This window comes from Pipistrellus kuhlii, unplaced genomic scaffold (assembly GCF_014108245.1).
Source record: "Pipistrellus kuhlii isolate mPipKuh1 unplaced genomic scaffold, mPipKuh1.p scaffold_m20_p_3, whole genome shotgun sequence".
Lineage (NCBI taxonomy): Eukaryota > Metazoa > Chordata > Mammalia > Chiroptera > Vespertilionidae > Pipistrellus > Pipistrellus kuhlii.
Genome location: NW_023425529.1, coordinates 73,900,226 through 74,188,583, shown reverse-complemented (window position 1 = coordinate 74,188,583; position 288,358 = coordinate 73,900,226). Strand labels below are relative to the sequence as shown.

The following is a 288,358-nucleotide window of genomic DNA, read 5'->3' as shown; positions in this document are numbered from 1 at the left end:
ACAAAATGGATTCTCATTTAGAGCCCACAGAAGGAACCAACTCTGCTGACACTTTGAGTTTAGACTTCCGGCCTTCTGCACTGTAAGAGAATATACTTCTGTTGTTTTGAGCTACCTAGTTTGTGGTAATATGTTACAGCAACATTAAGAAGTTCATATGATACTCTTATATGTTGTATGTCACATAGAATTTAAAATGCTATGCATGTACTCCACAGGGGCCCATGAAGACTAAGTTAGGAGCTTCTAAATTTAAAATTTGGGAACTGTGGCCATAAGGGGATTGAGGGAAATTTACAGCTACATATTTGTGGTAAAAATCAACCAGAATATTTAGCCTGCAGAGATGAGTGATGAGAGACTTGATGACTCGCCTCAAATATTTTTGTGTGGCCTCATAGATGGTAAACATACAATTTGTTACCCAAAATGGGGCATTTCTTAGAGTTAAATGAGACACTATTAATAATTATGCTGGCACAACAAATTTATATTAACCAAGATTATCCTAAGCAAAGTAGGACATATGATCACTCTAGACATAGGAGATAACCAGGATCAAAGAATGGGATAGAGAAAAAAGGAAAGACATAATTTGGTTCAAAACAAGAATGAATTTCTCAAGAAAATAATCCAACCTTTTATTAGATTTGTCCTAGTAGAGATTAGGCAACCACCTTGCAAATAATTTTATAGGAGCAGCAGTTTGCATTAAGAAGACATCTGAAGTCACTTTCTAGTCTGAGGTTATAGGTTGTATGATTCTGATACAAATTTAAATTTTATTACTTTCAATTTATCATTTTCATGCTCCTGTAATTATAAGGTGTTGACTTTGGAGGCCCTACAGAACAGATTTTCAATTCTGCCTCTGTCATTTTCCAATTATAAGGTCTTAGCAAATTTGTTCAACTACTTTTGAGCTACATCAATATCTATTTCAAAGGATGGTTGTGAGGTTTAAATAACAAAACACATAAAATTCAGCAGTGTATGACACATAATAGGTGCTCAATCAATAAAATTCTCTTTCACCTTAGTAAGTCATAATATAATTATATATACTATATATAACTATGCATTTGATTATTGAGTTAATACCAACCTTTGTGTTCTTGAAAAATCATTATTGCTCAGGTTTTTAAAAACTTTGAGAGTAGAAATTGATGTTTTTCACATGTTTGAGGGGTGGGAGTTAAAGAGGAAGGGAGGGAGGGAGGTAAGTAGGAAAAATAAAGGAAGGAACAAACGAATGAAGAGAAGTAAAAAGAGAGGGAGAGAGGGAAGTAAAAGGAAGAAAGAGAAAAAAAAGAAACAAAGAAAAAAAGCTCATAGTGATCCTTTTGTTACACTGAGAACAACTTCATGAAGATTTTTAACTGGTGTGAGAGAGATATAATCTGATTCAGAGTAAAGAGAATAGCGAATGTCTTTCAAATCCCTGTGACAATTCCTGCAATGTTCTCAGATACTCTTCAGTGATAGGTCCTTAGCTGAAATAAGGCATAAGTGCCTTGAGTACTGTCTATTCTGCTTATTTGGAATTTGTTTTGCAAATTTCTGTCAAAAATTCTTCACTCAGCCTACTGCTTTTGAGGGCTGTAATCAAGACCATAGTTAGGGGGCATGGATGATAACATTTGTTCTAGTTTCCAGGATTCTCCGGAGAATCAAATGGGATAATGAGTGAAGAGGCTTTTAAATCTTAATTGCTATAGAATGGAAAATTCTATTAATAATCATGAGAGTCAATAATAACAAGAATTCTGCTGGAAAAAAAAGTCAGTTGTCCTTGGCAGTAAGGACACGAGGTGTACACTTTGAACCCAAGGGCATTTGGAGAATCCATTTCTGGTTTGAAATTGTAGGGCATCTGGAGATCACATGGAATAACTTTGAGGAAGACTCCAAACTGGAAAACCAAAATTCATGTGACTGCCAATTTGAAAGAGACAAAAGTATTTAAAACTTGAAGTACATAAAACATGAAATCCCCCAAAAAGACTATATTCAACAAGCAGCAGACAAGCTTTGATAATCTGCTGAAAGATGCAGGCACGATGACTGGTACTGTGTAGATGACCGCAGTGTCCAGGGTACTGAGGCACTTTCCCAATGTAGCTAAGACTAACTTCCTTCCTTTACTCCTACCCATGGACCATATCCATAATGGAAGGGTAATTTATTAAAAGGTTAAATTGTGCATGTTCTGCCTACAATTTCCCCAACCACCTTCTTTTCTAGCAGGCTGCCAGCTTTGCAATTATGGCTACAAGGATTTGCTCAGAGCCAAAGCAGAAGCAGCCAAATGTTAAGAGGTCTCTCTGTTTTTATTTAAAACTAGAGGCCCACTGTGTGAAATCATGGGGGACCAAACCTGGCCAGTGTCAAAGTCCCTGCCCATCGCAGGCCTCACTGCACACACAGTCCCGCCCACCTTGAAGACAGTTGTGGACAGAGACAGTTTCCTGCCCTAACCTTTCCTTCTCAGGAGCACTTTAATTGACCTTCCTTGGAAGATGAGCATTAAACAGAGCAACACTTACTTTGTTCCCATGAAGAAATCATATGCAACACTTACTTGTTCCCATGAAGAAATCATATGACATTCAGCAGGTGCCTTTTGGCCTGTGGTTGTGACAGCATCACAGCCATGGGGTTTTTATAATAGAGATAAAATATCTACAGGACTATACCAGGAAGGGAGAAAAAGTGGAAAGGGCATTGGGGAAGCTATGAGAACTCTAGGATTGACTGAGGAAGGGAGAGTTCTGAGAAGCCAGTAGAAATAGCTCCCAGCCAAGTGGTTGTGGCTCAGTCGTTGAGCATTGACCCATGAACCAAGAGGTCAGCAGTTCAATTCCTAATAAAGGCACATGCAGAAGGGGCATGCAGAAGGCAGCTGATTGATGTTTCTCTCATTGATGTTTCTACTAGTATCTCTCTATTCCTCTCCCTTTCTCTCTTTCTCAAGTCAATTTAAAAAAAGAGAGAGAGAAAGGAAGAAAGACAGAGAGAGAGAGAGAGAAATAGGTTTTTCTTTACAACCTTATCTCATATCAAACAGGGGGAATATTTCAAAGGGAATATGGTGCATTTAGAGAGACAATACCAGATACCAAGATTCTTAGTCTGTCCAAAGATGAATATGATTGTGTCCAAGCAGCAGAGTTGCCCAACCTGTGGGGACAAGAAAACAGATGTCCTCCTGGTAAGTGACAGAAACCTGATATCCAATAACCAGTGGATTCTCCACAACCTTGAGTCATGTAAAATCTTTACGTAAGGACATTGTCCAACAAAGAATGAAGCACCTCAAAAAATGACTGAGAGCCGAAACCATTTGGCTCAGTGGGTAGAACATCAGTCTGCGTACTGAAGGGTCCCAGGTTCGATTCCGGTCAAGGGTATGTACATTGGTTGCGGGCACATCCCCAGTAGGGGGTGTGCAGGAGGCAGCTGGTCAATGTTTCTAGCTCTCTATCCCCCTCCCTTCTGCTCTGTAAAAAATCAATAAAATAAATATTTTTAAAAATGATTGAGATATAATTTTCACCATTCTGATATAATATTAAGCTTTGGAGTTTTAATTCAGTAAGTTTAAACTTAAAAATTTACATGTGAAAGTTTTGCATGTGTAAGAATGCAGATTGAGAGTTATAGCTCTTTATTTTGATCTCTGACCTCCAGAGTCATGACCTTGCTTGGGTATTTCACCCAATCCCAGACTCCCCTGATCCATTCACCTTCTCTTTACTCAGAATCAGAATGTAGGTGTCTCAATGTGGTGGATTCTAGCATGGAGATAATTGTCCAAGGGACTTTACAATGAGGTGGGAATGAATGCACATGAGGTTGAACTTGCTAAAATACTTGAATCCCTACTTATGTAGATTTTTATGAAGAACTTTAATTAGTTTTTAGGACACATCTCAGACATCCTCTCCCAATTTCCCTTGATTTCCTGATGCCTAGTCAGGAGATCCCTGTTAGTTTTTCCATAGAACCTTGTGCCTATTCCCATTATGACATTTACCATTGCCTATTTGCTTCTCCAGTTCTGTCTTCCCACAGGACAGTGTACCCTGAGAGTAGGAACTGGGTCTAAACACTAAAACTTCAAAATAGTGTCTCAACATAATAAAGTCTTATATTGTGAATGAATATAACATTGTGAATGAATGTAACATTGTGAATGGTACTTCTTGCCTGAAGAATCAATTGAACATTTCTGAGATGATATAGATTCCTGGATTAAAATTATGAGAAAAAGAAGTCACTTTACCAAATAGATCTAGATAGGAAGTTCTGTTATTAAAACATCTTAATGTAGGAGAATGATACTTGTCTTTTTGCCTCCCTTGAAAACCAAAGTTAAACTTGAGAAACATTTTTCAAAAGTTTAGTTCTTAAACATATACTGAGCTAGTAAATGTTCAAAAAAGAAGAGGTTGAAATAAAGTGAGAAGGAGGAGGAAGAAAAATATGCAGAATTATTATTCCCAAATTTTGAGTTTATTCTGAAACCAAAATTACAAATTAAACTGCAAAGTATTTAATTAAACCATTTGCATCACTTCAATTATGCTACCACTTATATAATTAATATAAAACTAAAAAAAATTATATAAATTTAAAGTTAATTTTTCTGGTGAATTTCAAATTTTCAATGAAATTTAAAACAAGGAAAATACTTGGAATTGGAAATAAGTAAATAAACCAGAATGAAATAATTGCTAGATCATAACTTGTAGTTTTCTAGTGATTATTTTCATTGATTTTTTTAGTTCTTATTCATTCAATATTATGGATATTTGAAAGCTTTTTTTTTTTTTGCTAGCATTCACAAGTTATATGGATATTTCTTCCTGTCAACACTAGTGAATTGTAAAAGGGAAGGTGGGAAGGTTAGGCTCTTCGGCAACAGATTCTCACACCATATTTGTTGCCATTGTTAAGAATATTCATTTTCACAGCATTTTTTTAAATGTTATCCAGGATAAAAACTGCCTTTGCAAAGTCACAACTTACAAGTGGATTTTAAACATAGTCTGGAAGAATTTATTCATTCTTTTAAAACATGCAATTCTATGGTATAAATTAAATATAGACATTCTAAGTTTAGATGCCTTTTGCAATTGCATCACCAACAAATGGTTTGTTTAAAAATATAGCTGTAATTAAAAAGCACATGTTCTTTCATAACATTTTAACACCCCTGCCTTCTGAGATAAAGGGTAATGAAAAAAACAAACAAACAAACAAAAAAAAACAAAAAAAAGGTCTTTTTTCCCCTGAAAAATATATCCTCCATTTAAACCTTTTTTTGTTTGTTTGTTTTTGAACCTTAAACTTTTGCCTGAGCCACTGGTTTTTAGCTCTTTATGGCAATAAAACCCATTTCAATTAGGTTTTCTGCAGAACAGTAACCCACACAAAAAAGAAGAAAGCAGAGCTGCTAGCTACCCTGATAGTGACAGAGGATTGAAAGCCCTGCAGGTGGGACTGCCTCAGCCTCTGCTAGCCCCACACTCCTCCCATGGCCTCTTAAGAGAGTGAACATACTGCCCAGATGCTTCAGGGCAGTCCTGGTTTAACTATGAATTAGCTGTCCCAGTATAACTATTAGTAGCTTTCCCTTTCACTCATAAATTCTGTAGTTGCCATGCCTCTGAGTCACTGCCATATAAGTGAAGAGCTTTTATTCTTTAGTTAAGTTTATTGAGGGTGACATCAGTCAATACATAATATAAGTTTCAAGTATACAATTCTATGCTATAGCATCTATATATTTCATTGTGTGCTCATCACCAAAGTCTAGTCTACTTCTATCTTGATCTATTTGGTCTCATTTTACCCACTTTATTCTGCCCCTGAAACAGAAAAAGTCCACATTTGTGATGCTTGTCACTACCTGACCCAATCATTAGAGACAAGGATGAAATACTTATGGTGAAATTCAGATGGCTGGCAATTTGAGAAGAAGGCAGGCTATGTACTCTAAAAAGACCATCTTACATCTCATCTCAAGCCAACCATTTTTATAAGAAGAAAAGTGTAAGGAAGGGGTTTGGAATTCAGGGAAAAGGTGAATCAGATAAAAGTTGCAGTCTGGTGATTTCCTGAGCATCCCTGCCTCTACTGCCCTGTGATTTTTTTTATTTGCATCCTGGGCGGCAGAAGTTCTCTCACTGGAGCAAGATGGCTCAGATACCTCCTTTTTTTTTTTTTTTTTTTAATTGTTGACAGTATTACAGATGTACCCCAATTCCCCTCCCCCATTAGCCTCCTTCCTCCAATCCCTGAAAATATCTTCTTGATCACTTGCAGTCCTCCTGGGTTACAAAGGCTCCTGTAACAATAGCTTTCCACATGCATTAATTACCAAGCCTATTAAATATATAACTGAAGCTAAAATGTTTACATTCTTGAGTTCCCCATCACCCTCCTCCCTCCCCCTTTGGTAAACACCATAATGTGTCCTTGAGTTTGTATCTATGAGTTGTTTTGTTTTATTTGTTGCTTTATGCTTTATACATACTTATCCTTTTTTAGTCTAACTTATTTTGCTTAGCATAATACACTCAAGATGCATCCTTGTCACAAATAGCAATATCCCATCCTTCTTTATGGCTGAGTAGTATTCCATCCTGTGCCTTTTTGTTTTATTGTACCATATCTTTATCCAATTATTCATGGAAGGGCATCTAAGCTTTTTCCATATTTTGGCTACTGTGAAGAATGCTGCAGTGAACATAACTGTACATATATCTTTATAAATAAACTAGGGACCCAGTGAGGTGGGCACAGGGGCAAGTCTCAGCCCATCCTGGACACCCTTGCCTTGCCACTCCCGCCACGGCCCCCAGCCTGCTGTCAGCCAGGAGCCCCACTCCTGCTCTGCTGCTGACGCCACTGCTGCTGCCGCCAACGCCAACACCGTTGCTCCAACCTGCTGACAGCGGAGCAATTGGGACCTGCACCAGCAGCAGATATGAGTGGGGCTAATGCCCACCATGTTTTGCATGTGCCCCCTGGTGGTCAGCACATGTCATAGTGACTGGTTGTTCAGTTGTTTGGTTGTTCCATCGTTTGCTCTATTTGCATGAAAACATATATATATATTGACTAGATACTCAGAAGAAGGATTGATGGGTTATATGGTAGCTTTATACTTTCTTTTTTAAGGAACCTCCTTCACAATGGCTGTACCAGTTTATATTCCCACCAGGAGTATCTGAGGGTCCCTTTTTCTCTACTTCCTTTCCAATACTTGTTATCTCTTATCTAATTGATAGTAGCCATCCTACTAGGTGTGAGGCCATATCTCATTGTGGTTTTGATTTGCATTTCCCTTATAACTAATGAAATTGATCATCTTTTCATATATCTATTGACCATTTGTATGTCTTCTTGGGAAAAGTTTCTGTTCAGGTCCTCTGTCCAATTTTTAATCGGATGTTTTATTTTATTTGTTGTTGTTATTGTTGTATGAGGTCTTTATATATTTTGGATATTAGCCCCTTATCAGAGGAACTATTTGGAAATATATTTTTCCTTTCAGATAGTTGCTTTTTTGTTTTATTGTGCAAACACTTTTTAGTACAATGTAGTCTTATTCATTTATTTTTGTTTTCACTTCCCTTGCCTTTTGGGTCAGGTTCATAAACGCTTCCCTGAGACCAAGTTCTACAAGTTTAATGCCTACATTTCTTCTACATATTTCATTGTTTCAGATCTTATATTTAATTCTTTAATTTTTGTGTATGGTGGCAAAAAACCAGCCTTGTTTGATTCTTTTGCATGACTTTCCAATTTTCCTGGTGCCACTTACTAGTATTGAAGGCCCTTTCCTACTCTATTGTATATTTTGGCTTCTTTGTAAAAAACTAGTTGTCCATATACATGTGGGTTTATTTCCGGGCTCTCAATTCTGTTCCATTGGTTTGTGTGTCTATTTTTCTGCCAATAACATACTGTTTTATCATATAGTATAATTTGAAATCAGGAAGTGTACTATTTTTTCTCAGGATTTTTTGGCTATTCAGGGTCCTTTGTGTTCCATACAAATTTGATAATTTTTTGTTTTATTTCTCTGAAAAATGCCACTAGTATTTTGATGGGGATGGTGATATATCTGTACATTGTTTTAGATAATATGACCATTTTAACCATGTTGATTTTCTAATCCATGAGCACAAATGTTTCCATTTCTTTGTGTCTCCTCCAGTTTCTTTCAACAGGGTCATATGGTTTTCAATGCATAAGTCCTTCACTTCCTTTGTTAAGTACATTCCTAGGTACTTTAACCTTTTTGTTGTAATTGCAAATGAATTTTTAAAATTTCTTTTTATGATACTTCATTATTATTATGTAAGAACTCAATGGAACCCTAACTGATTTGGTTCAGTGGATAGAGCTTTAGCCTGTGGACTGAAGGGTCCCAGGTTCGATTCCGGTCAAGGACATGTACCTTGGTTGCAGGCACATCCCCAGTAGGGGGTGTGCCAGAGGCAGCTGATTGATGTTTCTCTCTCATTGATGTTTCTAACTCTATTCCTCTCCCTTCCTCTCTGTAAAAATCAATAAAATATATATTAAAAAAAAACAAAACCCTCAATGGATTTTTGTACATTGATTTTTGTGTTTTGTATCTTTACTGGATGTGTTATTGTTTCTAATAGTCATGTGGTAGAGTCTTTAGAGTTTTCTACATATAGAATATTGTCATTTGCGAGAAGTCACAATTTTACTTTTTATTCCCAAATCTGGATACCTTTTTTTTTTTTCTTGCCTAATTGCTCAGGTTAAGACTTATGGTAGTATGTTGGATCACAATGGTAACAGTGAGCATTCTTCTCCTGATCTTAAAGGGAAAGGTTTTGTTTTTCATCATTAAGTATAATACTAGTGGGGTTTTGTCATATATGGCCTTTTTATGTTAAATACTTTTCTTTTATACCCATTTTATTGAGTATTTTAGTCACAAAACAAGCCTGACCATTGTGGCTGCATGGTTGAGCCTGGAACTATGAACCAGGAAGTCACGGTTCAATTCCAAGTCACAGCACATACCTATGTTATAGGCTCTATCCCAGATACTGGGTATTCAGGAGGCAGCCAATCAATGATTCTTATCATTGATGTTTCTATCTCTCACCCTTTCCCTTCCTTTCTGAAATCAATAAAAATATATATTTAAAAAATACACACCAAATAATAAATGAATGTTGTATCTTGTCAAACACCTTTTGTTTCTGTCTATATGATCATATAATTTTTTACCCTTTATTTTGTTAATGCAGTGTATCACATTGCTTGATCTGCATATGTTGAACTATCTGAAGAACTTTTATTTTACACTGATGAAAATCACTACTCTAGAACTGCTCTAGAAGTCAGATGATAGTACTGATCTTATCTTTTTAATTAATAATTGTTTCTTAAAAGAAAGACTCTTTTTTAAAAGAGTAGTTAGTTTCAAGTTCACAGCAAAATATAGAGATATCTTACACATGCATATCAATATTCCTAGTGGTATATTTATTACAATTGATGAAACTATATTGACACACACTATTACCCCAAGTCCATAGTTTATGTTAGGGTTCATTTTTGGTGTACATTCTATGTTGTCCTTTCTCATCTTGAGACATTCCTCCTGCACACCTCTCTGGGGCAGCAGCTATAGTTTTTCACAACAGCATCAATTCAGCCAGGCCATATTACATTCTAGAAAATTACATGTTACAATTTTCCTGTCCAATAGGTAAAATAGAATTTGTCCAAAATAAAAGTCCATCACCTTCCCTACTAATGTATTCCCTCTGTAGTTAGTATTTCTGTTAATTTTAACAACTGTCTAGTTATTGATACCAAGACACTAAGAAATTTTTAATTCTCCTTCCTCATTATGTCAAAATTTATTTAGTTGTCAATTTCTATTAACTTTATCCCCAAACATCTCTCTCCTACTTGACACTGTTGTTTCTCTAATGAAGGTCCATGTTTATTCTCACATCTGTAGGGCCAAGGCATATGCCCCTCCCATCTTTTAATTCCTATTTCAAACATCTCATCAATTTCTCTTCTTTTAATTTGCCATCAACTCTACAAACCTTTTCCAATTCCTCTCAGTTTGAAGCAATCTTTCCCTCCTCTAAATGTTATTACAATTTCATCCATGACTCACTTTTGACTCATGCAAGTTTTTACTATAAAATGTAAAAATTTCCATATCTAAATCCCTTTATTAGTTTATCAATTCATGAAAGGGAGATTTGTGATTCATCTTAGTGTATTTTATAACACCTTGCACTTTGGAGGTCTTCTGTGAATGTTTATCAATGGATAAAAAATGTATACAAAGATATAAGTTGCTTTCAATATATTCATTGCTTCAACTTTCACAATCTGATCTGAGTTATGATAATTCACTATCTTCCCCAAACAGGGAAGTCTACCTAATTTGTCTCATGCATTCTATCATTCTTTTCACAAATAACCTACATGCATATCTTCCCCCTTACTTTCTGCTACTCTGATATGCCCTCCAGGTTTTCAAAATTAAGTTTATCCTCAACACTAGCTTAATTAGCTAGCCCCACTGAGAAATATTGTTACCCTATATCATTTAGCCAATCCCTATTCCCTGGTATCATCAGCTTTTAATGATGCAAATAACACAAAGGACAGGTAAAACTAATTTATAGTTTTCCAGTGTTTCCCAAACTTCTCTCATGATGAGAATCATCTGGTGGAGTTGTTAAAATACAGATTCCTGAATCCCAACTAAGAAGTGCTAACCTAGAATTTTTGGGAACATATAGGTAAAATTGTATACTTAACTTAGTAGTTAACTTAGTAGTTAAATTGTATACTTAACTTAGTAGTTAAATTGTATACTTAACTTAGTAGTAGTTAACTTAGTAGTTAAATTGTATACTTAACTTAGTAGTTAACTATAAAATTTTACCTATATGTTCCCAAAAATTCTAGGTTAGCACTTCTTAGTTGGGATTTAGGAATCTGTATTTTAACAACTCCACCAGATGATTCTCATCATGAGAGAAGTTTGGGAAACACTGGTCTATACCACACATTTCTCCCAGACCTTTCTCATAGCTTACGTTTTTTGAGTTTTTACTATATACTAGGCACTGTTCTAAGAGTTTTCCTGTAATAATTCATTAATTTTTGCTATAGTCTTCATAAACCAGAAAATACACTTCTTTTACAGTTGGAAATGGAAATAAAGGCCAGAGAGACAAGTAGGTAGCAGAACTGATCTTCACACACAGGCAGGAAGGCATCAGCCTCCATGCTTGTAGCTACTACATGTTTCTGCTTCTCATACTGAGCTTTAACCATACAGTGTAATAAAAAGCCTTCAGAGTTATGCAAACCAGAGTTCAAAGTCTTCATCTGCTACTGACAACTCAGACCTGAGACAAGAAATGTTTAATTGACGCCTAAGTTTTCTTATTTCTAATATTGGGAAGTTTTTAGTATTGTAAGAATTAATGAGATAGGGTATATTTCATCTTAAGTACCCAGCAAAGTACTTCATAGATAGTCTGTGTTCAATGCACAAAATGGAAATTTGTAAGATGAAGATGATTCCAACAGAACACAGGGGCCATTTGTCATACTGTCTTCACCGTGGCCATGTGGTCCCCTGCCTTTCAACTCAGGTAAAATAGGTGGGATTATGGTTGAAAGCCTGGGCTCTGGAGTAAGTTTGTCCAGATCTACAAACTACTAGCTGTGTGACATTCAGGACATTTTCTAATTTCATTAAGCCACAATTTCTTCAACTGTATCCTTATGATATATTACCTATATCATAAGAATTTTGTGAAGATTCTGTAAGTTGAAACCATAAACAGGGTTTATTGCAAACAAGCTGCTATTATTAACTAACTAGAGCTTTAACACCTCAGCTTAAACTGCTAAAATAGCTCCTGAGTGGTCTTTATGTACTTAGGAACTTTCTTTATTGTGCTGCATTGCATTGCCAGGATCTTTGTCGTAAAAAGAATTCTAGGTGGCTACTAGGACCATAGGTTGCTAGTGTTACTCCTGATTGCTTTTTTACATGGCAAAAGGGATCTTGCAGATGTAATCAAGGTAACTCTTCAGTTGACCAGAAACATAGGAAGATTTTTCCAGTGAGTCTTTGAAAAAGGGCTCTTTTCTCAGAATGGTGACAGAGTAAGAAGTCAGAAAGACTTGAGGCATAAGGACTCACTGCTCTGTCACTTCCCTTGAAGTTGAAGGGGCGCCATGTGAAAAGGGAACATGGTGGCTTCTAGAAGCAAGGAGTAAACATCAGATGAGAGCCAGCAAGGAAATGAAACTTTAGTTCTACAGCTGCAAGGAATTTAATTGTGCCAACACCCTAAATCAGCCTGAAATCATACTTTTTCCCAGACCCTGTAGATATACACCCAGCTCAGCTGCCATCTTGACACTTCAGCTTGTGTGACTTTAAAGCAGAGAACCCAGTCATTCTATACTAAGTGCTTATCTTACAAAACTGTGAAATAAAAAGTGGGTATTGCTTTAAGCTGCTGAGTTAGTGGCAAATGGTATGCAGCAACAGAAAAAAAAAATACAGTCATCTTTTTAGATTAGTGATTCATCATTTTAGTGGATTCTGATTATTTTAACGCTATATAGGACCTTCCAAAGTGTTACACTTATCTAACCTTTACTAGTTGCTTCCAAGTAACAATCACTCCCATCAAAAGAGATAACTAGCCAGGCCAGTGTGACTCAGTGGTTGAGTGTCAACTCATGAACCAGCAGGTCACTGGTTCCATTCAGGTCAGGGCATATGCCCAGGTTGCAAGCTCAATGCCCAGTAGGGAGCATGCAAGAGGCAGCCAATAGATGATGTTTCTCTCTCATTACTGTTTCTATCATTCTATCCCTCTTTATTTTTCTCTCTCTAAAAATCAATAAAAAGATGTTTTTAAAGTTGGTTTTTTTTTGCTTTTATTTTTTTTAATATATTTTATTGATTTTTTTTTTTGCCCCCCTCCTTCCCTCCGACACATCCCCTCCCTCCCCAGAGTTTTGTGTCCATTGGTTGTACTTATATGCATGTATAAAAGTCCTTCGGTTGATCTATTATCTCCCCCAGATCTTCCTCCCCTCCCCGCTGTAATTTGACAGTCTACTTGTTGATATACTGTCTCTAAATCTATCTTTTGGTTCATCAGTTTATAATGCTCTTTATTATCCACAAATGAGTGAGGTCATGTGGTGTTTCCCTTTCATTGATTGGCTTATTTCACTCAGCATGATGTTCTCCAATTCCATCCAGGTTGCTGCAAATGATGAGAATTCCTTCTTTTTTATGGCAGCATAGTATTCCATTGTGTAGATGTACCATCGTTTTTCGATCCAATCATCTGCTGATGGACACTTAGGCTGTTTCCAAATTCTGGCTATTGTAGATTGTGCTGCTATGAACATAGGGGTGCATATATCCTTTCTGATTCGTGTTTCTAGTTTCTTGGGATATATTCCTAGAAGTGGGATTAGTGGGTCAAATGGGAGTTCCATTTTCAGTTTTTTGAGGAAACTCCACACTGTTCTCCACAGTGGTCGCACCAGTCTGCATTCCCACCAGCAGTGCACGAGGGTTCCTTTTTCTCCGCAACCTCACCAACACTTGTCGTTTGTTGATTTGTTGATGTTGGCCATTCTGACAGGTGTGAGATGGTACCGCATTGTTGTTTTGATTTGCATCTCTCGGACAATTAGTGACTTTGAGCATGTTTTCATGTGCCTTTTGGCCTTCCTTCTGTCTTCTTTTGAAAATGTTCTATTTAGGTCCATTGCCCATTTTTTAATTGGATTATTTATCTTCTAGTTGTATAAGCTGTTTGTAGATGTTGGAGATTAAACCTTTATCAGTGGTATCATTTGCAAATATGTTCTCCCACACTGTGGGCTTTCTTGTTGTTTTGTTGATGGTTTCTTTTGCTGTAAAAAAGCTTTTTATTTTGATGTAGTCCCATTTGTTTATTTTCTCTTTAGCTTCCATTGCCCTAGGGGTAGTGTCAGTGAAGAAGTTCTTTTGGCATACGTCTGAGATTTTGCTGCCTGTGGATGCTTCTAATATTTTTATGGTTTCCCGTCTGATGATTAAGTCCTGTATCCATTTTGAGTTTATTTTTGTGAATGGTGTAAGTTGGTGATCTAGTTTAATTCTTTTGCATGTGTCTGTCCAATTTTCCCAACACCATTTATTGAAGAAACTGTCTTGACTCCATTGTATATTCGTGCCTCCTTTGTCAAATATTAATTGAGCATAGTGATTTGGGTTGATATCTGGGTTCTCAATTCTATTCCATTGATCTATATGTCTGTTCTTGTGCCAGTACCAGGCTGTTTTGAGAACAGTGGCTTTGTAATATAGTTTGAAGTCTGGTATTGAGATCCCTCCTACTTTACTCTTCTTTCTCAAGATTGCTGTGGCTATTTGGGGTCTTTTATTGTTCCAAATTAACTTTTGGAGAGTTCTTTCTAGGTCGGTGAAATATGTCATTGGTATTTTAATGGGGAGTGTATTGAACCTATAGATTGCTTTAGGAAGTATGGACATTTTGATGATGTTGATCCTACCAATCCATGAACATGGTATGTTCTTCCATCTCCTTCCATCTTCCTCTATCTCTTTTTTCAGTGTCGTGTAGTTTTCCGCATATAGGTCCTTTACTTCCTTAGTTAAATTTATTCCTAGGTATCTTAATTTTTTTGGTGCAATGGTAAATGGAATTGCTTTTTTAGTCTCTGTTTCTGCAGTTTCTCTGTTGGTGTATAGAAAAGCCATGGATTTCTTGGCATTAATTTTGTATCCTGCAACATTGCCAAATTCATTTATTAAGTCAATTAGTTTTTTAATGGAGTCTTTTGGGTTTTTTATGTACAATATCATGTCATCTGCAAATAAGGATAACTTTACTTCTTCTTTTCCAATTTGGATGCCTTTTATTTCCTCCTCTTGTCTAATTGCAATGGCTAGTACTTCCAGTACTATGTCAAACAGGAGTGGCGGGAGTGGGCATCCCTGTCTTGTTCCTGTTCTTAGAGGGAATGGTTTTAGTTTTTGCCCATTGAATATAATGTTGGCTGTGGGTTTATCATATATAGCTTTTATTATGTTGAGGTATGATCCTTGTACTCCCACCTTGTTAAGAGTTTTTATCAGAAAAGGGTGTTGGATTTTATCGAATGCTTTTTCTGCATCAATTGATATGACTATATGATTTTTATCTTTCAATTTGTTTATGTGATGTATCACGTTTATTGATTTGCGGATATTGTACCATTCTTGCATTCCTGGAATAAATCCTACTTGGTCGTGGTGTATGATCTTTGTGATGATCTTCTGGAGTCAATTTGCTAGAATTTTGTTGAGGATTTTGGCATCTATGTTCATGAGGGATATTGGCCTGTAATTCTCTTTCATTGAGTTGTCTTTATCTGGTTTTGGTATTAGGGTGATGCTGGCTTCATAGAAGGAATTTGGAAGTGTTCCTTCCTCTTGGATTTTTTGGAATAGTCTTTAGAGGATAGTTTTTAGTTCTTCCTTGAATGTTTGGTAAAACTCTCCTGTGAAGCCATCTGGCCCTGGGCTTTTGTTTGCTGGAAGCTTTTTGATGACTGTTTCAATTTCTTCCCAAGTCACTGGTTTATTGAGATTTTTAGATTCTTCCTTATTGAGTTTTGGAAGATTATATTTTTCTAGGAATATGTCCATTTCCTCCAGGTTGTTCAGTTTGTTGGAGTAGAGTTGTTCATAGTATTTTGTAACAATCCGTTTTACTTCGGTGGGGTCTGTTGTTATTTCACCTCTTTCATTTCGATTTTGTTTATTTGGGTCCTCTCTCTTTGTTTCTTGGTTAGCCTGGCTAGAGGTCCATCTATCTTGTTTATCCTTTTAAAGAACCAGCTCTTGGTTTTGTTGATCTTATGTATTGTTTCTTTGGTCTCTATGTCGTTTATCTGTGCTCTGATTTTTGTTATTTCCTTCCTTCTACTTACACTGGGCTTTTCTTGTTGCTCTTTTTCTAACTCTTTGAGTTGTAGAGTTAGATCATTTGTTACACTTTTTTCTAGTTTTCTGCAATAGGCTTGTAAGGATATGAACTTCCCTCTCAAAACTGCTTTTGCTGTGTCCCATAGATTTTGGATTGTTGTGTTTTCATTGTCATTTGTTTCCAGGATGTTTTTAATTTCTTCCTTGATTTCTCTGGTAACCCAGTCCTTGTTTAATAGCATGCTGTTTTGTCTCCATGTGTTTGATTTCTTTGGATTATTTTTATTGTAGTTAATTTCCAGTTTTATGCCATTATGGTCTGAGAAGATGCTTGATATGATTTCTATCTTCTTGTAGTTGAAGAGACTTTGCCTATGTCCCAAAATGTGGTCTATCTTTGAGAATGTCCCATGTGTATTTGAGAAGAATGTATATCCTGTGGCTTTGGGGTGGAATGTTCTGAAGATGTCAATTAATTCCATCTGGTCTAGTGAGTCATTTAGGATTGATATTTCTTTGCTGATTTTTTGTTTAGATGATTTGTCGAAGGGTGACAGTGGGGTATTAAAATCTCCTACTATGATTGTATTGCTGTTAATCTCTCCCTTAAAGTCCTCCAGCAGTTTTTTTTATGTATTTGGGTGCTCCCGTATTGGGTGCATATATATTTACCAGGGTTATTTCTTTTTGTTTGATTGCTCCCTTTAGTATTATGAAGTGGCCTTCATTTTCTTTTGTTATGTCCTTCACTCTGAGATCTAATTTGTCAGATGTAAGTATTGCTACCCCAGCTTTCTTTTCATTTCCATTTGCCTGGAAAACCTTTTTCCATCCCTTCACCCTCAGTCTGTGTGCATCTCTTTTTCTGAGGTGGGTTTCTTGTAGACAACAGATGTATGGGTCTTGTTTTCTTATCCAATCTGTTACCCTATATCTTTTGATTGGAGCATTTAAACCATTTACATTTAATGTTATTAATGATAGGTACTCATTTGATGCCATTTTTATTCTATACCCCTGTGTTCCTTCTTCACTTCTTATTTCTTTATTTTTGCAATAGACCTTTTAGCATTTCTTGCATTGCTGGTTTGGTGGAGATAAATTCCTTTAGTCTTTTTTTGTCTGTGAAGCTCCTGATTTCCCCTTCAATTTTGATTGATAGTCTTGCTGGGTACAGTATTCTTGGATTCAGACCCTTTCTTTGCATGACTTTGTATATTTCATCCCATTCCCTTCTGGCCTGATAAGTTTCTGTTGAGAAATCAGTTGTTAGTCTGATGGGGGTTCCTTTATATGTAACTTTCTGTCTCTCTCTGGCTGCTTTTAAGATTCTAACTTTGTCATTGGTGTTTGCCAGTTTAATTATAATATGTCTTGGTGTCAGTCTTCTGGGATACATTTTGCTTGGGACTCTGCGAGCATCTTGGATTTGTGTGGATTTTTTTCTTCTCTATCTCAGAAAAATTTTCTGTCATTATTTCTTGAAATACGTTTTCCATATCTACCTCGGTTTTCTTTCCTTCCGGAACCCCTATTATTCGAATATAGTTTTGTTTTGCATTGTCCCAAAGCTCCCGTAGGCTCTCCTCCTGCTTTTTAATTTTTTTTTTTTCTAGAAGCTGCTCTAATTGGTTATTTTTTCCATCTTGTCTTCTAGCTCACTGATGTGATCCTCTGCTTCTTCTAGTCTGCTCTTGATGCTTTCTATTGAGTTCTTCATAGTAGCGATGTCATTTTTCATTTCATCTTGAGTCATCTTCATTTCCTCTTGAGTTTTTTTCATTTCCTCTTGGGTCTTACTCATATTGTCAAATTTGTCTTCCATTCTTTTTAGCCATCTTAAGATCGTTACTCTGAATTCTTGCTCTGGTAGGTTGCTTGCCTCTATATTGTTTACTTCCTTTTCTGGTGAAGCCTGCTTTTCTTTCATTTGCGGGCTGTTTTTTGGTCTCCCCATGATCTAGGATGTCTGTTTGTGTAGTTCTCTCTCTCCTGCTTTGATTTAAAGGCACAAAATACAACACAACCAGGTACAACACACAAGGCACTGAATAGAAATGTGTTTGCGATATTAATAACCACCAATAAAGGTGACTAGAACCCAGCTAACAAAAACATACAATCAAACAAAAAGCATAGGCAAATCAATCTTATAAAAGAAAAGCATACAACTTCAGTAAAGTTAACATTCAACATACAACTTCAAAGAGTTAGAGAGAAAGACTGTTTTGTTTTTTTTGTTTTGTTTTGTTTTTAGGACAATTGCGAGGGAGGTGTGAATGGGTTTGGAGCAGGTAGTTGGAAATTAGATATATATAAGTAGGGTGAAATTTTAGGAGGGGGAAGAGAGAAGTAATGGGGGAAATCTAGAGCAGGAAAGGGTTAAGATAAACAGGGTATCAAAGGAAAAGATTGAAAAGAGGGTGAAGGCATAAAGGTAGGGTTGAGATAGAATAAAGCGTTGGAGAAAGGATAGATAAAGACTGTAGAACAGTAATCCTGAAATTAAAATATATATATATATATATATATATATATATATATATATAATCAAATGAAATAAAAATAATAAAAATAAACAAAAGAAAATAAGATGAAAAAGGTAAATTAGTAGTAGTAATAATGTTAATTACATATACAATGTAATAATTATCAAGATAAAATCAAGTGAGGAAAAAGAAAAAAAATAGTTTCTTGAGTAAACGTTGCAAATAATGAAAACAAAAATAAAAAACAAAAATTTAAAAATTTAAAAAAATAATAAAATTTAAAAAATTTAATTAAAATTTGCAGTAATGAAGGTCATTCGCTTCCTCTATTGTTATGATCCAGTCCTGATTTTTAGGCAGGTTTTGCTTTGTTTTTATTACACTAGAGTCAATTTGTGAATTAGCCTCTGGGGGCAGTGTTTCTAGGTTGACTTCCAGACTCTAGAGCAGGGGTGTCGAACTCAATCAGAGAAGGGGCCAAAATCTAAAATCCAGCCTAAATCGCGGGCCGAATGGTTTACTGAACAGTCATAAACTGACAATGTTAACCAGAAATGTGAATTTAAAATGAGTGGAACAATCTTTTCCTTAACAGTGCTGTTAACCAACTCACATGCTATCAAGCAAAACAGTAATATTGGAATGTACCTAAAATGCTCATTGTTTTGTTTTCTGGCTAGATGTCTGACACCATTTTTCCCGGATCAATGAGTCAATGTTCGGTTTTATTTCTTGGGCTGTAGCAACCCGCAAAACAGCATGGAGGTTGTCATCGGTAATGCGTGATCTGTGCTTGTTTTTGTTCAGATTCATTATTGAAAACATTTGTTCACAAAGATAGGTGCTCCCGAACATGGATAGAATACGGGCAGCATGAAGTCGGAGCTCTGGCATTGAGTCAGGGGGCAGTAGAGGGTAGAAGTCCTCAATTTCAACATCCTGAAACCTTGATTTCAGGCCACTGTCAGACTGAAGCTCGATTATCTCCATCTGAAGGTGATGGGGCACATTGTTGACATCAACTGTAAAAGGATTGGCAAAGATGTCAAAGCCTGAGTGCTGTGTTCTAAAGTCAGAGAAGCGCCACTCAAATTCACTTAGTAAACGGCTAACTTTGGTAGCCAGCCTACTGCAAGGAAAAGTACCAGAAATAGTGGTTGAGATACTCAAACAAACGGGAAAGTGGGCAAGATTGTCCTGTTCCAGTTGGGACTTCCATAGTTGAAGTTTACGCTGGAATGCTGTGATCATGTCAGACATCTTCGTGATGACTTGTTTGTGTCCCTGCAGCTTCAGATTCAGTTGGGCGAGATGCTCGCATATGTCACACATCATAGCAAAATCACATAGCCAGGCGGGATCCGACAGTTCAGGCAAGGGCTTTCCTTTACTTTCCATGAAAAGAGCAATTTGTTCTCTGAGCTCAAAAAATCTTTTGAGGACTGCGCTCTTGCTCAGCCATCTTACTTCTGTGTGGTATGGCACGCCTCTATGCTCTGCACCCACCTCCTGTAAAAACTGCTGGAACTGGTGATGATTCAGGCCACGTGCCCGTATAAAGTTAATAGTTTTAATAACTGTGGTCATTATGTCATTCATGTCCAGAACTTTTCCACACATAGCCTCTTGGTGGATAATGCAATGATAAGTAATCAAGGGTGTGTGGCAGTGACTTTTTTGCATTCTTTCCTTCATTAGTCCAACCAAGCCTTTCTTTTCTCCGCACATTGAAGGTGCGCCATCGGTAGTTAGCCCCACCAACTTTTCCCAGGGTAATTTAAAATTATTTATAGATTTCTCCACAGCCTCAAATATATCTCTACCAGTCGTCGTCCCATGCATGGCAGCTACATCCAAAAGTTCCTCAGTGACAGAGAGGTCGGTCTTCGTAGCACGTATAAAGATGGACAGCTGCGCTGTATCAGTGTTGTCTGTGCTTTCATCGATAGCAAGTGAAAAAGCGAGATAACTGCATGCCTGTTCGGCCAGCTATGATGATAGATTTCCTGAGAGTTCTTGAACTCTATCTGCAATGGTGTTTCTTGACAAACTGACATTTTGAAAACTCTGTATCTGGTCTGGGCATACTTGCTCACACACTTTTAGCATGCATTGCTTCAAAAAGGCACCCTCTGAAAAACACCTTGAAGTACGGGCAATTTCTTCAGCCACTATAAAGCTTGCTTTCACTGCAGCATCATTTTTCACTGTAGCCTTTGTAAACATTTGCTGCTGTGATTGTAGTTTGCCTTTTAGTTCTTTAACAATCTTATGCTTTTCTTCCAAAGTATATTTGCCATACTTAACATTATGTTTGGTGTCAAAATGACGACGTATATTGTACTCTTTCATCACCGACACTGTCTCATAACACAATATACACACTGGTTTGCCCTCTCTAAGCACAAACATGTATTCATTTTCCCATTTGTCATTAAATTGTCTGCCTTCACCGTCAACTTTTCTTTTCCTGGACATTTTGGGATCAATATTGGCAGTAAAAGATGTAGTTTATTGGAAATCTGCGTTAGAAGGAAAAAGTTGAAAACTGCACAGGGATAGCTTGATTTGGCAGATGGAGTGGAGAAAAAAAAAGTCAGTCAATAAATGCCTGGCTGGGTACAGATAGCAGATTCTGTTGCGATTTTTATGCCTGCACTCTATGCCAGGAACTGGCAGCTTCTGCTGTGTATTTTTTATGCCCGCACACTCACTCTCTCCTCTGCTCTGCCACCCGCACAACCACATCGGATGCCGGACTATAGGTCACGCCTCCTGAATCTCGCGTGACTTGTTATCTATGCACATGCGTAATAGATAGCAAGTAGGGCGGCCAGCGAGGCGGCCAGTGAGATCACAAGCCTCCTATGTCACCACGCGTCATTGTGATGGAATGCAGAGGAGTGCACTGATGACAGCGCGGTGCGGGCCACATTGCAAGGCCTGGTGGGCCGGATTTGGCCAGCGGGCCTTGTGTTGGACATGTGTGCTCAAGAGCCTCTCCAGCTTTTTTTTTTTTCCGTCCTCTCTGAAGCTGGAACTATGGAGGGGGGGGAGGGGGCAGGTCCGAGCAACTGGAATCTCCCCGCAACTCTCTGATATCCCTCCGAGCCGGATCCAAATGTGTTGCTCTTTAGATATCTCCCCTGTTAGGAGCCCTGTCCACTTTCAAGGGTGACAACAGCCCAACAGCAGGGGCTTCTACTTGTAATCACTGCCCTTGTCCTCCAGCATCCGCGAGCGCGCTCTGTGCGCGCAGGCTTTTTGTTTTCGCCGCGAGCGCTCTCCACCCTCTCCCTGCGAAATCTGTCCTTTTCGCTGAGCAGTGGGGCACTCCAGTGCAGCCAGGTGTTCGAGCTGCCTGAGATCCGCGTTCTGGGGGTCACAGATGCTTGGTGGTCGCTGTGGCTGTGGATATTCAGGCCTCTGACACGATCCTATCTTCCTCTCAAGATGGCGAGGTTTCCCCGTCCAAGCAGGTAGGTAGCTCCGGGCAGGGACACAGCCCTCGTGGGTGCTTCCCTGTGAGGGGCACCTCTGTCAGCAGCCCCCCAGCAGTTTCTTCTGATGTTCACTGTCTCCCAGCTTGCCGATAAACACTCACAGCACAAGACCCTCAGTTGCTCTCTCTTTCTGCTTTGGGAGAGGGCTCAGAATCCGCCCATCTATTCTTCCGCCATCTTACCTCCTCCTGTTGTGTTTTTTTTTTTTAAGAGAGATAAATAATCTTCCATTATGTGTGTTTTTTCCCCAACCTCCTGTTCTTTTGTGATTGCTCTCACAGTTGGAGGGACAAGGCATACCTCTTCTCTCCTTTGTATCCTTTATTTAGCATTTCTCACTGGGTCTTAAATCTCTATAAAGCGGGGGATGGCATAGTTCATGGCTTATGCTAACATTTTTTTCATTTCTGGTCCTTTCACAATGGATTTCCTGGCTCCTGATAATGAAAGGGTTTAGTGATGAAGATAATAATGTTAAAAAGGATCTAATAACAACAATGGTACTAACCATGATAGCAATAGCACAACAATTATTTTGTTAAATACTAATAATGCCCCAAGCTCTGCGCTGCTTTTTTGGACAGAAAGGGGTTCTTCAGAAAGTAATCTCACAGGGTGATCTGATCATAAATTCCTAACTGGTTAGGTAGGTCACGTTCCAGGCATGTAACTTTTTTTAGTAAAAGGTTTATCTTTGCCTTAAGCAAGCCCTGCCCTTTATTTTTGTGCATCCAGGTTAACACACCTTGGAAATAAGCATAACCACCCTTGAGAAAGCACATAATTTTGTTAACAGTCCTGTAATCTAATACTGCCTTGCTTTCTGCCACCCTCTTGGAATCTTTCTTGCTTCTCCCCTTCATTTCAAATGCATAAAAGAAACTGTGGCCAGGACCGGTTTGGCTCAATGGAGAGCATCGGCTTGGGGACTGAAGGGCCCCGGGTTCGATTCCGGTCAAGGGCATGTACCTTGGTTGTGGGCATATCCCTAGTAGGGGGTGTGCAAGAGGCAGCTGATCGATGACTCTCTCTCATCGATGTTTCTAACTCTATCTCTCTCCCTTCCTCTCTATACAAAAATCAACAAAATATATTATTAAAAAAAAAAAGAAGAAAGAAAGAAGCTGTGGAATTTACACTCTCTAGAGCATTTGACATCTTGCTCCCTAGCATATGTCCTCAGTTTGGCACAAATAGCTCTTTTAAAAATTCTCTAGAAGGTTTGGACATTTATATCATCACTTTACATTGTCTCTTTAACTCCATCTGTCAACTGTATAAGTTAGCTTTAAATGATCTGTTTGTAAAGTCAGAAGTCTGAAATCAGGTAGTTTAAATAACCTGCCTAAGATTATATAGGTAGCAGAGGATACACATCTAAATATATTTTACTCAAAAGTCCTGCTTCTATTATTTTTTTTCCATTTTATTTTATTTTAATTAAATTTATTAGAGTGACATTGGTTAATAAGATTTCATAGGTTTCAAGTGTACATTTCTATGATACATAATCTGTATATTGCATTGTGTGCCCACCACCCAAAGTTAAATCATATTCCATCACAATAAATTGCCCCCTTTTCCCTTAATTACACCTACCTCCTTCCCTCTGGTAACCACCATATTATTGTCTGTGTCTATGAATTTCAGTTTTATAGCCCACACATGAGTGAAACCATGTGGTTTTTAGCTTTCTTTGACTGACTTATTTTGCTTAACATTATATTCTCAAGGTCCTTCCATCCAGTGTTAGGTTGGTTCTGGTGCTAGTACATATGGGGAATTTAGGAGTGATTCTGAACCCTATAATGCCTTGCAGAATCACAAGGTTTTCAATTTAATTTAATCATAATTTATTTAAAATTTACTTGTGCCAGCCACTTGAAAAACAAAGATGATATGTTTCAGTCTCTTCAAGGGGTCACAATTAAGGTAGGAAGATTTGAAAGAATCTCATGAAGTGAGAATTGAAGGGTATGACTGTCAAAGGGGAGGGGAGTTTCAGGCACAGGAGCCCATGGGCATAATGGTAAATAGGGCTTGAAATGGTTTGGTGAGTAGTTAGATAAAGGTTCAGACACTCAAAGCAAGAGTCTAGAGAGGCACATAATGGTCAAACTTAGAGGGAAGAGTGCACTTCGCACTGATGCAGTAGTGGGAAGAGAAAAACCAAAGAACTAATATGCATATATGCATAACGCATGGACATAGACAATAAGGTGGTGAAGGCCTGGGCTAGAAGAGGTCCATCAGCAAAAACAATACAAAACAAAACAAAACAAAAAAAACAAAGAGACATATGTAATACTTTAAACAATAAAGATTAAAAAAAAAGAAAATAAGATATCAAATGTGCAGTGTCTGGCATATACACACTAAAGGATAGATAGCACTTCTTGCATTCTTACCATGTTCCTGGAACTTTGATAAGTTCCAGCACCATATTTTATAATTTTTAATATTTATAATTACACTATGAGACAATATTTTAAACTGTTTTATAAATGAGGAAGATGAGGTTCTGAGCTATAGCTAACTTGCCCAAGTTGAGAGCAATTAAGTGGTTGATTCAAAATTCAAACCCCAAATTACCTAGAACCAAAGCCCATGTTCTTAACTACTAAATTTGATCAGATTTCGGAGGTAAAGTGGAACTCAATTATTCATTGACCAGTTAGTTTGTTTACATATAATGTGTTGCACAGTAATTATAAACACTTATTCTTTCACTAAAAGTTTATTTTATATATATATATATATATATATATATATATATATATATAATTAATTTTCCACAGAGAGGAAGGAAAAGGGGTAGAGAGCTAGAAACATTGACCAGCTGCCTTCTGCACATCCCCTGATGTGCCCGCAACCAATGTACATGCCCTTGACCGAAATCAAACCTGGGACCCTTCAGTTCGCAGACCGACGCTCTATCCTCTGAGCCAAACCAGTTTCGGCAGTTTATTCTTATTATATAGCAGCTATGAGAGAGACAGAGAGACTTACTTTGAATTTAGAAAGAATACATTTCAAGTTCCTGATATTTATACTTTCCTGTTATCTTGAATCATTTAATTTATACATGTTTTTTAAAAATGTGTTTAAAACAATTTATCTTAAAATCTCATTGCTTATTTAAATATGCATAATATATAAGTTACGCATATTTAAATAACCAGTTATAAGAGATACACCCTTCCCCAGCAACTTTATGGGTGCTGGGTAAAATAAAAAAATGGAACATGAGTTTATCATTTATTCTTTTCAGTAATTTGAGAATAAATATTACTGTCTCATTTAGAGCATTTCATTTGTCTCCTAGTTTTTCCCCTTTATCAGATAGGTAAGCTCAGTTCATATGTCAAATATTACTGATTAGGCTAAAAGGAGACAGATAGAGATCTGATTAATACATAACTCCTGTATTTGGTTGGCCTACCATTCAGAGGGAAAGATGTCACATATTGTCATAAACCAAAACTAAGCCAAAATGTCATTAAGACATCAACACCTAATCAGATTATTAGTGCCGTTAGAATTAAAAGAAAGAAGAAGTTTGGGAGTGATTTGTGAAAGGGAAGAAGTGGGTAGATGGTCTGGATCTTGAAAGAACTGTCAGCCCTGTTAGCATGGCTCAGTGATTGAGCATTGACCTATGAACCAGGAAGTCACAATTCAATTCCCTGTCAGGGCACATGCCTGAATTTCAGGCTCAGTCCCCAGGGTGGGGAATGCATAAGGCAGCCAATCAATGATTCTTTTTCATCATTGATGTTTCTCTCTCTCCCTCTCCCTTCCTCTATGAAATCAATAATTTTTTTTAAAGGAAGAGGAGTCATATAATAATGACTTCAAAGTGAGAGGAGGAAAAAGAACATTGAAAGGATGATGATTGAGTAACAGCAACAGCAAGGAGGTTGGGATCGGTGTAATTTGTTTCTAAATAAAGACAGGAGACAAATTGTCTAGAAATTAAAGTTAGCCAAGAAGAGTAGATTTTGTTATCTGTGTGATCAGCTATGACTTGGAGATCTGAAGAAAGCTTTAAACTCATTTCAGAAAATGTACAAATGCAAATACACCAATTTATTCTATTGCAATGAAAGAGTTACTGTTAACATTTTGGTATATGTTATTTTAGACCTCTGTCTCTCTCTCTTTTTTTTAAATATATTTTATTGATTTTACACAGAGAGGAATTGAGAGGGATAGTGAGCTAGAAATGTCGATGAGAGAGAAACATTGACCAGCTGCCTCTTGCACACCCCCCACTGGGGATGTGCCCGCAACCAATGTACATGCCCTTGACCAAAATCAAACCCGGGACCTTTCAGTCTGCAGGCTCTATCCACTGAGCCAAACCGGTATTGGCTATACTTCTGTCTCTTATCATAGATACTAGAGGCCCATTGCAAGAAGATTTGTGCAATAGGCCTTCCTTCCCATGGCTGCCCGCATTGGTTTTTCTCCAGCACCCAGGACCTAGCCTTCACTCTGGCCACAACCTTCAGTCTTTGCTCCAGCCAGAGTGCCTCTCCTGTAGCTCCCTCCACCCTCCAACCTCCCTCTCATAGCAGGTGTCCTGCCCCACCTGGCCACTCTGCGCCTGCATGCATGCTGCACAGAGGCCTGGAGCTGCTGGGAGGTGGGGCCGCCGCCCTCTTTGCCAGGTTAATTTGCATACTCCTGATTGGCTGGTGAGCATCACAAAGTGATGGTCAATTTGCATATTTCTCTTTTATTAGTGTAGACTAGAGGCCCAGTGCATGAAATTCTGCATTGGGGGGGGGGGGTGTTCACTCGGTCTGGCCTACTCCCTCTCACAGTCTGTGAGCCCTCGGGGGATAGCTGACTAATGGCTTAAGCCAGTAGTCAGACATCCTTAATACTACCACAGAGGCAGAAGAGGCTCCTGCCACCACCTCTGCACTCACCAGCCATGAGCCTGGCTTCTGGCTGGGCAGAGCTACCCCTGAGGGAGCACACTGACCATCAGGGGGCAGCTTCTGCATTGAGCATCTGTTCCCTGGTGGTCAGTGTGCATCATAGTGACCAGTTGTTCCACTGTTCAGTTGATTTGCATATTAGCCTTTTATTATATAAGGTATCTATCTATCTATCTATCTATCATCTATCAATCTATTATCTATCTATCTATCTATCTACCTATCTATCTATCTATCTATCATCTATCTATCTATCTGTCTATCTAAAACCCTAATATGTAAATAGACCAAACAGCAGAACAATTGAACAACCAAACAACCAGTTGCTATGATGTGTGCTGACCACCAGGGGTGTGCATGGAACATGATGGGTGTTGACAGCAGCAGAATGGTGGAACAGGTGAGCACAAGTGCCAGAACAAGGTGAAGCTCTGGTTGCTGTCATCTGGGTGAGCCTCTGGTGGTTACTGAAAATTCTTTGTTCCCGTGCACAATGGTCTCACCTGGAGCTCACACCTGCTGCCAGTGTCAGCCCCACTCACACCAGCTGTTGGCACCCAGTTCTGGTCTCAATCACTTGGTGACATCAGCTGGGGCGACCAGTGGTTGCCAGCCCTGGTCACACTGAGAACTTCACCTCCCGCTGTTCCTGAGGGGTGATCCGGGCAGCAGCACCACTCACACTCATTGCTGGCACTGGCCCCAATTACTCCATGCAATCAGTGGGTGCGAGTGAACCAGCACCATCAGGTGTGGGAGCAGGAGGCAGGAGCGGGGCTACCAGCAGACAGGGGACCAGAGCCACAATGGGAGGGCCTCAGTGAGGGTGCAGAGGATGGGCCAAGACCCTCCTCTGTGCCCACCACAGCCTCATGGCCCACAGTTCCTTTCAAGGTGCACAAATTTGTACACTGAACCCCTAGTATGTATATAAAACCATTTAGTTTAAATAAATGGAAGGGATTCTTTTTTTAGTTCCTTTTTCTGAGAGTTCTTTATCTATATATAAAATGCCAGCAACCAGAACACCATAATGACCAGAATAACTGATTGCTATGATGCCACTGTGGCCAGCAATCCCCGGCCCAATCAGGGGATGGGGCTGGCCATCCAACCTCCTTCAGTGCCCCCCCATGGCCAGTCCTGCCAAAAATGGGCCCCCACTACCCTGATGAGCTGTAGCCCCTTCCCCCTGCTGGCCCCATCCCTTTTCATCCCCCTCCCCAATAGGGGCGGGATGGCCATCCAATGACCCATGGCTCCTCCCTCAAGCCACTGGCCCCGATTGATCCCCCCACCCCATTCGGTCATGGGGTCGGCCAATCCACTGCCCACAGCCCCTCTCCACAGCCAACCCCAACCCTGATCAGCTCCCCCTATCCCAATTGGCCTGCAGCCCCTTCCCCCAGCCAGCTCCATCCTCTAGTAATCCCCCTCACACCAAGTGGGGTGGGGCTGAACAGCCAACCTCCCATGGCCCCTACCTTGGCAACTGACCTCTCTGATTGAACCCCTCCACCCCATTCAGAAGTGGGGCCAGCTGAATAGCCCCACCCCCAATTGACCCCCCACTCCAATTGCTCACAGCCCTTCCTTCCAGCCTGCGTATCTCTGATTAGGCCCCAATTGGGGTAGGCCAGCCAGCCAACCTCTCGCCATCTCCTCTTGACAGGCCCCAATCTGCCCCAGCTGGACTCTATCTGTGCATAAATTCATGCACTGGGCCTCTAGTTGGTATATTTAAAAAATGCTATCAATTTCTGGGTGTTAATTTTGTATCTGCTACATTGCCAACTCATTTAGTAAATCTAACAGTTTTTTGATGGACTCATTAGGATTTCCTATGTACAATATCATGTTATCTGCTAATAATGACAATTTTGCTTCCTTCTTTCCAATTTGGATGCCTTTTATTATATTTCTTGTCTGATTACTATAGCTAGGACTATATTGAACAAGGGTGATGAAAGTGGGCATCCCTACCTTATTCTTGTCTTTAGAGGAAATGGTTTTAGTTTTTGCCCATTGAGTACAATATTGGCTGTAAGTTCTTATATAAGGTTTTTATTATGTTGAGATATGATCTCTCTATTCCCACTTTGCTGAGAATTTTTATTTAAAAAAAAAAAGATGTTGGATTTTGTCAAATGCATTTTCTGCATCAATTGATATGATCATGTGATTTTTATCTTACATTCTGTTCATCTGTATCACATTTATTGATTTGCAAATATTGTACCAACCTTGTATCCCTGGAATAAATTCTATTTGGTCATGGCATATGATCTTTTTAATGTATTGTTGAATCTAATTTGTTAATATTTTCTTGAGGATTTTAGCATTTATGTTCATTAGGTATATCGGCCTATAATTCTCTTTCTTTGTAGTGTCTTTACCTGGTTTGAGAATTAGGGTGATGCTGGCCTTCTAGAAAGAGCATGGAAGTGTTACTTCCTTTTGAATTTTTTAAAATAGTTTGAGGAGGATAGGTGTTAGTTCTTCTTTGATTGTTTGGTAAAACTACCCTGTGAAGCCATCTGAACCAGAGCTTTTGTTTGCTGGAAGTTCTTTTTTATTACTGCTTTCATTTCATCACTAGTTATAAGCCTATTCAGGTTTTCTTATTCATTCTGATTGAGTTTGGGAAGATTATATTTTTCTAGGAATATGTCCAATTTGTCCAGGTTTTCCAGTTTGTTGGAATAAAGTCATTCATAGTATATGTATTTTTTACAATCCTTTGTATTTTTTAGGTCAGTTGTTACTTCACCTCTTTTATTTCTGATTTTGTTTATTTGGGTCCTTTCTTTTGGCTTCTTGGTGAGCCTGGCTAGAGTTTCATCAATCTTGTTTATCTTTTCAAAGAACCAGCTCTTGGTTTCACTGATCTTTTGTATTATTTTTTAATTCTCCATGTCATTTATTTCAGCTCTGATCTTTATTATTTCCTTCCTTATACTTATTCTGGGCTTTTCTTGTTGTTCTCTTTCTAATCCTTTAAGTTGTAGGATTAGATAGCTTATTAAAAGTTTTTCTTGTTTTTTGAGGTAGGCCTGTAGTGCTATGAACTTCCCTCTCAGGATTGCTATCACAGTATCTCATAGATTTGGAGTTACTGTGTGTTCATTTTTATGTGTTTCCAGGATGTTTTTTATTTCTTCTTTGATCTCTTTGGTAATTCAATCATTGTTTAATAGCATGCTATTTAGCCTCCATGTGTTTAAAAATTTTTGAATGTTTTTATTGTAGTTGATTTCAAATTTCATGGCATTGTGATCTGAGAAAATGCTTGATATTATTTCAATCTTCTTGAACTTGTACAGATTTAGTCTGTGTCCTAACTTGTGATGTATCTTTGAAAAAGTCATATGTACACTTGAGAAGAATGTATATTCTGTAACTTTTGGGTAAAATGTTCTGAAAATATCTATTAATTCCATCTAGTCTAATGTGTTGTTTAGGATAGATGTTTCCTTGTTAGTTTTTTGTCTAGAAGATCTATCCAGTGATATCAGAGAGGTGTTAACATCTCTCCTGACATTATTGTATGGCTGTCAATCTCTCCCTTGATATCCTCCTGAAGATTTTTTTACATATTTGGATGCTCCTTTGTATGTTTACCCAAGTTATATCCTCTTGTTGTATAGATCTCTTCAGTATTATAATATAAAGTGGCCTTCATTATCTCTTGTTATGGCGCTGACTTTGAAGTCTATTTTGACAGATATGATTATTGCTAGCTCATTTGTTTTCATTTCCATTTGCCTGGAAGTTTTCTTCCATCTATTCACTTTCAATCTGTGTAAGTCCTTTGTTCTGAGGTGGGCTTCTTTATACGCCAATAATGAACTCTCAGATAGAGAAACTATAAAAATAATTCCATTTACCATTGCAACAAAAAAATTGAGATACTTAGGAATAAACCAAGGAGGTAAAAGAGATAGAGGGAGGAAAATATAAACAAATGGGAGAATATACCATATTCATGAATTTGTAGAATCAACAACATTAAAATGTCCATATACCCAAAGGAATCCACATATTCAATGCAATCCCTATTACAATACCAATAGCATATTTCACAGATCTAGAACAAACACTCCAAAAATTTATATGGAACCTAAAGAGACACAGAAAGGTGAAGCAATCTTGAGAAAGAACAACAAAGTTGGAGAAATCACAATACCATTTATAAAGTATAGTACAAAATTACTGTGGTAAAATAAAAGCCTGGTACTAGCACAAGAACAGGTATATAGATTAATGGGACAGAACAGAGAACCCAGAAATTGAACCAAGCCATTATGCTCAATTAATATTTGACAAAGGAGGCAAAGCATACAATGGAGTCAAGATAGTCTCTTCAGTAATTGGTGTTGGTAAAATTGGACAGGTGTATGGAAAAAATAAAACTAGATCACCAATTTAAACCATACACAAGAATAAGTTCAAAATGGATAAAAAACTTAAATGTAAGTCGTAAAACCATAAAAATCTTAAAAGAAGCCATAGGCAGCAAAATCTTAGATATCTTTCATAGTAATATATTTACTGATCCATCTCATAGGACAATGGAAACTAAAGATAACATAAACAAATGAGACTACATAAAAATAAAAAGCTTTTGCACTGCCAAAAAAACTATCAACAAGATGACAATAGAATCCATTGCATGGGAGAAAATATTTGCCAATGATACATCCTATAAGGGATTACTCTCCAAAATATATAGGAAATTCATACAACTTAATAAAAGGAAGACAATCCAAATAAAAAGTGGGCAAAGGATGTAAATAGACACTTCTCCAAAATGGACATACAGAAGACCAAAAGACATATAGAAAAAAAATGCTCAAAGTCACTAATCATCTGAAAGATTCAAATCAAAATGATAATGAGGTATCACCTAACACCTGTCAGAATGGCTATCATCAACAAATCAACAAGTGACAAGTGCTGGTGAAGATGCAGAGAAAAGGGAATCTTAGCACACTGCTGGTGGAAATGCAAAAGGTGTAGCCACCATAGGAAATGGAGTTTACTCATAAAGGTAAATATGGAACTCCCATTTGACCCAATGATCCCACTTCTTGGAATATAGCATAAGTAATAAGAAATGCCAGTCAGAAAGAATATGTGCACCCCTATGTTCATAGCAGTGCAATTTACAATAGCTAAGCTCTAAAAACAACCCAAGTTTCCATCAGTAAAAAGCTGTGGTACATTTACACGATTGAATACTCTGCAGCTTTAAAAAAGAAAGAACTCTTACCATTCGCGACAGGACCTGAAGAGTATCATGCTAAGAGAAATAAGCCAGTCAGAGAAAGACAAATATCACATGATCTCACTCATATGTGGAATCTAATGAACAAAATAAACTGATGAACAAAATAGATCCAGAGACAAAGAAGCATGGAACAAACTCTGGAATCTCAGAGGGAAGGTGAGGGAACATGAGTGGGTGGGAAGAAATCAGCCAAAGAACTTGTATGTATATATGCATAACACATGGGCACAGACAATAAGGTGGTGAAGGCCTGAATTGGGGCGGGGTGAGCTAGAAGAGGTCAATAGGGTGAAAAGGGGGACATATGTAATATTTTCAAAAATAAAGATTTAAAAAAATAAATAAAGAATAAAGAAAGGATATAATATTTTACACGTCATTGTTATTTTATTGCCAAAATTAGATAAAATTGAAAATGCCTACAATAAAGAATTATTTAAATAAAAATAAATAAATAAATATTCACATATAAAATATAATAAAATGGGGAGCATATAGATGCATTAAAAACCTATCTATTGGTATTTACATGTATATTTTAATGTGTATTTATGTATATATCTGTCCTCAAAGTGACATAAACTTCGATCACTTGTGGCAACAGATTCAAGTAGAGAGACTGATATTCATTTGAAACCAGAAATGTTTTATGCTTTTGAATATTTTTATCTTTTCAAAATAAACATAGCTTTTATTCCTAATTTAGTTTAAGTAAAACTACAAGCTCATAGTAAAAATTTCAAGCAATATACTTACATCTAAGAAAGGAATTAAAAAGTCAGGTGAAATCCTACTAGAAATAGAGGCTTTTGAGCAGGAGAATAACATGATGTAGTTCTCCAATTAATAATGCTATGTGAGATAAATTGGATTTTTAAAAAGGCTAGAAGCCTGGAAACCAGTTAGATAACCATGAAATCATCTGATAAATAACTAAGGCTGAGAGGAAAACAAACCATCACCAGAGTGACAAGGAGAGCCAAGTTGTGTTGATCATCTAATTTGTATAAAGCACTCAATGGACATACTGAAGAAAATGTTGAAAACACACAACCTGTGCCCTCTAGGAGCTAATCTTAGTGGGAGAAACCAGTTCACATGTAATTGAGGTTCACAAAATGTATCTGGGGAATTTGTGCAAATAAGAATAATTCCTAGTACATATACTTTTCCAACTTGTTTCTGCATTGAGAAACATTTATAGTTAGGAAATTTGTGGTGACCAACAGAGAATTACCCTATCAGATCTAGGGTGATACCAAAGTTTGAAAAATCTTTAAGTCAAAATAAATCATTTGATTTGGGAATGCAGAGAAAGACAAGGGCTGCAGATTGATAGCTGCCTAGAGGGCAGAGGTAATCTCTTAAAGGTGAAGCCCCATAAAACACTTATCTCTTGGTGACTGACTAAAGAGTCAGGCTGGGATAACATTTGTTAATGATTATTGAGTGTAGAGTTGTTTTGGAATGTATCTAAAGCTAATTTAAAAGCAAATGTAAGACATGAGAGTAATTGAGAAAAGGGCAATCATTACCTGAACACAAAAAGGAAAAAGAGAAAAATTAAACAGTTCTAAAAGTAGATGGTTTTTTGAATTCATTTTAGAGAGGCAGAGGAAGAGAGTGAGAGAAAGAGAGAGAGCGAGAGAGAGTGAGAGAGAGAGGGAGAGACATACACACATTGATTTATTGTTCCATTTATATGCATTCATTGGTTGATTCTGTTATGTGTCCTGACTATTGATCAAACCCAAATCTTGGCTTATTGGGACCATACTCTGACCAACTGAGCTTCCCAGCTAGATATAGCTGACTTTCCCCCCCCCCCCCAATAATATAGATTTTAGTTTCTAATTAAGTGGAATAGTAAATCCACATTTTGCATAAACATAGGAGACACAAAATAGTATATTTCTATTATTTTCTATGCCTTTGTCTAATAAAATTAACTATAACAATATCAAAAGTAGCATAGTTAGAAATGCGCAGTTATACAATATTGTATTGCAATAATTTATAGTTTTCTATTATAATGTAATTTTCAAAGGAGATTTCTCCCTTTTTTTACTATATAAGGAAAGAATGTTGCAAATAACATTTGAGAATTCAGACATGATTAAAATGTTTCATACTAAAATCTACATGTGATTCTTCCATGGTTATTGAGGCAAGATTACTTTTTAATGCCTTATTACTCTGGTAATAAGTAATAGAAAAAGATCTTAACGGATATGGAAATAAATATTAATGTATGGCTTACACACAGAATCGTATTCAGATTTGAAATTGAAATGGCACTACATGGTCCCCATTTTAATTTCACTAACACCAGACAAATCCTTTTAGTAATCTAAACACAGCTTCTCGGTTGGGAGGGGCTGCCATTCCTTTTTTGATTCAATTCCAAAGTTCCTTTCAAAGTAATAAAAACATTTTCTAAGGAAGCAAAGGATAACCTTGCTTCATTATTTAATCAGCTCAGTCTCTGTTCTTCTGAGCTCACATCTAGTTGTCTTCAAGGGCATTTTTGTAGAAAGGTTCTCAGAGGAGGGATGATGTCATTCTGAAAGTTGTCAAGCATGATGCTTTCCTAGGGACATTGCTCTGTGCTAGATATTAGAAAGGAGGAGCCCAAAGATAGATATCTCCAAAGACATAGTAATCTAGATCACATTTGTTCTTTCTTAGGAAAAGAAAGTAGTTCAAAGGGATACAAATGTTTGTAATCAATTATAGGTATCTCTTAATGTAAAATGCACTCAGATAATAAATTGCCACTATCAATTCAGAAAAAAAATAAAATTATTGTAGGTCTTGTTAAATTATATTTTCATTTTGTATTGTTTTCTCTGGTGAAGCCATATGACTCAATAAGTAATATAAATTAAATACTTAAAATTATATTGAAAGTACATGGTCAAATAATATGTTAGGAAAGGTCCTAGTATATACATAAAGTTAATTTCTCCATCTTGTTCCAAGTTGATGGACTATGTCTTCCAAATTCTGGTCTAAATTTCAAGAATATAAGAAGTTATAGGTAAATCAAAAGAATGAAAGTATCAGAAATGGCTTTTGCCATGTGATTTTTTTTTAACAAGATGACAATGTATTCCCTCATCAGCATCCTGTGCACCAAAGAGTTGCTGGTTCTATTCCTGATCAAAGCACATGCCAGGGTTGAAGGCTCAATCTGTGCAGGAGGCAGCTGATTGTTGTTCACTCTCATATTGATGTTTCTCTCTCTCCCTCTTCTTTCCCATCTCTTTAAAAATCAATTTTAAAAAAATAAAAAAATAAAAATAAAAAAGATGACAATACAGAATGGATCTGCATTCTATATTCTACGCAATATACCTTACTTATTTGAGTCAGATATTTTTTTTTTAACATTTAAGTTCCCTTAAGTTCTGTTTCTCATTATTTTTATTTTAAAGTGTTGAAGAGCACTTAGTCTTGCCTACTTCTTTCCTAAACCATTGCAAGACTCTTGGTTATTTTTCTCACCCTGGGTACTTCAATTGCTGCTTTATTTATCTTTTCCCCAAGCTCACTGACCTTCAGCCCAACCTCCTCACAATATGATCATGTGATTCATCTGATTTTCTTAATGCCAAGCCCTTCTCTGATTCTTTGTGACCCTCAGCCTAGTACACATGCCCTTGACCTTCTGTGGCATACTTTACCTAATGGTTCTGTTCTGATATCCTCACATATTCCTCAAGTTATCGCCTCCAGAAAAAACCTTTATTCTAGTTCACTATCTAAACACTTAACAGCTGTGCTAAGCTGAAAGGTCAGTTACTTAGGCCTAAAATTAGTGACTTTTTAAAAAATAACCCTCACTGTCAGGTGATACATTATTTTTCAGTATAAAATTTAAAATGTTGTAAGACTCCTTAAAAATCAATAAAATAACCAATTTTACATACTTATTTTTATTAAAAAATTTAAAATATCTTAAGCACAATCTGTGCAGTAGCAGGCACTAAAAGGCCTTTTTATACTCAAAAATTCAGAACTACATTCATTTCTCTCTCAGTGTCTTCATAGAGTAAAAACTGCAAGAGACAAAAAGTCAATCTGAATTTGAAAAGGTCTTTATTTTTCAGTGTCTTAAGGTGGATCCTCAATTATGTCATGTTGAGAAGAATTTCATTGTAGATAGCTAACAGAAGAACTTTTGTCAGTAGAGCCCTACAAAATGTGCCTGGAAAATGTTCAGCTATTTTGAAAATAAATGTCAGGATGTCAGCCCCTGTTTCTCTTGCCTCAGGCTATCATTACTTGGCTATCTAACACTCATTTGCACTGGCCCTATATATTAACCCCATCTGAGATGTGTAAACAAAATGGAATGGAGAGCCTGCTAGCCAATTTCCAATGCTTTAATGCCATGCACATACAAGACTTAACTTGGATTGCCCCCCCTCAATGCTACTTTTGCAGATTAAGCAATTTACTATAGATTTATATGTACAGTCATAGGAAAAAACAATAACAGAAAAGTAAGAATCATTTTTTAGTCAGTAATGCTGATCAGTTAAATATGACAGAGACAGACGAGAATGTAGACTTAGGGAGACAAGTGAAGCTAGCACTCATAAACCGTTTAAAATCACAACTTCAGTAATGTTAACATTCCTTTTTTTTTAAATTACATTTATTGGGTTGGCATTGGTCAACATGAATGTATAGGTTTCAGGTGTGAGTTTCTATGTTATAAGATCTGTATATGTATCCACCACCCAAAATTGTTAATATTCTAAAAATGCTCTCATTTACTTGCTATCTGCATTGTGCAATATTTTAGTAAATTCATGTTAATTTCAAGGTAGTCATAGAATATTCAAGAACAAATAATCTTTAATTTACTTGTATTTTTAACTTAAATTATACTCTGCAGTAGCATGGAGAGAAGAAAATATATCCCTAAATTAGTCAATAGCTATATGATTTCTACTAAAGATCCATTGTCACTGCATATTACTTAAAACAATTCAGCTCTTACTTTAAACTGTCTTAGAAGTCTATTTGAGGATAGATTCGGTTTATATGGAAAGAGGGAGGGAAATAATGGTTGGGAAGATTGTTTATTTTCTAGCCATATATACTTCTTTATGCAGCTACATATTTGGGCACACCATATCTTTGTGTGATGGGATTATGGGCCACTATTAGTTTCTTTTTTGTCATATCTACACAATTAAAATCCCTATAGTATTCATATCACAAGTACTACACTTCTAATAATAAAAGTTATAAAATATATACTTATGTAAAAGTTATGCTCTTCAGGAAAAAAAGATAAAAATACATAATGCTTACATTGAATACAGATGCATGTGTGTATAAATATATAGCTCTATCTGTGTGTATATATACCCATAAAATACATATGAGTATAAATATACATTATATACACCAACATAATTAAAGATTTATTACTAAAAATGTTTCCTAATACAAAATTGCTTCTGATCTTAGGTTAATAGGATTGCAATATATGATCTACAAAATAATTTTTATTCCCATTTTTCATTCTGATTACTTAGCAAAAGCAGAAATGAGCTAGTAACTTAGAAGTTTTAGTTCCATAACATTTCCCTAATCTCATAGGCATTAAATCAAGGTTGGATACGTTTTCAATTTTCCTTTTAATCAAATCTATGAGCCAGAAACCAGGAAAGGAGATGATAGCAGCTGAGTTGCAGCTGTAATTCTTTGCCTCCCACACTGAAGATCAGGAGTGCAAAGTTCATTTAGTCAAAGTGAAGGGGGAAAATCATACTACAAAGCACACACACACACACCACATTTCCCAAGATTCAGTAAGAATTCTTATAAAATATTTTGATACGTGAAATAATTTTGCTTTCACCTTTTCAATTTATTTTATTTTTTAAAATATATTTTATTGATTTTTTTTACAGAGAGGAAGGTAGAAGGATAGAGAATTAGAAACATCAGATGAGAGAGAAACATCAATCAGTTGCCTCCTGCACACTCCCTACTGGGGATGTACCCACAGCCAAGGTACATGCTCTTGATCGGAATGGAACCTGGGACCCTTCAGTCCATAGGCTGACGCTCTATCCACTGAGCCAAACCGGTTAGGCTTGCTTTCACTTAAAAAAAAAAATCATCTTACCAAATACATTTTTTTAAATGGAAAACAAAAATTAGATTAAAAAAAAGATTTCTGTAATACCACCATTCTAATAAAGCCATAAGTGGAGTTAGGGAATTATTTATGTGTAACTATAATAATTAAAATTTTAAGTTCAGTTATATGCATTTTTCTGTATCATCATTGCAGAATTTGAATTTTCAAATGTGCATAATAAGCACAATTCTTTTGGGTTTTCATAATTTTAAATTTGGTCTCTTGTAGCAAATATGAGTTCATATTCCTTTATTATAATTCTATAGGTTCTTATGTTTTCCCATTAAAACATGGATCACAGTAATTACAAAATTTTAAATTTATTTTATTAATATATGTCCTCAATAAGTTTATAATGCTTGGCAGAGTAGGGCTGTATCATATAATTACCAATGAATGAATGGCAGCTATCTAGTGAATATGTGAAAAGCCTCTTCCCTGAACCAGCTTCATTTGATTCACTTTAAAACCTCCCTGTGCACAGCATTTTCTTCCATTTTTTTCTTTGAGGAAAAATAGTACCTATTTTATAGAGTTACTTTCAAAATTAGTATCTAGTATGATGCCTATATATGAGTATATATTACTTACAAATTATTTGTCATTATTATACTTTGGAAACACCAGATATCCTGGTATAAAATTGACCTGAGTTCATGCCTGCTTGGTTGGTGAAGTTATCTTCTTTAATATTTAGTATAAACATCTATGAAATCAAAATGTATATAACTTAACTAGTCAGGGTTGTAGTTGTGAATAATAAATAATAAATACATAAATACATAAGCTATCTGATATGCAAAAGAAATTGCCATAACATTTGTTCCAACCCCTGGTGTACTTAGATAAGAATACTTAGTAGCAACCAAGTGACTCCAGTTATCTACTTTGTGTAGGATTTTATATCTTGTACCCTTTTTAGGAAATCCTCACCCTAAATAAACAATCCATGAAACTAATGCTGTCTATAAAATTATTTCAAGATAATTGGCTCCCTTTATCCAAACTATAGATAATTGACTCCTTAGAAGAGTCTAATTTGTGGAATAAGATCACTAATAAAAATTAAAGAAAGCACCATCTCCAGTGGAAAAAAAGTGGAAGGTACAACAAAGCTACAGACACAATGAGAAAATCATCAATTATAGTAAAGATAATTTAGCAAAGCAAGAAAATTCACGCATTAATTAATGATCATGTCTGCAGTTTCCTATTCAAAACAAATGGCCAAGATCTGGGAATCACCTTATAAGCAAAGTAAAAATATGCTTTCCCATTTTTATAATAGCATGCTGCCAGGTCTTTGAGTTAGCTGGAAGAAAACATGATTTATTCGATGACACATTTTGTGACATATCCAATTGTTCTATCCAGAATTAGCAGAGATTCATACTTCACAGGAATTCTACTAAAGTTAATTGGGGTCTCAGCATAAGAAATTAATATTGTAGGTGTTATATAGCAACTAGACCACATATATCCAAGAGTAACTGACTACACTTTATTTTTTAAGTAACCTATTGTTTTATTCTAGGATAATAGGAAAGCATGTAAATAAATAAAATTCACATATGAATATTCAAATATGTAAAACTGAACATTTTCCCACAAAACTAACAAAAATAATAAAACAGTATATATCAGTTAATAAATGTATAACACTTTACTCATATTATCTCATTTAATACTAACCACAACTCTCCAAGCATGATTCTGTCATTCACCCCAATTTACAGATGAGGCTAGTGAAGCTTACAGAAGTTAAGAAACTTAATTGAGTTCACATAGTTGGTAATGGGCAAACTCCAATGAATGTTCTAAATGTTCCATCTCCAAAGTCTGCTTTTACCATTCTCACATAGGAACTGATAACAAGAATTCCTACTAAATGATGGCAGACTGTTTGCTTATCTTAGAGTACAAAGATGACAGAAAAGTAAATAAAGGGCATGACTTCAGTTCTTTGGAGGAAAAAATGTCAAGAAGCACAATGGTGCATTGATTTTAGAAGTGAATGTAACTCTAGAGATCACTTTGCCCAAACTTTTCATCACCAAGTGAGGTCAAGTAGGAAAATAAAAAAGGTTGAGCTCAGCCTGGCATCTTTCCATGATATCATATATCTATATCTATATCTATATCTATATCTATATCTATATCTATATCTATATCTAATCTATATCTATATCTATATCTAAATCTATAATCTAATCTATTTCCATAAAAGCCTAAGTGACTGGCCAACCAGCCAACTGTTCAACCGATCAACAAGTAGCTATGATGTACACTGACCAACAGGAGGAAGACACTCAATGCAGGAGCTGCTGAGCTGTGGTAACTTGGCAGCTGCGATTCTCTGTTCACACACACAGAACCAGAGAGGAGGGAGCCTGATTCTGGGATGTGTCACTTGATAACCACCCTTTCACAATCCAAAATTTCTCAGGGGATGTTGGGGAGCCTGTTTTGGCCAACCCCCACAGGCCAGGCTGAGGGAATCCATCAGTGTATGAATCCGTGCACCGGACCTCTAGTTGTATAAAAGCTTGAATAATATTTCTTCCTAAACAGTTGGGAAGAGATTTTGCAAGAACCTAATAATTTAAAATATGTGTTTGTGGCTTTCTTTTTATTGTCGTGAAATAAACTGTATTACTAGAGCTATGCTCTGTGGACAAGGAATATTACCGATGAATAGGTTAATTTTCCTCCCTATTGAAGTGAGAAAATAACTAGTTCCTGAACTAATGCTTACATATTTATAGAACATTTACATGGTGCTAAAAAAAAATAATACTCAACCTACTTGTGGGTGATCATGATTAAAAAACATAACTGAATTCTATGATTGATATTAGTTCCCCAAACACCTAGGTGTATCAGAAAAAGAAATTTTGAGATTAGCAACTTGCTGTGAGAAATATCTTCAGTTTTATTTCTCCTTCCTCTAATTCTTCATAATCTCAGCAATTAGATGTCCAGTTTTTTTTCACTTATTGTCCTCTTTCTGCTTTCTAAACAGAGCTCATTCTAACTATATGTATGATTGTCTGCTTCTGGATCAGCTATGTCTTCTCTTCTTTCAATATATGTTTATCCCTTTATCTCTGTGCATGACTAACATGTAACTCAAACCTAATTCAGAAAACTTTGGTATGTAGGGAACTCATTCATGCATTCATTCATCAGATATTTATTCTCTGACAAGGCCATATTAGGATCTGACTATATAACTGTGAACAAGTCATCTTCAAATTTTCAGTTTAAAGTGTTTAAGATAGAGCTACATGCAGGTGTTAAGGAAGAAATTGACCCAGTTTTGTTCATAGATGAATTCAGAAAAGTAATCCTGAGCTAAAATCTGAAACATTACATACATTTGTGTGTGTGTGTGTGTGTGTGTGTGTGTGTGTGTGTGTGGTGTATCCCTAAACACAACAGTTACTCTGGTATAAGAAAGCAAATGAATGAAGCAAATTCATAAAATTGAGAAGACAATTAAGGAAAATACTGAATGAAAGAATGCCATTCCTGTGTTTTTAAGCATGACCTGAAATTACATTTGTTCTTAGAACATAATATCTTAAATGGCTTCAAGCATCTAGGAACTTGGTATTCCTTTCTTGCCCTCAGTTAAACTCTGACACTGTGTTGCTCTTCTGGACCCAAGTGCATAGTTGAGTCTGGACTGAAAGTACAAGTGTTTTTAATCAACCCACATTAGGTACACCTTACCATTACCCCCTTCTCATTCAACTACAAGCAATGTTTTATTTTAAAAATATACTTCCCCAGCTAAAAGCTGGTTTCTTAAAATTGCAAAAGAAACTTTTAACTTTTCTTTCTGAAAGTCTGAAGAGAAATGTTAATTATTTACTAAAGTCCAAGGTAGTTTATTAATCTGTTTAATGTTCACCAGAATATTTCTTTTTTTTTTTTTTAATGAGTCAGTCTGCAATAGGCCCAAGTTAGGGGATATTCAATATTTTTGTTTAATCTCATCTTTATCTTAACTACTTATTACTTATAGGAACAAGTCTTGAGAAGGAAAGGTATTTACTTATTTACTAATAAAATGTTGTCATGTTACAGTTGTTAGCCTCATGCAAGTCCATATCTGCAATGCTTTTATTTCCATGTTGTCCATCTGGTGATTTACTCTATTATAGGTACTGTAAGTTATAAATTCTGAATCCCTTGAGAAGAAGGCTGTGTATTCTTCTACTGACTCCTCCATGCTGAATGCCTAGCTCAAGATGAAGATTTTTGGATGGATGAAAGGATAGACGGTCAAATGGGCAAATAACTCTGTTTAGAAAGACATTATGTACATGTATCAGTGAATGTGAATTATCACAAGATATGACATAGCTAAGTGAAAAAAATAAATGAAATAAACATTATGTCTTTAGTTTGTAGAAAAATGCAACTGACTGCTGACAGTTTGTGGACTCTGAAACAATATTAATGTGAAGTGAGTACAGTTTAAATTTAAATAATTGCTTGGATAAATGGTTCTTTACTTTAGGAAAGTTTAACATGATTTCTATCAACAAATTTCACCAATTTTATTACTTTTCTATGCTGACATCTAATTCAACAAATACTTATTGATAAATAATATGTCTCCTGTGACTGTTGGCTGGAGTTATAACAATTTTTGGGAACTGTAGTATCACATGTTTGCCAGAAGTGTTCTGATTCATATATGTAAAATTAATAATAAACAGAAAAACACTTCATATCTGCTCATAAACAGATATTTTCTAAATGTAGAATCCACAAAAGAAGGAAGGAATACTAGATGTTTAATAAAATTGAGAATCATGTGTTAAGAAAAAAATTACTCTCTAATGTCATGAGTTCCTCTCTAAAAAATCTGTTTTTTGTTTATAATAGTAATTCATAAATATTGATTGCTCAATGTCTAATCTGACATTCAAAACATGTAAAATATGATTATCTATTTCTAGAATTGTACACATCATTTTTATTTGTTTGTTAATCCTTATCTGAAGTATTTTTTTCATTGATTTTTTTTTGTTGTTGTTGGGGGGAAGGGTGGAAGAGAGAGGGGAGACAGAAACATTGATGTGAGAGAAACACATTGTTTGGTTGCCTCCTGTATGAGCCCAGGCTGGGAAGGAGCCTACAGCCGAGATATGTGCCCTTAACCAAAATTGAACCTGGGACACTTTGGTCCAAGGCCAATGCTCTATCCACTAAGCCAATCTGGCTAGGGCTATATGCATCTTTTTAAAAAAATAAAAATTAGAAAAATACATATTATAGAAAGGAAAAGTCCTCCATAAAAAGAGTAGGAAATCTCTAACTCTATGGCCAAAGAGAGATTTGGGGGCCTGAAGCTCTCAAAGGGGCTTCCCTATTCACTTATCAGTTAGTATTCCACAAAAAAAGATTATTTCATCCAATCTATAAATGCAAATTAAAATATAATTTTCCATCCTACTAGATATAGTCATTCCATCGGATTATAGTCATTGGTTTGATTACACGAGCAGTCAGCTTAAATAAATCATGTGCTGACATCCATGATTATAGAGCCCATGATTCTGTTAAATCTACCCCTCCAATTACCTGCTTGTGACACTTGAGAGCACAGAGTAATTCAGCTTTTTTAGGTACTAGTATATTTGGGGGGCAGCCTGAAGGGGAACACCTCTACATAGATTACAATAATCCTTCCTCTTTCTTTTAATATAGGATTTTACCTCCAAGACTTCAAACACGAATATTCCAGAACATACTGGAACAATTTGATTACGACAATTCCTCTTACATAAGACTCATCAGCTTCCTTCTCCTTTGATAAATGAGACTGCTGATTGATCCATGACCAAAGTGTCTTTGGCCTCAATTATCCTTATCTGGCTGGAGGCCACACTGCAGCAAGGTCTGTTAGGGTCTTCCCTTTTTTTTCCAAACCTAAATTCCCTGCTTTTAATTATTCTCAAAGTATTTTCATTTTTGTTTTGTGTCATCAAAAAGCATTTTTTATTTAAAAAATATTGATTTGGGACCATCACATACATGGTATAAGCAGCACTAAAAGAGAATATGGAGAGGAGAAACTAAAATACAAAGGACAATAAATATTGATCATGTTCTTAAGGTATTTAAAGACTAGCTTAGTCATATGTATAAATAGCTATATTATGATGTTTTTACAAAGTGGCAAAAGATGAAACAAAGAAAATGTCCAGAAAGCTCAGAGGAAAAAGAAACGGCAACCCCTAAAGAGCTCCTCTGAGTCCTCATGAAGTAAACCTGGCATTGGAGGCCATGAGGTGAGTGAACATGGTGTTGTTAAGGGAAAATAACTTTAATATAGGTAAGAACAGTGAGTTTCAACTTTTTATTAAATTTAAAAAGCATTGCTTGTAAGCAGAAAAGCTAAAATTTTTAGTGTAGAAGGCAAATGGTTCATAGCACTTTAAATCTTTCAGTTCCTTAAAATAAAAATATAAAAGTCAGCAACCCTCCCAAGACTTATGACTGGTCATAGTTTGATCTTAAAGGCCTTTGGGACATTGGGTATAGGCAGCCAATCTCTGGAGTAGGCCAGCAACAGAGATGGCTTTGGCTAGGGCACCACATTCCAGGATGGTGCACAGAACTCAGGAGATAGTTGAGTCAGGAGGCTCACCATCTCAGTGTGACGTTAGGAATAGTAGGAAGGTAACTAACTGTACACCAGAGTGAGAGGGACTAAAACCATAGAATTAATTACTAATTGTTAAGAGTTTTGCTCTGGTATAAATTCATTAATTCAACAAATTGTCGTTAGGTACCTATCTACTTTGTGCCAGGTTTGCACTCTATTGAGGATGCAAAACTGCAAATGATAATACGGGTGGAATGATAATTCCTTCCACCTGGCATTGTCCCCTCCACCAGTACACACATCTATATCCCAGTATTCTCCTGCCGGCTTTTTAAAATCCTCAGGACTCAATTTTAATTCACATAATCCCCTTCCTTTTCATAGTCTAAAGTTGGTCTTTTCCATTCTCTTTCATAGAAGCTTGCTCTTTTTCATCAGCATATTTCTCCCAACTTACAGTTGTATATATTTTTTACAGATTAATAGAATATGTGTTCTTTTAAAAAATGTTTTTATTGACTTTTGAGAGAGAGAGGGAAAGAGAGAGATTTCAATGAGAGAACCATTGGCCAGTTGTCTCATGTAAGCTCCACAGCTGAGGACTGAACTTGCAAACTGTGCAAGTGCCCTGACCAGAAACCAAACCAGCGACATTTCAGTGCACAGGACTATAATCAACCAACAGAGCCACACTAGACAGGGCCACAGTTGTATTCTCACTTGTAGGTTTGCTTGTTTTAATTTTTCTCTCTCTGAATAGAATGGCCTCCCCCATCACCACCACCCAAGGTCAGATATCCAATTTGTTTTGTTTACCATTTAGCTAGTCATTGTCTTGAAAAGTGCTGTCACACTGTGGATGCTACAAAATTTATGATCAACAAATGAACAAACATGCCATTCAAGAAGGAAAACTGCTTTTAACCTGAGAATTAGGTACATGTCATGAAATAAGGCCTCCACGTTGTAGAGTGATAATCCAGTTTGCTTGGAAGAGAGCCGTTTCTCAGGAATGTGGGATTTTCACTAGTGCAAACCAGGCAGTCCCAGGAAATGCAGCTTAGAGGTGTGGTTTGCAAAGCAGTGGCAATTGCAATGTATGACTAGAATAGCATAATCATAACCTTCACTGTGTCCTAGTGTTCAGTTTTAAAAAGAGCTACATTATCTTCCTGTTCCTTCACACCTCTTTGAGATAGAAAGGCAAAAGACGATTACCCCTATGTTATGGATAAGCCACCTGAAGGTTGGGGTCAGAGAATTGAACAGATTTCTCCAGAGTCATCTGCCTGATAAATATAGCCTTGGTCCTGCAAGCCAGGCCTTTAGAAAGATGTCTGTGCCTAAGGCTGACCCAACACACCACAATGTCTAACCAACTCACATAGGAATTATACCTGTGAGCCTGGCCTAATTAACACTACATTCCTATTAACAAAGCAATCTGAAACAAGTGGATATTAATAGTTAACAAAGCAGATAAAGGAAATAAGCTCTTTTTATCATTGACTTGAGACATACAATACTTCTGTATTAGGAGTATTTTCTCTAGGTCTTCGGAATGTTTTAGCTTTTGTTATTAATTTCCAGTCTAATGTTTTAAAATTTTTTTTGCCACTATCTCATTATATGTGTGACCTGTGTCTATTCTTTGGAGTTCACTCTATTATTCTGTGACCCCTGTGTACACATAGTACTTTGCTAATGATAGGAATGTTGTTGTTTTTTATCCATTGTTCAGCTCTGACGGATCCTTAAAATAATCAACTGTAGGTCATTAGAAAATACTTAAATTAAATATAAGAAAATGTAACAAAACAAAAAAACCCCACAGAAGACAGATAAATAAATCTTAGGACAAAGATCTAAAAAGGTCATTTTTAATCAGTAGCAGCATAGCAAAATAAGTAAAATTAGCCATATTAAAAATCTGTTGATTTTTTTAAAACCATTTTCTTTATGACTGCTTAAGAAAATCATCTCTCTTTAATTGTCTTTTGGGTGAGATAAGACTAGTCTGCCATGAGAGACTAAAGGTCAAAAACAAAAATCCATAAACTGGAAAGAAATGAAATATTAGAATGAGTCAATGCTTTCTTGTCTTCATGTTAGAGAACTTTAACCTCCAGCGCCCTTGAAGAAACTTCTCACAGTGACTGTGAAACCCATTAGGTGCTAAACCAAAGCATATAGTGTGTACAGAGAAGAAAATTCCCCATAAGTAAACTGGTTAGAGAATATCTGTATTATTTTTCTTTCAATTTAGTTGGGAAAAGGAAAGACAAAGTTATTGATTTAAGACTAAGGAATTATATTACTGTTGATTTCAAATTTAAAAAGAAGAAAGGTCTATAGACAAGCACAATCTTGGACTAAGACAAATAAAATATTTTCCAGCGGTTGGTATGATTGCCGCTATTGCTGAGAAGTGCAATAAAAGTTTTTTGTTTTTTTTTCATCAAGAATGAGGCTCTGCCCTTGCCTGAATTTTCTATGATATATTGACCTCAAGAAGTGATTCGCATTTGGAAAGCAGATGGAATAGAAGGAGCAGTTAACTCCCACTTTAATCCTTTTGTTTATCTAGAGCACTTCCCTCCTTTCGTGGATGCTTAGTTATTTTTATTTCTATGGACTAAGTGTTCTTTAGCTTCCAAAATGATCATTTTTCATCGATGAAAAGAAAACAGCAAGAATTCTGGTCATTAAAGCTATTTTATTTCAAGGCTGAGAAGGCTTTTATTAGTAAATGATTTTCATTTAACAATTCTTTCCCCCAACATTAATCTCATAATCAATCAAAAAAAAAAAAAGTAGATTGTTTAAAGGAAAATAGTAGGAAAAGTGCTAAAATTGGGATAAAGGTCTAGGTAAAGTCAAATATGGCATGTTTAATAACACAGCATGTGAAAATCAGGGGAAACAATTAATAAGCCTGCACTCATGCTACCATTTTTGTTCTTTATTTAAAAAATGAGTTAGATTATTCAAGCAGAAAATTCATTAAAATAAAAAAATGGTCCTAGTATAACTTGGAAAGATGATTAAAAATATGCAAGAGCCCAGCTGGTTTGGCTCAGTGGATAGAGCATCGGCCTGCAGATTGAAGGGTCCCAGGTTTGATTCCAGTCAAGGGCACATGCCCAGGTTGCAGGCTTGATCCCCAGTGGGGGGCATGCAGGAGGCAGCTGATCAATGATTCTCTCTCACCTTTGATGTTTCTCTCTCTCTCTCTCTCCCTCTTCCTTCCTCTCTGAAATTAATATATATATATTATATAATATATATATATATATATATATATATATATATATATATATATATATATATATATGCAAGAGCATAGCAGTAAAGAATTAAACTCTACAAATAAAGCAAAATAAGAATATTAGCATTAGCCAACCTCAAACATATGGTAGTGTTAAAATAAGGTCATTTTTCATTTCTCCAAAGAGGACATACAGATGGTCAATAGATAGGCAAATGAAAAATGTGCAACATCACTAATCCTCAGAGAAATGAAAATTAAAACCAATGATGAGATATTATCTCAGACTTTTCAGAATGACTGTCACTAGTAAATCAACAAACAACAAGTGTTAGCAAGGATGTGGAGAAAAAGGAACCTTCAAACAACCAAACATCATTGGTGGGAATGCAAATTAGTACAACCACAAAGAAAAATAGTGTGGATATTCCTCAAGAAAATAAGAAAATAGAAATACTTTATGACCCAGAGGTTCTACTTCTGGGTGTATATTCAAAGAAACCCAAAACACTAATTCAAAAATACATATAGACCTCTATGTTCATCGCAGAGTTATTTATAATACCCAAGATATGGAAGCAAGCCAAGTGCCCATCGATAGACCAGTGGATAAAAAAAGCTGTGGTACATATAGTACATAATGGAATATTACTTGGCCATAAAAAAAGAAATATTACCACTTGTGACTGTATGAGTGGACCTAGGAGGTATTATGCTAGGTGAAATAAGTCAGTTATTAAAAAACAAATGCCATATGATTTCACTTTTAAGAAGAATCTAAAGGAAAACATAAATGAGCAAACAAAATAGAAACAGTCTCAGATATAGAGAATATACTGACGATTGCCAATAAACAGGTCATTCGGGGATTGGGTGAAAAGGGTGAAGGAAGGGATTAAGAAATACAAATTGGGAGTTACAAAATAGTCATGAGGATGTAAAGTATAGTATAGGTAATATAGACATTGATATTAATATTGTAGTAACTATGTATGGTACCAGGTGGGTACTTGAAAAACCAGGGAAACCACGTTGTAAATTATATGATTATCTAACCACCATGTGGTACACCTGAAATTAAATTAATACAAAATTATATTAAATGTAAACTGTAATTAAAAATAAAAATTTTAAGTGATAAGGTCTTCTTTTATTAACAGTGAGTCTTTTTTTTTAAGATGTATTTTATTGAATTTTTTTTTTTTTCAGAGAGAAAAGGAGAAGGATAGAGAGTTAGAAACATTGATGAGAGATGTGCCTGAAACCAGGGTACATGCCCTTGACTGGAATCAAATTTGGGACCCTTCAGTATGCAGGCCGCTATGCTCTATCCGCTAAGCCTAACCAGTTAGGGCAAGATAAGGTCATTTTTTATTGATAAGAGGCAACATCTAAACTGAACAAATGACAGATTCACTATTACAGGTGAATAATGTAATATCAAAGTACATCAAGAAAAATACTACTAGAAATTAAAAATGAAATAACTATTAAGACTATAATAATATAGGATTTTAACAATACAGTGGTGCCTCGCATAAAGAACACCTCACACAGCGAACGCTGCACACAACGAGCTTCATTTCATGATTCATACAACGAACTTCGTTTCACACAACGAAGTCGCCCGAGCTTCCACGACCGCTTTGCCCGAGCTTCCACGACTGCTTCGCCCGAGCTTCCACGATCGCTGCCGATGTATTGCATCCTTCAGCGCAGGCACTGCAGGCAGTCGTTAGTCACTGCGCTTAACTTAAGCACGTATCGCGGCAATCGTCCTTTTAAGTTAAACTCAATATTTTTTTTATATCATGGCTTCTAAAAAAAGCAGGAAGGTGATTTCTGTTGAAATGAAACAGGACAATGCTCAAAGGGAAGCGTCATCTGATAACAAGGAGCAACAATCAAACAATCAACCAATCCCAACTGCTGACATCAAGAACATCCTGGTCAAATGGAAAGCAGTTCAGGAGTTTACCAATGCCCACTATCCGGATTCAGCTGAAGCAAACAGGATCAACGATCTTTACTCCGATACTCTTGTCCATTATTTCCGGCAGATGTTGGAGAAAAGAGAAAAACAAACGACTTTGGACAGGTTTTTCATGAAACCATCGGCCAAAAAGCAGAAAATGGATGAAGATGTGCAAGATTCGGTAGACTCTACTTAGTCTGTCTTAAAATTAAAAAAATGTGTTGTTTTTTTTTAATTATGTTTTTAGATGTATCTAAATAAAAATAATAACAAAAAATTTATCTTTTTTTATGTCATCTTAGCATATTTTATGCTACAGAACGAATTATTTTTTTTAACATGTATTGTTATGGGAAAACGCGTTTCACATAACGAACTTTTCGCATAACAAACTTGCTCCTGGAACGAATTAAGTTCGTTGTGTGAGGCACCACTGTACATTGTCAGTCCATAAAAAGCAAATAAAAGACATCAATCGGAACATAATGAATAGCTGTTATTAATAAAACAGAATTAACAGCTATATTTTCAAACATTATGGTGTTTAGCAATAAAAATACATCTGAATATGAAGTGCCTTGAAAAAAGTTAACACTGATTAAATACCTGGTAGCAAAAGTTACATATTTTATGAAATAGAAATTTTACACATATATGACTATAATATGTTTTTCAAATTAAATTGCTTAGAGATTTAAAGTCTTGAAATATTTTGTCAATAACAAACTACTTTGAAGAGAATAAAGATAAAAATGCCGTATATCAGCCTGGCAGGTGTTGCTCAGTGGTTGAGCATTACCCATGAATCAAGAGGTCTCTGGTTAAATTTCCAGTTTGATTACTGGTCAGGGCACCTGCCTTGGTTGAAGGCTCAATCCCTAATAGGGGGCCTGTGGGAGGCAGCCGATCAATGTTTCTATCTTTCTATCCCTCTCCCTTCCTCTCTCTCTAAAAAGAAAAAAATCAATAAAATATTTTTAAATACCATATAAAACCTAAGGAATACAATAAACTGGGTAGGCAACTAAGTAATTGCGTGTTTCACACATATATGGCTTCAGTTGAATTTTTAGGTTTGCAGACGTAGTACAAATGTAAAACACATTTTGTTATTTGATAGTTGGCTATTCAGCTGTTAATCAGTAAAAAAAGTTTTTTGATCTGTTTTGTAGTTTTCGTTTGGCGTTCGTTGAAAAATGGAAAATCAAAAGGAACATTTTCGTCATATTTTGCTTTTTTATTTCCGCAAAGGGAAAAACGCATCGCAAGCTCATAAAAAGTTATGTGCTGTTTATGGTGACGAAGCCTTAAAAGAACGGCAGTGTCAAAATTGGTTTGCCAAATTTCATTCTGGTGATTTTTCACTCAAAGATGAAAAACGCTCTGGTCGTCCAGTTGAACTTGATGACGCCCTAATCAAAGCAATAATCAATTCGGACTGTCACAGTACAACACGTGAGATTGCAGAGAAGCTTCATGTATCACATACATGCATTGAAAATCACTTAAAACAACTTGGCTATGTTCAAAAACTCGATACATGGGTTCCTCACGAACTGAGAGAATCACAGTTAATGCCAACGCATTAGCAGCTGCGATTTGCTAAAGAAACGTAATGAAAATGATCCATTTTTAAAACGACTGATAACTGGCGATGAAAAATGGGTTGTTTGCAACAATATCAAGCGGAAAAGATCGTGGAGCAGGCCAGGTGAACCAACTCAAACAACATCAAAAGCTGATATTCATCAAAAGAAGGTTTTGTTATCAGTTTGGTGGGATTACAAAGGAATTGTCTACTTTGAACTCTTACCACCCAACCGAACAATCAATTCTGATGTCTACACTGAACAACTAACGAAATTAAACAATGCAGTTGAAGAAAAGCAGCCCGAATTGACAAATCGAAAAGGTGTTGTATTCCATCATGACAATGCAAAGCCACACACATCTTTGGTCACTCGGCAAAAATTAATGGAGCTTGGTTGGAATGTTTTGCCACATCCACCATATAGTCCTGACCTTGCACCATCTGATTACTTTTTGTTTCAATCTTTACAAAACTCCTTGAATGGTAAAAATTTCAATAATGATGATGATGTCAAATCGTACCTGATTCAGTTTTTTGCTAATAAAAACCAGAAGTTTTTTGAACGTGGGATTATGATGCTGCCTGAAAGATGGCAAAAGGTCATTGATCAAAATGGGCAATACATTACAGAATAAAGTTATTTAGTTCCATGAAAAAATTGTCTTTGATTTTCTTTAAAAAATCCGCAATCACTTAGTTGCCGATCCAATATATAGTTATGGTTAATTTCATGGCCCTAAATATTTTATTAATAAGAATGCAAATGATAAGTAGTACTCCTGAATAATTTAAATTCTTGAAAGTTAATCATCTCAAATTGGAGAAAATAAATAAAAATAATACCCTATTTAAGAGAGAAGACAGGACCAAGGAAAGCAAGAAGATGGAAATAATTAAAATAAAAACAAATTAAAAAAAAAAAAAAGAGAGAGAATTTTTTAAGAAAAAAGAACTACAGCTGGTCTTTCTGAAATAAATGCAAAAAAATTTTTAAAATAAACTAGGAACTATGAAAACAGTTGAAAATAAATTTTAAATGTTTCAGAGAAAATTGTCTACACATGCTTGCAAATAAATTTAAAAGCACAATAAAATGGATACTTTTCTTGTGAAATATAAATTATCAAAAATGATTAATGAAAAAGCATAAAGCCTCCACTGGTCATTCATAGAAAAGATTTCCTCACTAGAAACCTTTGAAGTCAATGCTTATTAATTCATGGGTTCTCTCACACTTTGAAGAAAAGAGATAATTTCCATTTTACCTAATTCTTCCCAGATCATTATAAAAAGAAGACAATCATCTACTGAATGTGCAACAGAGCTATATGACACAGGCCAATGATGTCTTATTCAGCCCAGTGTTTTGTTTTTCTCATTGCATAGCAACAGTCTGATTCTTTACCATGGCAAAGCATGTACTTCTACAAAAATAGGTTTTTTTTAAAACCCATTTTTAGTAGGGGGAATACTACAGCTCAGTGAAGTAAAACACTTTTCTTAAAGTCACCAAGTGGAGGAATTCCATCTGTCTGTTTTAAAGCCCATACTCTTTCCACTACCTTGCGCAATGCGGAGCACTGAATCCAGCCTTCAGCCAAGACTCTATAACCTGACAGTCACTCTGCAGTCAAACTCACAATTCACCCTCACTTGTTTTCTATGACCACACTCAGCTCTCGAGCCTTAATTCTATTTGATAGAGTTAAGACATGAATTTCTTTAATACAAGATAACTCAGTCACTTCTGGTTTAAACTGATTTCTTTTTTATTTTTATATATTTTTACTGATTTCAGAGAGGAAGGGAGAGGGAAAGAGACTGAAACATCAATGATGAGAGAGAATCATTGATGTTTGATGAGAGCCCCAAACCCAGGCATATGCCCTGATGGGGAATCAAACTGTGATCTCCTAGTTCATAGGTCAATGCTCAACCACTGAGCCACACCAGTTGGGCAGAACTGGACTTCTTCCTAGAAACTATTCAATCATTTAAAGATTGTCCTCGGGACTTTTCCCCCTTCCCCTTTTTTTTCCATTTATTTAATTTATTATTTATTTTTTTAATGTGATAAAGTTCTGAGAGTTCTGGGGTGAAAGTGATAGGTGTAAACAGACCAGGTGTAGGCTGAGGGGCACCTAACTCATGATTACTCCTCAGCTGATGGACATGGTGTGGTTACTCAATTCTTCCATTGGCTCAGGCAAGACTAGAGAATTACTATCAGCATCACCAAGCTTTGGTCAACTTCTGCTCACTCTGTGCTATAGAATCGCCTTCTCCTACATTTCTTCACAGGCCACGGGACCATCACAGGCATTCCAGGCAACGCTCATTTTTAAAAATATATATATTTTATTGATATTTTTTACAGAGAAGAAAGGAGGGGGATAGAGAGTTAGGAACATCAGATGAGAAAGAAACATGGATCAGCTGCCTCCTGCGTACCCCCTACTGGGGATGCGACCGCAACCAAGGTATAATACATGCCCTTGACTGGAATCAAACCTGGGACCCTTTAGTCTGCAGGCCGATGCTCTATCCACTGAGCAAAACTGGCTAGGGCAACATCACTAATTTTTAAGTTCCTTTCTTGTTCCACTCATTGGATTTCTTCTTTACCATATAGACTTGAAGGTGAACCTCCAATCTTTTTTTTTTTTTTTTTTCATGTAGACTGTCTGCCACATTTTCTACTCAGCTGCTCTGTTCCGTGTTGAGATGGGCAACAAACAAGTCTCCCCACAATTATGCATAAGAGGCAAAACTTACCTTCTGGAATTTTACCAGATTTGACTTTCAGAGGGACTGACTAATGAGTAATTTTCAGAAACCAAGTACATCAAACGCTAATACCTGCATGTTGAAATCTCCTTTCTTTAACCCTCCAAATAGGTCATAACTTCTACACTAATCTAGAACACAACAAAGTGTATGACGTGGAGTTGGAAGCCCCTCTGCAGTCCCCAGATAGTCCATCTCAAAAGACCCTTAGTGTTTAGGACAGAATAAAGGAATTTTATGGGATTCCAAGTCTCTAACCTTTGAACTCCAAATAAATCCACAATTTGTCAAGACAGACTCGTTTTTTTCCAGATTATTTTATCATCACATCAAAATGCATAAGAAAAAGGTTGACTACAGAAAAATATTTAACTAAATTTGGCAGCTTTCAAGTGCTCCTTTTAATTAACCTAATAAAAATGTTTCTTTCCACCTTCATAGTATAAACATATGGTCCTCAATCACTATGGCAGCCAAGGATAGACAGAAGATTCAGACCCAGAAACTTTGCAATTTTAAAAGTAAATGCAAAATTTTAGTGATAAGAATTAAGGAATCACCTCTTGGCAAATTCATTTAGTTTAGATATTGGAACAGTTTATTTGGCATCTGAACAACCCTACTTCTTTAGTAAATACAATTAAGACACCCACTCCCAAAAACTGCACAGTTAATTTATTAATTGAAAATATTCATAACAAATAGGCTAGTTAGAAGGGTGTATGCAGCTGATTTAGTTATATCAAATAGACACATTTTTTACACAATCTAAAAACCACAAGAAGCTCACAGAAACTTGGAAGTTATCTGAACGTCTTCCTTGTCTCTCAGCCTCCTTAACCTGTAATTTCCCCAATATTGTCAGTTCTACCATCTTAATATCTTTCATCTCTCCCCTCTCTCTTCAATTCTGGCAGTCCAGTTTAAGATTTGTCATTTTGTGACATTTACCACAGTGGCTTCGTACTTTCTCTTCCTTCTTTTATCTCCAGTTCAATCCCCACACCTGCCATAGCTTTCTGATCTTATCTGGTAACATTTCATTCGTAGCTTCCTATTGCCTTCAGAATAAATACTCCAAAAACTTAGACCAGCATCCCAGTTGCTCCAGTCTCTCGCCTGCTATTTCCCTGACTCACAATGTCCTATTCTCTGCCTCTCATTATATTCTGCTGGCTAAATCTGGACTCCTAGATATTGTCAAGCCTTCTTTCATCTCCAGACTTTGAGCATGCTTGTTGCCCTTCTTCCTGAACATTCCTTCTTTCTCCCCTCCCTTCAGCTAGATAATTTTTACTCATTCTTCAACATTCAGTTTAAGCATCGTTCCTTTTTCCAGCGCTGCTGTCTGAAATAGAGCCCTGCTGTCCGGTGGGCTCCTCCAGGCCTCGAGGGGTTAAGCACCACACTAAAACTCTCTATTTCATTTGTCCTTTTGCAATAAATCCCACAGGACAATAAATGTGTCTTTGTCATCTTCATAAATCCAGGGCCTACCACAGTGCCAGGCAGAGTAGACATTAAAAAAAAATACTTGTTGACTGAGTCATTCAATAAATATAAATTATTATAATCACTTGGTGGCTGTGTAATCTTCAGTAAAGTACTAACAGTCTCCGTTTCCTCATCTATAAAATTGGTATGATATGTAGTTATCTCCTACGATTTGTAAAAAAAATTAGATAAGATCATACAACAAAGTTCTTTGCTCAAGTAATGTTGTCTGGCAGATATATGTTTATATCCATACTAGAGTCCCGATGCATGAAAATTTATGCAAGAGTAGGCCTTCCTTCCCTTGGTTGCCGGCATTGACTTCCCTCGGACACCCAGGACTCAGGCTGCTTCCCTCTGGCCCCAGCTTCATCAGGAAGGATGTCCAGAATGATGTCTGGTCTTATTAGCATATTACCCTTTTATTATTATAGATTTTCCCACTTTTATTGGCAATGCAACTTACTTTCACTGCATTACCCAGAGCAAATTTAATAATCTTCTCAAATTTTATTTTTCTTTCTCATCTATCAAGAATTTAATGTTAATGTTTCTCAATGATTAAATAATACATGCACTTAAAAGATGTAGCAATGTTTAGTGTACCTAGTAAAAGTTTGCTGTGATTATTATTACTAGTAATACTTATTAATGGAAGATTGTGAATAAAGCTCTGATTATGTCTCAGGAATCAATATTACACAGAAGATTCAAGAACTTCATTAAACCTGTAAAAGAATAAATTTCCTAAAACAAACATTTAACACTTTTTTGAAAACAACATAAGTAATAAAAATTAATCAGTATTTTTACTATGTGGTACTTATTTGAACCTAATAGCAATATAATATTTTTAAATTTTTATTATTTCTTTCTAGACTTGAAAGAACTTTGATGACTGTTCGTAATATCTATCTACTAGCATATATTGTATATATATATATATATATATATATATATATATATATATGGCAACGTATTTTGACATTCTTCAACTACTTTGGAACATTAAGCATCAAGGGAAGCAAAAATAGCACAGATAAAAAGGAAAAGAAATTAAAAATGACTTTAGAGAAAGCAAAGGAAGCATGATTTTCATTTGACCTACATTTATATAGGGAAGTTCTATAACATAGAAATAATGAGAAAATGTTAAGCAGACTGAATATGTAATATTTAAATTTAGTTTTTGTTAGAGACTAAGAAAATTATTAGTTTGTTTTTTCTTAAATCCTTAATTTCTTGGCTATGTTTAAAGATCAAGGATGTCTGTTGCAGAAACTAGTATTAGAGATTTGGTCATTGAAAAAGGAGGTTTGTCCTACATTGTTGCCTATGATCAGTTTTCACAGAGAATACGTCTTTTAGCTGCCACAGCCAGTCTGAGAATTCATTTTTTTCTATTCATTTAACATTGCCCATAAAGTTAGTATTATATCAAATGTAGACATCTTGGTGCCTGCCCTAAGGGTAAGGAGAATTTCAAAATCAGAGGAGGATACACCCTTGATAAGTACATTATATTTATCTTTAGACTTTGGCTATATTTGGCAGCTTCTCAATACAAATGGCATTTTCTCTGTAGTATCAACTAAAATACTGCAGCAAGATTAGCAATGTTACTTTCAAAAGAAATTAAACATGCTGTGCTGATAAAGCTGCTTTCATTGTTCTCCCTTTACCGAGCAGTTTTAAACCTTTTTTGGAAGAAGTCAGGGGATGAAATATAAACATTTTTCTTAAGCAAAGCACATTCTTTTCAGAGCTGCATTGGTTATAATGGGATCTAACTTATCAAAATACTATTTTGAGGTGCATAGGTGATGGTGAGAGGAGCAGTGTAGATATAATTTAAATATTTCTTTTGGTGACAGGATTGAGAAACCAAAAATGGTAAACTGCTGGCAGAAGCCTGAGTTTAAAACTCAAACACACCTGTCTTAATGAATGAGTATCTGGTTCTATGATCAGAGCTACAGAAGAATGGTCATTCTAATAAACACAATCAGGAGATGTGTGTGTGTGCCCATGTGTGTAGGGGGAGGAGGGAGAAAAAGACTTGCAAAAAGAAAAAAAGCAGAATGTGGAATTCAGTACAAGGACAAATCCTGGACAGCATAAAGATAACAGCATTGGAGAAAAGACTAGAAACAAAATAGCTAACTCCTACCCTAAAAAGAGTCTTTTTGAAATTGCTCAAAAGCTAGGAACATAAAACTGTTTGTTTATACAATATTTGTATCTCAGATGAGTTTCTCATTTGGGTTTTACAAAAACAATGTAACCTAGGCAAGGTGGCTCAGTTGGATGGAGTTTGTCCAATGTATCAAAAAGGCAGAGGGCTCTATTCCCAGGCAGGGCACATCACTGGATTTCTGGTTCCATCTCCCAGTTGGGGCATGTAGGAGAGGCAATCAAATGATTGTTCTCTCTCATATTGATGTCTCTCTCTCTCTCTCTCTCTCTCTCTCTCTCTCTCTCTCTCTGAAAATAAATAAATAAATAAGTAAATAAATAAATACTAAATAAAAACATATCCTCAGGTAAGGATTTTAAAAAAATATATATTTTATTGATTTTTTTTACAGAGAGCTAGAAACGTCAATGAGAGAGAAACATCGACCAGCTGCCTCTTGCACACCCCCCACTGGGGTTGTGCCCGCAACCAATGTACATGCCCTTGACCGGAATCAAACCTGGGACCCCTCAGTCCGCAGACCGATGCTCCACCACTGAGCCAAACCGGTTTCGACATCAGGTAAGGATTTATTTATTTATTTATTTATTTATTTATTTATTTATTTATTTTAAATATTTTTTTAAAATATATTTTATTGATTTTTTACAGAGAGGAAGGGAGAGAGATAGAGAGCTAGAAACGTCAATGAGAGAGAAACATCGACCAGCTGCCTCTTGCACACCCCCCACCGGGGTTGTGCCCACAACCAACGTACATGCCCTTGACCGGAATCGAACACCGGACCTTTCAGTCCACAGACCAACGCTCTACCGCTGAGCCAAACCGGTTTTGGCAAGAATTTTTTTAAATGTCATTTAATTACCTATTGCATGTTTCTTAATTATTTTATATCTTTAAATATGTACCTTTTATTTTGGAAAATATATTACTGTCTATAAACTTTTGATTCTATAACATATAACTGTGAGGCTCAGAAAGCAAATTATTTTAGTTGTCAAGTATTTCTGCCTCCTTACATTTCACTAGTTTTTTGGTTTGAAATGTTACTTATATCTTTCCTTAGGATTTAACATTTTATCTGCTAGTCATATATCCCCAGCTAGATTGCAGATCCTGTGTCTGATTTCCCTTGTGTTCTCCACAAGACCAACCAAGTGTCTTGCTTGCAGATGATAATTGGTTTTAATTTTATATAATTAGAAACAATATTAGGATGGGACTTAGAAATAAATCATTATAAAGTTAACAAGGACCATGTAGGAAAAAAATGGTACTAGAAATTGATGAAAAGTTAATACTCCACCCACTCATTTACTCATTCAGAACTATTACAATGACTTCCATGTGCCAGGCTTTTGGAACATGTTGCTGATAAAACCAAAACCAAAATACTTTCTCTTGATTTATATATCTCAGAGGAAAATAAGTGTAATGAAGAAAGACAAAACAGGGAGAAAGTAAGGGGAGGGACAGGAGCAGAAATGTAGGGGGAATGGGTTGGAATTTTAGATGGGGTGGTGAGGGAAGATTTCTCTCAGGAGGTGATATTTGAGAAAGACCTGGTGGAGATGGGGACTCAGCAAGCAGTGTATCTGGGAAAAGAATATTCCAAACAGGAGGAACAAATCCAAAAGGCCTTGAGGTAAAAATAAGCTACATGTGCTCAAAAAAACAGTGAGAGGGGCTCTGTGGGTGAAACATTGCAACTGACCAGTGTTATCAGCAAAGATCTCAAAACAAAAATAAGCTTGGAGAGAGGTACAGATTGTGTAAGGCCTCACAGGCCATTGCCAGACTTTTTTTTTTTTTAAGTGAAAGACGTAAACTTATTAGAGATTTTAAGAAGAGAAGTACCATGGTCTGACTTTAGTTTTTTAGGATCACTCTGTTTGCTTTATTGAAACTAAATTACAAAAGTATAAGGGAAACCAGTCAGGAAGAATGGTCAACAATCTAAGCAAGAAATGGTGATGGTTGGGGCCAGGATGATAGCAGTACTACCGTGTTTCCCCGAAAATAAGACATCCTCCGAAAATAAGACCTAGTGCATGGAAAGATAAGACATGCCCTGAAAATAAGATCTAGTGCAACTTTGGGAGAAAAAATTAATATAAGACACTGTCTTATTTTCAAGGTAGCAGGGTAGTAAAGGTAGAGAGAAGTGAGAAGATTCTAACTATAATTTGAAGTTAGAGTCAACAAGGTTTGATGATGTAAAGTGTGAATCTAAGACTGAAATCATGGATGAATGAAGGTGTTAAGAAATATTATCCAAAATTTGGAAATAAGACAAAGAGAAAACTTTGAGTTCTTTCATATTAGACCTTTGCCTCATAGACCCTGATAAGGATCATTTAATTCTTAGGGTATGCACCAATGTTAACTTATTATTTACTGTTATATAATAACTTCAATATCACCAAGTTACATGCTCACTTATAAACTTTTGCCAGTAGAGATGCAACTATTTTCCATCTAGCAGAGAAAGATAACCTCAACAATTTATTATCCTGAGGATTAATAACCACTTTTATTCCTAATTTAGCAAACTTGCTTGCTTTCCTGACTATATAATATCTGTTTCTACTTGGAGTCAACTTTACCTCTTTTGAGTCTTTGATTTTTTGAATCAGCTTTACCACCCTGCTGGTTCCCTCATATGTGAGCTAATAAATTTTTGACACATAAATAAAATTTTGGCACAAATCACTTTCTATTTGTATGAGAGTCATGTTTTTTTTTTTTTTTTTTTTTTTACAACAATTATATTTTGACAAAGGTTTTGAGTATGAGTAATTGAAAGAATAAAACTACCAATTACCAAAATGGGAAAGGGGTTTGGAGGGAACAATTTTAGGGGAAGATTGATAGTTCAGTTTTGGAAAGGATAAGTTTAAACTACCAGTTCAGTACCTCCATCAAGTAAAGATATTGGACTGAAGAGTTTGAAAAAGGAAAGAAAGCTGTATTCAAGATATTAAACTGGGAGTCATCAGTGTTAGAAATGGTTTTAAAAGCCATGATACCAGATAAAGGAGTGTAGCCAGAAAAAATTTTTTTCTAAGGATTGAGCCCTGATGCCTGCCAACATTTAAAACACAGGAAAACAAGATAAATAAGAAGTGGTTAGGAAATCCAAGGGATGATGTTGTCTTGGAAGCTATTTGAAGAAGGTATTTCAAGCAGGATGTGGGAATGTACTCTGTCAAAAGCAGCCAAGTACTTAAGTAAGGTGAAGGCAGAATTGATCACTGAATTTAGAAACATGAATGTCTGTGGTGCCCTAAACCAAAGCACTTTTGATGAAGTCATAGGATTAAAAACCTAACTGGAAAGTATTCCAAAGGGAATATGAATAAAGCAATTTAAGACAGTGAATATAAACAATTCTTTGGTAGGATTTTGCTACCAAAGATTTTGCTACCAAAGGGATAGAAACTAAGATTAAGGGAAGGAGGGGTACTTGATTTTTTTTTTTTTTTTTTTTTTTTTTTAAGATTAGAGAGATGTCTATTTATATGAATGACAGGAGACATAGATGGTTCCAGAGAAAGAGGGAACAATGGTTGAAAGAATGTTGTTGAGTTGGTGAGAACAGAGAGGGCCTTATATACAAGTTAGAGATGGCCTTATCTCTTGGTAGGGATTGGTCGCCCATAGTATGAAGAGAAAAGGCAGAGTATGTGGGCCCAGGTTCAGGGCCAGGTTCACAGTTATGGCAAAGTGAGACCAGTCAGTCTGACTGTGGACTTTTCCTCAGCCACATTCTTCTGTGAGGGCAGAGTTATAGAGTGGGCTGAAAATTTGGTCAGGTGATCATGATGGAACCAGAGAGGCTCAAGGGCTTGAGGATGGACCACAGAATTACGCTGGAGAAGGAGAGTAGAAAGTATATGAGGAAGTGATGGATCATAGAAACTTGTGAAATTAATAATGAAGTCAGAACCCTCAGGAGTAAGCTATAAAGTCAGAGAACTCTAGGGAGGTTAAATTTGGTAATTCATATGATAGATGGTTAATAACAATGTATCACTTATGACTGGGACATTTAGTGTTTGAGAGATAGGGTGGAGACTCAGTGTCAGGAGCATGAGAAAGGAGAAAGCAGAGACTTAGAACACAGTGAGCAGTGAACTGGCACATAGCATTGACTCTCCAAGGAGAGTTGCCTGGCTCCTAAGGGGTGTGGCAGAGTGAGGAACCCATGGGAATGTGATCTTACACAATATCATTAAAATGTCATGCAATTGTTCAGCTATTTGTAAAGGAAGTTGTATTGCTTTCAATTGCATTAATTTAGAGAAACAAGAAACATTGTAGAATTGTTTATTTTACATTCTAGAGGTTCTTTTAAATTATCCTTTTTATTTTATTTTTTATTTTTTTTTAAATTAATTTATTTATTTATTTTTACATATTTTAATGATTTTTTTTGCCCCCCTCCCTCCCTCCCCCATATCCCCTCCCTCCCCATAGTTTTATGTCCATTGGTTGTACTTATATGCATGTATACAAGTCTAAATTATCCTTTTTAAAGTACCCATCTTTTTTACTCTCCAAAAGAGCATTTCCTCACCAAAAACAGAAACAGAAAGCAAATTAGACTATATAAACAGTGAGATAAAATTAAAGCAAGTGGCCAATACATGAAAGAGGAATATAGAATGAATCAAGTGGTGGTTGCAAAAGGAAGGGAAATTTTTTAAAGGAAGTGTACAGGGAAGGAAAAAAAAAAAGTATGTTCAGCAGAATGATCAAATAAAGGATTTGCATAGGGACCAGAAAAGCCTACATCTATATTAATAAAAAGATAATATGCTAAAATGACCGGACATCTTCTGGACAAAGCCGCAGTGGCTGCCTGAACCTCAGCCCTCATAGCCAAGGGTGAGGCAGGCCGAAGATGGCAGCTGCTGCTGTGAGGGCTGGGCCAAGGCTCAGGAAAGCCTTGTTGGCCAGCCGTGGTAGCAACAGCGGCATGATGAGGGATCGCCTTCCCCTGATCAGTCAGGTAGGGGAGGGAGGCCAGAGGCAGCAGCAGCAGCAAGGCAATAATGGGGGGCAATGCCTTCCATGATGGGCCAGTCACCTCCCGCAGAGGGAGGTCAGACTGTGGCTTAGTCCCACTCCCCTGAGCCATCAGTAGAATATCCTCTGAGGAAATGCTCTTTTGGAGAGGGTAGGCTGGGCTGAGAGACCCACACCAGTGCATGAATTTTCGTGCACCAGGCCTCTAGAATAGTAACAATAATGAGTAGTCTATGGAAAGAATTATTCAAGAATTTATACTACAAGACTACAAAACAAGATGACTGTCAGGCCAGCATGGCTGAGTTGGTTGAGTGTCTATCTATGTATGAACCAGGAAGTCATGGTTTAATTCCCAGTCAGGCCACATGTCCAGGTTGCAGCTTGATCCCTCATGTGGGGCATGCAGGCTAATTCCCAGTGAGAAGCAGGAAGGAGGCAGCCGTTCAACGATTGTCTCTCATTATTGATGTTTCCATCTCTATCTTCTTTCCTCTCTCTGAAATCAATAAAAAACATATATTTTAAAAAAGAGATAATAATACTGTCCCTACTTACAATGATGTTGGGAAGCTTGAATAATTAGTAGAAGTTTATGAAACACTTTCACATGTCAGATGAAAGACACTTGAGGAGTACATAGTGTTACTGTATTTTGAACAATCAGAAAACCTAATATTAAAGTAATGACATTTTATACTTTTATGAGTTCAAAAGCCTTTATAAACAAATGTCATTTATACTCATTTTATTTATAGAGAAACTGAGGCAGAAGATCTACACCTGTTTTCAGAGGTGATTCTACAAATCAATTGGATAGTCACAAATAGATACATGTGAACAAATATGAAGACAAAGACCACAACATGTCAAGTAGAGATAGTTTTACCACCCTAACCTTGAGCACAATATCATGGCATCAAGGACACACAGCTTATATACGAAAGTTACTTAACCAAGAGCAGAGAGACCATGATCATTGCCCTGGCACACAGACCAACACAGGTGATATTAAGTAACTCACTTAACATTGAAGTAACTCACTTAAATATTGAAGAGGTGTTTAATAGCCTATACAAGTATATGTATTATTGTTCCTTTTCCAGATATTGATGGCAAGGAGAAGCATGCAGCCTGGGAGGAAGACTCGGCTTTCCTGGGTCTTGACAGGGTCACTAAAGAGACATCTATTTTTCTCAGGGAGTGGGAGTAGCTAGAGCCTACACAAACCTGAGAATCCCCAACAGCCTGGAGGTGAACTACACTACCGTGTTTCCCCGAAAATAAGACATCCTCCGAAAATAAGACCTAGCACATGGAAAGATAAGACATCCCCTGAAAATAAGACCTAGCGCAACTTTGGGAGAAAAAAATTAATATAAGACACTGTCTTGTTTTCGGGGAAACAGGGTATTAGCTGAGTTACTCCTGGCTCTGGGATTTGCTTACCCTAGAAGCCAAATTGCTCCTTCTCACCTTATCAAAGTGTTTACAGCTACGGGATACCTTCACTATCAGCCATCAAATGTAAAATGTAATGCTTTCTGCCATTCTCTGGACAGTGGCTCTAACCTGGTAAAGAACAATGATGACGATACCACTGCCTAAACTAGGGGTGTCGAACTCAATCAAAGAAGGGGACAAAATCTAAAATCCAGCCTAAATCGCGGGCCGAATGGTTTACTGAACAGTCATAAACTGTCATTGTGATGGAAACGCAGCGGAGTGCAGTGATGACAGCGCGGTGCGGGCCACATTGCAAGGCCTGGCGGGACGGATTCGGCCCGCGGGCCTTGTGTTTGACACATGTGGCCTAAACTGTACTATCATGAAACTGTATTTTGACTATAGCCTCTTCTACAAGCAACCAAAAATGCTTTCTAAAATTTTAGTTATTTGATAACTGAAAATCCTTAAAATTCTTAGAAGATAGAACATACTTGGTGAAACTGTTCCATCTTGTTCAGATGCCTTCCTAAAAGATAGATAGTACCTCTGTGCATAATTAGCATATTTTGGCCTTAATCCTTGCACCTAGTAATGCTCTTCAAGTGATTAAGACTATCTGACTAGTGCTATAATCCCTTAGAATGTACTGTTTGGTTTTTCTCAGCACTGTTATGAAAATGACTAGGAATGCTTCCTGGAATTAAGGAACAATGTCCATGCTAGTTAAAGGAACAGAACAAATGAGTATATGTCCGACCATGTCGGCTATACTAAAGACAGCTTGAGATCATTTCTCAATTAAATTGTTTAAGTAACACTATTTCAATGTCAAATCTTTTTGTCTTTATTATAAAACTGATGGTATGTAATTAACATTTGTCCTCAGTCTATTTTTCTTTTAAAATTGTGACAGGTGATCAACTTTATATGATGAGGGTGTGGACATGTCTTTAAGAAATTAACACCTCAGGCAGATTCAATAGGAATCAAAGCCATTTTAATTTTTTATTAGATTTTTCTTTGACTTCTGCCATCACAATGAGAAATTCACATGATAATAATCTAGTTGAAATCGCCATCTTTTTAATGGTCTATTAAAAAAATATATATTGAGCCAACCTCTAGAATGAACAGTTTAGTTTATAGCAAGACAGCAATACTTGTGTAACCAGGCATATCCAGATATTAAATCCATAAGCCCGTCTTGCAGAAAGAAGGTGCCAGCAGAACACACTTGAGAGAGCTTCTGTTCTTGTCCGCACACTCTCAGATTACTGTCTATTAATCCTTAGGGACACTTGTAGTTGGACATACTAAATTATGTAGTATTTGAATTTTAAACAAAAAATATTATTTGTGAGTAATGATGTACCCAGCAAGAATAAAATAAACTGTTGAATAGCTAAACTCTACACAATAAATTACAAATAGGCTGAAGTTTATTTGTTTGTTTGTTTTTAGCCAATTATGTTTAATGTAATTTTAAACATTTCAAATGTTCTCTGGTCCCAAGATAACTGTTTTTTTAGTAGTAGTTTTTCAATCAGGAGTGACCGATGTACCTTAGTTGTATTGTTTCATCAGTCATCGTGTATGTTTTTTTGTGTTTGTTTTTTTAAAATATTTTTTGATTGACTTCAGAGAGGAAAGTAGAGGGAGTAAAAGAAACATCAGTGATGAGAGAGAATCATTTATTGGCTGCCTTCTGCATCCCCCTCACTGGGGATTGAGTCTGCAACCTGGGCACATGCCCTGACTGGGAATCAAAACATGATCTCCTCGCCAAAACCGGTTTGGCTCAGTGGATAGAGCATCGGCCTCCAGGTTCGGTTCCGGTCAAGGGCATGTACCTTGGTTGCGGGCACATCCCCAGTAGGGGGTGTGCAAGAGGCAGCTGATCAATGATTCTCTCTCATTGATGTTTCTGGCTCTCTATCCCTCTCCCTTTCTCTCTGTAAAAAAATCAATAAACCATGTTAAAATTTAAAAAAATAACATGATCTCCTGGTTCATGGGTCATTTCTCAACCACTGAGCCACATTGGCAGCACTATTCTCTCTTATGTAATGGATTGGAAGCAGAGGTCACTGGGTGTTATGAACTAAAGTCAGACTCCAGGTAAAGCAATGACAGCAATGGCAAAGGTAGATTATCCAGGCTTCATTTTTAAGGATGCCCGTCCCATTTGAAGGACCATCCTCTGCATGCCAAATAATTGGGCACTATAGAAATTTCATTTTGCTCTCAGGAGAGAAGAAAATAATTTCTACTTATTCTTTCCATCTCCTTAGTAAAATATTGGCCAAAGGAAAAGAAGTAGAAGAGCCTCCTCAACTCTCTTCAATCTCAGGAATACAGGTATTTCAAAGATCAATGAGAAAATCATAGAGAAGAGAATCACAGATTTTTGAACAGTTTTTATAGGCAAAGTTTGTCTGAAAGCTCATTGTAAAGCAACATATCTTTGTAATACATTATTTTTAATAATATAAATGCTTTCATACATCCACTGCTTCAATAAATATTTATTAAGTATCTACTATGTACCAGGCACTAATCTAGGCAATGGGAATATGCAGTGAGTAAAATTAAGCCATGTTCTTATAAAGCTCACATTTCAAACAGACAATAAGCAAAAAACCACTGTGTATGTTAGAAAAGTTAAGAGGAAGAAAAAAGTAAGGCAGGGAGATACAGAGTGATGGGGAGGCAATGCTATTTTATATGGATGCCAGGGAGTTGGCATTCAAAGAGAAGCAAAAAACAGTGTGTGGATATGTGAGGGGAGATCTTCCCAGTAAAGTAAACCATGAAGGCAAAGGTCCGTATGCTTGGCATACTCCAAGGTTCAGAGTACCTAGATGGAACAAGCAAGGTGAAGAGTGAGATAAGAATAGAGAGATGTGGGCATAGGATGGAGTAGCACTCAAATCAAATAGAGCCTATTATTCATGACAGGGCTTTCACTGTTTTTAAAAAATATGTTTTTATTAATTTCAGGGAGGAGGAAAGAGGGAAAGAAAGATAGAAACATCAATGATGAGAAAGAATCATTGATAGGCTGCCTCCTGCATGCCCCCTATAGGGGATTTAGCTGCCAGCCCTGGGCATGTGCCCTGATGGGATCCAGTTGGTCACCTCTTGGTTCATAGGTTGATGTCCCACCACCTAGCCACCCCAGTCAGCCATTTCTTGAATTTTGGGAATAGTTTAAGAAATATAAGTGTTAATTGACTCTAAAGGTCATTCTAGCTTCCATATGGAGAATAGACAGTAAGGATGGAAGCAAGAGGCTGTTGCAGTTCTCTAGACTTGAAATTGAGTATTGCAATGAGACCATAAAGGAAATATTAAGCAGCAATTGGGTATATGAATCTTGAATGCAAACAGAAGGGCTAGGCTAGGCATATGAACATAGGCTGGCTGAGATGACCAAGTGAATGAATATGGAGGGATGCGAAGGGGTACGAGCCGAGACCTCAGCACTTCAGCATGTGTAGGTGGAAAATCAAGGAAGATTCCACAAAGAAAACTAAAGAGTGACCAGGGAGGTTGGAGATGAACCAGGAGAGCATTGTTCTGGATGCCAAGAAATGTTTCAAGGAAGATAAAATCATCAAATGCATGAAATGCTGCTGAGTACAATCAGGCCTGAAGTTGGAACATTAGACAATACAACCTGGGTCTCAAGAGAGACATTTATTAAAAGCACAATTTCATGAGAATGATGAAAATAAAAGTCTGATTATAATATAATTAATTTTCTTTGAAGAAATTTATTTTCTCTGTCTATGTTACTAAATTCTATAGTATACTTATGTTCCTTTCTTCCTTATTAGAAAAACTTTCTCCAATGTAGTATTTACACAGCTCTGGCATACAGTAAACTCCTTGTGATTCTTTATTTTGGGGGGCCTATTGGCTAGTAAGATATTTAATATTTCATTAATCATTCAATTAACACATGCTTCTTCACTGACCAAAAATGACTTTTAAAGAGTTGTAATGAATTTTACAGATAATGTTTGAAAATTAGTGGCAGAAAATAGGTATTCAAAAAAACCTATTAGTGGTTATATAATGCAAAATATTATGAAAATGTCAGAAATCTTTTCTCTTTAATAATTATTTTGTTATTATTATTGTCCTGGTTCAGTGTTTCCTCCTATTGCAGATCTAAACTTCTATAAACAGAATTTATTATGATGAAGTTCTACAGAGCACCCTTGGGTAAGCAAAGTTTGGATAGCAAAAATCCAGCTAAGCCACAGAACCTTCTCCCTCGATGTACAGCTCAACATTATAAACCATAGGTGATGGTGATAGAAAAACCACTCTCCAAATACTTCTCCAGGCACTTAAGTACCATGTGAAACAAATATAGAAGAATTTAGCTCCAGCTAAAGAAGTAGGAAACTCCAGCTTAGAAGTAGTAGAGTATTATGAATCTTGAAGCCACACTGCTAAGTTTAATCCTGGTTTGATCACTTACCAGCTGTGTGCTTGTGTAAGTTGTTTAATTTCTGTATTAATTTATTTTTCTGTAAAATGAGAATAGTATTTATGCCTAATTTATAGGGTTAATTCAAATGGGTAATATATGAAAATCCTGGGAATACTGCCTGGTATATAGGGAGTGCTCAGTAAATATTATGACTGAGAAAATGGTCTGGATAAAACAGGGACAGAGATAAAATTGACCTACTTTCTGACAGAATGGAGAATAAGAAATTGACACTAACCCTTCTGATGAATTAAATATTTTTAAAATCTATCAGAATGTACTTAGTCAACTGGCAAAAAATCAAGGAATCTCTAGAGGCCAAAAAAGTTAAGTGGATTTTCATCTTGTCTTAGCTCAGATGCCCTAGAGGCAGAATCTGGGGCAGGAATTCAGATGCCTGGATACAGTCTCAGTCTATTCTGAAGAGAACTGGCGACTAAATTTCCCTGCAGTGTTGCTCCCCATTGAGGAACAAAAAGAAAAATTTTTAAACTTCCATATCAATCACTGTCTCTAGGCTAATGCTTCAAGGCAGTTGGCTCCCATCAGAGCCTAATGGGGACAATTCTTCAAAAAAGAGAGGCAGCTGTAAGCTTTTAGCAGCCAAATGCACCAGCAGGGTGATAGAAGACCAGCCCAGTAAAGAGATGTGAGGGGGACTCTGAGTCATCAAAGATGATTACAACCCACTGCTTGCATTACTTGGATATATCTGCTTCCACAGTGAGTTCTCTCCAACGAGTTTCAGTATCTCCAGTATACTATGATCTGAATTCCTGGGATAACTTATAAGGAAAGTATTACTGGAATGAATAGTGTCCCTGAAACTGCAAAACAAATGCTGAGCTCCAAGACAAAACTGATATTTATAATCTTCTGGCTTTTCATAACCCTAAGATAGCACTCCTGTAGTATAATAGCTTGTTTAGTGTGATGACCCAGACCCCCATTTCTGAAGGAGCTGAACACTGGTTATCATGGTCTGATTAATTTACATGACAATATACAGCTAAAATGGGGCGTGAAAATAGCAAAACATGCCCCAGAGGTTCACTTTTTCTGCTGAAACATTCTATCCAACCCCTATATATAGCAGCAGTCATACCTCTTAATGAAGAGCAGGACTAATTATTCCTGCCAGTGTAGGAACAATCCTGATCCCGCTATTTGAATTAATATCATTACATTATATATAATATATCAGCTTCCTGACCCCGCTCTTATACAGGAGATGGGAACTCATAAAGCTGCTGCATTTTTAAATTTAGCAAACTCTTATTGTATCACTTGGTGGAAACACCTCATCCCCACTACTAACCAAGACCTCTAAGATCCACTGAGGGTAAAGTTGTGGGGAGAAGGAACGTAAATTCCCTCAAGTAATTTTCTGGGAGGGGGAGTAATTAGGTCCACTTCCATTTGTACCCTTTAGTTTCTGAACCTATTTATTATACCTGTTGGGGATATGTCAATAAATAGCAGCTGTTGGTTTAAGGGGTGCACTGAAGCCTAATGGTTAACCCTGTAGTGAATGTCTTAATGCCCTGGCCAGATCTTGCCAAGAACAAATTACATCTGCCCATCACTAGAGAAGAGTCTTGAACTTACAGGAGCTGCCTGACCCACAAGGCTATGCACTCCTCCATTCCTGGGAGCAGAAGGGAAGACTTTAGCCAATAATTTACTGAAACAATATACAAAAGTTCAGCACCTTTGATCAGTATAGAACTATTTGTACTCTAGATATTCTCCCCAGGATCAAGTTGAAACCAGAGTCAGGCTTAACTTTAGTCCCTCATTCTATCCAGCTTCAATCATAGCCTTTCCCCTAAGAACACTCCACTAATAAGTAACCAAAACTGCAATCTCTGTTTGAAGCTTTACCTTGAGAAACCTGGACCAAAGATAGCATCTCAACCTTGCACAGCAGCATTTCTCTGCATACAAGAGATGTGTCTTTAAGAAGCGAAACTACCACCTTAAGAGCATTGTGGGCATGAGTGGAGGGAGGAGAGGGGATAAGGGTCGGCAATGGGGGAATAAGGACACATATGTAATACCGTAATCAATATAAAGGGGAAAAAATCCAGATTTTTTTTTTTAATAAGAGTATTGAAAAGCACCACTGCCATGAAGAATAATAGAAATAGTACATAAGAGGGTAATTATACAGAACTCACTTTTCTCTTTAAAAATTCTTTAATATTTTATTAATTATTTAAAGTACAATTTAATATCAATATGTTATGGTGTCTATAATACATGTAGAAGAAATTATGTGACATCTACATATATTAAAAACCCTATAATGTGATAGATATGACACCAGTGTCACAAAGAATGGAGGAAAGGCAATTGGCATTATACTGTTTTGTATTTTTTATATTATATATAATGTAATGATATTAATTCAAATAGACTTTGATAAGTTAAAGGTATATATATATTTTAATCTCTAAAGCAACCACTAAAAAACAATGCTAAGAGGTATACCTAAAAGTCTATCAGAAGAGATGGCATAGAATCCTGATTAAGTAATTGTCCGACTAGTTAAAAGTTTGTCTCAATTAGATACGATTTGAAAAAGATGGATTTTAAATATAAAAACCTACACAAGTTGAAAGTAAAAGAATCTGTTTCTAAAGTGTTAACAAAAATTCTTATTGACAGTTCATTTCATGCTAAAATTACATAACATGTAATGAAACTAAAGCAGTCATATTTTAGCACAAAAAAATTAAAATTTAAAAGCTCTCAAAATTACATTATAAAATTTCCAAAAGCCTCCTAATATTTAAATTAAAATGGTGGTGATAGTAGAAGACTATCATATAAGAAAAAATATCATGCGAGTAAATTACTTCTAGAAAATTTTGTACTTTAGAAAATTAAATTTTATTTGAAATGCTAATAGCAAGACACCCATGAAAAATACACATAGTGTCAAAACAAGTCAGATAAAAATCATTTGGGCAAAAAAATGAAAAAGGATCAATCCCAAGTCAAATTTATAGAAAATATCCCTTTATTAACTTTTGGTCGAAAATATGTTTGCACATTTTCAGAAAACAACTCTGAGACCATAGGGATTCCTGCAACAGAGGGGAATTGACAGGAGAGCTCCAGTCATGAAGACGGAAGTGAAACAGTCAGAGATGGAAGACACTGACAACGCCTTGCCATGCTAGCAGTCAGCAGCTGTGTGTCACTGAAGATTGTCCAGGACCAAACCAGAGATGGTCAGACCTACATAACCACCATTTGTCCTCCAACCAGAACTGAAATATCATTGCTGACACATACACATAAGGAACTGTTTGACATAGAAATTGGTACTCAAAAGAACTGTTGGCCCAGAAAGGCACTCACTACAGACTGATTCATTTGCCTCTAGCATAACCATTATGGCTTGTCTCATTTTTGTTTCTTATAAGTGTATTTCTTATATCACATGATCTCACGCATCTAGGGGAAATAAATGAGCAACATAAACTTATGAACAAAAACAGACCCGGAGACAGAGAAGCATTGATCAAAATGTCAAACCTCATAGGGAAGGTAGGGGAAGGTGGGGGGAGGGGGAGAGATCAACCAAAGGACTTGTATGCATGCATATAAACCTAATAAGTGGTCATGGACAACAGAGGGGTGGGGTATACATGGGAAGGGGTTTGGGATGAGAATTGCGGGATGAAGAAAATTATGTGGTACCATAATCAATAAAGAAATCAGAAAAAAAGTAAAACATAATAAATAAAATTATATATTTGATTATAAAAAAAAGAAAATGAAAAGTAAAAAAAAAAAGAGAGAAAGTAAAAGAATGAAAATAAACTTTCCATCTAATTTCTAATACTAAAAAACATAGTGAGATGAGATTATCCTATCTAATAAAGAGGAAATATGCAAATTGACCATCACACCATCACAAATGGCAGTACCCACAGCAGAGGTAAGGGTTTCCATAACACAAGATGGCTGCACCCACAGTGGAGGCTGAGTTCCCATAACGAGCCTGAAGGAGGATTCAGCAGGGACCTGAGGCTGCATGGTGCTGGGCAAGGGCAGTGGACCTAAGCCTCTGCCCCTTGCCCAGTGGGGCTTGACAGGGGACATTAGGTCATGTCCCTTGCCCTGGCATCAGGCTGGGGGATCTTGGGACACAACCCTACCCAGCAGGGCTTGACAGGGGATCTCAGGCCACAGCCCCTGCCCTGGCATGGGGCTGGGGGACCTGAGCCATGTCCTCTGCCTGGCAGGGTTTGACAGAGGACCTCAAGGTGCACCCCTGCCCTATTTCTGGACCAAGAACCTCAGGCTGCTCCCCTGCCCTGGCCATGCCCCCAGCCCTGGTGCCAGGCCAGGGGACTTCAGACCATGCCCCCCACCCTGGCACTGGGCCAGGGGATTTCAGGCCATGGCAGGACTTCCATGGCAGGACTTAATGGGAGAACTCAGGCCGCATCTCCCACCAAGAAAAGCTTGTCAGAGGACCTCAGGCCACACTATGTGCCCTGACGGATATCCCTCTCACAATCTGGGACAATTGGCTACTAACCGCTTACCTGCCTGCCTGCCTGATTGCCCCTAACTGCCTCTATCTGCCTGCCTGATTGCCCCTAACCCTCTCTTCCCAGCCTGATCACCTGTAACTGCCTCTGCCTTGGTCCACACCACCATGGCTTTTTTCTGGAAGGAAGTCAGATGTCCAAAAGATGGCCTGTTGACCTGGTCTAATTAGCATATTGCCCTTTTATAGTATAGATAGATTATATAGGATAGGATTGCTTAAATGGGGGAGAGGCAAAAGCCTTTTTCAGCAGGAGGAGATGCTCTTGGCAGACAAAAATACATAATCCCTATATTGGGACTGATAGCCAGTCATATGTACTATATTGCCAAACTGGTCATTAAAAAATCGAACCACTTTATTACACCTTATATCAAACATCTGTTGCCCTTAAAACCCTCCTCAGCCCCCACCTTAGGTTGTTCCTTCATAGTTCACCCAGATTAGATTCTGATTGGTCAGTTTCTATGCCAGTCAGCATCAAAAGCTCCACCTTGTGGGCAGCCATTGGCTCCTTGCAGTTCACCCAGATTTGGTTCTGATTGGTCGGTTTCTATGCCAGACAGCACCTCCAGGCCTATATACAGGCCTGAACAGAGAGGTGAGGCTGATCAGCAGCCACCCCAGGATGCTGGTGAGCGGGCTGAACTGCTGACCTCTTAGAGAGAGAGGCATGGCTGCTGACAAGGCCTGGAATGAGAGAGAGGCAAGGGCTGATTAGTAGCTGCCACAGAGACTATGGATCAGACCCTGCTTCTCTTTCCAGGCCGTATCAGCAGCTGTGGCAGCTGCTGATCAGCCCCGCCTCTCTCCTTCTCCAAGAAGTCAGCAGGTCAGCCTGCTTGCCAGTTCCCACCCACCCGAGCCTATGCATGCACATCCTGATGTTTGGTTGTCCCTTTGATCATTTTAGATGTTAAGGACCCTGGCTCTTTATATGTATAGATGATAACTAGAGGCCCAGTGCACAAATTTGTTCATGGGTGAGGTCCTGAGAAGTTGAGGTAGTCAGGGACTCGACTGGTCCTCTGGGCTGGTGGTGGGATGCCCTTGTTGGACCAGGATCCATATCTGTCCCACTGACATTCTCACTGGTTGTCAAGAGCCACATAGCCGCCACTTTCATATATTTTCTTTCTTGTGAAATGTCTAGGGAGGGGAAGCAGCTGCTGTGCCCAAGGCCGACTTCCAGGAGGTCTGCAGCACTGTCAGGATCATGCCCGTGGCACTGATTTCTTGGTGCCTGGCCCATTCTCTGAAGATTGGACCAATGCTAGAGGGCAACATGAATATAGATCCTATAGATAATAAATCATAATAGATGCTATAAGCATTTTTATGCCAATATATTTAACTAAAGGCCTGGTGCACAAAATGCATGCACAGTAGGGTCTCTAGGCCTGGCCAGCCATCAGGGATGATCAGGTTCCCTTCCCCCCTCCTCCCTCCCTCCACCTTCCCTCGCTGCCTGTGTACCACCTCCACACAGTTCCCTGCCTCCCAGCCTCCCCGCCACCTCCTTCCCTCTTTCCTTAGTGCCCCGCTGATGCCTCTTGTCACCTGCCTTGTTCTACACTATGCCCTGGTGGTTAGCACACATCATAGTGAGCAATTGAACTCCTGGTCTCCTGGTCAAACTTCAGAGGGGACAATTTGCATATTAGCTTTTTATTATGTACTAGAGGCCAGGTGTACAAAATTTATGCACGGGGGAGGGGGTTGTTCCTCAGCACAGCCTGCACCCTCTCCCATCTAGAACTCCTCAAGGAATGTCTGACTGTCCAATGAGATCAGGTCTAAACAGGCAGTAAGACATCCCTCTCACATTCCAGGACTATTGACTCCCAACTGTTTGTCTGCCTGCCTTCCTGATTGCCCCTAACTGCTTCTGCCTACAAGCCTGATAACCCCCTAACCACTCCCATGCCAGCCTGATTGGTGTCTAACTGCTCCCCTGACATCCTGTTTGCCCCCAACTGCCCTCCCCTGCAGGCCTGGTCCCTCCAAATTGCTCTTTCCTGCTGGCCTGATTACCCACAACTGCCCTGCCTTGCAGGCCTTGTCCCTCCCAACTACCCACCCCTTCTGATCATCTTGAGGTGGCCATCTTGTGTCCATCTAGGGGCAGGATCTTTGACCACATGGGGGCAGCCATCTTGTGTGTTGGTGTGATGGTCAATCTGCATATTACTGTTTTATTAGATAGGATAGCAGCCTGGTGCATGGGTGGGGACCAGCTGTTTTATCCTGAAGGGTGTCCCGGATCAGGGTGTGGATTCCTTTGGGGTGTGGGACAGCCAGAACAAGGGGCCTGTGTTGGTTTGCAGGAAGGCCACGCCCCCTGTCGACCCAAGAAGAGTCCTGGGTCAGCCAGGGTAGGTGGAAAGCTTAGCTTCCTCCATCTCTCTGTGGCTGCACCCATCTTGGTTGAGTTAATTTGCATACTCACTCTTATTGGCTGGTGGGCATGGCTTGTGGGTGTAGTGCAGTGATGGTTAATTTGCATATTACTCTTTTATTAGATAGGATAGGACAACAACTAAAATGGACATATTCTTTGAATAATATAATTTTCTATACTGACACAAGTAAAAATGAAAAATCTGAATAGTCCTTTACCCATTGAATAAATAAATGGATGTAACTGAACAACCCTTAAAAATAAAACTCCAGACTCAGATGACTTCACTGGTAAAGTGTATCAAACATCTAAGAAAGAAATGTTAATTTTGCAATATGTTTTAAAAAATAGAGGAGGTAAATGGTTTCCAACTTGCCTTGTGAAGTCATCAAATCTGGCAAAGACATTACAAGAAAAGAAAATTATAGACCAACTAGAAGTCTGATGCACAGAATTCATGCAAGAATGGGCCTTCCTTCCCCCAACTGCCAACACAGCTTCCCTCTGGCACCCAGGACCCAGACTTCCCTCAGGCCACTGGCAGGCACTCAGGACCCAGGCCTCCCTTGCAGCCCCAGCTTTGTCCAGTGGTCATCCTGTCTAATTAGCATATTATGCTTTTATTATTATAGATATCTGCTATAAACAGACATAATATTCCTTACAAATTAACAAATTAAATCTACCAGAATATAAATGAAAGACTATATCATGACTGAGTAGAATTCATTTCAGGAAATATTGAAGGAAAATATCACATCATTTCAAAAAACACAAATAGTTATTAGATATAGTACAGCAGACATTTATGTTAAGAACCTTTGGCAAACTAGGAAAATAAGAGAATTTCCTCCACTTGATAAAGGGCATCCATATGTATAACAGTAGTACCTTAATATTCTATCGATACTTAACATTAATTCCTGTGAGGCCAGAAAAGACAAAGATGTTTGACCTCACCACTTCTATTTAGCATTGTACTGGAGACCCTAGCCTGGGTTAAATCAAAGAAAATAAGTCAAAAGCATCCAGAATGAAAAAGAAGATATTTAACTCTCCTTATAGGCAGACATCATTTATGTAGATAACCCTAAGAAATTCAGCAAAAATCCATTAGAATTAACAAAGTAAAATTAGCAAAGTGTACAAAAGAAATATAGAAAAATACATAAAGATCAATTGAAAAATGCATTTGTAAAATATATTTTACAATAGCAACAAAAACATAAAATAGTTAGGAATTCATCAAACAAAAGATGTGTATGTTCTGTACATTAAAACTATGAATCATTGCTGAGACAACTTTACAATATTGGGTTGGGTAAAGATATTTTTAAGAGATAATATGCTCTCACCATAAAAAAAAAATAATAAATTATATTCTATTGTGGTTAAAGTTGTGTTTTTAAAGAGACATCCTATATTATAAAAAGCCTATAGTTGTCATGCCATTACACCATAACAACCAATCAGCAGGAGGCTATGTGCGCAGGGTGGGCAGGGCTGAGTGCATTGTGAGGCACGCAGGGATGGGCGGGGACTTGATGTTGCGTCCCCAAGGGCACTGGCAGGAACTTGACCAAGAGGTGCATTGAGGGAGTTTCATGTTGCCGGCTCCTCAGGGTGGGACTCGGGGACTCAGGGGAGTTTCATGGCACCGGCTCTCCAGGGGCCATGCTGCAGAGGGCACAGGGGATGGGCGCTGGACAGGTGGGGGCAGGGAGTGTGGCATGGGTCCCCAAGTGATGAGCAGGAGGTGCTCCTGCCACAAGGGAAGAGGCAGGGGTGCAGTGGCTGCGGCAGGGGGAGGTGACATGTGAAAGAAGGGCGCCAGCTGGGAGAGGAATTGAGGCAAAAGGTAAAAGCTGTTACTAACGGAAAGAGCCAAACGGTTCAGAGCAGCCAAGGGCTCAGATACTCAACACTGGGGAGAGAGGATTGGGGACTAGCCAGGCACAAATGAGCTTGCTAGGTTCTCAGCAGTGGTGATGGCTCAGAGAGGGCATGGGCAGGGCTGTGAAATTTTGCATACTGGGCTTCTAGTTAAGACAGTAAATAAGCTGAGATAGTAATTAATTTTATGTATTCAGATTAAATAAAAAACTCTGCCAGCTCAATAATAAAAATCCAAACCAATAAAAAATATGCCAAAGTCCTATAGCAGACACTTAAAAAAGACATGGGAATTTCCAAAACATACATGAGAAGATACTCCTCATTAGTTTTTAGGAAATTGCAAATTAAAACCATAAGATATCACTTCACACTAACTAAAAAGACTAAAATTAAAAATAACAGTTTTTGAGGATGTGGAATAAATAGATCTCTAATACATTGTTGGTAGGAGTATAAAATACAATAGCCACTTTTGAAAACATTTTCAGTTCCTTATAAATAACCTTAAATGTAAATGAATTAAATGCTACAATCAAAAGGCACAGGGTAGTTGAATAGATAAGAAAACATGACCCAACTATATGCTGTCTACAGGAAACCCACCTCAGAACAAAAGACTCACACAGAATAAGAGTCAAGGGATTAAAAAAAAAAATGTCCATGCAAATGAAAACGAAAAAAAAAAAGCTGGGGTAGCAATACTCCTACCTGACAAAATAGACTTCAAATGAAGTCTATCACACGTGACAACAAAAGTAACTATATAATACTAAAGGGATTGATCCAACAAGAAGATATAATCCTGGTAAACACATATGCACCCAATATAGGAGAATTTAAATATATAAATAAACTTCTGGAGCACTTTAAGGGAGATATTGATATCAATACAGTCATAGTAGGGGACTTTAACACCCACTGACTTCACTGAATAGGTCTTGCAGATAAAAAATCAATAAACAGACTCTAAATGACACACTAGATCAGATGAATTTAATTGACATATGCAGAACATTTCACCTCACAGCTGCAGATTCTTCTCAAGTGCACATGGGTTATTCTCAAAGAAAGACCATGTGTTAGAACACAAAGCACATCTCTACAAGTTCAAGACAGAGGGAAGGCAGGAATCAGTGGGAAGAAATTAACCAAAGAACTTATATGTAACTAGAGTCCTGGTGTACAAATTCATGCATGGGTGGAATCCCTCAGGAGATTGGGCCCCAGCTCAAACTCCCAGCCCCTCAGCCCCACCTGGCACCTTGCCTTAGCCTAGCACTGCCCCCTCACTTGCTCCATCATCCCACCTGTGGGTGATTGATCAGGGTCAGCTCCCTACCCCCATTGCTGATCACTGCCTTGCCCTGGTTATGCCCACTCACCTGTTCCACCATCCCGCCTTGGTCCCACTCTCTTTGAGGCCCATCAGGGCTAGCAACACCTCCAACTGTCACCTGCTGCCAGCACCATGTCACTGACACCTGCCATGTTCTGCCCTGCCACTTGGTGGTCAGTGCACATTGTAGTGAGCATTGGAATTCCTGGTCTAAGGACCGCCTGAGGGGACAATTTGCATACTAGGTTTTTATTATATAGGACATGCATAACCCATGGTCAAAGACAATAGTGTGGTGAAGGCTTAGAGTGGGGGACAGGTGCGGGCTAGAAAGGGTCAGTGTGGTGGGGAGGGACATCTGTAATACTTTCAACAATAAAGATAAATTTAAAAATATATACATGTACCCTATTTCCCAGCAATCCCATTTCAAGGCAATTACTTATTGTAAAATAACTGAAAACATAGATCCTCAAAAAGACATATACAGAATGTGTGAGCAATTTGATTTCTAGTGATTTATATGAAACAATCTAAATGTTCATCAACAAATGGTTAGACAAATTAATTATAGTATATTAAGAAAATTTAATACTTATCAATAGAAAGGAACAAACTACTGATATACATAACAAAGATGAATTTTAAAACCATCATATGAAGTGAAGAAAAAAGAAAACAGATGCAAAAGAGTACCTTTTGTATGATTCCATTTATATAAAATTCCATTTGTGTAATTCCATTATATGAAATTCTGATTTCTAAAACCATAGCTTTATTCATACAAAACAAACTATGGTTTTAGAAATCAGAGCATTTCCTGGGGTGTTGGTGGGAGGTGAAAGATTGTACATCAGGGGACTTTTTGGGATTATGGAAATGATCTATATAATATTAATTGGAATACCAATCGCACAGGCATATAAATTTGTCAATATTATTGAAGTACATACTTAATATTTGTACATTTTATTATATGTTAAGATTATTTCAAGGTAGTTTTAAATTAACTTTCAAAACTTTCAAATTAAGAATGACATTTTCCCACCTGTTTTTTTCTATGACTCTCAACAACAATAATAAAACTAACACTTTTGAGCACCTATTTTGTGTCAGGCACTATGATAAGTACTTCATGCATGTTAATTAATTGAACCCTCCTAAGAATTCTATAATACTTCATATCATAGATACAACATCTCCTATTTGCATTTAATACCTTAATAAAGTTGATGCACAGAATGTTGCATTAATATGCTCAGTGGCTAACAGGTAGAAAATGGTGGAACCAGTCTATTAATATAGACATTCTAGATCCACAGCCTACTTTCCCAATCACCTTGCAATGCTGCCTCTAATATCTACGATGCAGTGGTAATTGATTAAAAAATAAAGAGTTAGCCCAGCCAGAGTGGCTCAGTGATTGAGTGTAGACCTATGAACCAGGAGGTCACAGTTCAACTACCTGTCAGGGCACATGTACGGGTTGCGGGCTCAAATTCTCAGTGTGGGGTGTGCAGGAGGCAGCCAGTCAATGATTCTTTCTCATAATTGATGCTTCTATTTTTCTCTCTCTCCCTTCCTCTCTGAAATAAATAAAAATATATTAAAAATAAAGAGTTAATTTTTTTTTAGCAATGTTAGATTCCACATTGTTGAAAATTCATGAGGATTTCAAAAGCAGGACCCAGCTGAGCAAGAATAATTCCAAATTAACTTCTCTAGGAGTCTGTTTGTGTAACATGGAACTACAGTAGGCATGCATACACCATTTCTCCAGGTGTTGTGGACAGGCTGCCAATTCCTCAAGCTGGCAACATTACCCCAGCTGGTCAATCAGGTTTGAGCAGCATCACTGTGTGGTCCACCAGAATACCTGGGATGTTTTCTATTCTCATTTCCATTCCTGGGTTTCAACAAAGGGTCTCCAGGTGTGCCTGGTCTCCAGGTGTTGTCAGAAAGGGCCCTCTATCATTTTCCCCATCATCTACCCTCAACTGAACTGAAATAGAAAAGGATCTAGGCCTGTGTTAGGTTTCTCGGTGAGCATGTCAACATTACTAGGATGGTAGGCAGTTTGCCATCTCCGCATGTAGTGTATGCCGGCCTGACAGCCAACAAGTTGGAACATTCAACAGAATCTTAGTTATTGAACTAATCTACACTATAATCTATATGTTTATCTTCACCAAGACACCTTTTAAGAATTGGATTTCATGGTATATAACCAGATTTTATGAAATCTCTGTACTGATTTATAACCAAACCAGTGGATAAATTTGCTTTTCAATTATGTTTTTACATAGTATTCTCAGTTTCCATTGGAAGTAAGGTAGTCATATTTTCTTTTAAATATATATGTTTTTATTTTAAAAATGATTTACTGTTCTGTTAAAGATGTTTTGGAAACACACACACACACACACACAACAAACCTCATCAGAACTTGAAAATATTTTGCGAAGAAAGCTGTGAATGTCCTCATTTTGTTTTTGTTTTTTTCCCAGAATTAGTACATTCAAGCTAGTGTTTTTCAAAATGACTTCCTGCAACAGAGTCCACTGAATGTTCATTTACAAAGCAGGTTCCTGGGTCCCACCCCCAAGTCTACTAAGTCAGTGTACTTGCTGAGGATCCAAGGAATTAACACTTTAACAAATTCTCCAGGTTGTTCTTATTACCCTTAAATTTGTCAACTTATGCTTTAGGCCTGACAGAGAGGAAAAAATAGCTTTCAATCATTTTATTTGTAAGAAGCAACTCTTAAAGTGAACGGATAGTTAAACTTCAGCCAGAAAAAGAAACTTTTCACATTAGCACGGGGCTTCTCTCTGCAAAGGCTTGCGGGCTTAGAAAACAGGATCTTTAAAACCTATGGCACACTATGCCATTATCTCCCACTTCACAAAGGTTTTTAGATCTGCTACATGAAAGGTGTAATAAACCACACAAATGCTACACCGAACTAAAGCAAATGCAAGGGGAGAATTTAATACCTACAGATATTAAACCTCAGTTTGTTTTTAAAGATCCTTTTCATCTTGAGAAGAAAGAGAGATTTAATCAGTCCTTTTGCAGAAGTTATTCTATGTCAGACTTATACCTGTCTTACTTTAGTTCAAAGGGCACAAAGGTATTTTTTCCCCCTTCTAAACCAACTGGGGAGCAGGCAAGAATAAAAATAAATGAGCATCTACCTTTGTTCCCATGGATCGAATGATACGTAATATAAAGGCATTTCTATTTTGAGGAAAATTAAGAACCTGGATTCTGAAGAAGCCTAAGTGTTGTTAAGCTGTGATTTCTTGTTTGTTTTGTTTTGTTTTGTTTTTGTTTTGCTTTGCTTTGCTTTTCCATAAAATGAAAATGAATGGATGGATGGATGAATGAATGAACTGATAAAAACTTTAAAATAATTTGATTGAGCATATTTTATATATTTCCTGTTTCTGGAATGACCTATCTGTCACCTGACAGGAGATTGCCTGAGCATTACAGATGGGCTTCTCCTACCTTCTGGCCCTTGGCTGGCCTCAGGAAACCTGACAAGCCAAAGAGCAGGGGAAAGGTCTTCGGAAACAGGTGGCTCCAAGCAAGGCTTTGTCCCCTCAGAGCAACTCACCCACTAGCTGCCAGAAAAGCCTGGATATCAGTGTGTTACTTTTCCATCCAGGTTATTATCACCTACAGCAGGCTTTCCTCTGGCTTCTTGTCTTACTCTTGTTCCTCTGAACTTGGCTAGAGAGTAGTCTTCAAATCAGCTCTGCAGAACCATGATGCAAGACCAGGAAAGAAGCAATCTATTTTTGTTTCTGAAGCCGGTGCACTCATTGAAAACCTATTTATGATAGTAAAATGCCCACAGTTGGTCCAAATTACAAGTGCTTTCAGAAGGAAAGGAGAAGAGGTTTGGAAGCTTATTTTAGAATGAGAGAGCCCTATCATGAAATACTGAATGCTATTAATATTTTTTCTTAGAAATTCTAAATAAAATGGCCACTTCATTTATGGGCTGACCATTTAATTAGTTATTTGGGGGTGTCAGTGTTGTAGAAAATGAATAGGATTTTTGAATGGGTGCAGATAGGTATTAGAAGAGCAATTCTTGATTCCAAACTTAATTGGCAAGGATTTTCAAATCTGCTTTTGTCAAAATTATTTATTTTCCTTTCTGCTACACTAGGCACTATTTCTATTGTCTATTATCCTGAATTTTATTATTTATTATATTGACCACACAGCAATCACACACATTTTCTATTATCCTATACTAGAGGCCCAGAGCATGAAATTCGTGCACAGGGTGTGTGTCTCTCAGCCCAGCCTGCACCCTCTCCAATTTGGGACCCCTTGAGAAATGTCCAAGAGCGTTTAGGCCCAATCCTGGTAGGATCCTGGTAGTATCAGGCCTAAACGGGCATTCACACATCCCTCTCACAATCCAGGATTCTTGGCTCCCAATTGCTCAACTGCCTGCCTTCCTGATTGCCCCTAACTGCTTCTGCTTGCCATCCTAATTACCCCCAGCCACTCTCATGCCAGCCTAATTGATGCCTAACTGCTCCCCTGCCAACCTGATTGCCCCTAACTGCCCTCCTCTGCAGGCCTGGTCACCCCTATCTGCCCTCCCCTGCAGGCTTGATTGCCCCCAACTGCCCTCCCTTGTAGGCCTGGTCCCTCCCAACTACCCTCCCCTGCTGGCCATCTTGTGGTGGCCATCTTGTGTCCACATGGGGCAGCCAACTTTGACCACATGGGGGCAGCCATCTTGTGTGTTAGAGTGATGCACAATTTGCATATTATGCTTTTATTACATAGGATAATAAAAGCCTAATATGCAAATCCACTGAACAGCAGAACGACTGGTTGGCAGGGAGTGGGGCTGGTGAGCAGGTGGTGCCAGGAAAGCCACGGCGGATGCCAGTGAGCAGAGGGAGGGGATGGCGATTTGGGGGGAGGGGGCAACAATGACCAGTGGTGGAAGGGCTATGGGGAGCAGTGCTGGAGCTGCCCCTGGTGGTCATTGCATTCCCATAGGGGCAGTGCGGTTTAGCCACAAGTCAGGCTGAGGGCTGGCAAGCACAGCGGTGGTGTCAGGACCCTCTCCTGCTTCCATGACAGCACTAAGGATGTGTAACTGCAGCTTAGGCCAGCAGTTGGACATCCCCCAAGGGCTCCTGGACTGTGTGAGGGCACAGGCCAGGCTGAGAGCCACCCCACTCCCTGCAAGTGCACGAATTTTATATACCAGGCCTCTAGTTTTCAAATAATTGACCTTCAAATTTCCCCTAAACTTGGCATATAGGGTTTACATAGATTGATATTTGTATAATATAATTGTACTGTTTATGTGAGGAAAGCAAAATAAAGCCTTTGATGCTAAGAGGTTAAAGAAAGTCCCAAGCCCCTGAAATGCCCAAGGAAAGGTATTTTATGTCAAAATAATTGGAGAATTTCATAAAAAGACGAGTGTTTCTAGAATTGAGGGTGCATGTCACATTGATGATTTGCTCCTCCCATTTCTTCTGTTAAGATGGTGATGGGGTGGAGAATTACTGAAACAAGAGGCTATATTGAGTTGCAGTTAGAGAAAGAATGTATAGCTTCTAAGGTTCCATCACATGTCTTTTCTTGAGCTAATTTTAGAGCTATACAAAGCTACCATATCCCACAATTGCAGAGGTATGATAGTATTTACAAAGTTTCTTATAATTTTGACATACTACAATCTCTACTCTCTGTCATCATAGGACTTGAGGAAATTACATAAAAGAAGTGAGGTGGGGCAGTAGCCTAGAACAGTATGTCCCTTCAAAATCAAAGCAAAGGAACATATCGATAGATTAAATGACCAGGTGTAAAATAAATTCAAGTGTGCCCTCCAAATATATAAAGTGAAGTATTGATCAATCATCCAACAAGCATTCATTGACAGCTAATACAAACAGTGTTTGCACTAAATGCTATGGGGATAGACACATTAGGAGCATAAAATATGATGCCTACTTTCAAGGAGTTTAGGTCCAAAAAATGTCTTGTGCCTGGCCAGCGTGGCTCAGTACTTGAGCATTAACCTATGAATCAGGAGGTCAAGGTTTGATTCCTGGCCAGAGCACATGCCTGGGTTCAAGCTTGATTCCCAGTAGGGTACCTGCAGGAGGTAGGCAATCAATGATTCTCTCTCATCATTGATGTTACTTCTCTCTCTCTCTCTTTCAACTCAATAAAAATATATTTAAAGGGAAAAGAAAGAAGTGCATTTTGATCATGTACTTTCTTCTGTCCCTTTTTGGATAATCACTTCCCTTCTTGATAAGAACTTACCTTGTTGCATTATTTGGGCACACTGTAGGAATTCAGGCCCATGAATGAAGCCAAATTTATTTCACAGATAATCAAAAACATATGCATTTAAAAACACACAAACTTGCACACTGATAAAATGCTAAAGGAAATATTTGGCTATTCTACTTTCAACACATTTGAAATTGTAGTTAAAGACTCTATAAAACCTATCACTAGATATAAATTTGATATTCAATGCATTATTTTAGTATAACTGGATACATCATGCTGGATATTTTTTGTCGCTTAACTTTATGTTCTGATAAAATTTGCCAGAGGAGTTCTCCCTCTCTGTTCCTTTCCCTCCTTATTTCTATGAAATTGAGATTCTATGTTCACTCTCTGGGCTCTTAGATTACTATGTGTATACTGCTTTCATGGCATTACCTACCTATAATGCAAAGCAAAGTATGACAAAAGAGCCATTACTTCTGAACACTAGAGATATGTATTTGCTCAATCATTTTATAGAAGAATAGTGGCCCTGTGCAGGGGGGAAGGGTGTGTCCCTCAGCCCAGCCTGTACCTTCTCCAATCTGGGACCCCTTGGAGGATGTGTGACTGCCAGGTTAGGCTCAATACCATAGGAAGAGAGCCTAAACTGGCAATCAGATATCCCTCTAGCAATCTGGGACTGCTGGCTTCTAACTGCTCACCTGCCTGCCTGCCAGATCACCCCTAACCACTCTGCCTGCTGCCTGATTGCCCTCAACTGTCCCTCTTCCATTCTGATCACCCCTAACTGCCCCCCTGCCAGCCTACTTGCCCACAACTGTCCCCCCTGCTGGCCTGACCTCTCCCAATTGCCCTCTCTCTGCTGGCCTGCTTGCCCCAACAGCCCCACTCCCCCTCACCAGCCTGATCACCCCCAACTACCTGACCCTGTCAACCTGATAGCCCACAACTGCTCCCCCCCCGCTGGCCTGTTCATCCCCAACTGCCCTCCCTCTGCCCTGATCACCCCCAACTGTCATCCCCTCCTGGCTGATCGTCCATAACTGCCTCTGCCTCGACCCTGCCACCATGGATTTGTCTGGAAGGTTCCCTGGTCTAATTAGCATATTACCCTTTTATTAATATAGATTTAAAAATTTGCAAATAAATTAGAATAATTAAATAAAATGTATTTGGCAGAGTTTCATGTAGATAATTGTACTATTGATAGAATAGTACTTTTTTTCTAAGTATGCTATTTTCCTGATATTTATTCTTTCCCTTGAAAAATAAACTCTACATCTTTGGATTTTTAAACTGTATTTACAATAGTTACTTGCATAATTATAATAAGAAAATAAAGTGTTCTGTTTGTTTGTTTTTTATCAGAATTTGTACATATCTGGGGAAACAGGTATATCTAAACTGACCATAAGTAAAACAATATTGTGTCTATTTCCAAAAGAAGTAAGAAAGGGGAAAAGGAAAGAGCAAAATAATGAGGGAAAGAAGGAAGAAAAGAAAAAAGAAGGAAAGAGAAAGGAAAGAAAAAAAAAAAACTTTCCAGAGTCATGGAAAGGAAATTTCCCTATAAAAAAAGAGAACCTTAATCAAATATTTGCCAGATATTAGTGTTGTAGCTCTTTGAAATAGTACTTAATATTTTTCACCACTATTATAATAACTATAAGTGATTAGTAAATGTTTTTATTTCTCTTAGTATGTACCAAAGATTTATATATTTGTTAAGTACAACTGATTGGATGTTTCAAATCTTAAAACCTTACTTATATTTCTACTAAAGGCCCAGTGCATGGCTGGGATCCCTCAGCCTAGCCAGCCCAGTGGGGCCAGCCCTGGAAGGGACCACAGGAAATTGGCCGGCTGCCAACAATGGAAAGTGTGGGAGCACACTGACCACCAAAGGGCAGCGCCTGCATTGAGCGTTTGTCCCTTGGTGGTCAGTGCATGTCATAGTGACCAGTCCTTCTGGTCGTTGGGTCATAATCGTCGCTTAGGTGTATATATATATATATATATATATATATATATATATCCATCATATCAGGATTCCCAAGATTACACAATTTTGACTGGCTAATTTTAAACTAATGGTGGCTAAGTAGGTTAAGTTCTTTGCTATTCAACAAATATAAGTTTGACCTGGAATTTATTAGCATAAGCCATAGGCTCCATTTTTATAGAAAAATAAAAACTTCCTCCTTTTAAAACAAACTAGAAATACGATTATTCTTCAAATGATTTATTACTTTATGACTTCAACCTATTGAACTCAAGCTTTCTTAGGAAAAGTAACTTTGCAAGTGGTGAATGACTCATGAGCATACCATGCCTCAAGTTTCATTTGTCCTGTTGAATAATTCTTTTGTTTTTAAGCCTCAATCAAGGATATTTTTTAATTGATTTTAGAGAAAAAGGGAGGAAGAGAAACTTTGATTAGTTACCTCCTATATTTACCCAACCAGAAATTGACCCCAAATCTTTTGGCGTACTGGATGACATGCTAGCCAACTGAGCCACCTTTTCAGGGTGAAGAATATTTTATAATAGTTATTATCATCCATGGTCAAAGTTCAAATACTTTTTAAAGAAAACAAAACTTTTATTTCTATTTATCATGAAACTGTAAGTAACATAAATAAATATTAATTAAGATTCAAAACAAATAAAATACAAAAATAAAACTTACGTTTTACAAGGAGATATATAAACATACTAGATATATAAACATACTATAGGCACTGGTGCACAATTCATGCACTGGAAGGGGGGTCTCAGTCCATCCTGACCCCTCTCACAGTCCGGGAACCCTTAGACCTGCTCCTACCATAAGCCCTGAGCCTCGTAGCCACTATGGCTTTGTCTGGATGGATGTCTAGAAGATGTTACCCTTTTATTAGTATAAATAGTCTAAGAAGACCTAAATTTTTTAAGTTTGCAATTTGGGAGACTTTCTGATGAGTGAGTGAGAGTTCAGAGTATTGGCTTCAAGTCCTGACTCCAACAAATACTAGTTATGGAACCTCAGTAAGTGGCTTACTATTTTTAAGCCTTAGTATTTACACCCATAAACTGGGGATCATAATAAAATTACCTCAAAAAGAGAGATGTTGGGAAGATTACATTAATATGTAAAAATATTTAGGCTAGGTATTGGTACCTAATTACCTAAGAAGCATTCAATAAAATGGCAGTAATTTTATCATCATCATTATTATTCTTTCCAATTTTAGATTTGAATGTTGTTGGTTTACATATATTATCATGTAAGTTCCAATTATGAATACCTCTGTCTTAGGTCAGTTTACTTCAAAGTAGATCCAGGAGCAAGTATTTTAGTGTAAGTATTATAGTTTATTTGGAAGATGGTTTCAGGAAGCAGCAGGAGGAGAGAGGGAAACACTGACAAAGTAGAAGAAAGAGAAGGAATCTTGAAAATGTCAACCAAGGCACATATGAGCTTAAATAATCTGTAAACTCTGAGATATTCTTTAAATTAGCTTTAGTATATATATGATCCAGACTATGAATAGTGTACCTTAAAAGACTAGTCAAATGACTGAAGGTACAAAATATGTAGATACTGATAGTATTTTCTCCAGAGATAGTATCCTAGGATAGATCTTGACACTTAAAACCTTACCCAAGGAAATAGTGCTGTGGAAAATAATTTAACAATGGCATCTACTAATTAGGAATGTGTCATTTACATTTCATATTCTTGTTTAATCATTGCTTAATATATAATAATCATTGGACTTATCTTTTTTATTATTTTAGAGAGAAGAAGAAGAAGAAGAAGAAGAAGAAGAAGAAGAAGAAGGAGGAGGAGGAGAGGATGGAGGAGGAGGAGGAGGAGGAGGAGGAGGAGGAGGAGGAGGAGAGAGAAATGTTAAGAAACATTAAATGGTTGCCTCCCATACACACCCTAACTGAGGACTGGTGCCCTAAACCAGGAATCGAACAGGTGACCTTTAGGTGCACAGGAAGACACTCAACCAATGGAGCCACACTGGCCAGGGCAGAGTGATCTTATTAAAAGGCTTGTTAAACACGAAGCTGAACATCCTAACCAGCTGCTTTCACATCCTAAATTTTAAGAAATAAAGTGTTATTACTCATATGCTCTGTTCATTCATATGCAAAATATATGATAGTTTTCCTATTTATAGTAAAGCTGTAACTTTGAGAATAACAAATTGCATATACTTATTCAGGTTTTTATAAATATAATAATTGTTGTTAAAACTGGTTGTCAGGTTTTAAATATAGCTGGCTATAATAAATAAGGATGGCATTTACATGCTAAAAATGCAGAGAGAGAATCTGCAATAAAAAGTTTGTAAATCATGATGTCTTTGTTGAATTCAGCTCATAATTTCCAATGTCTATACTCATATATTTCATGAAAACACTCATTTGTTAAATTGTGTGAATTAAAACAATAACAAGAACAAAATACTCCGGTATGACTACATAAATGAATATGCACATTTCTAAAATGATGGAGTTTAAATCATTTCCTCTATTTAATGGAGACACTATTAGGTTAAACCATGAGATAGTGCTTTTGAAATGTTGATAAACTTCTCTTTAAAAATATCTGAAGAAATGTTATAGCTCCAGAAAATTTATCTTCTATAAAATCTTTTAATCTGGAAACTTGGATTTTATTGTTGGTCTTACCATTGATTTAATGACAGTAATTGACACACACATGCTCCTATTCTCTTTTATTAACCATCCTACTATTTTACAGAGTTTTTGGTAAAAGCAAAATATAAGTAAACCTACTCTTCAGTTTCATTTTTTAATAAATTAAAATTCAGTAAGTAACCCTTCACCTTAAATATGTTGAATGAATACAAAAGTAATGCTCATTTGAAGATCAAATTCTTTTTCAGGCTATTGATCTCTGATTTTTAAAACTGACTCAAACTGGCTGTGACCTGTTACGACTGTTTTCTATGTGGAACTTTTCACTCATTCTTGTTCACTCAATATTTTATGTTTCTGATATTACTCTTAAGTTTTTCATTCACCAAATATGTTTTAGCATATACTATGTACCAGCTACTGTTATGGCTGCTGAGATTCAGGAGTGAATAAAGTTTACATTTTAAAAGTGAATAAAACACTGTCCTCAAGCTTGCATATTCATTCAATCTTCCAAGAATCCAAATGCATTTCAAGTTATTAATAAAGTAATTTCACCAGAAATGGGTGAATTTTTTGACTTGCAGATGACAAAGAATAAACTTGAGGACTTTGGAAAGTAAGATAATGTATAAAGTAAAGAAACCACACCATTTCTTGATTAGGCATCTAATATTCATGATAAAGAAATGAGGGGTTTTGTTTAACTACATGTTCTAAGTAACTTTATTCACACATTCAAGAATCACTCATTCTCTTCATTAATATTTCTTTAGTTTTCCCCCTTCATATACTATAGTGCCCCTGTGTCCAGTTTCACTTTCTGTGGTTTTAGTTACCCGTGGTCAACCATGGTCTAAAACCATTAAATCAAACATTCCAGAAATAAACAATTGATAAGTTTTAAATAGCAAAGTTTTGGGTAACATGATGAATTCTTGTGCCATCTCACCCTGTGCCCTCTCAGGAATCATGCCTTTGTCCAAAGTGCACCCACACTGTATATAGACTAGTCCCTTACTCACTTAGTAGCCATCTTGGTTATCAGATCAACTCTCTAGGTATCGCTGTTCTTGTGTACAAGTAACCCTTATTTCACTTCATAATGTCTCACTTACCTCACTTCACCCCTTCCTTGGCATTTTATCATCTCAGATCATTACAAGAAGAGTGAGTACAGTAGGACATTTTGATTAAGAGAGACCACATTTGCAAAACTTTTATTATAGTATCTTATATAATAAAGAGGTAATATGCAAATTGACCATCACTCCAACACAAGATGGCCACCCCCATTTGGTCAAAGATGGCCATCCCATGTGGACCCAAGATTGCCACCACAAGATGGCCAACAGGGGCGAACAGTTGGGAATGACCAGGCCCTCAGGGCAGGACAGTTGGAGGAAGGGGGCAAGGCCTGCAGGGGGTGGCAGTTAGGGGAGACCAGGCCTGCAGGGGAAGGCAGTTGGGAGGGACCAAGCCTGCAGGGGAAGGCAGTTGGGGGGGGGGGGCAGTAAAGAAACCAAGTTGTTTCTTGATTATGCTGCTAATATTCATAATCAAGAAATAAGGCCTGCAGGGGAGGGTGGTTGGGGATGACCAGACCAATAAGGGAGGACAGATAGGGGTGACCAGACCAGCAGGGGAGGGCAGTTGGGGACAATCAGGCCATCAGGGGAACAGTTATGTGTCAATCAGACTGGCATGGGAGTAGTTAGGTATTGATCAGGCTGGCAGGCAGAAGCAGTTAGGGGCAAACAGGCTGGCAAGCAAGCAGTTGTGAGTCAGGAGTCCTGGATTGTGAGAAGGATGTCTGACTGCCCTAAATGGGCAGTCGAACATCCTTCAAGGGGCCCCAGATTGGAGAGAGTGCAGGCTGGGCTGAGGGACACCCCTACCCTGTGCATGAATTTTGTGCAGCAGACTTCTAATATTGTTATAATATTCTACTTTATTATTGTTGTATTGTTCTCTTAATGTGACCAAATTAAAATTTATCATAAGTATTTTTACATAGGAAAAACATAGCATGCATAGGGTTTGGTACTATCTGTGGTTTCAGGCATCCACTGGAAATCCTAGAATGGGTCCCTTGTGGATAAGAGAGAACTGCTGTAATTAAGCTCACATTTATCCAGTATTTTTTAAAATAAAACTTGCCATGACCTCTCTCTCTGTCTATACTTTCTCTCTTTTTAAATATATTTGGAAAGGAATCACCCATTTATTTTTGCCCTCTTTTCTTATCACTCTTCAATCTGATGCAATCCTCCCTAGTTCATTACTCCTAACATTTAGCAAAGTTAACATTACTTTTGTCTCCCAGAGATAATTTTAAAATTCATTTGGGATAATTTCCCCCTCTCCTTTAAGATAAACCTAGGCCAATCCAATAGCTTTTCTGCTTAATATTCAGTAATAGATGGCTTTGCTGTAAGTTTATGCCTCAAATTCAGTCTCTACTCAATAATTAGAATGTCTTGTCCAAAATATTTATAAAAACTCCAAATGTGGGCCCTGACTGGTTTGGCTCAACGGATACAGTGTTGGCCTGCAGACTGAGGGGTCCCTTGTTCAATTCCATTCAAGGGCATGTACCTTGGTTGCGGGTACATCCCCAGTAGGGGGTGTGCAGGAGGCAGCTGATCAATGTTTCTCTCAATGTTTCTAACTCTCTATCCCTCTCCCTTCCTCTCTGTAAAATATCAATAAAATATATATTTTTTTAAAATCTCCAAATGTGAATTTAGCATTAACCATTCTCTCCCCCCATTGCAGCCTGATTAAGACCTTCTTGTTTCCTATTTGTGCCTGCAAGGGAAGATATAGGCATTGACAGGAAAGAAGAAAGGTGACAGGAAAAGTTTTACTTGAACTTGAACCATCACAAATTGTTTTGTATTCTGTGGACCAGCTCATATTGAAAGGCAATTCAAAGATGCCCTTCACTGGGCCCCACTCTTCTGGCAATTTCCACTATTCAGACAGACGTCTCTTGATCCTGGGTTACTTGAGAGATTACTTGATAAATACCTCTATGAGATCAAGCATTATGAATACAGAGGCAATTGTTTGTTCAGTTAATATTGTATCCTCAGTGTCTTTCATTGCACTTGACATAGTGATCTCTCATCAAGTAGCGGTTGAGTGAATAAGTGAGAAATGACCTCCATATTGCCAAATTCCATAGTGTTTAACTAAATTAACCTTGAAACACAGTCTACACTATTGATCACATCTTCTTCTCTTTTTTTAATATATTTTATTGATTTTGTACAGAGAGGAAGGGAGAGATAGAGAGTTAGAAACATCGATGAGAGAGAGTCATCGATCAGCTGCCTCTTGCACACCCCCCACTGGGTATATGCCCGCAACCAAGGTACATGCCCTTGACCGGAATCGAACCCGGGACCCTTCAGTCCCCAAGCCGACGCTCTATCCATTGACCAAACCGGTCCCGGCAATCACATCTTCTATGAAACTCTCTTCTCCTGTCTAGGACACCAACCTCTCCTGTTATTCTCCTCTCTAGTCACATTCTTTTTTTACAAAGCCTTCTCTTCTTCATTTGCTCCCTAGATGACAATGTTCCCCTGAGCTGAATGTGTGGCTTTTCTTTTCTTGTTACTATATACAGTTTCCCTTAATCAATTTCTTGACTTTCAGTAGCAAGACAATAGTTTTAGTCCAGAGCCCATTTCTAAGTTTCAGATCCACATGCTGGTAGAGATGTGTCCAATAATGACTTTGTGGTTAACTGCTGAGTACACATATGATGGTGGTCCCATAATATTACAATGGAGCCAAAAAAAATTCCTATTGGATAGTGACATGCAGCCCTCAGAATGCTGTAGCACAGTGCATTACTCACATGTTGTAAACAAGCCTACTGAGCTTCCAGTTATATAAAAGTAGAGCACGTACAATTATGTAGAGTGCATAATGCTTGATAATGCATGATAATGCTTTATAAATAATTTTCTTTCCAGTTTATGTATTTACTATATTATACTTTTATTAATACTTTAAAGTGTACTCTTTCTACTTACTTTAAAAAAAAAAAAAAGGAAGACGTGTGCTTTAAAACATTGTGCTGTGTTATGGCAGCATCAGCATCATACATCTCATTTATTGCATCTCTTGATCGCATAATTTTCTCTTGTTCTTGATTTAATCTCTGCTGGTTTGTAAATTCAGTGTAGCCTAGGTGTACAGTGTGACTAAAGTCCATAACAGTGTAAAGTAATGCTCAAGGCCTTCACATTCACTCTCCACTCACTCACTGACTCCCCCACAACTACTTCTAGTCCTACGAGCTCCATTCATGGTAAGTGGCCTATACAGGTGTATCATTTTTTTATCTTTATACTATATTTTGACTGTACCTTTTCTATGTTACATACACACTTAATTATCATTGTGTTACAAGTGTCTACAATATTCAGAAGAGTGACATGCTATACATGTTTGTAGGTTATAACATACAGCCTAGGTGTGCTGTAGGGTGTACCATTAGGATATGTCTGTGCACTTTATGATGTTTGCACAATAACAACATTTCCTTGATGCCACATTTATCATAATGTATCTCTGTCATTACTGACACATGATCATATTCAACTGCCTACCAGATATCTGCTATCTCATAAAGATCTCAAACTCCTTGTGTTCAGATTTAAATGCACCATCTTTGTTTTCAGATCTATCCTAGTTCTTTACTTCTATAATGTGGTAGTTGGTATTATTATACACTCAGTATCTCTGGTGAGAAGTATGGAAAGCTATCCTAAACTACAGTTTTCCCATTCAAAACTCACATCCAAGTGGGTCTCCAAATCCTTTACATTTACTCTTCTAAATAGGTTTTTAAATTCACATATTCCTCTTCATTTCCACAGCTTTATTTTGGGCTCTTATTCTTTGCAATTCAATTATTACCACAGCCTTCTCCCAACCTGTGACCCCACCCTTTGCAATATATCTCCACTATTGCTGCTGCTGGTGGTGTGATCATTCTAAAAACTCATTTTATACCATTTTGAAGAGTTTTATGTTTAGAACAGCTTCCTAAATGGCATTTGGAGTTCAGCACAAACTTCTTAGCCTGAATTAGAAGGCCCTTTGTGGTCTGTCCCTGATCTATCTCCCCAGCCTGAATTCTAACCTCTTCCTATAATGAAAGCCATACTCAAAACAGTTCCCCTAAAGCAGCCATCTATTTTTATATTTCTAGGCCTGCAGATTTCCCACCTCTCTTCTTTCACCTTTTCAGCTCCCACATTTCAAAGAACGTACTATTTTATTCATCCTGGAATAGCAAATAGATTTTAGGCCAGGTCTTCTCACACTTCAAGACTTAAGTCAAGCCGAAACTGGTTTGGCTCAGTGGTAGAGCGTCGGTCTGAGGACTGAAAGGTCCCAGATTCGATTCTGGTGTAGGGCATGTACCTTGGTTGCAGGCACATTCCCAGTAGGGGGTGTGCAGGATGCAGCTGATCGATGATTCTCTCTCATCGATGTTTCTAGCTCTCTATTCCTCTCTCTGTAAAAAATCAATAAAATATATATATTTTTAAAAAGACTTAAGTCAAATACTTCCCTGAGAAGTATGACCTTTTACTTAGTCAGAGGTAGGTTTTCTCCTGTGTCCCCACAACTCCATCTGCATGCCTTTATTTTAGGACTGAGGACATTGCCTTGCTCTTTTTGTTGTTGTTATTTCCACATATTTTTTTTCTTTGTTGTTGAGCTCAGTGAAGATAATAAGGTAATACCTAGAGGTGTGTGATGTAAAGTCAGACTGCGGAGTGCAATCCTTTCATTGCCATTCACAAACTGCTGACCTAAGTCATTTACTTTATTGTTCCACAGTTTCTTCATCTGCAAAATGGGTAAAATAATATTTCCTTTCTCAGAGAAGTATTACAAGGATGAAAGAAGTTCATATACATCAAGTTCTTACAACAATGAATGATATGTACTACTCTCTAAAAGTAGCTATTATTTTTATTTTTTTTATTTTTAACTTTTTTAATTACAGTTGACATGTATAATATAAGTTTCAGATATACAACATGTTGATTAGACATTTGTGTAACTTATGAAGTGGTTACCCTGATCAATCTAGTACTCATCTGACATCATACATAGTTATTACAATATTATTGATATATTTCCTATGCTGTACTTTATATCTCTGTGACTGTTTTTATAACTGCCAATTTATACATCCTAATTCCTTCTTTTTTTTTCACCCATCCCCCAATCCCTTTAATATTATTATTTTTTATTTCTACGCTTATAAGGAAAGATCCCCAAGTATTAGTTAAATGAATGAATTAATTAATAAATGAAGAAAAGATCAAATAAATAATTTTTGTTAGTTGTGCTTAAAATGCACAAAATAGTTCCTCAAAGAGCATGTTTCTGACCTTCTCCACAAATTAAAATAATTTGCCCCTTTCATACAATTCAGTTCTTTTCCTTCAAAGTATGTATTATAATTTATAAGAATATACATTTTAAGCATTAATTATGTTTTATTCATATCCATTTCCTCACCTCAATTGACTTGAGGTCAATGCATGTCTATTTGGTTCCTCACTACTCACTCAGTACCTTGCTAGTGTATGACACATGTAAGTGTTCATTATATATTTATTGAATGTGTGAAGGCACAAAGAAACATGAGTAGATTTCTTTTCTTTAGATGAATTAGAATCCTGTGCAGAAACTATTAGTGCCTCAACTTCATTTTAACACATAGCAGTTATCATACTATTAACATCAAGTTCTACAATCCAAAATTTATACTCAGTTTTAGTATTATACATATGAACTCTTAATATTTATTTAGAATTCATTTTTTATTATTCAAACTTTTCATATCTGTTTGTTAATCATAATGTACCTATTTTGCTTGCCACCCCTCTCAAATGTTTTCAGAAAAAGAAAAAAAGATGAAAAAGGGAAAGAAAGGAACTGATTATTCTTGATTACAGAGAAAGTATAAAACTATACCATTCAAAAGGCTTGAGAACAGCTCACCAAGAAATTTGCCATGAATCCAAACGTTAACTATTATACTATTACTAATAAAAAGCATTTGTTTAATGTTTTACCACATATAACCATATATTGGATATAAGGCAGTTATATCATATACATTCTATCATCTAATGCTCACAATAGCCCCAAGGGACAGTTAACACATGAATTTTAGTCTACATTTTACATATGGATCAACTTAGACATAGAGAAATGGCAAGACTGGCTAAGTTCTCACAGCCATTGGATTGGCCAGGCTCTGACTCAGATACAGATCTGCTTTGCCAAGTCCATTGCTCTTTATAGGATACCACTGCACTTCCTTCAAAAGTGAGATTTCTGTGTGTAATTGAAAAAAAAAATCAAAACTAAACTAGGAAATTAATCTTGAATAAGACTTCATTTAGGGAAACAAGTAATAAATAGGATCCATTTATCACATTAAATATCAAGAGAGTGAATTTTTATGCACCCATATCTTTGAGCTTATTTAAGCCACATTGAGATCTTGAAATGAGTTGTACCAGGAATTTCTGGAATAAACTGATAGATTTTTTTTTTAAATTTTGAATTTTATCAGATGCAGATATAGTATTTTGTATGCTGCTTTGTCAAGTGATAATATCTAAAGCAGGTCATTGTTCAATTACAATGAAAGCTGAAGTAAACAACATGAGTGATTTCTGAAAATCTAACCACTATGAACCACACCCTTTGGCAACTCTCCTAAGACTCACAAGAAGACAATGGGGTAGATTGTGCTAAAAGAAAATTTTAAGTAAGTGTTAAGTTCTGTGCAGGGCTTTTAAACTAATAAATGAAAGTACTTAAAATTATGTAAGGAAACTTTGTTTTTTATGTGCACATTTGACATTTTCTTGTTTTGTGTGTGTATGATTACCAGGTGAAAACCATGATTCTAAACAGGAAAGAGCTTTTAATTAAGCCCAACTTAATAAAAAGCATAAATGTGGTGTCATATAGGTGTGACATTCATATTTGAATCACACCTGTAAATTATTACTATTAGCTATGATAAAGAAAGCAAAGTACTTAAACTATTTATAACATCACAAAAGACTACTGTCAAGATTTTAAATGAGATACAATATTCTTCTATCCATTCTTTCATCAGAATCTATTTGTGTCTGGCACTATCCCAAATACCTAAAATATAACAGGGAACAAAGCAAAACCCCACATAGTTTTCATTCTAATAGGTGTGATATAAGTTTTCATTCTAATAGGTGTGAAATAAGAAAGTTTCTACCATAATGCATGATACATAAAAAGTACACAAGATACATTGATTTTCTTTTTCAGTTCCTTCTATCACCCCTTTGGAAACCCTTGGTCATTTGTTCATAGGATGTGGGTGAATTAGACCTATAATACTTAAGCACTATTGGCAGGAGTCACCTCAGAAAGTGAATAAGGGTTATACTAAAAATAATACTGGTTAAAACTGTGTTTAAGACAAGTCACTACTCATTTCTTTGTATTTGCTGAATGTATGGAGAAGTAAACAACAAATGGCCCACAGAATGATTAAATAAATCACCCAGGTTTGATTAGCCTCGTCATATACATGGACTAAGGGACCACACATGAAAAAAATGAAGATTAGCCAATAATTGTTATCAATTTTGTACATTTCCTCTTTTATATGGATACTAGAAGCTTGGTGCACGAATTACGCCCTCTCCAATCTGGGATGCCTCAGAGATGTCGGACTGCTGGTTTAGGCCCGATCCCAATTCAGGACTGCTGGCTCCCAACTTCTCGCCTGCCTGCTGGCCTGATCACTGCCTATCCACTCCTTACCAGCCTGATTGATACCTAACTGCTACCCTGCCTGCCCAGTCGCCCCCAAATGACCTCCCCTGCCAACCCAGTTGTCCCCAGCTACCCTACCCTGCTGGCCTGATTGCTCACAACTACCCTCACTTGCTGACCCAATTGTCCACAACTACCCTCTCCTGCTGGCCATCTTGTGGTAACCATCTTTGACCACATGGGGTGGCCATCTTGTGCTAGGACATTAGGGTCAATTTGCATATTACCTCTTTATTATATAAGATGAGTTGGTATTTCCAAGTTTATGTCTCAAAATGTACTCAAGTATATCTTACTAAGGGAAGGAAAGAAAAGCAAAGAGAAGTCTCTGTAGATTTATAAAAAAAAAGAACCACCCAGCCAGTGTTGCTCAATGGTTGAGCATCAACCTATGAACTAGGAGGACATGGTTTGATTCCTGGTCAGGGCATATGCCTGGGTTGTGGGCTCATTACCCAGTGTAGGACGTGCAGATGGCAGCTGACCAATGATTCTCTCATCATTGATGTTCATATCTCTCTCCCCTCCCTTCTCCTATAAAATCAATAAAAATATACTTTTTAAAAAAGAAAGAATTTCTTTTTTAAAGAAAGATCCAAAATTTGGCAGCTACTTGAAGATATGAAGAAAAATAAGATAAAAATTATGTAAGTCTCTAGGGTGGGCTTTCTTTTATACTCTTATTATTAAGAAACAAGGAAAAGAACTCTGTATCCTTAGTATTGTGTGAGTTATAGCTAGTATCACTGAAAAAATATATAAGGGAATTTAAAAGTTGAATTGTAAGGTAAAGATGTGTATGTGTGTGTGTGGTGGGGGTTTATTCCATTAACCTAGAATCAACCATCAAAGTATAAGAAACATAATCTGCAGTGTGTGCGTCACTCACATTAACCAAATCAAAGTATGGGAGGTCAATAATCATCTTAAAGATTGACTTTAATTGTTGTAATTAACTTGATACATGATACATACAGGTTGAATTATTATTAAATATTTAAAATATCTCAAAATTTGAATCAATATTATTTTGGCTGATTTTATTGCTTTATGTCCAGATATAAACTCAGAATGTGAATCAAGTATAAGGAGGATGTGGGATCAAGGAAATTGGGATAGAATAAGAAAAGAGTCAATTAGAATATTGATGATGATGGGAGAAATATCCCAGGATGGTAGTTTGTTAGCAGACTTAGAGATCCCCCAATATGATTTGAGCAGAAGGACAGAAGGCTTCAATATAGACAAGACTAAGAAGAATGTATTGATAAAATAAATGTCTGTCTATTAGATTGAATGACTTGGAGGTCACTAGGTAAGAGATACAAGCAAAAGTAAACAATTGAAAATGATACAATTACTAAATCCACAGATAATGAAGAATACCAGAGAGAAATATCATCATAATACAAGAGATGGCTCACCTGCAAAAGTGTTTATGCAGCAATAATACTGTAAACACTAAAAATGAGCCATATTGCAAGGATAGAAAGAAATGTAGAATGTGTGTTTTGGGAGGAGGAGGGGGAGAGGGATTTGGAAATGCCTTGGGGATGAAAGAGACCTAATCTTATCCTTCATATTGTGAATTGCCTACAACTGAAAAACCAAAACATGTTAATTTAAGAATGCTATTTAGAGATTCCTGGCATGTAAAAATTAAATGGTGGTGGGGAGCAGAGGAACCAGTAAATGGATCAGGTACAGCATGTCTTTAGGACCTATTTAACTTTTTAAAAAACATACAAATGTAATTTTTTTTTAAAGTAAATCAGAAACAAAAAGCATTTTAAAGACTTTACCACCATTGCTGTGGTACTTATCAAGGTAAAGAAACAAATATAAATGTAAGATAATTTTGTGAGTATGGAATCTAAGAATGAGTTCATAAAACCATTGTGATTCAAAGATATACTTTCCTAAAATGTTCCTTCGCTGTATTTTACACAATGCTATTAGATCATAAAACTTTACAATATGAGAACATACCATCATCTAACCCTAGAGCAACATACAGTGACAAGTACATGTGTCTTTTTGTCATGCATATTCTTATTTTCAGATAAGTGCTTAGGCCCTGATTGGTTTGGCTCAGTGAATAGAGCATCAGCCTGAGGACTGAGAGGTCCCCGGTTCGATTCGGTCAAGGGCATGTACCTTGGTTGCGGGCACATCCCCAAGACGGGGTGTGCAGGAGGCAGCTGATCGATGTTTCTCTCTCGTAGATGTTTCTGACTCTCTATACCTCTCCCTTCCTCTCTTTAAAAGATCAATAAAATATATATTAAAAAAGATAAGTGCTGAGAAACAGACACAATATAAAGAAATTTTAAAAATTTATTATATCAGAACCAACAAAGAAATTGGGCAACTCCATTCTATCTTTCACTAAAGCTGTCCACTGTTTCAAGACTATAAATTAGTCTAACCTAACATAGATGTTGTTTCCTCACTACCCCAAACCCTGAGAACCATTAGACAAGCCTACCCCCACCAAAATACCTGTGCCCATACATGTTAGCCAGTAGAGAACAATTCTGTTTTGTATAAATGTCAGCCATACTCCTAAAAGGTGAGACTGGGGACAGGGTTAACTATTTGAGTCTTCCGAAGAGGTCTGCTACCCTCTTCGTTTATCAGTATCCTATATAATAAAAGCCCAGAGACCAAAATGGTAGAACAACCAGAAACCAGGGCCATCAGACAGGCAGGAAAGTGGTTAGGGACAATGAGCAGGCAAGCAGAGGCAGTTAGGGGAGATGAGGCAGGCAGTCAAGCAGTTAGGGGAGATCAGACAGGTAGGTGAGTGGTTAGGGGTAATGAGGCAGGCAGACAAAGGCAGTTAGGTGTGATCAGGCAGGCAGACTAGTGGTTAGGGGCAATGAGGCAGGCAGGTACAATGGTTAGGGGCAATTAGGCAGACAGGCGACATCCCCTAAAAGGTCCCAGTTGCGAGAGAGTGCAGGCTGAGCCGAAGGACTCCCCCTCCCCTCCTCACCCCAAAGCACAAATTTTATGTACCAGGCCTCCAGTCTGCTTATAAAATACCAGCCTCTCTTTTTCATAGGCACTATGATTGATAATAACAGTATTATTATCTTTTCCACAACTACATATAAAAAAGAGCATTAATACAATGTAATTTTAAAAATCAATAAAACCTTTTACTTCTATAGTTTGTCATAATAATCAGTAAAGGTATCAACTTTGATGATTTTTTTTTATGAGAAGAGGATCCAGACTCTAATTCACATTCAAATGGTACAGAATATTATATTACTAAAATATATATTTTTTACTTTCAGTTATCTCTATTATTTTATTTTATACAATTTAATAAAATTATAAAAGCATGGTAAAGTCCAAGAACAAAATTTAAACTTTATAATTTTAACAGGCTTGACATAAACTTTGTGCTTTTAAAAATCAATGAGATAAATATTTTATTCTTTGGAATTCATTTTTTATTTTCTCACTTTTTAATAGCTGTGATTTTTTTTTATTCTTAAGTGAGATTTTGTTTTTTGTTGAAAGATTGCAATCACAGAATCTGAAGTGACTCAAAGGTTGCTTCTCAACTTTTTGATTTATTAGGTAAGATGTGAAGAGAGGTGTTTACATCTAATGTAACACTTTTATACTGATTCAGAAATATATCTATCCTTCTCCCTAACTAATAAAATGATGATAAGAATGCTTCTTCAAACACTATTAAAAGAAAGAAAGAAAGAAAAAAGCCTAGCAGTATCATAATGAAATTCTTTAGGTATATTGCTCAACTTCATGAAAGTAGAAAACATTCATTGTCTCATTCATTGCCTCTTTGCTGACAGTATTTCAACAAAGTTCCAAGCATTGTTTAATCTTTTCTTATCACTTCTCTTCTCTCTTTCCCTCTCCCTCTTTCTGGCTAAATTACCCAAGTTAGTAGAATTCTGATAATGCAAGAACCCTACTGTGATTATATCATTTTATAAATGTTTTTCTATTGGGTTTGATGGTCTGTTGAACATAGACTTAAAGTTACCATTTTAATGAACATAGAAAATTTTATTGTGTTATAGAACACAGTTATTAAAATACCCTCTTAATGTTGGCTTTTTATGGTTATACTACAGGCCCAGTGCACCAATTAGTGCAAGGATGGGGTCTGGCCCGCCTGCCCTGAGGGGAGCCAATAGGGTCAGGCTGGCAGTGAGGAGGGGGCATGGGTTGGCCAGCCATGCCACCAATCTGGTTGGGGGTACAATTGGGGGTGGTGCCAACTGTAGGAAGGGCCACAGGTGGTCTTGGGAGCCAATAAGGACTCTGATCAAGCTGGGTGGCTGCCACAGTGCACATCATAGTGACTGGTCATTCCAGTTGTTCTGGTCATTCCAGCATTCCAGTCTCTTGGCATATATATATATAAAACATATATTTTTACTTTCAGTTCTCTCTATTATCCAGTGTGTGTGTGTGTGTGTGTGTGTGTGTGTGTGTGTGTATTCACATACATTAGATTTGTTAGTTGGTTGTTTCTATTTTGCTCCTTTAAACATTACTACACTGATAAACATGTATCTTTATAACATCTCTTTGGGGACTCTATACAGGGAATAAACCTACTTCTTCAGAATTTCTGTCTTTAGTCTTCATGTCTGCCATTTTTATTTCCACCTGACCTTGAGCAATTTGCCTTTAGTGTCTCTGAATTCATAGCTTTTGTCTGATTTTCAAATGCACCATGGCCCATGTCTCAATATGGCTATTACCATCATTGTTGGCTTGCTCAGGAATGATACAATGGGATGGAGGTGGGGCATGTAAGCGCTTGCACATTTCTGTTTTCTGGGGTGGAAAAATTATAGAAGATAAAGTTGACCTAAACATTTCAGAAAATCATGGTAGAAATAGGAATCTATTGACAGAAATACAGAGAAACATTTTATTCCTTCCAAATGAAATTTGGATTACATCAACTTGCAAAAAAAGAAATGAATAGGTTACAACATAGCCAACATTTATTTTTAGTATCTTAAGTATTAGCTCATTTCTCTGAATGCCTATTTGACTGTGATAATTTAGATCAATTGGAAAGACAGTTAAAATTAATATTTAAGCTATATTGCAGTTTGGTTTAGTTAAAGCACTATACATTTTTCAGTGAATTTTCAAAGATGAATTTCTAAAGGAAATATACTTTTGGAGATCAGTCGATGACAAATATAATTTGCTTCAATAGATTCCTACTGCTGCAGCTGCTGCTGCTATAATATGTGTAGATATTAAAAAAGAGAGAGAGTGTGTGTGTGACTTTTAAATTAAGCTACTGTAATTGTGTATTGGAAAATCAGGAAGATTTATTGACTACAGTTTAAGGTCATATTCTTTATGTAATAAAGATTATTTAAGTAGCATGAGAAAGTTCAATAACATATTGTTAAGAATCTTTATCCTTAGAAGAAAGAAGGTCTATAGAGAAAGTATCCATGACCTAATGAAAAGTAAATGAAGCTAGTCTTTCTGTCATAAATTCAGGTTCAGTCTTGCTGAGATAGCTTGGTGGACTACCAGGTGAGCAAAACTGGTGAGAACTGTTCATCAAACTGCTGCCTTTCTTCCCACAATCCCACAATTCTTACATATATATATGTAAAAATTTTGGTGCATTGGGCCTCTAGTGTATGAGGGTAGAGTCCATAGAGGCTTATGGCTGCCAGCTGAGTCCTCCCTCCCCCAGTTGCCGGCCAGGGCCTTCTTCGTTTCGCACCACCCCATGGTGGTCAGCACACATCATAGAGAGTGATTGAATTCCTGGTTTATTGAACTTCTGAGGGACACTTTGTATATTGGGCTTTTAGATAGATAGATAGATGATAGATAGATAGATAGATAGATACCCTGTTTCCCCAAAAATAAGATAGTGTCTTATATTAATTTTTTCTCCCAAAGTTGCACTAGGTCTTATTTTCAAGGGATGTCTTATTTTCAGGGAAACACAGTAGATAGATAGATAGATAGATAGATAGACAGACAGACAGATAGATAGCTAATAGATAGATATAGATAAATACACTGAGTGGCCAGATTATTATAATCTCTGAATAAATAATAATTTGGCCACTCAGTATATATATTATATAATAAAAGGCTAATAGGCAAATTGTCCCCTTGATCAGGAGTTTGACCAGCAGGCAGGCTGGCCAACCACCTATGTTGCTCTCCCCTGGCCAGGCTGGCCAGACTCCACTCATGCACAAATTCATGCACTGAGTGACCAGATTATTATGCTTTCAGAGATTATAATAATCTGGCCACTCAGTGTAAATATACATACATATATATTGATTTAAGAGAGGATGAGAAAGGGATATAGAGATAGAAACATTAAAGATGAGAGAGAATCATTGATCAGCTGCCTCCTGCACATCCCACACTGGGGATGAAGCCCACAACCTCGTAATCCCTGACTGGGAGTCTAACCATGACCTCCTGATTCATAGGTCAATGCTCAACCACTGAGCCACACCAACCGGACATCACAATTCTTTTTTTGATTTGTGTAACAAATCTATTTTCTTGGGCAAAGGAGAGTGTGGGAAATAACATAATACATTATAGCATGTATTTGAGACTTAGCTCCAAAAACTACCATCAACAAGATCTTTTAAATTGCTTAAACTCTCTGAACTTTAGTTCCTAAGTCTATGAAATGGAGTGTTAGTAGGGTTGTTATTAGGAGTACATAAAATAATAAATAGACACTCTAAAAATATTAGTTCTCTTCCTGTCTCCTCTAAGAAAATAAGGTTTGCTCAAGCCAGAACAAAAGATCAGGAAACCATCTAAAATATGGATGCTAATTTTATAGAGAGGGGCCCAAAAAGTAGGCATTTTAGGTTTGGTGGACTATAGAGTCTCCGCTAAAATTACTCACGTCAGTGTGAAAGTAGCCATAGACAATATGAAAACGAATGTGGCTGTGCTCCAATTAAATTTTACTTATGGAGACTGTAATTTTAACTCTGGGTAATTTTCACAGACTTGAACCATTATTTGTCTCAGCTCTTAGGACCTACAAAAACATAGACACTGCTGTTGGTCTGTGGGCCATACTTGGCCAATCTGTGTTCCAGGAAATCAACAACTAATGAATAGAAGATTTCTCAACATCAAAAAAGATCCAGTTAAAGTATGAATGGCATGTCATAGGGCAAATCAGCATTGCTTAGTCATCTGTCCTCTCCTAACTTCATGATTGGTTTCGATCCTTATTCATTTCTTTCTTCCCTGATCTTCCATCATACTCATGTTCTGTGTTGTCACACTAAAAAAATATTTGTCCGCATTATAAAAAAAATCCAGTACTCCAATGTGTGAGCAGAGATGCCCCAGATAGAAAGAATTTGGCTGAGATGGGCCCATTTGCTTCCCACCAAGGTATTTTCATCCTAAATTCTTCTCTAGTCATACCTACAAGACTTTTATGTCTACTTTGAATATAGAAGTGGGAAGCTGTTTGGACACTACCTACATTTTGTCTTTTGTTGTTCTGTAGTTACTTCACCTACAAACCTCTTAGCTTCCCATTATGATGGCAAAGACATTGAAACCAAAAGCTATGCCATTTACTTGTTTTGTGTGTTTTTTACCACGACATTGTGTAAACAACATAAAGGTGAGATATTCAGGAAATTGTTGGACACATTTAAATAAGTTTGTGCTTTAACAAAGATTCCCAGTAAAATAATTGGTGGAATCACAAGGTACCAAAATTTTATATGACTTCAGAAAGTATTTTGCATTGTTGCTGTTCCCAAACTTGTAGAATTGCAAAGAACCTCCAAATTCACCTTTATTTTATGACAAATGGCAGATATTATGATTCAGCTGGTTGGGATAGAGTACTATAGAAGATATTTTATTATACTTTTATTTCTAATTTAATTTTCGTGTGTAACATTTTGACTGATAGAGAAATCAAATACAGTGATGTGGACTAGGTAACAATACAGCCTAAACCATTTGTCTCCCAAGGAAATGGGAATGCATATATCAGAGAATTCCAAGATGATTCATAGAAGCTAAGGAGAAAAAAATTTCTACTTATGTTTACTTTCATTTAAAACAATTAAGATGTTAAATTTAATTAACATTTAACATAGGGTTGAACTGGCATCATCACTTGCTATGCTTGTTAGGCAAGAAACCCAGTGAAAGAATTGGAGAGAATTCTGCAACATGGCCCTTCATTCACTTGTTATCTTTCAGCTTGTTGCAGTTTAAGTAGGCTTATTACATTTACAGAATAAAATATGTAGATTTAGCTAAGCCTAATTTAACAAAATGAAAAGTTGTTTTAAAATATTTAGGCAAATAAATTACAAATTAAAAATACGGCTACTGATGCAAGCACAAGCAATTTACAAAATGAACAGCAGAACTTACACTTGTACTCCCGGAACAAGTTGTTCATTATTTATGACACAAGATAAAAGACAAGGACACCCTAATCCAGTCTGAAAAGAAGTCAGCCAAAGAATTTCAAATGATCAAGAAGACTATTTAAACAAGGGGTTTACATCCACAGTTGTTAATAAAGAAACTGTTTCTACATGTATTTCATGCTTTAAGAAATTAGCTAATGAGCCTTGGCCAGTGTGGCTCATTTGGTTGGGCATGATCACAGTACCAAAAGGTTGCCAATTTGATTCCTAGTCTGAGTGAATGCCCAAGGCTGCAGGCTTATTCCCTTAGGGCAAACAAACAGAAGATGGCTAATAGATGTTTCACACTCACATAAATATTTCTCTTACTCTCTCACTTCGCTTCCTAAAAATCAATAAAAATATTATTTTAGGAGGACTCAGATGGGAGCTTAGGTAAGTGCCTAAACTGCTGCCTCGCACAACAATTTCAAAATAACAACTAAAAGAACGGACATCATCAAAAACCATAGGAAAGCTGGCTGAGCAGGAAATCTACAACTAGAAAGAATGAGAGAGGCTCACGGATTGGATTGGGAGCTGCAAAGCGCTGAGATAGGGAGTTGCTCGCACAGAGAGGAAGGGTGGCTGAGTGCTGGGCTGGTGGGAGAGGAAAGGAAGTCCACCCCCTCCCCCCAGACTGCAATGAACCCCAGTTCCAACTGCACTGAACTCTAGCCCTGGCTGAAACTCCGTGGACCCAGGCTCATACGGGTGGAGTCTGGACTGTACAGAAAGGCACCCAGAGACCCAAAGACTGGGAGACGCTGGGAGCCAGGAGCCAGTGCATGCAGAGAGGTCTGACAAGACTGGGAGACCAGGAGAGCCAGAGGAGCAGCGCATAAGCAAGTGAGCGCAGAGAGGTCTGACCAGTCTGAGACACGGGAGAGCCAGAGGCCGCAGCTTGTAAGTGAGTGAGTGCAGAGAGGTCTGACTGCAGAAGTTGCTGCTGTCTCTCCATAGCAGAAGGAGTCTTTAGCTCCTAACTGCACTAAATACCCAGTTCCGACTGTATTGAACACTGAAACCCAGTTCAGGGTGATCCCCTGGGGCACCCACGCTCTTACAAGGGAAATCTGGACTGTCAGGGGATCCGTGGAAGACAGAGGTCTGAGGCACACGCACTGGGGCAGTATTAACAGGAAGGCAAGGCTGGTGGCTCAGCCCTGAGACTCCGTCCCATCCAAGCTGAGTTCAGAGGCTTTTGCAATTTTGTAAGTCTGATCCAATACAGAAGGTATCCTGATGTAGACACAGCTGATACATCCAATAGGCCTGTAGGTCAATTCCTCCCAGTGATACCAACAATAATCAAAACTTAACTACAACAAGGCTGTACATGCAGTACACAAAGGGGAGCACCAAGAGTGTCTACCTCAGGTAACTGGGGAGGCTGACCCACCGGACAATATAGGACACCAAGCACACAAAGCCACCCTACCAACTCAGGGAAGCAGTGAAAATGCCAAGACAAGGAAAGATTTCTCAAACAAAAGAAATGGGGGAGAACAAAAGACTGGATATAGAGTTCAAAACCACGGTTATAAGGTTTTTCAAGAATTTCCTTGAAAATGTTGATAATTTTTTTTATAAATATATTTTATTGATTTTTTACAGAGAGGAGGAGAGAGGTATAGAGAGCTAGAAATGTCAATGAGAGAGAAACATCTACCAGCTGCCTCTTGCCCTTGCCCACCCCCTACCCCCTACTGGGGATGTGCCCGCAACCAATGTACAAGCCCTTGACCGGAATCGAACCTGGGGCCTTTCAGTCTGCAGACCGACGCTCTACCACTGAGCCAAACCGGTTTCAGCTTAAAATGCTGATAAATTTAACGAGACTCTCAAGGATATGAAAAAGGACCAACTAGAAATTAAACATACACTGACGGAAATAAAAAATATTATACAGAGACCTAACAGCAGACTACAGGAACGTAAGAATCAAGTCAAAGATTTGGAATACAAAGAGACAAAGGACACTTCTCTGGAGAAGCAAGAAGAGAAGAGAATCCAGAAAGTTGAAGATAGTGTAAGAAGCTTATGAGACAACTTCAAACATAACAACATCCAAACTATGGGAATGCCATAAGAAGAGAGAGAGCAAGATACTGAAAACCTATTTGAAGAAATAATATCAGAAAACTTCCCCCATCTGGTGGAGGAAATAGACTTACAAGAACAGAAAGTGCACAGAACCCCAAACAAAAGAAATCCAAAGAGGACCACGCCAAGACACATCATAATTAAAATGCCAAGGGCAAAAGACAAAGAGAATCTTTACAAGCAGCAAGAAAAAAAAGCAGTTAGTTACCTATAAGGGAACACCCATATGACTATCAGCTGATTTTTGTCAACAGAAACTACGCAGGCCAGACAGGAGTGGCAAGAAATATTCAAAGTGATGAATAACAAGAACCTACAACCAAGATTACTCTACACAGCAAAGTTATCATTCAGAATTGAAGGGCAGATAAAGAGCTTCACAGATAAGAAAAAGCTAAAGAAGTTCATCACAACCAAACCAGCATTATATGAAATGCTGAAAGGTATTCTTTAAGAAGAGGAAGAAGAAAAAGGTAAAGATAAAAATCATGATCAACAAATAAATATATATCAATAAGTGAATCTAGAAATCAAGTGAATAAAAAATGTGATGAACAGAATAAACTGGTGAATATAATAGAATCAAGGGCATAAAATGGTAGGGGATTGATAATTATTAGAGGGAAAAAGGTGTGGAAGATGCAGGAAGAGACTGGACTAAAATCGTACACCTATGGACGAGGACAATGGGCTGGGCGGGGGGGGAGGTAAGGACAGAGGGTAGGATGAGAACCAGGTGGAAGGGAGCTATGGGGGGCGGGGGGGGGGAAACAATTGGAATAATCTGAGCAATAAAGATTTATTTAATAAAAAAAATTAGCATGATAAAAAATATATATATTCTTTAAAAAGAAATTAGCTAATAATAACATAAAGCAACCACTATTAATAATACACTTTAAAATGTAGTTTTGGCCGAAACCGGTTTGGCTCAGTGGTAGAGCTTTGGTCTATGGACTGAAAGGTCCCGGATTCAATTCCGGTCAAGGGCATGTACGTTGGTTGCGGGCACATCTCTGGTGGGGGTGTGCAAGAGGCAGCTGGTCGATGTTTCTCTCTCATTGATGTTTCTGGCTCTCTATCCCTCTTCCTTCCTCTCTGTAAGAAATCAATAAAATATTTTTTTAAAATGTGGTTTTGAGCTTATAAAGTGTCTATTTTTTATGCCATTTAGGTATTAAATTAGTAGAGAATTTATGTGTACTATATATAATTTATAAATATTTTAAGATATATGTGTACTCAAAAGGTTTTATTAATCAAAGGGGTTGCAAAATCAAAAGAGCTAAAATTTTTTTAAATAAGTAGCCTTAACAGATGAAATATCATGAACCAGATAATAAATCAAGGGCATGTACCTTGGTTGCGGGCATATCCCCAGTAGGGGGTGTGCAGAAGGCAGCTGATCGATGACTCTCTCTCATCGACGTTTCTAACTCTCTATCTCTCTCCCTTCCTCTCTGTACAAAATCAACAAAATATATTTAAAAAAAAAAAAAAGAAATAGAAAGAGTCCAAAATATCCAAAATAATTTTTTTTAAATAACAAAGTTGGGGAACTTATACTATCTGATTTTAAGTCTCTTTACAGAATTGCAGTTATCACTGCAATGTAGTATTAGTATAAGTATAAATAATTCAATGGAACAAAATAGAAACGCCAGAAATAAATCCATGTATATATAAACTGTCAATTTTCAACAAATATGTAAAAGTAACTCAATGGAGAAAAGTTAGTCCTCTGAACAAATGATGTTGCCACAGACAACTGGATATCCATATAGAGAAAAAGTTATCCTTGATCTTTCCCTCATGTTATGCACAAATATTTATTTGATATGGGTCAGAGATATATCTAAATGCTAACACTGAAGTTATAAGAAAATATAGGAGAAAATCTTTTCAACCTTGTGCTAAGCAAATATTTCTCAGACAGGACACAAAATAATGAACCATAAAAAAATGATAAATTGGAATTCATCAACCTAGCCCATGGTCACATCAACTCAATGACCTCCTCCAACACTAGTTTTCTCACTTAGTACTTGCTTTTATTAGCAGATTGTAAGTTCTATGAGGAAATGAACCATATCCCTTTTATTAACTGTGTCCAAGGCATATTGTATTTTGCCAGGCTTAAAAAAGGTACTCAGTCAACACTTCTTGAACCAATAACCACGTGGATGAGTAAATGAGTTGTCATCTGCAGTCTATTGTTTCCCACAGATAGTTTCCTTAACTAAACCTGTAGTCATCTAGTCTGTTAATTCCCTTTTTCTTGAACTCAATCCATCTATGTATATAAAAGCCTAAGGGACCAAATGACCAAACACCCAGTTGACTAGTCGATTTGGCACACACTGATCAACACAGGAGCTGCCCTCTGGTGATCAGTGCACTCCCACAGTGGGAGCACCGCCCAGCAAGCTTACCAAACAGCAGAGGCAGCAGATGAGCTGGAGTGGTGTGGCGCCCAGCCTGAGCCCAGGTTCCTCCCTGGCCATCTGTGCTTCAGGCACTACTAAATCCCTGAGGGGTTGGACTGCTGGTTTCAAAACCAGCAATTCAACATTCCCCCAGGGGTCCCAGATTGCGAGAGGACACAGGCCAGGTTGAGGGCCTCTAGTTATAAAATAAATGAAATACAGATGTCTTCTGGGAATTTTTGGACTCTAAGATCTAAACAAAGTCTCTTAAAAACAATTTCTAAAAAAAAATAAATAATAATAATACACTATCCGTATCTATCCTAAAGTCTGTTAGAGATTTAGAACCTACCTCACTTAGGTAGATAGGCATTTGCTTCCACAAAGCCTTCTAACCCAGGAACTATCTAATCCCTTTTCACCTGTGAGGGAGGGACAAGGTGAATACCAGCTCCAGAGATCCAGTTGGTTGAACACTGAATATGCAGTCAGTCTAATTGTCTTGAATGAGTGACTTTTTTTTTAGTCAACAGAGCCAAATATCAACAGTGGTCTTGAGTCACTCAAGAGCCACAGTTTGCCGACCACTGGCATCAAAAGTAGAATAGCAAAACAACCCATAAACTAACTTACAGAAATCATTACACCTACAGTTTAAGGACTTTATTTTTTTTAAAGCAGTTTTTTTAGGAACAGAGATTTCCCACATACCCTTGCCACACATGCATAACTTCTCCCATTATCAGCATTCCCCACCAGAGTGGTACATTTGTTACAAATGATGAATTTATATTGACAAGTCTAAAGTCCATATTTTACATTAGAGTTCATGGTTGTTGTTACACATTATATGGGTTTGGAAAACTGTGCAATGGTATATATCCATCATTATGGTATTTGACAGAGCAATTTCACTGCACTAAAATTCCTCTGTGCTCTGCCTATTCATCCCTCTCCTTCCACATCCTTGGCAGCCACTAATCTTTTTACTATCTCCATACTTTTGCCTTTTGTAGAATGTCACATATTTAAAGTCATGCAATATGTAGCCTTTTCGGATTGGCTTCTTGGTAACTTATTTTTTAAATCCCAGAGGCTGGAAAGAGTAGAGTACTAAATGGTACAGGGATATTTTCTATTGTCCAAAGTTGGCTCAAGAAATAGATTAAGGGGGCGTCAAAGAAGCTAGGTGTGAGAAGTTGAGACAAGCAGGGGCCAGTTAAATAGGGGTTGGGCCGATGTAGGAACACACAAGAATAATATTTACCATCCTCAGCAAGAGAGTGGCTTTGTGAGTGAACAGTGGAACTAGTAGCAGGAAAGACACTAGCAAAAAAAAAAAGAAGATGATTACCATGGTTCTCAGTTTGCTGGATACTAGATAAAACATTGAGATTTCTCCATTTTTTCCATTGCACACTTCAATTAGGACTGGAAATGACTCTAGAATAGATTGTGTTAGGTATACTTATCACATTATAAGTAAGTCAGCTGTATGGCCTTAAGGAAGGCAGAAAGGCTTTCTCAGTGGCTTTTCTACAGCAGTTCTGTTAAAGGTGATTACCTTTCAGTAATTGGAAGAGTGGCCTTAGTTGCCATAATTCAAGCTCTTATTAGATTTTGATGCTTTCAGAGAACTGACCAACTCTGTGGTTGATTCCTGTCTCCTACTTTAAGATGAGCTGGCCTCATTCTACTAAGTATGTTAACTGAAACTTATATCAAGTCATCAGGCATGTGGTTGAAGATTTGTTATTTTTAAAAGTGAAGATATTCAGTGGATCTACCAATAACAAAGCTTGACTAGGTTAGAATTTTAAAAATACATGACTTCAATAATGAATTTAGAAAAATTGTTTTTTCTGTGAGAGTCAGGGAAAATGGATATTGGAAGATTGAAACAAATCTGAAGTAAAGCAGAAATTGACTATGAAATGGGTATAATTTTAGGAAAAAAAGGGGTTTACTCTTGACTTCAAAAGCTGTAATAAAGATAAAATGCAAACTACCAAATAAAATAAACATATATGAAACTTATATACCATATTTTTCAGACCATAACACGCACCGGACCATAAGACACACCAGTTTTTAGAGAAGGGAAATGAAGAAAAAAAGATTCTGAAACAAATAGTGTCCTAAAATATTTTATGTGCATTAAAACCCAACATCACAGTCATAAACACATGTAATCAACCCTGTAAAGTAAACAGCAGCATTTAGAACCATTTTAGAGCCGGGCAAGCACACAGAGACCACACAGAGCCGGTCAAGTAAAAAAAAATTTTTTTTAAAGTATATGTGTAGGCTATATTTGGACCATAAGACGCAGGGACTTTTTCCCCCCACTTCTGGGGGAAAAAAAGTGCGTCTTATGGTCCGAAAAATACGGTACTTACAAGAACGTGTATCTGATGTGTGATATTTTTCTTCTATATAAGTACTAGAAGCCCAGCATGAAAATTCATGCACTGAAAGGAGAGGTTGCTCAGCCCAGCCTGCCCCCTCTCACAGTCCAGGAACCCTCAGGGGTGGGAGGTGACCCAGCAATCAGGGCAAGGTGATGGCCCCATCACACCTCTGCTGCTGCCACTGCTGGCAGAGCAAACCTCAGCTCAGCTCTGATTACCTGTGCCTCAGGCTGGCCCTGGGTGACTGGGCAACTGACATCAGAGGCTTGCCTATGCCCCGGGCTGGCCCTGGGTGGCTGGGGGCCTGAGGGGACTTCGAGACTCCAGAGGCAGGTTTGCATGGAGCAGCCAAACCCTCCTGGGGGTGGGCCTGGCCTTGTTGTGCACCTGCTACACCAGCAGGGCTGAGGGAACTGGGTGCCACCATCTTGTGGCTGTGGGTATAGCCATCTTTGAGGGCGTGGCAGTCAATTAGCATATCCCCTCCTTATTGACATGGGTGCTGCCATCATTGAGGGTGTGACAGTCAATTAGCATATTCCCTTCTTATTAGCTGTGGGCATTGCCTTATGCGTGAGAGTCAATTAGCACATTTCCTTTTTATTAAGTAGGATAACCATGTGTGTAAGAGTCTGGTCATTAATTGTTTCATTGCTTGACCATGCACACTACATTACTACATTGCATAACAATGTCACAGCTATTTGTGAGAACTTTTTGTTTTGGTTTTGTTTACTCAAGTTTAGCCTTTGTTGGTTTGCTTTGAATTTGGACAGTTAGCTCTTGAAACATGTACTTTTATCAACATGAGTCAATCTGGTTCTCACCAGATGCTAAATTTCCCAAGACTGGAGGCAACATCTAAGATTTTCTCTACAGATATCATTAGCACTGTTGACATTTTCTTGAATGTAGGTCTGGCTTTGAACCCAGACACATTCTAATTATCCTGAATGAGGCTGGGCGAATATGGTCTTTATCATGTTGTGGTTTAAGATAACACAATGCTTTCCAGAAAGAGTGAAATACAGAATTTCATTTTATCTGCCCTATTCCCTGGAGTGGAGGTGTAATAGCAATTTGTTGGACTTAAACTTTTGAGGCATTTCACTCTCTGACCCACTAGAAAAATCAGAAAGCACCTGGGCTTTGTAGATGTGGGTTCAAATCCTTAATCCACAAACAGCTATGTGCCCCTTGGCAAGGATCATGTGACTTCTCTTGGACTCAAGTTTCCCTTCATTAAAATGAGAATGATATCATCTACTTTACAGGAGTTGTGTAAGTTAAATAAACTAACATAGATAAAGCATTAAACACCAGTTCTGAAAAAATAAAATAAAAACAGAAGGTTCACAAAAAGTTAGAACTCTCTTACCATGTTCAAGAAGAATCCTATGTGATTTCATTCCAGCTAGCTGGAACCATCACCTGCCTTGTTTCTCTTTAATTCTCAGCCAGTGAGAGTGGAGAGAACCCATAATAACTGTTTTCACACTTTGGAGCAATGGAATTTTGGCATGTCCTATTTCAGATTTCGGTAGGCACTCACTAGTTCCATGCATGTGGGATACTTTTGGTTCTGGGGGGAGCAATCCTTATACAAAGATTACCTAAGCCATGCCCCATTCTTATTTTCAGCTTTAGGCTATTGGCTCTTCTCAAATTCTCAAATCCTGTGAGTTTTCATTATCTCCATAAAATACCTATTTTATATACTGACTTTTCACTTAAAACTATATATGTTAACTTTAGAGTGATTAATAATTATACTTTAATGTCAAAATTGCTATCCTAATCAGTAGATATAATTTTATTTAACTAGTGTTTTTCTTTTTGGATGGAAATTTAGGTTATTTCCAAGTTTTTGATTAATATAAACAGTACTGTGATGAACATTAATACATAACACAATATTAAGATTTGATTTACATTTTAGGATTTTCAAAAGTGAAATTAATGAGTCAAAATGTGCAAATTTTTATAACATACAATGTAGTTTCCAAACTGCTCTTCAAAAGGTTGTAAAAATTAATGCAGGGAGATAACTCTGCTTACATTTTAGCTTTAAGTAGGATCAGCTCCACATAGAAGTTGGGATTAAAGGACTTTTTAAGTGGCTTTTGCTTCCTCTACTATCTTCCTCTTGGAAGGTAACTTGATGTATATTCTATCCAGCTTTGTCAAGTATGTTCTGAATCTTTGTTATAGAATACACAAGGCAGGTTGCTGAAACTGTCTTAGGGACTTTGGGGAACATAGTCTTCTGGGTGTGTATATTACACTCTGAATTTCAGGTGGTGCATAACCTCAGACAAGATCAATTTTTTTTTTTTTTTATAGCTCCCTCTGGGAAAATTGCTACTTACTATCACTTATAGACCATACCCAGTTAGCTCTGTACATCAGTACAACCACTTTGAAAAACATGAAAATAGGTTGTAGAAAAAAACTAAAATATTTGGCCCCTATAATTTGTCTTTTATTAATTAATTTTAGAGATTAAAATACTTATTGGAGTAAAATAACTTAAAGATTCAACTTTAGAGAAATGTGGTGTTGTTTTTAATTCATGGGGCAGCAACTAAATAAAAGTAAAAGTGAGCATTTACAATATTTTCCTGTTCAAAGTCTATAACATCTTTACCATATCCTGAGTGTTATCAGCCAAGCCTCTCTAGATACTACAGAAATATCCCAGGCTACATAGAGTAAAGAGATTAAAGTAGCTCTATTCTCAAAATAGCCAAGGATAATTGTCATAAACATATGACTAGAAAGATTTTTTACTAATGTATTTTGGCAGAGAAAAAAAATGTAAGGTTTAAACCTGTGAACAAAAGTAGACTTTCATCCTTTCTGTCTCTTGATTCAACAACATTTCAGACCAATATCAAAGAGCATTTGAACTGAATAAAAACTGAGAACAGAAGTTTTAAAATTACTTTAGTAGAAACTATGCACCGTTGAAAACTGTTGCCTTATTTCTTATGTAATATCTCAGTAAATTTAATATTCATTAACCATTCATGACAATGTTTGAAAAATAAATTAAAATTATTATGTACATGTATTTCATTAGCATAGTGAAAAACAAATAGTAATATGCTATAATGATGACCTTTTAAAAATATTCTCAATTACCTACATTAAATATATTATATTCTCAATTATTGATATTTGATAAATCTTTCTTTTTAACTCTGATTTTCTGAAGGGCTTTATTTAGTAACATCCCTTCACTTATTCAGCCAGCATGTATTTCCCACCTACTGCGAATAGGTGCAACTCAAGGCTGTCTCGTTTGTTTTATTTCTCAGTATGTATTCTTCAAAAAGGAAACTACATTTATTGTTAGTCCAAGAAAAAATATAATCGAGAAGGCAGGACTGCAACAAGAAAATTGTGGTCAAAATCTAAAATTTAAAATTTAGATATTTATTTAAGTTCCATGCATCAGCATGAATATATATGAATTTCATATATTACCAATGTCTGTATCAGCTTCTGATACGTAATTTTTTATCAGCAGTTCTCAAGTATATAGGGGAAAATATATCATAGAGAAAACTAAAAATTCAGTAAACATTATAAATTAGACTTGCATAAATTAGGGAAAGAAATTATTCCAAAATAAATGAAACTTAATATAACAGAAAAACAAAAATTAGATTTTATTTGAAATTATACATCACAGAGTACATTACTGGCCTAAAGGTTACCCATTTCTTTGGAAAACATTTGCAGAAAAGGCAATAGTGTGATTATGCTGAATCCATCCAGGCATTCATTTGTACATTTATGGAAATCACTGTCCCTGATTCTCCTAGATCCTAAAATAATGTTTACTCCAAAGCCTAAGTGACCACTGTAAATTAAGTATTCTTCTGAAAGAAATTTTTGTTTGGTGTTCCACAGGGTATATAAACGATTCATTAGAATACAACCCTGAGGTTTGCAATATAATGTTATATGAAAGCACAGCTTCCCACTCCTACAGAAGCCTTAGCCAGGCTTGCTAAAGTGATCTCTGGGTGTAGCCTTCAAAGCTGCTCTTATCTTGGCAATGTTTCTCCCAGCTGCTGCGGGCTTTGCTCTTAGTGATTATTGCCTCCCCCATCTTCATTACAGATGGTGAGTCCTTGAAAAAGTGCCTAGAAACTTTGGAAGGCTTGGGATAGGTACTTAGGAGAAGGGGTCAATGCATTTCTAAAAGCATAACAGCTGATTACCTTTGTATTTGAACACAGGGCAATTAGCCGGTGGTGGAGATGGAAGGAGTGTACTGAACAGACAGTAGCCTGTGGTTTAGTCCAGTTCACTCCTGCAGAAAGGAGAGGAGAAATAAGAAGCTACTTTATATGATTAGGGGAAAGAAAAATCCATACTTTCCATATGGGAATTTCTCGTGTGTTTTCTTAATGAACACAGAGAGAAATTGAGAGAGACTTTTAAGCTGTTAAAACTTTTAACATATTCTCTTTGGGGCTGGGAGAGTATGAATTTCCTAATCTCATCAGAACCATTAATGACTTCAGTTCCTTCCTTTGCAACAGAGGAAGTGGATAGAGTCTTCCCTGCACTATGATTTTGAAAAGCATTAGATGGCAGGAGAAATGTTTTGTAGTCATGCTGTGGAAAGAAAAGAAAATTTCTTTTCCTTACTCTAGAAATGATTCTCATTGTTCAAGTTCAAAAAGTTATTTGATTTTGGGTAATCTATACTTTAAACCTATATAATCCTATTAACCAATTTGTAAATGTCACCCCAATAAATGTAATTTAAAAATAAATGAATAAATAAAATAAAATCTCCTTAATAGCTAGATAATTTATTGTAATGGAACATACTTATGAGTTAGCATTTCATAATAATTGAGAGGTTATCTTTATTCCCAGAAGGTTTATTTATTACTTTAAAGAAGCCACCAACAAAGCTTGAATGCTTTTCCTTCAACTATAAACATAAGAAAAACAGGAATGTCAACAGAGGCCCATCCCCTCTCATGTCATTCTTTTTTTTTTTCCTTGATTTTATAAAAAAGGCCTTTTCCTTATCCAAATAACTGAGGTCAAGAGAAGCAAGAGGTCAAATATTAGATAAACAGACCAGAAACAGGAGATAATTCTTGAAAACAGGATAAGAAATATTGTTCACAGCCCAGGTAATTTGAAGTTCAGTAAAAGGAAGAAGGGACATTCAGGGAAGGAAGGACAAGGTCCTGAAGTCAGTGCATGGAGCCCAATCCTTGGATTCAAAATGCTGCGCTGCAAGTACTCCATAGGGCAGGCAGAGTGAGCAGGAGAAAGCTGCAGCTACTGTACTAGCAGAGCCAGGCACAGACTTATGGAAACAGCTCAACTCAGTGATACAAGTACTGGGAAATTTTTAAAAATATATATTTATATATAGCCCAGCTTGGGTAGCTCGGTGGTTGAGTATCTACCTATGAACCAGGAAGTCACGGTTTGATTCCTTGTCAGGGCACAAGCCTGAGTTGCAGGCTCCATCCCCAGTGTAGGGGTTGTGCTGGAGCCAGCCAATAAATGATTCTCTCTCATTGATGTTTCTATCTCTCTTTCCTTTCCTCTCTCCGAAATCATATATATTTAGGTATAATTTACTTTAGTGGATTAAGTCAAGTGAGGCCTTTAACTCTGACAACATTTTGCAATACATACATAGAGATATATAGTGTATAGTTATGTATGAAAAAGGAGACAAGTCTTAACATTGTAACGAGCTAGACACTGTTTAACATGAATAATCCATACATAAATCCTTATTAAATAGCAATATACTAAGCCTGCTAGAAGCCTACTCAAAAACAAATATTAAATTATTTATCTTAATGGCTTAGATTCAATACAACATAAATATTTATAATAAAATATATGGGATGTGGGTTTTTTTTCCTGCACAGTAATTAAGCAGGATAAACAGAAATTGATTTATTATACTATACAAAATACAAAACTTTGAGTTTTTAGCTTATTTGTTTATTGTGGTTGATATTCAATAAGTATACAATTTGGTATTTAATAAACTCTGAATAATATTTCCTCTGCAATTATTCAAAAAGTGAAATGAATGGGCTAAAAAAGAAATCACAAAAAACTTAAAAACATGTTGAACTAAATGCAAATAAAAATAGAACTGATAAAACTTGTGGGATCCAACAAAAGCAGTACTTAGGTGGAAATTTATAATGCTAAAAGTATGTACTAGATAAGGAGAAACATCTAAAATCAATAACCCAACCTTTCATTCCAGGAAAATGGGATAAGAAGAGCAATGCAAGCTTAAGGCAAGTAAAAGAAAGAAATAATAAAAATTATAGCAAAATCAATGAAATTGAAAAGAGGAGATCAGTAAAGAAAACTAATAAAATACAAGCTGGATCTTTAGAAACTGATAAACTCCTAGCCGGGCAAACCAAAAATAAAAATGTTGCAATCTAAGAGACCTCTACTCACAAAATCCCAGTTCTTGGAATTAATTTTTGTTGTTGTTGTTTAACCTAACCTTTATTTTATAATCATAAACTCAACTCTGCAATCCAGCTAAACTTGAGGGTAATAAGGAAAATATGAAACCCAAAAACTGCAGCAAGAGCACAAAGATTATAGGATATTCTGAGCAGATGGGGGTGAAGAGGAGCTCTGCTGAGCTACAGAAGGCATGGTCTGGTGGTTAAGCTAAAAAGTAAGTCAAATTGATTCGTGTTGTCCACAGTCAGCAATGGTGACCTTCTTGCTGGACTTGCCATTCTGGACCCAAAGCTTCAATGGCTTCCACAGCACCCACGCATCTCTCACTTGGCCAAAAGAGCACATGCTTGCCATCCAACCACTCAGTCTTGACAGTGCAGATGGAAAACTGGGAACCATTTGTACTGGGTCCAGCATTTGCCATGGACAAGATGCTAGGGCTCATATGTTTCAGGATGAAATTCTCATCACCTAATTTCTCCCCATAGATGGACATGCTGCCTGTGTCATTTATGGCGTATGAAATCACCACCCTGACACATAAATCCCAGCATAATTCTCTGAAAGCAGAAACCTTTATAAAGAAATGCTCCTTCCCCAGTGCTCACAGCATAAATGTTCTCTGTTGTCTTTGGAATCTTGTCTGCCAACAGCTCCAAGGAAACCAGTCCCCCGGGGCCCTGTGGACAATAATGTCAAATGGAAGGTAATGGTGAGGTTGACCATGCTGGGCACAGGCAGTGTCTGCTAGGTCTTGGAGCTCGGATTCTAAACCAGAATAGTTAAATGTCCACTTAGGAGTCTCTAACACCATTAAATTATGGATGGTTACTAAGACAATGGGACAGGACAACCAGAAGAAGTAAACTGTACTTACTTTTTCTGAGGGCTCATCAGGAAAATTAGAATCATTTTTCTTTTCCTTTTCTAAAAGAAAAGCAAGATATTTATCTTCTAGAGACTTTTGTTCTTGAATTTAATTAAGAGGGACCTGGATTATTTTGGAAAAAGAAATTCTCACAGAGATTAAAGAGAAATAAGAATGTCCTGATTTCAGAAGGAAAGGGAATTTCTGGGGACTGAGAAATATCTGTGAAGGAAGCAGTAACTTACATGTAGATGGGCCTGAAATGTTTGAGGAACTAAATTCTAAAGAACAAAGTCTTGCAAGTTTCTAGCTTCCAGCCTCTTAGTGGGCCACCCAGGCCTAGATAATAGGTATATTTTGAGATATGTAACCCCTCTTAACTCTAAGGTGAGGGGGAATGTTCAATTTAGAAAAATAAATCAGTTTGTTTTTAAATAAACTTAAATCCAGAATAACAATTAAACAGAATCCAAACCGATCCCATTTGACCAAACCTGCCCCAAAATACCATCCTGTTTTCTTTGGAGCTAAAGCCAATTAGGGACCTCCCAGAATTTCAGGTTGTTTATTTTTTGGGAAAACAGTAAAGAAAAGTAAAGATGTGGTGGGACCATGGAGTTCTGTGGTCCTAGTGAACATCATCTTACTTACCGAACTGCAGAATTATTGAAAGGTGGTGTAGTACATGTTACCAAAGTATTTGATAGGACAGATGATAAAGTCATCTCCTTAGTTTGGTATGGTGAGATGATTCAGGTCATAATAAAAAACAAACTATAGCCCTAGCTAGTTTGGCTCAGTGGGTAGATCATTGGCCTGTGGATTAAAGAGTCCCAATTCAATTCTGGTCAAAGGCACATACCTCAGTTGCAAGCTTGATTCCCAGCCTTGGTTGGGGTGCATGCAGGAGGCAACCAATCGATGTGTCTCTCTCAGATTGATGTTTCTCTCTCTGTGTCTCTTCCTCTCCCTTCACTCTCTCTAAAAAATCAATGAAAAACTAGCCTCCGGTGAAGATTAACAACAATAACAAGAAGAACTATAGATGGTTCTGAATAAATTCACAATAGTAAAAATAAAAAATGTTTGAAAATAGACAGACATCTTCCCATACCAAAGGTAACCATGAGGTTGCAGAGAGCCTACCCCTTGAGATCAGGGTAGATAACTGAACAGACTGGAAATAGCCTACATTTTCCATATTTTTCTACTGTGTTTCCCCGAAAATAAAACATCCTCCGAAAATAAAACCTATTTACAGGTTTCCTTTTGAGTGAAATATAAGGCATCCCCCTGAAAATAAGGCCCCCCCCTAGGCTCTGTCTCAGAATGAAAATTAATTTACCATAAACTGGTCACTAGGGCCACCCCAACTGGCGTCTAGCAACCAGTGACATTACTCGGAGTCCTGACATCACTGCTGTGTGGAGGCAGAGCAGAGGTCAGAGTGAGCGGTGAGCACAGGGCAGGAGAGAGGAGGAGACTTTCGCAGCAGATGCATGTAGAAGAACAGGAAGATTAGAGTGGATGGGACGCGGTGAAGGTGGTGAGTGCTGGTCTGTCTCTGGTGACACTACCTGATGCTTGCAGCCGCCCTCATGATGACTGAAGGTTCTCAGTCAGTGGCAGACCCTGCTCCATCCCAGATTCAGGCCCCAGCAAGCCCAGTGACAGTCCCCAGGCAGGCTCCAGGGGATAAATGTCTGATAAAGGGGTAGGGGGGATGTCTGGTAAAGGTGTACAGTGGCACAGGGGTGAGGGGAGGGGGATCACTTAAAATGACACAGAAGGATCAAAAGGGGTCACTAAAATGGTAATCCCCCCTCTGATTCTCCTGTGCCATTTTGATTCCCCTCTCTGATTCCTTCTGTGTCATTTTAAGTGATCCCCCTCCCCCCACCTTGATATCCTAATTCCTTTTTTTTACCCCTAGAAATGAGTGCAAAAAGAAAAAGCTACTCCCTGGAGTACAAGAAAGGAATCTTGGAAGACTCTTGGGGCCAAAATCTTACTGCTTTCTGCAAAGAGAAGATATTGGTCCGAAAATGGAGAGCAGAGTATGATAACCTCATTGAACAAGTGGACAAGGAAAATGCTAAAAAGCGCTAGTGTGGATCAGTTCAACAACCATTATTTTCCGAGTTGGAAGGCCTGATCTATGAATGGGTTGTTGACAGAGCAGAGGCTTTGGTTGTGAATAAGGCTCAGATTCAAGAATTTGCCCTTGCAATAGCACCACAGTTTGACCTAGCCCCCGGAAGACTTCAAAGCATCACAACACTGGCTGGATAATTTCCTTCAGCGAAGTGAACTATCTTTAAGAAGATCTAACACAACATTGTTTAGGTTGGAAGATACTCAAGTTATTAAGCGAGCACTTTCATTCAAGTCCTTTATTGATGATGCTGACTTCTCTAAATACAATCTTTCCAACATGATTGCTATGGATGAAACTGTAGTGTTTATGGGCCAATCATCTCAAACAACAATTGAATAGCAGGGTGCCTCCTTAGTGTACATTCTCTTCTCTGCTTACGAAAGTGCACGTGTTTCCTGTATTTTGCCAGTTCGTCTGGATGGCACTAAAATCCCACCTTTAATCATTTCTAAGGGCAAGAGAAGGAAAAGGTTGAATGTGTTTGGGGTATTTTTATTCTTGAAACTGAAAAAGCCTGGGCCACACAAGCAGTTATAAGGAAGTGGATCGATTTAATGCTGCCTTTTGTTATGCGAGGGAGCCAAAGAGGTCTGCTAGTCTGGGATGCAGCCAGCACTCACTGCACTAAAGACATGAAGACATTTCTTCACGAAAGAAAAATAGATCAGATAATGATTTCCCCAGGAATGACGGCCTATCTCCACACTCTTAATATTGCAATAAACAAGCCATTCAAAGACAATTTGTGCATGAAAATTAATGATTACATTGAAAATAGAATGGAGAGAAATCAGCATGGAAACTTTGTGAAACCTAAACTGCAAGAAGTTGTGACTTGGGTGAAGAATTCATGGGAGAAAATCACTGACAGTTGCATTGCAAATGCACTGCGAGCAGGCTACCTTGACAAGAAGTACTCATTTAAAGACAGTGCTATTGCTAAACATGAGAGATTTGGTCCACTGATTCTGAAAGAAATGGAGTCACAAGAAATTCACCAGGAAATTCAGGAATTGGATTGTTATGATGATGTTTCAGAAGATGATGACATGATTGTCATTGAATAAATGAGTAAATTCTTGATACTGTAGGATTCACAGTTTTTCTGGTTTGTGTTGACAACTACCGTACTACTGTACTATATACAGGTAATAAATTTCCTTTATTTTCATTTAACAATAAATGTGTACTGTATTCTTCTTCATAGAAAAATAGACATCCCCTGAAAATAAGACCTAGCGCATCTTTGGGAGCAAAAATTAATATAAGACACTGTCTTATTTTCAGGGAAACAGGGTAATAACTTCTAAGAGAAGATGAGATATGTGCCCCCTGGTGGTAGAGGGGAAAAGGGAAATAAAAGGAGAAAAGGGGGAAAGCTTTTTGGAATTTTAACCCACTCAGGATATTAAATCTGACATTGAGCTATCTGGAGAATATTCAGACATTCTGTGGGATAATAAAAAAAAAAAAAATTGTTTTTATCTTTAGAAAAAATGCTGAATGAATGACTTAGAAAAATAGAGCTTTTTAAGATAATGTATTTCAAAATGCTCAATGAAACATGAAACAGCCCTAGCCGGTGTGGTTCAATTGGTTGAGCATTGTCCATGCATGGGAGGTGAGGAGGAAACGGGGGAGGGGGTTGCTGGTTGGATTCCCTGTCAGGGCACATGCCCCAGTTTTAGGCTCCATCCCCAGTAGGGGGCATGCAGGAGGATGTTTGGATGTCTTTCATGGATGTTTCTCTCTCTTACTCTCCATTACATACCCTCTATGTTAAATAATAACATTTTTAAAAGAATAGTAAGAAAAAAACATATTTTAAAAATATATGAATCCTTTTATTCAGCCAGAAAATCATTAATGATTGATAATTTTATGTAAGCCATGATAAAATCACCTCTGCCTTCCTCCATTCCCATATATCACCCTAATAAAAAATAATAATATTACAACTACATCTCATCTTGGATATTCTCTGCTCATAACACATTTACTTTTAGAATCTGTTCCCTACTATGGTTAATGTTAGTGGCTTTGATTTCCTCAATATTTCTTAGTTGAATTTTATCTTAACTGGGCAAATAAATCAAAAGAAATAAGCTTTTGGAACATAACCTATTTCTAAAGTAACTCTAGAGGTCAGAATTATATAATCTATCTATATAATAGAGGAATATGCAAATTAGCTGGGCACCATACCATAACATAACAACTGAACAGCAGGGACCTGAGGTTGCATGGCACCTGGCAAGAGCAATGGACCTTAGGCCACACCCCCAGCCCCGAGGGGCTTGACGGGAACCTCAGGCCATGTCTTTCAAACCAGCACTGGGCTGGGGGACCTCAGACTGCACCCTCTGCCTGTGGGGCTTGACAGGGGACTCAGGATGTGCCCCCTGCCAAGCGGTAATTGATGGGGACCTCAGGCCACAACCTTCACTAGGAAGGGCTTGATGGGGGACCTCAGGCTGTGTCCCCCACCCCAGTTATGGGCTGTGGACACTGAGGCTGCACCCCCTATCTGGAAAGGCTTGATGGGGGTAGGGCCAGCCAAGTCTGGGTCTCACCCAATAGGGTGGGGCTGACCGGGTCTGAGTCTCCTGCATTTTCAAAGCATGTGCAGGTGGTGGGCAGGGATTTGACTCTATGTCCTGCAGCATGGCCCAGACTCTGACAGGAGGAAGATTTTCATATACATTTACTAATTTTCTTTCATCTCTAACATTTCTATTATAGAGGAAAGTGCAAATAGCAATATTAAAATATTTCCTCTAATTAATTTCCTTTTGATGTGCATGAATATCATGCATTGGGCCACTAGTCCTATCTAATAAAAGAGTAATATGCAAACTGACCATAACTCTAAGACACAAGATGGCCACCCCCATCTGGGCAAAGATGGGTGCCCCCATGTGGACACAAGATGGCCACCACAAGATGACCTGCAAGGGAGGGCAGTTGTGGGCAGTTAGGGGTGACCAGGCCAGCAGAGTTGTGGGGGACCAGGTCTGCAGGAGAGGGCAGTTAGGGAGAGACTAGGCCAACAGGGGAAGGCAGTTGGGGGGGACCAGGCCTGCAGGGGAGGGCAGTTGGGGGTGACCCAAGTCTGTAGAAGAGGGCAGTTGGGGAGACCACGCCTGCAGGGAAGGACAATTAGAGGTGACCAGACTGGCAGAGGAAGGCAGTTAGGGGTGACCAGGCCAGCAGGGGAGGGTAGTTAGGGGCAATTGGGCTGGCCAGAGAGCAGTTAGGTGTCGATCAGGCTGGCAGGGGAGTGGTTAGGAGTGATTAAACTGGCAGGCAGAAGGTGTTAGGAACAACCAGGCAGAGGCAGGTGTGCAGTGGGGAGCCAGCAGTCCTGGATTATGAAAGTGATGTCCAGCTGTCCATTTAGATCCATTCCCATCAGTGAGCAGTCAGACATCCCTCAATGGATCCAAGATTGGAGAGGGTGCAGTCTGGGCTGAGGGACACCCCTCCCGCCCTGTGCACAAATTTCATGCACTGAACCGCTAGTATATATATAAAAGGCTAATATGCTTAGTGTCCACCTGGGTAATGACGTCATGTAGCAATGCCCAGCTTCCTCTCCCTAGTGACAACTAGCCTCCTTGCAGTTTCTTCAGCCCAGGAGCATGACTTGCTTTATAGCCAGGTGGAAAATTTACACTTTAACCAAATCTCTGTGAAGCATCTTCTCATGCCTCATCTCATTTGTTCCTCAAAGAAGTGAGGAATAGGTAGATAGGAATCCTATTTTCTTTTTTCTTTTTTTTTCTTTTTTAATATATTTTATTTATTTTTTACAGAGAGGGAGGGAGAGAGATAGAGAGCTAGAAACATCGATGAGAGAGAAACATCGACCAGCTGCCTCTTGCACAATCCCTACGGGGGATGTGCCCGTAACCAATGTGCATGCCCTTGACTGGAATCGAACCTGGGACCTTTCAGTCAGCAGACCGACGCTCTACTGCTGAGCCAAACCAGTTTCGGCCCTATTTTCTTTTCATTAGCAGAAATTGAAGATTTAGAAAGCTTAGAAACTTGACCTGACTGAAAAGAAGTAAGAAATGGTGGACCTGAAAAATGACTTCAGGTGTTGTCACTGCACAGAATATAGTCAAACACTGCTGCAGTTAAATATTTTACCCTTTGTTCTCCCTGCATGATCTATAATAATAATCTGCTTCATGTTGATATTTACTGCTGTATTGCTGACAATTACCTGAAAGAGAAGTTGGGGTGCCTTACTGGGCTAGAAAAAGTTTAGCTAAATCAGAAAGCAGGTCTAATTAAGAAAGTTTGTTCTATATCTATTATAGACTAAGTGCATGTGCAATACATATAAAGCTCTCACTGGCGCCAATCACACATGTGTGTTTTGATCTGTCATTGTCGATCATGAATTTGGTTGGCATTTCTGTATTATAGAGAAAAGGCAAATAGCAATGTTAAAATATTTCTTCTAATTAATTTCCTTTCAATGTGCACAAATTCATGCATCAGGCCACTAGTTACTTAAATAAAAGGGGATAAATGATTGTGCATAAATTTTTTCAAATTTATTTTCTTAAATCACTGTTTAAAAGTTAATCTATAAGTGCATAAAAAATGTAGAGTTCTGATACTTTATTGGGATAGAACACTAGATGTTTCAGGAAATTCTGATCACAATTTTAACAACTTTAAAAATAGAAATCGAATATTTCCCAGAACAACCCTTTGTAAGGAATGTTAATGAATCTAACTTATAAACTCTTGTAATAAATCAAATCATATAGTAGCTGACAGTAGCAATTCTGTTTTCTAGAAAGCATTAAGTAAATCCTTAAGTGAGTAGATATATGTGAAATAGACTATTTCAAACACTCCATAAATGTTAAACATATAGAGAGCTTCTGTATAAAAAGAATGGATTCAATTTAAAAGAAAAAAGAAAAATTATGCCTTAAAATTTTTTTAAATTATTTTTTAAAAATTAAAACGGTATTGAATGCATGCAGCTGTTTTCTCTGTTTAAAAAATACTGGCACAGAATTTCTTGGTCTTAAGCAATTTACAAATGTTTAAAGAGCAAATCTTTTGTAAACATTAGTTTGAAAAACAAAGCCTTTCTAGATTTTTCTGTCTTAGAGTTATCAGATCTCCCTCTATTCCCTTCCCCTTGGTCCCCCTTGTCAAATTATATTCATGTCAGGAGCCAAAACAAAATTCTCTCCTCATAGTAACTTTCCCTCACCCTCCCGTCTGCAAAGGTGGAAACAGTGAATTGTCCCTTGGGCTGCAGTTCCATTGCACTTTGTAGACACTATTGTTCTGCTTGTTGTCACTGTTGATTATCACTTTATTTGTGTAGCTCTTTCTCCTGCTGGACTGAGCTCCATGCAGACAACAATCAGTCCTATTGTTAGGCAACAGGAGTATAACTATAAATAAACCTTCCAAGATATGATGGTGGAATTGCAGCAAACACAGTACTGTACTATTCTTGCGGTCAGGGAAAAATGATGGCGCTGACTTTGTCCTGTCACTGTAGTTCCCACCTCTAAAAATCCAGGTATTAAAAGAATGGAGGAACTCAATAAAAATTTGTTTGAAATCAGTGAAAACCCAGACACTGAACTTTGGTGCCCCCGAATATAGGTGGGAGAAGGAGGGGCAACATGCAGAAGGAAGTGGGGAAAATAGACCTTTTATTAATATGTGTGCTTAAGGAAGACAAGGTGTGATAAAATTTCAATAAACAGTGACCTTGTGTATGCCCCACCCTGAAAGCTTAGAGCATTTCCTTAGGGGAAAATGTAGTCATGCTTAACCTTGCACAATTTCTCTTGACCTGAAATGGCTGAGAAGGTTTAACACGTCCTTCTTAGGAAGAAGTATATACAACATTTTCCGGTTAAGAAGTGAAAGTTTGGTTAAGAAACCAAGATACTGCTGATCGCCTTTGTGCTCTACAAAGCAAACAATGCTAGTGACTGAGTTGATATATCTTCCTTGGAGTAGAAAAATAACAAAATGCCTTAAGGAATCAGCAATTATACCAACTCTCTGAGACAAAGGTCTTTTGGGGGAAGGAAGAGTGTCCCTGGATCTTTTAAAAATCTTATGGGAAAAAATATCTGTTTCACAGGAAAATACATATATGCACTTTTTTTTTTTTAATGTCTTGGGATTTCAAGGTCTCCAGAAGCCTCTCCATTCATGTGAGAGTAAAGACTCTTAAGGAAAATGAGAAGCAACTCATGTAGAAAGAAGCAGCCAGACTGATGGGCTTTGTAAATAACAAGAGCAAAAATTACTTTCAGAGGCTGAGCAAGACCTCCAGCAGCTGAGCATCAGCAGTTGGGAACTGAGCAAGTGGCTGCCAGATGCTAAAAGCTTTTGGTGCTTCAAGCCAGAGGCAAATAGACATGTAGAGCTACATGAAATAAGCCTGAGGAAGAGGGGACTTATTTAAATGGGGTTGCCTTGGGGCCTTTTCTAAGTCCATGAATGGGAATGGCTCTTCTTCTCTGACCCTCTCAGAATGCTCTTTCAAGAGACTTTGCAGGGAGGGAGTTATAGCCAAACATAACTCATATTGACAGTCTGATGAAAAGGCTAACTAGGTGGCTATATTAGTCAGGGTTCTTCAGAGAAGCAGAACCAACAGAATACCTATACCTATATCTATACCTATACCTATACCTATACCTATATCTATACCTATACCTATACTTATACGTATTCCTATACAAATATCCTATATAATAAAGACTTAATATGCAAATGGTCATCATGCTCTCACACCCTCATGCTCTCATGTCCTCACACTGGAACTACTCAGACACTCAACACTGGGGAGAGAGAAATGGGGACCAGCCAGGCACAAATAAGCTCTCAAGGAAGGAATGGGGACCAGCCAGGCTGTAGCCTGGGAGTGGGACAAGCCACCCATCCCGAGGTCTCCTGGTCCCCTGCAGCTGCTGCTGGCCCAGGTGAAGGTGTCCTGGGTCCTGGGTGCCTGCAGCTGGCCAAAGGGATTGAAGCCTGGCTCCCAGGTGTCTGTGACTGGATGGAGGAGGGAATCCTGGGTCCCAGGTTTTGGGTGAGGCAGAGGCATTTAGGGGTGATCAGGCCAGCAGGGTGATCAGGCAGGTCGGCAAGGTGGTTAGGGCAATCAGGCAGGCAGGCAGGTGAGCAGTTAGGATCCAGTAGTCCTGGATTATGTGAGGCAGTCAGACATCCCCCAAGGTTTCCCAGATTGGAGAGGGTTCAGGCCAGGCTGAGGGACCCACCCCTATGCACAAATTTTATAGCCTGATGAAAAGGCTAATTAGGTGGCTATATTAGTCAGGGTTCTTCAGAGAAACAGAACCAACAGAATACATATACCTATGCCTATGCCTATGCCTATTCCTATGCCTATGCCTATGCCTATGCCTATGCCTATACCTATACCTATACAAATATCCTATATAATAAAGACCTAATATCCAAATGGTCATCATGCTCTCACACCCTCATGCCTATATGTATAAAAAGCTAGTCACCGGAACACCACAACCAGAATAACTGGTCACTATGATGCCCACTGCATCCAGTGAACTGGCCTGATGGGGATTGGGGCCAGCCAGCTAATCTCCCACAGCCTCTCCCCTCAGTTTGCCTCATCCCTGATCATCCCCTACCACAATAGAGGGCAGGGCTGGCTGGCTAACTTTCTGCAGCTCCTCCCACTGCCTGGCCCCAACCCAGATCAGCCTCCCTACCCCGATCAGGGGCAAGACCAGCAACTGACCCCTAATCAATCCCCTCCCAACCCATTTGGAGGCTGGGCTGCCTAACCACCACCCACAGCCCCTCCCTACAGCCAGCCCCACCCCCAATCAGCCCCACATCCCAATCAGGGGAGGTACCCGCCTGTCAATTGCCCACAGCCACCCCCCCCCAGCCAGCCCTGCCCTGATCAGCCCCAATGAGGGAGGGCCGGCTGGTCAACCTCCTGCCTAAAGGCTGGGCCCCAATCCATCCTAATTGGGGCTTGGCTGGCCAGACCCCACCTGTGCATGAGTCTGTGCACTGGGCCTCTAGTTTATTTTATGGAACTAGCTAATGCAATTCAGAATGTGAAGTCCCAAGATCTGCAGTCTGCAAACTGGAGATTCAAGAGATGCAATGAATAGTTTGGATCTGAGTGTGAAGGCCTGAGAACCATGAGAGCTGATAGTGTAAGTTCAAGTCTGAGTCCAACTCCATGGGCAGGAGAAGACTTATGTCCCACCCCAATAACAGTCAGTCAGTGAGAGCAAATCATATCTTACTTAAACTTTTTGTTCTATTAAGATTTTACACAGATTAAATGAGGCCCACCCTCATTTAACTGAGGAGAACAATCTGCTTTACTCATCTATCCATTCAAATGTTAATCTTGCCTAGAAAACACCCTCACATCCACAATAGTGCTAACCAAATATCTGGGTACCCATGACCCAGGCAAGTTGACACATCAAATTAACCAACACAAAGACCTCAAGTGAAAGGATGAGCAAGGAAACTTTTAGGGGAACCCAACCACAGTCTAACAGCAGAATAAAAAGACTTCAGATTCTGTTGCTCACTATTTAAAATGTGATTAACAAAAGCAGTCAAGAGGACATAGTGTGTAATAGCATTCCTATCTACCATAAGCAAACTAAAACAACTTAAGTGTGGGTGAGCTGTTTTAGCAGAAATGTTTTCTTTTTATATTCCATTTAAGATAAGTATATGTTGAATGTCTATTAATAATACATTGTAGCCGTGGCCAGTGTGGCTTAGTGTAGAGTGTTGGCCCACACACCAAAGGGTCTCGGGTTCCATTCCAGGTCATGGGCATGTAACCAGGTTGCAGGTTTCTTCCCCAACCAGGTGCAAGAGGCAATCTCTCTCTCTCTCTCTCTCTCTCTCTCTCTCTCTCTCTCTCTCTCTCTCTCCACTCCTTCCTTCCACTCTCTCTAAAAATCAATGGGAAATTATCCTCTGATGAGGATTTTAAAGAAAGAAAAGATGGGTACCCCCTACCCATAATGTCATTCTGCTCTGTAAATAAAATAAAATAATCATAATCATATAAGACTCCATAGGCAGCAAAATTGCAGACATATGTCATAGCAATATCTTTACAGACACAGATCCTAGGGCAATGAAGACTAAGGAGAAAATAAACAAATGGGACTACATCAAAATAAAAAGCTTCTGTACAGCAAAAGAACCATCAACAAAACAACAAGAAAGCCCACTGCATGGGAGTATCTCCAATAAGAGTTTAATCTGCAACATTTACAGAGAACTCATACAACATAACAAAAGGAAGATAAACAATCCAATAAAAAAAAAAAATGGGCTAAGGACTTAGACACTTTTTGAAAGAGGACACACAGAAGATCCAGAAACATATGAAAACATGCTCAAAGTCACGAATCAACCGAGAGATGCAAATCAAAACAATAATGAGATACCATCTCATACCTGTCAGAATGGCTGTCAACAACAAACCAACAAATGACAATTGCTGACGAGGATGCAGAGAAAAAGAAACCCTCGTGCACTGCTGGTGGGAATGCAGACTGGTGTAGCCACTGTGGAAGACAGTATGGAATTTCCTCAAAAAGGTAAAAATGGAACTCCCATTTGACCCAGTAATCCCACTTCTAGGACTATATCTCAAGAAAACAGAAACACCGATCAGAAAGGATATATGTACTGCTATATTCATAGCAGCACAATTTATAATAGCTAAGATTTGGAAACAGCCTAAGTGCCCATCAGCAGATGAATAGATTAAAAAACTTTGGTACATTTACACAATGGAATATTACACTGCTATAAAAAAAGAAGGAACTTTTACCATTTGCAACAGCATGGATGGAACTGGAGAGCATTATGCTAAGCAAAATAAGTCAGTTGGAGAAAGATAAATATGACATGATGTCACTCATATGTGGGATATAATGACCAACATAATTTGATGAGCAAGAATAGATCCAGAGACAAATGGTAGGGAGGGACGGTTAGAGAGCACCCAAAGGACTTGTATGCATGCATATTATAATAGCATAACCAATGGACACAGTCACTGGGGCAGTGGGGGCTTGACTGGGATGGGTCTGGCTGGGGGAGGTCAATTGGGGGAAAGGAGACATATGTAAGACTTTACACAATAAAACAACAAAACAAAACCATAATAATAATACCAATAATAGTAATAATAATAATAATAATAATAATAATACATTGCAGCCCTGGCAAGTGCCTCAGTTGGTTGGAGCATTGTCCCATATACTGAAAGGTCCAGGGTTCTATTCCTAGTCAGGTCACATACCTTGGATGCAGGTTCAATCTCTGCTTGGGGTGCATATGGGAAGCAATCAATCAATGTTTCCCTCATATCTATGATTCTTTCTCTCTCTCTCTCCTTCCTCCTTCTTCTTTCTCTAAAAATCAATAAAAACATATTCTCTGGTAAAGATTTTAAAGAAAAGAATACATTGCAATGTCTGCTTTGCTGATCATGCCTTTTGCAAAAGGTTGTTTTTATTTGTAAGTTTACTTCTGGGCCATTATGATAGTCCAGGGAGTTACACAATATTCATCTTGGCAGAGTAATCTAATTTTTGCAAAAATGTGTATGTAATACTATAACCCACCATATCATAAGTACATAAAATGAGAATCTTTTGAAATAACAATTTTTTAAAGCTATTGCTTGGATTTTAAAATGAGATCAAAGGTGATTTTAGAAAAGTCTTGAAGGTCTGGTAATTTAAGAAGGCATCTGTCAGTGATTGTATAGTAGAGGCCCGTTGCAGGAAGATTCCTGAAATAGGGCTTCTGCTGTGGTCGTTGCCCTGCCTGCGTCCCTCCCTTCTCCCCCAGCCCACCTGCTTTCCTACCTTCCCCCTCAGCCTGCCTGCTTTCCTCCCTTCTCCCTGACCTGCCTGCTTCCCTCCCTCCTCTCCCCCTGCCCCCTGCTTGCTTGCTTCTCTGCAACTTCACTCCTTTCTGTAGCACTTGGCTTCTTTCTACCCTATCTTCAGTCTTTGCTCTGGCCTGGTTATGCAAATTAACCACCATCATGGGTAGGTTAATTTGCATACTCACTCAGATTGGCTGGTGGGTGGGGCTTGTGGGTGTAGCGAAGCTGTGGTCAATTTGAATGTTTCTCTTTTATTAGGTAGGTTAATTTTCTTATTTATCTATGAGTTTCAGACACCAAAATTCATTCACTTGGCAGTTATCAATACTAAGGAGTAATTTCCATGACATAAATAATCTCAAACCATAGAAAAATTAAAGCATACTATATTTTATTTTAGATGTTCTGTGATTTTGAGTTTTCTTTTTCATAACAAACTTCCCTGTTTTGCTGACACACCCCATAGCCTTCTTCAGTGTCTTCTTCATGATTACATTTTAACTGCACAATGTGGGGAAGTTCAGACCCTAAAACCCTATTTAGATATTAAATTTAAAAGGAGCCTTGGAACATACTTGAAGTAAATAGATCTTTTGCACTTAATTTAAAATTGAATATATACAGTAAATCCAAATAAAGAAAAAATGCTGGTAGTGACTTTAGTAAGCTAAGTTCCATGGGGGCAGAGGAGAATAGAAGCATTTTCATCCCTTTTACTGCAAGTTTCCTCACCAGCATCTCTCCAATAGATTCTGATGCACTTTAGTCCACTGACATGCAAGGTTGTAATGGCAGAAGAGAAAAGGACAGGTGTTTTTCTAAATAATGATTTAAAGGTAATCTTCTGAGGCCTCTCCAGGTTCTCAAGACTGGATAATGGGGAGTGGGCAAGAAATTGGATTTTCACATCTAATAATTGAATTCTTCTATGAACTTCCATAATACATATCTTTATATATTTGTTTATTTATTGGAAAAACCTCTGCTTTGAAGGCTATTAAATTACAGAAAGTTCAGATGTGGGAAAAGAATGAGTGTATACTCATGCTTAAGGGAGACTCTGAAATGGTCACTAGCACATGGCACTTTCTCAAGCATACTCCTGCTTTCTTTCCCAACCTCTTACTTTCTCTGTTATCTCTTCCTCACCAATTCTCTCAGCCTGACTTCCTTTGATTGTTTTTTCAGCTCTGACATTTTCTTTCCTAGGAAACATCCATACTGTCTGTCCCTTTTTTATCATGATATCCTCGAAAAATCCTTCAGCTCCCAAATTTTCCTTCCTGATACCTTGTTCCTCCTTTGAGATTCCCTTCCTGATGCCCACATCTTCTGAGGTGATGCTCTTTCAAGTTCGCTGCCATTGGGAGCTTGTTCTTTAATTCTACCTCATCATGCCCCCCTCAGAAAGAATTCTTAAGAGCTACTTTCCACTTTTAACTACTGATAAGGTAAAATGAAGAAAGGGAGGCTGGAAATGTAAGGGAACACAAAAGCAAAAAGACCATTTAATAGCAAGTTTATGCGATGCAGTCTGTGATCTCAGGGCAGAGGATAGGTCACAAGATCCAGAAATCACTTTGACAGCTCAACATTGGTCATGACTGAGAACCAGGCCCTGTCTGTGCCTGGCGCCAGGCCTGTGGCACCAATTTATATCTTTCTTTAAGGCTCCTGACTCCTGATATAATCACTGACGTAGAGTGTGCAGTGTCTGCCGCAATAAATACCTCAGTTCATCTTCTAATCCCAGGATCCAGACTATTGACAAATAACAGATTATTTTTCCCCAAAGATGAAAAGTATGTATGCTTAAGGAATATTATCTATAAAACCCTCACTGTTAGGGTTGGAATGGGACAAATGTGAATGAGATGATGTTTAGCTTGATGCCAGTAACTTGAGACAATTAATTTAATCTTCCCAGAGTTTCTCTATCTTTAAACTGAAAAGCTCAAGAAGGAGGGGGGAAAAATCAGACCTCTAGAATGACTATAAATTGTGAATTTTTTAGTCGTGAATCACTGTTACTGAGTATGGCTTTGTATTTCTGAAATTGAAAAGAAATTTTTGGAGAATAAATCAGTGACTAAGACAAAACAGATTGCAAAGCAGGCATTATATCAATGAGGTAATTTTAGGGTGATAGTGGAAACCAACACTGTGACTGATTACAAAGTCATATTGTTTTTCCACTAAAATTCTCTTTTATGAGATCTGTCAATCTAGTAAACTTCGTCTTTGATAAGTTAGATGACCTCTAAGAGTTCAGTCTAAGTCCAGCTTTACTTTTATTCTTTTCTTTGCAATCAAATAGTGGTCATTTATATCTGGATAATATGTAACCCCCATACATCACATAGGATGTAATATTATATGATATCACTTTTAACAGGATATCCCCAAATATAAAGAAATTTTAAAAATATTAATTTATAGCATGTATGAGTATGATATTCAAAATGGATAATGTTAAATGTGTGGAATTTTGAAAATGCAACATACTATGACTAACCTGAGAGTGCTCAGATTTGCAAGTCTCCCCTTTCCTTTCTATTTAGATATATTTTAAATAGATGCCCAGTGCACAAAATTCATGCAAGACGTGGGCGGGAGGGGCTGGAAGGGTGGAGGTCCCTCAGTCCACCCAACACCCTCTCCAATCTGGGATCCCTCTCACAATCCAGGACTGCTGGTTCCCAACTGCTCGCCTGCATGCCTTCCTAATTGCCCCTAACCACTTCTGCCTGCCAGCCTGATCACCCCCTAATAACTCCCCTGCTAGCTAGATTCATCCCTAACTGCTCCCCTGCCAGCCTGGTAACCCCTAACTGCCCTCCCCTGCAGGGTTGATCACCCCCAACTGCCCTCCCTTGCAGACCTGGTCCCTCCCAACTGCCCTCCCCTGCTGGCCATCTTGTGATGGCCATCTTGTGTCCACATGGGGGAGGATCTTTGACCACATGGGGGCAGCCATCTTGAGTATTGGAATGATGGCCAATCTACATATTACTCTTTTATTAGATAGGATAGAGGCCTGGTGCATGGGTGGGGGCCAGCTGGTTTTCCCTGAAGGGTGTCCCAGATCAGGGTGGGGGTTCCCTTAAGGCACGGGGTGGTCTGGGCGATTCCTGGTCAGGCACATGCCTGGTTGTGGGCTCAATTCCCAGTAGGGGGTATGCAGGAGGCAGCTGATCAATGATTCAGCGAGGGGCCTGTGGTAGTTTGCAGGCCAGCCATGCCCCCCCAGCTACCCAAGCAGAGGCCCTGGTACCTGGAAGTTACTTATCTTCTACAATTGAAACTTTGTAACCTGGAGAGAAACCAAGCCTTCTGCTCACTCAGTGGCAGCAGCCATTTCTGTTGGAATTTATGTATCTTCTATAATCAAAATTTTATAGCTTGGAGTGAAGGCCTGAGCTGGCCAGGGCTGCAGAAGCTTGACTTCCTCCATTGCCCGGGGAAACCCTAGCCTCCTGCTCTTCCAGCTCAGTGGCTGCAACCATTCCTGTAGAATTTATTTACCTTCTATAATTGACACTTTGTACCTTTGATTGGAGGCCTGGGCCCACCAGGGTATGTGGAAAGCTTGGCTTTCTCCATTACCAGGGAAATCCAAGCCTCCCTCATGCTCTCTGTGGCCAAAGCCATCTTTGTTGGGTTTAATTTGCATATTCATTCTGATTGGCAGGTGGGCGTGGCTGGTGGGTGTAGCTGAGTGATGTTTAATTTGCATATTACTCTTTTATTAAATAGGTTATATATTTTATTGATTTCAGAGAGGAAGGGAAAGGGAGAGATAGGAACATCAATGATGAGAGAGAATCATTGATCAGCTGCCTCCTGCATACCCCCTACTGGGAATTGAGCCCACAACCAGGCATGTGCCTGACCAGGAATCAAACCTCCTGGTCAAAGGTTGATACTCAACCACTGAGCCATGCTGGCCAGGCTCTCCTTTCTTTTAAACCCAAATACAAATTATGCAACTCTCCAATTTGCATGATTCAAGATATCCATGTCCCTTTCAGATCTTCTTTCTTAATTTTACAAAGAACTTTGCAGAAATCATGCACATACTACTGGCCAATCTTGGGTGTTGCTACTAATTTCTTGCTCTTTCTTAAGACACTATCTTTGTTGCTGACCAACTTATAGAATTTAAGGACTGATGATATCACATAGAAGGATGTTATCACCTTCACATTAGCTTCAGAAGAAGAAATAGCTATACTTATATCATGAGCTCAAAACAACTGTGGTCAAAGAACCAGCTCATAACTTCCTTCAGCAAAGTTCAATTCAGGCTTCAATGATTAATAAAGCTTAATTGAAAATTTAAATGTAAATAAAGGGATGAGAACAGTGAAATATATTTAGATGTGATATTTATTAGTGCTCCTCAAGTTCATGGGCCAGGCCCTTCCATGACAAGTTCCTTACCTGTAAGTCTCTCTCCTCTCCCATTGGTCCTCAGAGCTGAGACATAGACATCTACTAATCAAGGTCTTTCACTCTTGTCTCTTATCCACTCTTGTCTCTCATCATCCCTCAAGGTCACTGGTTCCTATCATCCACAGCCCAAAGGAAGCAGTCAGTTAGCCTAGCACTCTCTCAGAACTGCTTGCTTACCCAATGAATACTGTTTTAGGTTTTGTTTTGTGTTTTCCACAATTTAGCATAGCAATTGTTTGGTCTTTGTACAAATCTCTCCCATTAGACATATTCTGGACTTGGCCTTTACATAAGCAATAGTCCTGTTAAGGTGATGTTTCAAAACAAAAGGAAAGTCTCCATTCAAAACTGAATCTTGTTTACTCCAGCCTCCCTCACCACAGTGCTCATAAGTAGTTGTACTTTTAAAAATGTTGTCCCACTGCATGTATTAAATCACCATCATCTATGTAAAAAGTGCTATTGGGGCTCAAATGTATTAGACATGTCAATTTTCAAAGGAAGAAGGGAGATATGAAAAGAAGAAGGGGAAAAGAAAGGGCAATTGTTTTCTGGTTGGAAAAAAACACACAAAAACATAATAAAGAAGGGACACAATGTCTTGCATGATACAACTTGGGACTTTGATATCCTACATGCAATTAGGAAATATCAGGATATTGTTTGCATGTGTGTACATGGATGTGGTTATTTTCATTGTGGTTATGATATACTAGGCTTTGCCAAAGTCAATATTCTACATAACAGTGAAGCCACATTTGTATGTCCTTAACAATTATAATTTTAAAGAATTGTAAGAAATTCTCATGTATTTATGTACAGTTAAAACCAATAGTACAGTAATCTTTCTTCCTTTTTTTTTTTTTTTTTTCTTTTTTTTAGGTTAAAAGCAGAGCCAAGGTCAGCAGAAAGGAGAATTCCTATCCACATATTCTCCAACTGCTTGCCCCAACTTTCTCATTAGGGTGTTACTCAAAGGCCATCTCACCATTTAACCTATCACTACGTTGCCCCAGACAGGGAATCTGATCCAAAATGCCAGGTCAGAGGCAAAGCGAGCTTGCACGAAACCTGGATATCTAGTTACAAAGCATAGAAATGAGGCAGAGGAAGGAATCACACCTGCACTAAAGGCAGCTTAGGATTTAAACAATGTCCGTGCTAAGAAATTAAACTTTTTAATGTTTATAACACTCCTCTATTCCTCATGCCTCCTCCACCAACCTCACCCCCTACCCCAGCCACTTTACAAACTCGTCACATCTAAATATTTACAAATTAAGGAGAAACAGAGGAACTTTTAATGACTGATATATTACCAACCTATCAAGGTTCCTCTCATGATTAACACTCATAATCATTAGCAGGAATTCCTGTCACAGATAAGCACCTAAGGGCTTAATAATATTAAATTTTAAAAGTTGAAACAATAAACATGATCTTTTTAAATGTATCTTCTTAATTGGTAGGACCAGGCACAAGTATAAACATGATAATGAAAAGGTTTATCTCAAGGAAAGTTTCTTTTTCACAGTGGTCTGTCACACTTGTAGTCACACAAATCAGAATCCTAGACCAAATCCCAAAATCCTAGAATCCTAGAAGGAATGTTCAATTCTCATATGAGAAAGTGAGGATCAAGAAGATAGCTATTTGTGCAAGGCCACACAAATGATAAGGATTGGCACTAAATCTCTGACCTTGAGTTTCTCAAGTCAGTATATTGTTCTATGTACCAATGATCCTCCAATGTTGCCATACCAAAGAACCATCAATAGTGCTCTTTAAAAATGCAAGCTCCTAGGTCTCAGCCTCAAAGCATCCCATTTGGTAGATCAAGAGTGGGACCTGGGAATATGTATTTCTATTAAGCGCCCCTCTGTGACTGAGATGCAAATGAACTACATCCTGGGAAAATGTACTACACCTATTTGGCTGCTGAAAAGTGAAGTCCCACCTTTATCTCTCCCCTAATCCTTCTCCTCTACTCAGAGTTAGTTACTCAGTGCCAACCGTTAGGTGGGTATGCACCCTTCATATTTTTCTATTCATTTATATACAAAGATACATAAATATGTGAGTACTTTCTGACCTTTCACTTTGGAAATTTCTGATTATAAAATGATCTCAGCAATTTTTTTTTCATCAAATAGGTGACAAAGGATACTGTCACAGGCACAGAAGCAATCAAACTTAAATTGAGGCCACCTCAGGATGTGTGACTGCCCTGATTAGTTTAGAAATGAAGACTTCCTGGACCTCACTCACCTCAAATACATTTTGGCCAGTAAGTGATATTTCTCAGTCATATAAAAAAAAATATCTGTGAGGTTGCTAAAAAAAAAAAAAAGTAAGTGGCTGGCAGTCACATTGTGTAAGCTTCTGGATACTATTATAGAGTTCTCATGCAAATACAAGGTGCTAAGTTGATTCAGCTCATAAGCCCTGCATGACTGAGAATCTGTTTCTGTGAGAAAGGTTGTGTAGGGTGGGGCTGAGGGTGCAATGGGGTTACTGCTACACATTCACATAAAATGTACAGCATTTATTCTGCTTTCTCACCTTTCAGACCTTGCAACCCAGCTGTCACCACAAGCACTCAACTGAAAAGGCTCTTGTTAAGGTCACCTAAGATTCTTAATTACTGAACCTCATTCTCTTAACTTCTGCAGTTTTTGTTTGTTTGTTTGTTTGTTTGTTTTTGGTTAGCTGTTCCTTCTTCTGCAAAGAAAGTTCCCTCTCTTTTCCCTCTCCTCTAGTTTTGGTTCTGGTGAAAATGACTATTCGTTCTCCATCTTTGTCAGTTTCTCTTAAATATTCACAAACCTCAAGATTGCTTTTATTCTTGCTCTAAATCCTTCAGGGGTCCTCAAACTTTTTAAAGTGGGGGCCAGATCACGGTCCCTCAGAGAGCTGGAGGGCCGGACTATATGAACTACTAATTCCTACTGTAACACCTCGGCTGTGCTCACTGCCCAAAAAACCTGGCGGGCAGGATCAGACTCCTCTGAGGGCCGCATGTGGCCCGCGGGCCATAGTTTGAAGACGCCTGCGTATGATAGAGATCATAAAATTCTACAGCCTCAGCAATTATCATCAGAAAGGAACCAGGCCCTGACTGGGTCTGTCTCAGGCAGGCCAGTTGTGTGTAGGTTCTTGACTTCCTGCAGGAAAGATTTCACAACATGAGTTCAGGTGATTTTGATAGTATGTTTTATAAAGCTGGGGACAGTGAAACAAACAAAGGGCATAAGGTAAAAGGAGCAATCAAAGAATGCCTAGGCATCGGGATTAGGCCTAAACCGGCAGTCGGACATCCCTCTCACAATCCAGGACTGCTGGTTCTCAACTGCTCACCTGCCTGCCTTCCTGATTGCCCGAAACCACTTCTGTCTGCCAGCCTGATCACCCCATAACTACTCCCATCCAGCCTGATTGATGTCTAACTGCTCCCCTGCCAGCCTATTTGCCTCCAACTTCCCTTCTCTGCTGGGCTGGTCACCCCTAACTGCCCTCCCCTGCAGGGTTGATTGTCTTCAACTGCCCTCCCATGAAGGCCTGGTCCCTCTCAACTGCCCTCCCTTACAGTCCTGGTCCCTCCCAACTGCTCTCCCTGATGGCCATCTTGTGGTGGCCATCTTATGTCTGCATGGGGGCAGGATCTTTGACCACATTGGGGCAACTATTTTGATCTTGTGTTTGGAGTGATGGTCAATATGCATATTGCTCTTTTATTAGATAGAAGAGAGGCCTGATGCACTGGTGAGTGCCAGCTTGTTTGCCCTGAAGGGTGTCCCGGATCATGGTGGGAGTTCCCATGGGGTGTGGGACAGCTTAGGTGAGGGGCCTGTGGTGGTTTGCAGGCTAGCCATGACCACTGGTGACCCAAGAGGAGGCCCTGGTATCTGGAATTTATTTACCTTCTACAATTGAACTTGGTAGCCTGGAGTGGAGGCAAGCCTCCTGCTCGCTCCGTGTCTGCTGCCATTTCTGTTTGGATTTGTTTATCTTCTATAATTGAAACTTTATAGCCTTGAGTGGAAGCTTAGGCTGGCTAGGGCAGGCGGAAAGCTTGACTTCTTCCATTGCCAGGGAAACCCAAGCCTCCCTCCTGTTCTCTGTGGCTATAGCCATCTTGGTTGGATTAATTTGCATACTAGCTCTGATTGGCTGGTGGGTGTGGCTGGTGTGTATAGCAGAGGTATAGCCAATTTGCATATTACTCTTTTATTAGATAAGATACTTTCAATAATTATCTAGTGCCTACTATTTACCAGTCATGGCTCTAGGTATCAGGGATATAGCAGTAAGCAAAATAGATAAAAACCCTGATGTGTCTTCCAATTCACATTCTAGTGGAGTGGTCGGGGGACTGTGTAGACAAATACATATGTAGAATACATGACACTGCAGGCAATGATGAAATTAGAAAGGAAAAATAAAGCTGAAAAAGGAATAGAGAATGCTGGGAGCATGATTAAAGGTTTGAAGAATGGCAAGAAATGGTTTACAGTGGCATAATTCTATTTTGTTTTCTAGAGATAACTTCTTATGAAACTCAGAGAAATAACTTCCCAGTCACTTTTCAGGAAGATGAAATAGAAGACTAAATAGTAAACAATGGTGTGATAAACAAAGAAACCTATAACTCTCAAAGAGGCCTACAACATGCCACCAAGTTCTGTGGATACATAAGGAACAGAACAGCAATGTTGTCAACCTGGGCACACAGCTCTAAACTCATATTTCTCTTGGTAGAGGCTCTGGACTTTATGAGAAAGTGAAAGCTTGAAGCCCTAGGGCCTTGGGGGTAACTGTAGAGGAGAGGCCCGGGTACGTTATCAGAGACAAGCTTGGACCTGAACTCTGCAGTCAGGTTGAGGCAGGCTTGATAGCATGAAAAAGCAGGAGTAGCCCAGGGTTAAGAGTTACGGAATGAGAAAGAAAACGAGCAGTAGGCCTGAATAAGATGTCTTTTTAAATGCATATTTAAATTTATTTATTTTTTATCTTTTTCATCCTTCATAGGAGACACAGAACCCAATCACAAACTAGTTTCAGTTCCATGACTTCTGGTGATTTTACATAATTAATTTTACCTATACCAAATTGTGTCACCAATTTTTGTGGTGAAAGGCTGATATACAGTTTATCTTTAGAAAACAGTATTTCTACCATATTTGTTTTGATTCTGAAAAGCTTATCTGGGCTTCTCTTACCTTATAACCAATTGACAGAACTGAAACATGGGAGTATCATTACTAAAACTGTACTCTATAGGCGTACCAGTTAATAATGGGGGATTTTGTAATCAAAGAAAACAAAAATTTCCAGCGAAACATCAAATGTGCTTTATTCAAAGTAATGTCCATTGCTAGCTACACATTCTCCCTACCTTTCAGGTAACTTGTGGATACTTACCCAATAGAACTTTTCTTGTTTTGAGGCAAACCATTCAGAGACCCAATTTCCACTTCTTCCTACGTTTTCAAGTGCTGCTCAAAAAATGGTATGCCATTGATCAGAACAAGTGGTAATCTGAAGGAGCAAGGTCTGGTGAATACAGCAGGTGGGTTAATACTTCCCAGGAAAGATCTTTTAATGTGTCTTTAACTGGTTTTGAAATGTGTGATGGTGTGTCATCATGAAGCAAAATTATTTTGTCTTGATTTCTGGAACCTTTTAGTCATTTCATGATCAAAGAATGATTCAAATTAATTATTTGTTGTCAGTAGCGATCAGTATTAGTGGTTTCACCTGGCTTTAGAAGCTCATAATACACCACACCTTCCTGAATCCACCAAATGCAGAGCATTGTCTTCTTTTAGAAGTGACTTTGCCTTGCAGTTAATGTTGATGGTTGATCTGGATTAACCTGTGATTTTGTGCATTTGGGATTCTCAAAATAAATCTACTTTTCATTGCCAGTCACAATTTGATGCAAAAAAGACTTTCTTCCATGCCATTGAAGCAACATTCTAGTGGTGACTTTTTGATGTTCCATTTGTCTTTCAGTTGATGTGGCACCCATTTTTCTTCCATTAAAATCTTCCCATTGCTTGTAAAAGATTGGGAATTATTTGCTGAGCAATGTTTAATCTTTTTGCAAACTGTTTTTAAGTACGACATGCATCTTCATCCAATAATGCTTGTAATTGTTGGTCTTTAAACTTTTTTGGTTGACCTGGACGTTCTTTATCTTTCACATTGAAATTATCACTTTTAAAGCATTTAAACCAGCATTCACAAGTACCTTAAGATGGAGCATATTCACCATAAGCTTGCTGAAGTAAATGATAACTTGCAGCAGCACTTTTCTTCAAAATAAAGTAATGAATTGAAACTTCCCTCAAGTGCTCTTTTTTTTTGTACAAAATTCAACATTTTTAAGTGTAAAAATCTCTATGATGTTAACACCTTCAGCAAATTTGGCATATAAAGTTTTGAAGCTTGCTGTCAATACAGCAAACATATTAAATTGTATGTATATCAACATATGTATAAATCCATCTATTGAAAAAAAATACACATTATTAATTGGTATATCTAGTTATACCAATTAAGAGGCCACAGACTCTTACAAAGGAATTGACATGTTAAGGACACCCCAGCCTTTTTTTTAAGGATTTAGTAAGTGATGAAAACCACAATCATTATGTCATTTTGGTTGTAAATCTCTACTGGAAATGAAATAATATAAATTCATAAATTTAAATACTGACACTTCCCATTCTAGAATGTAAGCCAAAATACTCTCATAATGCTATATTTGTTAATGTTGCTACTTGGAATGAAGATAGCTTGGAGCAAGACAGAACATATTTCAAGGAGAGAGAGAAGAAGAGAGAATGTAATAATTTTCAAAAAAGAGACTTTTTTGAAAATTATTACATTTATCTTATTCCTAAAGCTGGTTAGAAGCAGGCAGCTCACTACAGATGGAGAAATGCTTTCCTTCAGGGACTCCTTTCATATGTCCTATACCTGTCAGTCTGTAGGCTTGAGAATAAGCATTTGATCAAAGGGAGGAGCCAATCAAAGCCCAACTAATAGCCAGAAACCCAACATATCTACCCAGGAGAAAGAAGATAAAAAATGGCCATGTGATATTTCTTAGGCCCTTTGCTCTCCACTCTGGCAGATTCTTAACTTGCCCCTCCTGCTTCCACTTCCCCCCAACAGAGATTAAAGACAAAAACTCAGAGATTTTCACAAACAGTGCCAGACTTTTTTTTTTTTTTTCCTAAAGATACTGTACACCAAGCATGTCAAATTCAAAGGCTAACATGGACCAAAAAAATAAGGTTTATGTTTATACTAGTGGCCCAGTGCATGAAATTTGTGCACATTAAAGGGGGATTAATAAGAGGAAATATTTTAATATTGTTATTTTCCCTTTCTCTATAATAGAAGTGTCAGATGAAAGAAAATTAGTAAAATATATATGAAAATCTTCCTCCTGTCAGAGTCTGAGGTGCACCAAGAGATTCAGAGTCAAGCCCCCACACACCCATGTGCTTCTCAAAATCGCGGGAGACCCAGACCCACCTGGTCCCCCCCACCCATTGGGCTAGATCTGGACCCGGCTATCCCACCCTTGTCAAGCCCTACCAGGCTAGGGGTGCAGCCTGAGGTTTTCCAGCCTGGGCCAGGGCAGGGGTCACACCTTGAGGTCCTCTCTCAAGCCCCGCCAGATGGGGGACGCAGCCCGAGATCCCCTCTCAAGCCCTGCTGGGCAGAGGGCATGGCCTGAGGTCCCCGTCAAGCCTCGCCAGGCAGAGGTTGCAGTCTCAGGTCCCCAGTCAAGCCCCACCAGGAGGAGGGCTCAGACTCAGGTCTCCCATCAAGCCTTTCTGGGTGGGGGGCACGGCCTGAGGTCCCCTGGCCTTGGGCGAGGGGTGCAGCCTGAGGTCCCCCAGCCTGGCACAGGGGTGGGGGGGTGCGGCCTGAGGTCCTCCGCAAGTCCCATGGGGAAAGGGGGAGGGGTGCAGCCTCAGGTCCCTGCTGATAGCTCGTTAAGCCTATGGGCTTGACAGGGGACCTGAGTCTGCACCCCTTCCTAGCAAGGCTTGACAGGGGGCCACTGCTGTGGATACAGCCATCATGTGTTACAGAAAACCACCCACCTCTTCAGTGGGCACCACCATCTTGGTGGCAGGGTGACAGTCAATTTGTATATTCCCTTTTTATTATATAAGATGGGCCACAAAAAACAAAAGCTTCAATTTTCATAGAAACGTAAGTTTATTTCAATAGAGACAAACTGAATATAAAGGGCTGAAATAAATGAGTAATTATTAACACAAAATAATAGAACAGTTTAATAAAAGTTAATATTTTTTCTTGAACATTAACTTTCCAGACACTGAATAACTGCACAAATTAATAAGTGTAATGCAAATAAGTCTCTTTTTCTCCAAAAGCGAAATATTTCCTGTTGTACACACCAAACAAGTCAGTCCAAGACTAATGACATGGCAATCAGCTGCTAAAATATTCACTGCTAGTATTAGTGGAGAGAAATGGTGTACCTGAGGGTAAGGCATGTAAGGGAAATGAATGCAATATGCTTAGAGTAATCAGTCATTAGCAAACATTGTAGTTTGTTATTAATAATTATGCATAACAGGATATTGTAAACATTAAGTTATGAAATTTTTATTAAGACATTTCTTACACACCATTATATTGGCTGGGCCACAAAAATATTTGTTGTAGGCTGCAAGCAGCCCACGGGCCGCTAGTTTGACATGCTTGCTGTACATGCTATCCAGATGCTTTGCCTGGATGAAAAGTACTTCTCACCCAGCCTCTTTGCCTATGTCTATGACCGCTGGGCCAAGACTCCATCTGAGTTATAAAATCTCTGTGGCAGTATTGGTGTACACTGGAGCCGGCCCAAATGGCTGAAAAAGATGGACTGTTAACATTTCAAACATGTTACAAGCCCATTGATCACACTCTGGTAGCTTGACCCTGATTGGTCATGGTAGGAGTATATGCATGGGGGAAATTGGCACATGCCACATATGTCCCTCTCCTCCCCTAGCCCCCATCACTGCTTCTAACCCACTGCCTCCTTTAACTTGGAGGTCTTGCATGCTGATTCCTACTTTATCTAATTTCTACAGGTGTATAGTAAGTTATCATTTACCATCTATGTATTCTTGGAAATACATGTGAGAGATACATACATTTCAGAAAGATTAATATAAGCAAGTGAGAGAATGATTTTCCGATGCATTTATTTCAGTTACAGGTAGTGGTGGCAAGACCTTCTCCCAGCAGCTCAGGGTGCAAGGTCCTGGAGAGGACGCCCTTCCTTTACAGGGTGCATTCCCACAAACCGACCCATACTCACTGAGACAGAGATAATTCAGCAAAGAATCTAACGGGCACTTCTTTGGGTTGTGGGAGGGAACTGGAGGACCTAGAAAAACCCAAATATGGGGAGAATGTGCATATCTACACAGACAGTGTTTTGTTTTGTTTTTTCTCATCAACATTATATCATCTGTTGTATCATCATGCTCACCTGATCCTTTCTATTTGCTAATTTCTTAGTCCTGTCCCTTTTAACTTAACCTTATCCTGCTTCAGTTACCCCTGGGACAAAATTTCCTTCTTTCTAGGTTCCGAATATACTCCATTCACCTCCCCCTTGGGACAATCCTGTACCTGGAAGTGAGGTTTAACTCTCTTTCTTGTCCTATTCCAGTCCTCCTCTCTTATACCCATAAGGAACTTTCTCACCTCCACTCATCTCGAACAAACACTTAACCTTACCCATTCCATCCCAAACCAGACCAATCCAGTCTCTGCCAGGAGTTGCTGGCTCTGTCTTTCCCTCTTCTCTTCAGCATATGCCATCATCCCTTTACCAATCAAGAGATGGATTCAGGCCAAAATCACTCTAGCTTATAAAAAGGAAAAAGGGGAAGTCGAGGAAGATGGCTGCCAATAGGAAGGAAGGCTGCAAGATAGTGTGTGAGTGAGAGAATGAAAGGAGAGTGTATGGACGCACAGGGAATGTCTATTTGTGAGTGAGGGACAGCTATATTACAAGGGACTGTTGTGTACTGCCGGACTGGGCTCCCCTGACTGGGCAGCCTCCACTTCTGCTGAAATCTCTCCCGGAGCAACTGGCTCTGCCACAGAGACCATGCCATCTTGAATGGGAGAGTGCCTGTGATCAGAAGCCTAGCCTTACCTGCCGGCACCCTACACCCACAACACCAAAGGACCAGCTGTGAACCCACGAACACTGGGTCTCAGGCAGCACAAATACACAGACTTGGATGAGTTTTGCAACTTCTAATGGAAAGGTCAGATTTCTCCCAAAGAAAGGTGAGGTCTGCAATCCAGGCTGGAGGGAGAAATGCACACAGCAGAATCTAAAGGTTCAGAGGAAGTCTGAGCCCCATAAAATCCACGGCCATTGGGGGCCAGCATAATCCGTGAATGTGGAAGGGGATCCACAGGGCTATTAGCAGAAGGGAACTCTAGAAATCAACCTATTGCTGGGCTGGGCACAAAATTGCAGCCTGAAGTTTCACCAGTATATGGGCTGCACTGTGCCAGGGGGGAAAGACATGTGCATAGTACTGGCATGAAAAAGTCGTGAGTTCGCAAGCTTACTCTAGCTCTGTTTTTCTCTTTAAATCCTTGATTTTGATTACTAAGCCCAGTACATAGGATCACCCAATTTAAAACACTCTCAGAGACTGCAGGGGAAAGTTGTTTTCGTGGAACCAGGAGATCAAAGGGGAGAAACAATCAGAAAACCAGCTCTGGGGCAGTCCATACCCCAAAACCATTATTAAGTGCAGCAGAGAAAACAAAATCTAAATACGAAGGGCATAACAGACCTGTACTTGGAAAACCTCAGAACATTGGAAAAAGAGAAAGAGGAAGACATAAACAAATGGAAGAACATACCATGCTCATGGATTGGTAGAATCAACATCATTAAAATGTCCATACTACCTAAAGCAATCTATAGATTCAATGCAATATATTAAAATAACAATGGCATATTTCAAAGATATAGAAAAAACTCTCTAAAAAAATCATCTGGAATAAAAAAGGATTTAGAATAGCCAGAGCTATCTTGAGGAAGAAGAACAAAGTTGGAGGGATCGTGATACCAGACATCACTATATTACCAAGCCACGGTTCTCAAAATTGCCCGGTACTGGCATAAGAACAGACATATAGACCAATGGAACAGAATAAAGGACCCAGAAATTGACCCAAGCCATTATATTCAATTAATATTTGACAAAGGAGGCAAGACCATACAATGGAGTCAAAACAATCTCTCTAATAAATGGTGCTGGGAAATTTGGTCAGACACATGCAAAAAAAAAAAAAAAATGAAACTAGATCACATACTTACACCATACACAAAACAAACTCAAAATGGCTAAAGGACTTGAATGTAAGATGGGAAACCATAAAAATCCTACAAGACTCCATAGGCAGCAAAATTGCAGACATATGTCATAGCAATATCTTTACAGACACAAATTCTAGAGCAAGAGAGACTAAGGAGAAAATAAACAAATGGGACTACATCAAAATAAAAAGCTTCTTCACATCAAAAGAAATGATCAACAAAACAACAAGAAAGCCTACTGCATGGAAGAACATATTTGCCAATGTTATCTCTGTTAAGGGTTTAATATCTAACATTTGTAGAGAACTCATACAAACTTAACAAAAAGAAGATAAACAACCTAATCAAAAAATGAACAAAGGACCTAGACACTTTTCAAAAGAGAACATTCAGAAAGCCAAGAGACATATGAAAACATGCTCAAAGTCACTAATCATCTGAGAGATGCAAATCAAAACAATAATGAGGTACCATTTCACACCTGTCAGAATAGCTATCATCAACAAATCAACAAATGACAAGTGCTAGAGAGGATGCTGAGAAAAAGGAACTCTCCTTCACTGCTGGTGGGAATGCAGACTGGTGCAGCCACTGTGGAAGACAGTATGGAGTTTCCTCAAAATGGTAAAAATGGAACTCCCATTTGACCCAGTAATACCACTTCTAGAAATATAAAAAAACAAAACAAGCAAACAAACAAAAAAACAGAAACACCAATCAGAAAGGATATATGCACATCTATGTTCATAGCAGCACAATTTACAATAGCTAAGATTTGGAAACAGCCTTAATGCCCATCAGCAGATGAGTGGATTAGAAAACTACGGTACATCTACACAATGGAATACTATGCTGCTATAAAAAAGAAGTGATTCTTACCATTTGCAGCATCATGGATTGAACTGGAGAGCATTATGCTAAGTGAAATAAGCCAGTCAGTGAAAGAAAAATACTACATGATCTTACTCACTTGTGGATAATAAAGAACATTATAACATGATGAACAAAAAGATAGAGACAGAGGCATAGAAGCATCAAACTGACTGTCAAATTACAGCAGGAAGGCTTGGGAGGGTTGGGGGATGAGGCAAGAAATCAACCAAAAGACTTGTATGCATGCACATAAGCATAACCAATAGATGCAAGACACTGGAGTGAGTAAAGGGGGTGAGGGCGTGTGTTGGGGTATAGGGGAGGCTGGGAGAAGGTCAATGGGGGGGGGGGGAAGGAGACATATGTATTATACTACTATTTGTAATACTTTAAACAATAAAAAAAGGAAAAAGGAACTATATTTTTCAAAAAGGTAGCCAATCTTCTAGGTAATTATCCTACAGTCTAGGCCAGTAGTAGGCAAACTCATTAGTCAACAGAGTCAAATATCAACAGTACAATGATTGAAATTTCTTTTGAGAGCCAATTTTTTTAAACTTAAACTTCTTCTAATGCCACTTCTTCAAAATAGACTTGCTCAGGCTGGGGTATTTTGTGGAAGAGCCACATCAAGGAGCCAAAGAGCCTCATGTGGCACAGGAACTGCAGTTTGCTTCCCTTTCGCTTTTCCCTTGGATAATAGCCCATTTCGTGTTCCTGCCCACTTTCACTGCAACAGATGCTCAACCACTCACCTCTTAGTAGTAGAGCCATGGTGATTACCCCCTCAGTTTGGAGCACAGAACCCGGTAAAGGAACCTCGTGTCTTATAGTCCACCTTAGCCTCAGGGCAACCTATCCTTCCCTTTCATATCACTAGTCAGGCAACTTAGATCTCTGATCTTTTCATCCATAAAGATGACATCTAGGCCTCAGTTGTATTTTAGCTCCAGGCCCAGAAAAGCAGCAAAACCAGACAAGTGATGCTGTGGCAGCTTCAAGACCAGCTTTCACCTCCTAAGTCACTCAACAGGACTGCTTCTGAGCCTTCAACAAGCAGTCTCTCAGGAAATCATGCTGCTGAAACCCCTTGCTCCAACCATGAGAAATCTATACAGTGTTCCAGGCGACTAATATCAACGTCCTTCACCCTTTGATCTTGACGTCCCATCTCAGCAGGAAGTAACTATGGAAGATATGACCTTCGTCTCTATTCCATAAAACAAAAAGGCTGGAATGTTAGATCTGATCAAATAATTGAATCGATACCCTCCTCCCCTGGGAACTGAACTTTAAGTCACTTCACAATGGACATTCCACTTGATTAGACCACATTTTCTCTCCCCTCTGATCTTTCCCAGAATCCAGACATGCACAGAGAATTCTCTGCCCAGAAAAAGTTCGCCTAGAGTACTTTAAAAACCTGTGACACCCTGTCTTTGGGTGCTGGTGCCATTTTGGAGCTCAGCCCTTTTGGTTTCCAGATGACGTAATAAATGTATAATCCCTTACCACTTTGGCCTCATGCATTCCTCCTTCAGCGACACTAACACTTTTCATGGGCTATTATCAGAAGACCCTTAATGTCCCTTCTGCTGCATTCTATTTGTTGTGGCAGTCATAAAGGCCCACCAGGTTAGAGAAGAGGGAGAGAAGACATGGACTCCACCTCTTGACTGGGAAGTTGCAAGAGTCTGTGGAATTGAAAATGTTGTTGTAGCCATGTTTTGGAAAATACAACCCACAACAACAGATCTATTTTTTTAATATATATATATATATATATATATATATATATATATATATATATATTGATTTCAGAGAGGAAGGGAGAAGGAAAGAGAGAGATAAAAGCATCAATGTTGAGAGAGAATCATTGGTCGGCTGCCTCCTGCATGCCTCCTACTTGGGATCAAGGCCACAACCTGGGTATGTGCCCTTGATCGGAATCAAACTAGGATCTCTAAGTCTGAAGGCTGACATTCTATCTAGGGGTGTCGAACTCAATCAGAGAAGGGGCCAAAATCTAAAATCCAGCCTAAATCGCGGGCCGAATGGTTTACTGAACAGTCATAAACTGTCATTGTGATGGAAACGCAGCGGAGTGCAGTGATGACAGCGCGGTGCTGGCCATATTGCAAGGCCTGGCGGGACGGATTTGGCCCGCGGGCCTTGTGTTTGACACATGTGCCTGAACCGAACTGGCTCGAGCCAACAAGGGCTCCTTTTAAATGTACTTGGAATGACTTTTAACTCATAGTACAACTGCAGATATTTTAGTCTATATAAATATATTTAAAAACCAGGTTGAATGCATTATGAAATTGTAGGTTTATCTAAATGAGAAACTTAATTAAATGCTTTTAGCATGGTGAAAATGTGTGATTTTGGGTTATTTATTTGGTCACATTTAAGTAGTCAATAAATAAATACATACTTTTGTTTATAAATGTGTGAGTGAATAAAAGGTAGATATAACCACAGCTATCTATCTATACCCAAAAACATAATATATGTGTGTGTATTTACAAACGTGTGTGCTCATGCAAACACGCACACACATATGCACTAATTCAGGAAGCTAATTCAGGAATGTTAATTTTTAAAGAAACTTTATTTCCAGCAATCTTATTTCCCTTTTCTGTCCAAGACATTAGAGTTGCTCCTGCCCTTTCTTTCAGTGCTCTGAGCAGCGGAGGGCTGAGCGTTCTTCTTCAGAAGGAACTGCTGAATAGGCACCAGGGCACCCGCAGAGGAGTCTGAGGCCTAGGTTAAGTGGCAGTGAACTCGGGAGCTGCAGCCATCCAGTCACCCTGAAATTCTTCCTTGGCCGCAGTCTTTTTGGCAGTGCTCTGCTCTTCCTTTTTGATCTCTGCAGAAGCGGAGATCAGGCATGACCTCCCATGGGTGTTGAGACATGCGCAGAACTTCCCAGCCCTGTCTGATCAGACCCACTAGGTGAGCTCCCTGTTGTTGCACAGGAGGGCGATGTGCACACCGTGCAGTGGGAGTCTGGTACACAGAGCGATGGCTGGCAGGTTAATGTAAGGCATCTGTGAGAGGCTGGTGCTCAGCTCTGGGATCCGTAGCCACCGAAGTCTCAGCTCCCGGGAGGCTGCCTAGATCTGGTCATGAAGGTTCCAGGAGTGAGGTGTCAGCAGTGGGAGTGGCTCCAGTGGCAGCAGCAAACCTCAGCACAGCTCACTCGTCTGTGTTCCTGGACCATATGGCACTGACGTCAGCAGGGTTTTCAGGAGCAGCAATGGCAGGCACTGGCGTAGAAGCTCCTCCCGGGTTCCTTCAGATTGATGATGTAGATGCCATCGCTTTTCCTGTTGCAGCTGTACTGCTCCATTTCCAAGTCAGGGTTGGTGCCACCTAAGAGTGTTCCTGCTGCAAGGAATTTGAGGACCCCCTCCTCCTTCATTTGCAAGACATCAAGGGCTCTGGGCATGCAAAAGTGTCTCTATTAGTTAGAAGGGGAACCCAGAACACTATTCTATGATCCCTTCTTTTGGTAGTACAGAAAAGCAGGAATGTCATTTGTAATAAATAAAGAAAAGCATATCAGTAACCTAGATTGTGGCCAACTTTTACAGTGAAAAATTTGAAGAAGATGCAAAAAATTCTAGATCAGGAAGAACTCTCAGCTCTTTGTAGCTAAAGGTCATTGCTATAGGCTGAATTGTGTCCCCTCAAAATTCATGCTGAAACTCTAGTCCCAGCACCTACCATCTGACTGCATTTGGAGAGAGGACCTTTTAAAGACATAATTTAGTTAAAATGAGGCTAATAGGATGAGCCCTAATTCAATTTCGCTGCTGTTCTAATAAGAAATTTGAACACACAAAAAGACACCCAGGGCACATGTGCACAGAGGGACAACCATGTCAGGACACAGCAAGAAGGGGCCCATCTGCAAGCCAAGGAGAGAGATCTCAGAAGAAACCAACCCAGCTGACACTGCGATCTTAGACTTCCAGCCTCCAGAATTGTGAGAAAATAAATGTCTGTTGTTTGAGCACCTAGTCAGTGGTAGGTTTTGTTTTGTTTTTTGCAACTTAGGAAACTAATACAGTCAGTCAATCTACTATTAAAATGCATGAATTATCCCTAATATTTTTCTAATTCCATCAAGACTTTTCTATCTAAAACTTCAGAATGGGAAAAGAAAGTCTAGTCTTCTTAAAGCCTCATGTTGCCCCTAAAATTCCCTCCTATACTTGTGCTCCTCTTACAGGACCTCATGTGTGCTTGGGATTCTTTTATTATTTATTTATTTATTTATTTTTAATATATTTTATTGATTTTTCTACAGAGAGGAAGGGAGAGGGATAGAGAATCAGAAATATTGATGGGAGAGAAACATCAATCACCTGCCTCCTGCATACCTCCCATTGAGGATGTGCCCGCAACCAAGGTGTGTGCCTTTGACCATAATCGAATCCAGGACCCTTCAGTCTGCAAGCTGACGCTCTATCCACTGAGCCAAACCGGTTAGGGCAGGATCCTTTTATAATAAACAGTTCTGAATATCTTCAAAGCATGTTATTAATACAATTTTCTAGAAAGAGCACAAATATGGTTGAAAATTAGGCATTTTATTATGAAGACAATCAAAAGTTTAAATATCACTTAGGCTTTTTTTTTTTTTTTTTTTTTTAATGAGCAAAATGTAGTGTTAGGGACAGAGCATTTGAGAATTAATTTAATAGCTACGAAAGGCTTTTGCCCTTCTTTGTGATTGTGAATGCTTTGCACAATGATGATACTACTATCACTAATCCTTATTTAAGAATAAGTTGGTAGGAGAAACAACAATAGCAATAAATACCTTTCTTTCAATCACAGAAGAAAAAATATATTCATATTTTAAAAAATAAAAGTTGCAAGTATTTGTGTTTACTTATGTAAGTAGTTTTGTTTCTGTCTGTATATTCATGTTAGTATATCAAGGGAATTATTAATTAAACCACTTCTGAGCCATATGTCTGTGGATAAATTTCTTAATCTAAGGTACTATTCTCTCATCTACAAAATGGGGCTAATAAAATGCTATCTCCCAAGGATTTAGGTGGAGGTATTAAATAAAACATATTGCAAAACTCTTGGCAGTGTGGCTGATACACAGGAAAAGATCAGTAAAAGTTAGCAACTATAAGCTTTTATTACCATAAAGCCTATATGCTGAATTCCTCAAAGGCAGACAGATGCCTTAGTTATCTTAGTTTTCTCCAGCCTCATGCCCTGGAGAAAGGCTCTCTATGACCATCGTAGGCTGACTTAAATTATTGTAGGTTGGATGAACTGAAATAGATAGTAAATACATACACTTATACAATGCTTTATGTTTCTGTTACTTTTTAAAAGTATTTTAATAATAGAAAGGAAAAGGTGTTAAATCGTAAAATATTTAGCTGAGTCAAATAAGCTATATTAAGGAATCTAAGTCAATTTGTGCTAGACTCTTATAAGCGCAATTCTTCTAAATAATATAATATACTATAAGTAGACATGTTTCAAAGAAAATTTAATAATTTTGTTGATATTCCAATTTTCATTATTTTAATCAAAATATTTTTATTTAGCTATTTAGAGTTGATAAATTTGATTTGTGCCCTTAAAAACTTCAATTTTTCTTTCTGAAAATGACAAAATATTTTGCTAATTTTCAATTTTCAAGAGCCTAAAATTCGTTCAAAGCTCAAAACTGAAAGAGGCCCACAGGTGTGGCTCAGTGGTTGAGCATGGACCCGTGAACCAGGAGATCACAGTTTGATTCTGGTCAAGCTCCATCCCCAGTAGGAGGCATGCAGGGGGCAGCTGATGAATGAGCGTCTCTCATCATTGATGTTTCTATCTCTCTCTTCTCCCTTCCTCCCTGAAATCAACAAAAACATATTTTTAAAATATCTGATAGTTACAATAGGTCACTCAATTTAGCAAAAGGGTGTACTCTCAGTTTCTATATAAGTGTTACAGAGAACTAATTATCTTTTTTCTTTTTTTTTTTTTACATATAAAGAATGACACGATAAGCCAAGGATATCAACACATCATGAACTCTTAATTTGAGGATTTATTTCTTGCTCTTAACTGTTTACCCTAAGAGGGGATTTCTAGAAAGGTATGCCAGACTACTGGACAGTGTCAGTGTGGTATAAAGGAGAGATCTCGAGAACAGAATTCAGGAATCCAGATTTCAGGCCTGACTCCCCTATTTAAACACCTATCATTTTTAGTCAATATCACTAAATTTCTCTGGATCTCAGCCTTATTTTCTAGAGCACAGGAAGTATGGTGTATGTGTGTCTTTCTCTGTGGGGATATGATTATGCTTTAGAAAATGGAGAACAATTTAAATATGAGACATTTTTGCCTCACATATTGCCTTCTCTGGCGTATAGTTTTCTCTACAAAAGCAAGTACCAAGTAAGCCAATGCCACCAACAGATCTTGAGTGAGTTTCATATGTAGTTCTAATATTTACTGCATAACGTTTGTGCCATTTATTGCCTGGCTACTATGAGCTAGGACTTGAAATGCATTACTGCCTAATCTTTAGAATGCTACCACTAGGTAGTCATTACAGAACAAAAAACACTCAAAGTGTCAGTCCTTTCTATTTTGTGCACACATGCATGGAAAAGTCCTAGATTTGAGCCAGGGAGATTTTACAGATGGAGCTTCTGGTGCCCAGAGAGGTTGAGCTGCCCAAGGTTAAACAGAAGGTTCTTGACAGATATAGACTGCAACACTACTGGGAACTTCACTTAACTCTATGGGAACTGCAGCTCAGAGAGGTTAAATACTCTGCCTTCAATTTCCCAGGCAGAAAGTGGTAGAGCCAGGATGTAAACCCAGGTCTGTTGACTGACTGCAAAGGTAATGTTCTTTACATTACGACACAGCATAAAAGGAAAGCATGTTAGATAAGCGCAATGCACCTCCTTCTTTCATTTAATTAACAGTTGTAATATAAATCATCTAGTGTTTTACAACTTCCTTGTTCTCTCCTCCCTCCTTGGCTGTGCAGCCTCTCTGCTGTTCCACTGGAGTTAGCTGGTCTCCCCAAATCAAACTTGTTCTCTTGGAGGTAGGAAGGTCATGGAGCATTATGCTCTCTTTTCTTTTCTCTCTTGTTTTCTTTCTTTCTCTTCTTCTCTTTTCCTTTCTTACTTTCTTTTGTTTTCTTTCTTTTTGCCAGCTTTCCTTTATATAATGCTAAAAGTTCAAGGATTATCTTCCTTAATAATGCCAGATCTTTGATACAATTGATTTAGGAGAACAGTTTCAGCATAAGGATGAATTGACAAAAACTCTTATTGAAGCAGGGAAACTTTGTTCCGCTGAAAATCATCAAGATTATAGAAAACCCTCTTTGTTCGCAGTGTCCTACCGTGTCGCTATTCTTTAGTGAACCTTCTCCCTAGGAAGGCTTCCTGCTTCAAATGCCTTCTTTAGGTTCACTATCAGTGCTTTCATACCTTGACTACTTTATTTCTGCTCAATGAAAACTCTTTAGCTTCCTTTTTTTTTTTCTTTTTCTTTTTTTCTAGTTAGCACCATTGGAAACCAGATGAAAGGCGGCTTCTCACTTTGCACTGATAGTTGATCAAGATAAACCTACAAACACAAAGGTTACAGAGATGATATTGTACAAGCTATCCTAAGGTCGAGTAACGAGAAACCCAATAACGGGATTAGGGGGAAATCAGCACAGATAATCTTCAGCATCCAATGTTCACCCTGAAAAGACTCAGTGCTAGCCTAACGATTTCCTTTGGTCTTCATAAAAGAACCTTGTTCAGCTTCTGAGCCCTTCATTGTCATGAAATCAGTCATTTGAATCAAAGTCCTTAAGGACATTTTCCACGCTGAGAGTACTACTTTGAAAGGTGTCTAATTATCCCATAGCTACCCAGCATGCCCGAAGACTTGACAGGTTATTTTCTACCTTTCAAGCACATAAGGAAACTCAGCAACATAAATACTCTTTATAAGAAATATTTAACTCATTTCTTAGCCATAAGTTCCTCTATTTAACAAGAATCATTAAGGGATGCAGTAAAACATCATGGTTAGAAGGAAGGGCTTTCAGAGTCATGCAGGCACTTTCTAGTTCTGTGACCCTGAGTAGTCACCTAACTACCCTGTGGCTTAGTTTCTTCTTCTACAATACAAGGTGACTGTACCCACCACATAGGAGGATGTGATAATCTTGTTTTTCTTTTTCTAAATAATGATAATGATTACCACCACCCTATGTATGGATGGCTTACTAAAAACCATAACAGCCAAAACCGGTTCGGCTCAGTGGACAGAGCATCAGCTTGCAGACCAAAAGGTTCGATTCTGGTCAAGGGCATATACCTTGGTTGCTGGCACATCCCCAGTGGGGGGTGAGCAGGAGGCAGCTGATCGATGTTTCTCCCTCATTGGTGTTTCTAACTCTCTATCCCTCTCTCTTCTTCTCTGTAAAAAAATCAATAAAATATATATATTTTTAAAAACCATAACAAACAATAACAGTTGTGTAAAGAGCATTGTGAGGATTGTTGTATAGGTTATCATAAAGATTAAATAATATATGCAAAGTAGTTAGCACTTTGTAAGGGCTCCATAAACAATTATGAACTGACCTTAAGCCAATTTAACATGTATAACTTGAGTTCTTTATGATGGACTAGAGGCCCGGTGTATGAAATCTGTGCACAGGAATAGGGTTCCCTCAACCCAGCCTGCACCCTTTCCAATTGGGAACCCCTTGGGAGATGTCTGACCTCTGGTTTAGGCCTGATCTCTCTTGCACTCTGGGACTGCTGCCTTCTAACTGCTCACCTGCCTGCCTGCCTGATTTCCCCTAACTGCCTTCAGCTGCCAGCCTGATCTTGCCCCCAAGTGCCCTCCCCTGCCAGCCTGGTTGCCCTCAACTTCTCTCCCCTGTTTGCCTGATCTCATTCCCAATGGCCCTCCCATGCTGGCTTGATGTTGTCCCTAACTGCTCACCCATGCCAGCCTGATTGCCCCTAGCTGTCTCTGCCTGCCTCATCACCCCTAACTGCCCTCCACTGCCAGCCTGACCTTGCTTCCAACTGCCCTCCCATGCCAACCTGATCACCCCTAATGTCTCTTCCTCGGCCCCCACCATCATTGCTTTGTCTGAAAGGAAGTCAGATGTCCGGAAGATAGCCAGTCGACCCAGTCTAATTAGCATGTTACCCTTTTAGTATCGATAGTATAGATAGATTATATAGGATAAGATTGCTTAAATGGTGGGTGGGGAGGAGCCTTTTTCAGCAGGAGGAGATGTTCTTGGCAGACAAAAATACATAATCCCTATATCTGTACTGATAGCCAGCCATATGCACTATAGTGCCAAAGTGATCATTAAAAAATTGAACCACTTTCTTACACCTTACACCAAATAGCTATTGCCCTTAAAAATTCCTCCTTAGCCCCCACCTTAGGTTCTTGTTTTGCAGTTTACCCAGATTAGGTTCTGTTGGTCAGTTCCTATGCCAGTCAGCATTCAAAGCTCTGTCTTCTAGGCAGCCATTGGCTTCTGACACTTCACTCAGATTTGGTTCCAATTGGTTGGTTTCTATGCCAGTCAGTATCTCTGGGCCTGATCAAAGAGGCGAGGCTGATCAGCAGCCCTGAGGAGGCCCAGAGAGAAACAGAGTTAGGGCTGCTGGAAAAGCTGGGAGAGAAAAAGAAAGGCAAGTGCTGATCAACAGCTGCCATGGAGGCTGGGGATCAGACCCTGCCTCTCTCTGCAGGCCTCTCTCTTGGCTTGATCCACAGCCCCCTAGGCAGTCAGTGTTGGGTCACCACAGCAACCCAGCCCTGACTTCCAGAGTTTGGTTGAGCCTTGGTCATTATGGACCCTGGCTCTTTATATATATAGATTATTTCGCTTCAGATCATAATGAAAGCAAATCATAAACTAAATTCTGCAATCCGTATAGAACAATATGCTAACAAATAGACACAATTCAGTTCATACAAACTATTCCTTAAAGTTTGATAAGTATCTAGCTCTTGGTACAGTTACCAGTAAATGCTCCCATTTATATCTTGCATGAAATATTTACTCAAAACAAACTCATCATAAGAAATCTTCCCACACCTGCCAAAACCGGTTTGGCTCAGTGGTAGAGCATTGGTCTGTGGACTGAAAGGTCCCAGGTTCGATTCCGGTCAGGGGCATGTAAGTTGGTTGCAGGCACATCCCAGTAGGGGGTGTGCAAGAGGCAGCTGGTCGATATTTCTCTCTCATCGACGTTTCTAGCTCTCTATCTCTCTACCTTCCTCTCTGTAAAAAATCAATAAAATATATTTAAGAAAAAAAGAAATCTTCCCATACCAATGGCTGAAACCAATCTCTTTAGGGCTGAAGTTCAAGCATCATTCCTACTGCTAAAGGCTTCAGGCCTCCTTGAATACTTATACTATGTTCTTGTCTATGTCTCTAAAACAATTTTAGCCAATGCATTTCTGAAAAACTTCAGTTTTACCAAGGAGAGCTTTCTTACATTAAGGATGTTGCTCAATGAGTTATTTTTTTTCTCCTCTAAAAAAGTATTTTGCCATAAAATATGTTATTAATGAATAACACCTAACACTCTTATTTCTAACATATTTCCAACATCTATGAATAAGCTAGATTTGGACTGCATAGAGATAAATAATGTAAGTGCTGACATTAGTACCCTCTCAAGCATGGAACCTCTCTACTGAGGAAGCTAGCTGGCAGCCCTAGGCTGAAATTCTTGAGTAGAATTCTAACAGCACCTGGATGCACCCTCAATCAAATAGCATACACCTAATGCCATGCTGCATATTTTAAGGACAATGAAGAATATCATAGCAATAATCCCATTTAAATATGTATCATTTACAAAGGACAAAGAAAATACATATTTAAAAACCAATGGTTATGACAATGATCATTTCATTTTCTTATCTCACCTTGCATGTGTCTTCAGAATGAGAAAGTTGGTTTCTGGGATTTTCCAGGGGAGTCTCTACAGCATGGAAAGACATTTTTGAGTGAAATTGGAATAAAGCAAAGGAAAGTGGGTAAGAATGGCTGATATATGAGGCTGATTATAGCAATGTCTAGGATTTACTAACCATTCTAAGTCTGGATCTCTAAATTTTGAAAACCAACTCTTTCCTCAAGGTCATCCCTCAAAAGTAGGTTAAAAACTGGTCAAGATCCTCATAACCTCTGAAGATGGAGTCACAGCAAACAGTTCCTAGCAGAGGGAAAACATTGACAATGAGGTACATTGTGAACAAGTGTCTTTTATCTAAACTTGATAAGTGGTCTGATGACGCTGAAGGGAGACACGATAGCACAAAAAAAAAAAAATCTGCTACTTGTTTAATCAGTTGCACATGCAGTAGGGAAAAAAAGTAGCTTATTTCAGATTGTGGAACACACAGTATAAAGTTATTTGGTCCCTAGCTACCTTAATGTCAAATCTATTTTTTATCACCCACTACTCCTAAAAAAAGAAAGAAAGAAGAAAGTCCCAAATATATGACAATTGCTGTGCTGTCCTGTTTATAACTTCTGTAGAAGAGATTGTCAGGAGAGTCACATTGCCTCTGTGACAGAGCTTTTCAAAATAGCATATCTGTCTGTTTCTGCACTCTTTATTAACTGTGCCATCCAAGAGTTGTATAGAACAAACATGTCAATTAGGAAATAAGCCATGCTGTAGAAATTTCTCATGTAAATGATTCATTAGAGAGCAGGCATTTCAAAAGTAGAATATAAAAAAGAACTGCCATAGTTGAGGCCACAAATGTCTTTTAAAATCAGATAACTAAAGAGAATAACATCACTGCTGAAAACATCAACCTAAATTTATCTAATACACATAAAGGTTATGCACTATATATGAAAGCCATAATCAGGAAAAATATGCAAAATGTACAATTAGGTAACATATTTTTAAAATGTCATAGAGAAGAGGGAACCTTGGTCAAATATGTAAGTATTTTGACATAATATAAGCTAAAAGTTGTGTTATTTCATGTTATTTGAGCATCTAAGCTAAAAATCAAGAAGCCAATACTTTCTTGATTATTTGATAAACATGGCATCTAATTATCTATTTACATTATAATTATATCAACAGAACACTAATTCTTTTTTATTTTGCAATCAAATTCTATATGATGTGTGATCAATATTTATTTATAACACTAAATAGAACCTTCTCAATTAATATTATGAACACCTTTAGACTTTCACAAAAAAAGTATCTCTGATTAGGTATTATACAGGTTCAACTTTCTTCATGAATGTAATTATTTATTGTCAATTTTTAAATTGGACCTGTGATTAATTTTTTAGGCACAGTATAAATGCAAAGGAAGGCTGACTATCAATAATTTAAGTATTCACTATTGTTGGCAATATTTGCTAATCTTTATTCTGTAATTTAAAAACAAGTGAGCTAAACAAATGGGCTTGATAGCATTCCCTGAATACTAGAAAATTTGGATTATTCAAAGAAAACTCTGTAAACTGATATCTTTTATTGTTTTTAGGGATGATAAAACCACACACCTATAGGATAAAGGAAGTTCACATTTTTGTGGCTTGGCACACCATAGGGAAGAGGTCAACTTTCCAATTAACTTCAGCAGCTGAGTTCCACAGTGGATTCTGACTGGCACACCTCAGATATCCACACCTCACCAATCAGACAACTGGCTGGACCTAGACCCAGTTGTGAGGGGAACAGAACCTTGTGAACGACAAATCCTCCTGAAAGGCATGGAATCCAGTGTGAATTCTACAAAAGAAAGTGGGGTCCTGATAGCAGAAGAAGAGGAAATTGTATTGGGCAGACAAAGAGTCCTAACCATAGCCCATATGCCTGGATTAGATCATGATTTTTCCACTTAATGATGGAAGAATCTTAAATAAAAAACCTTACCTTATTGGTCCTCAGTTTTCTTATTTATGAAATAGAATAATTATTTCACTTACATAATTGTTGAGAGAAATTAGTGACATAATATAAGCTAAGGGCCAAACCCACTTCCTAACTCATATCTGGTATCAGTAACCTAATTAGAAAAATATTTAAGAGATTTACTATGTTCTATTCACTATAAAAGACACCGAAGGTAAAATTATAAGTGATAAGCATCATAGTCAATGAGTTTAATCGAATTATCACACAAAGAAATGTCAAATTAGCAAATACTACAAAAGAGAGGGAATTTCTACTTGTTCTATATAATAAAAGCCTAATAAGCTAAGTGCCTGACTGTTCATTCGACTGGTCGACCAGTTGCTATGACACACGCTGACCACCAGGGGGCAGACGCTCCAACCATTAGGTTAGCTTGCTGCTGGGGTCTGGTTAATCAGGACTGGGCCAGATAGGTTGGACACACCCTGGAGCCCTCTCCAGGACACACCTCCCCAGCCCCAATTGTGCACTGGTGGGGTTCCTCAGCCTGGCATGCACCCTCTTGCAATCCGGGACCCCTTAGAGTAGGGGTGTCGAACTCAATCAGAGAAGGGGCCAAAATCTAAAATTCAGCCTAAATCGCGGGCCGAATGGTTTACTGAACAGTCATAAACTGTCATTGTGATGGAAACGCAGCAGAGTGCAGTGATGACAGCGCGGTGCGGGCCACATTGCAAGGCCTGGCGGGACGGATTTGGCCCGCGGGCCTTGTGTTTGACACATGTGCCTTAGAGGATGCTGGCAAACTGGTATAGGCCTGATCCCCACAGGCCAGGCCGAGGGACCCCACCGATGCATGAATCCATGCACTAAGCCTCTAGTGTTTATAATAAGAAGTTGATGGAATCATAGTATTTGAGAAAGCCTGCCTGAGGGAACAGAGGGAATATTGAATTGAGATCTAAAGAATGAGAAAGTATTTACTAGGCAAAGAGAAGAGGGTTGAACCAAGTGGTCTAAGCAGAGGCAGAAGGAAGGGTACATACAAAGGTTCTGAAATGAGAGGGAATAGTGAGGAACAGAAAGAAGGCCCTTGTCTCTTGAGCAGGGAGGCACAGCATGAGTTGACTTTGAAGAGGCAGCAAGGGGCCAGACCCTGGAACACTTGAAGCCTTTGCTAAGGTATTTACTGCTTTGTCCCAAGAGCAATGGTAAGTTACCAGTTCTTGGCAGAGGAATTAAAAATCAATGTGTGATTTTTTTCCTTCTCTTTTTTCACCTTCTCCAAAGATGAGAATGGATGGCCTCCCTCTGGACTGGTCTGGCCTTGGCAGAAATATGAGCTTTAGTTTGGGGTGCCACTTTTTTAAAGAAGGGTATTGAAAACAACCTGTGTTTCTACCAGGGGCAGCCACAAAGTGGTGAAGAAAAAGACGTTTCATGTGCACAAAACAAGACCGAGAAGATTTAGTTACTAAATGAAATCTGTTTTTTAATAAGAACAAATATTAAAGTTTTTTTTTTAAGCTATTCAACAATTAGATTGATTAAAAAAAAAAACACCCCACCAGCATGGTAGACCAACTAGCATTGAAAGTATGCAAGGAAAGACTAGATAATCATGAAGAGACTTTCTTTCTAATGTATCAAATGTTGAACTCTGTGTACCCATTGTGAGTGTCTATTTCTAAAAGAAGAAATTCCCCATGCCTCTTATCCACTTGGGCCATAGCTGTGCCACTTGTTCACTTTGAAGTACCTCCTGCTTTTGTTTCTGTTAGGGAACTGGATTCTGGCCCATGCCTCCTCTTCAAGGCACACTTTAAAGAGAAATCTCAGTCTTCCTGACCCACTTCTGACCTTGCCTACTATGGTTGATTTGCATACTAACTCTTTTAAATCCCTTTGATATGTTTTCTTTATTCTCTTGACTAGATTTCAAATAACATGATCATATAGCAACTGTAGCACAGCACTATGAAAGAAAGAAAAGATACAGAGTTATGACTGGGCTGGTGTTGTTCAGTGGTTGAGCATCAACCTATGAACCAGGAGATGATAGGTTTGATTCTTGGTCAGGGCACATGCCCGGGTTACAGGCTTGATCCTCAGTGTGGGGCATGCAGGAAGCAGCCAATCAATGATTCTCTCTCATCATTGATGTTTCTATCTCTCTCTCCTCCCTCTCTCTTGCCTCTGAAATAACACACACACACACACACACACATATATATATATATATATATATATATATATATATATGTGTGTGTGTGTGTGTGTGTGTGTGTGTGTGTGTGTGTATATATGTATATATATATATATATATATATATATATATATATATATATATATATATAGCAATTACTTTAAACTTTTCTTGTAGTCCTTTTTTCATACACTAATTTTCCTAATCTTGGAGATAGTCTTCTAGCTGTGAGCTCCAGAGCCACTTGGAGTGAAGCCCTGGAAGAATGCCCAGTGACATAACTAGTCCGCATTTCCATTCCATGTTCTCCCCAAATTTATGCTGTTGTATAGTAGACTGAGTAGGGGCCCTCTGAAGATGTCAACATCCTAATCCCTGGAACTTGTGAACATGTTATGTTATGCCATGTTGTTATGTTATGTTATGTTATGTTATGTTATGTTATGTGGCAAAGATGGAAATTATATTGCTAATTAGCTGACCAAAATAGGGAGATTATCCTGGATTACCCAGGTGAGCCCAATATATTCACAAGGTGTTTAGCAAAGTAGGAGAGGCAGAAGGGAGGGTCAAATGGTTTGAAGTGAGGAGGATTGAACTCACTATTACTGACTTTGACAATGAAGGAGGTTATGAGCCAAAGAAATAGACAGCTTCTGGAAGCCAGAAAAGGCAAGGAAAGGAATTTTCTCCAATATTTAGCCCCGTGAGATTTATGGCTCCAAACTATAAAAGATTAAGTTTGTGTTAAGCCATTACCTTTATGGTTATTTGGTACAGCAGCAGTAGAAAACTAACACAGTGAGCTTCAAATTTTGCCTAGTTTCTTTTTCTCTAATGGTTATACTGGTAGGTTTAGCTCATTCATTTTTAACAAAGGCGCACTCAACTGATGAAGGCAAACTTTGAATCCTACTCTCTTATTAAAATACCTAATTCCTACATTTATCCATTATTCTTGTTCTAACCCATTATTGATGTTAATGTCTAGTTAACATTTTCTTTAAAAAAAAATTAAAATGCCTTTTTAATGGTCTCCAGTTATAACAAACATACAAAAAGGTTTTGGAGACTCAATAAAACATTTATTTTATGTAATTTTTAAAGATGGTACAGCCAGAGCACTGGATTCAAATGAAGGTCTGCTGTTTACTAGCTGTGGTTTGGGAAAAGTGTCCTCATTGAGCCTCCCTTTCACCATCTATAAAATGGGAATAAAAATGGGAGGATCTATACAATAGCCTGAGGAAAAGATTTAATTATATAATCCATGTAAAGTCCTTGGCATGATGCCTTGTATGTAATTAAGTGCATCACATAATGGTGTTCGCGAATATTATTGTTCATTATCTTTCTGATTTCAAAAACTTCTCTAACAAAAAAGCCGTTCCCAGAACACTTGCTGTGTGTGCAAGCTGCACAGTTAATAATCTACACTTCCTTTCAATCTTAATTTCTAAAGAAGCAGCCATGAACCCTTCTGAATTTAGCAACTCACTTAGCAATACTTAACCCTGAATAAACAATTCCTTTAATTATAAAATATTTTTTTCACTAAAGTAATTGTTAAAAAAAAATTAGAGGGGTAAAACAATGGTCTAAATCCTAATTGATCCCCTGAGGAGGGCAGGGTGAGTTATTTGCTAGGCTCCTGAGTCCTCTTCCCAAACACCCCTGTACTGGGCTTTGTCTAACCAGCAAAGTATTTGGCTTGTCCAGGCGGTGCCAGGTGAGCCCCTGAGCACTGAGAGGCCGCGCTGGACTGGTCGCGTCTGGCGCGCAGCGGCTGCCAGGCTGCAGGTTGGTAAGCTTCGCCCTTGGAGCCCGTGCGCCCTCGTGGCCTCCCGCCGGTGCGCGTCCGGGGCCCGCGGGCAACGGGACGCGCTTCACCCGATCTGTTCAACTTCTGGGTCATCCCCGAGGCGCTGAAGCCCTCCCGATCTCCAATCTCCCCACCCTCCGCCCCCCACACCCCGCGCCGGGGCCGGGACTCGCTCCTCGGGGCTCCGGAAGGGAAGGAGGCGTGTCCGGAGCGGGCAGGCGGGCGGGAGGGATATAAAAGTGCTGGCTGCGCGCCGGCCGGGGTTTCACTCGCTGCCTCGCGCCGGGACCGGGACCGTGAGCGCCGCGGGGAGCACGGGCCGTGGACAGGGCGCTGCGCTCGGGCTACCCAATGCGTGGACTATCTGCAGCCGCTGCCCGTGCACTATGCTGGAGCTCCAGCACAGCTAAACGGAGTCGCCACACCGCTGCCTGGGCTGGATCGCAGCGCTGCCTTTCCTTATGAAGAAGACACAAGTGAGTAGGGCGCACCCGGGAGCTCGCCGAGCGGCTCTCCAAGAAAATCGCGCCCGGAGGCCGGCGCGCCCCGGCACCGGAGCTGCCTGGGCGGACCGGGCTGCGCCCGCCGGACCCGCCGAGGAGCTGCGGGGGAGACGGGCGTGGCGAGCGAGCCCGAGCCGCCCGGGCCCGGTGAGCCGGGGAGAGCGGGAGGGGGAGTGATGGGAGGGAGCCGGTGCCAAGTTCGCAGCCTCAGCCGCTAAGTTCGGAGCTGTCAGGACGAGCCGCAGTTCCTGTGAGGAGGCAGGATGTGCTCTTTTGGGTCGGAGAGTTTTAAGTTCTCACGGAAAAGCATGTCTTTGCACGGGAGACATTTTCCCGGGGAGATTACAAAACGGCTCCCCGTACGCCACCCTCGCTCGCTCGCTCGCCCTCGCACCCAGGTTTCTGGGCAGCCCTCAAGTGGGCTCGGGGCTCGTGGGGATGCGGGTGCCACCGCGGGAGCCAAGCCGACCTCGCGTTCCTTAGCGGCGCTCCGCGGGGCAGAGAACCTGCCCGGCCGCCCGCGGATACTTGGTTCCCCCCAGCATTGGCGGGGTTTGCAGCAATGGGGGAGCTTTCCGGAGAACTCTAGATGAGGTGATACCTCCACATGGCGCCCACCTTCTTTCATTACGGAATAGAAAGTTTCTTAAAAAAAAAAAAAAAAAAAAATGGGCACCTCTAATTATAGTTATTGAGGGAATTCTCAGTGCTGCTAAATTGTGGTTATACACTTAAACACTGGGTACAACACCGCCCAGGGGTACAATTAGATCCCCACTCCCCCAGCCCCGTTGAGGCAGATAATGTGTCTTGTCATTCAGAAAGGACCCCATGGTGCTCCAGTCTACAGTTCTTTTCACCACTGCAGTTCCTACTTACCTCTTCTCGCCTCTCCACTTTGGAATTGTGTGTGTCTGCCCGGGTTAGGTAAGGCTGCCCTTTCACCCCCCAGAGGTTCTATCTGAGATTGCAGTTCCTGAAATGTGGAATTGTTGGGGGAAAGGGAAATTTTCAGTTCAGAATGAAGGCATCAGTGTGGGGGAAATGCTGTGTTCAAGGATGCGCTTTGTATCGTATTTTAAATAGATATTCAGGCTTGGGGGGTGTACGCATTCAAAAGGAATGGGGAAGAATCAAGGTCATTGGCGCCCGTGTGGAAAAGAGCAGGGGGAAGGGGCATTGCCTGGCAGGAAGGTTTGTAAGGTTTCTAGGGCAGAGGCTTAGGGGGAGTGGAAGGGAGTGCAGTTCCCTTCCTGCAAGCAGGTTGGTTTATGGGCAGAGCATTGAAGGCCACACCTGGGATCCCCACAGCATGCTGCTGAAAGGCAAGCGGTAAAGGCTGGTGAGGAAAGAGAGGTTACAATGTAATTCCTTGATTTGTACAAGTTTTCTGCTTTGCAGGAATAATATGCAGGAGCATAGAACCCATTCCCTGTCACAGTCGCATCTGCTCACATGAATGGTAGTGGTGAGATCTGGGTGGAGAAATCTCTGTCTACCAGTTCAGAAAGAGAGCCCAAAGCTTCCTATTTAAACAAGAGCACTGGAGACAGAGCAGGTTAATGACCAACACTCCAAAGGAGGGCGACATACTATCATGTCACTCTGAGTGTCAGTAGGATTGATGATCCTTGCACCCTTGCTTTGCGAAACACATGTGAGCTCTGTAATCTTCTTCCTCACTCTGATTAAATGGCTGTGCAAATCTGATTACATGGAATAATTCCATTGAAAACTAGAAAGAGGTCAATGCAGCCCGAAGCGCCATGGTGTTAGTGACCAGTGCTGCCGGCCAGGGTCATTTGAGATAGCTAAATATTTTAGAAATGTGACCTGCTCAGACCAAGTTAAAGTGCAAGCCCCTTGGGGGAACTTGCTGATGTTAGAGGACTTGCAGGCATAGGAAGGCGGTGCCCTTGTTGAATGAAGGCATTCATTGCCTGGGATCTAATGACCTTCAAGGTTTCCTTTAAGGATACTTCTAGCAATTCCACATTCTTGCCACTGTAAAGGCGGACATCAGAAATGGTATGAAATCAATAATGTAATCTGTGGAAATGAGGGTGAGAAGGATTAGATCCTTGTTAATATCACTAAATTTTCTAATCCAAAAGGTACAAGAAATTCCTTATGCAACTCTGTATGGATGGAGAGCAGCATGAGGAAATCAAATATTAAGAAGATGAATTGCCAGAAAGGGATATTTACTAAATCAATATTTCAATGGTCATTTATAAAGATTGCCTCAGTAAGAGAGTTCTATTTTAAGGCAAACAGGTTTTTTTTTTTCTCTCTTAGTATATATTACTCAAGATATAAAATTAGAACTTAATAAAAGTAATAATAATAGTAAGCTTTAATTGCAATTATGCAGTTCTCCAAGAATCACAGGTCCACCAGATGTTCTAGCCTTTCAGTTAAGCTAAATAAGTGTGAAAATTCCATCAAGAAACAATTGGGGTTCAATAAATTATTCTTTCATTTATTTAACATTTGAATGGACTTTAGCATTAAGAAAATAATTACATGGACAAGAGCTATGAGGAGCAATTATAACAAATTTAACCACAAATTTACAGAAATTAATGCATTTTCAGATTGCATTTTATTTATATTGTACAATTTTGCAGTTTGAAGGAAATTGTGAGGTTAGGTTCAGAAAGAACATCTATTTTGATCAATAGCCATTTATTTTAATGTAACACTCTGTATGTTAAATAACAATTGGACAGTATATTTTGCAAGACCATTTTAAAAAGTGCTTTCAACTTAATGGGCCTGATGTCCGATTTATTGATGTACTCACATTTTAGTTTTGAGATGTTTTGTGAGAGTTTTCATTTGCTTTCAGTTTTAAAAATATTAAGAAAAAAAATGCATCTTGCAGACAGTGTAAAAAAAAAAAGCCATTTTAGGCATACATTAGTTCTCAGAGAAGCAAATACACTGCTTTTTAGCTTTTGTTGTTCCAAGAAAACATCCCTCTTTTGTCTGTATGAGGATGTCATTTGGGTGATAATGCAAGTTTGTAGGAAAAAAATATGAAAAGAGCATTTCTTTCATATTATCCTTAAATCACTCCATTTGGAATGTGTTCTTTGAATAATTCTATTTTGTGTAGCTTTTAATTGATACATTCTGCCAAGATTTTAAAACTCAAGTGCTAAGTCAATTACATTTAACATAAAACAAGGAAATAACCATATGGAAACCTGAAGGCCTGAGCCAAACCAATTAAAATTGCTAAATTTTATTTATGTCTAACTGCTGATTTGAACATAGCACATTGTGAACCACATTTCTTCTTTAATGGGGGGTGACTGACATCTTCCCATCACCAGTGGGGGGGAAATCCCTGCCCAAATGGCTGGTCTGAATATTGGAGGTTTTATGCACGTCTGCACTCCACGTGCCCTTCCCACCATGTCCAGGGAGCGCCTCAGATGTAGTGGACACACAATGTGTGTGTGTCATGTAGCTCTAGCTTTTGAAGACTTAGATTCTAATTCCTGGTTTACCACTGGTGAGACAAACGACCCTGGGCAAATGGTTAAACTTCTTGGGAATTCCATTTTGTAATCTGTATGATGGTTATAAAATGGTCATAAAGGGTTTTCTCACTTGGTGATTGTAAGGATTAAAGGAGATTTTACATATATCTTTATCCCAGCACAGTGGCCTACTGTAGTTACAGTCTGAATGTATTGTTCCTAAGAGAATTGCCTGCTGGTTAACTTAACGACCAGAGAAAAACTGACTATTGCAGGCATATGGTGCTTCACTGGCAAAACAGACAGACAAATCTGAATCTGTGGATTCAGTGCTGCCCATTCCAGGCTGATGTCTGTTTATAGACTGTAATGAACACAGAGCAAACTAGGAATGTATGAAAACAAAGGCTATATGTGGCATCAAGGATGTTAAAACCTTTAAAAGAAAAAATGAATGAGAGAATTAGAATTGAAAATAGAAATAGAAAACGGAAATATCACCGCCATTTCTGATTCACGTCCATATTTCCACACTTTTGCTCTCTGAGTTCCCTTGTAGGATGCTGAGGGTTTATTTCATTTGAGGCTGGAGACTTAGCTTATCCTATCCTTAGCATTCCTGCACTTGCTCTTCTGAGTGAGGCCATGCATTCATTTCTGCATAGTGTCCTTTTGGTCTTTCCCAGGCAACCTGCAGTGAATTTTTATCCACTATGCAAGTTTGGGAGATTTTTGTTTTTCCTTTTCTTGATTACCTTAATGTTCCCTTTTGTAAATTAGGGTAAGGCATTTGGATGTAAATCAATCTTAGGAGTGATCTTTTATCTTTTTTTCTAGTACATGAATCCAACAGCTGCAGGGGACTGCTTTTGGGCGTAAGTCACCTGTGTAGCCAGAACATTTATGAAACAAATTGAGGCAACACCAGGATGCTTTTGTAATGTACGCTGTGTTCAAGGTTAGTTTGTATAGACTTTGTCTCATAGAAACCATTGACTGTATCCTCAGATGCAGCAGAATGTGTTTTTCCTTTTTACTTGACTTTAGGCACAGGAAGAACTGTTTAAGGGGCTGGGAGTTTGAGGGAATTGTTATTATCACATCTCTATCTATTTTCTCTGTCCAGAAACAAAAAGGAGGTAGTGGGCTGTTTTTCTTTTTTTGAGATCTCAATGTATGTCACCTAAAGGAAGACTGTTCTTTATGTTGCTTTCTTTGTCTTTGGCTACATTTCACTGTTTTCCTAGGCAGCCTCATTGATTTGGATATTAGGGGATGGAGTTCTTTTATTAGGCTGGATACTAAGTTGGGTGACTTTGGAAAGAGATTTGAATCTCTTCCAACACCAATTTCCTCCACTGTAAAATGAGAAAGAGGGTCTAGGTGATTTCCAAGTGCCTTCTACTTCTAAAATTTTGAAGGTACTAGTAAAATAGAGGCTGAAACCAGATGGTATTTAAGCATCCTTTGGTTCTGAGATTTACATAGCCATTGCTTTGGTGTGAATACAAATGATAACCATTGTTTTATGATTATGACCCAGCCAATGGGGAGAAAGAGATTTAAATTTAGACTGTTCTGCTTTTTGCCATGCCACCTGCTCCTTGGCATTTCTCTCTAACAAGAATGGTATTTACACTTTGCTATATTAGCAGTATCCATTGTTGAAGAAAAGCCTTACCTTCTCTCTCCTGATCTTTAAATCCTCTAAGTAAGGAAGGACCTTAAGGCAAAATCAGGCGACCAGAGGACATAGGCTAACAAAGGTAATGAGTGCCTCCCTGGGCCTGCTTGTCTCTCCTTCTCCTACAGGCTCCAGATTCTGGCTGCATGCAGTAGGCACGGAGAGAATCTGGTCATGCAGCAGAAAGGCATTGGTGGGGAGCATGGAGGGAATGAGTCCTGTGCTTGGCTTTTGCTCCAGCACCAGCAGTCACTGAGACTTAGCCAAGTCTTGGACAAGTCCTGGGCGAGTCACTGATCTCAGTAGTAACTCCAGCCCACTCCCTAGCAGGAACCCTCAGAAGCCAAGGAAGAGGAGGGGGCTGCACAGGCTGGAAAAGGGGGAGCAGGCCTGCTGCCTCAGGGAAGGGTTTTTCTGGTGGAAGGCACTTGGCTGAGGATTTTCACAGGTTCAGTACCTTCTTGGGAACACTTCTCACCTACCTCTTTTCCTGACCTTCTCTCTAGAACGGACAGCAGAGAGTTGGGGCAAGCCCAGAAACCAGCAGCTGGTTTTCCTTAGCAATCAGGAGCCCATGACAGCCCTTTTCTCACTGTTGACAGAAGACTATTTGAACATCAGCTGGACCCTTCCGCCCGCCAAGAGAGCAGGGATTCCTCAGAAAAACTGAGCAGTGGCAGTGACAGTAATGCTGTTCTCCTCTAAGCACAGGCAGAGTCTAGAGAGCTGCCCACTGAAACCACGGTCAGCATCGAGGCAGTGATCCACACCCTTTCAGAGGCAGCGGTACCTCCCCTCCGGTTATCCGGGCGCAGGAATTCAGCACTTGACTCTGCAGGTGCAGCTGTTGTCTCGGTGCTCTGAGTGCTATGGGTTAGAATGTGGGCATGAAGCAGGCAGCCAGGGTGCCTTTTCTGTGTTTTGGGTGCACAGAGAGTCACTCAAAATGGGCAGCCGCCCTTCAAAGAATGCCTTTGCTCTCGGGGGTGACAACGCAAAAGGGCACAAAAGAGCAAGAGCAAACCCATCCTCAGAGTTCCCTTGAAAAAGAGAGCCTCATCCTCCTTCACCTTTGCAGACCGCCCCCCCTCCCCCCCCTCCCGAAAGGCATAGTGTGGCAGGCTGCAGACCTGGGAGGCAGGCACAGTATGGCAGGGAGCCTCATTTACACATACTCTGTTATACCCTGTTGTCCTTTCAGGAGCAGAATTTCATCTTCTGAACAAAAGCACTGTGGGTGCTTGGAACTTTTGCCTCTTTTTCAACTTGACATAAAATTTCTGAAGCCAAACAATCTTTCCAATTTTTTTCTCACAACTGGCCTAGAACGTGGTCCTAAAGGGTAGCTGAGTGTTTTGAGTGAGCCGGGTCACCTCTAAGAATTACAGTGTAATAGGGGCTAACTGTTGTGAGGGACCCCTTACGCTGAGTTTTCTGCTGTTTGTTTCCTGGGAGTCCCTTTCCCAAGGCCTTTCCAGACCACTGCCTTGTGAAAGCACACGGATTCCTCAATTCCCCAGTAGAGTGTTGCAGAGAAATGGGTTATGTTATAAATTCCCTGCTCCTCTCCTGGCATGTGTTGTCCATATGGATGGCTGTGCAGATTTACATTAACTGCTGGATTTGAGATGAAGCGGAGGGAGGGAAGATAAAAGTGTTTCTCATAAAGTGATTTTGAATGTCATCTAGAAAACCCAAGGATTGCAAAACAAACCTCAGCAGTCACACATCATTATTTAGGGTTCCATGTAAACCTACAATTTAATGCTTCTGAAATAGTCAACACATTAGGGATTTCCATTTTTAATGACCAACTAAAACCTCTCTGATTTCTGTAGTTTGGACCTCTGGCAATTTAGAAAGCTGCTCTATTCAAGCCTACCCAGAGGTCTCTCATGTGTTCTGTTAAGCTGAGGACTGACTCTGCCATGTAATTCTACTTGTTAGAGAGGGCACATGGCTTGTACTTTCTGCCTCCAGGTGGTCCAAAATGGGCATTGAAATGCAGCGATAATAAAGGCATTCGTTAGGAAACATTCATGAAAAATGAAAGAGGGGTTATTAGCATGTTTTTAATATTGCATGACATTAATTTTATGTACAAAAGCACTACAAAATAGGGTTTATGTTATTCTTTCAGTATTTTGCAACAAATTATAACACTAAAACAATATTCTTAACCCCTGCCCAGGAAAGTATTTTTAAAACTTTAGTACATGTATTTCTTTTTTAATAACGTGCCATGAATATAGTATTCTATACCTTAATAATACTTAGAAAACAGTGGATTACCTTTTTCTCCCCTTTTGAAATTTGAATCTTTTTCATTCTTAAACAATTTTAATAGCCTTTTAAACAAAACCGATTTGACCATTCCGCTTCTGTACATAATGTGGCACATAAATGATTCAGCATGAAGGAAAGGATTTACTGTAGTGTGTGTCAAAATTGTGACATTTAAATGTGTAGCCATTTTAAAGAGTTTCCATCATTGTTTTATAAAATCAAATCTCCCTGCTAATAAGATCAACAAGAGTGGCACTCAGTAGAAAACAGTTCCAAGATTAATTAATTGGGAGAACTTTTCTTCTGGGAGGTAGGTCCGATTTTTTTTTTTTAAATCCCATTTCACAGATGAGGAAACTCAGATAAGGTCCTTCCTCTGCCAACTCCACGTGTTTATTGCCAAGAATAACACCCAACGAGATTTAGCTGGCACAGCACAGTGAGTTAGTGTGGCTTGTTCAGTGCCTCAGAGATACAGATTCTGTTTACAAGAACATGGAATCAAAAGCAAATGCAAGTCAGATATTAGAAACAGCTGCCAGTGATAGAATTTGGACCAAAAAAATTTTTGTAATTCCAATTGCTTAGCAGAGTGGCTCACATCAGGTACTCCTCCTCGTGTTGTGGAAGGAATACATGCCTGATTCAGGATGTTAGGTGCTAATATACTTTTTTGAGTTTTTTCTTCTTTTTTTTAAACAAGACAAATGTTTAAAAATGTTTAAATTTATTTTAGAGAGAGGAAGAGAAGGGGAGAGAGAAAGAGAAACATTGATGTGAGAAACATCATCAATTGGCTACCCCCAGTAGGTGCCCTGACTGGAGTTCCAACCCACATCCTGGGTATGTACCCTGGCTGGGAATCAAACCCTCCACTTTTTGATGTATGGGCTGACAATCCAACCAACTGAGCCACCCCAGCCAGGGCAAAACAAGCTGGCTCTACTATATACACAAATGTGTTTGGTTGATGATTATAAAGGCTACTTTGTTCACCATATATAGCATTATTTTCCATGAATATGCAATATAATTTACTAAGCAAAACTGGAGGTTATGTGAGAGAACAGAAAACATTGGGTTGAATTATAGATCAAATGCAGTATTGGTTCTGCCATGGACTAGCTATGAGACCTTCAGTAGGTATTTTTCTCTGACCTTTACTTTCCCAATCTTTAAAATGGGTGCAGAAATAGCCACCTATTAGTAGTATTGATTGAGATAGACTATCTAAAGGTACACTGACTAGCAGTTAGCACATAATCATTTCCTTTTCTGCTAAAATAGTGAATCATGAAATATTTAGCAAATCCAAATGCAGTAAGAAATGCATGCATTGTTATCCATCTCTTCTTTTGCATGAATAAATAAAATAATCCTTAGAGATTAATAACATAACTTCCTTATGTTATCTGCCTTCTTGAACACCCATAAATTTTAAATCTTAGCAAATTAAACAAAATTTTTCTCCCATTTTATCTCCTTTACCTTTCCCCCCTTCCTGTGAAAGGAAAGGTATATAAACCAATCCAAAAGACAAGCAGCTTTAAAAGAGAAAGCAGCTTACTGAATAAGGAAATAATAAGAGTAGTTGATAAGTTAATACATGCTTGTTGATTACACACCAGGATGAGGTACAAACTGCACAGGTACATCTCATTTGATCCCAGCCCCCCAAAAGTTATGAAGTAAATACTATTATTGTTATCACTTTTTTAAACCAATAAAGAACCTAAAGTTCGGAGACTTTAAGAAAATATGCCCAAAATTAAAAGAAGAATAAAATGCAAGTAAGAGGAAAAGCTTGGATGTGAAGCCTCAATTCCACTTAGCCATGTTTAGGTATACATGGATTTATGTGCAGTCTGTACAATGTGAGCTTTTTTTGTTTTAATTTGTCTGTGGAGATGATAGCTTTTAGTCTTACCTGATAAACGGGGAAGACTGAGTCAGGAAAGCTGAGCTTCTGGGTGAGGGACAAGTAGCTTCTGATCCATTCTTCAGTCCCACCAGAAGGTAAATGGTTGTGGGAGCAACAACACTCACACATTCAGGGCACCTGCCTCTCCCTCCTCAGTCTCTTCAGCTGTCAAATGGGTGTCTCATCTGACAGCTTGAGGGGGCCCTTATAAACTATAAAAGGGCCATTTTACTTTATGGAATTAAGAATTACTGTCCAAACCTTGGTGTCTTTAAAATAAAATTGTACTTTTGCCTGCAGAGGGCAAGTTTTAAAATGGTGTTTCAAAATACACTTTTACAAAAAAAAGATGCTCAGGGATCACTTTATTCAATCAGTCCTGACACTATTTTCACAAGCAATTCTTTAAGTAGCTGTGAGCATATTAGAAAAATATTTAATAAGGACATCTTTATGCTTCTGCCTGTTTTTCAAAACTACCAGCCACTTAAGTTAGGACCTTTGCTCTATCATTCTTTTTCTGCTTTGACACTACGATTTTTTAAACAAATAACTAGGGGAACACCCTTGTCAGCAGCATCACTATGGGACTTACTCATCAGTTTAGTGGAAACAAAAGTGTTAGCTGGAAGGTCCTGGCATCATCTGAACACAGATGATGGAGATGTCACGGCAGAGGTATGATGGACCGAGCAGCCCGCGGCTGGACATCTGCCTGCTGACAGCAAGAGATCTCTGAGCCTCAGTTTCTATAGCTATAAAACATGGACAGCAAGAGTACACTTCTCAAAGATGGTCATGACGATGATGAAGATGCAATGAAATAATCCTCAGAACAGCCCCCTGGTCAGCACTTGCTCGTAGGAAATACTAAATAAATGCTTACTGTTATCCTCAGCCTTTTAAGCTTACCAGGGTGGTGACTCCTGTCCTAAGGAAAGGACTTTTACAAGTCCCCGCTGTCTGAATGGAAGGGAAAGCTGGAGCCATTTATCCAAATAACTCGGGCTTTAAACTCACTGTGGTCCTGAACAATTTGATTGTTTTCATTCCCTACTCTAACAAAACCAGAAAAAGAACTAAATGTGTATAATTATATCTCAAGATAGTTTACCTAGAGCGAAGTTACTTCTTTCTATCATGCGCCAAGGTTACCGAGCGAATCCACAGAGGAGCTGGCTTCCGAGCCAGGCGGCCAGCAACCAGAGCCTGCCTTCCTGAACTCTGTCCTGTCCCTAGAATTGGGGAAGGGGTGTGGGGGGGGGAACATGAGTCCTTCCCATGAATTGGTGAGTGATCTCCTACTTTTCCCTCTCCAGGAGAAGTCATTTTTTGCATTAACAGAAATAGAGCCTCTTGTCAAGGGAGAATGGAAGAAGCATGGCTTTTGGGTCAAAAGCACCTAAGTTTTACCTCTGGCTCTTGACTCCAGCTTACCAAGAGATCCTATGCAAGTTACTTAACTTTGCTTCACCTTTTCTTATCTGAATTTCCTCTTCTGTAGGACGTACTAATAATGCTTTGCACCTCTCCTCTCTCCTTTCCTTCCCCCACTTTCCTCCCTATTCCTTTCATCCCTCTTATTCTGCTCCCCTTCCTTCTTTACCTTTTTAACCTAGAAATAGTATGTTATATACCTGCCTTGTGACTGTCCCTCACAGATTTTTACTATTATAAAAGAAGTATTTTCCAGACCCAATCATGTTTTCCAGCGATACTGTAAATTATGTTTGTGCGAAGTGTCTGACCCATTGATCACACAGACACTTGAAGGAGCATGGACTTTGGAGTTAGACCAAATGTGGCCTACGTCCCAGCTCTATTATTCACCAAGACCTTGTGCATGATATTTACTTTCTTTCTCTAGGCCTCAGTGCCCTCATATGTCTAATGGGGCAATAGTCCATAGAAGAATACAAAGATTAAATGAGATAATATATGGACATTGACCCAGAACTAATGTTCAGTAATTGGTGTCTCTAATCTTTAGGGACTGGATTATGCCAGCAGACAGATCAGACTGTCTACTCTGTCTGTTTGCTACTTTTGTGTGATGGCTGTAGTAATTAAAAACTCACCACCATTGGAAAGCTGGGAAAGATTAGGGCTGATCATGGGAAATAAGATTGTGTAACTGTGAACTGAGATTAGTGAAGGTTCTGGATCTTGGTCTGGGTGGATCTTTGGAACTAAGGATGCTCACACATGCCTTGGCTGCCTCACAAGTTGTAAGAGGTGAAGTGATTATTGATAGAGCAGTTCTCCACAGACCAGGAGGTTCCATTCATAGGCCTAGGGTCAAATACTCCTTCTAAGCCTTGAGTGACAATAAATAAATAAATAAATAAATAAATAAATAAATAAATAAAAAATCTAAACTTTCTAAATTCATGAAAGCTTTGTGTTTATTAATGTCTTCCAAAAGGAGCCTCAAAGTATTTTATGTATAGTATGCATTAATAACTTTACAGACTCAGATCTGGAGTCATCCTTTTTGGATGACTCTAAGTCACTTAATTCTGCTAACATTCTGATTTCATCATTTGTAAAATGGGGTTTATAATGGTGTCTAACTCCTTAGGTGTTTGTGAGGATTAAATGAGCCAACACATGAGGAGGGCTAGAACCATGCCAGATACCCCAAAAACCTCAGTAAATGTTAGCTGCTGTCAAGCAATATTCACTTTTGCATTTACAGTCCCTTTCTTGGAGGGATGGGGGGAAGAAGAGGTGGTATGTGTTGAATTTAGTAAGTGTGTATGATCAACAGTTTGGGATTGTTTTCATTACAAATTCAGGGTTTATTTTCTTATGGGTGATTGTGTTTAGAGTTTAAGGGATTGATTGTCCAGGTTAATCTTTGAGTAAGTTTTGTATCCATCAAGACAGACTCGAGTTCCTTTTATCAGGCCATTACTTCAGGTAAACACACATTCCATTCTCTGGCAGAACATTAAACTGTTATATTCCTTTTGATGGAGTGCTGACTGGTCCAAGCATTTGTGACAGAAAACAGCTTCTGTTTCCTGACGTTGTTAAACTTAAAGGCTTTTTCTAGAGGTTTCTTGACTGAATCTTTGACTGTCGCTACCTCAACAATCAAGCTACAAAACCAGAAATGTGGGAATGAGTGAGTTCAGAGTAGGATCTCAGACAAAAACTTGAATCCAGACTCTAAAATCAAGAATTGAAAAATCTCTTTAAATGAGAAACAGGAAAAAAAAAAAGAAAAAAGAAAAGTTAAGTCCATTCTTTTAAGGACTAAAGTAGAATGAGGCAGAGTTATTGGCCTGAATTATTTTAAAAATTGCTTAGAAGAGCTGGGTTACAAAGGGGCCTAATTTTGCATCTGTCCCTGAAAATTTGTGTCCTGGCATTTGAAAGGTAATGCAGGAAAGCCAAGAATGCGCTGACAACACAAATCCAGCCATGTGGTGTTAGTATATGGTTTAGTTCCTCCCAGGGTATTCATTTCATTATCCAACAAAACAAGTGGTGAAATCTGTCATTTTAAAGATTCCCTCACACATACAATCTAGAGTTATGATGAAAGTCTGACCATGCATTTACCTCAGTTCAAATCCTCCAATGACGATGCATTACCTGAAGGGTGAAGTCCAAACCCTCAACAATTATACAAGTTCTCTGGGACTTGGCTGGTGCTTATCTCTGCCAGTCCCCATATGGTAAATTTCATTCCTGTGTCACCTGCCTGCGAACAGTGGTCCAGCTGCGAACTCACCACTTAGTCTCAGAGGCCCTGACAGCCTCTCCCATTGTCTAGCTGAGATGGTTCCTCCTCACACAAACCCTTCCTAATGTGTTTGCCCTTCTTCCTTGCCCCCATCCCCACTGTGTTTAGTGATCTTACCCTGTGCTCCTGTAGCATTAAGAAAAACTGTGTGCTTAAAGCATACAGTAATCATCATTTTAGTTAACTGTCTACCTGCCTAAATTGCCCCATGTGGGTGTCCCTAGCTGGTGGCACAGCACCAAAATCTTGGAAAAGATTTTCTGAACCAAACTATGAGTTATTGAATCAAGCCAGGTGTATGTGTGACTGAATAGTTTACTGTAAGCATTCTGAATGTGTGTCAGCAATCTACTATTGGGTTTGGGTATTTACAATAGCAACTTGGTGCTTACTGACCTCATAAATGAGAAATGAGGTCAGTTGATAGTGAGGCGGTGACTTGTAAGGTAGGAGGAACATTGGAACTTCTGGTAGGCACTGATGACAATAGGAAGCAAACCTAACTGTATATGCAACTCTGCTCTACACAAACAAACATTCTTCAAACATAATTCTGCTCGGAGGAAGAAGTAATAAATGGGCCACTTGGGTTGTAGAAGAGAGTGGAGACCAAGATTTAAAAAAATGAAGCTGGGGCAAGTTGCTTGGCATTTTTGAGGAAATAACACAGTGGTTGAATGGCAAGTACCAGCTGGTGCTTGTTAATTTCAGATGTTTAAATGAAATGATTATGTACTACCAGTCACTGTACCCTTAGATAGTCTATCTCAATCAATACTACTAATAGGTGGTTATTTCTGCTCCCATTTTAAAGATTGGGAAAGTAAAGGTCAGAGAAAAATACCTATTGAAGATCTCATAGCTTGTCCATGGCAGAACCAATGCTACATTTGATCTATAATTCAACCCAATGTTTGCTTAGTAAATGATATTGCATATTCATAGAAAATAATGCTATATATGGTAAACAAAGGAGCCTTTATAATCATCAACCAAACACATTTGTGTATATAGTAGGGCCAGCACAGTAGTTAAAAATGTACCTTGTTTTTCCCTGGCTGGTGTGGCCCTGGTTGGTTGGATTGCCAGCCCATACATAAAAAAGTGGAGGGTTCGATTCCCAACCAGGGCATATACACAGGTTTTGGGTTGGAATGAGCCAGAAAAGATTTTAAGACATAGTGCTGTTGATGATGAAGAAGATGTTGATTTTGAAGCTCATTTGGTGTGTGCTAAGTGTGCGGGTTACATGTTTTATCTCTCCTAATTCTCTCCACCTGTGAGGGTGTGGTGTGATTATTCCATTATCTAGAAGGGGAAGGTGGGCTTAGAGAGGTTGAGCAAGTCGCACAGCATCTCACAACCAGATGTCATTAAATCTGATCTCTGTGCTCCTCCTCATCCCTAGCTTGGTGCTGCTGTCATCTTCCTTTTTTTTTTTTTTTTTACATAGATAAGATATTTTTGATCAATAATAATAAGACTGATACCTACAGTAAATGGAGTCTTCTTCCCAAATTACCAAAATGCTTCCTTTTATATATTTTTCCACAGTTTGTGCTGGTTAATAGTTAGCCGGTGCAATAGGCAAGGACAATAAGTTGTGCAGTTTTGCATACTGTTGTGTATTATCTCTGTCTAGAAAGACAGAAAAGTGACAATATGAGAATTTTTAGATGGTTCCATCTGAATGGTATTTATGGATATAAAACAGATGTGGTTAAGCAATTCCAACAAAATAATGTTTTAGTACTTAAGATCAAAGATATATTTAAATGTGGAGGAAGGAAGTTGGAGGATTAACAAGAAATGATGTTTTCAAATTTCACTTGTGGTTTGAAGACACCCATTTAATTCGTGATCAGAAGTTACCAAGGCAATCACAGTATTGCCTCAAAACACAGTGCCCTATACAGTGATTTTATATCATTCCTAGATTAATTTTCAGGATGCTCTTTGGATGCCAAGTTTTCAAAGTTCTAACATTTAAATAAATGTCACATTTTTTTTAAAAAGGTACACAAACCTGTACCATGGCCTCTTTTCATTTTTTTAAATTTGTATGTGTGTGTGTAAACTTAGCCCCAGTGAGGTTTGTTTTGTTTTATTTTAAATATATTTTTATTGATTTCAGAGAGGAAAGAGAGAGAGAGAGAGAGAGAGAGAGAGAGAGAGAGAGAGAGAGAGAGAGATCAATGATGAGAGTGAATCATTATCGACTGCCTCCTGCATGTCTCCCACTGGGGATTGAGCCCATAACCCTGGCATGTGCCCTTGATCAGAATCGAATCCAGGAACCTTTAGTCCATAGGCCAGCACTCTATCCAATGAGCCAAACTGACTAGAGCCATGTATATGTTTTTGTTAAGCAGGTAATCTTGGATTTGGGTGTAGAACTGAAAGGTTAATATTCCTGGCACCCATATAGCTTTTAAAGTCTTAAATAATATCCTATCCCAGAGAGCAAAGTCTCCCTCCTGCCTCAGTTTACAAATAGAAGCTCCAAAGAGTACCATAAATGAGAAGAGGCGCTAACATACCAGAATTAAGCAATGAAGAAGATGTGCAAAATGGTTTGTGCAGATTTGCCTCCTAAATCTTACAGCAGCTGCAACATATCTTTTAAATTTCATTGAGCTGGATCCACAGCTCCCAGGGTCCTCTCTCCATTTTCTGGGAAGTAAGTCTCCATTCTCTTCCATGTGGTAGGAGACTCTTTTGCTTTCGAAGCAGTCCTGTTTACTGTTTACATGTATGCTTCCATCTCCATTTGATTCCTCAGCAAAGCAGCTGCTTTGAGGAGCCCACAGGATTGTGCTGGTTATTTCCTATCAACCCTCTTTTTATCCCCGAAGAGGAAAGTTGTTGGTTTTTTTTGTTTGTTTGTTTGTTTTTCCCCCCCAACATGATTGAAAGGAGTTGAGGGTTTAAAGTATATTCGTCATATTATTATTATTATTATTATTATTATTATTTTATTTTATTTATTTTATTTTATTTTTTTTACACTAGGGAGCTCAGTTGATAATCTTCCTGAGTCTGCTTCAAGGAAGAATTTCAGAACATAAGATTGTTTACATTTACTTTGAAGGTTGTTCATTTGGAACTTTTTTTTTAAATAATAAAAGGTGTGATGCCAGTACTCATATCCTGATAGACTATAAAAAGCCTTCTCCTTTTGTTTCTGTTATATATCTTCTTTTCTCTACTGAATTTGGAGTCTCCTCCTACATACTGGAATTGAGGAGATTGGTAAGCATAACTGCCTGGATATCATGGTGGAAAGGCAGAATAAAAGAAAACAAGTCATGTGAGAGGAGAGCAGAAATCCTATGCCCACATTACTCTGAAGAAAAGGTAGCTGATTTTATTCTTTAGTCAAAATAGGAATGGGTCTGGATGACATAAAGGTTTCAGTGATTAAGTTCTCTGGTTTTTTTTGTTTGTTTGTTTGTTTTTGTTTGTGTGTGTGTGTGTGTGTGTGTGTTTTGGTGGGTTTGTTTGGTTTTTTTTTGGTTGTTTTTGTTGTTGTTTTTTGCCTGCTGTAGCAAGGATAACAAATAGAGGATAGTTAGCCAATGCTTGGGAAGAGATACGATTAGCATTTGAAAGTTCAACCAGTGTTATCATTTATGAACATGTTAGCTTTCAAATGAAATCATATTCCTTGTGTATTTCCAGTGCCAAATCATCGTGATTAATTTTTTTTATGAATGGTTGTTTAAGAAATTTTGAGGGATTACAGCTCATTGGAGAAACAGGGAAAAATTTATAGTTGCATTTTATACTGAACTAGAGGCCTGGTGCATGAAATTTGTGGACTGGGGGGACCCTCAGCCTGGCCCTCGGGGGATGTCCAACAGACAGTGCTGCCATGGAGGTGAGAGAGGCTCCCACTACCGCCACTGTGCTCACCAGCCATCAGCCTGGCTTCTGGTTGAGCAGCACTTTCCCTGTTGGAGTGCACTTACCACTGGGAGCAGCTCCTGTGTGGAATGGGATTGGGCCTAAATAGGCTCTTCAACATACCCCAAGGGACCCTGGATTGTGAGAGGGCACAGGCCAGACCGAGGGACCCCACTGGTGCATGACCGCTGGGCCGGGGAGGGACACAGGAGGTTGGCCAGCAAGAAAGGGACTGTGGGAGGGCTCCAAGGTGTGTCCAGCTCATTTCACTCAGTCCCGATTAGCTGGACTCCAGCAGCAAGCTAACCTACAGATTGGAGTGTCTGCCCCCTGGTGGTCAGTTCACTCATAGTGATTGGTTGACCAGTCAACTATCTGCCCTCTGGTGGTTAGTACATGTTATAGCAAGTGGTTGAGCCACCATAGGATATCATTAGCATATTATGCTTTGATTGGTTGAATGGACAACTGGACACTTAAAATATTAAGCTTTTATTATATAGGATTCTAAATAAACTGTAGAATTGTAGACTTTTCACAGACTTTGATTGCACTTACTGTAGGAAAGTACCTACATTTTTAAAAAAATATGTCCCTGCTCTGCCTTAGCCAGTGTGGCTCAGTTGCTTGGTTGGGCATCATCCTGCACATGGAAAGGTTGCCAGTTTGATTCCAGGTTGGAGCATGCCTGAATTGTAGGTTCAATCACCAGCAGGGGGCATGCAGGAGGCAGCCAATGTCTGCTCTCACATCAGTATTTCTCTTCCTCTCTCTTATCTCTCTAAAAAAAAAAAAGTTAAATAAATAAATAAATAAATAAATAAATAAATAAATAAATAAAACAAACTATGGTCTTGATGGGTCAACTAAGGAAAGTAACTTCATATTATACATCGCTTTAAAAAGGGAGCTCTGGTGATTTTAAAGGCAGTTCAGCATTTTGGCTTATTGTCACAGTTTCTTGCCACATCTACAAGGAAAGGCATTTTCCACTGGTTGTTTACTTACTGAAAATTGTTTATTGATCTATTTACTACCAAGAAAGCCCTGCCTAGAGGCTAGAGATACAATAGTGAGCAAAATAGTTACATTGTTCCTGCTCCTCATGGAGTTTACAGTCTATCCCTGGTTTTATATCCTAATTTTTCATGGAGCTAGAGAAGTATTTAAAGGTACAAAGGCACACACACAAAATAAACTTACAAAGAAAATGGTTAAAAGTTCAAAGTGAGACCCATTTAGCCAATGTCATGTTTTGGATAATTAAAACAATATTGTGACGTTACACTTGTCATCATTAGAATTTTGCAGTATTTTTAAAATTAAATTCTTATTGTTAAAAATATTACAGCAATACTTTCTCCTTCTCCCTCCCCCCAGGAACCCATTGTCCCCCAAATGTCTCTTTTTTCTCCCCATTGACCCTTTCTAGCTCACCCCCTGTCCCTTCCCTAGGACAAAAATCTTATGTTTATCCTTCACTCACTCATTTAAAAAGGATATTTGAAGGCTTCTCTGTGCTCAGCACTGTTGTATGAACGAAACAGAAACTGAAAGAATCTGCCTTATGGTGCTCAAACTCAAGTGCAGGAGACGGATAATAAGCAAATCTGGTGGGTGATGTTGCAATGCCGTTGTGTGAATATGGACACCATCTGCCGAGGATTGAATCCTGCATTATCCAGACTTGTCTGAGCCCCATTTCACATACTGAGTATATTCACTTTTTAAACAATTTGGGTCTTGCTATCGCCAGGGTCTGCACTACATAAAAGAGATTTTGATCAGAGGAGCACTTTTGTAGGTACTTTGCAATGCATGCAACCCACAGAATTGAAAGAGCCTGTATAATAGTAGGGGTCAGTCTAAGGCACTAGAGCTAAGGAGGAAGAACAAGACAGAATCCTCACCCTCACACTATTTACATTCTTGTCAGAGGGACAAGCCATAAACAAATAAACTCATTGGGGTATGAAGATAATTCCTGGTGAAAATTTTATTGCAGTTGAAATAAAACAGTGATAATAAAAGTTGAAGCTGCCAGTACTTAGGTTAGCTGGAAAGGCTTATCTGAGAAGATGATATTTGAACTGAATCTTGAATGAAAAAGAAGGACTTGCCGCTTGCAGAGCCCAAGAGGGGAAAAGCTTACAGCACCAAGTGCAAAGGGCTTCAAGCAGTAAGACATCTCAAGTGTTTGAGGAACAGACAGGAGGCCAGTGTGGCTGGAATGTGGTGGTGGGGGAGGGCCTGGTAAGGGATGGGCATGGAGGCGGGCAAGTCTACATTACTTACCTCCTTGTAGGCCTGGTCAGGAGTTCATTGTAAATTGTAGATGTAATGGAAAGGCCCTCAGAGATTTTAAGCAGACAGCGGTGTTTTATATCCCCAGAAGACCACACTATTGTAAGTAAAAGTATACAAGCAAAGAAGGCTATTTAGAGGGTGCTTTCAGTCTTCCAGGCAGGAGTTGACAGAGAGATGGGAATGTTTCAGGATACATGTTACTGCTAGAACTGAGAGGACGTGACAGACTGCGTGTAGAAACAGAGTAATGGAGGGAATCAAGAATGGCACCCTGATTTTTGGCTCGAACCACCATGCTCCCAGTCTGGAACTGACATTCCTGCGGATTGTTCTAGTGATGGTTGAAAACATTAGTGATGATAACTGTAGTGGACATCTTTGAAGGTGTGCTGTTTTCAGGTACTATACTAAGTGCTTTAACACACCTAACTCCATTTAATCCTCAACAAGGCTGTGAGATGAGTTCTGTGTTATGCACGTGTTACTGGTGGACCAACTAAAGCACAGGACAAGGAATAATTTTGCAAAGGCCACAAGACTAGTCAGTGGCAGAAGAGAAATTAAAAAACTGGCAGCCTAATTCTGGAATCCCTGCTGCCCAGCACGCCACGCCCCCCACTCTCTGCTGTTCTTTTTTTCTATGCATGGGTTAAACACACTGTTTTCTAAAACTGTTTTGGATTCCTGCTGAAGCTAAAGTTGACTTTTGAAACCCTGCAGTTTAGGTTAACATTCACCCATTGCCCAAACAAGTGGGCCTCCCTTTTGCATCAGGTGGAGAGGAGCCTACCCTGCCGGCTTTGGGGGAGTTGGTCCAATCCAAGTGCAGGAGGCAGTTTCACAACTTCTTTTTATCAACTTTCCTGTGCTGATCTTTAATCTATGGGGAGGCAGAGCATAAGTGGGATTGGGACATTCCCTGTTAGTATAGCTTTAATTCTGAAGCCAACACTGAAAGCATTAGTAAGAATGATAAAATAATAACTATAGCATTAACAAGTCGTGTCATGATCCGCATTGTGCCGTTCTTGTTGTGGGTGCTTTACATAACTGTCTTATTTAATCTTTCAAAAAGTCAAAGAAATGTGATCATCCCAAGGAAACTGAGCCCAGGAGAGTTTTCATAATCTGTTTAGGTAACAGCATGCAAGTTATGGAACCATGATTTGCATCTAGGTCTCACTTTTGCTGATGTTGCTCTATTCTAAACATCACCTCTTTCATAAGCAATGAACTTGCAATTTACTGTGCTTCAGGTGGCAGATAGATATCCAGAGGAACATGTCCTGGGCATATCAGAGGTAAATTGCTTTGTGGTGCTTCAAGTAGTAAAATTGCATTAACATTCTCATGGATTGCCAATCAAAAAGGGCTCTTTATAAAAAAAAATTTAATATGACTCTTATTTGAATTTTGAAATATGAATGAAAAATTCCCAAGGAACATCTAGACTAGCCTTTATGAGACATAAATGCTTAATAACTTGGGTTTTTTACTCCTAGTATTGCTTAAGGTTTAGTTGCAGACAGTATAATCCACTCTAGTTAGTCAAAAAGAGATGCATTGAAATGTATCTGATGGCTTATAAAACCACCAGCAGGCCCAGAAGAACAGGCCTAGAAGAGTATGCTTCCAGAATACTGCAGCACTAAGAACCCAGTTAAGCCCACTGCTCTGTGTAGCTGCTACAGCCAGTGCAGGAAGCTGTTACTGCTGCAGATTGCATGGTCTAGTTGCCCCAACACCACCCAAGTCAGCAAAATGCATGTCTAGCCTCCAACTTCTCATGCCTAGGATTTTCTTCTATATCAAACCCTGCAGTGTGGTACCTGATGGGCAAAACCTAAACTCATCTGCAGCTATAGCTAAATGCAAAGGAGTCTAAGAAATACAGATTTCAGTTTTGCAACCATCACAGTATAGAAGGATATGCTAGGAGAGAGCTGGAGAGGGAATTGGAAGAAGTCATCCACAGTATCCACCACACTGGCTACGTTTAACTTTTCTTTTTGAGATTCCTCTAAATTGAGAGCATCTGCTATGTAGCCCTTGAACCCTAGTGCCACCTTGTACATATACTTTTGAGATTTTTGTTTGTTTTTCGTAATAATATAGCATCCAGAACAAGTACAGCCTAAATAGCATGACTCAGACTTGAGAGAGTACCCAAGAATTGCATGAAGGGCTAGTTAAAAGTGCACATTCCTGAGATATACCGTCAGAAAATTGGATACCTCACTACGCCCAGGAATCTGCACCCTAACTAAATACCCTAATAATAGCATTTTGATCTAAACCTAAGGTGGCCATCTTCCTTTGTTCCATAAAAGGGGGGACATTTCAACATTTTATTCAGTTCAACCAAAGGCTATTGGTGCATCCAGCATACATTGTGTAATTGGGGAAACTCATGCTGTGACCTTTGCAGATTGGGCTTGTCATCTGATGTGATAAAGAAACTGATCAAGATTGTGGGTGTTTCTGAACTCATGACCTTTAGCTTCATTGGTTTTCATGCTGTTTAGAGGTAAAGCAGGGTGCAAAGATTTGATTTGTTTTAAGGTAGTCAGAAACCCAGGTGTGGAAAAACATCTTATTGCCAATTTCCTGAGCTGCTTCCTGACAGTGTTTTTTTCTAATTTAAAGGCCCTATGTGACCAAACTTGTCAGACTACCAGTAGCTGATCTGACAAGACATCTGAACACATTTAATTTCAATGGTAGGGAAAATACATGAGAAGTTCAAGAGAGTTCAGGCATTCAGGCCAAATTCAACACATGGGATCAGATAGCAACTGGAGCACTGCACTTATATTTTAGCTCTCAGTAGTTTGGAGATCAAAAGATTCTATAGATTTTGAAGAATTGCAGGGTTTTTTACTTTCCTGAGATTACAATTTCAGAAGTGAGTCACAGACTTGGAAGAGTGTGAGTTACGGTTTATGTTTTTGTAGCTGTTTTTGGAAAGTTTATCATGGTGGTTCAATGTGAAGAGCAACTATTTGACATGATAGTGAACAATGCCATCCAACAAGAACAGGTGCCCATAGAGTGCTGAAAGTCAGTATGTGGATTCAAGAACTGTCATGAATTTTTATATTTTTTTGCTGTTTCTATACCTTGGCCAATGTTGGGGTCTGTCTCTCTTATCTCTTTGAAAATACATTGAGTGGCCAGATTATTATGATCTCTGAACGCATAATAATTTGGTTACTCAATATGTATCTTATATAATAAATGGCTAATATGCAAGTTGTCCCCTTGACCAGGAGTTTGAACAGCATGTAGGCTGGCCAACTGCCCATTTCCCCTCCCCCTGGACAGGCTGACTGGAGCCCACACATGCACAAAATCATGCACCACCAAGTGGGCAGATTATTATGCATTCAGAGATCATAATAATCTGGCCACTCAATGTATATTCATATAGCAAAAATATTTGCAATGGATATGCTCATCTAGGTTCAACATTGAGCTAGCACCCATCAGTTTTTGGGCTTGTTTGGTTTGGTGCATATCATCATTCTCATAAAATTGATTAGAATTTGTCCTCAAATTCTAGCATTTCCTTAAAATCCAGTGGGTTTATACTGTTTAAGGGGCTCCCCCTCCCTGCTTTTTATTTAACTGCTAAAGACCTATATATTACCATTGTTTCTAATGAATTTCCACTGCTAGCACAAATGCTTATTCTATCACATATATCTCTATCAAAAATAATAGCAAAACTTGAACACCTAGGCCCTAGATTCTAGTCTGAGCTAGAAGTCATTGACAGTGATTGTCATGCAATGGCAAAGCCTCTGAGCTCACCTGGCTGTTATTAACCACAGAGGAGTTGTTCCTCCTGAAAGACCATGTAAGAAAGAGGAAGATCGTTTTAGCCCCACATCTTCCCTTCTACAGACTGAACTTAACTTTCTAGCCCTTCCAGATATTACCCACTGTCTTCCTCACTCTCTAGGCAAGCTGTTGTAGTGTATCCTTGAAATTCCCCACACTCATTTATCCCTGTGGTCCATCCACTACGGCCTGACTCACTAGGGAAACTGTCTTCATCAAGGTCAACTCCACTAGGCTCAGCAACCATCAGGTTGACATCTTGTAGTGCTTGCGTTACTGATCGTTCTCTCTGTTCTGTACATTCTTTTCCAATGGCCACAGTGCCCCACAATCAACCGATCTGTCTCTCATGTACTTGCTTCTCACCCTCTCATCTCCCAGGCAGATAGTTCTTTCTCCTGATACCAGTACAGTGCTATTTTTCAGGGGGTTTGGTGATAACTGGCAGTTGCCAGCTGCCACCTCTCCTACATATCCTGGCTCAGAGAAAAGCACCACTTTTTCCTGTCACCCAAACTGGTACCTGGAAGTCATTTGAGACTCCTCTCCTTTTAACCCCCCTCGCTTTCTGTAAACCACCAAGTCCCTTCCATTCCAATTTCATATCCTATTGGACTTGTCTCTCTCTATTCCCACGGCCACTCACATAGGTGGGGCTACCCTCACTTCAACTCTGAATGACTCCAGTGACCTCCTACCTGGCCTCCTGTTCCCCTGGCTTATTGCCCCCTCCCCCAGGCTATCCTTTATTCTGACATCTGATAAGCCTTTCAAAAATAAATCAGATTTATATATATATATATATATATATATATATATATATATATATATATATATTTTTTTTTTTTTTTTAATTGACTACAGAGAGGAATAGAGATATAGCAACATCAGTGATGAGAAAGAATCAGCTGCCTCCTGCACACCCCACACTGGGAGTCAAGCCCGAAACCTGGCATGTTTCCTGACTGGGAATCGAACCATGACCTCCTGGTCCATTGGTTGATGCCCAACCACTGAGCAACACAGGCCAGGCAATAAATCAGATTTTGATACCCTCCTGCTTAAAGACCTTCAAGAGCTCCCAATCAGTGCCTTTAAGATAGAAAAAACAACTCAATTAGCAAAACTGCACATTTCCCTAGCCTCTTCTATTGTCCCTTATACCTTGAAAAGTATTTCTTCACAGTATCATAAACCTGAGTTCTGTGAAAATGTACCTTCACTTCTCTGGGCACCTGCCAAGCCTCTGTCAGGGGTCTCCACCCAGTTGCCTTTGATCTATCTGGCTCCTTTCTACTTCTCTTTGAGGAGTGTGTCACCTCCTCCCAGGAGCTATCACTGAGCCCCTCCCTCCATTTCCACCTCCAACCCCCAAAGTCAAGTTTATCTGTCCCTCTTGGGCCCTTCCCCCTCACAGCCCTGCTGTGGTCCCTAGCAGTTTGAACTTTCAGAGGCCAAAGTCCATATCTTGTATGCCTTTATCTTATGCACTTACCAAGTACTTAGACAAATTTGTTGAATGAATAAGTAGCTTTTCTTAAACGTCTGAAAGCACTTGATTTTGTATTTATTTATCAGCAGGAACAACTTTACACTTTATTTCTTGGGTTTCTCCCCTCCGTCTAGCTTGTGATTTTCTTTAAGCTACAGCAAAGTGTAACTTGATTTACTTGTTTACCCAGCCTAGTAGTAACATGGCACTGTGGTTTCAATTAGAAACTGATTTAGATTAAGGGGCCCATGTGCCTTCCAAGGCATAGGCATTTTAAATAAAACTAAATAGTTCATTAAATGTAGATGAAATCAGCTTTATGTTTGACTGGTAAGGCAGTTTTATTTCTAGTGCTGTGTAGGTCTTCCTTTAAACTCAATTTTGGGGATTTAGTAGCAGAGTGGCTAGAGCAAGTTATTCAGTTTCATTGAATCCTATTTTACTCACCAGCAAAATAGGATAATAACATCCACATGGTCCATGGGAGGTTATCCTAATATATAAAAACCCAGGGTCCATAACGACTGACCAAAGGCTCGACTTAACACCAGAAGTCAGTCCTGCAGTCAGACTGCTGAGAGGGCTGTGGATCAGACCCAGAGAGAGGCCTGAAGAGAGAGGCAGGGTCTGATCCTCAGCCTCTATGGCAGCTGTTGATCAGCCATTGCCTCTCTCTTTCTCTCTGAGCTTCATCAGCAGCCATGCCTCTGTTTCTCTTCAGGCCTCCACAGGGACTGCTGATCAGCCCTGCCCCTCTGATAAGGCCTGGAGATATACCTGGAGATACTGACTGGCATAGAAACCGGCCAATCAGAACCAAATCTGTGTGAACTGTGAAGAAGCAATGGTTTCCTAGGAGGTGGAGCTTTTGACAGACTAGCATAGAAACTGACTAATCAGAACAAAATCTGGGTGAACTGTTAGGAGCCTAGCTGCCTAGGAGGTGGAGCTTTTGATGCTGAGTGGCATAGAAACTGACCAATCAGAACCAAATTGGCCAGCAGGGGAGGGTAGTTGGAGGTGAGATCAGGCCTGAAGGGAGAGCAATTAGGGGTGATCAGGCAAACAGAGGCAGTTGGGGGCAACATCAGGCCATCAGGGGAGGACAGTTGGGGGTGAGATTAGGCCAGCAGGGGAGGGCAGTTGGGGCAACCAAGCTGTCAGGGAGTGCAGTTGGGGGTGAGATCAGGCCAGCATGGGAGGAAAGTTGGGGGCAACCAAGCCAGCAGGTGAGGGCAGTAGGGGGTGAGATCAGATCAGCAGGGGAGAGCAGTTAAGGGTGATCAGGCAGGCAAGCAGAGGCAGTTAGGGTGATCTGGCAGGCAGGCAGAGAAGTTAGGGGCAATCAGGTAGGCAAGCAGGCAGAGGCAGTTAGGGGAAATCAGCAGGCAGGCAGGTGAGCAGTTAGGAGCCAGCGGTCCCAGATTTCAAAAGGAATGTCTGATTGGAGAGGGTACAGGCTATGCTGTGGAAACCCTCCCTCCATGCATGAATTTCATGCACTGGGCTACAAGTATGAAAAAATATCAGCAAACTGTTCATCCTGTGCATGGCCCTTAGTTGGAATCAATATATGCAAGTGATTTACACTCCAGTACCATTTACATTTAGAGTAAGTACTGACTATCATAGAGTGATTTTCCTGTAGATGGAATATCTTGAAATCCTTAAATTCTCCTTTCACATTAAAGCCACTGCCTGTCTGCCTTTTTGTGTTAAGCAATTCCTTTCTAAAATATTTTAGTGATCACCAATATTTTAAAATATTTTTATTTAACTTCACAAAAGGGCCTACATGGAAAGAGGGTGAAGAATATGTTCACAAGATTTCTGCGTGCCAACTTGGATTTCCAGCTGGTTTGAATTTTCACTCAGCTCTACTGTCAGCATCAGCTTTCCTGATAGCAATAATGTTTAAAAAAGGCACAAAGCTGCTAAGTGTTCCTTTGCCCCTTTGAGATGACTGGACAGTCATGAGAGAAGAATCTGTGTGGGATGATTAGGTATTTTCTCTTAGTGTTTAATGGTAAGTTTACAAAAAAAATAGAAAAACCTGAAGGACAAGATCATGTGGAACTGAATGGTTATTCACTGAACAGGAATCTGTCGTGGGTTTCCCTCAAGATCATTTTCGAAGGATATGGTTCATGTGAACTCAGAAGACCTGAACTCGGGACTGATTACTCTACCTGTGTCTTGGTAACTTGCTTTCCTGGCTCTGGGTAGCCGAGCCAGTTGGCTCTCGTCCAAAGCACATTTGGGCTGCAAGGCAACTGCCTGCTTCACTAGCTGGCATTTGAGATTAAAGAGAAGATGGATGTTATTTTTGGCAGCAGCTGCTGTTTTGTTCGGGGCAGTCTTAATGCCATTTTGTAAGTCTGTGCATACAGCAAACGGGCTGCATGGACTACGCACTACCTTTTTGACTTGGAGGAGCCTATGATGTGGATGCTAGCAGAGCATATTTGAAAGCCGCTTCTCACACTTATAGAAAAGTCTGTTTTTTTCTAAGTTTAGAAGATTGGGATCTTCAGGTTTCTTGAACAGCACAAATTCCCCCAATCTTCTTGGGCTGCACCAGTGTTCATTTCTACCAGAGGAAAGAAGTCTGCAAAGTCACCTCTGTGTTCTAACACATGTTCAGATCAAGTGACTCGTTGACGTTAGGGGCACTGCAGCTCCTTTTCCTGGCAGGCGGCGTTTTACTGTAAGGAAGGCTTTTAGGTTCAGGAAGAAGCGATAATTGAGTGAATATTCCACTGGGGTCTGATGAGATTGATTCTCAACAAGAATGAGATTTAGGCAAGACCTTTGCCTTCGGGGTCTCCAGCCTCATCTTCCTGTAACCTTTCCCCAAGGCCCCTTTAAAGTGCCTTTCCAGTACTTTCTGCCAGTGTTAAAACCTGCTCCCCCCAGAAGACCTGCTGGCTCTGTCATTCACAACTGAGTATGAATTTTAGTCACTATTGCTTCCCTTCGCCAGGACTGTTTCTGTTGCAGTCCTAATAATGCACACATATTTCTCATTAGTTTTTTTGTTTTTTTTTTTCATCATGTAAGTAACTTGAAGGCCAATTTTAGCAATGAAAAGGTTATTGGAATTTTGTGTGCCATGGGGAGTATAGGGGAGGACACTTAACAGATGTCTATAAATAAAAAATAAAATCTAGAACAGTCGACAATACGATTAGTTTACTATGTCTGTGTAACGAAAGGTTATCATGAAACGAGAGGTTATCACACAACGATCGTGACCTACAGAAAAAGTTGTAGGGCGCTAAACAAAGTAGCCAAAGAAACATTAATGTGCAGAAGCAGAGATTGTTTCAGAAAAAAAACAAAACAACAACACAGTGAGATGCTTACGCAAACTGAAAAGATACATTTGAGAGAAGTCATAAACCCAGGGACATTTAGTTTCATCCTCCTATCTCCAAGGGTGTGGGTGCACACTTGCCCACATGCTTAGACAACCTGTATGGCTTATTGGAGTTTCCAGAACTTAGAGAAAGAGGAAGAGAAAGAAAACAGAGATAATTACTTTTTCTGATATATTGGAACACCTCACTTAATTGGGAATAGGTAGTCTGTCAACTGAAGCTACTCTACCCACAGAACCAAGAAATACATTGTAGAAAAAAAAAATGCATCTGGACCCCAAATGAGTGTCAAAACACCTGCCGCAAAGGCCACACTCTTTGTTCATGGACTGACTTACCAGGTCCTTTCTCTGACAGTTTCATTCCGATGGTTTCGAAGCACCCGTTTCCCTGGCTCCCTAGCACTCGCAAACACAGAAACCACACAGCAAATAGCTGCACAGCACCTGCAGTTTGGAAAGTTTTGGTTTGGTTCCCATCAGCACTCTGTGAGACGGGTGAGGGGAAAGTCGCCCTCATCCTCATTGGAGAGACTGATATGCAGCTACCCAGCGAGATTAACTGGCTTGTTTGAGGTTCCAGGATAAGGGACTCAGAGGTTTTCCTGGATACACGTTCTGTACTCTCCCATCACACCAGTCGTTTTCAAAAGCCTGTGTTTTTTGTATGTTTTTTTTCTTCCCTTTCTTGCCCTTGGAAACCTTTGTTCAAACAAAATCTTACCCAGAAGCATGAACAAATAAAACAGAAAAAAGGCCGAGCTGCTTTGCTTGAAGCAGGGGCGGGGCCGGGGGTGGGGGGGAGGGGGAGAGGGGGAGACACTGACTGGGGCAGTTTCTTTTTCTTACGAGGAACAGCTTGGACATTGGGCAACTACTCCGCTCATTCATTAATTCATTCAGAAAGTAAGTTTATTGAGCTCTGACTTATTTTTATGTTGCTTCTGTAACAAACCACTGCAAATTTGGTGACTTAAAATAATATAAATTTATTATATTAGTTTTGGAGACTCGGAAGTCCAAAGTGGGGCTTTCTGAGCTAAAATTGAGGTGTCGGAGGGACTGTGTTCCTTGCTGAAGGCTCGAAGGGAGACTGGTTCCTTGCCTCTGTTCAGTTTCTAAAAGCCACTTGCATTCCTGGGCTCCTGGCCCAGCCTTTCTGCTCAGTGCCAGCAACGTCAAGTCCTTATGCCACCTCTTCCGGACCCTTCTCTCTGGCCAGAGCTGAGAAAGGTTCTGTGTCTGTAAGGACCTGACTGATTCAATGGGTGGGGCTTAGAGAACTTGGGATAATTTCTTTATCTCAAAATCCTTAATCTTATCTCATCTGCAAAGCCCATTTTGCCATATAAGGCCCTGTATTCAGAAATTCCCAGAATTAAGACCGGCCATCCTTTTGCCCTCACTCCGCCTACCACACACCCTACGTGGGCCATGTGCAGTGTTTGCCATCAAGACTCTGCCAGCTAGAAATGGGCATTGTTAACAGGTAAACTGAGAAACACATTGACAAAAACTAAAATAAAAATTTTTAAAAAGTCACTTAAACAAGCAGTCATTTAGAGCCACTTGGAAGATGACAGGCACAGCTTTGTTACTGTGATGCTCCCGCCCAGCTTTATGGAGGTGTGATGGACAAATAGAAGTTACAGATATTTAAGGTGTACAGTATAATGTTTTAATGTATGCATACATTGTGAAATGATTACCCCAATTTAGTTAGCATATCATATTCATTACCTCACAGAGCTCCCGGGTACTTGTGAGATCTACTCTCTTATTAAATTTCTTATCAATTACAGTCGCCATGCTGTACATTAGTCTCCAGAACTTACTCGTCTTATAATGGAAAGTTTGTACCCTTTGATCAATATTTTCCCTTTCCTCTCATCCCCTGGCCTCTGGTTACCACTATTCAATTCTGCTGTCTGTTACTGTGAGTTCAACTTTTTTTTTAAGGTAGGTTCCACATATAAGTGAGATCATGCGATATTTGTCTTTCTGTATCTGGCTTATTTCACTTAGCCTTCCCTTTATATGATGAACTTGACTCGTCGACGAAAAGCAGTTTAATATTTCTGCCCACTGTTTAAGAAATCAAGGAAGTGTTTGTACTATATATTAGAAAGGTCTCTGTATAGAATAAGTAATACTGAAAAATTACTTTTCCGTATAAAGAAGTAAGCTCCGCATTTTAGCCCTCTCCCAGGAATTCTGACAAAGGGAGTGAGTTGCCATGGCTCTGCAGAGTTCTCCGTGCATTTCTGCCTTCACTGCTTCTCCTTCCTAATGTTTACTTATGCCAGATTGAGTTATTAGATTTTACGCAAGGTGAATATTCCTTATTGGTAGCAAAGTATATACAGAATTAAATTACAATTTGAGTTTACTTAATGCTTTAAAATAAAGTGCTTCAAGAAATATAGGTGTGTCTGGGATATTTGAGTATATTAAGTTACAATGTACATTGTATACAGTGAGCTAAATCCTATCTGTACAGATGTCTGTATATAGCTGCTGCAAAAAGCAATATTGAAGCTGCTCTCTGCTTGAGACCTAGATTTCGCGCCTTCTTGTCTTCCTAAGGACATTGCTCAGCCAGTCCCCTCCTCCGACCTGCACTGCCAATTGCACCTCCTCTGGGGCCATCCCCACAGACATAGGGATATCCCAGTGTTTCTTGCCAACTGACACCCCACTTTGTTTTTTGTTTGTTTGCTCTCCTTTGAAGGACACCCTTTAAAAGACCTGTCTATATTCACTGCGTGTAATTACTCTCCTCTCATGTTCTCTTAAATCCACTCCAAACTGGCTTTTTCCCATAACTGTTTCAATAAAAATGTTCTTGTTAATGTCACCAATGATGTCTGTTCTGCTAAATCCAAGTGGTCAGTTCTCCGCCCTCATCTTACTTGACCTGTTGTATTTAACGAAATTTGACAGTTTGGCTTTCAGTTCTTTATTTTTCCCCCACTTGGCCTCCTCCTACTTTTTAGTTTCTTTGTCAGGGTCCTTTGTAAGTTCTCAATCTTTTGCCAGACCTCTTAAGGACACAGCACTTGGGGCTCCATCCTTAGTTCTTTTTTCTATTCGTACTCAATCCTTGATCTCATCTACTCTTTTGCTTAAAATTCTATTCTATAGCAAAGACTATTGTATTGATATAGCCAGCCCAAACTTTCCTCCTCCTGATCTAATAACATCAGGAGGATATCTCAAAGACATTTCAAACTTAGCACACCCAAAACCCCACTTCCGATCTGTCCTCCAAACCTTCTCTATCCTCAGCCCTTTCCATGTCAGCTGATGGAAACACCACCTTTTCAGTTGTTTAGGCCAGAATCACTGGAGTCATCTTTGACTCTGTCAAATCATATTCCATCTGTCGGGAAATCCTACTGGTTCAGCCTTGATGAGACATCCACTTCTGGTCAGCGAATGCACTGCTACATTCCTTTCTTGCTTGGATGAGAGCAGCGATTTTTAATGGTATGCCTCAAGAATTTTAAAAACATATAATGCCCAACTATTTAATCAGGAGTACTGACCTCTTTTCCCTTAAATTGTCAAATAAAAAAAGAACAACAACCAACACAACAATAGCTGTCCAGTGTGAACAAATCAAAATTATACCTAATTTTTGTCAGATTGGGAAAAAATATATAGATTTTTTTTTTTGGTATGCTGCAGAATTTTAGTAATTAGTTATGTATGCCATGAGATGGAAAGATTTGAAAATTGCTGGATTAGAGCAATAACCCCAAGTTTCTTTTTTCTACTTTGTTAACCTAAAGGCTCTCACCACAGTAATCAAAGTAATCCTTTTTTTAAGACTTTAATTTTTTTTTGGAGTAGTTTTAGGTTCACAGCAAAATTGGGAGGAAGGTAGAGACATTTTTTATATGCCCCCTGCCCCACAAATTCATAGCTTTCCCTTTTATTAATAGTCTCCACCAATTTGTTACAATAGTCCCCATACATTTGTTACAATCGATGAGCCTACACTGGCCCATCTTAGGCAGTTTATGTTAGTGTTTACTCTTGGTGTACATTCTGTGATTTGGACAAATGGGTAATGACATGCATCTACTAATACAGAGCATATTTACTACCCTAAAGTTCTCTGTGTTCTGCCTATTCATCACTGCCCCTTCCAAACCCTGGCAACCTCTGATCTTTTTACTGTTTCCATAATTTTTGCCTTTCCCATAAAGTCATTGTCATTGGAATCACAAGTATGTGGCATATTTCACTGGGTAATATGTGTTTAAGGTTACTCCATGTATTTCATGTCTTGATAGCTCTTTTTGTTTTATCACTGAATAATAATTCCATGTCTGGATGTACTCCACCTGAATGCTTTATTTAGCCATTCACCTCCTGAAGGACATCATGGTTGCTTTCAAGTTTTAGCAACTATGAATAAGCTGCTACAAAATCAGTGTGCAGGTTTTTGTGTGGACACAAGTGTCCAGCATCTTGGGGTTGATACCAAGGAGTGTGATTGCTGGATCGTATGGTACAAACGTGTTTAATTTTGTCAGAAACTGCCAAATAGTCTTTTTTACATAGGTATATTTACATACATATACATACATATACATAAATACATATGCATGTGTATATGAGAGGGTTAAGTTATGTTTTGCACAGAGGTTTACACATGATGGGAGGGCCGGAGGTATGGTGGGGTACCAGACCATGTATGCTCTGGCCTCTCCGTTCTCTCTGACAGTGTCTTCCACACCCCTGTTTGCTGTTGCTGCTCCTTAAACACAGCAGACACCGCTAGTAGACCTTGGGGCCTTCACACCCCTTTTCTCTCTGCAGCACTCTTCCACAGACACCCGCCTGGGCCACTCCCTCCGCTGCAGCCAAGCTGTGATAGAACAGAGCCTTCTCAGTGAGGCGTGCCAGGTATCATCCTGCTTACACTTTCAAGCTGTGCCCCCACATTCTGCAGTCCTGGAAAGAAAGGGGGCCTTTTCTCTAGACTCAGGGAGGCCTGGGGATTCGGCCCTCTCTGCATCCTTTTTACAAGAACTCAAGCAATGCATAGGCATAGGGCTATACTTGAGGGGAATCCTGCGGGCATTTCTAGGTCGCAGAACAAACACCTGTATGTGCGTTATTGTTGAGATTTACTCGTGATAAGTAGCTGTGATGGAGAATGAATGGAAGTTCATCACATGCTCCTGATGGGGATGCTCAACTTTCAAGGTATAAGCCCCTAAAGGGGCCTGCCCACCAGAAATCATCTGTCGCTGCCATACACGTGCTATGCAGACATTAGAGACTGCCTGCCGGGGTCCTGAGACGGGGCTCTGCTGATGCTGGGCATGCCCCTGTTGCCTGTCCTGCTTCCTTTTTAAAGCTGGGTGCTGAGGGAAGCCTCTGATGCCTCGTGAGTGTGATTGTCAACTTGAACCTAAGACTGCTGATGCCAGTAGAGCAGAATAGGCATTTTAATCCTAATTTTCTTACCTTGATCTATTTTGTATTTTTCCATGGCATGAAACACCTTTTGACATTCTGTATAAGCTTGTTATAATTTTGGTTATGGTCTGCCTTCTCTCATAAGCCTCATGAGGGCAAGGATTTTTCTGGGCCCCCCCACCATATTTTACTAATATGTCCCAAGCATCTAGAACAGTGCTTGGCACCCACTAGGTGCTCAGTATTTTCTGAATGAATAAGTGAACAAACAAATGTTTGTTTAGTGTTTCTTCAATGCCAGGAATAGGGCATGGTGAAGAGAAGAAACTGGGTAACAGAATTTTATTTCTGAGAGCCTAGAATATGAATATGATCATTAGTGAGATTGGCCATTTACATAGACTCTTTGGGGGATTTCCCAACTCATATCACAGATGAGATATATTATATGTTATATTGCATGTTTTATAACATACCACACATCACAAATTTATTTTTATTTTCTTTACACATTTCATGTTACATGTTGTGTGTTACATATTACATATTACGCATTACGTATTACACATTACATATTACATATTATATATTATGTTATGTGTTATATGTTATATGTTATATGTTATATGTTATATAATTATACTAGGAGGTGCTCATGAATTCATGCACCTTGAAAGAAACTATAGGCTGTGAGGCTGTGGTGGGCACAGGGACAGGTCTCGGCCCATCCTCTATGTGTCTGTCTGGCCCCTTCCACCGTGGTCCCTGGTCCCCTCTCTGCTGGCAGCCCCACTCCTGCCACCACCTCTGATGATGCTAGCTCTGCTTGCACCCACTTACAGCATGGAGCAATTGGGGTCAGCACTGTCAACTGGTGTGAGGGGGGACTGCTGCCCCAATTGCTCCTCAGCAGTAGGGTAGGTGGAGAAGCCCTCAGGAGCAATTGGGGTCAGCAGCCACCACTCACACCTGCTGATGGTGCCACGGAATTAGGACCAGCTCCAGGAGGCTTTGGCACTGGCAGCAGGTGTGAGAGGCGGCTGCGGGCCTCAACTGTCCCTCAGGAGCAAGGGTAGGTGGAGAAGCCCTGAATGGTGCTGGGCGCTGGCAGTGGGTGTGAGTGGTGGCACTAGTGCCATGCGGCAGCGGTGCGGGCAGGTCTGATGCCTGCAACAGGTGTGAGCACTGGGTGGGACTCAGCTCACACAGGAGCAAAAAGTTTTCAGTAACCACCAGAAGCTTACCCCGATGACAGCAGCCAGTGCCCGCCTTGGTCTGGTGCCCCCACTCACCTGCTCTACTATCCCGCTACAGCCAATGGCCACCATGTTCCATGTGCACCCTCTGGTGGCCAGTGCACATAGCGACTGGTTGTTCCGCCATTTGGTCTGTTTGCATATTAGGGTTTTTATACATATATGTATTAGAAGGGTTGGATCTTAGCAATTATAATGTAAAAGAAAGCTTGAGTTTCACCAATTAAACTTACATATATGAAGGAAGACTAAGTTATTGGAAGAGATTTTATATGTTGGCATTGCCCAGTAGTAGAATCCCCCAAATAGAAATCACTTACACAACTTCCTCTTCATTTTGTTCCAAAAGGAGATGGTGCTATGAAGAGAGAGACTCCATATTGCTTTAAAATAGCCTTAAACAAAATTAAGTAGGATTACTGCTAAAAGATCACAATAGTAAAACAATAAAAGCATTTTAATTTTGTTTACAAGACACTATTATTTATGTTGGTAGCATTGTAGTCTTAGAAATTTTAGTAATGATAATCATCATTTGGTCCAGTGTAATATCTAGTTAGCTTGCAGATGATAATTAAAAATAATAATCTAGTTCCCTTTAAACCTGACTTGCTACATAAAATAGGAAGGATTTCTAACCATGTGCAGATGAGTTTTTGTGCAATTTTAAGACATCATATCTTCACATCTCCATGCTTTTTATTTTTCCTGGAATTATCCTCCCTTCCTTCTCAAACTCCTCCTGGTCCTCCAGAATCCAGCCAGAGTCATATTTCCTCTCTGGCTTTTCTTGGCACTGTCTTCCTGCACAGGTTCTCCCCTTAAAATTGATGGATTAATTGCTTCCTCTTTTGTTTTCCCAAAGCCTCTGAGTTTCAAGGGCATCTCTGTCACCTTTATTTCTCTAGTGACTGGCACAGTCCCTGTCTCTGAATACATGTTCAATAAATAAGTATTCAGCTTGAAGCATTAGACGATTTTTACCTTGGTCACTGGTTCATCCAACAAAATATGTATTAAGAATTTTTTATATGCAAGTTTCTGTGTCTTATGTTGTAAAGGTACTGGGAAAAAAAAATCAGATGCCCAATTTCTTAGAAACTTAAAATATAGTATAGTAAGGAAAAAATAAGTCATGTGTAAAAGTAACTACAATACATGGTTTGAAGTGTTATTTTTAGAAAGAGAGTTGTGTGTGTGATTGCTTCCTGCTGGGGTTCAAGAATGTTTTCTTATTGACTAGGGAAATAGTCTTCCTTATTAAATAGCTCAAAAGCTGTGATTCAAAGCTGTATTTCTTTTGATGAGTCACAAATTAGGTTACATTTTATTCTAGATCCAAAAAATGCCTCTCTCCTTCACTTTAACTTGGAGTATTATTGTGGACTATTGGATTAAAACACGACTCAGGGTTATGCTGCTACATGCCAAACAGTCCACCTTTAAAGTACAAAAAGTTTCATTTGGTGCCTTAAGGTATGAATTTAATGCATTCCCTGGTTTTTAGAGAACACCTTAAGTGATAAATCCTTTACATGTTGCTACAAGTTACTCCTAATTGCCATTAGCAATAGGTTGTAGAAAGCTTTTGACAAAAGTTAACAGTAATGTCATTGCAATGAAAAATTCAAACGACATTTAGCTGAGAATTTTTTTAAAACTTCAGCCAGCATAGTTCGAAAGATCAGCGCTTAATTGTAGTATTTAGGCCAATAGTATTTAAAAAATCAGCAGATTGCATTTTTTCCACAGTAAGGGGTAAGATGTTAATAGTGTAAGTGATTACAGATGCTAACTGATGGTCACCAGCAGTTTTTCTCTTTTTGTTTAGACTTGGATTATCACTTGCATTTATCTTCAACTGGTCCTCTTTAATCCTCTCGTCAGAAGTACAGGGATCTGCAAGAAACGTGTCACTGATGATGTGAAAGACGTTACAAAATTGGTGAGTACAGGGTGCTTTCAATAGCTGTGACCCTTTTTCTTGTGCTTTTTGAAAAAATATTTCATTTTTCCTTGCTCCAAATAGGCATTTTTTCTAAGACAAGGAAGTCACTGAGTTATCTAAAGGGTTTATAGGGAGAGCAGGTGGGAAGACACTCAAGGTCATAGAGAATCTGTTGATAAGATGGGCCCCAAGGCACTGTATTGACTTTGGATTTTTGCTGGTCTTTTCATCTCATTCACAGGCTGTGAAGTGAGGTCCCTCCTTGTGTGCTGATGTGCCAGCCCAGCTACTTCCCCATTAGCTCTGTAGTGGGTTCTTCAGCATGTCTTATTTCCCTTCACATGCCTTCCTACCTTTCTCTATCAAGCCTACTAAAAGAAGATCTGAGAAGGTCATTCTCCCCTTTCCAACAGCTGGGAGACGCTATCCCATGTGGGTGTGTATTTGTTCCCTCAGTGAAGATACTTGGAGGAGTGGCTAGTTGCCCAGATGTTGATCAGACTACATTTGTCAGTGGAACTTCTCCCTCAGCAAAAGCCATTTCACACTCATGCTGTTAGGCAATGCCAGCTTCCTGCCATACTTATTTTAAAATGCAGACCACAGAGGCAGGGGGCATAATACCACATCTGGAATGCCTTTTTCCCAGCTCTGATGATCTAGGGGAGGTTGTACATGCTCATTTAAGTTACGGAGTATGATTTCAAGATGAACAGCATTTGAAAGGCATTTTTTTAAAATTTCTGGTTCAAAATAGTTGAGAAAAGTTAGTTATTTGACTATTTTCTAGAGAACAGAAATATGTGAGATTAAAAAAGAAATGAAGATTGTTGTAATATCTAAAAAAGAAAGAAAAGTACATTTGTGGAGATATTTATTTTTCTTACTCTAGATATACATTTTCTTGTGTATATGATTTTGGGTTCATTAAAACAGAAATTTAATGCTATGATCAGAGTTTTGCTAGCTTAGCCTTAGTGCAGAATTAGCAACCCACACCCACACCCACACCCACAGGCATACACACAAAGTTTATGAAGATAGGCCAAGCATATCTGAGATTAATATAGTATTTAAGAGGATACAAGTTTAAAAGTATTCTTGATCATGTGAGTACATGCAGAAGATGTAGTAACATGTGTTATTTGAGGGGATGTATTATTTTTCTACCATATACCAAGCTAGGTACTGAGTATAGTGTGGGGATAAGGATGGGGTATTTTTATTTTGTATTAGTAGAAGACATTCATTAAATGTTTGTTGTTGAAAGAATTAAGGATGTGCTCTACTGAGATAAGAATTATAGTCACCTGTGGTGCTTATTAAAGTTACAGCTGTCATGGTTCTACTGATTCAAAGGTCTGAAGGAGGGCTCAGGGTATTTACATTTTTAGGACATTTCTGAAAGGAAGTTTACTGCTCTAAATGGACTGTTCTGTTAAACTTTAAAGAGCAAAGCATCTTAATTTCTATTTAATCTCATGTTTTTTTTTATAGCTAGCTTTATCTTTGTTATATAGATTTATATGAATGTCAGATAAATATGTGTCTCCAGTATATGCTAAAGGTGGTAATTCAAGGGGCTGCTGGTAGAGCTGTGAAGATGAGAATGAGCTGGGCAATCTGCAGGCGTCCTGGGGAGCAAGTTTCAAATATCTGGGCAATGAATCATAGTTGGGAAATGATGGTGTATATGACCACAGACTAAGCATATCCAAGATTAACATGGTATTTAAGAAACATTACCTGTCCAAGTTGGTTTTTTTATTTTATTTGTTTGTTTGTGTGTGTGTGTGTGTGTGTGTGTGTGTGTGTTAATCCTTACCCGAGATATTTTTTTCATTGAGTTGTAGATGGGATGAAAGAGAGGGAGAGAGAAGCATTGATGTAAGAGACACATCCATTGGTTGCCTCCTGCATGTGCTCCGACTGAGCAGGGGATTGAACCTGCGACCCAAGTTACATGCCCTTGACGGGGAGTTGAACCTGGGACCCTTCAGTCTGAGAGCTGATGCAACCATGGCCCAGGGTCATTATTTTTTGCTAAGTGTTTGAGGATACTACTTGATGACCACCACTTCCTGTGAAATGTCAAATCAGTATTTTCAAATGGCATACATTTCTATACTAATAAAAAGGTAATATGCTAATTAGACTGGGAGACCTTCCAGATGTCCTTCTGGACAAAGCCATGGTGGTGGGGCTGAGGCAGAGGTGGTTAGGGTTGGTCAGGCCAGGAGGGGAGGGCAGTTGGGAGTAATCAGGCCAGTGCAGGGGGTAACTAGGAAAGTTGTAGGCTAGCAGGCTGCCAAAGGGGGCAGCTGGGGGATGAGCAGGCCAGCAGGGAGGGCAGTTGAGGGTGAGCATGCCAACAGGCAGAATGGTTAGGGGCAATCATGCAGACAGGCAGGTGAACATTTAGGAGCCAGTGGTGCTGGATTGTGAAAGGGATGTCCACAGGGTCGAACATCCTCCGAGGAGTCCCAGATTGGAGAGGGTACAGGCCCTGCTGAGAGAGACCCCCTCCTGCATGAATTTCATGCTCTGGGCCACTAGTATAATAATAAAAGCGTGATATGCTAATTAGGCTGGAAGACCTTCCAGATGAAGCCATGGCTGTGAGGGAAGCGTGGGTCCCAGGTGTCAGAGAGATGTCTGTGCCAGTAGCCAGGGGAAGGAAGGCCTACTCTTGCACGAATTTCATATGTTGGGCCTCTAGTAGGTATTATAAGAACCTTTCAAGATTTTCCAGTCTTGTCTTTAACCATTTGCTTATTTTCAATCTGTTACCCATTTGTTGATAAAATGAAAAGTGGTAAGAAGCTAAAAAAAAAAAGAAGTACTAGAAAGGGATAGTTATTAATATTGACATTAAAATATAATTCCTCCCCTCAAGGACAAGTGTAAATCATTAAACTAAAAGGGTTTTATCTTCCTTCTAACAACTGACTCATGAATAAATTTTTAATTTCAAGTGTTGATTTAGTGAAATTAGCAAATTTATTTCAGATTACTTAAAAAATCAAGTTAATAAAAAATAGAACTCAGAAGATCACTTCTAATTGAATAAAGACCTCCATAATGCACAGCCTGTATTTCATAGAGTAGAAAACATAAAAATATAAAATAATTTCTGACATCAAAGTGGAAGATAAGCCATCTCTATGAATATATGAATGCATACCACCAACATTACAGAAACAACACACAAATGGATACCATTTAAAAGATTTCATGGTATAACATGGGACCCAATCTGTGTGAATACAGGGTGTCCCAAAAAAATGTACACACACTTTAACAACTTATAGCTCAATTTTGAAAATGAAATATATTTTAATGAACACTGCCTTTATAATTATTCAAAGTTTCTACACATTTTTGGAAGACACTTTATATACTGGTTAAGACAGTGGTCAGCAAACTCATTAGTCAACAGAGGCAAATATCAACAGTAAGACAATTGAAATTTCTTTTGAGAGCCAAATTTTTTAAACTTCTTCTAACGCCACTTACTCAAAATAGGCCCAGGCCATGGTATTTTGTGGAAGAGCCACACTCATGGAGCCAAAGAGCCGCATGTGGCTCTCAAGCTGCAATTTGCCAACCTCGGGGTTAAGAGAATGGATTTTGGAATCCAGCAAACCTGAATTTTAAATACCAGTTCTTTGGCCTTGGACCAGTTTTGTGGGCTAGATTAAATAAGAGAATGCATATACAGAAAGTCCTTGGGTTATGTCGGAGATGAGATCCGTTCCTACGGCTCGATGTAAAGCGATTTTCACTCTAAGTTGGAACTCACCTACATAAGCACCTACGTCGTTCACATGGAGCACATACACAGCAGTAATGAAGAGAACAAAAAGTAAAACAAATTTAAAAGAAAGATAACAATTCCTGACCTTTACTGTGGTAAATAAATAATAAAAAGCATAAAGCACATATGTACATTTGTCAAAATGATGGAACTATATTTTTATATAAATAAATGGGAGATGGTGACGAAACCATAAAATGATGTACACCAAGTCCGTTGTAACCCAAGGGCTGTCTGTATAAATCTTTACCCCAGTTATTATCCCATAACCTCTTTGTGCCTCAGTTTTCTCATCAGTATAATATATATATATATATATATATATATATATATATATATATATCCCCATACATATATAAAAGCTTTTCGACGGAACAACCAGAATGGAATGACCAGTCACTATGATGCATACTGACTGCCAGGGACCAGCATGCCAGGTGATAGTTATTTGCATAGAAGTGCCAGGACTGCTTAGGTTATAATACTGATGATGCTGGTTTTTTTTGTGGGTTTTTTTTTTTTTATGTTTGAAAAGCTGTGTTTCCCATCCTTAAACTAAAATTCATTAATTTTACTAATTCAAACAGCAACATAAGTGACTTGAGCTTTATGAACATAGATCATTGAAACCTCTCTCTAAAGAACAGTGGGGCTAAGCGCCTTGCCCCCAGTTACCAAGGCTGCTATCACACAACTGTGTGACCTTGGACAAATAATCTTAATCTAGGATTCATCCACTTCAAACCTTTGCAAAATGGAACTCCAAATGACGCCTCTGTAGGTCCTGTGTGAATTTCCGAAAGAAGGGTGCCTAGCGTTCATGCGCTTCCCTGGAAAGTTCCTGATCTCAAAAAGATAAGAATGACTCAGTTAGATAAATTAGGAGGCCCTTTTTAGCTTTGAAGTCCTTTTAGTACATAAGGATACTTCTTCAGGATGCATCTTTTGGAGTAATTCAGAAATATCTTACCTAAAAGAAGTTGTATAGAATGAGAGAAATCAGTTTTTCAGGCATAACCTTAAGTCCTATTTGAGGGAAAGTGAGTTGATAGTACATTTTTGCCCTGTGCCTCACAGTCATTTCAACTGGAATCATTCCTTTGCAGTCTCTACCAGTTCTGCCTTTACATTAGGTGGCAACTTGTACTGTGCCCACAAACCTTAAGTTTCTTTGCCTGGGTCATTCTCATGTCAGAAGCACATGACTTAGGACTTGACTGTCTTTTTTTTTTTTTTTTTTTCCTCTTGGGATTTCTTCTTGGACACTTTGTTCTACCCCTCCGGTCCCCAAGGTTTTCATTCGAAATCCTTCTGGCATGTTTACTCGGGATAATAGTTCATATATTTACAGAACGTTTTGCTTTGTTTCTAAAAAAAAAATGTTGCAAGACTTGTTTTAAATGGCACACTCAGACCTACCTAAGGAAAGGGTCAAGTATCTGGGAAGAGGATGAATGGAACTTTAAAAGCTTACATTTAGAGGACAGTTAGGCCCCAGCTTTTAGTGGCTGTGCTAATGGGAGGAATCCAAATATTGAAATAGTTCAAATTAGTTTCCATCTTATTTCTTCCTACTGTTGCCTTCATTCGTGATGATATTTTTCCTTCATCTGGGGAATTTAATTAAATGTGACTTTGCTCTTTAAAAAAAACGTTTTTATCTTTAAATATCTATTGAGTGGTTATTTGTCTTTCTCAAAATGTTTTGAGGCAGGTGGCTATCCCATCTGCATCTTGTAGAGGTGAAATTACTCTGCCTTTTCAAGGTCAGGGTACAAATCAGTAGAAAGAAATGAAACTCAGGAACGCCTGTTTTTCCTGGTCTTGTGGTAGCCACTTATTTTAAATAGGTTATATTAATATTATGTAACTCTTTGAGTTTCATATAGTGGGAAATTATAAAAATTTCCTCAGATAACAAATTTTCACACTTTGAATGGGCAGTTTCGGATAATTCTGGGTTTTATTCTTCTTCAAATACAATTTCTTTCTAATAGAATTACCACTGCATTAAAATGGAGGATTGGAATCTCTTGAGTCTTTCCATTTCTAGGTGAATTCTGAACCTTTCTAAGCATATATTTTCTTTAAAAGCAGAGGTCTCATATACTGTTTGACCCTTGAAAAACAATGATTCTGTAGCTGGAGTGTTTTTAAAGTTTATTTTTATTAGTTTGCAATACTTGGCACTTTAATTTCTGTTCCTGTGGTCAGTAGATATGTCTTTATTTAAAAATAAAGTTAGAACTTTTAGTATTCAAAGAAAGGACAGAAGTGTACTGGAAATAACATTTGTGATGGCTTGCTATATTGCCAAGCATGTCAGTTTTGTGATGAAGAAAACATTGTGAGTTCTTTCTTTATGGAATAAACCACTTACATGCTATGTCTCCCACTCCTTGCCTTGTTAAAACAGTAGTTCTTGTCTGAGTTTCCAGACACCATGCAAAGTACCTGGTATAGATTCTTTAATTTTCATGACCCTAGAAGGTAATTTTTTTAGCACCAGTTTATTGGTTAGGAAGCAGAGGCCTACTAATAATAAGTCGGTTGACTATCCTCTATTATAAAGAGGAAGCTGAGTACAGATTTGAACCCATCATTTCCTGTCTCTGTCTCTGGGTTGGAAGCACAAGAACCCAGTTCTTAATTTACAAGATCTTAATTGAAGATGTAAATGTCAACTGTATTGTAAGAATTATCATTGTAACCTATTGAGTTTTATTTCCTAGGTAGTAGTCACTTATTTTGTGATTAGGAAGCTATTATATTGTAGAAGTGCAATTAGTGCTACCTAACTGAAGTCATAAGGTGTGTCTGTGAAATAGAATTTGTTATCTCTTCTATTTGAAAGAAGACAGGGGTCCTAACTTTTTCTGTATTCTTCACTGAGAAAATATGATCCAGAAAAGTCTCATGAAGTTGTCATTAACTTTTTTAATCATTAAGGTATTATTAAAAATAATCTAAGTGCCTTTGAAAACTAAAGGTAATTGACTTGGTTACTTAGATTTTTTAATCAATATTAATAGGAGATGACTTATAAGGAGAATTTTAAAAAGCAAAAAGCTTTCTCCTTGTGTTATTTCTGAAGTCTCAACAGCCAACATTACTCTAAGCTGTTATACATGCGTGAACTATGACATTTAATTACAAGAGTACAGTTTGCTTGTTTTCTCTCTACAGCAGTGATTTGGATTGATGAGACTGAAAATTGTGGACCTTTCCCCATAAAATGGCCACATCTGCACCACATTTTATGTACAATGTCAAAGGGGTCAGGAGCTACGACTACTGCATTTTCATTCTTACCTAGAACTTGGGAGAAACAACTGAGATAAAGAAGTGTCTTGACAAGGATGTCTAAGCAAACACTGAGTTAGGGACATTTGGGGACCTCAGTCACATTTGAAGATCCAAAGGTTTTCAGGTCCATGACATACAGAGGGAGTTAAATATTCTGAGTTGAATATTTCTACTGAGTCCAGATAACCTGCAGGGCATGGTATGCAGCCAGTGTCTATCTGGCTTGCAATGATTTTTTTTTTTTTTTTTTGGCTCAGTATCCAGCAATTTTGCATGATGTTTCTTTATACTCCACCTTACCCCAGTGTCATTGAGTATGATCAATTCTTAACACATTTCAAAAAAGATAGTAAATGAGCCCACATATTGATAGTAAAGCCAGCCCATTATCAAGTGACTTGTTTTTGCAGTTTTATGCATTTTACAGTCTGATATAGTATTGACATATTTGGACACCAAACTACAAAGTTCATTGGGATAATCTGGCCTTTGGTAAAATTTTCCATCAATTAGACTTGACTTTATTTAATTTTGCCCTGAGCTTATTTTACTACAATATATTTATTTTCAAAATCTGTAGCCTTGGTTACTTATCCACTTAACCTACCAACAGGATACTTCCCTGGAGTCTAAACCACATTTCTGCTTTTTCAGCTCCCAGTCTCTATATAAATATTGAACACATGCTCAGCACTTGCCCAGTGGGCTTCTAAACTGTTTCCAATCTCTGTTCTCTCCTTGTTCCAATCTATCCTTCCAGACTGATCTTCTTAAGTTTACTATCCTGTTCCCTCTTAAACATTCAGTGCAATACTCCTGCTTATATGAGAGTTAAATCAGACTGATTTTTCATAATTATCTAGTTCACCCTCTTTATTTTACAGACGAGAAGTAGAAGTTCCCCAGAGAGGAAGTGATGTCCCTCAGGCAGAAGTGACTTGCTGTGGGCTCTGGTGGCAGACCTGGTCCCACTGAAATTTCCGGGCCACCCATTGGGCCTCCTAAGCCCAACATTCAGGGGCTCTCTAAGGTGGCTTCCTGCTGTATTTCCTGCCCTCTCATCTGCAGAAGCCTGATTTTTCTGTCTCTTGTCTCCCAAAGACACTACATGCTTTCCCATGACTTTGTCTTTGCCTGTGACCCTTCCTCTGTCTAGTCCAATGCCCCATTCCCTTGTGACATCCTCATTCGCATGCCATGCTGGAGCACTATTTAAAATGTGGTCTTTAATTCTAAATTAGTCTTTATAAATCCACTAGTAAGATTCTATTATGATTTCCATTTTACACATGTGGAAATTAAAACTAAAGTAGATTACTTGCCAAAGAGTTAGCATGTGGCAGGGTCTGGATCCAACCCGGGTCATGTGTCCCCCCAAAACTAACTGCTTCAAAGGAATATCTTCCAGTTCCAGGCCATAGGCTCCCTCTGCTCAGAGAAGCTGAATTTGTCACGGGGTTCTCTGTGCTTTCTGAATGCTGTTCAACATACCTTAATGCTTAGAAAGTAATAATTCATGAACTGACCATAAAAATCTACAACTTGACTTACTAAATTCTTTTCCAAATGAAATTGAAAAGGAATCGGTGCACACCAAGAAAGTCACGAAGGGGAGAGAGAACTGTGCTGAGAGCAGCACACAGAGCCAGGATTTGCATCCCATGCCCTCCAGGAACCCCTGGTGCCTGTGACCTCCAGGTGCCAGTTCACCTCCCTGAGCCTCCAGCCCTTCATCTGTACACTAGGTTTAATGATATACACCTCATGGGGCTGTGGTAGAGACAGTGTGTAAAAACGTTTTATTAATTGCATAGCATTTTTCAAAAGTATCATTATGTTTAAGTCCCATCAGAAATTAAATATTAAGTCACTTTAATGGAGAATTTTCTTTATTATTACCCATCCTTCAAGAGGTAAGGTATGGAGATTTTAGAATGTTGGCCAGATAACTTGTTATGAGGTTTCTTTGACTTTTTAAAACAATTTTTATTATATAAATTTCTAATAAAATGGAATTGGCCAGCATATCCCTTCCATTTTCTCTTCACTTTAGGTGTATATAACTCAGATCCTGAGTTTCTGAATACTGACTTGACCAGTTCTATATTTTTGGTTATGTAAGTTATATATAAAAGAAGGGCCAGATTATCAAGCAACTTGTGCTCTGAGCAGCTTGCAATGTCTCTCCATCTAGAATGGCTTTAATGTACATGGTTGGTTCCTAATGAAAAAATGTTGCTGCTCAGTCTGATTCCAGCTTTTATACCTGCAAAGGCGTCAGCTGTGTCAGGGGTGACAGAACAGGACCAAGTCACTTTGCTTTCCAAAGATGGGGGTGAAGATCCTGAAGACCAAAGAAGTTAGGGAAGCATGGTGGGGGAGGAAGGAAATTAAGTGTAAAAGGCAAGAGTGTAACTCCTAAATTAACCATTAAAAATACTGCCTCTGTGGCAACCCAGACACGTTTTCAACAAACAGCAGGGTTGCCCATTATTTCATTAATTTGGTGGGGATGGCATGAGGAGAGATGAAGATGGCCTCATCAGTGGAAAATGCCCGGGACAAAGGAGCAGAAAGTAGATGAGAACGTGCAGTGGAGCCAAGAAGCAAGGGAGGCCTTGCTGTCAGAGAGCTGAGTTCCAGGGCAGACTTAACACTACATAGTGTGATCTTAGTCAGGTTCCTTCACCTCTCTGAGCCTCAAGTTGTTCATTTGTGAAATACAGATAATATGTCACAAGATCTGGGGTTTGGATACAATCATGCAGCATAAGTCCTTAACGAGCCCAGTGCCTGACACCCAGTAAATGTGTGTTAAATGTTAGGCTGGAGGCTGAGATGAGAGTGTGAGGAGGTACCACTGGAGGTAGAATTGCAGTGAGTGCAGTGGCTCCCCCTCGACTACGCATTTTCTCTCAGCAGTTGTGAATCTGTATTTGGAAGGCTGACCAGCAGTTAAACATGGATCTTCAGCTTCATGGGGGTCGATGCCCCTAACCCTTGCATTGTTCCAGGGTCATCTGTACTTACTAGTATGCCTTTGCCTGGGTCACTTTCTCACCAAATTATTCTCAGATTCTAGAAGCTATTGGCAAGGCCAAGAAGAAGCATGGGTTGTGTGATAGGACATGCTGACTAGGTCATCACCTGTCAGAGATGACATAGTCCAGCAAAAGGTCCTAGCTTACTTTGGGGAACAGTAAAGATTTTAGAGAGAGGGTGAGAGGAAGGTAAGTCTGCAAAAGCAGGGCAGATCCATTGAAGAGGTAACAGTGCAAAGCCACATTTCCACATTATATATTGTTTTAAAAACCAGTGGGCTAAATCAATTGCTGGCCGTATTATTCAGATGGATATGTTAACAAAGCTAGAAGGGTGAGAAGGCAGAGCTGGTGCTAGGTGTAAGAAAGGATATGAGAGAAACCAGACCTCTGTGTGCTTGGAAGTCAGCTGTCAGTATAGCTTTCAGTATAGATGGAATGCTTATGATATGTTTGACACAGTCCCTTACCTCAGTTCATGACTACTTGGCCTGAGTATCTTTATCTCCATTTTGTATGTGAGAGACATCAAAGTACAGAATTTAGATTTGTTTCAGATTCCCTGGTTCCAAACCAGGTGCTTGTTCAATTTATGCCACAATGACAGATGGCAATGTGTTAGATCTATTTTTAAAGCCTTTAAAAGAAATCAAGGAAATATTTGAGGCATCTCAAATGTTCAGCCCTAGGAAAGTGGATGAATTGGACTTTTATAAATTATTCAAATTATAAAGCACCTCCATCCCATAATTAGCATCCTTTTGAAGTTTTGCTGACGTTTTTCCTAAGAACAACATAGAACAGTAGTTCTCAGACTTGAACACTCATCAGAATAGCCTGGGGACTGTGGAGGGAGAGTCTGCAGGTCTGGTGTGATCAGGAACTTGCATTTCTAACAGGTGCTCTAGTGATGTTGACATAGTACTTTGTGAATGACTGATAAGGAAACATGTTGTATTCCTGATTATAGGGAGGAGCCGGAGGAAAAAAAATCCCAGAAGGGAATTTCCAAGACCACAGATGGAAATTGCAGTTCAGATCATGTGTCCATAAGTGAATTTGTAGTCCAAAGGATTTGTATTATGACTTTATTTTTTTTGGAGATTGCCTTTCATTACAAAGGGAAATCAAGAATGAAAGTCATTTTATGTGTAAATATTGAAATTCTGTGTAACTTAAAAACATAATAGGTTTGTATGTGTGTTTCTCCAAACTATTAAAAATAGCATATTAATTGTTATGTGTGGAATTTCTTACAATGTTGTTGTTGTTTTTTTTCTTTTTTCATTTTTTTCCTTTTTGTCTCTATAGGTGGCAAATCTTCCAAAAGACTATAAGATAGGCCTCAAGTATGTCCCCGGAATGGACGTTTTGGTATGTAAACTGTACTTTTCAGAGTTTCATTTTGGTAGCTGGAAAATGAGATGGTATCACTTTATTAAGATAAAAATTATCTGACATTTAGAAGTTTGCAAGTTGTCTCCTAAACCTCTTCTCCCAAATTTGGAACTAACCACAAATTTCTCTTTTTCTCTTAGTCTCTCCTCCAAAAGGCTTCAGTGTAAAATTATGCAAGTTTTCTCTATACTTAAATAGGTCCTATATAAGTCTCTTTTCTATTTAATTTGAGAACACAAAATATTTTATCTCAGAATTTATTAGAACCTTACAATAGATTCTCAGAACCTTATATTAAAAATATGAGGTTATGATTATAAATACTCCTTTGTCACTGCAACCAAGAAATTTTAATGATTTTTTCATTGGGAAGAAATATTTGAAGAATTCATATATGAAGAAATATTTCAAGCATAGGAAATGTAATGCCCATGTATCCATCACATAGCTTGTCAAACCTTGCACTGTGCTATATTTGCTTCAAATATGTTTGTTTTTTAAAAAATAATGAAGCGTTATACATACACTAAGTCCCCTGTATTCCCTTTTCCTATCTCCATTAGTTTCCACTTTGTCTCTTAGGGACAATTCTCTCCTATGATCAAGTATTCTGAACTGAATATTTTTTTCTAAGGCATGTTTTTAGGACTCGGTGTGAGGTTAGCCTCCCCTGGAGTTTTGTGGAGCACAATGGCACACACTGCAGACTCAGCATCCATATATAATATATTGTGTGGTTTTTTTGCATTTTTTCATATTTATGTTAGTGCCATTACACTGCATGTACCACTTTGCAGGTTGCTTATATTCAATAATTGAAACATGTCTTTGAGATATAACGTGTTGCTCCATATTGATTCATTCTAACTAACATATTGTGTTGAGTTAATTTGAAACCATTTGGGGTACTCTACTCTTCAAGTAGACATCTTTTCTTAAATTACCAAATACTACACACCCAGTTCGTGCAAATTGTCTGAGGCTTTGAGTCAATCAAAATCAATTCCAGTTTAAGTGTGTTAAGTACATCATTAAGTGCTTGTACTTAAGAACGTGTTTCAAAGACTATAAGGTTGTCATTACAAGAGAAGGTCTAAAGGCACATTTATTTTCCTTAGTAAATTTTTTAGCATGAACAGAGTAATGTTCCTTAGAATACCTTTGAACATGTACCTTCATGCGGAACCAGTTATCCTTGAGTCTAGGTCAAAGTCTGGCCTATCGGTTTAGGGGGAGTTCTCTAGAGATAGGAATGTAAAACCACAGCATCCCAAAAGTTAATTAATGTCATCAATCAGTCACTCAGGCAGCAAGTATTTGTTTAGGAAAAACTATGGAAACGGCACTTCACCAGACACTTTAAGAAACAAATACATGTTGATTTAGTCTTATGTTCAAAAACTGGGGAGAAATTACCTGGCCCTTTTCAAAATGAATTCACATATTTGTCTCCTTGGATGGTTACAGAAAAACCTGTGAGGACAGCAGGATAACTAAGGTGACTCCTCTTTTACAAATGACACACTGTGGTTTGCAACCCAGAAGTATTTTGCCCAGGGTTGTACACCTAGTAGGGGTGTCGAACTCAATCAGAGAAGGGGCCAAAATCTAAAATCCAGCCTAAATCGCGGGCCGAATGGTTTACTGAACAGTCATAAACTGTCATTGTGATGGAAACGCAGCAGAGTGCAGTGATGACAGCGCGGTGCGGGCCACATTGCAAGGCCTGGCGGGACGGATTTGGCCCGCGGGCCTTGTGTTTGACACATGTGATAGAGAATGACCCATTTAAAAAGAAACCTGGGGTCTCATGACTTACCCCTAGGTTACAGAATGTGGTTATCTAAATAATTACACTGGTGAGGGAAAGTGCTCTAAGTGAAGCCTCTACGTGGTAAAGACTCACCCCATTCTGGGCTAGAGATTGCTGAACTTTGGGCCTCTGATTGCCGAACTCACTCAAAGGCATCAGGCGGCTCTTTGAAAAACAAGGTTACACTGAAAATAACGGAGTAGATGATTGTGTACGGTATGATCATAGATTACACTAAATCACACATTTTGGTACTGGCTGGTGAGAGTAAGAGCCAAACTTGTAGAAATAAAGCCAGCTCTTCGCCACATGTTTTCTTTCTGTTTCTGTAATTGAGAAAAGTTCACTATTATTTGATCTTGGCACTCCATCCTGGCATAGCTGGGGAATAGCTCTGTTTTTGGCTACCACAGTTGGCAAGGAAAACAAGCCCACACATAGGGCTGTGCGCAGAAACCGGTCTTAAGCGTTCTTTTTACCTTCCTTTTAAAACCGTAGTTACTGCCAAGATCAGAGGAGTTTCCCAGTGGACAGGCCCCTGATTATTTGTCAGTGGTCAGAGTCCTAGCTGCCTTATCTTTTGTGTTTAAACAATAAAGGGTGGAGTGGGAATCAAAATGGGCACCAAAAACTTCTCTGGGGCCAAGGCAATAAAATTCCGACTGCGGCATTGGGCAGAAGAAAGCTCTAGAATAGAATACACATTATTATTATTACCTGCTTTTGTTTTAAAAATCAAATGAATACACCTGAAAAGGAGAGCTTGCTTTTCTAAGGGCCTTCCTAGAAAATTATCTAGTAGGTTCTCTTTCAACAGGTTGATACTTAAATCTGAGGATATTTTTCTATTCTATTTTAAGCTACCTGAAGCTGTAATACTGCCAGGTTTAAGATTTCCTTTAAGTTCCTAACCTTAAAAGTCTCAAACATTTCCCAGCCTTTCCATTTACTAGTAATGTTACTATAGAAAGAACAAATATTAAGTCGCTGAATGTGCCACACATCTTTGGTCATTTTCACATTTATAAAATGATATAGACTGTCAGTTGTTTGTGGTATTTAAGTAAAAAAACTATTTGTTTTTAATAAAAGTAAATTATGTATTCATCAGTTTTCTTTTAACTTTTTATTTGGGGATAACTTCAAATTTACAGAAAAGTTTGCAAGACTATTACTCAAAGAACACCCATATACTCTTTAATCCAGATTCATCTGCTTTTAATATTTTGCCTTAGTTGATTTCCTAAATGCTTGTTTTCTTTGCACACATGTATGTTTTATTATTTTTCCAAACCTGCTGAGTAAGTTGTATACATAATGTCTGTTTACCCCTACACACTTCGGTGTATATTTCCTAAAGTAAATTATTTTCTCTTACATAACAACATTGTAAGCTGTCAACTTCAATACGTTTAGGAATAAGAATATTTCAATCCAGTGGCTGTATTTCAGTTTTAACAACTTTTTTTTTTGGGGGGGGGGGGCATTTTTTTTTTCCTCTAATACAAGAAGCGATCTAGGAGTATAATTTATATTTTTATATCAAGTGTGATAGACAGAATAATGGCTCCCCACGCATGTCTCCTGCTGTGAATCTAGTATTGCCTGACAAGGCAAAAAGGACTTTGCAGATATAACTAAGTTAAGAATTTTGAGGTGGGGAGAGTATTCTGGATTACCAGCGTGGGCCGAATCAAATGACTTGCATCGTTATAAGAGGGATTTGGAGTATCAAAGCCAGAGAGGGCGATTTGAAGATATTACATTGCTAGCTTTGAAGATGGAGGAAGGGGCCACAAGCCAAGGAAGGCAGACATCCTCTAAAGCTGGAAAGGGCAAGGAAAGGGGTTATCCTGCAGAGCCTTTAAAAGAAACAGCCCCATTGAACACCTTGATTTGCACCTGCTAATACCTATTTGGACTCCTGACCTCAGGGACTATAAACTAATAAATTTTTTCAAGTGCACTAAGTTTATGGAAATGAATACGTCATGTCTCAATAGTCTCCTTTAAGAGCTCCTAGCCTTGCTTTGTATTTATGAGAGTAAAAGTCTTCAGTAATACAGCCCTCCACAGTAGTACAATTTCTCAATGGCTATATTCAGATTAGGCATGGCCAGCCTCTATGTGACGTAAGTGATGATGCCTCAAGTTATCATCTCTGGAGGCACGTGTTGTCCATCTCCACTTCCTGGTGCTCCTTTGTATGATCACCTGATGCAGGTGTTCCACTGTTCCTGTGTATTGACTCATTGGCAACTGATAAGCAATCTTTGGGGAGACACTTTCAGATGATGTCCAATTCCTCATCAAAGTTCCTCCTGTAGGTTTAGCAGCTATTGATGATTCTTACCTAAACCAGTCTTTACTACCACGTCAATTTTTAATTAAGTTAAATTAAGCAGGGTTGAACAAGTTATTGGCAATATGTAACGTTCCTCTAACCATATGCCTCCCAGCCATCTTCCCTCTGCAACACCCTTCCTCAGGTATGCATGATTTCACTTCTGGACTAGTCTCCTCTTCTGCTGCTGCTTCTGGGCTCCTCCGATCTCCCTGGCCATTTCAGAACTCATCACTGAACATTTCAAATTTTTTAGTCGATGCCGATTAAAAAAAGGAAAATTTCAAGCGATCGTTTAACTCCTCCTCCATGTACTTTGAATGGCTCTGAATTGCTCTTGGGAAACAGGAAAAGGAGCTCCTTAAACAAGGCCTCTGAGAGCTGTTTGATCTGGCACCTTTCCATATCCTGCCCCATCCCTCATCCGCACATGTTCCCGCTGCGAGGCACCTCTGCGCATGGCTTTTCTCTGTGCCTGGAATCTGGTCTGCCCTCTTGTTTAGGTAACTGCTGACTCTTTCAGAGTCCATCTCACTTCTTTAAGGAAGCCTTCCCTCTCCCTGATGACACCAAATCTGCCTATTAGAAAATTTTCCCCCAGCACGCCCCGGAGGAGTAGTTTTTCATTTATCTGTGGAATTATTTTATCGATAATTGTCCACTTGTAAACTTCATGAGGGCAGGAATGGTGTGTTTGCTTTTTAATATCCTCACTGCCTTATGGGTGATAGACACTTAATAAATATCTTTTGGAAGAAAGTGAAGGCGGAAGGAAGGAGGAAAGTTCCCCAACATGTAATCACTTGTAATTTCCCTGAGGTACAAATGTGACCTGAATAATTAATCCACACGATTAATATGATGAGGTGAGGTGAATGCCTATAACAACAAATAATACCTGCTCTGCAATATTACTCTTGTCTTTTTTTTAGGTAGGTGTTCATTTTGTAAAAGATCTTCAGTGTGAGAGTTGTAGTGTGCAAATTTTGAGGAATCATGATTTCTTTGAGCCTTCTATTATACTACTTATTACTGAGTTATTTCCATATTCAAGAACTTTCTCTTTGCTACCAGTGACTGAAGGCTGAAAGCCAAATTCCCTGAATCTGACGCCTGATCCGGACTCTCCACAATCTTGCCCCACCGTAACCACCTCACCTTAATACCCATATTCCCCAACACAAACTCACCACCCCAGCCAGATGAGTCCCTGCCTTCTAAAATCGCTGTGCTTATTCTAAACTCCAAAACTGTTAAGTACTACTTCCCTTCACCAGGGTGCCTTTCTACCTCCCATTTACCCATTCAAATTCTCCCCACAGAATCATGTAGTTATCCTGGGGCTCACAGCCTCTTATAATGGTTATTTCCTCCAAGGTCAGCCTAAGAACCTTCTTTCTCACCAAGTCTTCTCACCAGGCCATTCCTTACTGTTCATATCATGCTCTTCCCTATATCACTCCAACATCATACCTACTGTGCTCTTGCTTGGTGCTGCTACATAATATGACATGTTTTCTCTGAATTTCTGTAGAATTTATCCAGAAACTCTTCATTTTGGGAACCTGATCATACATTGCTTACCCAGCTGTTTAAAGTTGCATGTATTATACATTTGCCTCAAAGTATTATTGTGAAAAAATAATTAAGACACAAAAACTGGATTTTCCTTTCTTCATTTCTGCATCTCTGCCTCATTCTATTCTGTTGGACAGAATTTGTCTTCTCTGTCCCAGACACCCCAGTGCTCCTAAATTTTCATGTTACAGTTTCAGCCCTACAGAGACTGGTTATCAGTTCCTATCACCACTACTAGTTTGGGGGAGGGACTTTTTGATTGGCCCATCAAGCTCAGGGTCCACCATTGTCCAATCAGCTATGGCCACAAAGCAAGTTCCCTAATTGTAAGTACAGATCCTGAGGGTTGAACCTCAGATTTGAAGTACTTACTATAGAAATAGAAGTCAGCCAAGTAGACATGGTAATTATCTACCTCTACCTCTCATGTATTATAATAAGTATTTTTTTTAAATGATTAAGTATAAATGTTATGGCGGACAACGTGGACGAGCAACAAACTACCAACACTGTAGAAGAGCCCCTGGATCTTATCAGGCTCAGCCTAGATGAGCGAATTTATGTGAAAATGATAAATTACAGAGAGCTTCGAGGTAGATTACATGCTTATGATCAACATTTAAATATGATATTGGGAGATGTGGAAGAAACTGTGACTACCATAGAAATTGATGAGGAAACATATGAAGAGATATATAAATCAACAAAATGAAATATTCCAATACTTTTTGTCTGGGGAGATGGTGTTGTCCTAGTTGCCCCTCCATTGAGAGTTGGTTGAAACAAAGAATATATCCTGTGTGGAAATTAGGAGACTTTATATGATTGCGTCTTTAAAGGTAGAAGATATTTAAAAGAGAAACCTGCGTAAATTTTGATATTAATAAATGACCAAGGAATCTTCTGCTTCTGAAATGTTTATGTGCACATAACACAAATTCTTAAGCTAAATGGCATTTTTATTTTTCTCCAACGCTTCCAATAAATGTGATCACTAAAATGCAAATAAATAAATAAATAAATGTTAGTTAAATGAATAAAATACAACACTAAATAGTATTTTTAAATGGCTCTTATGTGTATTTAATCTACAGGGTCCATCTTAATAAATAAGTAATTACACTAAGGCACTGCTCAGAACACTTATCCCATTGCTGTCTGAAAGAAATATAATGGAAGCCACATACGTAATCTTAAATTGTCCAGTCATTACATTAAAAAAAAAGTTACAAGGGAAAGGTGTAACTATAATAATAAATTTCATGTAGTCCAAAATATCATTTTACTTTACAATCTATATAAAATTATTAATTGAATATTTTACACTGTTTTATATCATTCAGAACCAACCTACAGCACATTCTAGTTCAGACACTAAGCTTTCATCAGAAATATTTAGCCCATATTTAGATTTTCATGAAAATACAGGTTCACATACCTAGCTTTTCCAAACATACTTAAAAGCTTTCTAGTCACTGAATCAGGTACTGATTTTTAAATTAACAAAAAATAAATAAATAAAGTTAAGTGAATTTAAAATTGTAGTCACACTGGCCACATATTGAGTATTGGCCCCATTTTGGCTACCACAGATTAGACAGACCTTTTTTTCAAAGACAGAGAAACTAAAGCTCTGAATAGACTTGTCTAAAATCTCAAACTGTGTCAGCAGAGTTGGGACTGGAGTTGAGCCGTGGATCATCTTTGCTGCCCTCCCCTCCCCTCCCCATGCTGTTCCCTCCTCACTGTGCTATTTTGTGTCTGCCTTGGGAGCCATTTATAGACCTGCTCTGGGAAACAACACATATTTATAGTGTTTGGGCTGATTACCATCTTAATCAGATTGAGGTTTCTACATCACTCTAACTCAAACAAGAAAATGCAAAGTTACAAAGCCTAAAGTGAACTCTGAAGACCCAAATTAATTGTTTAGGGAAAGGACTAAAATAAATCCTGACAAAACCTATCTCATCCAAAAGGGAATTAATATTTTGAAGTCTCTACACTAGTAATGGGAGCACACAGTATTTTGCAAAGTACTTTCATAGGAGTGTTCTCACTTTGCCTATCCATGGGATGTTTGAGAGTGGAAGGAGGGTGTGTTGTCTGCTTTCTAACCCTAAGAATAAAAACCAGAAGGAGAGGAGAGAAGGTTTTATCATGGCAGTTGACATTTGCTATTTGATTGTGATAGTTGTTCAGAGAAAGTTTATTTCATCAGAATGACACTGAATTCATTGGAATGAGACAAAATGAACCATGCATTACCCAGAGGTATCTTAGCTGAACCTAAGGACCAATGCAGCTGATCCAGATGTGTGAGCAGAGTCCTGGTGAACCCAGCAGAAAAAAAATAGTTTATGTGCTTTGACTGTATCATTGATGAAAGAACTAGCAGGTGTTCTAATCTTGGTTTCTCATATTTCTGTTTAAGTTCTTGGTATAACCTTGGACAAACCACATCACTGGTTTTCTCATTTATGATATTGAAACAACTGGGCCACATGGTCTTTAGTATTCCTTCCGGATTTAAACAATTGTGCTTCTAATGGCATGGCTCTAGATCCGATGGATTGCTCAATTAGGGGGTAAATGCTGGAAGCATGAGAGGAAAGAAAGGGAATGCTTTGTGCCCTGGAAACACACAGCTCTAATTCTGGCAAGACTGAGGTTTGACACATATTAAAGAAAAAGAAACAAAAACACTCAAACTGGACGGTAATTCTGGTAATTCGATTAACTGGATTAGAGGACTGGGTGAATACCACTGTCTCTCAGAAGCCTCACAGTGTGTGAGCCAGGGCTTTTCTCCCTCAGAATCTCCAATGGGTGTTTTACCTCAACTCCTTTGTGGAGAACTCTCACCGCATAGACACCTACCTTAGACCCACTAAGGAAGCACACAGATATCTGTGGGAATAGCTACCAAATCAGAAGTGGTGCCAGGGGCATCAACAAAGAAATGTTATCTAGCAGGTCCTTGAGTAATGTCATTTCATTTTATGCTGTTTTGTTACTAAAATATTGATGAGATGCCATAGGAATTTAACTCTTGTTAAATATAGATAGGTAAACCAATTAGCCTGTAATAAAATTGGCTTCATTATATGTAATTTTGCTTAAAGTTGTAGAACCTATCGACAAAGTTGAGGACTTACTATTAGCATGTCTTGTCCATTTTCAGCTCCTATTTCCATAAAGCTGTGGTGACTCTGCATTGAGCCTGGTGGTTATTGTAATAGAGTGTCAGGTTCTTTCAACTAATAAACCAGAACAGTTTCTTGAAAGAAGCAGGAAGGTGGGAAGGAGAAAGCATGCCCAAATTAGCAAGTTCCCACAATGTTTTCAAAGCACACAATGTATTTCAACTAGTTCTGAGACTGCAGAAGGGTTATATCACATGTCTTATGAAATTCATATAACATCTGTTTTAAATTTATGTGTAGCTTTAGAGTGTGCATGGATATTTTCTTTTTTTATAAATATATTTTTATCAATTTCAGAGAGGAAGAGAGAAGGAGAGGAAGATAGAAACATCAATGAGAAAGAATCATTGATTGGCTTTTTCCTGCATTGCCCCTACTGGGGATTGAGACAGCAACCCAGGAATGTGCTCTTGGCCACAACTGAACCTGGGAACCCTTAGTCCACAGGTGGACACTCTATCCACTGAGCCAAACAAGTCAGGGCTACATTGATATTTTCTTTGTTGGTTTTAGGAAGCACTCATATTCCTAGTTATGTTTAGAATGCTTTTATTTATAGTAGTTTTTAAACCTTTTGAAAGTTATCATTTTGTTAAATCATTAATTTGGTGCTCATGGTACTTTAAAAATCCCTAAGTAAGCTCACCCTGGACCAGTACCTCAGTTGTTAGAGTGTGGTCCCGAAACACCAAGTTTGCAGTTCCATCCCCAGTCTGGGCACATACAAGAATTAACCAATGAATGTATCAATAACCAGAACAATAGCCCAGGCAGCCTGGCTCAGTAGTTGAGTGTCAACCTATGAACCAGGAGGTCACCGTTAGATTTCCAGTCAGGGTGCATGCCTGGGTTGTGTGCTCGTGCAGGAGACAGCCAATCAATAATTCTCTATCTCATTATTGATGTTTCTAGTTCTCCCTCTCTTTTCCTCTCTGAAATCAATTATAAATAAATAAATATATATTTTTTTTTAAGTGGCACAATAAATTGATATTTCTCTCTTTCTCCTCCTTTCTCTCCTCTCCCCTCCAAATAAATAAATATGAATTTTTTTAATTCCTTAGGAAATTCAGTTTTTAACCAAATCTTCAGTGGTAGGGGCATGCTAGCAGTTCAAAGATATTGATTCAGTAAGCATTCTAGAAAGATACATGTTATATATGAATACAAAGGATATGTGTTTTAGTAGTCCTAGCTAGAACTGCTATAATAAACCCAGAAAATGTAAGATAGAGGTCACCAAGAAATTGAGGTAAGAAATTGAGACTATGAGTTAGGGAAAATCCAGACATGTTTTCCCTTTCAAAGCAAAGATTATATTATAGTATGTAGATGGCTGAATACAACTCAGTTATATGTACTTCAGGGATTTGAAGGGTAGTCTTTGCATCACTGCTAAGACATCCTACATGGCTTTATTAACTTTTCTAAGCCTTCACATTCTTCCATCAGTGAAAGAACGGTATTTATATCATACATTCTTCTACTGAATCCTGTGAGTTCCTATTTATAAAGAACTATTTACATTTAAAATGGTCTCTGAAATATAATAAATAGTGGCCATCATGCCTGTGATTAAGGCAAAGAAAAACTTACATCTGTGAACTTTACAACCTTTAATCACCCATTTCTTAATCATAATCTTGAAAGAGTTGAAAAATAGAAAGACCTATTACCTCACAAATGAAATATTCAGTTGGCTATGTTTTGTTCTCTTTGCAAATCATTGACTATATTTAATTAAAAAGAAAATACGAAACTGTTCCACATTCTATTAGTAAAAACTGGTTCCTCTCCTGCAGGCAGACAGGTCAAAACTGGCTGACATTTAATATTATTTATTTGCCTCAGTTTTAGCTTTAATAAATCCAAGAATCTTGAAAAGCTAAAATGTAACTATTTAAACAAACTAAGGGAATGATACAACTATTATAGCCTTTATTATACAACATTTTCCAATAAATTGTGGCAAGAATGAATAATGAATGAAATGCAATTGCAAAACTTTTAGAAATATATTTTTCAGCAGTATAGTCCAGAAGTTCATATCTTGTCAGGTAGCAATGAATTGTTCATTACTTTAAAAGGACAGATACTGGGGTAGGACTAGGGAGTGGGCATTTCATGGTTGAACTGCAAAAAAATTACAGCTTTACAGTTGAAAATGTTACTGGAAAAAGTTGATTGTGTGGATTGTTGATTAGGTATGTGAAAATGGGAAGTGTAGTTATAGATAAATGAGAACTTGAATACAGAATGTAAACATGGAGTTCAGATGAAAGGAGAGATAAACAGAAGTGTCAGAAAGCACTGGCATTCCCCAGTGTAAAAATAAGATTCATAGATACAAAATATTTTTTACTTTAACTACAAAAGCAAAACAAAAAAGACCAAAGTAACAAAATGAGGCCCTTAGTTCAATTCAAAACAAGGGAAGTTAATTTTGGTTCATACATGTCAGAGATCCAAGACAAGGATAGACAGAGTGTATTCAGACAGTAGAGCAAAGAAGGAATTTAAAGATATTGATATGTGCATTTTCCTTGCCAAAATTTTTTGCACAATTACAATGGAGTGAACTAATTGGTAAAGGCTGTTCTGCCATGTAAATACTATTCAAACTGTACTCAAGAGTATGTGCTGAATTCCATATATTAGGAATTCCAACCCTTGCTGATAGGGCTGACTATGTAAAAGTAGTTGTCACTGCCTACAGAGAGAAACTTGGAGAGCAGTTCAGCCCCAAAGGAAAGACTGACAACTTGGAAAGTGACTTGTAAATGATGCAAATATGAACTTGCAGATGCTTGAGATAAGCATAAGCATTGATTTAACAAGACAAAGAATCCATTCTGAACATTCTTGGAAACACATAGTCTTTAAGAACTTAGTTGAAGAGTTGAATGAAGTAGCCTAATTGAATTAATGCACAGTGGTGGTTTGTTTATTCTACTTAAATGAAGCCAGAGCCAAGATCCTAAAAGTTTTTATTTGCTTGTTTGTTTTGTGACAGGGATAAGAAAGGAAAGGAGGTTGTAATCTAGCCATAAAGCAGGCAGAACAAGGCATAGATCTGGGGGTCTTTAAAATGGTAGAACTGACAGTACTTGGAAACTGATTGCGATTAAGCTGAGATGTGATGTAGAAGAGGAAGAGTAGAGTCAGGACATGTTAAATGTGAGGGTTTTTTTTTCTTTTTTATTGATTATATTGGGGTGACACTGGTTAACAAAATTATACAGGTTTCAGGTGCACAATTCCACAACACATCTTCTGTACACTGAACTGTGTGTTCACCACCCCAGTCAAGTCTCTGTCCATCACCATTTATACCCCCCTAAACCCTCCTCCACCTCTACCAATTCCCCACCTCTGCAATAACCACACTGTTATCCAAATCCATGAGCTTTTTCTCATTTTTTCTTTCTTTTTTTAATTCAATTCCTCCATCCCCCTGGCCCCCAACTCTCAACCCCCAAACTTTTAAATGACATTTAATGCTTCCAGGAATTGGATCTTAACTATCTATAGATAAACCAGTTTCTTTTTGTCTGCATTATATTGATTGAAATTGTTCTCTTAAATAAGTTTAAAATGGCCCCAATATGTAATTTAGAATAAATAAATTACATTAGTTTCCTTAATAGAGATACTTTGCTGATAAATAGAAAAATAAAGGGTAGTAGTTTGATTCATTTTACACGGCTTTAGTTACTCTACATCATTCCAATACAATAGGTTCTAGAAGATATAGTAAATTATTTAGGATCTTAATAAGACATGTCAGTTTTAGCTATCCCCAATCATTGTTTTATTCTCCTCTGTAATATGTTAGCAGAATTAAAAAAAAAAGAAATCAGAGCTTCTATTTACAAAAAATATAATCTTAAAATATGTGAAATACCTGAATTGATGATCAATTACTAATTTTAAATAACACCACATTAATTTAAGAACTATAAAAACCCATTCTAATATACTAAGAAGTTTTTCCTAATAATCTAAACCTCTGTTGATCCCCAGCCATTTATAGCAGCTATATTATGTAGCCCAGATCCTGTCTGTTGCTTGATTCTGCATACATAGCCAGCCAGCTGAGATTGGTTTTTATAGATGAACACTTGTGGTCTATATGATGATAGAGAATGCTAACTTTTGATCCCCAAGAAAGCATAATGTGAACCCCAAATAGAGAATCTTATTCTTCTTGTTGGTACACCTGTATTACACGGAAAATTAAATTAAATTATTATGCAAAAGAAGTTATATTCAATTATTATATTTTTAATTTTGTGATAAATTTTTATGGAAATTTGTTTCCCGTTGTATAAACATACCTGAATAATAGCCTTGATTTTTGCCTCTTGACATGCGTAAAATATTAACTATCTAGACTTTCTCTTTCATTTATTTTTTTAGTCATTCAGGCATCAGATCAGCAAAGAGTTTTTGTGCACTCCCATACGCCAGACACTGTCCTAGGCCCTTGAGATACAGTTGGGAACAAGACTTGATAAAAATCCTGCCCTCATGAAACTTATATTCAAATTATATACTTTATCACCTCACTAGTGCCCTGTTCCATTATTTCTATTCCATATATATATCTTTCTATTACCCCCCCAAAAAAGAATTCTTAATCATTTTTAGACAAATTTTTAAAATAATTTTTAAATAATAAGTAAATTTTCATTTTGCCCTTGGCCCTCAAAATTATGTAGTTGGCCCTTCCACTGAGGCAAAAGTGCTTCTCTGTCAGATCACATTTCTACCAAATTGTTTTTCTTTTCTAAAAAAGGAATCATCTATGAAGGAGGCTTGTAATATATCACTCTAGGAAAATCAGCTCTTATTAATCTACTAGAAGCCCAGTGCATGAAATTCGTAAACAGGGGGATCCCCTCAGCCCAGCTTGCACCCTCTTACAATCCAAGACCGCTCAAGGGATGTCCGACTGCCAGTTTAGGCCCGATCCCAGGGATCATTTTGTTAAATCATTATATTGAAATTATTGATACATTATCACCCAGGGATCCAGCCTAAACCAGCAGTCAGACATCCCTCTTATAATCTGGGACTGCTGGCTCCCAAACACTGGCCTGCCTGCCTTCCTTATTGACCTGAACCACTTGCCTGCCTGCCTCATTGCCTCTAACCACCTCTGCTTGGGTCCCTGCTGCCATGGCTTTGTCCAGAATGACGTCTGGAAGGTTGTTCAGCTGTCGATCCTAATTAGCATATTATGTTTTTTTTTTTTATTATAGGTTGTTTTATCTTCCAGCTCACCAAAATACTAGAAGTTCCTTAAGGACTAGGACTCTCTCACACAATAGTGTTTTGTTAAGTTCCACTATACCTAAAGCTCTTTTGAGAACACATTGACTACAGAATAGATATTTTTCAGTGGGGCTTCATGTTTAGTATAATGTTAATTCCATTACTATCTGAATTTTGTCAAGGGTAAGACTGTCTCATCTTATTTTAATTCCATGAAAGAGAAAAAATGTTTACCACCAACACTTTCTTCTAATCTATATACATTTGTAAATTTTGAAATAGATTTTAGGTCTAAATTAAATAGAACACAAGAACTGACCTGTTCTAATACAAGGAAATGTTTTATCTGGCAGTCAGTGACTGCAGCATTTATGTCTTTGAAGGATACTCCCAGTTGACTGTATGTAAACAGATGCTTTATCTTCCTCTCTTTCAATTTTTTGCAGCCAAGTCATTGTTGGATAAGTGAAATGGTGGAGCAATTATCATTCAGCCTGACTGATCTTCTGGAGAAGTTTTCAAATATTTCTGAAGGCTTGAGTAATTATTCTATCATAGACAAACTTGTAAAAATAGTAGATGATCTTGTGGAGTGCTTGGAAGGACACCCATTGAAGGTAACCTTATATTCATTTGTATTGGTTTCTACTACTCTTCTCTAAAACCTATATTGATGGGGAGGGTGTGTGACATCTTTGTTTGTGTGATACTTAATGTATAAATTTTAATTTAAAAATATTTTGAAACATGAGTACAGAAATACATGTTTGTAGTTACACTGCAGTGTTGAAATGTACATTAAAACTTAAAAGTTGTCATTTAATGTAAAAATTGATTTACACTACAATGTAAGACCAGCCCTAATTTTACCTTTATTTCATAGGTGAATGAATTTATCATAACTTTTCTATTAGGTTACAAATGTTCTTTTACCTTTAAATGGGAAGCTGTCTGTAATGAATACTTAAACTTGGCCTCTTATCCATAGTAATCATGTCATTACAAAGAAGTAGATTTTCGTATCTCCAAGTCATTTTCTGATTAATTGTTGTCAACTTCAGAATATCAGCATGGCAATGATTTGGGACCTAAACATATTGAAGAGACACTAGGAGTAAATACAGTACAAGGTTTTGGAGTTCAGATCCTGACTTGGTCACTAATTAGCTCTGTGAACTTTAGTAGAGTTGACATGAGATGATTTGTGATGAGTGCTTTAGTACTGTATCTGGCAAAATAAAGATTAATAAATATTTTTATGATGATAGTTTTATAACTTTGGATCTATAATAAAATAGGATTTGGGAGACATATTTGGACATAGAGTTCACAAGCCCAGGTTTAGCCTACAGGCTTTTTAGAAGTTTAAACCTAAGATTTTAAATATGATTTTGTACCATAATGTTCAAATACTTCCTCCTCTTCGAAAGTGCAATTACACTGTAAGGCCCAATATCAGTCATATTTGTATTCTCTAATCTCAGAATTCTTGTCATGCTAGTAAACCTAATCACTATATTTATTCACTTCTCATTTCTGAGTCAGAATGTATTTATATATATAAAAGCCTAAGTGACAGTTCAACTGTTCATCTGGTTGTTATAACACATACTGACCACTGGGGGAGAAGACACTCAATGCAGGAGCTGCCCCCTGGTGGTTGGTGCACTCCCACAGTGGGAGTGCTGCTTGCCTGACTGATGGGCACCAGATGCTGGGCTCATGGTTGGCAAGCACAGCTGTGGTGGCATTAGCCTCTCCCACAGACACACCCCTTGCATGTCCTTCCCCCATCCAGAATGGATCAGGATCAGGATCAGGATCAGCACTGACTCGGACTGACTGGGTGCAAGACTACAGCCTCTTATTGGTCATGGGCACGCTGGTATCAGCCTAGGTTGGGCACGAGCCTACTGAGCTACAGCGATGCAGGCATAGAGGGGCAGGCGCAGAGGGAACCGGATGAGCGGGAGTGGCACAGCACCCGGCCTGGGCTCAGGCTCCTCCCTGGCCGCCTGCCACTTTGTGCACTACTACATTTCTCGGGGGATGTCAGTCTGCCAGCCACACCAAGGGATCCCACCAGTGCACAAATCCATGCACCAGCCTCTAGTTCTATATAATAAAAGGCTAATATGCAAACTATATCCTCAACTGGTAGTTCAATCAGGGGGTGGGGCTGGCTGGCCAACTCCTGTGGCCCCTCCCCTTGACTGGCCCCCTTCCCAGTCGGGCCCCCCTAACCCAATCGGGGGCGGGGCTGGCCAGCCAACCTCCCGCAGCCCCTTCTCTCGGCTGGCCTGGCCTGGCCTGATTGGCCCCAATCACAGCAGGCCAGCTGGACCCTACCTGTGCAAGAATTTGTGCACTGGGCCTCTAGTCTTATAATGTAGGACGTCTTAGAGTTAACATCTCTTTTTACATCATATTAGTATCATGTGCTGATAGCATTGATAAAAAGTAGAGTATATCAGACAAGGTGTCATAAAGGAAATAATATATGCAGTGTAGCTTGAAGGATGAGTTAGGTGTTCAGTAAATAGTGATGTCAGGAAGAACATTCCAAATACCAAAGAATGTGCCTTTAATAATTATGATGCTTTGGCTGGAACCCAGGAGATTCGTACCAGGTGGTATTTCTCAGTTGTTTTAGAGATTGAGTAAACATATACAAAGCACTTAGAGAGGCACATAGAGCTACATAAGTGTTAACTTGTATTATTGCCTGGTTTTCTTTATAGATTGTCATGCATTTCTGAATTCCTAAAATATAGCTTTGATTTGCTTTTAGTGGGACTTTGGAACTTACTCATATTCTTTATTCTTTTGTGACTTCTTTCACTGAGCATGTTTGTAAGATTTACACACTTTGATATATATAGCTGTGGTTACATTTTTACTGCTTATATAATATCCCATTGATTGAACATACCATATTGATTAAACCACTCCCCTGTTGACTGATGTACATATTTGTAGACACTGCTGGTAAGAACTTTCCTGTATGGCTCATGGTACAGAAAGGCAAAAGCTTCACTAGAGTCCCTACCTAGAAGTGGAATTTCTGGGTCACAGGATGGGCTCATGTCCAACTTTACCAGCTAGTATCAAACATGCCAATTTACGTCATCCCATCAATGTGTAAGAGTCCCTTTGCTCCATCATGTCCTTGCCAATATTTAGCATCAACTGTGTTATAGAGGTCTGTTTTTTGTTGTTGTGGGTTTTTTTTTTTTTGTGTGTGTGTGTGTGTGTTTGTGTTTATTTTATTTTATTTTTTTAGTAAGGAATAATGATTTTAATGAGCACCTTAAAAGAGCAATATCTCTAATTTGTTGTTAGGATTATTTTGTTGTTATGATGTTGAATTCACCTGCTCATCCTATTCCTTTTATCTGGAGTTGAGCCTCAGACTAAACTGGGCAGGATCACTATCGTGCTGTACCTATATGAATTATGTATATTAACAAAATTGTTTAAGGGAGTTCATTTTCCTTGAGTCATTGAAGGACATAGTCTTTTACTTTGCCATCAGTTAAAATCTGTAGACTCCTTGAAAAATATAATCTTGTTTTTGTCTTCTTCTAGAATGTAAAAAAGTCATCTAACAGCCTAGAACCCAAGATGTTTACTCCTGAAGAATTCTTTAGAATTTTTAATAGATCCATCAATGCCTTCAAGGACTTGGAGATGGTGTCATCAAAAACTAGCGAATGTGTGTTTTCTTCAACATTAAGTCCTGATAATGGTAAGACATATAAGAATTTCTAATTTAACTATAAAAGCAAGCTTGATTCTCGTATGTGTAGGTAAGAATCTACCTCTGAATCAGCTATATGTGTAGTTAAAAAAAGATGTATGTGTGTTTTGTCTAATATAAAAGCAAATGTCAAGCATAAAAGAAATGGTTATAGATTTGTTTTTCAAGCCAAAGCAACTAATGATCGTCACATTAAAGAATTTTGTGTGAGTAAACAAGGAATGAAATCATCACTCATTTTTCTTACCTGCTATATTTGCCAGTAATTTACAATTCTGTTATTCTTCACCTCCCATTTTCTTATGTCCCCTTCTCAAATCTTTTCTAAAGGATCTAACTCTGAGGCATGAATTCTTGTCTTTACTAGTTACTCTGTCTTGAGACTCTTTCTCCCCCACTCCCTTCCCTGGGGTTCCTATAATACAAAATCTTAATTATAGTGCTTTTCTTTTAAATGGCCAATTATGAACAATTTGTAATTTTACATTTATCGGCCTGTATAGGGAATGAATTTTTGTTCTATAAGGTGACTGGTGAATTTCCTAATAAAAATAGAACAGCAAGACCCAGGATGAAATAAATAGGATATAAATAATCAAGATTTGTAAATCTGAGAAATACTTTGGTATTGCACTCTACCTTTTGGGGACTCTGTAATTTATGTAAATCACCGTGCAACACTGACACATTATTGCTTTCTATTTAGATTCCAGAGTCAGTGTCACAAAACCATTTATGTTACCCCCTGTTGCAGCCAACTCCCTTAGGAATGACAGCAGTAGCAGTAATAGTAAGTACATATATCTGATTTAATGCATGCATGGCTCCAATTAGCACCTCTGGGAGTATTGCATGGGCTTTAAAGGATATTCTGCAATTATTGCTGTGAATACTGTTTCATTACTGTTCTTCCTATTATGGTCTTCCTGAGAATTGAGGATTAGGCTTGTAGAATTGGGTTTCCCTATAGTTTGAGATGACCATGAGAGAATTGAGCCAATAATTTTTTTTGCTAAGATTATTTTAAATAAGGCATTAAATTACTTTTATATATATGATTTAATCTTATGTTGACATAAAATATATTCCGTGTAGAATTTACCTGAATTTTAGAACAGAAAGTACAAATGCTAGTTGTGTGGAATTCCAAGGATATTTTCAGTTTTGTATATATCACTAGTTACTGTTGTGTGTTAGGAAATTTGATGATTTTGTTATTTCACTATAAAATTATATGTTAAAAGAATATCCTTTTCCCCCTGCAACCCCTGTCCACTTTGACCAAGAGCTTAGTTTCCTGGAAGTATAATATCCTCTTTTTAAATCTAGGCAAAGATTATTAGATTTACTAAATATTTTGACCCTCAAGTCTCATGCAAGAGGAAAAAAATCATCCTGTGATCTTAGCTAAGAAAGTAATTCCTTAAAATTTATTAATAGGGTACTGTTATATGTGTAGGGATATAGAAGACCTATCTGTAAAAAGAAGTAATCTATTAATTACAAATCCACAATAGCAATTCTACATTTCATAAATTTTTTAAAAGACCCTCTAATATCCAGTTTGTTTTGGAATTTTTGCCTCCAAAACCTGACCTTAGTTGAGATGAGGATATTTATAGTCTTTATTCTTCTTAAAGTGACTATGCATTTCACTGTAGAAATATTAATGTATTTAATTTCAGGTTGCTATCCAGACCTCTCTGAGGAAATCATATAATACACAATGATTGCAGGACAGAACCTTCTAAAACCTAAAATTCTGAATTACAGGATACTTCAGATCTGGAAAGTTTTGTAAAGAGATTGTATGTTTATTAGACAATTAAGGTCTTTCCTACTAATTATGGATTTTATTAATCTTTTCAAAGAAGCAACTTTTGGCATCTTAAATTATATATATTTATATTTCATTGATTTCTAATTCTTATTATTTCCTTCATTCTGCTATGGGTATAATTTGCTCCACTTGTTCTAGCTTCTTAACATCACAAGGTGGAAAAATTAGATTGCTAATGTTAAACTCATTCTTTTCTAATAGGAGCACTGTAAAAATATAAATGTATTTGTAAGCATGTTTAGCTGCACCCCACACAATTTGATATGCTGTGTTTCCATTGTAATTTCTTTAATAATATTTTAATTTCTCCTTGTGATTTCCTCTTTGATTCAAGTGTTGTTTGAAGTATAAAAATGGATTTCGTCTAGTTGTCTTATTGTTATTGGTTTCTAAATTAATTATTGTTGGAGAACATACTTTGTAATATTTTAAAATTTGACTTATTTTATGTCTATTATTCATATATGATGTGTAGCATTCTCAGATTTAATTAGATTCAGATTAGTGTTATTCAGATTTTTTATATCATATTTTTTATCTAACTTTTTATCATTTATTGAGAGACAGAAATTAAAAAATCTTCCCATCATTGTAGATTTTACTTTAAAAAAAAAAAAAAGCATCTCTCTGGTAGGCAGGATTTGGTTGGGCCTTGCTATTGTATCTAGTTTTTCTGACTTTCAATTAGAGTTTTTTTCATCCATTTATATTTGATACAATTATTGGTATAGTTGATTATGGGTTTACCATTTTGTTATTTGTTTCCTGTTTGTCCTGTTTGTTGATCCTCTGTCCTTCCTTTCCAGCTCTCTTTCAGGTTAAAGAATGTATGTATATATATGTTCATTGTATTTTAATTAATCTGTTCTGAGTAGCATTATAAAATCTCTCACTGTCCTTCTTCATCCCACCAAGACATCCTGTGTCCATTCTATACATACTACCTGCCTTTTAAGTCACTTAATAGCCAGAAACATCTCTCCATTCTTGCTCATCAGAACTCCATTGTATCTGAGTGATGGTTAGGGTCTCGGATAAAGTCACAGCTTCCCAGGCATCATTCAGTGTATCGGCAGGCTCTGTGAAGTCTCTCCCTGTGCATGTGCAGCCTATTATTTGACCGATGACTTAAACAGACTCTCCTGGAAATTTCTGGCACTCCTCCGCTCAGCTCCTTTCCTGCAACTCACCCTTCTCCACAAACTCCAGCCACATCAGCAACCCTGAACTTCAGTCTGAGTCCCTGTCTCAGTGAGAATTCTGAGTTATACTTGAGTCCTGTCTTCTATGCCTCGGTCTGAAGGTGACTCCCAGTCAGAAAATTAGGACCATTTTGAGTTTCACTGTGTGTGGTTTTGATCTTTCTTGTGTGGCCTGTTGGCTAATGTCTGAAACAGTTGCCTGAAATAATTTGTTTAGTATAGTAATTTTTATCTTGTATTGTCTAGTATAGTAATTCTTATCATGGTTGGAAGCAAAAGTCTTTTCTACTTACTTTAAAAGACAAACTGAATGCAAAACCCCATTCAGTCCTATGCTTCTGAGTCTGAAGGTGCTTTTTAAATTGCAAAAGGAATGGCCAGTCTTTTTGTTGTTTGTTTTGCTTTCTTTTTTCTTCCTTTTTGTAAAAAGTATGGGTCTTACATAATAAGCAGCTTTTGGCCAAGGTGATGTCACTCACAAATGTGGCACTTAGATACCCATACACAAGATCAGTTTTTAGGGAGCTTGCATTATCATAAGAAAAACACACATAAATGAAATACTTAGAATTTTATCATACATATAAAATACACAGTTGACCTTGAACAGCATGGATTTGAAATGTGCAGATCTATGTACAGTACACATGGATGTTTTTTTCAATAAATACTTGTACTATTTTTTATCTGCAGTTGGGAGTTCATGGATGGGAAGGTAAACTATATTAATTGATCTCTGCCTTTTACAAAGGGGACTTGAGCATCCCCAGATTTTTGTATCCACAGAGAGTCCTAGAACCCCTCCCTGTCGACCTGTCCCCCTTGGGTAACAAAAATAGTTAAGTTTTGGGAAGTCAAAAGTTACACTCGATTTTCAACTGCTTGGGGGGTTGGCTCCCCAAACCCTGCATCAAGGGCCAACTTTATATTATTTTATATATATAATAATAGACATATGTAACTGTTTTAGTCATAGCATAAAGGAAGAAAGACTGCTTTGGAAACATGGTTAAGAAAATATGAAAATAGCATGCTAGTTTTCAGGGATAACAATCAAAATGTGACCGTGTTAAGCAGAGGACTGGGCCATATGAAGAGTAGTCCAGAGATGTGCGTGTCCTCTCTGTAGCATGTAAAGGCGATCCAAGTTATCCAAAGGAGTTGTATTTCCAAAGTCATAGTAACACATCTTTGTGCCAGGCTAAAAGGATATCTAAAAGTGTTTGAGATCCTTGCAGACAGTATTTAGGTGATATAGAGAGATATCCTTACTTTGACATTACTGTATACATCTTCAAGAAATATATGCCTTGGGTTTATATCCCAGCCCCTGCCTAGCTGTGTGAACCTTGAGCAAGATACTTAATCCCTCTGGACTCCCGAGTCAAATTGAGCACAATGCATCCTTCATAGGGTTTCTGTGAATTTCAAATGTTAGCACACATATGCTCGGAGCCATGTCTGACCTGTAGTATGTGTTCATCATTAATTATTAGAACAACTGGATGCACTGAGGCAGTGGGTCAGTAATTGGATGAGCTTTGGGTCTGAACCAAGGAGCAGCACCGAGTAGCATGTTTGCTAAACACCAAGAGATCCCTGTTCACGGGCATGGTACTTACAGACTCACTCTAAAAAGGAGCTCCACAAATTTGAAGCATAGTTTTTTGTGTGTTCTGTATTTGTACAGATGTTGGGTATTACTAGTCAAACCAAACAAGTCAGTTCCCACGCATTTTGGACAGTGGAAAGTTTTTGTAATACTGAGATACAGTTAATATGTTAACAACCCAAGAATTTGGGATTACTCAAATCCTATCCAGATGAGCTCCCTGACTCCATAAGGTTTCTCTGAGCAGCCTCTACTTCAAAGCAAAGCTTTGTTCCTTGCTTGGGCTTTGGCCCCAAACACCTTTACGTAGGCCTTGAGATGCCTGATTCAAACCTTATTGATCCTTGGAAAGCAGCAGGAGCAAGTGTCCGGAGTCAGGCTCTAGAGGTGCAAGCAAGCCTTTTCTGACAGCATTTTTTTCTCTCTCTGCAAGAGATAGGGCAGTATCATTAGACAGAACCAGGGGCTTGGATATTAAGCTACTTGAATTAACAAAAGCAATAACAAAATTGAAGAAACCTTGACCTCTAGACCTATGGGAGGTGAAGTTCAGTTCCCGTGGTCCCATTCCCTCCTAGTCTTCACCAGGCTGCTGCTGGCGGGCTTTGCTTGGGGGCCAGAGTCCTGGGATGGGACTTTCCAAGTGGTTAAAAGGGCACAGTACCCAGATAGAGAAGTAAGATTTCCTTATTAGGTTTCCTTGTTAGGGCTTTGTTTGGGACATCTCCTTTAGGGGCTTGTGCTTCTACCTGAGAAAGATTTTAAGTGGGGAAATCCCAGAAGACCTCACTCTCTAGTGAGTTCCTTATGCTTTTTGGCTAGTGGCCGTGGTCTCTGCTCTGGTCTGAATGGCGCAGTTCAAGATTTGGCCTTTGGATAAAACAGGGCAAACAGGGCCTTCGGCTGCCTTGATTCCCGGGCATGTGACTGCCCAAACGTAGCTCATGGCATTCCACATAGCACCATCCTGGCTCATTGGTTTTCCATGGGGGCTGGAGGGCAAAAGTCAACAGCTTCCTTTAGACATTGGTCAGGGCTCCTCAAGGAGGTGACCTGCTCAAATTTATCAAAATTACACTCCAGCAGTCGCAGTATCGAGTGTGGGTCACAGCAGGTTGACTAGTAAGGAAAATTCAAACACATTCCTGGACTGCACACACAAAGAGTTTAATTATTTATAGACAGTAAAATAAAATTCCCCAAATGGTAGGAATTGCATGTAAAATTCTGAACCCATTTTCTTTTAGGAAACACTTTTATAAAAATGGTGGTTAAATCCCAAATTAGTGCCCATAACCCTCAAAGTAACTATTATTGTAACAATAGTAACACTTCAGTTATACCAAATCTCATTTTTTAACTCAGACTTATTTTGGTGAGAGAATTCACATTGAGCTCCAATTTAAATGACTAAACTGTATTTCCATAGGGATTGTAGGATGTGGGCTGGACCAGAAAAACTGCTAATCAAGTCTTAAAGAAGAGATTCATTGTTATATGAATGGAAGACCCCACTTCCCTACCCAGTCCCACTGTCCCTTACACTACACACCCACTACCACTCACTGCCCCCAACATGTGCACACACACACATCCTATTACCAGAGCCTCATTGGAAACAGGAATCATAAATCTGGCAAATTTTCTACTTTAATCATAAATTTGGCAAATTTTCTTCTTTTTTAAATGATGGGGAAATAGGCAATTTCTGTTCTCACTAGAATAGATAAGATTTGTTTCTTGCCTCTCAGGTTTAATTTATGAGTTTATTTTTTCCTAAATGTTGCTGCATGTACAGTGATCCAGTTCTTTTGTATTATGTTCTATATTTAGGTGCTTTTTATGTTAAATAGGTGAGTGTAGGCTGACAGAAACTCAGATAACATGGCAAAATATTGTAGCGAAAGCAGTTGCTTTATCTTGGATTAGTTTACATTTTGATCAATCATTGAAACTGTATACTTTCCAAACTTACTGCATCTTTAAAAGAAAACTGAGATTTTTAACTTCCAAAATGGCACGCGTCAGTGTTTCCAAACAACAAAGCTGTTCCCTGTCAAGAAACTGAGAAAATTCTGTCAAAATGCTAAACTTTGTGTTGGGAGGTAAAGACCCTTGGGGGAGAAGTTTTTTGTTTAAATTATGAATCATCCTGCTTCTATTGAAAGATCAAAGCAGGAACAAGGAAGGTGTTCCATGATAATATATGTTTTTTTCTCTCACTAAGTTATTATTTAGAGTAAGCAATGGGAGACACTGATGCTTTCAGTTATTTGTTAATGTTCAATAGTCTCAGGCTTTTCAAAATAAAAAGTCTGAGAAATCAAGTCTTAGCGGCTAGATGTGGGGGACATCCCGCCCATGGGCCATATAAGGCCTGCAAAATCATTTGGTCTGGCCCTGCCAAGGCATTGGGAGTGAGTTAATTAAAGGTTTGACCAAATATAGCAGGTTAATTTTTAAGTTAATAAATTTATATTGCCTGTGAATCAGTTATAAATATCCAAATGGCCCTTGGCAGGAAAAAGGTTCCCCACCCCTGCTTTAACCCATAGCACAGTGCCAGTTACTGCCTGGCATCCAGCAACTGTGTTTTGAAGATGCAATGAGGAGACACCATGATCCTAAGCATAAGGTGCCAAAAACTAATCTAACCACTATGCATGCAGAATGACAGTGCTTGCAGACCTTGATCTGGATTACAAAATGTCATCTTTACAAAATTGCTTGGGTAGATATCAAGAATGAGAAAGTGAAAGATATTAGAAAATAAAGCCACAGAAGATGGATTTGCTTGGTAATATAAATCACCCTCCCATCCCCAAACCCAGGAATACATCTCGTCTGTGTTCCCTATGCATCAACATTAACCCAGTCAAATTTCTTTTTGTCTGTGTTTTTTTTTTCTTTTCTTTTTTTCTTTTCTCTTTTTCAATATATTTTCCTTTTGGAAACTACATGGATTTATATTGCCATTCCCAAACAATACTCAGCAGAAAAATCAGTGGTTTAAATATTTCAAACAGAGATAGGTCAAGAGCGTGTTACAGAAACAGGCGGGAGCTACCAGAGCAATAGAGCAGAGCCTCCAGCATGGATATGCTGTGCTCACCACTGTCCTATTTAAATTACAGGGCAGGCCTTGAATTCCATTGGTGACTCCAAGCTGCAATGGGCAGCCATGACATTGCCAGCATTCTTCTCTCTTTTAATTGGCTTTGGTTTTGGAGCTTTATACTGGAAGGTAAGTGTTGTTTTTATTTTCCTTGATCAGAAACTTTCTGAACTTTATATATATATTTGTTCTTAGTATATTTACATAAATGGTTAACAAACAAATTGCCCTTTTCTGAGAAAAGATCTCCCTAAGAAAATGATAAAATAAGTGAAGTTCAACCTTAATTTAATTACAACAAATTTAAAATCTTAGAAAGGTTTCTTTGCATTACCTATTATGCTTAGGAGACCAGATCGCCGGCCGAGAATGCAGACTGAAGCAATGCAACGGTGTTAATAGCTTTAACTAAATATAAAATGAAAGGAGAATATGTTGAAAATCTTCTAAAGCCAAATGGAAATGACATTTGTATTATCTGCTAATTTAGATTTCTACTCCTTTGTTCTCTTTTTATTGAAGCCTGTCTAAAAGTTTAAAATATGCTAAATCATTGTGACTCAGCTTTTTGAAATATCTTTTAAATGTGATTACTATTTAAATCTTTCAGTTTCTTTATTACTTTTTTGCCTCCAATAGTCTAAAAATGTTGAGTCGATAATACCATGCATTTCTTATCATTTCTTAATGGAAAAATATCTCACATGCTGCATGCTGAAGACAATTGTTATTGCAGTTATTGACAAAAGATAAAGGTAGAGACCACTAACCTCTGAAATAGTATATTATGCATTGATAATTTTATATGTATCACTGTTTTTTGTTTTTTTCCAGAAAAAACAACCAAATCTTACAAGGACAGTTGAAAATATAGAGATTAATGAAGAGGATAATGAGATAAGGTATTTTGTTTCACTAAGTGTGTGCACAAGTAATCTTGACATTGGCATTTCATGTACCATACACATGCTCAGAATACCTATAAGAAGTGGTTCCCTCTTTTAATAGCATCCCCCAACCAGTGCCCTCCAGTCTTTATCCACACTTCTAACCCCTCACTCCTTCTTCAAGCCTACCTCTCCATTCAGCTGTAGAATCCCTTCACAACCCTTGGGTGTCAGAAGTGGTCCTCTCTACTTTATTTCTTGCTCAGACTTCTGGTCTTGGAGCTCGGTAGGCACGTTTATTTATCCTTCTGTTCCACACTGTTGCCAAGACATACTGATTCCTCTCTCAAATCTCTCACAAGCTGAGCTTTTATAATAGTTTGGCCATAGGGATTATCTTCATCCAAATCTTTATTATGTTTTGCCTGAGTTGCTGCCACAGAATGTTTCTTTTTCTTAGCCCCTCTAAACTCTCCATTTGTCTCATTCTTCTTTAAACTTTGGCTCATAAGATCATTTCCAAGTCAAGATACTTGCTACTTTGTTACTTTTCTCTCGCATACTTAATAATGTTTGCCATCATTCTAGTTTTTAGAGCCCTCAACTTTTCCAACCTGTTATTTTCTCCAAAGGCAAATATAAGAATTACTTTAAGATACCTTTCCATTTACTGTAGGTGACCCTGATCACGTGTTTATCTTATGCCATATTTCCCAGTACTAATACCTTGATTTTATGTTCAGGTTTGATTTTCATTTGTCTTGTTACTTTCTCTCAGATCATGCCTGTATATACAGATTCACATGTTAAATACATATAAACATTTTTAGTATGTGTATATGCATAGAGAATTTAAAAATCTGCTTGGGAAATTATATTGAGGCAGATAAATTCTTCCTTCATTCTTATAGTTATACTCATGAGGGTAAGCTTCCTACTCAACTTTGCCATCTTTTGTTACTGTATTTACATGGGGGAGAGAGGGATCTGCCTTTTAAAATGTTTAGATCATTTCAGAATTTCTGTCCAAAAGAAAATAAGCATTTTTCTTGTTGTTTTTCAGTATGTTGCAAGAAAAAGAGAGAGAGTTTCAAGAAGTCTAATTGTGGCTTGTATCTACACTGTTACTTTCGTATATTGGTAAGTTTTTCAAATTCAAGCTGAAATATTTAACAAAAATTACACAGCCAAAATTTAGAAACTACATCTATTATTTTCTATTGAGCTGATATCAGTATGTTAATGGTAAGGTTCTGTTATATTTGAACTGTACATTTCAAATCCATTGTTACTCTGAAGCTTTGAAAGGCAGAGCAGTGCTCATCCTGACCAGCGGGTTCATCTGGTATGGGAGATATGTAAAAAATCAACAGATAAGTGTTTATTATTTCTGAGGCCAGAAAATAAATTACACAAGGGAATAGAGTAAATTAGGACTAAAATAAAATATTATTAATAGAGGAAGAAAAAATAAAATCAATTTCAATTAGGTGTAACTACTGTAACAATAGAAAAAAAGTATTTCATCTATTAAATGCTGAAAGGAGCACAAACTAAAAACACTTTCTTGCCATTTTAAGGAGAAGGAGAAAAGGTCAAAATATCTTAGAGTCAGGAGAGGGAAACTGTCAAGGTAAAGTGCCACCTGCCACATGACTGGTGATCATTGTCCCTCATCACAGTACAGAGTCCAGGAGGCACTGAATGTAAACCAGTCACAGATAACCTGCTGTGGTTGTGTAGGTCAGGGGCTTGGAGGACGAGGAAGTGAGAAAACATGTCCAGAAGACATGAGTGTTCCAACTCCAGACACTGTTGGGGGAATCACTCTACGTGGTACTAACCTGGTCCAGCATGGAAGGGTTCATGCTCTTCTCACTTTCACTTCTGCCAACTGGCTCTTAATCTTGTTATGCCCATGGAGTCCTGGGCGAATTTATAATATGACCATGGGGTCTGCGTGTTCTCTCATGCTCCGTAGTTCTTCCCATCCGCTCTCACAATCACTAACCCTCCTAGATGGCATAGAGATTCAGTGGTGATCCTGGCCTCCTTCCAACTTGCACTTCTGTCCCAGATTCCAACATTTTAGCTCTAGATTTAAACCTCACCCAGAAAACTGGGTCACAGAGCCTTCTGCTCCTCCAGGAGTGCTCAGTTTTATAGGTACAGAACATCGCTTTCAACAATCCAAAATCACATGATACGATAATAATGATGCCCCACATTTCTCTAACACTTTAACCTTCTACTGTACAGACTTCATTTTTGCCTATAAACATGCTCTTGATCTGTGCCCAAAGCATGAATCCCAGCTTCTTTCTAGGCTCAGTTTTCCTGTGATATGATGTAAATGAATACAACCGTAGTGTGGCTCTTTTTATTTTCTGGAGTCACATTCCCCAAGATGAAATCATTGTCTTTGCCTAGAAATCTATTTCTCTGTCCCACAACCCGAACACAAGCCTCACTGTATCTTCCCTGTCTGCCATTTCAGTCCCCTCAGCCAGACATCCCAAATTGCACATTAAACAGTTAATTGAGTCATAAAAGTGCAAGCAATGTCCTCTGCTGCTTGGCTTTGGATTGCACTGCTGGGACCCTGTTCTGGCACACGGGTCTTTAATCGTGTGTTTTTAATTGGAGCCTTTGTCCTGTGACATTTAGAGAGTTGACTATGTGATGAGAAAACCCAGGGCACTTATTTAAGAGACAAAAAAAACATGGCATTTTAAAGTAATTGTAATCAAGCAACTTTTGCATCAGTCTACTAGCCGGGGAGTATTAAGGACAGGAACCACGCCTGTCCTGTTCCCACTGTAGCTCCTCACTTGTTGGCAGTACATTGCAGACTCTCAGTAAGTGTTTGCTGAATGAACAGCTGAGTGAATGAATAAACCCTGAGTGAAAGTTTACCAAGTAAGGAGAAGACCATGAGATCTACTGCACATTATATCTACAGTTAACAAGGCTATTGTGTGTACATAAAATAAAAGTGTGTTGAAGGGAGATCTCACATTAGGTGTTCTTGCCTCAATAAGATAAACAATTTTAATTGTTGATTTTGGTCACTAGAACAGTAAAGTGTGCAATACTCATATGGGAAATGACTAATTTAGTTTTTCTAAAATATAAACTATTATCCATGCATAAAACAAATTAAAGTAGACAGGTTAAAAACCAAGCCCTGGATTTTTTAGAAATAAATTTATTGCATATCCAGTAGTCAATATAAAATGGAGTAGCATAATCATTCATAAGGTACCTTCCTCCTCATCTCTGCAAAACTCCCTTAAGATTCAGCTCAGATACCACAAACTCCAAAACGCTAACAACCTTCATGAAAGTAATCCCCCATGATGGCCTTCTGTGTTTTGTTATTTTCCATATGGCCTTTAATACTAATATATTGAATATTAGCAGTTACTTACACAGACATTTTGTTTCCTCTTCCAATTGACAAGCTTGTAAAAGGCAGGATTTGTTTCTCACCAAACTCCCTGGGCATGTAAGGGATGAGTAAGAATTTGTTCAGTAAATAAATGGGAGATATGAATGACTATCTCAGAGCATTGCAATAATATGAGAATACAATTGATAGAAATAAGCCCTAGACGGTGTTGCCAAGTGATTAGAGTGTCGGCCCAAGCACTGAAGGGTTGCGGGTTCGATTTCCAGTCAAGGCCATGTGCCTTGCATTGCAGGTTGAACCCCAGCCCTGGTATGGCAGGCAACAAACTGATGTGTCTATTTGTCTCACATATCTCTCTCTTCCTTTTTCTCTTTTTCTCTCTCTCTCCCTCTCCCTCTCTCTTCCTACCTCTCCCTCCCTCTCTTCTTCTTCTTTTTTTTTTTTTTTTTGGCTTTTTATTTTTTTATTTTTTTTATTTTTTTAATGTTTTTATTAAATTATTATCTCTGTACATATACCATTGCCCTCCCTCCCATACATGCCTTCCCTCCCCAGAGTTTTGTGTCCATTGACTGTACTTATATGCATGTATACAAGTCCTTCGGTTGATCTCTTATCTTCCTCAGATCTCCCTACCCTCCCCACTGTAATTTGACAGTCTGCTTGTTGCTTTACTGTCTCTATATCTATCTTTTGGTTCATCAATTTATAATGTTGTTTATTATCCATAAATGAGTGAGGTCATGTGGTGTTTCTCCTCCTTCTCTTTTTTTTTCCCCTCTCTCCCTCCTTTTCTCTCTTCCACCTTCTCTAAAAAAAAAAAAAAAAAAATCAATGGAAAAATTGTACTCAGTGAGGATTAACACACACAAAAAAAAAATATCCTGAAAATAGGAACAAAAGTAGACTTTTATATGTCAAAGTAAGTCAAATGCTGAAGATAGGAAAAGGGAAGAAAAAAAGGGCAGCTCATTATCATGAATCTGCATACTCCAAAGTCAAAATATGTATCCGCTGTATAGAGGAAAATATTTTGCTTGTCCCTATACCAACACAAGTTTAAAACTTCTGAGGAAATTTGAGTATAATTTGGGGAAAAGGATGTGGTTCAGGGAAAGATTTGGAAGAGCAGACATGGGAGAAGAAATCTGCTGTAAACTTAGAATAACAGTAATAAAAAATACCAAGATAGAAATTAAATGGGGAGTTATAATTATACTAGAGGCCCAGTGCACAAGATTCATGCCTGGAAGGGGGTTCCCTCAGCCCATCCTACACCCTCTCCAACTGAGGACCCCACCAGGAACGGGCCTAAACCGGCAGTCGGACATCCCTCTTGCATTCTAGGACTGCTGGCTCCTAACTGCTTACCTGACTACCTGCCTGACCCCCCCCCCCCCAACTGCCTCTGCTTACCTGCCTGATCGCCCCTAATTGCCCTCCCCTGCCAGCCTGGTTGCCCCCAATGGGCCTCCCCTACCAGACTGATCTCACCCCCAATTGCCCTCCCCTCCCAGCATGTTTGCTCCCAACTGCTCTCCCTTGCCGGCCTGATCTCAACCCCAATGGCCCTCCCCTGCAAGCCTGATCTTGCCCCCAACTGTCCTCCTCTGCTGACCAATTTGGTTCTGATTGGTCGGTTTCTATACCAGTCAGTTTTAATAGCTCCACTTCCTAGGTAGCCATTGGTTCTTCACAGCACCCACATTTGGTTCTGATGGATCAGTTCCTATGCCAGTCAGCATCTCTGGTCCTATCAATGGGGCCTGAACAGAAAGGTAGGGCTAATCAGCAGCCACAGTGAAGGCCTGGAGAGAAATGAAGGCACAGCTGCTGGCCAGACTGGGAGAGAGAGAGAGGCAAATGCTGATCAAAAGCTGCCCTAGAGGCAATAGATCAGTCCCTGCTTCTCTCTTCAGGCCTCTCTCTGGCCCTGATTTGCAGCCCCCTCAGCTGTCAGTGCTGGGGCACCATACCTGCAGCAGAAGCAATCAGTGCTGACTTCCAGTTGGTTGAACCTTGGTCACTAGTGATCATTTTGACCCAAGGTTTTTATATATTAGGATATTTTAAAATTTAGACATAATTTTAATTATATTCATTTTATTTTTATTTTGTTTTGTTTTGTTAGAAATGAGTAAATACAGGGGGAATGACTCAGATTTATGGTGAGTATTTCTCCCTGAAATGGAAGTTTCACTCACTAAAACAAATTAAATCAGGACAAATTTTAGAACACTAGAACAGAAACAGTGGAATAGTTAGTTCTCCAAAGGAAATAGCCTATAATTTGAAATAAAGAGGGGAATTTAATATTTTTATTTTATTTTTTAATCTTCACCCAAGGGATATTTTTCAATTGATTTTTTTTTTTTTTTGAGAGAGAGAGAGAGAAAGAGAGGGAGGAAGGCAGTAGGAAAGACACAGAGAGAGAAAAATCCATAAATATGAGAGAGACACATTGACTTGTTGCCTTCTGCAGAGGGACTGGGATTGAGCCCGCAACTCCAGGCTCAGGGTGATATGCAGCCTTTGGGACTAACTAGATAGTGGTGCCCTTACATGGAATCGAACCCAGGCCCCTTCAGTCTGTGGGCCAGTGCTCTATCCAGTGAGCCAAACCATCTAGGGCAAGAGTTTGAGATTTTAAATACAAGAAAATAATATAAAATAATGAACTAGAAACAAAAAAAAAGTGCCTCTAAGAGAAAATATACTAAAACTGTGTTTATTTGACATCAGACATGAAAAATTAAAGAAAAATTAAAAATCCACTCAGTCGATTAACTAATGCCAAGTATCCATATGTAAAGCACTCCTGTATAATTTTTTTATTTATTGGTTTATGTACAACACAGTTTAAGGGAGAGAAATGGAATATATTATAGGAAGATTTTGCTCCTCACTCTTCACTCTTTGCATTATTCAATGCAAAGCTTAATATAACCTAGTTGTATCCTCAAATTGCTTATAGCCTACAAAAGGAAATAGGACATATGCATAATAACCTATTCAAAAAAGTTTTAAAAGTAACTAAAGGAGCTTACAAGGAAAATGCAATAAAGAGACCCGAGGTAAGGTCATTGCAAATGGTTGTATAGGCGGTGCCTGCATCATAGCTCTAGATATTGGTCTAGGATCACATGTGTCAAACACAAGGCCCGCGGGCCAAATCCGTCCCGCCAGGCCTTGCAATGTGGCCCGCACCGTGCTGTCATCACTGCACTCCGCTGCGTTTCCATCACAATGACAGTTTATGACTGTTCAGTAAACCATTCGGCCCGCGATTTAGGCTGGATTTTAGATTTTGGCCCCTTCTCTGATTGAGTTCGACACCCCTAGTCTAGGTGGAATCCCTTAGAATTGTACCATGCAAACCCATAGACGGTTGCTTTATTTGAAGGGAGAGAAAAATCAGCAATCGGAGAAGGGCTTCATTGTACAGGTAATGGAGGTAAGCATTGGTACTGAGTTAGATGTTAAATTTTCTTAGCACTAGGTGAGGAGTAATCTGGATGTTGCAAATGGTACAAACTAATTCCAAGAGACCAAAAGTATAGGCTGTGTTCCAGAGTCAGTTTGTCCAATTGGGCTCTAGGAGAGGTCACACATAAACCATTAAAGGAAAGAAGAAAGTGTGGGGATCAGTTTAAAAAACTCCAAGCATTGGGCCTTCCACACTGTTGAGTAACATCAGTTGTTGGAGGGCTCAAAAGAGATGTGAGTGATACAATCAAAGCAGAGTTTTAGGAAAGGAATCCGAGGTAGTGAGGCCAGATAACACTAGTGGTGAACTGGAGTCCGGAGGTCCAGTTAGGAGGCCCATCTTCTAAACAGATGTGAGAGAACCATGACCTGGACTAGGGTTGGGGCCATGGAAACAGGAAAGCCTGGGCCATTTTGGAGACATTTCAGTAAAGGAACCAAGAATTCCTAGTTACTGATGGGATGCGCGTCTTAAGATTACAGGGAGGACTTCGGGGCGATATGGAGCCTTTGGGACTAATCAGATAGTGGTGTCGTGAAAAGAAAATAGAAGGAGCTAACTGTGGCCAAATATGTGAGACTAGAATACAGAGAACAGTCAGGGCTGCATTTGGGAGTCATCTACAAAGAATTTTAATTGAGACCTTGGTAGGAGGACTGCATAGTCACCCAGAAGGCCCTGGGTGGTTGACAGTAAATAGCATGAGTTTATAGACACTGGTTTAGCAATGCTTATTGACTTCCCCCAGCATGGTAAGAGCAGAAAGCAGTTCTTATTATAATGAGGCTGGTAGAGAGAAACCCAATCTGGAAGTTTCCTATAGATCTAAGCCAGATTCTAGAATTGGAATACAGATGGGCATGAGTGAAGCAAGCAGGGCCATTGAGCAAACAGGACCCAGGAATGTGTGGTTACCAAGTGGCAAGAATAGGACTCTTCACCAGGTATTTCCTGAGAATTTCTGAGGCTTTGGAGTTTATGTTTTGAGCTCTCTGTCTATAGACACATTGTAAAGCTGAGGATTAGAAGGGATTAGACTTGGGCTCAAGCCTTGACTCTGAAAATTTAACTAGCTGTAAGTTCCTGAATGAGTCAGTTGTCTTTTAAGCACTAGTTTTTCACATATAACAAGGGGATAATAATACTCACCCTGCTTATTTCATGAGGTTGTGGTAAAAAGCCAGATTATTATTATAAAAATTGTAGTTTTATTCTCTGGGAAAACAGTTGCCAGCTTTCAAGTCTCTTTTCTTTGCTAAATAACTCAGGGACAGAATAAGAAATAGATTTGTAATCTTGCTTTTCTATATTTAAATTTATAATTTTAAATTATTCATAGCTTTATATATGTATATATATTCAGATATATAGATATAGTTATAGATATTCACGTAGATATACATGTAGATATAGATATAGATATTTTTGCTCTTCCCTCTTGCTTTTTTTTAACTAAACTTTGTTTTTAAAATATCTGCAGTGTATTTTAGATTTCTGAAGTTTTCTCTTAATGCCTCTTAATTTTCCTTCAGGATTTAATTCTGCATTCCTAAACACAGGTTCTCTAGTTCCTAAATTTCTCTGTTTGATAAATTGTCATATAATATGGTTTTTAGTATACTGCATTTAGGAAGACTGGAAAAATACTGCACTTCTTATTACTTGTACTATTGAATTTCATACATAGCTTAAAACCAGTGATCTGATTCTGGGATTGATAAATAAATACGGAGATAAGGGGAAAAGTAGTGATTAGAGAAGAAAAGGAATGCACATTTATTTAGGGTTGTGGTAGACAATACTGTCTATAATAAAAATAAATAAACAAAGAAGTACAAATATTTCACTCAAAAGTTGCAAAATCTGAAAGCTAAGTCCAAAGCTTAGTGGTCTAACACCAGCGCAGAAGAACTAAAACAAAGCCTGGCTTTCATGCTTGGACAAGTACAGTAAGCTGTGCCCAGGCAAATGAACCTCCCAGAGGTTTTGTCAGGATGTGGTGCCAGGATTTCTGTCTTTCTGCTTTCTGTTTGACAGGGTTGAGTGAGATCTTGCTGCTGCTATTTCCTCCGTTGGGAGAAGCCATTGCTAGAACCTGGCAGTAACAGCCTCCTTGTGCAGATGCTGGCACTGCACAAGGAGGCTGTTACTGCCTGGGCCTCTGCCCAGCTTCTCCACTTGTCCCAGCTATCTCTTTCATGCTACTCCATCTCTTTAAACATTGCCTTTGTCCGTCATGCCCTCTCCCCTCACCACCTATCTGCTACCTTTCCATAGCCTTGTTTGAGAAATTCAAGGCTATATACGTTAAGTATCCTCTTACCACAAATAATAGAGATAATGTATGGGATGCTTTGGGTATGAAAGCCACAGGATATTCATTCATCCTTTCTTACGTGCAAGAAATAATTATTGAGTATTATTTTACGTCAGGCACTGTTTTAGGTATTGAAATATGGCAGTAAGTAAAAAAGATAGACAACGCTTCGTATATTCAATAGGAGCAGACAAGCAATAAACAATAAAGTCACTTCAGATAATGTTCAATGTTACCAGGGAGAGCATAGAGAGTGACTGATCACTGCATCTAGGAAAACAATTGTCAAGTCATTTTAGTCTGTGTAAGTGAAACATACATTATAACCTGAAACTAATTCTCTAATTACATGAGTTCATACATTGAGAATGAAAAGGAGGCACAAAGCAGATACACCATAACCTCTCTTTTTGTCTTTCCTCTCTAGGTTGGTAACAGTTCATGTTTGCTTCATAAATGAAGCCGCTTTAAACAAATTCATATTCTGTCTGGAGTGACAGACCGCGTCTTTTCCTGTTCTTGCTACCCATGACTCTATATGGATGATTCAGAAATTGCAACAAAGTGTTTTAACTGTGAAACTGGCACTGAATTAATCATCTATAAAGAAGAACTTGCATGGAGCAGGACTCTATTTTAAGGACCTGGGGGACTTGTGTCATCTTAGAACCTGCAACTGATGTTGGGAGAGAAAGCACGTGTCCCAGACTGCACGCCCGCTTTGCATGCCTCCAGAAATGTCTAGTTGCTGAAAAGCCACATAGTTTATTTTTAGTTACAACCTGCAGTTTGTAGTTACCTGGGTTCCTTCAAGTAGCGTTCAAGCTGGATAGTTGCGGTAATAATTTTTCTCAAAGGGAGCTAGAAGAATTTTAAAGACAAAAACTCAATAGCATCAGCCACTGCACATATTCAAAGCGGTGGAGGAAAAGTGATCGGAGCAGGTATCATGTCAGCTTCTTAGCCGCTAATGATTTGGGTCTGATCTCGGTCTCTTCCGATATAAACCGTGCTCACCCACATTGCACGAGACAAAGGGGCATGGTTGGCTGGTACCGAATGGGAACAGTGACGCCTTTGCAGGGGGAGACTCTCCCAAAGAGTCATCGCACGAAGAAGCTATGGACACTGAGCAGCAGGGCAGCCGCCAAGGAAGATGTTTGTCACCCCTGGTGAGGACGGCCTTTTCCCTTGACCACTGGCGGGTGTATAAATCATGCTTGCAAAATATATTACAAAATGTTTATATTCTAAAACTATTACAGAGTTAAGAGAAATTGCTGAATGTATGAAGGTCCTGTTTTCGATTTCCACCATGGGAGAGAGTAAAAATAAATTATGATATTTAGTATGTAAGGTTAGAAAACCACAACACCCACATGCTGAGATGGGTGTTGAAACTAGGTTACTTGGCTTTTATAAGAATGCAAGGAATCAGGAAACTCTACTTATTTATAGTATAATCACCATTATCTGTTTTAAAGGATCCATTTATTTAAAATCAGGCACTCTATATCCATTAAGGTTTATGAATTAAATAAAAAGAGAGTTTTATGTAGTTATGCATGTCAGTTTGCTATTTAAAATGTATGACAGCATTTGTCATATTAAAAGTGAATTTGGCAGGAATTCCCAAGGTGGACATTGCGCTTTTAAACTAGAACTTGTGAGACATCATGTGAAGTTTCCTTGCCAATGTTTTTTATTTTTATTTTTATTTTATGGTCAAAGAAACATCTGACCAAAGTGAAAAAATGATTTCTGATGACTTATCTTGAAGGAGGTTCTCTTACTATATCATGAACATGCACATAAAGGAATCCAAAGCCTGCCATTATAACTTACTTCTTATACCAACATTAATGACATGAACTCCCACCACCAGATGACCGTCTTCAATGTAGTGATACAAAAGGGCATGAAAAACTGCTACTTTCCTTTGATTTTTAAAGTCTAAGAATTTCTAGTGTAGTTGGATTTTAGCTTATGTTCAAAGAAAATCCAAATACAACTTCAGTATGTGGCCTTTGATCTTTTTTTTGAACCAAAGAGCCCAAATGATTTATACAATCCCTCTCTTCTTTAATCCCTCTCTTCTTTAAAGTTCTGTGGTTCCTCAAACACTAGTCATTTTTTCCCCCTAAAATACAAGCCAGTGTTTGGGAAGCTGCATTACCTTATTGAGGCCCTCAGATATCCCATTGTAATAGAAATCAATTAGTAATAGAACCAGATATCAGTTTAATTGCTGAAAGGACCTGTCTCAGGCATGTGACAGTGATTGTTTTGAGGAAAATAGACATAGGTGAGTATGACTTGTGTGAGTAGGTCATAAGTAGATGGAGAAAACTGATAATAGTTCGACTATTTCACCAATGGTTTCAGTTTTCTTAGGCACCTAAGTTGCTGTTTTATGAGCTTGAGAGTACAATAAGTGTTCTTTTGTTCTCAGCCAGTAGCTGGGTTTTAACACTCAAGGTCAGGGTCCAAATCGATAGAGTTTAAGAAACAAATTCAGCAACTTATGATATCTGGCATAGTTGCGAGGGAAGCTATATTCTGCCTAATTAAATGTATTGATTCATTGAGAGGTACATGGATTACCAATTTTTAAAACACTGAAATTTCATAAAATTTATGAACAATAGAAAAATGCTGAACATTATTTTTAGATGCTAGCTGCTTGGGCATTAACTGTGTCATATCTGCTTTAAGGTAAGAAAAAATATATATTATCTATATTTTTGCTTTGTCTTTTCTGGTATATGTTTGAATAGTCTTCTTTATAAATCAGTGGTTTCAAAATTGCCTTTTAAAATTATCTCAGAAGTCTACTGATTCTAAATTATACCTAAAGCTTTGCATCATTTTGGTAGAACCCAAGTTTATAAAGAATTGGCTTGCCCAGACAGAGTGGCCTGGTGGTTTATGAACCAGGAGGTCATGGTTCATTCTGGGTCAGGGCACATGCCCAGGTTGCAGGCTCAATCCCCAGTGTGGGGTGTGCAGGAGGCAGCCTATCGATGATTCTCTCTCATCATTGATATTTCTATCTCTGTCTCCCTTTCCTTTCCTCTCTGAAATCAATTTTTTTTTTAAGAAAGAAACTGGCTCTGTGATAAACTGTTCCTGCCCAGTGATATCAAATTTTTGTATTATTATCAAAGGTGCTCACCACACTGCCACTTTTTAGAGTCAGAGACAAATTGTTTTAAAATACAATAATAGAATAAGTAGCCTATCCTTTTTAGAAAGGATTAAGCATGTGAAAAATGAAAATGTATGAAAAAGCATGTGTCCATAATGAAGTGTTTGTTTTTAGTAACAAACACCTTTCATTGAGCATTAAAATACTTTGGAGAAATTTTGTGGCATATTTTGGAACACTAATTCAATTAAAGTTAAATTAACAAAAAAAAAAAAATTATTCCGAATTCATGGATATTTCTTGTTTTTCTGAAGCTAGGTTTTGGTTTCAACATATAATTCCAATATAGGCTTTTAGCCATCCCATATCTATGTGTTTTTTTTAACTAAAAATTATTTTTCCAAAAGGTAGTTTGGCATAATGGGATAAATGTTGGGAAAAACTGTAAGAAATCTCTGCTATTAACTGAAACAGGTCAATCACCTCCCTCACTGGGTCTCAGTTTTGTAATTATCTATATGACGAACTCAGATGGCTCACATTAAGTGAGAAGCCTATTGATATATGACTGACAATGAAGATAAAATAGAGCTGAAACTGTCGCATGAAAAATATCCAACTCTGATCTCCGTGAATAAGCAATTTGACCATTGCTGTTCTTGTTTGTAATGTAAATAGGGTCCATTAGTAAAAGTGAAATTCAGTCTCATGTACAGTGTATAACCATGTACACAGAGATGGCATTTGCTTTGCTTAAACGAATGTTTTTGGATTGCTTCTGAAGAATGAACAGCATTACTGCATTTTAGTCAGGAAGAGATACACTATAAGATGTGTGTAACATTTGAAAATGTACCAAATTAAGCATTTAAATTTCCTCATTTTCTTAAAAGTTAACAGCAGAAAATGTAGGATGCTCATAGTTTTTTGAATGCCAAAAGGTAATTTAGACTCGATTTGGAAAGAGGAAATTCATAAATTTCATTTTAAATTGGGAAGTGGGAAAATAATTTTTAAAATAAGCTAGCTTGTCTTTGAAACAATATTATTTTTAAATTGGCATTAAAATATAAGCATTCAGATGGAAATTCTAATTAGTTCATATATAGTATCAGCATACACATGTGAGGTGTTGCTGCTTTCCATGAACAAGCCTGGAAATGCCCTTGTTAGTAATTCTGTTTCCTAACAAGCTATTGTTTTAGAAATAATACATATTAAAATGGCATTCATGATCCTAAAATGTTCACTAAGCATTATAAACTGACAACTGCCATCTCCAACTACATCCTTATGATTTTGTTTAAATAAAATTAAGATAACTGTTTAAACTAAAAACCATAGTATTTTCAGTTACTTGATTTCTGAGCTGTAACACTCACTAAAAAACATTTTCCAATCAAAATATCTTATTCTTCTGTGTTCTAAGGGTTAATGTGTGATTATAGTGTCCCACTTGGCACAATTTTTTAAAATCAGTAGATGTGAAAAGTATTCAGACATGTAGATGGATGCACAGATATATTGCTAGTTCAGTCTGATTGGAGTTTGCATATTGTAATGTAAATGTATGTCAACACTATTCTAAATAGTTTTATTATGACTGAAGTTTAATTAAATAAAAAAGGTTGTAAAATGTGATGTGTATGTGTATATACTGTATGTGTACTTTTTAAAATAGGTATATGTCCTGACCTTTTTTATACAGGTTTGAATTTGAAATTACATTATATATACATATACTTTATTGTTCTAAATAAAGAATTTTATGCACTCTCATAAATTTGCCCTGTCATTTGCTATTTTAAGGTTACCTCATACATTAACAGCATGGTTCAGTATTTAAGCTAAAATCAAAATTTTCTATGGAAACTTTGTCAGTAATTTAGATTTTAGTGTAATATGGACAGAAGAGAATAAGAAATCATTTTAATTCAATAATTATTTATTGGTCACTAAAATAGGTAAATTAATCAGGAAAGATAAAGTTGAATTAACACACTGTTTGATCTCAAGAAATTTCTAACTTAATTGGAGAGAAGATATGAAAACCATTGTAGATATAAAGCCACATTGAAGTAACTACCTAAGTGTAAATGTGAGGTTCAATTAATATGCTCAGGAAAGAGAAATGGTCATAGAAGAGAGAAGATCATATAGAAGTTGGTGTCTAGGCTAACACAAGGATGAAACAGATTTTCATAGAGAAGGAGAATTATGCCCACTATTCTTGAGAGCAGGAACTTCTAAAATTTCTCAACTTATTTCCTGAAATCAAACCAATGTGTTCTAAGCCTATCCTATCTAATAAAAGGCTAATATGCAAATTGTCTCCTCAGGAGTTCAACCAGGACACTGGGAGTTTGATCGCCAGCTATGAGGTATGCTGACCACCAGGAGGTGGCACAGAACATGGCCGGTGACCAGAGGTGGGGGGGGGAGGGCGCTGAGGGAGCAAGAGATGGAGTAGGCAGGGAGGCCAGGAGGTGAGGAACCTGATCACTGGCCAGGCTACAGACCCTATCCATGCACAAATTTCATGCATCAGCCTCTAGTAGAGCATAATGAAACTTATAGAGAGATGAGACCAGAGCCTTGAATGCCATAACGAGGGAAGACATTTTTCTTAGGGGCAATGGGAAGCTGGTATATGTTTCTAAGGGAAATGGCAAGGTCAAACATCATTATGCTTATGTGATTTAGACAATAAGTGATCATCCTGCTTTATCTCAGGCTGGTATTTGACTTTTTTTTTGGGGGGGGGGGGTTATTTTTATTTTTATTATTTTTATTTATTTATTTTTTAATATATTTTATTGATTTTTGTTTGCCCCCATCCCTCCCATACATACCCTCCCTCCCCAGAGTTTTATGTCCATTGGTTGTACTTATATGCATGTATATAAGTCCTTCGGTTGATCTATTATCTCCCCCAGATCTCCCTCCCCTCCCCACTGTAATTTGACAGTCTGCTTGTTGCTTAACTGCCTCTATATCTATCTTTTGGTTCATCAGTTTATAATGTTCTTTATTATCCATAAATGAGTGAGGTCATGTGGTGTTTCTCTTTCATTGATTGGCTTATTTCACTCAGCATGATGTTCTCCAATTCCATCCAGGTTGCTGCAAATGATGAGAATTCCTTCTTTTTTATGGCAGCATAGTATTCTATTGTGTAGATGTACCATAGTTTTTGGATCCAATCATCTGCTGATGGGCACCTAGGCTGTTTCCAAATTCTGGCTATTGTAGATCGTGCTGCTATGAACATAGGGGTGCATATATTCTTTCTGATTGGTGTTTCTAGTTTCTTGGGATATATTCCTAGGAGTGGGTTACTGGGTCAAATGGGAGTACCATTTTCAGTTTTTTGAGGAAACTCCACACTGTTCTCCACAGTGGTTGCACCAGTCTGCATTCCCACCAGATGTGCACGAGGGTTCCTTTTTCTCCACAACCTCGCCAACACTTGTCGTTTGTTGATTTGTTGATGTTGGCCATTCTGACAGGTGTGAGATGGTACCGCATTGTTGTTTTGATTTGCATCTCTCAGATAATTAGTGACTTTGAGCATGTTTTCATGTGCCTTTTGGCCTACCTTCTGTCTTCTTTTAAAAATATTCTATTTAGGTTCATTGCCCATTTCTTAATTGGATCATTCATCTTCCTTTTATTTAGTTCTATAAGCTGTCTGTAGATGTTGGAGATTAAACCTTTATCAGTGGTATTATTTGCAAATACGTTCTCCCACACCATGGGCTTTCTTGTTGTTTTGTTGATGGTTTCTTTTGCTGTAAAAAAAGCTTTTTATTTTGATGTAGACCCATTTGTTTAATTTTCTCTTTAGCTTCCATTGCCCTAGGGGCAGTATCAGTGAAGAAGTTCTTTTGGCACATGTCTGAGATTTTGCTGCCTGTGGATGATTCTAGTATTTTTATGGATTCCCATCTGATGTTTAAGTCCTGTATCCATTTTGAGTTTATTTTTGTGTATGGTGTAAGTTGGTGATCTAGTTTCATTCTTTTGCATGTGTCTGTCCAATTTTCCCAACACCATTTATTGAAGACACTGTCTTGACTCCATTGTATATTTGTGCCTCCTTTGTCAAATATTAATTGAGTATAGTGATTTGGGTTGATATCTGGGTTCTTGATTCTATTCCATTGATCTTTATGTCCGTTCTTGTGCCACTACCAGGCTGTTTTGAGAACAGTGGCTTTGTAATACAGTTTGAAGTCTGGTATTGAGATCCCTCCTACTTTACTCTTCTTTCTTAGGATTGCTGTGGCTATTTGGGGTCTTTTATTGTTCCAAATGAACTTTTGGAGAGTTCTTTCTAGGTCGGTGAAATATGTCATTGGTATTTTAATGGGGAGTGCATTGAACCTATAGATTGCTTTAGGAAGTATGGACATTTTGATGATGTTGATCCTAAGAATCCATGAACATGGTATGTTCTTCCATCTCCTTACATCTTCCTCTATCTCTTTTTTCAGTGTCGTGTAGTTTTCTGCATATAGGTCCTTTACTTCCTTAGTTAAATTTATTCCTAGGTATCTTAATTTTTTTGGTGCGATGGTAAATGTAATTGCTTTTTAGTCTCTGTTTCTGTAGTTTCACTGTTGGTGTATAGAAATGCCATGGATTTCTTGGCATTAATTTTGTATCCTGCTATATTGCCAAATTCATTTATTAAGTCAATTAATTTTTTAATGGAGTCTTTTGGGTTTTTTATGTACGATATCATGTCCTCTGCAAATAAGGATAACTTTACTTCTTCTTTTCCAATTTGGATGCCTTTTATTTCCTCCTCTTGTCTAATTGCAATGGCTAGTACTTCCAGTACTATGTCAAACAGGAGTGGCGAGAGTGGGCATCCCTGTCTTGTTCCTGTTCTTAGAGGGAATGGTTTTAGTTTTTGCTCATTGAGTATAATGTTGGCTGTGGGTTTATCATATATAGATTTTATTATGTTGAGGTATGATCCTTGTACTCCCACTTTGTTGAGAGTTTTTAGCAGGAAAGGGTGTTGGATTTTATCAAATGCTTTCTCTGCATCAATTGATATGACTATATGATTTTTATCTTTCAATTTGTTTATGTGATGTATCACGTTTATTGATTTGCGGATATTGTACCATCCTTGCATTCCTGGAATAAATCCTACTTGGTCATGGTGTATGATCTTTGTGATGTTCTTCTGGAGTCAATTTGCTAGAATTTTGTTGAGGATTTTGGCATCTATGTTCATGAGGAATATTGGCCTGTAATTCTCTTTCATTGAGTTGTCATTATCTGATTTTGGTATTAGGGAGATGCTGGCTTCATCGAAGGAGTTTGCAAATGTTCCTTCCTCTTGGATTTTTTTGAATAGTCTGAGGAGGTTGGTTTGAGTTCTTCCTTGAATGTTTGGTAAAACTCTCCTGTGAAGCCATCTGGCCCTGGGCTTTTGTTTGCTGGAAGCTTTTTGATGACTATTTCAATTTCTTCCCAAGTCACTGGTCTATAGAGATTTTTAGATTCTTCCTGATTGAGTTTTGGAAGGTTGTATTTTTCTAGGAATATGTCCATTTCCTCCAGATTGTTCAGTTTGTTGGAATAGAGTGGTTCGTAGTATTTTGTAACAATCCGTTGCATTTTGGTGGAGTCTGTTGTTAGTTCAGCTCTTTCATTTCTGATTTTGTTTATTTGGGTCCTCTCTCTTTGTTTCTTGGTTAGCCTGGCTAGAGGTTCATCTATCTTGTTTATTCTTTCAAAGAACCAGCTCTTGGTTTTGTCAATCTTATGTATTGTTTCTTTGGTCTATATGCCATTTATCTGTGCTCTGATTTTTGTTATTTCCTTCATTCTTCTTACACTGGGCTTTTCTTGTTGCTCTTTTCTAACTCTTTAGTTGTAGAGCTAGATCATCTATTACCATTTTTTTAGTTTTTTGCAATAGGCTTGTAAGGATATGAACTTCCCTCTCAAAACTGCTTTTGCTGTGTCCCATAGATTTTGGATTGTTGTGTTTTCATTGTCATTTGTTTCCAGGATGTTTTTAATTTCTTCCATGATTTCTCTGGTAACCCAGTCCTTGTTTAATAGCATGCTGTTTAGTCTCCATGTGCTTGATTTCTTTGGATTATTTTTATTGTAGTTAATGTTTAGTTTTATGCCATTATGATCTGAGAAGATGCTTGATATGATTTCTATCTTCTTGAATTTGAAGAGACTTTGCCTATGTCCCAAAATGTGGTTTATCTTTGAGAATGTCCCATGTGCACTTGAGAAGAATGGATATTCCGTGGCTTTGGGGTGGAATGTTCTGAAGATGTCAATTAATTCCATCTGGTCTAGTGAGTCATTTAGGATTGATATTTATTTGCAGATTTTTTGTTTAGATGATTTGTCAAAGGGTGACAGTGGGTATCAAAATTTCCTACTATGATTGTATTGTTATTAATCTCTCCCTTAATGTCCTCCAGCAGGTGTTTTTTTTTTTATGTATTTGGGTGCTCCTGTATTGGGTGCATATATATTTACCAGGGTTATTTCTTCTTGTTTGATTGCTCCCTTTAGTATTATGAAGTGGCCTTCATTATCTCTTGTTATGTCCTTCACTCTGAGATCTATTTTGTCAGATATAAGTATTGCTACCCAGCTTTTTTTTCATTTCCATTTGCCTGGAAAACTTTTTTCTATCCCTTCACCCTCAGTCTGTGTGCATTTTTTTTTCTGAGGTGGATTTCTTGTAGACAACAGATGTATGGGTCTTGTTTTCTTATCCAATCTGTTACCCTATGTCTTTTGATTGGAGCATTTAATCCATTTACATTTAAGGTTATTATTGATAGGTACTCATTTGAAGCCATTTTTATTCTATACCCATGTTCCTTCTTCACTTCCTATTTCTTTATTTTTACAGTAGACCCTTTAGCATTTCTTGCATTGCTGGTTTGGTGGAGATAAATTCCTTCAGTCTTTTTTTTGTCTATGAAGCTCTTGATTTCCCCTTCAATTTTGATTGATAAGCCTTGCTAGGTACAGTATTCTTGGATTCAGACCCTTCCTTTGCATGACTTTGTATATTTCATCCCATTCCCATCTGGCCTGATAAGTTTCTGTTGAGAAATCAGTTGCTAGTCTGATGGGGGTTCCTTTGTATGTAACTTTCTGTCTCTCTCTGGCTGCTTTTAAGATTCTTACTTTGTCTTTGTTGTTTGCCAATTTAATTATAATGTGCCTTGGCGTCTGTCTTCTGGGATTCATTTTGCTTGGCACTCTGCGAGCATCTTGGATTTGTGTGGGTTTTTTCTTCTCTATCTCAGGAAAGTTTTCTGTCATTATTTCTTGAAATATTTTTCCATGTCTACCTCAGTTTCCTTTCCTTCTGGAACCCCTATTATTTGAATATTATTTTGTTTTGTATTGTCCCAAACCTCCCATAGACTCTCCTCCTGCTTTTTAATCTTTTTTTCTAGAAGCTGCTCTAATTGGGTATTTTTTTTCCATCTTGTCTTCTAGCTCACTGATGTGGTCCTCTGCTTCATCTAGCCTACTCTTGATGCTTTCTACTGAGTTCTTCATGGTAGCAATGTCATTTTTCATTTCTTCTTGGTTCTTCTTCAATTCCTCTTGGTTCTTCTTCAATTCCTGATGGTTCTTCTTCAATTCTTTATGGATCTTACTCATTTCTTCTTGGTTATTTTCAAATTTCTCTTTCATTCTTTTTAGCCATCCTATGATCATTATTCTGAATTCTTGCTCTGATAGGCTGCTTGCCTCTGATTCGTTTTATTTCCTTTTATGGTGATGCCTGCTTTTCTTTCATTGGCAGGCTTTTTTGTCTCCTCATGGTCTCTCTTTTCAGGATGTCTGGTTATGTGGTGTTCCTTCTCCTGCGTTTATTTAAAGGTACAAAATACAACACTACCAGGTACAACACAAGAGGCACTTAAAAGGAATGTATTTACTATATTAATAACCTCTAATAAAGGTGACCACTAGAGAAAGGCAAATTAGGGGATAGGAGAGAAGGAAGAAAGGTAAAAATAAAATAAAGAAACATTAAAAAAATAAATAAAATTAGTAAATAAAAAAAAAGAGGGATGAAGAGATAGAAAAAGAAGAAGAAAAAAAGTAATGAGAAAATGAAGTTGGAAAACAGGGAAAAGAAAAGAGAGAGAGAGAGAGAAAAAGAGAGAGAGAGAGAGAGAGAGAGAGAGAGAGAGAGAGAGAGAGAGAGAGAAGAAGCAGACTATAAGAGAAATGGGAAACAAACTACATATATATGGAGGAAATTCCCAGAGAACAACCACTAAACCCAGCCAATGCCAGTAACAATACTTATAGATTAATACAAACTACAATATCCACTATTATTAAGTAAGGCTATGATATACAGAAGTAAAAAACAAACAAAAACAGAGGATTTTTTAAAAAATACAAAGCAACAATAACAACACAGAAATAAGCATAACAATTTCACTAAAAAGCATAAAAATTCACAATAATCAACATTCATACAAACAATGAGAAAAGGGTAGAGAGGAGAACAGGTTTTTTTTGTTTGTTTGTTTGTTTGTTTTTAACTAGTTAATATAGTGCAGAGAGTGGTATTTATACACTTGGATCAGGGGTTGGAACTTAGGTCTATATGTATAGTGAGAGCTTTAGCAGGGAGTATACAGAAAGAATAGAGGAAAAACTAAAGCCGGAAAGGGATAGGATAAACAGGAGACTAAAAGGGTAAAGTTTAGTAAGAGAGTAATGGTGTAAAGGTCGAGTTAAGATAGGGTTGAGTGATGCTATAGTAGAGATTAAAATAGAATGAAGGTTACTCCCAATGTAAAATAAAGAAAAAATAAAATGGTACTGGAGAGGAAAAAAAAGAAACAAAAATTGCAAAATAGCAGTAGTAATAGTGATGATAAAGACTGAAAAATGTAATAATTGAAAAGGTAAAATCAAGTAAGGAAAAAAGAAAAAAAATCATTTCTTAAGTAAAAGATATAAAAAAAGAAAATTAAATAAAAGATGTAAAAAATGAAAATAAAATAAAGAATAGTAAAATTAGCATAAAAATGTCCAGTAGTGGTCATTCACTTCCTCTGTTATTGTATTTGGCACGCCTGATTCTCAGACCAGACAGTCTTGCAGTTCCAAGCATTCCATTGCACCTCAGTTTTGTAAGGTAGTACTTAATTTTAAGTAGGCTATATCTTAGTTATTTGTGTCCATTTATTTTTGATTAATTAAAAGTAAAAAAAAAAAAAAAAAGGCAGTTTGTAATTCAACCCTTAGGTAGCAGTGTTTCTGGTTTGACCTTCCATTGTTTTTGGTTGCTCTGGCCTTCTTTCTCTATGGCTCTAGCTGGCAGAGTGCCCACTGGCTCCCAGACTATCTCTTCTGGCTCCAATCCCTTGTTTCCAGGAAGGCAATTTCCACCTGCAATATGCCCAACTGGGCACTCCTTCCCTAGTATTCAGAAGCAAGGGGGTGAAGGGGATCAGGTGCCAAGGTGTCCAGATGTTCCGCCCTTGGCGGGACAGCCGCGATTCTTAACAATCTGTCCCGTGTCCCCTGGCATTTTAAAAAAGTCCCGCTTCGCCGAAACCGGTTTGGCTCAGTGGTAGAGCGTCAGTCTGCAGACTGAAGAGTCCCAGGTTCAATTCTGGTTAGGGGCATGTACATTGGTTGCACCCGGTAGGGGGTGTGCAGGAGGCGGCTGGTCGATGTTTCTCTCTCATTGACATTTCTAGCTCTTTATCTCTCTCCATTCCTCTCTGTAAAAAATCAATAAAATATATTAAAAATAATAATAAAAAAAAAAAGGTCTTGCTTCTGGGGAAGATTACGCCAAACCCAGCATTGGGTGTCGCCAGGCAGGATTCTTGCTGAGGCCTTCTTTAGGCGCAGTTTGGCATGGGCTGCCGCGGCTACAATGGAGGCGGGGCCTCGCGGGAGCTTCGAGGCTACCATCGGGACCCAGAAACCTCACGCTATCCCCACAAACTCTGACCTTTCCGTGGGTGATTGAAGAACTCCCTTGAATCCATGTGTTTGCGCCAATTGGGGCATCACTGCTGCTCAATGGACTCCTCTGCTGTGGGTTTTCTAGGCCTCAGAGAAGATCCTCCTTTCCTGGTAAGATGGTGCAGCCTTCCCTCCGAGCCCGTAGCTCCTGGAGAGGTCACCACCGCCACAGTGCTGGCCTCTTGGTCAGGAAATCCTGTCCAGCGGAACCTTCCTTACCTTCCTTGAGAGTTCAGCTGCCCCTTAGCTGCCAATCAACATCTGGTATTTGACTTTTTGACCACATTGAATTTCTTACAATTTTTTTGCTGATGCCCCTCCTCAGCTCACCCTTTATATTAACTCCCACCAATGTAAGCCTAGCTCATTACAATAGCCTCCTAAGTGATCACACACCATGATTCAGACCTTCCTCAATCAGTTCCTCAGATTAAAATGGCTGTACAGAAAGTGAATGGAGACATCTGATGATATTTGTCTCTGGTTAAAACACTTCATTGGTTCCATATTCCTTTCAGGATAAAACGCTAACTCACCCTCATGGCTTCCAAAGCCCTCCTCAATCCATCTCCATACTATATTCAGAGAATTGCTAATTTGCTTTTCCCTTTAAATGATAAATAACATGAGAGCTAGAACCCAGGAAACTTATATCACTGCATTCCCAAATTTCACACAAATATTAAGTATAGAACTGAAATAAAATGTAATTTGAACATATATATTTATTTATTTCCTTCTTTATTGATTAAGGTATTACATACGCCTCCTTATCCCCCCATAAGCCCTCCACACCTCCCCCCCCACCAACTCATGTCCTCACCACCCTGATGTCTGTGTCCATTGATTAGGCTTATATGCATGTATACAAGTCCTTTGGTTGATCTCTTCCCCCTTACTCCTCCCTTCCCCTACCTTCCCTCTGAGGTTTGACAGTCTGATCTCTGGATCTGTTTTTGTTCATCAGTTTATGTTGTTCATTATATTCCACAAATGAGTGAGATCATGTGATATTTATCTTTCTCTGACTGGCTTATTTCACTTAGTATAATGCTCTCCAGTTCCATCCATGCTGTTACAAATGGTAAGAATTCCTTATTTTTTACCACAAAGTAGTATTCCATTATGTAGATGTACCATAGTTTTTAATCCACTCATCTGCTGGTGGGCACTTAGGCTGTGAATAGAAATTACCTATTGCACCTTTTTATTATGGACATTTTGAAATACAGTTGACCCTTGAAGGACACAAATTCACATACATACGTACTTTTCCCATAAATATACAGTCAGCCCATATTCCCAGGTTACACATCTATGGGTTCAACCAAACATGGGTTCCATAGTTGGGAACAGTGAATTCTAAGGGCAGACTGTATGCATTGTTCTATGCCATCTTATATAAGGGACTAAAGCATCCACAGATTTTGCTTGAGCAACCACAGATTTTGCTGGAACCAATCCCCTGACTATTCCAAGGGACAACTGTTTATTGGGAGTTACAATTACATTCAGATTTTTGATTGAGTGGTGGGGGGTCAGTGCCCTAATGCCAGTATTATTCAAGGGTCACCTGCATATACCAAAGTATACAGGGCAGTGTGATGAATCCCCATGTAACCATACCTACCTATCTTCCACCTCACTCAACTCCTGAATGATCTTGTTTTACCTGTCTCCTATCTATACCCTTTACTCTCTCTTTAAGAAAAATACCTAAAAATATTTTATTTGTAAATACAGTATTTATATGTGTTTCTCTAAGTGCTGAAAACAATTCTATCTCCCTAGTCTAGTCACTTGTTCATTCTCATAGTTGACTATTCATACATTATCTTTTCTCACAAACTTCCCACCTCATTCTCCATTCTCACTTCTAGCTGATCATCTTAATTGCCATTTCACCTTGGAAACTGAAAAAATAAAAGATAATTTCTAAAGACTCCTAGCTCCCAAAGGCTGATTTTCTGTGAAGCTAAAGAAGCCAAAACTCTGGGCCCCTCACTTAGAGAGCTTCTTGGTAGGCCGTAGGAGGGAGTCTGGCAATATGTTCACATAGTCATACGTTGTTTTTTTTAAATTCATAGCCACTTCCGTTTATCATTAAGGTATTAGAAGGTATTCCGGTGTGGGAATAGCTTCCAGCAACACCCCCATTGCCCACTATGTCAGTTCACTAGAACACCATGACCCAAAGGTGCTTTGCCAGAGGCTGTATCATGATGCAGGGCTTATGGATCTGGCACCAGAAGTCTGTGGGTGATGAAGGAGAAACAAGGTTTGAAATAAGCAAGAATTTTGTGGAAATTTCTTAAATCATCAGTTACCCAGTGTGCAAAAGTGTAAGTGGAAGTGTCATGTATACCTGGCCAAAACAAAACATATTTAGTAATTCAGAGTTTATAATCATAAACAAACCTTATTTTTCTTTTCTCTTAATGTTAAGGAAACGATAAAATTTAACAAACTGGCTGATTTTAGAACAAAACAACAACAAAAAACTATATGTGAGGACACACGTTTTAAGCTTCTCGATGTATTGGTCTTGCCAAATGCATAGTGTTGTATATCCACCATTGTATACAGAATGGTTTCGTTGTCCTAAAATCAAATCCCTTGTGCTTTGTGTATTCAACATGCCTCTCTCCCCCACATCCCCTGAACCTCTGGAAAACACAGATTTGTAATTATCTTTAGAGTTGTATCTTTTCTAGAATTTCATATAATTTAAATCCTACAGTATATAGCTTGTTTAGGCTAGCTTCTTTCACTTAGCAATATGTATTTAAGGTTCATCTATGTCTCTCATGGCTTTATAACTCATTTCTTTTTATCAATAACTAATAATTCCATTGTATGGATGTGTCAGTTTATTTATCCATGCACCTATTAAGAACATATTGATTGTTTCCGGTTTGGGGTGATTATGAATCAAACTGCTATAAAACACTTTAAGTTTTCAAATCAGTTTGGTAAATACCAAGGAGCACTATACCTGGACTCTATGGTAAGACTGTGCCAAGATTTATAAGAAACTGCTAATCTGTCTTCGAAAGTGGATGTTCCATTTTGCATTCCCAGCAGCTCTGAGTAAGAGGTCTTGATGTTCCACATCCTTGCAGCAATTGTTATTGTCAGCTTTTTGGATTTTGGCCATTCTAATAGGCTGGTAATAGTATATCATTATTGCTTTAATTTGCACTTTTCCTAATGACAAATGATGTTGAGCATCTTTTCATATGCTTATTTGCCATCTGTAAATCTTCTTTCTTTTGTCCTTTGAATTGGGTTGTTATCTTATTGATGAATTTTAAGAGTTCTTTGTATATTTTAGATACAACTCCTCTGTCAGATATGTGTTTTGTACCTATTTTCTACCAGTTTTTTATTCTTTTAGTTTTTCAGAGCAGCTGCAAGAATTTTTTAAAAGAATATGTAAGAACACAGAGTACCTTGCCCAATTTATTTTTTAATCTAAATGTCCACCTCCACACCACCTAAAATTGTTATTACTTTCATATTTTGAAACTCTTCAGGTTTTTCTTATTAATGGAGTATTTTAAATACATGCAAACTTGGGACTTTCTAAAGAGTTTCTTAGTAACAAGGTGGTCTTCCCAGTGTAATGCTGTTGGGCATAATGACATTTTAAAGACTTTTAACATATATATATATATATATATATATATATATATATATATATATATATATTTAAAGACTCAAAATAAAAAGGTCAGAACACATGAGAAGAAAAATGTTGGTTAAAATTTCTGACAAATGCCCTGCAGCCTGGGTGGCTCTGTTGGTTGAATGACCTCCCATGCACCAAAGGGCTGCAGATTCTATTCCTCATCAGGGCACATGCCCAGGTTGTGGGTCCAATCCCCAGTTGGGAGGCAACAGTCAATGTTTCTCTTTCACATCAATGTTTCTCTCTCTTTCTCGTTTCCTCTCTCTAAATAATCAATAAACATACATATCCTCAGATGAGAATTGGAAAAAATAAAATTCAGACATTATTTAACTTTTGTTTGGAAAGATGTTTTAGGATATTTATAAAAACAACTGAGAAATTGCAAACTCCTGATTTGCACATACAAAATAGATATAAAGAATCCCTTTCTGGCCCTAGTCAACTTTGCTCAGTGGATAGAGCAGCGGCCTGCAAACTGAGGGGTCTCAAGTTTGATTCCGGTCAAGAGCACATGCCCAGGTTGCGGGCTCAGTCCCCAGTGGGGGGTATTCAGGAGGTAGCCAGTCAATGATTCTATCATTGATGTTTCTATCTCTCTCTCCCTCTCCCTTACTCTCTGAAATCAATAAAAAATTGTATCCAATGTATTAGGGTTCATTTTATATTATTATTGGAGGTCCCTAGGCTTGGCTGGCAACACAGAGCCGATCTATGGGATGATGGATCTGGGGCCCCTGCTGGCGCCTGCCTTGTCTAGCCTGGCGCTGCCTGCTCACTGGCCCTGCCTCCTGCCACCATCAGTCACCTCCCTCTGAGGTGGTGGGGAGAAGGACACTGGCACCCACTTTGGCTGACCTGGGGCCTACAGACTGGGGGCAGCTCCTGTAGTGAGCATCTGCCCCCTGGTGGTCAGTGTGCATTATAGTGACTGATCATTCCACCCGTCTTTTGGCCCTTCAGTTGCTTTGCATGTTAGGCTTTTATTATATAGGGTTATTATTATTATTATTATTATTATTATCATTATTATTATAAATCATTATCTTACCAAAATTTGTTAGGGTGCTAAGGTAGAAATACAGCTTGATCTTCATCTAATTGGCTAGCTGCTGTCTCAACACTGCCTATTAAATAATTGATCTTTCTGCATTGCCTTGAAAAAACAGCTTTGCCACACATTAAATCCCCTATTCATGACAGCTCTATGAATAGAACTGTCAATTCTGTTTTATCTGTCACCTTGTTTCTTTTCAAGCAAGAACCCTTTGACTTCCTGTGATCTTGAAAATTGTTTTTAGTTTTGTCACCAACTAATGGATTTTAATTTGGGGAGGCATAAAATATCACCCTTTGAAACTACTTTGAAAGTTAATTCCAAAAAAACAAGTTGGCAAGAATTAGAAACCACATTTTAAAGAGAATCCAAACAAAAGTCTCCAATAGACCTCTTTTTTTTAATTTCATATTGTGTGGTTTGTTTGTTTGTTTGTTTGTTTTATCCATTCAGCCATCATAGGTCCAGGCATAGTATGGGCACAAAGAATTTCAATTATTCAGATACTCCCTAACACTGGAAACACAGCAGCATGAATGAACTTCTTATCCATGAAGTACAGTAAAGACTGGTGATGACCAGATTTTCTGGATACAACCAGAAACCTGGTCAGTTACCCTGTCATGATCTTTTAAACACAAGGACAGTGATGTCATTAATTGCTATCTTGTTCTCAGTGAATACTCCAAAACAATACGCAATTAAAAAACACAAATAGAAATATAGACAATCTCTTATTCTATTAGTATTTTTTAATGGATTTTGTTCACATCAATATATTTTATATGAAATATCCCAACTAAAGCATGAAATATCAAAACTAATGAGAACATTATCCTTTAAAGACTCACAAAACATGTAAGCATCCACTTAAATTCAAAGAAGACTCATATGCATATACCCGTGCAAAGATTTCTAGGTAGCTTTTGGCAATTTGACATAAACTTTCAAAATGTTGAGAGTGGCTTTGAAAGGTCTCAATAATTTATATACCCAGCCTAAGCGCTCTTTGCCTGTCACTATACACACGCCCATTAAAAGCAGGCAAGACCTAAAAATCCAAATTAGAGAGGTGTGTGTGTGTGTGTGTGTGTGTGTGTGTGTGTGTGTCCTTCAAAGAGTTGGGCTTTTTGCCAGTGACAAATATGAGGACAATTTTCTCATTTTGGCAAACATCACATGTTTTCTTGAGCTGATGGAAAAATATTCCTTGGAAACCAACCACAACATTTCCTCTTATGTATAACTAAGTAGCAAACAGATTAAACATATAATCGTGTAAATGGACCAATTAAAGTTAAGAGCATATGAACAGAAAGGCACTATGCGCAGCATTGATCAAATTTAAATAACTATATTTCAAATGCCATTTTTTTTTAGCACCCAATTTCAGAGGATTCTTACTTGGAACCATTTATTCTGTGGCATGAAGCTGTTTTATGCTGAAATATCTGGGGCACTCATGCTATTGAAAATACAATTCTGTCAGCACAGTTGGGTAGAAGCATTTTGAACTTCTATAGAAAACGGACAAAGCATGGGCATTTCCTGTGCCAATTAGCAGTTTCACTGAGCAAGAAGGAAGTGCGTCTAAAAGTGCCTGAATGAGAGCCCAGCAAGCACAGTGTTTGAATGAGAACAACCCAGCAAGCTTTCTGGGGCTTTTGGCACCCAGAGAGGCCACAGTAAAGAGTTCCCAGGAAGGTCATCCAATTCCAAAGAGCCAGAGAGATTGTGTGGGAGGGGAACCGTTATGAGGTGTGTTCCCTTCAACACAAATGAAATATCCCAACTAAAGCATGAAAAAAAAGCAAATGTCCCAGAGAACATTTGCCAACGCCCGGCATCACGGGGCTTATAAATATTTTCTAGCTAAACTCGTGAACACAGCTTTTCAAATGCCAGACAAATGATGCTGCAAACGAATGCGTTCAGTGAAACCTGAGTTGTCTGACAAGTCAATAAAGTTGTGAATTTGTATTTTGAAGTAACACATGTCTCAGACATACAGCTTGATTCAGATTCATGGGATGGGTTTATGGGGACGATTTTATTTAACTCATGACGCTTATCTGATAACTTGTCTGTGCTATTTGGGAAATGACTACCTTGCCAATGTTTCAGCAAAATCTTAATTTTAATGGAGACATACAGCATTATAGCATAGCTGGTGTCAATTTAGATGTTTAATTAATACACTGGATTGAGCTAGAATTTTGCACTCCCTGGGATCTTAATTTGTTTAGAAATCTAGGCACAAATTATGTTTTATTTTAAAACTGTACCCTATATTTATTTACCTATGTGTAAGTTTGTTTAATTTTTTTCTCTTTTTCCCTTTCTACACTCTACTGCCTTTTTCAATTTAGTGTTGCTCTTCTAAATGAAATTAAGCTTTATGTCACCTTTTCAGGTTTGTTTGATACATACATTTCTTTTATGGCTTTTTTCTTCTTTTTTTAAATATGGAACGCTTCACAAATTTGCGTGTCATCCTTATGCTTGATGAAGGAAATGGAACTAACTCAAAAAATATATGATACCTAAACCGATTTGGCTCAGTGGCTAGAGCATCTGCCTGCATACTGAAAGGTCCCAGGTTCAATTCCAGTCAAGGGCATGTACCTTGGTTGAGGGCACATCCCCAGTGGGGGTGTGCAGAAGGCAGCTGATCAATGTTTCTCATTGATGTTTCTGACTTTCTATCCCTCTCCCTTCCTCTCTGTAAAAATCAATAAAATATATTTTAAAAATATATATGATGGTCCATTAAGTCTCTCAAACATTTGCAAAACACAAGTTGTAGCTTTTTCAATCACAGGAGGAAGAGATGCCAGAAATAAATAAAAAATAATAATAATTACATAATATGATCAGTTTCCCTAAAGTTGATTCTAAATCCAGTAAGCAGAATGAGTTTTTAAGAAAAGAAGTCAGATCCTATAAGTTCTCCTCAAATTCTTTATTCATTGGCTTATAAGATCTTGTAGGATCTGACCTCAGTTTTTAATTTGACCCTTTCTCCTTCCATTTTCATCATCTCTCCCTCCTGACCCATGACACTGGTATACTTGCTCTTCAATGATACATTAACATTGAACATGATATGTACTCTCCAGCTTTACTCCATCACCTCAGCTATTCCCCTACTTTCTTGCCTCTTTTAAAACTTTGCTCAGCTCCTACCTTTTTAGTGAGACATTCCCTGACCACCATATTGTACATTGCAGCCTCTTCTTAGAACTCCCTGTCCCATTTTTTAAGGTTTATTTATCTCAATAGTACATTTATCCTTCCAATTCTCACCTTATTTTATGATGAGTTTCTCTTTCCCCATAAAAAATAAGCTCTATGAGAGCTGAGACTTTGGTCTTGCTTATTTCTATATTACCAGTAGATAATAAAGAATCTGGTACATACAAAATACTCAATAAATACATATGTCGAATGAATGAACAACATCTGGCAGTAAAAGCAAAGAGCAATGGGAGAATAAAAGCTTACATAATCATGGGATAAAAAAAGCTTCATCAAGGTTGTAGGTTGGCTTACAAAGAAGAGTGGATATTTTCCAAGTAAAGACCGGCAGGGAGAGGGTATCCTAATCATAGAGAACAGTGTATCAGGATGCTTGGAACAACTAAGAATAGGAAGCTTCACTCAGAATGACTTCACTCATGCATGACAAGGCACATTGATTCACATAATTGGAGGTCATGAGTCAGGCAGGTACCCTTATACTATAATACCCAGAGGAATGGAGAAAGTTCTCAGAAGAGTGGGTCCCTTTTAAATTAGTTGCTTTGGCCTTGGATATGGCACAGACCAACTTTTTTAAGCCTGACTTATATGACTCAGTCACAATGGCAAGTAAAGAAGGATTGTCACAATTGAGTAAAATAACCAGGGCCACCATTGGATGTGGGGTTTGGGCCATTTTCCCTCCAAATCCATGATTACTATCTAATGGGTGAAAGAATTGTTAGAAAATCCATCATAATATCCCTAATAAATAGCAGGAGCAAACATAAAATATTGGGATGAGCACTGTGTATTCTTAGAAGGATGCTTAAAGAAAAATGAAGAGAGTTGATGCTGGAAAGGGGATAGATACTGCACAACAGTGAGGACTGCTCTTTATCAGGGATCTGCTAGAAATCCACTGAAGTTTTTTAAAGCAAGAAAATGTCATGATAAAATTGTTTTTCTTTTAGGCATTTTGAGTACTTTAGAAAAACAATCCTGGAAGCAATATCAAAAACTAAATTGGAAACATTTGTAGGAAAATAAATCATCTAAGATGTTATTGTAATATTCCATGACAGCATGACAGCTTTGAGTGAGGCAAAGAGAAATAAACTGTGAAGAAATATTTTTCACATAATTTCAATAAAATTTTCAAATCAGTTAACTAAATGGTAGCAATAAATAAGATAAAAGAGACAAAGATGACTCTGAAGTCTATAATGTAGAATGATTTTCCACTGAAGAAAAAAATTTAAAAAAAGGAAGACCCAGGATTAGGAGGAGTATATTAGAGAATAAGGTTAAGAAGAAAAAAGTTAATTCATTACCACCAAACCAGAATTACATGAAATGTTGAAGGGTATTCAAGAGGAGGAGGAAGAAGAAGAAATATGAACAGTAAAATGGCTACAGATACATATCAACAATCAATCTAAAAAAATTCAAAATAAACAAATAAGAAATCTAATGAACAAAATAAACTGATGAATAAAATAGAATCAGAGGCATGGAAACATGGAACAGACTGACAAATCTCAGAGGGAAAGAGGGTGGGGTCAGGAAGATATTAACCAAAGATCATACACATATGCATTACCTATGGACACAGACAATAGAGTGATGAAGGCCTGGGGCGAAGTGGGAACCGGGTGGAGGGGAGCAATGGGGGAGACGGGGGAGAGGGGGGTCATCTCTAATACTCTCAACAATAAAGATTTTTTTAAATTTTAAAAAAGAAGAAATCTTTCAAGGATTAAATAAAGAACCTTGTGGGAGAATTAGAAAAAAAAACAACAACAACAGTAGAACCAATTCTTTATTAGAGAGAAAATATGGTGAATTCTTGTTGTGCTTTGATTGTATAACATTCATCTTCCCTTCTTCATACCACCCTGATTCTCTTTGGGAAACTATTGCTTCTCCATTGGTTACAGTCTGATGGGTGTGTAACTGGAAGCCCTGTTTCCACTTAGCCAAGAGACAGTCTCTGTAAGCCAAGCTAAGTAACTTGGATGCTTTCTTCCTGAAGATCTAATAATGGGCATAGTGACAAAGGACTAGAAACAACTGGATTCATCCCAGAGGTCAGGCAGGCCTGGAACACCAAGCTGTTTTGCCATCAAAGAGACTTTTATAATTTCCTTTGAGGCCTCCTTGGTTCCTGTAAATTTCCAATCCACATCTACCAGACTTCTTTTTGATACTATGATATCATAATATCCTCCTAATAAATTCCATTTCCCTCCCCAGGATAATCCATTATGTCATTCTAGCCAAAAGTTTTAGATAAAGGGAGAAAGATGATGAAAGAAAGAGTAAATAATGAAATTGAGGGTATTCTTGTAAGACATATAAAGTCTAGGTTTCATAAAAACTAAGTTATCATTGTGTGTGTGTGTGTGTGTGTGTGTGTGTGTGTGTGTGTGAATCAGGAGCTTGAGAATAACCATAAAGTTTTGAGTGGCTTGGGGGGGCGGGGGGGGTACTTTTTTAACTGTTACGGGGGGGGGAATGTGTGAGGAACTAAAAATAAGTGAAAGAATTGCTTATCTTATTGAGAATAATTAATGGAAACCAACAAAAATAATTATGCACTTTTCTTTAAGAGTGTTTAGAAATCCTGGAATGGGATTAGAGAATATAAATAAATAGGGTGATCTGGATTTAGGGATTAATGGAGTATACAGAACTTCACTAAAGAATCAATTGAATAAGAGAATGAAGTGGGTTGGTGAGTATATAAATGACATATGAGCCTGGTATTCTGCCTGGATAGGAGCTATCTAGGTCTTATATATGGGGGTGAAGGTGAAATCTGTAACAGCTTCACCTTTATAGGGCTGTGCAAGGATAGGATTCAGGATTGAACAATTCCAGGGAGAATATTTGCCCACATGCCTATAGGCAGTACAGACCAAGGGAAAATCTAGCCCACAATTCAAGATATAAAATATAGTTAGAAACCTAAGTGCAGTGCTGAATTGCAATCAGAGAGCGTAATAAAATATCGTAAATGTGAATATTACTGATAATTTCAGAAATCTGAGGGAGTTGGAACAGATTGAAGAATGATCCGATTTAACAAATGTAGAAGGTATTTATAGCGTTGAAAATGGATCTGATAAGCAGAAAAGGAAGCCTAGACTCTAATAAACTTGAAGCTAATAATAAATAAATTGGGAAAAAAGAAAATTCTGTAATGAAAGCAAAAGCCAAATTTATGATAATTTGGTAGGAAGATGAAGGAAGCTCACCGAGAGAGAAGCCACAGGATTCAAGATGTAAGTGTAGATAGCCATGTGAATGGTTATAGGTGAAGGTTATTAATGTAAGTAGAACAAGAAAATGGATCTACAGTCATACACATAGAAATTAATTATGGTTGTTGGAAAACTATTAGAAGGAAGGGTGAAAAAAAAAGTGTCAACATCCTCAGTGAAAAAGTTACTGACAGATGAATCAGTGGTGTTGGGACAAACTAGATGACGCCAGCCAAGAGGGAAATGTTTGAAACTGGACAGCATCTAGATTAATAGTGTGACAGATCTGTGCCAAGAAGAATCCTGCTTCTGTAGTAACTGTGCCTAATCTCATTCTGCCTTTACTTTCTTTGACTGGATCTTCAGGTTACCTTAATTTCTTGAAATGAAATGATGTCCTGCTCATATGAGACTCACATTATCACCTTTTTCAAACAAACTTTTTAAAAAAAAAAAACCAACAGGTTTCTTCTGAAGGGTTAGTTTAATCATCAAAAGTTTTCCTCAAGGGATTAGGAGACATCAGGGGAAGACATTGAGTTTCCTGGCCTGAGAAGTGGCCAAAGAGGAAGGTGAAAAATCCCTTGTAATAGAGGCACAAAGGTGCTGGGCACAGAGCTTCAGGAAAGGGACTAGAGCCTTGAGTCTGATGTCTGCAGTGAGGACAACTAGCATCTTGAAGGCATAATTCAGATGCTTCATGGGGAAAAGATGCATTGTAAGAATAAATTTTTGATGATTCACAATGATAAAAAACAATATGAACTTTTGAATCAGACAAATCTTGATTAAAATATACTGTCACTTAATTGTGTAACTTTGATTAAATTATTTACCTCTCTGAACCTGTTTTATTATATTTATAATTCTTAATACTCTTTCACTACATACATTAATCTATGTATATAAAATAAAACCAATAATTCTTTTCTCACCAGCTATGTTCAGAATGTGTGCAGGATGTTGAGCACATGTGTCTACTCATGAAATAGTAGCTGAAAGCAAAGATCTAGCCAAGCCGATCTATTATAGGTAGCTTTGTGTTTTCAATTCCTATTTCTTTTCTATCTTATCCTTATATTGTTCAAAATATAATCTAATTTACTTTCACTCATTCTTTTTTTTTTAACCTGACCCATTCAACCTATGGTCATATTTTCAATTGAAAATGTACCCTTCATCTAGCCCTGACTATCTCTAACATAATTCCCTCCAGTCCACTCTATCCTACCCCACCCCTATATCTGCCCTAGTTCACCCTGTTCAAGCTCCTTGTTGTTTCTGGAACATAGCAAGTACCATCTCTTTTCAGACTATTTGATCTTGCTCTTCCCTTCTCCTGGGATGTTCTAAGATTCTTGGATGTCCAGCTTCCTCATTTCAATTGTGATCCTCATGAAATGTCATATCATCCCCATAAAGCCTTCTCTTTTCAACCTGTCTAAAGGAGAAAACCTCATTAATTTCCCTTTCCTTCTGTTTTCCTTTCAGAACACTTATACCAGACAATACAGGTTTATTTATATGTTATCTATTGTCTCCAGTAGAAGGAAATCACCATGAAGGTAGAGAATTCACCTATTTATATGGATGTATTTCCTAGTGCCTCATACAACACTGTACATATGAGTAGACCCTCCAGAAACATTAGTTATAATTTATTATTCTTCTCTTAATTAGTACAGGTGGATCAGATCAATATCCAAATGGAAACTAACCTCCTGGGACTGATAATTACTGCAAAGTTATAGGATACAAGGTGTATTAGTCTGTTGAGGTTGGTATAACAAAATACCATAAACTGAGTGGCTTATATACAACAAAAATGTATTTCTCATAATTCTAGAGGTTGGGCAGTTGAAGATTAAAGCACCAGCAGGTTGATTGTCAAGAGAATGCCCACTTCCTGGTTTGTAAATGGCTTTCTCTTGTGTCCTTAAAAGGACCAAAGGAGCTCTCTGGGATCTTTTTAATAAGGGCACTAATCTCATACATGGGAGCTCTGCTCTCAGGACCTAAACATCTCCCCAGTGCCCTGACTCCTAATCCCATCACATTGAGAATTAGCTTTCAATATATGAATCTTGAGGAACATAAACATTCAGTCTATTCCATAAGGTTAATGTACAAAACTCAACCACTTTTCTATGTACCAGCAATGAATAAATGGAATTTAAAAATAAAAACACATTAAAAATAAAAGTAACATTTATTATATATTAGCATCCCCCAAAATTAAATACTAATGTATAAACCTAACAAAATATATACAAGATCTACATGAGGAAATACTATAAAATTCTGATAGAAAAAAAATTTGAAAAGAACTCAATAAATGGAGAGATATTCCATGTTCACATTTAGGAAGACTCAATATTGTCAAGATGTCTGTTCTTCCCAACTTGACCTATACATTCAATGAAATCCCAATCAAAATCCAAAAAAGTATTTTGTGGATATTAATAAACTGATTCTAAAGTTTATATGAAAAGAGAAAGGACCCAAATTAGCCAACTTGAAGGAGAATAATAAAGTAGGAAGACTGATAGTACTTGACTTTAAGACTTGCCATAGCTTGAGAAACATATATAGTTTGACAACAAATGGTGCTAGAACAACTGTATACTCACATGCAGGAAAAGAATCTAGACATAGATCATACACCCTTCACAAATGTTAATTCAAAATAGATCACATACCTCAATGTAAAGTTCAAAACTATAAAACTCATAGAAGATAACACAGATTAAAAACCTAGGTGTTCTAGCTGGTTTGGTTCAGTGAATAGAAAGTCATCCTGTGGACTGATTTTGGTCAAGGGCTTCTTGGTTTCAGGCTCCTCCCCAGCCCGGGTTCTGGTCAGGTCATGTGAAGGAGGAAACCAGTTGATATTTCTTTCACATCGATATTTCTCTCTGTCTTTTATCTTCCTCTCTCTTCTATTCTCTCTAAAAAAAAAAAAATCAATGGAAAAATATCTTCAGGTGAGGATTAAAAAAAACAACTAGGTGATCTTAGGCATTGCAATAATTTTTTAAATCCAACACCAAAGACATAATCCATGAACGAAATAATTAATAAGCTCAGCTTTATTAAAATTAAGTTCTGATATTGAAGGACAATGTCAAGAGAGTAAAAAGACAAGCCATAGACTTGGAGAAAATACTTGCAAAAGACATATATGATAAAGGATTGTTATTCAAAATATACAAAGAAGTCTTAAAATTCAACAATAAGAAAATGTACTAGATTTTTTTAAAAAGCCAAGACATTAACAGACACTTTACCAAATAATATATATAAAAGGTAAAGATGCACATGGAAAGATGTCCCAATCATAGTTATCTGTGACATGAAAAGTAAAACAACAATGATATACCCCTCTACACTTATTAGAATGACCGAAATCCAGAACACTCACACCACCAAATACTGGAGAGGATATGAAGCAATAAGAACTTCCATTCATTGCTGGTGGGAATGCAAAAAAGGTACAACCACGTTGGAAGATAGTTTGACATTTTCTTATGAAATTGAACATACTTTTACTCTATGATACAGCAATCACACTCCTTGGTATCTACCCAAAGAAACTGAAAACATATGTCCATACAAAAACCTGCACGTGGATGTTTATAGCAGCTTATTCATAATTGCCAAATCTTAGAAGCAGCCAAGATGTCCTTTTGTAGGTGACTGGATAAGCTGGTACAACCAGACAATGGTGTATTATTCAGTACTAAGAAAACGTAAGCTGCCAAGCCAGAAAAAAGTTGTCGGGAAGAGTTAAGTGCATATTACTAAGTGAAAGAAGCCAATCTGAAAAGGCTATCTAACTGTATCGTTATAACTATCTATATGATATTATGGGGAAAGAAACTATAGAGACAGTGAGAAGATCAGTGGCTGCCATGGATTAGTGGGAAGGGAGTGATGAATACGCAGAACACAGAGGGCTTTTAGGGCAATGAAACTATTCTTTATGATGCTATGATTATGTACACATGCTATTATAAATTTATCTAAGCACATCGAGTGTAAAGTGTTTAGATAAATTTATAATAACATGTGTATATAATCCCAAAGAGTGAATCCCAATGTAAACTATAGATTTTGGATGATAATGGTGTGTCAATAAATTGTAACAAATGTGCTGCTCTGGTGGAGAATGTTTACAATAAGGGATTTTGCATGAGTGGGGGCAGTGAGTATACAGAAAATCTCTCTGCCATCTGTTCAATATTGCTGTAAACCAAAACTGCTCTAAAAATAAGGAGTATTAAAAATCAACAAAAAATAGGCCAAAATATTCAGGAAATTTTTTTTATTTAATAAGAAATTGAATCTTGGAGATCAGAATGACTCTCTTACCTTATAAGAGTGAGTAAGAACTCACTAGAGAAATTGAAAATAGTTGTACACTTTCTAAAGATCAAGTTTAAGTGGCCTGTTTCCAAATGCTCGCATTTCTGATACATGACTTCGACATTTCCGATCCTTATGATTGTGCAATACTTGGCATATTGGTACTCCTCAGAGAGTTCTTGCTAACGTGCAAGAGTTTTTCTCGGCAAAGTTTTAGGAGTAATTTAAGTTATTCAGCTGGATGGATATCATAGACTGGAAAATAAAATTGGTACAATTCTCACATGCTAGTTGACAAAACATGATCATTACAAGGAAGAAGTGAACTCAATAATTCTCAAAATTATTACTAGCACACATTTATTCACCAATTACTTTGTGCCAAATAGAATGCTGAGTATGCTATACATTTTATTTAAATATCCTAACAAGTTAGGAGATAACTATTATTATCATCTTTACTTTACAGATGAGGAATAACAAAGTTAAGTTTTTGTTTACACTCCTATGACTAGTAAGTGAGTACACTGGGCTGAAGAGTGTTCCTCCATATTTCATGTCTGCTCAGATTCTCAGAACATGACCTTGATTGTAAATAGGATCTTTGCAGATATAATTCTAGAAGAAGATCAAAGACACAGTGACATGCAGGAAGAAAGCCATGTGACAGACAGCATAGGTGGAGATGGGAGCAATGCATCATCCACAAGCTGAGGAACATCGAGGATTGCCAGAGCAATCAGAAACTAGGAAAGATTCTTTCTCAGAACCGCCAGAGGGAACCGACTCTGCTAACAGTTTGAAATTAAATTTCTGTCCTTTAGAATTGTGAAGATATAAATTTCTGAGTTTTAAGCTACCTACTTTGTAGTAAGTTGTTACAGCAGCCCTAGGATAATAATACACTGAAGAACTACCTTAACACTCTTCAAAGGCTAAGCATTTATTCATTTTATTGTGTTACTTTCAGAAGGTCTTGACAAGGGTCTGTTATAGTACTAATCACTCTTTATAGCAGTTATCTGCAACTTAGGGTACAGAATACATCTTATTCATCTTTTTTACATAATGCCTAACACATAGTACATATAACTGGCTGTAAAGAAATAAGAATATCCATTTCTATAAACAGACACATTCTTCCTGCATAGTTTGCCCATTTCTTACAAATTAGAGGCAAATATTTTGGTTATCAATACTATCATCAACAATGAAAAATATAGTAAATATAATTATGTTGTTACATATATTTCTATAGTTTATGAATTTATTATTTTTAAGTTAATTCTTCATTCTCAAAGTACTTATTTTGACTGAATGATCTTATTGTTGGATTTTTATTTTATTCTTTAGATCACTTCTTAGCCTTGTTATAGTAAGAATTTGAAGCAGGTACTTCATAACAATGCAATGAAATAAACTAACAAAATATTTGCATGCAAAAATGGGACAAAGCACAGGAAAAAGTTAACAGAGAAACAGAAGCAACTTTGAATAAAAATATCAATAGAGCAAATTTTCCACTTTGTTAGAGATGGGCTACAAATTTGACTCTAAATATTGTAAGAGGAAAGCTAGAAAAAGAAGATATGCTCATATATACAATGGAATATTACTAGGCCATAAAATAATTGAATTTTATTATTGCAACAGTATAAATGGACTTAAAAGGATTATGCTAGTAAAATAAGTCAGTCAAAGAAAGACAAATACTATATGATTTCACTTATATCTGGAATCTAAAAAATAAAATAAATGAACAAACAAAATTGAAATAAACTCATAGATCAGGGATCAGACCTAAATTGGAAGTTGGATATTCCCTAAAGACTCCTGGATTGGAGAGGGCACAGGTCGGACTGAGGGACCTCTCACCTCACCCCATCCCACCCCCACCCCGGTGCACAAGTTTCATGCACTGGGCCTCTAGTAGTCAATAATATCACAATAACTATGTATGGTGCCAGGTGGGTACTGAATATAATGGGGGGAACATTTTGTAAAATATATGATTGTATAAACTCTAGCTGTACACCTGAAACCAATCTATATATATAAAAGCCTAAGCAACCAAACAACTGAATGACCTGAACAACCAGTCGCTATGACACACACTGACCACCAGGGGGCAGACACTCAACACAGAGCTTCCCTCGGTGTTCAGTGCACTCCCACAGTGGGAGCACCACTCAGCTGACTGACCCATCCCAGGGCCCACCAGACCAGTGACAGCCACTGATTCCCTCAGTAGTCCTGCAGGTCCAATCTCTGGAGAATTGCCAGGCACCAAAGGACCAGTGCCACCAGAACAATCCTGACAGTGCTGCCAGCCTCTTGGAAGGTAACCTTGGGTGTTGCGACCAATTCCCCCCCTAGACATTCCACATTTTTTATAGTGTTTCTATAATTTAAAAGCAGCCTCCAGGTGGCTCCCGACAACCAGTGTGAATATCAGTGAAACAGATCTGGATCCTGGGCAGGCAAGGGAGGCCTACCACCTGCCTGGAGGGCTGATAGCGTCCCAGACACCCCCATCTTGAGACCCCTCCCACGCATGAATTCAAGCACTGGGCCTCTACTATAAAATAATATTAAAAGCAAAATATAAAAAATAAAGACCGCTGATGTGTGTTAACACATCTATCTAGATACATAGATGGATGGATAGATAGATAGATAGATAGATAGGTAGATATGTGTGTTTGTGTGTGTGTGTGTGTATGTACTAGCATATATATATATATATATATATATATATATATATATATCATTATAGTCTATATAATGAGAGGAATATGTTAATTATCAGTTACACTCTGAGGTGTAATGACTGACCATGTAACAGATCACGGATCTGCAGGAGGGTGGGGCAGCAAACTACAAGCAGGCAGCACAGAGCTACAGGAAGGGATAAGGCAGCAAGCTCTGAGGGGAAAAAGGAAGAAGAGGGGAGAGGGGGAGGGAGGGGGGGAGTACTACAGGAGGGCAGGGCAGCAGGCAGAGAGCTACAGGAAGGTGGCAGTAACCTACTGGTGCATGGATTCATGCACAGGGCTACAAATATATATATGTGCACTAGAGGCTTGGTGCACAAAACTTGTGCATGGGGGAGTGTGTCTCTCAGCCCAGCCTACACTCTCTCCAATCTGGGACATCCCTCTCACAATCTAGAACTGCTGGCTACCAACCGCTCACCTGCCTGCCTGCAAGATTGCCCCTGATCTCTTATGCCTGCCAGCCTGATCACCCCCTAACCACTCCCCTCCCAGCCTGATTGATGCCTAACTGCTCCCCTACTGTCCCAATTGCCCCTAACTGCTCTCCCCTGCTAGCCTGGTAACACCTAACTGCCCTCCCCTTTAGGCCTGGTCCTATTTCACAACTTCACTCCACTGCTGGCCCAGTTCCCCTCCCCCCAACTGTCCTCCCCTGCAGGCCTGGTCTCCCCCAACTGTCCTCCCCTGCAGGCCTGGTTCCCCCCAACTGTCCTCCCCTGCAGGCCTGGTCTCCCCCAACTGCCCTCCCTTGCCAACCATTTTGTGGTGGCCATCTTTGACCACATGGAAGTGGCCATCTTGTGTGTTGGAATGACAGTCAATTTGCATATTACTCTTTTATTATATAGGTGAGAGAGAGAGAGAGAGAGAGAGAGAGAGAGAGAGAGAGAGAGAGAGAGAGTCCACAATTTCTCAGGAGGTGTTTATAGTAATAAGGGATTCCTGGGGACTCCTGCCCTGGCCAGTGTAGATCAGTGGTTAGAGTATCAGCCCACAATCCAAAGGGCTGTGGGTTCAATTCTAGTCAAGGGCTTGCATATTCCCTGACCTGGTTGGGTTATATATGGAAAGCAACTAATTGATGTAGGTCTCTCACATTAATGTTTCTCTTTCTCTCTCCTCTCTCTTCTTCCCTCTTCACTTCCACTTTATCCGAAACCAATGAAAACAATATCCTCCAGTGAGGCTTAACAAAAAAATTTAATTTTTTTTAAAAAATAATTGACTCTTGGCATGCATTGGATCTTGAGTTGTGCTGTCTTATTGGGGAGTAGGATGCTGTCATCTCAAATATACAAATTTCAAAGTCACAAAACTGTGCTCAAATTCTGGCTCCACCACTTACCAACTGTATGATCTTGGGGAAGTTCTTGAATTGGTTCTATTTTTATTAACTAGGGCAATTAAAAGTTATCTCATGCAACTCTTACGGGACTTAAAAGTAGATATGTAAAGCATTTGGCAGGGAGGAGATGCTCCTAACTAGTTAGTTCTCTTTTCCTAATAAATTATCATCTTTCACAATTGACCCCAAAGCATTCTTCATTTGGAAATTGCTTCTCAACCTTTCCTGCTACAGATCTAAATTGATATTTATTTTTAGCAATGCACAAGCTACTGAGTTGTAATTTTAAATTTACACCATAGGCCCAGTGCATAATCTCATGCACAGGTGGGATCCCTCAGCCTGGCTGGTGATCCGGGCCTATCAGGGCATCTTGCACAGTCCCTATGGGGGCCGGCCGGGAAGGGGGATGGTCTGCGGAAGGTTGGCTGGCAGTAGAAGACTGACTGTATGAGTGCACTGACCACCAGGGCACAACTCCCCCTGATGGTCCATGGGCATCATAGTGACCAGTCAATTGGTCTTTTAGGGTCACTTAGGCATATATATATATTAGAGGCCCAGTGCATAAAATTCATGCACTTAGTGGGAGGGGGGGTCCCCTCAACCCAGCCTGCACCCTCTCGCAGTTCAGGACCCCTCGGGGGATGTCCTACTGATGGGCTTAAGCATGGGCAATGGGCCTTTAGCCATCAGTCAGATATCCTCAGTGCTGCCATGGAGATGGGAGAAGCTCCTGCCACCTCCACTGCACTTGCCAGCCATGAGCCCTGCTTCTGGCTGAGTGGTATTCCCCCTGTGGGAGCACACTGACCAGCAGGGGACAGCCCCTGCATTGAGCGTCTGCACCCTCGTTGTTAGTGCGTGTCATAGCAACCGGTTGTTCCACCTTTCAGTCGATTTGCATATTATCCATTTTTTTATATAGAATAGTCATATACACACTAGTTTATCTTTAGCAAAGTGGCATGTATATATATTTAAGTTATAAGTATTCTTTTTATTAGTAAAATACTTTAAAAAGAAGAAAGCCTCAAAAGTAGCATATTTCAAAAGTGTGAGCAACTGTGCTCTCCATTCTACTCAATAAACACAGGCCTCAGACAGAATTTGAGATGGAAGATTGGATGCTGCTGTTTAACCCTCAAAATTTGCCTTGACTTCCATCCGTACAAGTGTCTTACGATAATGAGTGTGTAAAAATAGCATGTGTTAACAATCATGGCCCCTAAACCAAAGCCAACTGTTTCATCTAGGGCTCATCTGGGAAGCCAGACATCCATTCTAATTTTGGAGGAAAAACTAGTTACATTGGACTATGGTGAGACAGCTGATTCTCAGAAAACTGTGAACTATAATTTTGATTCTTTGTGATAATATGTACAATCTAGAAGCAGATTTTAGAACCTAACTCATACAGAAGGTAAGATTTCAATTTATATCCTAGTAGAGGCCCACTGCACAAAATTTGTGCATGGGTACAGTCCCTAAGCTTGGCTGAGGATAGAAGCATGAGTGTCTGGCATGAAAGGGCAGGTCCCAGATGACCTCTGGGGCCTGAGCAGCACCTGGGCCCTGAGCCCCTGAGTCCCGATGTGGAGATCCAGTGAGTGTGGCCAGACACTGCTGGCCAGGGTGCAGTGTAGGCCTCTGGGCTGCCCAGCTGCGCTGCATGGGAGCTGGGTGGGCAGCAGGCTCTCGCCTCGCTGGCCTCATAGCCTGGCTCCTGTGTGAACCCACAGGGAGCCCGACCAGCCCCTGAGGTCCCAGCGGCTGCCACCCAACTCACCTGGAAGAGGCTTGGTGAGGGCAGGGTGGGCTTCTCGCAGGCGACCAGCACCTGAGCAT

At 38.5% G+C, this 288,358-nt stretch overlaps 1 protein-coding gene and 1 pseudogene across 8 annotated transcripts; both read left to right on the top strand.

Moving 5' to 3' along the window:
• Positions 1-169,188: 169,188 nt before the first annotated feature.
• Positions 169,189-258,531, top strand: KITLG (KIT ligand). 8 transcript variants are annotated; one of them, XM_045588325.1, is made up of 11 exons: positions 169,210-169,462; positions 190,095-190,139; positions 206,076-206,189; positions 217,668-217,730; positions 232,419-232,589; positions 235,561-235,720; positions 236,439-236,522; positions 243,521-243,630; positions 244,336-244,403; positions 245,452-245,528; positions 254,032-258,531. In XM_045588325.1, the coding sequence occupies exons 1-10, from the start codon at positions 169,448-169,450 to the stop codon at positions 245,489-245,491; spliced, it is 870 nt and encodes a 289-aa protein (XP_045444281.1). In that variant the 5' UTR covers positions 169,210-169,447; the 3' UTR covers positions 245,492-245,528; positions 254,032-258,531. The 8 variants fall into 8 exon arrangements, with proteins under 8 accessions (XP_045444282.1, XP_045444283.1, XP_045444280.1 ...); XM_045588327.1 differs by lacking the exon at positions 236,439-236,522 and having other exon boundaries at positions 169,196-169,462; XM_045588324.1 differs by lacking the exon at positions 245,452-245,528 and having other exon boundaries at positions 169,202-169,462.
• LOC118728921 lies at positions 223,962-224,425 on the top strand (annotated as a pseudogene).
• Positions 258,532-288,358: the final 29,827 nt, after the last annotated feature.

Bases quoted from the DNA above. Each gene is read 5' to 3' on its own strand.
- KITLG (XM_036455999.2), top strand. The intron at 235,721-236,438 runs GTAAGACATATA...CTTTCTATTTAG, and splicing joins AACATTAAGTCCTGATAATG to ATTCCAGAGTCAGTGTCACA. The intron at 236,523-243,520 runs GTAAGTACATAT...TTTAAATTACAG, and splicing joins TGACAGCAGTAGCAGTAATA to GGCAGGCCTTGAATTCCATT.